This window comes from Pimephales promelas, chromosome 17, assembly GCF_988280905.1.
Source record: "Pimephales promelas chromosome 17, fPimPro1.hap1.1, whole genome shotgun sequence".
Lineage (NCBI taxonomy): Eukaryota > Metazoa > Chordata > Actinopteri > Cypriniformes > Leuciscidae > Pimephales > Pimephales promelas.
In genome coordinates this window covers 7,845,682-8,125,069 of record NC_142785.1, presented here as the reverse complement: position 1 = coordinate 8,125,069, position 279,388 = coordinate 7,845,682, and the positions used below count along the sequence as shown (strand labels likewise).

Here is a 279,388-nt window from a genome sequence, read left to right as displayed (position 1 = left end):
CCACTGCAGAGCCCGACTGAAGCGTGGCAGCCTTCCAGCAGCATGAGAAGAGTTTCACAGTAGGTAGGACAGACTAAAGTAGGACAGACATGGGGGCATGAATGCTGATTAAAGCACTGGCCTTGGTGTCAACAGGTTGATGGAGCAGCAAATTTCAATATCCACTGGATGTCTCTCCCATAAACGATCTCCCATTCTGACCGGGTTTCCTTTCTTGTGTTACAGCATGAACATGTATTTACATGATGCCGTTCTCCACAGAACATCAGTGTTGATACTTCACGGAGAGGGGCAGATGAACAAATGAAAAATTGGTCCGCATTTTTGTCCCTAAAACTGGTGGCGTTTTGTGTGTGACGTGTCTTACTTCAGCTTGGAGGAAAAAGATTTAGCAAAAAAAAAAAGGGGGGTTGGTGGGTGAAAAGAAAAAAAAAAAAAGTACTTGCTTTCAGTTCATATTCAAGTTTTCTCCTTTATACAACTCTATTACGTATGGTTTCTTTTTTTCTTCCCATAAAAATATTTCAAACTTTAGTAATCTGTTCTTCATCATACTGTTCATTTTCAGGGTCCGAGTCTGTTGTGTCCGAATACCGGTAATGGTCCGGTTCATTATCGCTAACATCTGGGGTTACAGATGTAGAAGTGCTGGCCTCCGAGTTGGATGGTTCCTCCACTGTTTTTGTGAAGTACAGCTTCACCTGATTGAAGAAAAAGAACATTTTAGCCAATTGAACATTTGACTTAAAGGATTAGTTCACTTTTGAAAAAACTTTTGCTGATAATTTACTCACCCCCGTGTCATCCAAGATGTCCATGTCTTTCTTTCCTCAGTCGAAAAGAAATTTAGGTTTTTGATGAAAACATTCCAGGATTTTTCTCCATATAATGGACTTCAATGGGAACCGGATGGTTCAAGGTCCAAAAGACAGTTAATAACAGTTTCAGATGCAGCTTCAAATGTCTTTAAACGACACCAGACGATGAATAAGGGTCTTATCATGTGAAACGATCAGTTATTTCAAAGCTTATTCCAAAAATGTAACTTTTCTAAGGACAAATGCTAGCCTTTCTCCATTCTGTGAGGCGCGTTTGCAACGTCACGTAGTACGTAATTACGTTCAAAAGGTCACGGGCGACGTAGCCAGAAGTACAGAGTCAGAGTGTTTACAAGTTGAACGCATAGGTTGAACGTGAAAACTAACTCAAACGCCGTTTACAAAAAAGGAATTAAAAGGTAAAACAACGATGTCGGACGATTTTGATTCTGTACTTCCGTCTACGTCGCCCGTGACCTTTTGAACGTAATTACATATTACGTGACGTTACAAACGCGCCTCACAATATATTACAAGGCTAGCATTTGTCCTTAGAAAAGTTACATTTTTGGAATAAGCTTTGAAATAACCGATCGTTTCGCATGATAAGACCCTTATTCATCGTCTGGTGTCGTTTAAAGACATTTGAAGCTGCATCTGAAACTGTTATTAACTGTCTTTTGGACCTTGAACCATCCGGTTCACATTGAAGTCCATTATATGGAGAAAAATCCTGGAATGTTTTCATCAAAAACCTAAATTTCTTTTCGACTGAGGAAAGAAAGACATGGACATCTTGGATGACATGGGGGTGAGTAAATTATCAGCAAAAGTTTTTTCAAAAGTGAACTAATCCTTTAACACCTGAATGAATAGCATTTGGAGTGCTAACACACCTTGAAGTTTGGAGAGAAGTATCGGTTGGCTTTATCCTTATTGGCTTTATCCAAGTCGTTCTTGGTTAAAGTCAGGATTAGATAATCCTTGTCATTCTCTCCCCGTTCTGTTGTTTGGATTCCATCCAGTTCCTTCACTAAACCTCCGTTTTCAACTTTCTCTGAGCTCTCCTCTGGTCCAGGGATGAAGAAGGTGTTCACCCAGAAGTGAAACATCTTGTCCTGTTGAGAACAAAAATAAGCAAATAAAAGCTACAACCAAGTAGTGTAATAATCTAAAGGAAAATGCAAAACATCTAATAAAATAAGTCTGCAATTACAACTCACATTACTTATTAACAAAGCATATTTAACCCCTTAACTGTCACCCCCCCTTTTTGAGAATGGGGGTTAAATGCTCTATTTACACTTAAATGGTTGTAATTTAAGAATGCCTTGGAATATATACCCAAGTTTGGTCTTGTTTTAAAGAAAACACTCAGCAGATTATTGCTGAAGTGAAAACACTTCAAAAAATGAAAGTATGAAAAAGTTATAGAAGTTTTAATTCACAGTAAATCAAATATACTGTACTATATATTTTTTATTTTATATAAAATATATATTTTACAAAATATTTTTACTCTAAAATTACTATAAAATCAAAGCCATAAATCTAACCAAGTTATGTTCCAAATTTGAAGTTGATATCACAAAAATTGAAGTTCCCATGAGATTTTGTTTAGGCGTAGTACCAAAAATAGCCACCGGGTGCCATTGAATTCCATTGAATTTAGTTGTGTACATTCTGCCTTAACAAATTAATACATTTCTGTCCAAATATCAATTTTGTCACAAAATTTGGAACCTTCAGACTCAGACCTTTCTGACAATATGTGTTTTGTCAAGATTAATAAAGGTTTTGATCATAAATTATGAAAAATAAGGATGCCCAAAAGGGGAGGAGCCTCATAAAATAAGTACCGTTTCTATGGTAACGCAACGTTCAATTATAAAATGGTTTTCACAGGATGAATTCTGAGTTTATAAGCTTTCAAATGATACCTAATTTATGATAACTACTAAAATGTGTGATATAATAAAAAAAGGCGATAAAAAATATTATTATATTTTAGAGGATAATATATACATATATATTATCATTTTTAGAGGATAATTTTATACTGTACTTTATTTTTTATTGAAAAATACTAGATTATATGTTTTATTATGAACTTTTAGCATAAAAACAGAAGTTTCAATGATTAAAAGTGGGTGCATCAACTTTTTGTGACAAAGGTCAGACCTCCTGTTATGATGCAGATTTTCTTAGGTGCACTCTTGTCATAAATTCATTAATTACTCTTCCTACATAATTTTTAACACAAAACAGGGGTCGAATATTTAATTAGAAGTCTTAGACCTTTCCAAAAATATATAATTTGTCATAATTAGATTAGGATTTTATAGAAATATAGTGAAGTAAAGTTAGGCGTCCCGGTACCGGGACGGTGACAGTTAAGGGGTTAAAAGAAATGTTGATGTTTATTATACCGAACGCCTTATAGCCCACGCTGAGCAGTTTAGAGCGGGGCGATAGGAGAGTTTGTATACAGCAACGATATAGAAAAATCAAACCATGTGGGTGAAGACTTAAAACAAAATGAAAATAACTGGCTGTAGAAGCGTTTCTCAGAGAAACGAGTATGTGAACTTTGCATATATTGAGGAAGCATGCTAACATATGGTATTTTATGCCTTAGTAGAGTGAAAAAGCTGTAGTCAATTGTATGATTTAAAACTGGACCACCAAAAAGGTAAGCATACTTTTTTTTTTTGTGAGTTTTCATTTTTCATGCCTTAAAATAGCTTGAATGTAACTACACCCTTGCTTCGTTTAGTATACGTGGATCCATGAATACGCAAATTGGTCCCCGGCTCCACTCGATCACAAAGTCTCGGAAAACCTGATCCACTTGCTCAACTTTAGTAAATGCTGCACAATGGAAAGTGGAAATACTGGTTTAATTCAGCCATATACGTTTGAACCAGAAAATGGATTCAGAAGAGGAGGAAGGGCGAATTATACAGGTTCGTCTATAACTCGATGTATCAGAATGGTAATGTGTGTTACGTATCGCTTTGTAACATAACCGTAACTGATATGTTTAGCCTTTAGATTGACTGTTATCAAACAGCTAATAATGTGTTACTAATGTTACACAAACAGTTTTCCTGTTCTCTCAGTCCAATTTTTCATATTAACAGAAAAATATATACTGGGTTAACCTGACTTCTCTGGGGACTCCCCAACTTAGTTAATGATATGCTAAAGCTGCTCATTGTTAAAGGGTTAGTTCACCCAAAAATGAAAATTCTGTCAGTATTTACTCACCCTCATGTTGTTCCAAACCTCTATGTGTTTATTTGTTCTGCTGAACACAAAGGAAGATATTTGCAATCAAACCGATCTCATTCCCCATCGACTACCATAGTATGTATTTTTTCCTACTATGGTAGTCAATGGGGAATGAGATCTGTTTGACTAAAACATTCTTCCAAATATCTTCCTTTGTGTTCAGCAGAACAAATAAACCCATAGAGGTTTGGAACAACATGAGGGTGAGTAAATACTGACAGAATTTTCATTTTTGGGTGAACTAACCCTCTAAGTGTGATTTGCATGGAATGGTTTAATTACGGATAGGTCAATATAAATCAAATGTTCAATACACCTTTAAGTATTTTTATGGTTTTACTTTAGCCCATACGGTGTTTATTTTTTTAACCTCTTATTACTGAGCTGAGTTAAATCCAGTTCTAAAAAAAGAGCTGGAATTCCAATAATGAGGAAACAGCGGATTAGTCACACGTTTAATGTTCGCAACGTCAGAATTTCTCTCAGCAACAATTTTTCCATCTCCCATTATTTGCATTAACTCTTTTTCGCACAAGTCAAAAACCATGTCCAGCGAACAGAAAAACTTTGCGATACTTTAAGTGATATAGCTATAAAAACATGGTTATGGTTAGGGGTGTGCACAAATATTCAAATATTCGATCTGTAATTATTATTCGAAAAATAAAATACTATTAGGCCCATGACACACTGGCTGCGTGCGCGTCCGTTTTTATTTCAGCTCCCATGTTAACAGATTGGAGCTGTGTGACGGCGCGGCGGCTTGAGCCACGCGGAAAACATATACATGCTAGAAATAGTACCGACGCCTATTTTTCACGCGACACACAAGCGTGTTGGAAGCGTTTTCAGGCAAAATACATACATATTAATAAATTAAAAAATTCAGATAAATATAATTGAAAAAATAAATAATGATCAATTTTCAAATATTGCACCTGTCAATACAGAACATAATATTTTTTAGTCTATTCTGCTGTCAATACTGCTGAGTGTCTTTATCAGTTGGTATATCGCATCGGTATCGGTATATTTATGCTTAACATGAAGTATCAGGCTTCCACAATACGTCCTCCCTGTACGTAAGCGACACGTCAGACATGGTGTGCAAAGACACAGAAAACACGACGCAGCCACCACGCAACAGAAACGCCATGCTCACTCAATCACTTCATCACGACTGCAGGTAAAGCGCTGCTGGACCCCGCCGCCACATGATCTGAGATAACTTATCTTATAGCTTAACGATTTTGAGACATACTTCCTTTAAGTTTATTTGATGGAGACCAGTTTAAAAACAGAACACACAAAGTGAACTTAGAACACCGTTGTCTTTGTGTCTCTGAAGCTTCTGTTAGCGCACGCCTTTTCTCACTCGAGCATAAATTGCTGGCGGCGCCCCTACATGTGGATATTATTGTTTTTCTCAATATAGATCTTATGTAGCCCCGCCCATATTCAGCGCCGCGCTCGTTGTCTTTCGATTTCCGGTCTGTATTTCCACAGCGATCTTGCATAGGTATGAATGAACTGCTCGTAAAAAATTTCCCGGTCGACATTTGTGAAGACATCTGCTTTACAATGCTTATAATAGACATTAGAATGCTCGTGATAACTTTTGTTAACTCTACAATAAGTAAATCCACTTCACCAGCTAATTACTCCGACAGCGATGCCATATAAATATACAAAGCGAACGCAAAAACGGAAGTTCAAAGACAATATTCTAAAGATGACGGCGCCCACCTTTCTCTGGTGCATAAGGTCTACAGTACAAACACGATAATCATACGCTGACTCGAGTGTGCGTGTACGTTCTGTACGATATCTGACACAATCGCTTTATTAGCCATTTTTTTCCCATTCGCGCTGCTTGAGCGTGCCTCTATTAAAGCTTGTTTTTTTTATATTTTTTGTTTACACATAGGCCTAACGTAAAAACTTTTCAACTTAAAGAAAACTTTAACATAATATGTAAGCTTGTTGTGTATATTGCCTAATTTTAAGTTTGTTCAGAAATGGTGACAAAAAGTTAAAGCTGCAGTGCGGAGCTTTTTTGTGTTAAAAATGATCCAAAATACATATGAGAAAATACATAACCAGTCAGTATTCAACGCTATCTGCTTGCCATAGCTCTATTCAAAGCGGTCAACTTGTAATGTTTTTCACTCCAGTGTAGGGGTGTAACGGTACACAAAAATCAAGGTTCGGTACGTACCTCGGTTTTAAAGGCACGGTTCGGTACGTTTTCGATACAGCAAAAAGAAAGAAATGCCAGAGAAATTTCCTATTTGTTTAAAGAAAAAATATTTTTAAATAAGTGTGAGTTTTCCTAGATCTTAAAACTTTCAGGTTTATAAATAGGGGTCATCTTTGAAGGATGAACAAATAATGTTTTGGTCATCACATTAAAAATAACTATTTGTTTATATAATATTTGAATTTTGAAGTGCTGGAAAAAGATGTGTGAAGTACTTGAAAGCATTTCACAATTCCAGCCAAACTGGTTCCAGTTAGTGTTACTATATTAAATCCATGGTGAATGTTGCTGGTCTGTGGACGAAAGTATTACTAGTTAATTCGCGGCACAATGTTTCTCCTGGTTTCCATGACAGCGCTGTTTGATCTAATAGAGATCTACGGTTAATAACGGAGAAATGTGAATGCATCTCACTAGATCTCGCAGCGATGTTATTACCTCAGTGGCGAATTCAAATGTTTTATTTACCGGATCTCTTAGCGCTGTGTAGTAACAGTGTCGCTTGGTCGAGATCGGCTCGCGCTGCACAGATGTTGCTGGTCCGAACTGATAAACGATCCATGAAGCACATAATGAGTAGTGCAGTTTCGTTTTGCTTTCATTACGTTTGCCATTTGATGTTGCGCAACGTTGGCCGCGTCAGCACGAATTTTGCCGGCAGGAAAAATGGTCCAAGCAATCGTTCGGTTTGTATGCGTACCGAACCGGAAGCCTCGAACCGAAACGGTTCAATACGAATACATGTACCGTTACACCCCTACTCCAGTGGTACTGGTGGATTTCTGCGGGAGAATCAAGCATGTCTTTGCGCCATTATGTCACATCTGTACACATAAAGAAGAGTCTCGGCTAGTCGGCTATATTGCGTGTGAGGATGCTGGAGGTGGAGATTTATAGCCTTTTTCTCACAGCACTTGATATATTTAAACTTATCAATTTGATGGCAGCTCCAGAAAGGTTTAAACGACAATCACCAGTAACAACTAGAGATTCACCCGCTGTAAAATGCAAAAGACTTTGATCAGTCTTCGGAGTGGCTACAGAAAAAAAGAGACTGCAACCGACCCATGTGAAAACAAGGATACATATCGGAAGGACATTACATGTAGTCACGCAATGCTGACGTTGTTAACATTAACAAGTTGAGAACAAAGTTTAATTTGCACGGTTTTGCGTGATAAGCGATTGCAAGTTTCAATTAGTGCGATTTACTGCAATGTCATAGACGGAACAAAAGTGGATGTTACTTGTTCAGATGACATTTTCCGGTGAAAATTATGTTAGTCATATTTCCAAAAAGAATTATCTGTGATTCTGAATCCCAGTATCCATACCGGCACGGTGACTGACAGCTGCACACTCTCCTCAATGTGTTCTAGAGCCAGACCGATATATCGGCAGGCCGATATTATCGGCCGATATTAGGCATTTTCCAAACTATCGGTATCGGCAGCTATAATGGCCGATAAATGAATATTTCAAAAATAAAATAAAAACGGACGAAACACGCTTGAACCATGTCATGAGTGTTGGAGTTGTATAGTTTGTCCACCAGAGGGCACTCTACACCGTTCCTGTTGGCAACGCTCGTTGAGTTGGGAACGATACATACATTGCTTGAATAACAATTAAAAGAACATCCCCATCAGTTCTTTTAACTCAAGCATGAAAAAAATTTGTGACTATCATGTCCACTTTAAAAAAATAAAAATAAATATATAAATAAAATATCGGCCGATATATCGGATTTTAAAACCCAAAAATATTTGTATCGTATCGGCCTTTTAAAATCCTTTATCGGTCGGGCTCCAATGTGTTCATCTGCGCTTGTGCCGAACTACAACTCACGTTAAGTTGATAATTCCGCGAATGACTGCAATTGCAGATTTCGAACAGAGATGGCAACAAATAGGGAAAAATGCGAACTGCAGCTTTAAAAAAACAAAAAAACACATTTAATAACGTCTTTTTCGTTAAACGTCGTTTAAATAAAGGAATAGTCGATTTTTATGAGCCTGAATATTCTAATGCAATATTTTTGAAAACTGCCCATCCCTAGTTATGGTTTATATCAGCTATGATCTTACTGTGATAGGATTTAGGACATGACATCCACTACTACCATAAAATTGCATCCTTTTAACTATCATTTCAATGCTACATTTACAACTAGATGCAGCAATGAAGATCTGCAAGAGCGCTTTGGGCTGTTTGGGAACTGACACGTACCTTTTTCATCATCTTGTTCTGCTTGTGGAAGAACTCCACCTTGATGTCCCCACAAACAGGCAGCGGCTGCGGAAACTCAAAGTACATGTATTTCTCCTCTCGCCTTGTGTGCACTGGGTTGGAGGTGTGGATTTTCACCTTCAGCTGGTACACCACGAACTGAGGATCTGTGAATTAAAACAATGTGTAATTGCCATTCCAGCTCTGTGTAACAAACTAAATGTGAGTTTATGCATGTTAACATGAAACAGAAGAGAAGCATAGAGGAAAACATCAGGATAGAAAGAGCAGAAAAATTGATACAGAAAAGACAAAATAACAGTGGCATGCTAAGGGCCCTATTCTGAGAACTGCTGACGCAGGACCACACTTCCCATCTGCTTTGGATGGGACATCACAAGCGACCACCCAAAAGTGGCGTTAGGGGCTTTTACTTGTACATGGCAAACACATTCTACAAAGTAACACTGGGTAGGCTAACAGAACAGAAAATGAGAAACAATTTTTTTTTAAAAGCTGACGTTACCCCAATGCCAATTGGCTTTTCTGAACCCATGTGGAATCTGCTCACTCTTGCTTTTTACAGCAGAATCCCCTTGGAGAAAAAGAAGGAGATTAAAGACTGTCCAGTGGCCTGGCCAGAGCAAGAGAGAGGGCACTATGAGGTGAAGAAACGTTTAAACGAAGCTAAAAAACACAACACACACACACACACACACACTCACGTAGAACTATAGTCTATAACAGAACTGGACTGAAATATTAATGGCCATAAAAGACTATGGAGGAAACGGTAAGTGCAACATCATTTGGGAAGCCCTTTAGCCTTGAGGTACGCTCTCTAAAAAAAATGTTAAATTCACACAAGTTCTTATAGATAGAAGAACAAAAATAAAATATAATGGATAAAGTTCAGATTTCAAACAGTAGGTTGTCTAAAGCATCATGAATGATCCACCTTGGCGCACTGTGCCTTTCTGTTTGTAGCGAGTACGGCAGGGTTGGTTAGTGTCACCAAGAATGTGTTCAGAACAGGGCCTGGAGGAGGTACAGTCATAGACAGAGACATGGATGCTGTGCTACAGCGCCACTGGACAAACTCGCACTCCAAGTAAAGAGTTGGCCCTCTGGAAGCAGAGCTGCCTGGAAAATCTTTACACATTCTTGCCACTTTTGTTTGAATATGACAGCTATGTGCCTAAAGTACATAAAATAGTCCAGGAAGTACATTAGGTCTATCTAGATAAAGGTTAAATGTCTAGGTGCATAGAAAGACAGAAGTTTGAATTTGTAGGGTAGAATTTATAGCAGTTGAAGCAAAAAAGGAAAGCCGCAAGCAGCCGTGAATGCTATTTAGTAAAGCTGCCCCTTGGCACTGTTACGATAGTGAAGTGTGTGTGTGTGTGTGTGTGTGTGTGTGTGTGTGTGTGTGTGTGTGTGTGTGTGTGAGGTTGGGGTGAGAGACTTGATCTCCATTTCCATACCCTGCGTACACCTGGTATTAATGTCTGAAATGATTCGACAAGTGGGCGGGAGTAAAATGAAGGTAAAAATGGAGGTAACTTTGCAGAAATTCATGATGTTAATATTTGTATAACTTGTATAATGTCTAATCTCCCACATTTAGCAATTGAGATGTGGCCGGTAGGGTCATTTGATATCCTAATCACATCCTAAAGGACAGTCTGACTTCCTATCACCATAACAAGAATGAAATATAGCAGCAAGCAGCAATTAAGGGCCCAAGCACAGACCAACTGCAACAATGAGCATTTAAAGACATATTGAGATGATTAGGCAAAATAGCTAAAATATCATAAATACAATCAGTAGTAACATGATTTATTGGTCTATCACTTTCAACCAACAGATGGCACTGTGACCAAATCGATGTGGCGTGGTCAGAGTGACAATGGCATGCAAAGTTTGGTGTCAATATACTAAAGCATTGCAGAGATGCCACCTTAGATATGTTTTGACATCAAGTCATCAGTTTTATGAAATGGTTTAAGAAAACGGTTGTCTATTGACAAGAAATCCATAACTTTTTGCCAGCATGGTCTGGAGATGATCTTCATTACGTTTTTAACGAAAAAAAATAAAATATTCGCAGACAGAAAGTTTGACCGACTATGACAAAATTGGTATCCATGTTTTTGGTTTTACCAAAGGAATCTAATAAGACCTGTTTCATTACAATTGGCAAAACTAATTAAAAACCAACTGTCTTGAAACTAAACTAATTGAGTATCAGGGAACAGTACCAATTGCAAACAGAGAGTTTTACAACGATACATCAACGCGTTCATAAAATAGCAAATATAGTATGCTTCACCGAACCTACAGAGAGCAGTTTTGTGATTTTTGGCCAAACCATTTAGACATTATAAGTCAAAACAATCATTTTTTTGGTAAGTTATGGTTATTTAAAAAGTACATGCACCATTAAAACACAATGATACGAGTGAGGGAGCTGCCTGTGACAAGATGGCCGCCAGGCACGGATGGCGAGCTCCATTGGCCAGCAGCGTGGACGAGACATCTAGCCTTTATTATGGATATCTATGCATTTTCTAGTACATTTATTAATAATTTGCACTTTATTTTACAATACGTGCACTAACATAAGTACTTACCAAAAAAGTACTGGGTACTATATGACAACTACGTGGGGTAACGTTAGGTTTAGGGGTAGATTCAGGGTTATTAACCAGTTAATGTAACTACTATAATAAGTACAGTATGGGGAACATGACTTAAAAGTGCTAGCTTTTTTTTCTAAATTATATATATATATATATATATATATATATATATATGAAGAGTTCAGATGCAAAAGCCTCTAAGTGCAATTTGAAATTTTGTTCTAGAATGACCATTTTTATCAAGCTTGTGTATTTAAGTTCAGTAATTTCACTTAAATGACAATTAATAGGTAATCTTCATTGCCATTTAAGTGAAATTACTGAACTTAAATATACAAGCTTGATAAAAATGATAATTTTAGAAGAAAATTTCAAATGGCACTTAGAGGCTTTTGCATCTGAACTCTCCATATATATAAAATAGTAAATTGTTGAATCTGGCTGAAATTTTGAATCTTTATTTTATATTTTGTTATCCGGTAAACCCATTTATTCACTCCCATGCCACAGATTTTTAAAATGCATGTCTCTGTATGAGGCTTTTCAGAGATGGTTCAGTTTAGCAAATAATATAAAAATTTTATGCAACTATTACGACCCAGTATTATAGTCTCTTCCATGTTTTCTGAAACAGCACAGTAAAATGTTTTAGAACACGCAAAAAAAGCAAGACTTTGGGTGTAGAAGCACTGCTTGCACCCTGCCAAACTGCCTGTGATTTCCCATGTGCATCTCATCGAAACAGACCCTGACATTTGTGACTGGCACATCCTGTGTGAAATGGCCTATAGTTAGAATCTCATATGCCAACATTGCATTTGTAATGTAAAAGCTAATGCTTCCTGGAAAACATAGGACCTCCAACTCACCTACTAAACTAAAACAAGAGTTTTAAACTTTGCAGGGTATGTGTAAATGTTGGAAAAGTCAAGACTGCTCACAAAAGACACAGGAAGTGAAAGTTAATACCAGGTGTATACAGCAATACCTCTCACCAAAGCACTTGTGATCTAATCACCCGAGACGGATGATAATACAAAATATAAACAATAGTGCCAGAAAGTTAAAGAGAAAGAGAACTTACTGCAGGTCCCTCCACTGAACATAGGCACTGTCTCAAACACCATCTTGTGAAAGAGCAAGGCCACAGGTTTGTACTCGAGCTTATTCTTCAGAAGGTAGCTATAGTAGTACACATATCGCCTCTGACTGGGTATAGTCACTCCCTGTGAAATAGAAAACCACAGCGTCAATAAAAAAACATCTCCTCTGTGGTCTGAATAACACCAGATTTGAGTTATTAAAGGCAACATGACGCATTTGAAACAATGGTTCTGAAGGGGAGTTTAAGCAATGCCACAGAATAATAATTATGGCTCCTCAAAGAGCATTTTTAATTTAAAGAACCTTTTGAGCAATGTAAAGGTTTAATGGATGTTAAAAGTTTCTTCAAGAACCTTTATTTTGTGTGATGAGTGTAGGGTGCAACATTTGGGTTCCAGGATTAATAATCCCAATCATTTTCTCCATAAGGGAACTGATTCACACAGGACTTTGTAAGACCATGGGACGTGGACCTCTATCTCTAGTGAAAATGTTTGTACATTTTAAAATTGAAAATTTAACCTAGCATACTTTTTTTAATTTAAAATTAAGCGTGCCAAACCATGTTCAGTGCGCAAATTAAGCAGTAAAAAACAACAACAACAACAAAAAACTTTAAAGTGCACTTAATCCTCTTTTAGATGTGATAGTGTCTCAGTCAACATTATTCATACTGGTGTTTTAGGAAGCCAAACAATTAGAATATATTCATAATTCTTTTATCACATTATTAACCCATTCGATAGCAACTTGTGTACATGTAAAACAAATGCACTGTAAAATGAATGCAAATGAAAGATCAATTTATTCACTTACAAGACAAACACTTGAGTTTTTATCTTGCTGGGAAACTGTAATAGAGCTTTTATTTTGGCAGAAAACTGCAATTCTTATGAAAAAAGGTTTATAAACATCTCATTACAAATCTAGTGAATTGCTGCAATAATCCATCCACAAAAATTCTAGAAATTATGCAAATGTGAAAATGCATAAATCATTCCCGTTGAGTTCCCGAATGGACGCTAAACTCACATCACATATGCAGAGCTAAAGTTTGCTGAATTTCACTATGAACCGAGGCACTGAGATGGAGAGCAAATCCCAACAGACTATCCACTAATTTAAATTCCAACCTTTTGCATTTTTGATAAGGGCACTAAGCCATATCAAGCTTAGCTTTCAATTTTTATTAATTTGACAAGATACTTTGCCAAAGCAAAAGCCCAAAACAAAAGTTAGAAATCTGTTATATTATAAGAATTTTATGAAAATCAAGTTTTTGATTGTTGTTGATGTCTATGTGGTGTTTTTTAATATGCTTCAAGTCAAACCATGTGCAAATGCATCTGTCAACATCACTGCTGAGTATTTTCTCTTAAAACTGCAGCGCATTAAAGACAGTCTCAAAAACGTGGTTTGAAACCAACACACTCATCACAAATTTGTAACCAATCCTGTGAATGTGTGGGGCGAGGCTTTTTCTAACATTACTTTTAGAAATGCTGATTTTTAAGAAGCCAGATGTCTGAGATGGCAAATGGGAACATGGCTTGCGTAATCTTATCAATAACTGGTATGCGTCAACTTTTATTTAAATTCTGAATGGATTATATATAGCCTAGTTATAAAAAGTGATTCAGTCAAGAGAAATGTTATTTTCTTTGTCTTTTGATTTACAGAGAGAAACAGGAAAATTAGGCTGATGTCACTTTAAGAGCTTATGCACAGATACAACTATTCAGTATTCACATACAAAAAAACAAAAAAAACAAAGCCCACAACCCTGCACCAAAATTTAGGCCCTGTAACACCAGCACTATTTAACCAGAACAAATTAAACGAGTGAGTGAGTGGAGGTGGCGGGTGTCGGAGAGAAGACAGAGTGAGAACGCCTAGCTCAGTGTATCGATACTGCAGAAAAGGAGTATTGGAATGGTTTCAGATATTTCAGTATCAATGCATTTTGAATGGCATATTCAAAATGCTATTTTAAGGCATGAATCATTTTTTTAAAATATGCCATTGGATTAAATGATTAAATGCAGGTGGGCTTTATAAATATTTCCAGTTCAGGACAAGCAGGACAGGTTAAAAGTATGAAGCCCGCCAGAGTCTAGGTAACAAATATGAAACACTGATAACTTTTAAAGACACACCTACTGTGAGCTACCAGGTTGTTCTTGTAGCTGATTTGGCTGTTACATGGTTTTAGAATTTTTTTAACAAAGACTTTTTAAATTGATATGAGAAAAACACTTCCAGAACAAAGGCCACTGCAAATGTTGGGGGGCACTGTTGCATTTTAGAGAAGAACACTAGGATGTAGGTAGAAGAATTTTTATCATTGGGACTTTGGACTGAAACGCATTAGGCGTTAATATTATTAATAGATCATTCTTATACAACAGCGTTGGTGTAGCTATATCAGTGCACAAAAACATTACAATTTGGTAAGACTGAACTAGGGCTGTCAAACGATTAATCGCGATTAATTGCATCCACAATAAAAGTTTGTGTTTACATAATATATGTGGGTGCATTGTATATAATTATTTTATCGATATAAATACACACACATGCTTGTATATAGATTTATATATAAAATATATTATATATAAATATAAATATTTTATATATAAATAATATTGTTTTCTTAAATATACATGCATGTGTGTGTATTTTTATATATATATATATATTTATTTATATACAAAATAATTATACACAGTGCACCCACATATATTATGTAAACACAAACTTTTATTTTGAATGCGATTAATCGCGATTAATCGTTTGACAGCCCTAGACTGAACATATTTTCTTCTCTTTCAGTAAGACTAGGGAACTGATACGTGATATGCATTCAATAATGACCTCACAGAGCTTATGGTGTTTTCATTTTAGATCATTTTAGGGATGCACCGATATGAAAATTTTGGCCGATACCGATAACCGATAATTCTTTATATTTGAAAGCCGATAACCGATATATTGGGCGTAGTGTTGTCAAAAAACTCGGTACTTCGGTACCAAGTTGGTACTAAAAAAAAAAATGTTACGGTACCAGCTTTTCTAGGTACCGAGTACCAGGTTAATCCAGTTCTGTTCTAGACGCGATGTCTGAAACGTGCACAGTTGCGGCCTCTTCATAACGCTGATATGGCTCTCTCTCTCTGAATCCACTTGTTGACACGAAAGGAGGAAAGAGCCACATATGGAAATATTTTGGATTAGGCTAATGTCACGTTGCCATAAGAGGCCGATTACATGCAAATTCGCAATTTCAAATATAGGCGCGAGGCAAGCGCGCTCCTAATAAAAACTCGTTGGCGTTGCATAGCAACGACAGACGCCGCGTGAGAGCAAGCGCTTTGGAAAGAATAAGCACGCGCAAAAATATAATTAAAAAACACGTGCGACATGTGAACGGCCTCTAAAGTGCTTTCGGGGTAGTTTTACCAGTACATGAGCACAGTAGTATCTACCCGACACCAGAGTACTATGGTATTAGTATTGTCATTTAATGTCAATGCCAGTTCTAGGCGTATTCTTGCCTTTATAACTCAGCAGGTTTAAAAAGCCTTTTTAAAATTAAATATGAATGCAGTTTTAGATTAATAAAAGGACAGTCAAGTCAAATAAAACATGTTTTATGGTAATGCTACAAAGATACCATTCATAAACATTACTTAGTTATCAACACATTGAGTGAACAATATATTTTTACAACATTAATTAATGTTTGAAAATGTTATTTATTACAAACACCTGATTGTTCATGTTTGTTCACTTAATTCATTGTGCATTAAATAAATAAGGGATTAAAACTTTACAAACAACTTTAAAAATGTGTTAGTGTATACTATTGTTTATTTTAGGTCATTTTATCTAATCTTTTTCTAAAGTGTTTATAATACAAATGTACAGTTTCCATACTTGTAACCGTGATAAACACTTAAATATATGTAAATTTAAACTAAGCTTTGGTACCGAAATTGGTACCGAGAACCGTGAATTTTAACTGGTATCGGTACCGAATACTGAAATTTTGGTACCGTGACAACACTAATTGGGCGATAAACTTAAATCCAAATTAATATCCGATTTTGAGAGCCTGATTACAAGAACAAAAGTCTCACAATTAAATCCATGTCCATGTTATAGTGTTGTATAGCCAATGACAGATTTGCGCTGCACATGTTGTACCGTACCGCATTTTCATTTTTTGAAGAGATTTCAATCATATTTCAAGAAATTCAAAACATAAACAGTGCTCAACAAGTGTCTCAGCTGAAGCTTTAATATATAGACCACATTTTGGCCGATGACATTAAAAATGAACATATATCGGCCGATACCGATATGCTGGCCGATATCTCGTGCATCCCTAATTTTAGATCATCAAAACAGGTTCTAACAGCCCTTGGACTATGACAACTGATTTTTAAAATGATAAAATATATCAAAAACATTTGACCTTGTGATTTACATTTTTATACAAAAACTGGAACGAGAACAGTTTTTTTTGGAAAAGGAAACCAAGCAAAAATGTATACGTCACCTTCTTGTCTCTGGTTCGAACTTCACCATAGAAGTCCAGAGCCTCTTGTGCTTTTTTGAATTTGCCTCGGTGTAACAAGTACGCACAAATCATGACACCCGTACGTCCCTTTCCAGCTTTGCAGTGAATGGCAGCCACATGATTGTCATTTTCACTGAGCCACTTATCCAGATCTTCACAGAAAGGCTTAATAAGCTCTAGCTGAGGAGGATTGTGGTCTTCAAATGGATACTGTGCAACTACAAGAGAGAAAAAAAAAAGAGTTAATTAAGAGACCTTCGTTATCATCACCACACACCAAAAAAAAACACATTTCAGAGCCATCTGTAAAGAGCTGATTTCTGCAATCCGAGCATCTTACCTCTGCAGTTAAATTTGGCAGTATCATAATGTCTTTCTGCACATCTAAACACCACAAAGAAAAACAGATGAGTACAAAAGTTCAATGTAACACTTTTCTACAAAGAACTCTGAATCAATGCCAAAACCAACAGAACATTCTCAACTAAATAACAAGACTATTTGCAATGACAATGTACTCTATTCACAACGATCAAATGCTTGTTTTCTTTAATCTTCAATTGAACATCAGTAAAATCCATTACATTGAAAACCAAAGTTTTTTGAAATGCACTTACAGATTATATATCTTGTAATAGTTTTTATGCTTCGAGTCCAAGAATCTGCAGAAAGAGGACAAAAACATTAAGTTTTGTTGAAGAAATGTCCCCTTCAATACCTCTAAATAATTACTCGCCTTTATCTTCCAAATCCTTTATTCTTTCAATGAATCTGATAGATTTCTATCCCTCCACCAAAACAGATGCTTCAAAAGGTTAATAAATCCAAGCTCAAACACGCTTGCGTGACATGTGAGAACCAATGAGGTTTGTGCTCCTATGTCAAGCAAGTACGATTGACAAGCTAGATTTAACATATTTGATGTACTTCATGCATGTACACTTGGTTATGTCAATAAATACATATATATACCCCCGCCGTATTTTATTCCAAATATAATCATTTTGCCCTTCTGGTACGATACTTTGATATTTCCAATCTGGCGACACTAATGACCTCCCTTCAAACACACGACAATAGCGAGCAAAGTTGTTGCAATAAACGGTACATGTTGACGGTGAGGATGCCCCTTCCTCATTCAAATCTGAGGTGTGGCAACATTTTGACTTTCCAAAGTGGTTACAGACAAAACAAAACGAGTCTCCTCCATCTGTACGTAAAATGCTATTAATAGGCCAGACCAGCAGATTTGAGCCCCCCCTCGCTGTGACGAGTGTGAGAGCCACAGAGATCACAAGGTGCATTCATGGCCAAAGATATGAGGCTGTTTTCTGTCATAGAAAATTAATTCCGGGCTCTTCTCATCTAAAGAAAGACCAGCGCGAGGATACTATGTCTTTCTCTAAATGTGTACAATTTGTTGATTATTATGGCACATTTATTTTAATGCGTTTTATTTTTACAACTCTTAGTGTAATGTGTAATGAGACAAACTATAACATCTTGCCTTTACAACAATGTAAAATCCCTGACAATGTTGTACTATTATTTCAGTAATTTCTCTGAGCAGGACGAGAGAGGAATAACAGAGCGGCCTCTCGATCAGACAGACTCGGAAGATCCCCTTGGAGGGACTTTTAAAGGATTTGTTTTAAAATTTCTATTAAGTTTTATTATTTAACATAAAATATATTTAAATGTTTACAAAAGAAATGTGCAGCATTTTGTCTAAGAAAAAAAAATTAAATTCTCATCTATAATTTAATTTTGTTAAAAGAAAATCGTGAGAAAATCGTATTGTAAAACCAGTATCTTGAATTATATCGCATTGAGAGTTGAGTGAATTGTTACATCTGTAATGTTTATCAATCATATAAAGCGACCGTGTCACTTTAAGTTTGAATTATTTGAGTTATGAATCATTTGAATTAAAGTGCTTGATTCATATGGATTTCTTTTACACCCTCTGTATGAAAATTTTTAACCCATCAAAGTTTTGGTGGAATACTTTTTAAAATGGTGGAAATCAAATCTCTAAGGTTTAATTAAAGATATCTCCATATGTTTCAAGATGAAACAGAACTCTGATGGGTTTAGAATGAAATGAGGCTGCCTTTATACACACCACAAATTGTGCCAGGCTATTTAAATACACATGATTATGAAAAAAAAAAAATCTACATTTCACCCATAAGTCTTAAGCCTAAAGTAAACTTTTTTTTTTTCTAAACTTGTGTACCTTTGTGTAAGCCTTTCAAAGTATACTCCACTGGTGTGAGTGAAAGCAGGCGGTCGATGAATGCTCTTTGTGTCTGCACTATTTTTCTCCAGAAGTTATAACTGATCAAATATCTTTGTAAGTTGGGGAAAAAATATAGGCCTACTTTTAAACTAAACTGGTAGTAGGTGGCGGCCGGCAATTGATTGTTTTAATAATGAGTCATGAAGTCATTCCTACAACCGATTCGTTCAGGAATGAGGCAGTTGTTCATGCGGTAGGACATTGAATATTTGACAATCAATTTGTTTAAAACGCTGAATAATTCACAAATGAAAACAGTGCGCTGCTGTGAGATGCACTATGATTCTGCTGAAATCTTTGTTTAGAACTATTTTCACTGCTGAAACAACAAAAACAGTCAATATTCTGTCTAAAATGTAAGTGACTTATTATTATTTATTTATTGAAGTAAATGTAAGTGACTTATTATTATTTATTTATTGAAGTGTCGAATTAAATCAGTCAGATTTTCAATCGTGATATATTCAGGAAAACAGAACCCTTGGTTGTGTGATGTTGCTTAACTCCTATCATATTAAATGTTTTACCATAGTATTTTAACAGGTTATTTGTGTCTGCTGGGCTCATTTGTTTTCGTTTCTCCTCGAGAGGCTGCGATAGCCTTAACAGCACAACCTAGTAACCGCCAGTACATTATAGCTACATTTAATAATATTATCCACTATCGATTGTCACTTACACCACGTCTAATACAATTAGAGTCAGAGACAGAGTCATTCTCACGTTTTGGTGATTCCCTAGTTCTTTTTTTTTTAGGCTACTTTCTCTTACAAAAAAAAAAAAAAAAACTCGTCTCGGACTAGCATTAATGTCGAGCCCTGAAAACCGAAGTACACTTTAGCGGCTAGCCATTAGACAAATGTCACCGAGCAACAATGGATGACTAGAATTAAATGTCTAATTGAAGTTAATTGTACGGACAAAATTATACAAAGCCATTATTTTAACCTGAAAAGACCACTTTTTTAAGGCTAATATTTACTCTCAACCGATTTACATCACAAATGCATTTATTCATAGGACTATGGATTAGCATATATGAATGACACACTGGCTAAACATAAGTTACACATTTCTTAAAACATCAATGAATGCAAACTCAAAGCAGTGCAAGAGGTTTAGGATGCATGGTGTGACAGGCCTAGTCAAACACAGCTGTAAATATCAGCTTGAGCTTCTTTTTTTTCTGCTACGACATGGGTTGTAAATGTTAAAAGTGACTCACAGATATAGAAAGGTTATACCGACTAAATCTCCAGAGACAGACAATACACAAAGTGAATACTTACCTTACGACGTCGTCAATGTTATTCCTGTATACACCCTCAAGTCTTTCAGCCGGAAAACCCATTGCTATAATATTTGGGTATATATCTGGACAGCAACGTTAGGGAAATCTAGAGAAGTCTGGGTTAGGGTTTAAAAAAAAAAAATTAAATACAATCATCTGACTAAACAAACCCATTTCTAAAGTCCACTGGAGTGGCTGCTTGTCGTACACATTTATAACAACCAGTTAAACACATTAATTGTATCCAAAACTCTGAGGCGATGTTAGCGAACAATGCAGAGCAGCAAAATGATGCCACAACGAGCAAGCAAACTAACAGAAAATCAAACCCGGGTTTCAGCTGAGAACTTCAGCATTTCCACTAATGCAGCGCTTTACTTTTTAGTTGTGCAATGAGAGCTCAGATAACAGAATTCTGGGTAATATAGAACAGATGGCTCTCGCTGTAAGAGACCAATGCATAGACCTCTAACCCAGAGGGCCACACAGGGGCACTAAATAAATCACACTGCGCCTCAGCCCAGTCTGGAATCACTTTCCGTCCTCACTTTTCCATAACGAGTGCATCACTTCTTCAGCCTGACATACACGAGCAGATCTTTATCTTTATTAATAAAGACAATCTAATAAGACCCCGATACAGCAGATTAATTACATCCCTGATGGTAGCAGAGACATTCTAATCATATCCATCAATAAGAGACTCGTACTTTTTTTTTTTTTTTTTTTTACAATTTCTCTCCAATAATAAAATTAATTGATTTCTGACAGAATGCTCTTTAAAAAAAAAAAGAAAAAAAAAAAGAAACATCTAGTCTGGAGTAGATTACGGTAAGAAACGTCTTCCTGTGTTCTCAGATGGTGTAGCATGTGGTTCTCACTCCTGATCTGGCAAACTTGACATTTCAGCAAGCAGAAAACATTTTTGGACAGATTCAAGCTCAGAGATGGTGTGATTCTTATAAGCCATAGAGGCGGTGTTTTTAAATATATATTATGTCTAAGAGATTCACATACCCATGACACAGAAAACATGCATGTTAACTTGTAAAACGTGCTATGGGTCTGCATTTTTAATGGTCGAGAAGCCAAAAGTCTTCTTTGAACCGAAGTCTGCAGAAATACACGTGTTTAGTAAACATCAGATCTTGTCAAATTTAAGCAATTGGGATATTCATCAATATCACCAACGTGTTTATCTCTAAAAAAAGCTCGTTATATACATTCTCAGACCAAAATATGCAGAAACATTCACAACAATGACGTCTACCTTACAAAGATATGTGCACTAAATTATCCAAATTCAAATCAGCGTGACCTTTTTCGGTCACAGTGTATTTGACCATATTTCTTAAGATACAGGCCATGCATAATTGTAAACCAGTTAAAAACATAATACACTGAATAAAGAATGGTCATGTATGTTAGTCACGATTGAGCCTATAGCAATATTAATGTCAAGCTATTATTTCAAATATGCAAGTAATCTTTTAGGCTATTAAATTATGATGAAAATCTATTGATAATGATTAACTGGGTAAGTTTTTGCAGTGGAGAAAATCCTGGCTGGAAAAAAAGTTATTATTTAAAAAAAAATCCTTATTTTTGAGGTCTGTGTGAGCAATCCTGAGGGCAGTGTCTCCATCCAGAGATGATTTGTGCCAATTTTAATCTAATCTAGATACATTTACATGAGTCATGGGGGAGGGGGAGTCTGGGTAATATGTTTAACGCCTTGCGATCATGCACGTTTTATTTTATCAGTGTCGTGGACTGTTGGTTTATCAGTAAGGATCAATAAATTGGGAATAAAGTCATCACATCTATTCTTTTTTAACAATTCTGTGAATGAGGCCTGCATTCCACTTCAACTGTGCGTGTATGCGTTTTAAATGCAATGAGTGCATAGCATAATGCAACATTGTGTCAAAGTGGGAGCCCAAACACCATCTGATCAGGCGAAATCAATATCCATGCAATCAATTCATTCACAGTGTACTCATGTGGTACACTAAAGCAAAGTAGCATCCTTGTTTAGTGTAAATACATAACATTACAAAATTCTTGAAACAACATGCATCAAACATGCCAGGTTGTTATAGTGCTATAAAATAATTGCACCTCTTGGATGATTTTATTCTGCCCTCCAACTGTCCTTCCAGCCCTATGTCTTAATGTTTTACACCTGCCTTTCTTGTATATAACCGGACAACAAAGAGCAGGCCAGTTAAGTGTACAGGACTATAACGGGTATCTTCAATAACACCGAATCCTGCTTAAATAAAACAAAATATCATGCTTTGCACTTGATCTTCAAGAATATAAAGCACCAAATCACAAAACCAACAATGTATCTGTACTTTAAAGTCACAAATGACATTGACATATGGCACATAACAGTGAGCAGGCATCAATGACGTTTCTAAATTAAAGCGCAACAGAGGGAGTCCTCTTTAACAGGACCGCACGAATCCCTTCCTGCGATTGCACAAAAAAAAAAAAAAAAAAAATGACATACTTCACATAAAAAAACATATCCTTTTGTTCCCAAGCGGACTCGTTTTTGCTCAATCAAAACTAACCCAAGTTGAGCGCGAGATCTATTTTCTGCGAGCAGCTGATGCAATGGCTCTTTGTGTGACACTGCTTGTGCATTTCATCTAATCCATCGCATTATATAAGCCAGCAATACCTCTATGCGACGCATCTTTTGTTTTAAACCCCCCAAACTGCAGTTTTCGTGCGAGAAGCCTTGAGTTGAAATGAACGCAGGATTAACAGAGTCGCCGTCAATCGATATATCAGATTACGTAAGAAAGGGGGCAAATGACATCTTACAACCTCGCTGGCTTTGCTTTTATTGTAGTCTACACATGCATCTTGCGGACATGCCTCGAAAAACTGTACTAATGAAATAAGTGCGCGTGCAGTCTGTTGATTTTCTGTCTGCTCGATAACTTGGTTAAATTGACAACTGACATGAATCTGAAAGGCGCTGACTTAGACTTGATCCAGTTACAAAAACCAATAGGTCTAGATCATGTCAAGCTCCAGTCGCCGACTAAGTGCCAGTACCAATAGTTTGTGCAAAGCGAGAAAAAAAAATCACTTAAAATCAATTTAATAAAAATTTCCCCTTGTACCTTCTGATGAAAAGTCAGAGATTTCTCGACTTGGAACAAGATGCAAGCCATTAACGTTACCTTCATTGCAGACACTGGGTTTCTACACAATAGACAGAACAGGGACATTTGATCGATCAAAGAGGATACATGTAAGGTCCAAGTCGAACCCATCTTCCTGGTATCTCCTTTTGTTTCGACTGACAAATTCCTTTATGATCGCAGCCATTGCTGTGAAAGGAGTCTTTAAGGTTTTTAGTGTGAGAGGGAGTATTGTTGCTTTCCGACGACACGTCGTCTTTATGATCTGCTGGTTTCGCAGTCCCCCTGCTAGCTAGTATTGAGTCTGCTGTGGCTCTCTCATCAAGGGCCTCGCTCCAAACCACCACAGGCCCGGCTTCCAAAATGCCCTCCTCGGCTCAGACGAGCCCCGGGTGAAACAATAAGCAACTTCCCACGTCTCGAACTGTAGAATTTCTAGAGCACGACAAGTCTCTGGTCGCACCGTAGCCGCCGTGATTGAGCGCAAAGGCGGAGAGAGGATCCTCTCCGGGCGCTTCACGGTTGTCAGAACCCCGCTCGCACTCCGCTCGCGCTCCGTCTAGCCGCTAGCTTCAACGGCTAGCGCACTAGCTCGTCTACACATCCTTAAAAAATAAAAGCCACCGAACATACAACAATCCACGATGCTCAGGTCCCAACACATATATGAAAGGTGACAGCCTCCACCAAGAAATTAAAAACTCGATTTTTTTTTTTAAATGTCGCGTAGGGGCGGTCTCCAGTTCGGTCCTTTTCATTCACTTCTCCCCTGTTAAACTCTCAAACTTCCATCATGGCTTCCCATTGAAAAAGATGACGTGCAGACAACATATTCATCCGCTGTGACAAATAGTTCCATTGATACAACATTTTATAATTATGTCAATGCTTTTTCTGTATTTCAGAATATAAATACACAAATTATTAGGTTAACACCAGTTATGACATTAAAAAAATAAATACGTTAACTATTTTTTATGGGTAAAGTAACAGCAAGCGGAAGAATGGAGACAGAGCACAACCGGACTACTTTTTGTTCCAGGGTCACGTGTATACAGAAATGAGGGAAGTTTCCAATATTTTGTATCGGATTTTAATTCAGTAGTGTAGTTATTACGCACCAGCATTCTTGTTTCCTTTGGAATAATTATGTATTGGTTTGGCACATCATGACTGAAAAGAACAACATGTAGCTGTATTTTAAAACACTACTTGTTACGGGGGAAATATCAGAATGCGTCTAGTTAACGTTACCCCAAACACCAATGCCTCTACTACCCTGCATAGAGAAGGCAGGAAATTACTGAAATGCTTACGCAAGCACAAAAGTAATTTACTGCATAAAGGCACAAACACACAATTTGGCAATTATAAATGAAATTATAGAAATTAATTGCGCCAACGTAAGATGCTAATTTGTTACCATGTTCTATTTTGCTCAAATGTGCATTTTGCCCCCAAGGACGGAACGGAGGTGGAAAGTTCTAGCTGCGTTTCAGATGGCAAATTGTTATTGTACAGCGCCATCTGTCAGAAAATTTTTGAATGAAGGTCCATGGAGATTACAAAGACATAGCCTATTTTGCTTTTCCAGTTCAAGTTCCAGTTCCCTTTCTAAATGGTTTCAAAAGATCCTTCTTACGGAAACGTTAAGTAGCATTACAATTTTTAAATAAAAAATACAAAGAGATCAGTTACTTTAAATAAATTACTTTATAGTTGGATGTAATGAAAACCTCCTTTTTAAAGATGTTGTGGTATATTAAAGTTTTGTCATTCTCTTCTAACAATAACAGCAGCAAAACTATCAAATGTATGCTCATATTTTGGTGCTTTATATGTATAGAAGTAGCCATATTTGCTGTTGTTTCTAATTTATTTAGGCTATGTTTAATTTGAATGTTGGATACATTCAAATAATGAATGTTGTTTATTTATTTATTTTATTCTATCTATCTATCTATCTATCTATCTATCTATCTATCTATCTATCTATCTATCTATCTATCTATCTATCTATCTATCTATCTATCTATCTATCTGTCTGTCTGTCTGTCTGTCTGTCTGTCTGTCTGTCTATCTCAAGTTAGTATAGAAAAATAAAACGTCAATACACAGCTTCAGTTGTGAGGTGGATGGATTATCTCGGCAAAGGAGAAGCCTTTTGTGTAAATAGAAAAAGTATTAGATCTTTGAGTTTAGCTCATGAAAAATGGGGGCAAAAACAAAAGTCTTGCACTTAATTTTGTTCGGTGTACTGTATATCTATTTCGGCTCTTCATAAGGTTATTTAAGGCAACAGTCAGGCAGGATATGCTAATGCTTCCAACAAATGATTTCCATTACACAAGAGTAGATGTTAAAACTTCTTGCTGATTTGCACTTGGCTTTCGTCAAGATAAGCACCAAAGACGTATAGCTTTACAAGTTGGTTTATGGGTGGTGATGGCGCAGTGGATGAGACACATGCCTTTGGTGACTTTTGTTCGAATCCACTGTGAGACTGAGACACCAATGTATCCCTGAGCATGACACTTAACCCCTAGTTGCTCCAGAGGTGTGCGACCTCTGACATATGCAGCAATTGTAAGTCGCTTTGGATAAAAGCTTCAGATAAATGTAAATGTAGCTTTACAGTAAGCTATGCGTCTCCATCCTTTTACACTTCTTCCATATGGTGATATGAATATCCTTCTGTCTGGTGAAGTATATTTCCTGGCCCGTCAGCACACACAACGACTGTGATGCTGGCTCCGGGGATCAACCACGTGTGGTCTAGCATGACAACCGTCTGGATTGAACTGATATGGTACGTCTCTGGGGTCTTCACGTCCTTCTGTCCTCAGTGTTTGGTCGACTTGCCCATGACACCTCAAGAGGGCTCGACAGTGATTCTGGCATCCCAGAGTCACCCCACTCCATCCCTCACTCAACTCTTACTTACCTGTACATCAGCCTTTCTTTCTTTATTGTGCTTGAGATCCCTCCTGCTGCTGAGGTTGCTCCTTCCTCGTAGTTCAGTGGCATAAACCCTTGATGTGACCTAACCACAATCTCCTCACCATAATCTCCTAACCACAATCTCTAACGCCACAATCTCACCGCAACCCAACCACACGGGCCAGCCCGTTTGACTAAGGCTGTAAAAGCCCCACTGTCGTTGTTAATGCAGGTTCAGTTGCAACGGTTCCATATGGCACACCTACCGCAAAACACAATATCTGTCCAACACAATTCCTCATTCACGCAAAATACAGTACACAGGATTGTAATAACTATGATAACTTAGCAAACTATACAAATAATCCAACTGACTTCAAGAATGCTTCGAAACCGTAGCGTGGCGGTCTGTACACAGCCAGCCAGAATCTTTCCGTCTCAACCACAGCCTGTTGCTGCTCGTTCTCTTACGAGAGGTTCTCTCGTATTGCGTAAGCTAGCTTACGCTACGGGAAAGATTCATCTTTGCTGAGAAGTTGAAGCCAAAAAATTATTCCATAATTTTGTAATCATTGTCAACGCAGTCTCTTCTGAGGCAGACCATGAGCGGGCTAGCTAGCGGCTCATTGGTTCGCTCAGAGAGAATGCACGAACCTATGGGAGAGCGGCGCTGAGTCCGCGGCCAATGAGCGGACGGCGCTCGCTTACTGCGTCACAGCCCGCCAAAAGGGGCGTGGCTACAGTGTATAAAGGTCGCTCTCCCAGCTCGTTCGTTGATTCTGTTCATTTCAGCGAGCTACACGCATCCGCTGTTCTGGGAAGAAGCCGCCGTCGTTGAGAAGGCACCGTCTAGCGAGCTCCGGAGTCTGAGGAAGCCGGCCGTCTGCCACCTTCAGCCGCCCAGCAAGCTAGCGCCATCCGACGCGTATCCTTTTCTTGATTATTCCTGCTAAAAGAGCACGAGCGTCTTTTTAAAGATGCCTCGTAATTCCTGCGGCTCTTGCCGCTCTCCGCTCGAGGATGGAGACCGCCACCCCATCTGCGCTCTCTGCCTCGGAGTGGAACACGCAGAACTCGCCCTCGCCAACGGAGGATGCGACCACTGCGAGGACCTGCCGCTGTCAACCCTGCGGGCTCGACTACAGGCGGTCAAAACCGCTCCAGCGCCGCCTCTAACTTCGCCGCGGAAGAAAAAACGCCGCTCCCAGAGGCCGCCGGAGCCCTCTGCGGATCCATGTGGGCCGCCGCCGCCGCCCACCGACCGCTCTCCCTCTCCGCCCCTGCCGGACTTACAGTTGCCGCCGAGTGGCCGCTCTGTCGCCTCCGAGGACACCGCGGATGAGAAGGACTCTTGTTCGCTGCACGCTTCGGACAGCGAGGATTGGTCGTCGATCGGCTCATCAACGAGAGAGTCTGCGGGGACCCGCGCCGGCATCGATGAGGAACTAACGCGCCTCCTTTCTCAGGCCGTTAGCCGCCTGGGTCTCGAGTGGTCTCCTCCCCCTGAGCAACCACCGAACCGCATGGATGGAAAGTTCCTGCACCGGCGTCCGGCCCCCGCCTGCAGCCGGGCTGCACCCTTCCTGCCGGAGCTTCACAGCGAGCTCACGAAGTCCTGGAATGCTCCTCTCTCGGCCCGTAATCGCTCTGATGTGTCCGCTTCGCTGCGCTCAGTGGACGGAGCCGCCGAGAAGGGTTATACTGCCATGCCGCCCGTCGAGGACTCGGTCGCCGCTCATCTCTGCCCGCCCTCTGCTAGATGGCGGTCTGCTCATACGCTTCCCTCTAAAGCGTGCAGAGGGACCTCTAACTTTCATGCCCGCGCCTATTCTGCCGCCGGTCAGGCCGCTTCAGCGCTGCATTCGATGTCTGTCCTCCAGGTGCTCCAGAGCGACATCTTGTGTGAAATGGCGAGCAGCGGGAGGCAACCGCCCGTCCTTTCGGATCTGAGAAGCGCTACGGATCTTTCCCTTCGCGCCACTAAAGCCGCCGCACAAGCTCTTGGGAGATGCATGGCCGCCCTCTGTGTCGCCGAGAGACACTTATGGCTCACGCTTACCGACATGGGAGAGTCAGAACGAGCCGCGTTCCTCAACGCGCCCATCTCCCCTACCGGGCTCTTCGGATCCGCCGTCACGGGCATCGTTGACCGCTTCTCCGAGGTTCAAAAAGCGACTCAGGCCATGAACTTGTTCCTGCCCCGCCGCTCGAGTTCTTCGACGGGCCGTTCTCACGAGCCGCCTGTCAGAACCACACAGCAGCGCCCGCCTCAGCAAGCTCAGCAGCCCCAGCGTAGACAGGGCGGCCGCCCTCGCTCTCGCTCAGACAGCCGCCGCAGACAGCCTCCTCCCCGGGGGCCTCGACCCAAGATCACGCTGAAGCCTGATCAACAGAAGTCTGCCTAGCACAGCTGAGAAAAAGACGGCGTTCTCCCGCTGCGGCCGGACCACCGTCAAAGCTTAGCCCTCTGTTAGTCCCCGTCTCACCGCTGACTACAGTAGTGTTTACCGCCACAAACAAGCCGGTTTCCCTGCCCGCTTGCGAGCGACTAAAAGCCGTTTTCACGGCTACCCAGAGAGTTCACAAAAAGAGCATAAAAGCCTCAAGTGTAAAAAATGTGCCCACAACCATGTGCTCACGTACACACACAAGCACTCTATGCCCAAGGTCTCTCGCAGAGCCCATTCTCACGGAGCGTGCACTTGCCGCTCCAGCAGCAGAGAACATAAGCACGCCCACGAGCCCGTGCGCGTGTCCCCCCTCTGCCCGCTCTGTCTCAAGGCCCTTAAACTCCTCTCTGAGTGTAGGTCCCGTTGCCTTCCACATTATAAGCGAGCCCACAACCTGTGTCCAGCCCGCAATGTGCAGCAATCAGGGCGAAATCGCCATTCAACCACTAGCCGTATGCTACAAAGCGTGGGAAGCCATCCCCGGCATCTCCCCGTGGGTTTTAAGCATAATAAAGAATGGTTATCGATTACAGTTTCGTCGCCGCCCGCCACGCTCGCGCGTGCGGCTCGAATCCACTGTCAGCCCGGCTGCTACGAACACGCTTCGCTTAGAAATAGCCAAGCTACTGCAGAAGGGCGCTATAGAGAGAGTCCCGCCATCTATGATCGAGTCGGGGTTTTACGGCCGTTACTTTCTGGTCCCCAAGAAAGACGGCGGCCTCAGGCCGATCTTAGATCTCAGGGCTTTGAACAAAGCGCTCATGAAGAGACCGTTCAAAATGCTCACAGTCAGGAAACTCCTCGCGCACGTCCGCCAGGGGGACTGGTTCATCTCTCTAGACCTGAAAGACGCCTATTTTCAGATCCAGATAAACCCTCATCACAGGCCATTCCTACGTTTCGCCTTCGAGGGCCAAGTTTACCAGTATGCCGTTCTCCCGTTCGGCCTATCCTTAGCACCCCGTACGTTCACGAAGTGCATGGATACAGCGCTCGCTCCCCTGCGAAGTCAGGGGCTGCGCATACTGAATTATCTGGACGACTGGCTGATTCTAGCAGATTCCCAGACGGAGCTGCTGTCGCACCGCACAGTTCTCCTCAACCATCTGGAAGCGCTGGGACTCTCTGTCAACTGGACAAAGAGCTCTCTCCAGCCCAGTCAAACTATTTCGTTCCTCGGAATAGATTTGAACTCTATCACGATGACGGCTCGCTTATCCACACAGCGCGCGCGCCGTGTTCAGCGCCTAGCCGCCTCGTTTCAGATGGGTACCCTTACATCCCTGAAATCGCTTCAGAGGATGCTGGGTCATATGGCTTCAGCCTCCGCTGTGCTACAGCTGGGTCTTCTGCACATGCGCCCCCTTCAATTCTGGTTAAAGAGCCGCGTATCCCACCGCGAGTGGACGACGGGCCGCCAGATGATCAGGATTACTCAGACTTGTATCACTGCACTGCAGCCATGGGCAGCAAGCGAGTGGTTTCAGAGGGGCGTTACCATGGGAACATTCTCTCGCCGGAAAGTCATCTCGACAGACGCATCCAACTCGGGTTGGGGAGCGGTTTGCGAGGGCTCACCGGCCGCCGGCCAGTGGTCGAGCCACGAGAGTTCCTTACACATAAACTGTCTGGAAATGATCGCGGTCGAGAACGCGCTGCTGTGCTTCCTCCCGCGCATAAACGGTCACCACGTCCTGATTCGCTCCGACAATATGGCCGTGGTATCATACATCAACCGTCAGGGCGGCGTCAGATCCAAGAATCTCTTTCATCTGACACGCCGCATCCTATTGTGGTCCCAGAGTCACCTGCTATCGCTCAGAGCGACGCACGTGCCGGGCCATCTGAACGACGGTCCAGACAGGCTGTCCAGGAACCTGGTCTCCCCCGGAGAATGGTCCCTGCACACTCAAACAGTCCAAACACTGTGGCGCCTATTCGGCAGAGCGGAGATAGATCTTTTCGCGTCAGAAGAGAACGCTCACTGCCCAATATTCTTTTCAAAGAGCGAGGACGCGCTAGCCCAGGATTGGCCCCGCCGCCCGCTCTATGCTTTTCCCCCGATTTCTCTGCTACCGCAGGTCATTCAGAGAATCAGGGACTCACGCCACTCGGTGCTCCTTATAGCCCCGCGCTGGGAGAATCAGATTTGGTTCCCGGAGCTAACGCGGCTGTCACAGACAGCCCCGTGGCCCATTCCAATCAGAGCAGATCTCCTCACGCAAGCCCGCGGCTCGATCTGGCATCCCCATCCACAGCGCTGGGCGCTTCATGCATGGGTGACCAACGACTACGAGTCGAACTGCCAGAAGGGGTTTTGAACACGATCAAACACGCCAGAGCGGATTCTACCAGAAAGCTCTATGCTGCAAAATGGTCTGTGTTCTCTAAATGGTGCACCGACAAGAATTTGGACCCACGGACGTGCGAGGTTTCGTCTTTGCTTGTGTTCCTTCAGGAGATGCTGGATAAGGGCAGGTCCCCATCCACTCTTAAGGTTTACGTGGCAGCCGTCGCGGCGTTCGCTGAACCCCGGCGCGCCCAGTCTCTGGGCAAAGACGAGCTAATCATCCGCTTCCTCAGGGGAGCCAGAAGGATGAACCCCCCTCGCCCCCCTACGGTGCCGGTCTGGGATCTTTCTATAGTTCTAGAAGCTCTGAAAGCCCCACCGTTTGAACCACTTGAGTCCGTGGAGCTAAAATACCTCTCGTTAAAAACCGTTCTTCTGACGGCTCTCGCCTCAGTAAAACGTGTGGGGGACATTCACGCGCTGTCTTCAAGCGCCGCGTGCCTAGAGTTTGGACCGAGTGACTCCATAGTCATTCTAAAGCCTAGACACGGTTATGTTCCAAAAGCGATTGGTACCCCTTTCAGGGCGCAAGTCATCTCTCTATCGGCGCTGCCTGCATCCGATAGCGAACGTGACGCTGACCGCCTCTGCCCGGTTCGGGCTATCAGAGTGTACACTACACGCGTTGCCGCGTTCAGACGCTCGGAGCAGCTGTTTGTGTCGTTCGGTGGCCGCACCAAGGGACTAGCCGCCTCGAAACAGACCCTATCCAGGTGGATAGTAGACGCGATTGCCTCTGCTTATGCCGCTAAAGACCTGCCTTGCCCTCTGGGCATCAGGGCTCATTCCACCAGAGGCATGGCCTCATCGTGGGCATGGTCCTGCGGGATTTCCATTCACGACATTTGTGTGGCTGCGGGATGGGCCTCCCCCTCCACCTTTGTCAGATTTTACAACTTGGAAGTTCCAGCCTTACAGGCTAAGATTCTGGCGGTCTAGTACTCACAGCCCTCCTATAGAAGCCGCACTATCGGGAGTTCCATCACACCGGCTCACCCCTTGTGTTCCCCTATGTGCTTATGCATTAGCCCTCACATCACGGCCCGCCTTCGCCGGCCGCCTTGGGCGTTTTTTGCACTAGATAGTAACGGCCGCTATGCTGGCCGCCGTATTATCTTCATCCACTTATAGATTCCCCCGGTGTTCCCCTGGGATGCTTAGTGGTTACTTAGCGCGCACGGCGTTGACCAGGTGTTCCCGTAGCGTAAGCTAGCTTACGCAATACGAGAGAACCTCTCGTAAGAGAACGAATCGGTTACCTAACGTAACCTCGGTTCTCTCTAGATGAGGGACGTATTGCGTTCCCGGCCGTGCTTGCGCCATTAGCGTTTCGCTTCATGCTACAGAATCAACGAACGAGCTGGGAGAGCGACCTTTATACACTGTAGCCACGCCCCTTTTGGCGGGCTGTGACGCAGTAAGCGAGCGCCGTCCGCTCATTAGCCGCGGACTCAGCGCCGCTCTCCCATAGGTTCGTGCATTCTCTCTGAGCGAACCAATGAGCCGCTAGCTAGCCCGCTCATGGTCTGCCTCAGAAGAGACTGCGTTGACAATGATTACAAAATTATGGAATAATTTTTTGGCTTCAACTTCTCAGCAAAGATGAATCTTTCCCGTAGCGTAAGCTAGCTTACGCAATACTCGTTCCCTCATCTAGAGAGAACCGAGGTTACGTTAGGTAACCGATTCGTTTCTGCTGCTTCAGATAAGTTCTTTACCGTGCCACGCAACTCTTGGCCACTGAATCCGATGTCTCTGAGGGTGTTTCCGATGTCTGAGGTTTTGAACAATATGAGGGTGAGTAAATACTGACAGAATTTTAAGAGTATTAAGAACGTATAAGAGTCTGGTAGGGGCTACATTCTTGCAAGTAAATAACACATGATTACGGACAAAATAATCGGTCAGGATAACTATCCCCTGTCCACAGGCTGATAGTCATGTTTGTTATTTATTTTTCTGGTGAAAGGGTCTTGCCTCAGGCTGTAATGCAAATCGATTTTTTAAATTTGCAGATTCATTGCAGCTTCATATTATAATATTAACGACATGGCTATTATCTACCACACAAACATTGAATTAGCATTTCCATTATGTAAAACAGTAGCCACTAGCCAATAGGCTAACATTATTATAAAGACGCTGGCTTGTAAACGTGAGCTATGCAATCTTTTGACATTTGAAAAAAATAAAGCCCATGAAACTATATTCATATGACATGCAGAAATATATGCCAATGTACCTGGGATGAAGACATTTAACACAACAACACTGGAGTCAGCCCAAGATGTGAGAACTCCTTCTGCAGAGTTCGGGGTATCGCTTGTCAACACATTTTTTTTTTATCAACGTTTTCCTCTTGTAATTGTAATATTAATTTTAAAAAATCAATTAAGAAACACAAGATTTTCTGTGTATCCTTGGTCCCTTCACAATGAGGATGCATTTTCCAGCAGGGTGCATAAAGTTGCCAAGTTTCTGACATAATTCAAGGCAGGCATGAACAAGGGGGTAATCCATCGACCGGAAGTTGAAGCCAGCCGGGTGCCGCCATCTTGTAGCAGAACTTCACTTGCGTTAGCATTTCCATTGACTCTCATTCATTTTGGCATCACTTTGACAGCAAATAACTTTACATCTGAGGCGTTTGAAGACTCCATTTGTCCATTATTTATTTTTAAAGAAACACGACAATGTATAAAATGCTCCATTTCCTTGTAGCTTATGTTATGGCCCCATAGAAGCAATTTTTTGTAAAAGTAGGCTAACGATTGCGTCATAACCAAGCGACTCTCTGTCGCACAGTGGAGAGATTACCGTATGGACAGGAGAAGAAGCTCGCGCGGAATCGGGGAAACGTGGAGGCAAAATGACAAAATAATTAATCAGAATACCTAGCAAAAGTTTCTCCTGCTCCTAGCTCATGGACAGCTCCTACTCACACTCTCCGCCTCTGCAAGTTTCAGGAGGGAATGATTTAGATTTCTCATGCCACAGCCACTAAAGACAGACGGGTTGCTCTCGTTACATCTACGTCGTCAAGCTCTGTTTGAGTCGGTTTGAGTCTGCGCGTCACGAACGGAACTCCAAAAAAATTGCTAAAAATGGGCTTCACTTGTCTCAACTGAGTTCCAATGAGATGGCTCTGTCCACTTCTTATACTGTCTAAGGGGCATGGACTGCCTGAGGTGGTGCAAACCAAAAAAAGTAAAAAAGTAAAAGATATTAGGTGTTTCTTAATGTCAAGGATACTTCCTTTGCAGGACGGGTCCTTCCAAGTCATTTCCTTCAGAGGCTAGGCAAGGGTCCTCTTTAGCGTTCGGAGAACATGTAAATGGAACAGGCTAGCAAGTGCACGTCATTGCGTCATTACATCAGTGAAAGGTCCGCTTCGGCGCTGCAAAAATCATAGTGCTGGTGTACCGCACTGTTTAAATACACTTGGCAGTCCTTATTTTGTCTTGTCAGTCCTCAAAGAAATAAATAAATAAAGGGATAATGTATAACCAGGCGGTTGTTATAGTGAATACAACCCCGCAAACTCTAAAGCAGAGGGGTCTTGATCAGCCGGTTGTATTCGCTGTAACAACCGCCTCGCTATACATTTTCCCACTTATAACATGGCTACCTACCAAATAAATCAATAATTTGACACAAAATATTGATTTAAAAAGGAGTTTATTCATTCAAAAACGATTATATTACCGGGGTTAACAGAACCTCCATAGCAACATGATCTAACGTTAGCTGTTAAAACACATGCAAAATATGTGTAAAATATAAAATATGTGTGACCAACAAAAAAGGCTATGAAGTAAAAATTAAAAAGTTAATCACCAGTAAAAGGGAACAGCTTTAAATCCCCTCAGCAAATTTGAGCCGATATGTTAAATAGTTTAACAAACATTAAATAAATGGCTAAACTGAAATTATACTTGCTTACATTTGAAAGATATTGCCGTTATCACTCAGACTCCGCTAACGGTCGACATTTTTTAGTTTTTGAACAAGATAGCAAAGCTGCGCATAGGATTGTGGGTGATTTAAGAGCGCGAAGGCTACACATATGCATCCTTTCCTGTGTATGGGATATTTTCCGAACGAAGGACTCAGTCCTTGGTTGAAATTCTGAGGATCCTCGACATTGGAACAGTACTTCGACGGACATCGATGACGTAGCATCCTCGAAATTCCGGCTTCCGAGGATCCTTCCTTGACATTGAGAAACGCCTATTGATTAAAGATTACAAGGGCACAGATAAACCATTTATAATAAACACTGCAATATTCCATTTAAAAAATAGACAAGAATGGTCCATTTGATTTCATGGTGACTTTACCAGGCAAGTGTAACGGCGTTCCAGTCTCCTATCCAGTTGATGGCGGTAATGCACCTAAGCTGGTTTGCCAAACGCCATCAAAACTTAAAAGAAGAAGAGAAAGAAGACGACGAAGAAGAAGATGGTGAATGAATAGTAGCCTAATATGCGGTAGAAAAAGAGAAGAAAAAAAGTCTGATTTCTGGAAGTAAATTAATTGTTTTATTAAAAGGAAGCTGTTTTTTTTAAACAGTATTTCCAAAACTCAATAATAAAGACGCTTCTGGTAAGTCGTGATCTTTTTGAAATGCAGGAAGGTCACAATATCCTCATTTAAGTAACATCAGCTCTTCAGTGAAAATGAAAGTAAACTGCGATGACACATCATCGGAATAATATAACAAGTGAGATTTGACAGAAATGTGCCTACTTCGCGTATAAGATGCGTCTGTACTGTGTATCTGTGTTTATTTAATACATGCTCCGGATATAACTTCGTGTCATTTCAAAACGTGCTGTTTTTTTTATCAGAGGATCGATAATTAAGCGCATTGGCGTGCCAAGGTGTGAACACTTTATTTAATATTTTGATCACGGAGATGAGATTTTTGCCTCTGCCATCACACAGGGCCTGTCCTAATATCCACACTTGCTGCCTTTGCACATGGCCTCTTGTGTACGTAAATGCAGCCCGTTCTCATCCTTTAGCGTCACATAAAACGCTCTATGACAAAACGGCGCTAAATGATGTGTTTCCTGTATTTGGCCCAAGTGTTTGAGTGGGCGTTTGGTGCATAGATGCAAGTGACGTTTTTACAGTGCTTTATTTACATATTTTGATTTTCTATACTTTGCACTTTAAAATGTCTTGTTAAAAAGTCCTTATCTAATTAAGTTATAAAAAACGTTCTGCAAAAACACTGTGCTTTACTGCCAAATTATATGTAATATCTAAGTAATTCATTTAACTTATACTTAAAAAAGTCTTGACATTTCACAATTTCAGGCCACGCGAGTTCCTAAAAGTGATGAGTGATGTCATACAGTACGTTTAGCCTTCAATACTTCTCTGCTGCAGTATTAGAGATGGTGTGTATTTGTCAAGGGCACTGAGTTTTGGCTGGTTTCAGAACTGTGGTAGTCTTATTTACTATTGTGTACATGCTCTCATGTAGCGAAGACTGCGTTTATGAGTATTAGTGGGACATGCCCATATTTTCATCTGGACAGCTTAATTTACTATCTTTTTTTTTTTTTTTTTGTAGATGAAAGTTCATACGTAAAATAAAGTTCTTTAAAACCCCCCCCTAGTTTTATTATAACACTATTTGTATGGTGTGTTTTTGCAGGTAAATGTGAGAAGATGGTATTAAAAGAGATTCCAACAGACAATATCACTCGCCCTTTGGGTCGGAATGAGGTCATAGGTTTACTCTTCCGCCTCACAATATTTGGTGCTGTCACTTATTTTACAATAAAGTGGATGGTTGATGCTATTGATCCAACAAGAAAACAGAAAGTTGAGGCACAAAAACAGGTATGCAGTTTAATTTCAGGGGAATTTACATTTTTGTGATTTCCAGACATGGAAAAGCAATGCAGTTTAACTGTTTAGATGTGGGTCTTAGTCTTTAAAGGAGTAGTTCACTTTTAAAAAAAACTTTTGCTGATAATTTACTCACCCCCATGTCATCCAAGATGTCCATGTCATTCTTTCTTCAGTCGAAAAGAAATTAAGGTTTTTGATGAAAACATTCCAGGATTTTTCTCCATATAATGCACTTGAACCAAAATGAACGAATCTTTTTCCGAGTCAATTCATTCATTTTGTTCGTTGAATGAACCAAATGACACGAAAATAGATTCGTTCATTTTGATAAATGAGTTTGAACAGGAGAGTCATGAACAGCATCACAGAACAGAGCAAGGCGACCATTTGAGCTCAAACTTTGTTTTTGTTTTTTTTGTTTGTTTTTTTCAAATAAGCGATCGTTTCGCTTGATCAGACCCTTATTCATCGTCTGGATTCGTTTAAAGCCCTCTGAACAGTTTGCACTGAAACTCTCTTTTGGACCTTGAACTGTTTGGTTCCCACTGAAGTCCATTATATAGAGAAAAATCCTGGAATGTTTTCATCAAAAACCTTAATTTCTTTTGGACTGAAGAAAGAAAGACATGGATATCTTCGATGACATTGGGGTGAGTAAATTATCAGCAAAAGTTTTTTTTTAAAGTGAACTACTTCTTTAAGTATAATTTAACTGCAGGTTTACAACTTTTGACAATCCTTAGCATCACCAAAGGCTGGAGTGTAATCATGTGAGGTTTTGTTGCCCCCTCGCAGGCAGAGAAACTCATGCGGCAGATTGGAGTGCAGAATGTGAAGCTTTCTGAATATGAGATGAGTATTGCTGCTCATCTTGTGGATCCGTTGACTATGCAGGTGAGGAATGATGTCACCATCTGACTTTATTTACCAGTAGTTATTTGTCTCTCTCTACTTTTGTTTTGTTAAGAGAATGCAAGTCATTGAAACACAAATCATTTGTGTGTCCACAGATTACATGGCATGACATTGCAGGTCTGGATGAAGTCATAACCGAACTGAAAGACACCGTTATACTTCCGATCCAGAAGAGACATCTGTTTGAAGGATCCAGACTTCTTCAACCTCCCAAAGGTAGGCACTAGGATGAAAATGTTTCTATAAAGTGTTTCAACTCCACACTTTATTCTGAGGTGGTTTGCCTGTGATCTTCTCAGGTGTGTTGCTGTATGGGCCTCCAGGCTGTGGGAAAACTCTTATAGCCAAAGCTACCGCCAAAGAGGCTGGATTCCGCTTCATCAACCTGCAGCCTTCCACCCTCACTGACAAATGGTACGGAGAGTCCCAGAAACTAGCCGCAGCCGTGTTTTCTCTGGCCATCAAGCTACAGCCCTCTATTATCTTCATCGATGAGATTGGTAAATACTTATGTTGATTTACATTTCCTTCATCCTTCCCAGTAGTTATCATTTAAGCTATGCTTTTAAAGCTTGATCTCTTTAGCTTCATGGCACATTTATGAAGTCTACTTTTGAACCTAACTTCCTGTTGCTCCTTTACAATCACATAATATGGCAATAAGTGGAAGATTCTGTATAGTTGTCTTTTTTTTAATAACTTATATTGTCTTAATGTGTTAGATTCCTTCTTGAGGAATCGCTCAAGTTCAGATCATGAGGCCACTGCCATGATGAAGGCTCAGTTCATGAGCCTATGGGATGGGCTGGAAACTGACTACAACTGCCAGGTACAAATCCGCATCTTTTGTGAGGTTTACTGGCAGTGTTGTGTGTAACGCGTTACAAAGTACAAAATTTGGTAACGAAACGTAGTTCCTTTTTCAATTCGGCGAAACGTTACTTTTCCCAGGGACAGATTTGATCAGATCAGATCTCCGTGAATGCCTACAGAGAGAAATGCACATAATGGATTACATTGTCAGAGAGTAGCCTATTCCTTTTCGTTTTGAATTGTTTCGTTTAAAGACATTTCAAGCTTTATATATATATATATATATATATATATATATAGAGAGAGAGAGAGAGAGAGCTTCTTATTTATTAAATCCAGGCAATAGGCTTTATGCCGTGCGTCACGTGACCAAACCAGACAACGGATCTCATCGCATCCGCTTGTCAGAGAAAGTGTTCAACGGCCGTAAGAACTGACTACGATATCTATGGATTTTTAAGGTAATCAGCTAACCTAACTAGTTCACTTTGTTATTGGCGTTTTATTCCATTTAAATATCTAAACATTACTGTGAAGAAGAAAAAATATAAAACGTTTAAATATCTGCACATGTGGGGGATATTGGTTATGCTAATCTTTGCTCGCTCCTTTTAAGTTATCTTGAGTAAAACCGCAAAAAATTTCATGAAGCACATACAAAAGACCTGGGGCTATAAACGTTGCGTACGCACAAAATGGGCATAGAAATATGCGTACGCATTTTTCCACTCGCACATCGGGATTTATAAAAATAAACTTGGCGTAAATAAGTGCGCACCGTAAGGATGCTCTTGACCATGCGTACGCACTCTTTTAGAAGAGTATGGGTTTTGACGACACCGAGGGTGAACTGGAGACAAATGTCTTTTTGCTCACTATTAGACAGAGAATCTAAAGAAAATTATACATCTACAGAAAGATAATACAGATATAATTTAATTCACAAACCTATCATCAAGCAAACATCCATCCCTTCTTAAATGACCGCGCCAGCACGCGCGTTGGGCCGTTTGGTGAAACTGACGCACATATAGCCTATAATCTAACGGCAGATGGAGTAAAACCGTAAATCTTCATTATGAGTCCAAATCATAAATACAGTCCATATTCACAATAACAGTTTAAATAAATAAGAGAATGATTTAAACTATGTTTTACTTCTGATATAAACATTTAGATTAAATATGCCATTCTCATTAATGGAGTTAAACTCTTAAACTACATGAAATCATTACTGAGAAGTTACAATATATATATATCAATAAATAGAAATAGACCTATTTGTTGTGGATGCATTGCTTTTGAACACTTTTCTTCTGGCATGCTGTGTTTTAATGTTTTAACTAGAGATTGTCTGAGAAAACTGTTTCGTGCAAATAATGCACAACCATGTCTATCTCTTTCCATTAAAATATAAATCAATTAAAAATACTATTTGGCCAGTGGAAAAAATTGAGAAAAACTTTCACTGAAATGTATTTAACACTATTTGATTTATTCATTCAAAAACAGGGCAAGGATAGGCTACTAAAAAAAAATGTTTGTAATAATGTGACGGCACAGCCGCATTTCATATTTTCCTAACGTCTTGTACCGTTAAACTTGGTATCACGTGGATGAATAATCATATGCAAATGATATGCAGATGAGGATATGCATATTTAAACTAGGCGTTGTAATCTCCATATATGCTTATTTCAGGGAGGAGACGCACGTGCACAGAATCTCCCGCTGACTGGGATTTATAAAGTGAATTCTGCGCAGGTTCTGGCGTACGAACGGTTTTATAAATCTGAAAACTTTTGTGCGTTCGCAAATTCTGGCTTATGTGCGTACGCACACTTTAAGGATGCAATCTACGCAAAGTTTTATACATGAGGCCCCTGGACCGGAAGCGATGCGACCTGTTTTACAGAATGCGGAAGTAAGTTGTGCATAAAGCCTATTGGTTGATAAAAAAAAAGATTAAAATTAATATACAATTTATACAAAACAAAGTGGTTCTAGCCCCTCCCTCTCGTCGCCCTTGCATATGACTATCCATTAACGGACATTTTTTCATAAATGTTCAAAATTGTGATAAATGCATTGTGCATTTATGGCATTATGCATAGTAGAACTTTATCTAGGCCTACACATTTAGGAACAGATATTGGGTTCTGCCCAAAGTCTAGCAACGTAAAAGTAACGGGTAACGTAAAAAGTTATTTTCAACTAAGTAAAGTAACTTTTTTTTTTAAGAAGTAACAAGTTACACTACTTTTTAAAAGTAACTTCCCCAACACTGTTTACTGGTTTGATCAGTGACTCAAGATCCAAGTCAGTTTCCTTTTCTATGTGATGTGTTGTGATTGTGTTTCACAAAGGTCATAATAATGGGAGCCACCAATCGGCCACAAGATCTTGATTCTGCTATACTCCGAAGGATGCCTACAAGATTTCACATCAATCAGCCGGTAAGTTCACTGATTTCAGCTCAAAATATGTTTGATGGTTGGAAAATGTTCAGTTTTACTGTTGAATCATTAAAGTCTGTAGTGATGCTTATAAATGATCATTTGTCATTTGTATGTATTTAGAATATAAAGCAGAGGAAAGACATATTGAAACTGATCCTGGAGAATGAAAATGTAAGTATTTATTAAGTGGACTGTTGTTGCTATTGAAAGTTGCAAATGCTCAAAGAATATTTTCTCATTTTCTGAAGGTGGAGTCTGCTGTGGACTTTGGTGAAATTGCCAAAAAGACTGACGGCTTCTCGGGAAGTGACCTCAGAGAGATGTGCCGAGATGCTGCTCTGCTTTGTGTGCGTGACTTTGTGCACCAAGAAAGGTAAACACTTCAAAGACCTTGTTCACATTAACACATTTTCATTTGAAAACGCATTTTTTTTCTCTCCGTTTTGGTTTTGGCCATGCCGTTTGTCAACAAAAACTAAGCTTTTCAAAATGCTCACCCATGTGGATACATGTGAAGTGAAGTGTTGTAGTGTGTGGAATGGGATAACGTTGGTAGTGAAAACAATGGCATGTGTTAACAATGGCATGGCCTATAGATATCTATGGTTTGCCTGCTATTTACTTTCATGTGTTGCTAAAGAATATAAACGTTTCTTTGTGTAATCGATATATATTATATTTCAGCTGACAAAAGTCGATGACAAAAATTGTACTCACATTTGCTGTCCTGCGGCAAAACATGAGCAATTGTGTTTTAGACCAACCATGGAATGGTGATTTTGAGTGTGACCTAGATGCATCAGTAAGTGATGATGGGATATTTTGCTAATTAAATAATCGTGCCAGAAGAGTAGCATGAGATCTTTACTATGTCTGCTCTGCATCTATCCATTATATAAGGCCTTTAACTTCAGATAAAGATAAAAAAAGAGCCTGTTGTGCAGAGATGTATGGTAACCAAGTAGAACTACTTAAGTACTGTACTTAGGTACTAAAATGCTGTATCTGTACTCTACTAGAGTATTGTTTTTTTTCTCATACTTCTACTTTTACTTCAGTAGATATTTTCGATGAATTTAATACTTTTACTTCGATATTTTTTTAATGTTCTGCTAGTTACTCGTTACAATTATAAAATTTTTACGAATCATTCGTTGCAAGTTGGCTTTCATGCTGCCTAAATCACACACCAGTTTTATAGGGTAATGGTATTGATTGACACACACATTGACAACTAATGCAGGGGTTGTCATGCAATGACATTTTTTTGGCGGCCGCCAAAGCAAATTTGTATCCCGCCAAAGCGCCTTATTTGATTGCTAGTTCAAACTTTTGACTCCTTTCTTTAATAATTGCATGTCACAATACTTGTACTTCTACTTTTAGTACTTAAGTAGTGAATTTTTAAATAAACTACTTGCTATACTTAAGTACAAAAAATGTTGAATACTTAAGTACTTCTACTTAAATGTGGTGCTTAACTTGTACTTTTACTCGAGTCCGGGTTTCTAGTACTTTATACATCTCTGCTGTTGTGTTCTGTTCTCTTTTGGAGTCTGAGGTACATTGTACACGTAGCGCCCGTCTACATTATTCTGGATATGTTTGAAAATGGTGTTTTCAATTCATAACGCTCTCTGTCGACACTAGTGTATTCCAAAAGTTGCTCATCCACACTGAAACGTCTGAAAATGAACCTTTGGTCTAATAACATTTGAGTACCTAGTCGACTGTTCTCTGAGATTTGTTTTCATGATAATCGAATGTAAAGAGTTTTGTCTCTAAAAACTGTTTAGCGTATAACAATAGTAAATGGGGGCATATAATAAGTAAAAAGAAATCGCTAATACCACTAACATGGCTCAAAATAGCCCCACACTAACACAGTAACATAATGAGAAATGCAAACCGAAGCATTGAGAACTTTTTAAGTGTACTGACCCTTTAATAATTCTCAATTACATGAGTTGTGGAAATATTTCCACAACTCATGTAATTGAGAATTATAATCATGAATGCATATGCTGGTTCTGATTAAACTTGCATTTGCGGTGCTCTCTTATTAATTATTTTTCCATTCCATGAAAGTCCGGTGGAAGACTTCATCCGCCCAATAAGGCAGGAAGACATGCAGAGGGCGATCGAGAAGATGAAGAAGTCCAAATCTGCAGGAGCGCAAGAGGCGTTTATGCACGTGCCACTGGACTGAATGTGATGCTGCTGTTTTAAAAGAAAATGAAACTAGATTTGGTCTTTTTTTCTTTTTTTGAGGCATATCATATTTTTTTGTAAAAGGGGGAACTCAGGATTTATAAATGGTGGAATGGAGGCTTTTTTTCTCTAATCATCTTTTTTTGCACTGTAATTTAGATATTCTGTTTTTGCTATTCATTCAATCAATGAGCCTTATTCACACACAAAAAGAAAACTTTTTTTTTTTTTCATTTAACACTCATTTGAGTCAATGGGATAGTTTACGAAAGACTAAACGATTTACATAAGACTCATTCTGCTTGTGTTACAAGAATGAGGTCCATTGTGTTTGTCTTTATAGGTTTGGTTTGGCTGGTGTTTTTTCTTTATGAAGATGGGCAACAGTGTAGTTACTATTTCCAGTTATGCATAAGGCACATAATTTCCCCTGCAAGAATTATTTTTTAGCTCATCTGTAAGTGTGTTTAGTAACAATTTTAACAACTCTCATCTGTTTGTTTTGCCCCAGTGATTGAATGATTTAAATTATAAATGCATTGACTTGTCGGCCTTTAACATTGAATAAAATGTTTAAGTGTTAAATTTAGCCCAGATTAGAGAGAGTGCGATGGCCTGTTGTATACATATTTATTTGTGAAACATTAAATATACTTCCACAAAAAATATTTAGGGCAAGTGACAAGCCGCTGCTGTTGTTATTTCTGGGGGTTTGAATGGGCAACGGATCATTGAATGGTGGAAAGTGGAAAGAAACCCAGTTTCTTCTGGAGAAATGTTTATGGATTGATGCACCTGTATACTGGTATTACTGTATACGGGTATTTTTAAGTTATTAGGTTTCTTAATCCAAAATAGTACATTACTCGAGCTAATTTAAATGTGTTTTGAAGTCAAAATATATTTTAAATGTTTTGTTGACAGTGTACAAGAATTGGATGAACATCCTATTCTTTTAATTATGTTTATTGGAATTACTGCCCGATGCACATTGTATCAAATTTTGTAAGAAATTACAAAGTGTAAATCTCGCAAGTCCATACATTTCCTGTAAGACAATAAATATGTTTAGGTTGGTCCAATAACAAAATGGCAAGACAATAAATATGCTCTTGTTCCTTCACACTGGATTCCTCAAGAGTTTCATGTTTTTGCATTCAGCACAAAATCTTTCACATTCATACATCACTCTTTACAGTAACTTGTTCATTTGGGAATATGACAGTAATGTCATTTTACATTAAGGCACATGGAAGTAAAAAGAGATTGAAGTGCAAGACAATACTGTGGTTATACTCTACTGCCAGTACTGAATGTTTTTAAATTCTTACAAAGAATTAAAATCGAACCTGTGTATACAATGAGAACAAGAGGTTCTCTACCGGTGGAAATACTGCCAAGACAAGCGCTTATCCGAATAAAATTCCAGTTGAGGTAGGCAAAGTATTGGTCCCATTGCTGCCAGGCATACTTTGATCAGACTATGTATAGAACACATTTTAAACAGCAGTAGCTGTGTAGTTTGATCCTTCTATGCTTTCATACTGGGTGATCTCAGGAACAAAATATACGTTATTTTAAAGAAATTTGCAGGGGATACATATAGATAGCATTTATCTAAAAATGTGGTACATTCTAAATAAAAAAAATGTAGGATTGTAGTATATAATGCACCTTTCTATAAACTTGACTGTATGTCTTGTGTTCACTGGTCCTTCTGCAGAGAACTATAGTACTCAACTAGGACTTTCCATGCTTTGGGGGCCATGAAACCATCAGGGGGGTTCTCTCCGCTGCGGGCAAGGCTCCTCATTTTGGTCCCTGAGATGAACTCAAATTCACCATGTCTGAAAAACAGAAAAGTTGCTGACTTATACACATCAGCTGTCTATAAATATCAATAGTGCAGTGATTTTAATACTTATTCTTATGAACAATAATGCACAAAGTTCAAAATGAATGAAACGTAGAGCAGTTAAGCGACATGACAGAGGAACGTTATTAGATGTCACTTTTAATAAACTATTTAAACTAAAATAAAGCTAAATGCGCCAGTCTTTATAATGGGTTTATGTGATGACCGAGTAACATTTTATATTACAGTGTATTTGCTACATGTTACAAGTACTTGCTATAATAGTATATTATGTTATACATCCAGAGTATATTATGCATAAATACAAGTTACTAATTAATTCATTGTTGTAAATGGAGTAGTTCACTTTTAAAAAAAAAAAACTTTTGCTGATAATTTACTCACCCCCATGTCATCCAAGATGTCCATGTTTTTCTTTCTTCAGTCGAAAAGAAATTAAGGTTTTTGATGAAAACACTCCAGGATTTTCTCTATATAATGGACTTTACTGGTAACCAAAAGGTTTAATTGGTCCAAAAGACAGTTTAAGTGCATGGAAAAGGGCTTTAAATGATTTCAGACGATGAATAAGGGTCTTATCAAGCAAAATGATCGCTCATTTAAAAAATAAATAACAAAGTTTAAGTTTTATAAGCTCAAATGGTCGCCTTGCTCTGTTCTGTGATGCGCGTTCGTGACTCTCCTATTCGAACTTGTTCATCAAAATGAACAATTTTTTTTCCGATTCAATTCGTTCATTTCGTTAGTTGAATCAACCAAATGACACAAAAAAAAGATTCGTTCATTTTGATGAAAGAGTTTGAACAGGAGAGTCATGAACGCGCGTCACAGACCAGAGCAAGGCGACCAATTGAGCTTATAAAACTTAAACTTTGTTATTTATTTTTAAATGAGCGATCGTTTCGCTTGATAAGACCCTTATTCATCGTCTGGAATCGTTTAAAGCCCTTTGAACAGTTTGCACTGAAACTGTCTTTTCTGTGGCTGTGAAACTGTCCATTTGGTTCCCATTGACGTGCATTATATGGAGAAAAATCCTGGAATGTTTTCATCAAAAACCTTAATTTCTTTTCGACTGAAGAAAGAATGACATGGACATCTTGGATGACATGGGAGTGAGTAAATTATCAGCAAAAGTTTTATTAAAAGTGAACTACTCCTTTAATTCATTTAACTCAGTACTTAAATATATAATTACAATGTGTAACCAAATATTATTGTAGGTTAAATTAAAGTTGTTGTAAGAATTATGGCTTTTGGCCATAATTTGGGGGTTCAATGTATAAATATATATATTATGGCAAATTTAAACTATTCACACCCATAATATATATATTATAATATAATAATATGAAAATGAAATATGTACACACCTTTCCTTGTCATAGAAGTCCATGGCCTTCTTAACTCTGTTGTATGCAGCAACTCTGAAGGGAATAATCTCAAGAGAGGTGAGGCCTGGTGCCATGGTCAGCACTTTCCCACCATGTGTGGGCTCATACAGGTCCTTCTTTGTCTCCGGGTGGGGCATACCTGCTGGGTCTCGCCCTACAATGTAAAAGTTGGCACCCGCGATCATCCTGGCCCGACAATGCCACTGTACCTATAAGAACATTTAGAATTGTTGCCCTGTTTATAATTGACTTGACTCACAAATTAAATCATTTGCTTTAAACAGCCTCTTATTTGTTTCAGTGTATCACGCTCAGGAAGTGTCTGACCTCTGTGGGCCCAGCATACATCATGGGTGAGGGGAAAATGGCCACAATTGTATTTTCTGGATCCAGGACTCCTTCCTCTAGCACAGCAGCATGCTGTCTCATGCGCCAGTCCAGCGGCACGTCGTCCTCTTTCGTCCAGCCACCCAGAGGGTGCAGAAGCAGCACGGGCTTCTTGTAGCCTCGGTCGAGCAGACGGCGCTTAGTGTCCTGCATCAGGAGCGCATGGCCATTGTGCACAGGATTACGCAGCTGGAATGCAAAAATGGCATCTGTGGGGAAAAGACACAATTGCAGAGGGTTTTGCTGCACTGGCAAATACTTATGGGAAGAAACCATGTTTCGCTTTTACCTGCTCTCATTTCTTTAAATTTCTGTCTTAGTTCCCGTGGAGTGAGACGGTACTGGTCAAGACCGTCATTCCACCTAAGTCTCTCAAACACCTCCAGGTCTCCACCAGCCAGCCAATCACCACTCTCCATTACCATCTGTGCAAAGGATAAATGTTGCCATTTGATTGGCTGACTGTACTAGGAAGTATAATATACAACTGTTTTAAAAGCAATGTCACAGAGATGTGTCCTCTCACCTTAATGTACGGATGTTGCGGACATGTTGTCCCCCACTGCCTTGCACATCTCTCTTCCTTACGATGCTCATAAAACTCAGGGTTGCGCATGATTGCCACTTTTTGACCTTTGAACTCCAGGGCAAAAGCAGTGTAACCGTCCAGCCTCTCCTTGTCCTCCTTGGATACAGGCAGCACAATGGGAACAGACAAGTTGATGATCCCACCTAAACATGAAAGATTATTAATATTACTATTTTTATAATTATTACTTAATAATGTTGGATATTATTACATTAACTAAAAATGCAAACTGAATAACTAGGTAAATGTAAATTATAAAATATTACTAATTAGATTTATATTATTATTAAATTAATATTCAATATTAAATAAACTACCGTTCAAAAGTTTGGGACCGGAAAGATTTTTTTTTTTTTTTTTTTGCAAGAAGCCTCATGGTCACTGTGAGGCTGTATTTATTTAAACAAAAATACAGTAAAAACAGTAATATTGTGAAGTATCACAGTTTTTCTGAATTGCTAACACACTAAATACCATTCTCTAAACCAAATTATCAATAGCCTTAACAAATTTGTCAATAAAAAACATTGTGCACTGTGATGCATTTATGTTTTAAAAGGCAATTACATTATATAACTATACATATATTGTATAATTATTTTGTGTCATTTATATGTATATATAATATAAATTATGTATAAACAAGTGCTGTCAAACGATTAAAATATTTAATCGCGATTAATCGCATTAATGTCATAGTTAACACGCAATTAATCACACATTTTTATCCATTCTAAATGTCTCTTGATTTCTTTTTGTCCCATTATTTCTTCTCATTTTAATGCTATTATCAACATGGAAAAGTGGATCGGCTTGCTTTGTGCAAATGTTTTTTATTGAAAACAACATTGGCATATACTGTGTTAAAATTCAAAATAAAAAATTCTCACTTGGAGCAAACAATCTCACACAATGTAACACTGTCCATCAATAAAAGGGTGAAAGAAATACTGACGAGGTCCTGATATTGACGAGGGGGTGGAGAATTTGCATCAGCTGTGTGTGTGAGTGTGTGTGCTTGGCCATCATCAAGTGGTTTTTCAGACTGGACGTGCTACGATGATGATAGCTCCGTTAATAACGACAAAACACAGATCACTTTGGTCTGAATGGAAAAGTAAACTTTCCATTCAGAATCTTATTGGCATCCATTTTGGGGTCTCGCGCTCATCATTTACTCAAAACATAACGTTAACCTACTATTTGGCCGACTCGCAAGCCCAAACGAGTGTGTGCGGCATGCTTGTTGTTTTGTTTCCGGTCTGGCTAGATCCGCTTGCGCTTTGGTCGACGAAGCCACAAAACGTCCTCGCGCGGCGCAAACCATTGAAATGAACGCGTTTCATAGCGCAGTGCCACGCATGCCGCGTCCTGTTGCAAAAGCATGTGAAAGAAAACTACAAAGTTTGCTAGGCCAAAAAGTTAATCACACGATAAAAAAAATGCGCCATTAAAATGGGTTTGCGTTAACGCTGTTAATAATGCGTTTAACTGACAGCCCTAGTATAAATATTATACTGTGTTATAAATATATATATATATATAAATTAGAGCCAGACCGATATATCGGCCGATATTAGGCATTTTCCATAATATCGGTATCGGCAGTTATAATGGCCGATAATTGAATATTTAAAAAATAAAATAAAAACGGACGAAACACACTTCAATCATCTCTCCTTGGCCTGTTATATTGAAAATGTATGTTTTACAATTTGCAGTATGATGTTATCTATTGCTAAATTATGGCTCATCATAGACTAGCTAACCACAAAGCTAGCTAATGCCACTATCATCAGTGGAAGGCCGCTAACGTTAACATTAATGAGCTTGGAAACCACAATGAACTTTTTCTGCCTAAATAAAGTAATTATTACTGTATTTATAACTAGCATGTCCCTGCATTGTAAAATGTAAGTTATACTTGCGAGGAGTGAACATTTAGACATAGAGAAAAAGTATCAAACGTATCTTGTGCAGAAAAGTTAGCTTTTCTTTTACACGTGTGTGAAATCCGACAATATTTAATAAAAAAAAATATCGGCCGATATATCGGAATATAAAATATTTTTGTATCCGTATCGGCCTTCAAAATCCTTTATCGGTCGGGCTCTAATATACAGTATATATATATATATATATATATATATATATACTGTATATATGAAGAGTTCAGATGCAAAAGCCTCTAAATGCCATTTGAAATTTTCTTCTTTAATGTTGATTTTTATCAAACTTGTATATTTAAGTTCAGTAATTTCACTTAAATAACAATTAATAGGTAATTATCATTGCCATTTAAGTGAAATTACTGAACTTAAATATACAAGTTTGATAAAAATCATCATTAAAGAAGAAAATTTCAAATGGCATTTAGAGGCTTTTGCATCTGAACTCTTCATATATATATATATATTATAAATATGCCTAGTACAGGCAAATATTTCTTAAATATAAAAATGCATATGTGTGTATTTGTATAAACAGTATAATTATACAGGGTACACACACACATCATGTAAAGACAAACTTTTATTTTGAATGCGATTAATTGCGGTCAATCGTTGCACAGCCCTAATTTATTTAAAATAGAAATATTTTGTAATTTTATAAATGTCTTAAAAGTAAGTTTATGCAAGTAAGTATGTGTGTGTTTGTGTGTATTATAATTATATACATTTACATATTCACACGCACACACACGTGTAAATATGAAGAGTTCAGATGCAAAAGCCTCTAAGTGCCATTTGGAATTTTCTTCTAGAATGATCATTTTTATCAAACGTGTATATTTAAGTTCAGTGATTTCACTTAAATGGCAATGATAATTACCTATTAATTGTTATTTAAGTGAAATTACTGAACTTAAATATACAAGTTTGATAAAAATCATCATTAAAGAAGAAAATTTCAAATGGCATTTAGAGGCTTTTGCATCTGAACTCTTCATATATAAGTTGAATTTGTTATTTAAAAACATTTCTTTGAAATACTGTATATACAATACCATCAAGTAAAGTTCCAAAGTGCAAGACTTGCAGGAATTCTCTCTCCCTCATGAATCCTCTCAGTGGAGTCGCCCACCCCTCAGCCAGAACCTGCACCCACTGCAAATCCAGCTACAAGACCAACGAGAAACACACAAACAGCACTTTCATTCCATCTCATGACAAGAACCACAGTTTGCCACAAAATAACAACTATGAATTACGGCAGTTCATTTTTTTCTACAGTAGTTACTTCAGTAGCTCTTGCAGAACGTAAATTATGCAGTAGATTTGGGTTTGGAAACACCGAGTTACAGTGAAAAGCTCTCAGTTAACTGAACTGTGAGGAAATGCCTGTGGTGTAACAAGCATGGCAGTTGATTTCCACAGCAGTAGTATGTTGCATTACCTCCGTGATGGTTACAGTGGGGAGTATATTGGCATCACTCAGCACCAGGTCCAGCTTGTTTTCAGGAACAAAGAGCTCATTCACTTCCTCTGTCACACCAGTGGGAACAATATCCTGTGAGAACAGATCATCTGGTCAGTGGCGTTTTAACGTCTCTCGAGAGAATACTGACAGTCTGTCAGCTGGCACAAAGAAAGGGACAACTGACAAAACACATTATCTGTTTAATGACCTGAAATTAAAGACTGACCCACCTGTTCCTTCAAGAGATCCACTAGCTGAAGAATGCAGTCATTGACAGTGAGCTCTCCGGTCTTCAACACCAGCTCAGGGGCTTCAGGTTTCTCATAGTCAGAGTCTATTCCTGTAAAACCTACGTGAAGCAAAATGTAGTTGAAACATTTTCTAGATACTCTCAATTTAATCACATTATTGGTAAATAGGGGTGTAACAATAATATATCCAACAATACGTATCGTGGATAGTCCCCCCAAAATAAAAATTACTGTGTGAGAAAAAAATTCAAGTTTTCAGAGTTTTAATGCAAGTACTACATTGAACTACTATCTATAATGTTGATTATAATGTATAATAATACAATGGGGGAATATTTGTGGGTCCTTATAATGCCAAATGTCTGATGTTACCAGTAGAAAAAAGTGGCCGACATTATTTTAAATATATCTAGTCAGTGAAAGCATGCTAGCATATTCATCTATAATAACTCAGTAAGCTCCAGAATCATGAAAATTGTTATTCTGGTGTCACCATTGTCCTTGGGTTACAAGCAAGTCCAAGCCTATTAATTTAAAGGAGTAGTTCACTTTAAAAAAAAACTTTAGCTGATAATTTACTCACCCCCATGGCATCCAAGATGTCCATGTCTTTCTTTCTTCAGGCAAAAATATATTAAGTTTTTTGATGAAAACATTCCAGGATTTTCTCCATATAATGCACTTCATTGGGAACCAAACGGTTCAAAGTCCAAATGAGAGTTTCATTGCAGCTTCAAAGGGCTTTAAACGACACCAGACGATGAATAAGGGTCTTATCTAGAGAAACGATCGCTCATTTCAAAAATAAATAAAAAAGTTTAAGCTTTATAAGCACAAATGCTCGCCTTGCTCTGTTCTGTGATGCACATTCGTGACTCTCCTGTTCGAACTCGTTCATCAAAATGACTCGAAAAAAGATTCGTTCATTTTGATGAGTCCGTTTATTTTTTAAATGACCGATCGTTTCGCTAGATAAGACCATTTTTCATCGTCTGGTGTCGTTTAAAGCCCTTTGAAGCAACACTGAAACTCATTTGGACCTTGAACTGTCTGGTACCCAGTGAACTCCATTATATGGAGAAAATCCTGGAATGTTTTCATCAAAAACCTTCATTTCTTTTCGACTGAAGAAAGAAAGACATGGACATCTTGGATGACATGGGGGTGAGTAAATTATCAGCAAAGGTTTTTTAAAAGTGAACTACTCCTTTAAACCCACAATGTAATATCAAATTTAACATTTTAATCAACAGTACATTTTTTGTTAACCTATTACCAGTGTTGTGCCTGAACGTGTTGTGCCATTCATATTTTGGGCAAATGTGAACTGAACGTACTGTATTACTGCCTGATGAACGCGTTCATTCTGGTGTCTGTGAACGCACGCTCAGTTTAACTTCGTACAATAGGGTGCCAGATTTCTACACAGCCTTCCAGGCGAAAACCCGGAAACAACACGAGTAAACAGGCCTTAATATGGCAACACAGGCCATATTATCTGGCAACACAAGACACCAGTGTCGCACCACGGATGCCGTCAATAAGCAGCGAGCGAGGAGGCGTCGTATGATCATTTAAACAAATTTTATGATGAGGTCTGTGAGGATGGGAAAAATATTACATTCTGTGCAAACTCGATAAAATAATTGTTGTCTATGGTTGTATATGGGCTGTGGCAACAAAAAAAAAAGCTCGCAACATAAGGGAAAAAAGAACTATGAACTGAACTGAAATGTGTGAACTGAACTTTGAACTAGTTCACGTAGAAAGTGAACTTTCCCAACACTGCCTATTACCATATGTATTGTAGGATTGCAATAACATCGCATTGTGACTTCAGTATCGTGACATGAGGGTATTGTTACACCCCTATTGGTAAATGATTGCTCCAAATTATAGTTCACCCAAAAACTAAATTCTGTCATCATATACTCACCCTCAAGTAGTTCCAAACCTGTATGAATTTCATTCTTCTGCTGAACACAAAAGTGTTCTTCTTTTAGTATATTCTTTTGTGTTCAGGAGAAAAAAGAAATTAATACAGGTTTGTAAATGATGATAGAATTTTCATTTTTGGGTGAACTATCCCTTTCAGGTAAGAAAAGGTATCCCTTTTTCAGTAAGAAAATTACTGTGAAATGATTTCAAATGTTAAAATATCTTTCTATCTGAGATAAATATGACGAGACAGCTATAACCCATGTATTTATAGTAGGGCTGTGCAAAAATTAATTACGATTAATCGCATCCAAAATAAAAGTCTGTGTTTACATAATATATTTGTGTGTGCTGTATGTAATTATTTTGTATATATAAATACCTATGCATGCATGTATATATTTAAGAATTATTTGCGCTTAAATTTTGTATATATATATATATAAATACATAATCTATATTATATAAATATAAATATTTTATATATGAATAACACATTTTCTTAAACATATACATGCATGTGTGTGTATTTATATATACAAAATTATTATATACAGCACACACAAATATATTATGTAAACACAGACTTTTATTTTGGATGCGATTAATCGCAATTAATTTTTGCACAGCCCTAATTTATAGATTTATTTTCCTGAACAAAATACCTTTAATCTCTCCAGCACGGGCCTTTTTATAAAGTCCTTTGACATCTCTGCTCTCACACACCTCCAGTGAGGCATTTATAAACACCTCAAAGAATGGCAGACCAGCAGTCTCATGAATCTTCCTGGCATCGTTTCGATCCTGTTGTGAGCACACGTAAAATCATCCTCTTAATGCATTGTGCTGCAGAAATGATTAACAAATGTCATATAATTTGGGAACCTCTGATATCACTGAATGTCACCAAACCTTTGTAAATGGAGAAATGAAACTAGTGATGCAAACCAGTCCGGCATCCGCAAACAGTTTGGCGACCTCAGCAATACGTCGAATGTTCTCTTCTCTGTCTGTGGCTGTGAAGCCCAAGTTCTTATTCAAGCCATGTCGAATGTTGTCACCATCGAGCGAGTAGCAAGGAATGCCGTGGGAAACTAGATATTCCTCCAAAGCAAATCCAATTGTAGTCTTTCCAGCACCAGACAGCCCTGTAGCAAAACAAAAATGTAGAATAGAGCTACCCTCTCCACCTTTGTATGGAAATAAAATATGCAATGTTTTATGTGAATAGTAACTGATCATTCAACCTAACATCTCTGTTCCAGAAGAAAAAGGAAGTCATACAGGTCTGAACATGAGGAGTTAATGATGAATTTTCATTTTTGAGTGAACTCTCCTTTTAATTTGATCCATCTAATTTTCTCCAGGAAGTCTCACAGGAGAAATTCCCACCTGTCAGCCAAACAGTACATCCACGAAATCCAGCTCGGGTCCCAACCACTTGGCCACGCTTGCTTCTACTCACATGGTGAGCCTGGTAAACAACATTGGTTGCCCTCTGCACGTCCTAAAGTGATATACACAATATACATGATGTGAAAAGTAAGATTGAGAACAATTTCCATCTTTACCGATAACGGCAGTGTGTTGTTATAGGGACAATGGGTCAGATTCACAAAAGTGTTTATGGGGATAGTAAACCCAAAATACAAATTCTGTCATCATTTACTCACCTTCATGCTATTACAACCCTAAAAGAAAATATTCTATATGTTTTTTTGTCCATACAATAGAAGTTAATGTTCACCAAAACTGTTTGGTTACCAATATTCTTCAAAATATTTTTTGACATACAATTAATGTTTATTTTTGAACAAGTGGTCCCTTTAATTTTAACTTCTATTATTACGTTTTAAAGGAGTAGTTCACTTTTAAAAAAAACTTTTGCTGATAATTTACTCACCCCCATGTCATCCAAGATTTCCATGTCTTTCTTTCTTCAGTCGAAAAGAAATTACGTTTTTTAATGAAAACATTCCAGGATTTTCTCAATATAATGGACTTCATTGGGAACCAAACGGTTCAAGGTCCAAATGAGAGTTTCAGTGCAGCTTCAAAGGGCTTTAAACGACACCAGACGATGAATTGTCATTGTCAATTGTCAATGAAAGTCATGACTCGAAAAAAGATTTGTTCATTTTGATTTTTAACAGGAGAGTCACAAACGCTCATCACAGAAACAGAGCAAGGCGAGCATTTGTGCTTACAAAACTTAAACTTTTTTTACTTATTTTTTAAATGATTGATCGTTTCTCTAGATAAGACCCTTATTCATCGTCTGGAGTTGTTTAAAGCCCTTTGAAGCTGCAATGAAACTCTCATTTGGACCTTGAACCGTTTGGTTCCCATTGAAGTCCATTATAAGGAGAAAATACTGGAATGTTTTCATCAAAAAACTTAATTTCTTTTCGACTGGAGAACGAAATACGTGGACATCTTGGATGACATGGCGGTGAGTAAATTATCAGCAAATAAATGTGAACTACTCCTTTAACTTCAAACTTCAGAACTGAAGAGGGAGTGGCTTCGAAAGAGAAATGAAGAAACAAAAAGGTCCATTCATGCAGGACCATGGAGAGGAGGCCAGTTGGATGAGAGCCATCTCTCTCTCACCCTCTTTCTACCCAGGCTCCTTGGATACATAGGAAATCCCAGCTTGATGCAAGTAACCCTGGGGTTTGTTAATTCCCATTGGTACACAGTGTCCCTTTGACTCACTGAGGATATGCTAAATCTGGCCAACTGTTTCAAATAACATTAATCTTAGATGTGATTTGTGTGGTTATATTGCAGAACCAGAAAACACTTCAGCCATTCAAATGAATTTAAGCAATGCCAAATCTAGACAAGTGGATAAACCTGAATCATAACATCCTGCCACATCACAAAATATTTTCAATATCCTGTCAAAAGTAAACACTCGTGTTATTTAAAGTGAAAGACAGACTGTCAATCCCAATTTATCCAAGTTCCCTAAGTTACACGGCTCGCGAGCAACTCTTTGTAGCGTAAAGCCTTTCAAAAGAAACTGTTTTAAACTGATACTGATAATACAAAAGACTTCTGGTATGTTTTTAAAGTCTGTTGAAATTTCGTTCTTCGTATCGAAGCAACTTTTTAAACTTAAGCGAGAAAGAAACAAATAGAACTTCAGCAAACGTACCGTTCTCTGTTTTTTCAACCCAGACATGATGTCACAACGCGAAAACGCTGGTCAGAGCTTTCTATAAAATGTGACCCTTTAGGGACTAACACAGAATGAAAGAAAGTGAAGTTAGTGAAAGTCAGGATAAACTGGACACGTAGCACTCAGCGTTCTTCCTGAAACCCTCCCACCGATCAGCGTGCGCTGCTCACGTCACCATCACGACTACACACAGACACACACAGACACACACACACACACACACACGCACACACACACACACACACACACACACACACACACACACACACACTGACTAGGCTACACTGATTCAACATCTCTCTCACTCACAGCACACAAGGAGTAATAGCTACAACACAGATACATGAAGGGGGAAAAAAACATTATCGAGTTATTACTGCTACTCTGATTTGGGTTTGACAACTTCCATCTCAATCTCAGCCAACCCACTTGGACCCACTAAAAACAAAAGAAAACTTTAATAATATTAGCAAACATTATTTAAAAAAAACAACAACAAAACAATGCACCACATTAACTACAGATAATGAATAATATTTTACAGGAATGTCAGAAACACTTTACAGTATGGTTTCATTAGTTATTAACTAACAATGAACAAAACATTTGTTATAGTATTTATTAATCTTTGTTAATGTAATTAATATAAATACAGCCATTCACTGTTTGTTCATGTTTGTGCATTAGGCTAACTAATGGTAACAAGCACAACTTTTGATTTTAATATTAGTAGGCAACATGTTGAAATTAACATTAATTTAGCTTAATGAATACTGTAGTCTTGTTCATTCTTAATTCATACACTAAAGTTAAGATAGCACAAGTCTATTTGATGTGATGTTTAAATCTGGAAGAGTTATATTTAAGAGTGTTTGCTCATCTGCAATACGTATAGAAGACACTTCCTGTCAGATGTCAAATATACGTTTCTTACGTATCTTGCATATTTATAATCAAATAATATATAATATCGTTTAATTATCAGCATAACAATTTGAGTGAAAAGTTGAAATATCAACATATTTTAGAAAGTGTCAGTATTTGGGTTGTCCCAAATGCGCATGGATAATCATGTTAAACCTTAATAATAAATTGATTTATATTGTGCTTTTCAATAGAATAAGCAAATACAACACAAGCAATAAAACAATTAAGAAAAAGTAGCTTTGAACAAGTGTGTCTTAATCAACCCTTTGAATTGTCCCAACGTTGGCACACTTTTAATTGTAGAAGGAAGTAGATTCCATAGCTTGGGGGAATTTGTAGGAAAAAGCTCTTTCCCCCATGGTCTACACAAGGGCTGATGTAATAAGAGGGAATTTGCAGATGGAGTAGCTATAGGGGCTAATAAGATCATGTAGGTACTCTGGAGTGATCCAAAGAGTCAACAATCAGACTAACCTGCTCAGCCTTACGAATAGCCACCACTGTACCAATCAGCATCAGCTCTGTTTTAGAGGCGTTTAGCTTCAGGAAGTTGTTCTGCATCCATGTTCTGATCTCGGCTACAGATATGCAAAGTTATTAAGCATTATACAGTAAATGCCCATGCGGCATGGATGGAGCAGCATGAATAATCATGTTAAATCTTCCTCTCTCTTTTTCAAATTCATTTTACACTACATTTTTCTGTTTAGAAAGTATATAGGATCAGGTAATCCATCTTACTTTTGTTCTGGTTTTGATTGAAAAAAGATAAAATCTACTCCAGATTACCTTTAAATTAGACTTCAATTTACTGAACTAGCGATAGAATAGCCAGTGCTTGGGTCACTGTATTTTGATTTTAAGACAGAAAACAGCATCATAAAAGAATACAAGCATCCCCGTCCATTTAAAAATTGTTTTTTAAAATCCCCAGATCCCTCATCTATCCCACAACAAATAAACAATAGAAAACAACTAACATAATTATTGACAATTAAAATTAAATATATTGCTTTTGTTTGAGGCTTGAGGATAAAATAATTAGTTTTACTTCAATGTATTGATAAGCTTTATAGCTGAAGAATCTGATGATTTATTTCAGAGCAACCATAAAAAAATGAAGATAAACAACACAGTTGTTTTGTTTCATTTCACGTTATAATTTTTTTTTGTGTGTGTGCAAATTTTAATTTATTTTGGCAGACATGGCAGATGCATAAACATGATTTTAGAGATGTCATACAGTGGTGGGAAGTTGTAAAAACACAAATTAAAGTTTTCTGCCAACAGTATACTTGTTATTCCTCAAAAAGAATGGAAAATATGATTAAAGAACTTGAAAGTGAGATTCTTGAAATTGAAAACAAAATGTTGGAAAGACATGAGAATCAATTACAAAATGTTATATGTGAAAAAAGAAATACAGTTAGAAAATGTATTACATGAAAAAGTAAAGGGAGCTTTTGTCAGAGCTCGTTTTTCTCATATTAGAGATATTGATGGACCAACAACGTTCTTTTTTAATTTAGAACGAAAAGTGTGTCAAGAGAAACAAATGCTGTGTTTGATCCATGATCCATCTGAAATGAGTACATTTGTTGTTGATTTTTATTCCAAGCTGTATGACATGGAAATGACTGATTTGGATAGTAAAACTGAACTTTTTGACTTAATCCCAAAACTTACACCAGAGCATAAGGAAGATTTGGAGTGTATTTTAAGCTTTCAAGAAGTAACCAAAGCTGTACAAGAATTATCAAGGAAAATCTCCTGGATTAGATGGTCTTCCCTCACGTTATAATTTATAATTATTAATCATTTATGTTGTTTACCATTTGATTACTTATTCAATTTTTAATTTAATAATTTATGTATTTTTAGATGATTGTGGGGTTTCATGGAATGTTTGTCTTGATGAATAAGACTAGAGGGACTCTAGTCACAATTTCAAGGTTTTATGGGATGTTGTGAAGCAGTTTGGTTGTTGTATTTTTGCTGGTCAGACAAAGTCATTGTAATGGTTAAATAAATCAAGTGCAAAAGATAAATGTTTTTTTCAAAAGTTTTATTTCTTTTGCTCCCAGTTATTCAAAAGTAATCTGATCAGATTTCGCTTATTGGATTGGAAAAAATCTTAAAAATTAGCACAAAAGAAAAGAAAAAAAGGATTCTGAAATCAAATTAGATCACAAAATCCAATCTTGTTTGGATCAAACAAGTATGTGTCGTTCAAAACCTTTTATAAGATTGGGATAACTTTGATTTTTTTTCATTTATATCTTTTATTTTACCCTTGATCCATGTAAATGTTACAGTAATGATGTAGAAGTAGACATTAGGACTTATTAAACCTGTCAGTATAGATTTGGCACCATAAAATAATCCACAAAACAGCTGTCAATAGCTGTTTTATTTTAATCACGTTATATAAAATACATTGGCACAATCATCAGAGTTGAACCAGTCAAAAGTACTGTCTATGCTTCCCTTGTTGCATGTATATTTTTTTGTTTTTGTTGCTCATAGCAAGCTTTTAAAAAACGCGACAAAAGTAAATAAATGGTATAAATGGTATAACTGGTCCCTGGAATCAGAATAATCCTGATATTACTAATACTAACACATAATGAAGGTTTGGTCCAGATCATAACCAAGACTAGATTGTGTGATGGTATCCAATTTCAGAATCCTTTTTTTAATTGGCAATCCATTTTTAAGATTTGTATAACCTGACTGCCTGAGTGACTTTTATAAAAACCTAACCGTTTAATTAAAATAAGAAAAAAAACGTACAAAATTACAAATTATTTGGCACTGCATTTCTTTAGTACTTTGGCAAATAAAACAAAAAGAAAGAACACAGAAATGTACACCCCTTGGTAATTTGGTAAGCCTGTACAATAAATAAAATAATATTTGGATTTCCAACCACAGAATCAAAAGTGAAGATACAGCCATTGCAAGTGCACAGTAATTGATCCCTGTAATCCACTATTTAATAACCTGACTCACAATTCAGTGTTCCTGAGGTTTGGTTGAGGCACATCACATTCCTTATTAAAATCACAGCCGTGAAGGAGCTTCGAGTAATGCTTTCTGACTGTTTCATACAGCGGAGCCGAATGATTCATGCCGGGAAAAGTCATGGGCTTCTCATTGAGAAACAACTGTACTCTAAGTCCATCGCTACACTCGTACAGGACAAAGACTAAGTTCGCAGCATAAGGTACAATCTGACTAGAGCGGAACATGCGATTGTGCTGCGAAGAAAAATTCTCTGCAGTTAGAGGTTTCTCATCCTTGAAAAGGGCCAACAGAGAGAGCAGAGGCAGCAGGGTCTCACCATGACCAACCTGAATGGTGGCAGTCTTTTTTACCTCTCCGAATCTGTCAGATTACAGGAGACACAAGTGAACACAAAAACATCTTTAGCATGTTTTATGGAGTATTGTAAGTGGACAAATACACCATAACTGACTGAAAACAGGTCCACATCTTAAAGGGAAATTCATTTTTGGTATGTTTTAGTTTGCGTCAAGGGCATCCAAGATGTAGGTGTCTTTGTTTCCACAGTATTTTTAATTTTGATATTTTTAGGTCAAACCGTTGTTGTCTGTCAGTCATATAATGCAGGTCTATGGTCACCACCTCAAAGAACATGCACAGAGAAGTCCAAATGAAACATGATTTAAAGACTCGTAAATGTAAGTACACATTGATGGCCTAAGACACGAAACGAGCGGTTTGTGTGAGAAAACGAACAGTATTTATATCGTTTTTACCTCTTGTAACCACAGCCACGTCCAAGTGTTCTGAGGGCTCGGGCGCTTCGGTCTGCGTTTGACGTGGTTGTGGTTACAAGAGATAAAATCATATAAATACTGTTCGTTTTCTCACACAAACCGCTCGTTTCGTGTCTTAGGCCATCAATGTGTACTTATATTTATGAGTCATTAAATCATGTTTAATTTGGACTTCTCTGTGCATGCTCTTTGAGGTGGTGACCATAGACCTGCATTATATAACTGATAGACAACGGTTTGACCTAAAAATATCAAAATTGACAATACTGCAGAAACAAAGACACCAACATCTTGGATGCCCTTAAGGTAAGCTAAAACATACCAAAAATTAATTTCAAAGTGAACTATTCCTTTAATCTCCTTACCTGTAGTCATTAGCAGCCTTATCAAGGCGGTTGAAAATATCATGAAAGAGAGGGCAGCTGGATTTACGGTTGATGTCATGTCCGTATCCCCTCTTCCAGTACTGTTTCAGGTCATTTTTATACTCCAGGACCTAACAAGAGGCCAAAAACACGTTACTGCAAAAGAGAAACATGTGTTTGGTCGCCAAGGTAAATCCAGTTGTCAACACCACAGCTGACATGGAATTACACTTTGAATTCTAATACCATTCATTATATCCACTGAAAATGAAAGTTTTCAACTTCCAACCAACATACATACTTGAGCGTCAGACTCATCCAGCAGATCGCACCATGGAGAGTTCTCTGACTTGATGGCAAACTCATAGGAGCACAAAAAGAAAGCTGCCTCCGCCATATCTTGGAAGAAAATGAATCAATATCAGGAAGGATCTATGTTATTGACTATTTTAGACTGCAGATTGACATTAATAAACTTCAGTGAACAGTAAGATGACACTGTACACTGTAATTTAAAAAGGAAAATTACCTGGGGTGATTTGATTGAATGGAATCTGAAGGCGGTTGGATATTTTCTTCCGTACTGCATCCATTTCTGCCGAATATTTAAAGCGTTCTACCTCCTTCAGAGCTGTTTTATTGTTCTCAACACCTTCAACAAATCTCTCACAATGATCAAAGAATCTCATGAGTGAATCATCCACGTAGTGTTGGTAATCCATATCTATAAAACAAGAAGTATGGTTAGTTGAATAAAAGTTGAACGATTAGGGACCACTACTTCAACAATAAAGCTTGCTGGATCATTAACCACAGCTTGTGGAAAGTTGTTTACATAGTATGCGCAGATAACAACAGACACTTTATGGCAGATGTGCTGAGGAAAGCATTCCCTTATTGTGTTTCAGTGTCTTTAAATGCCAGCTGTTTAACCTTAAGGTGCTGTGGTTGAGAATTCAGATGTTTCCAATCAAGATGGAGCTCATAGAAATCTGATCCCAATGAATAATAATAATAATAAAAAAATCTTATTTGAACCTGGAAATAAACAATGTAGGTTTTTAAAAATGTAAAACAATCAAACGCCATGTCAATTTTAAATGTCCCCAATGCAAATGTTTGTTATAATCTGAGCTTCAGCTTTGAAATAGGATATAACGCCTGTGTGGTATCATGGGGTCCTGGCAAACTTGGGATATTGGGGGTTCTGGAAACACAGTCTATAAGAGAATTTAAAAGTGGTTCTTTTGTCATCATTAACCCATCATCATGTCATTCTAAACCTGTGTGATTTTATTTTTTCTGTGGGACATAAAAGATGATATGTATGTTTTATGTCTCAGTGTTTTTTCTGTCCATACAATTGAAGTCACCAAAACGGTTTAGTTATGTTCACAGAAGAAAGAAAGGCATACAGGTTTGGAATGATACTTGGATGAACTTTTCATGAACAATGTTTAAGAAGCCAACAAAACAGCTAGTAAAGAAAGGACATTAGCCTACCCTGAACATCCCAGAGTCTGTGAAGTCCTTCTTGGAAAGCTTTAACACTATCAATACAGCGGTGCTTGGAGCTAGTGATGAACTCAATGCGGTTGGCGCGGAGGAGATCCTCAGAAATCAAGGTGGGGAATGACTGTGCCAGTCTCATAGCCAAATGCCGGTGGTCATCTCGCCCTTTCTCCACTAGTCTGCCGTCCATGTCTTCAGTGTACCACATCTTCCATGTTTTAATGTTATTAAGCCAAGACTCTGAACCCGACGCTTCAGACACGACGAGATCAAACAGTCGCGCAATCTTTTGCACATTTTTTGTGGTTGGATAGCGTGTCCCGTGACGTTTCACCGACACCATATGAATGGCACGGTAATCTGGAGAGGGGGGACCCAGTAGCGATCTGTTTACAAACAAAATGTCATCTAATAGATGTGGATTCACTTCCTCGTATCTGCCTTTTGTCCCAAAGTAATGCGCTATCGCCGGTATGGTTGGCCTGGCGAGTTTAGAGAATGACAAACCAACCATAACGCTCAAAGAAGAGATGAGAAAGTTAATGAGGAAATAAGTTATTTTCATTTCTGGATGTGTGCTACCTGTTTCACCGAAAGTACCCGTAGCCTGTTCACCTGTGCATTTCACAACGTAAAAACACAATGCGTCCTGCCGAATATGATGATGACGCGCCCGTATGTGAAGCCAGCCTCAAAAACGAGATACAAAACCTTCCGGGTCAAAACACAGCAGATTCAGGTAAATAATACACCACTGGTAGTATGAAAAAAGCATGTATTAATTGTTTAATTTCGAAATGAGTATACAATGCAACATTTGGGAACTTTGTTTTTCAAAGATTTCATTTAAAAAGAAGTGTCTTGTGCTACACTAGATGGCGGTGTTGTGCATCACTTTAATGAAGGGTAACTGATTCAACCACAAATAACTTTTTACTTAAAAATATCAAAAGACAAAGTTTTTTAGTCATTTTAAGTTTTTTACAGAGTATGGCATAGGCTATACAATTAAATCCTTGGAAATTTTCGCAGATAAAGACAACAACAAGTAAAAATGAACATACAGGGCAAACAGAAATCAGACAATTGACTAACAAAACCACATAAAAGCAGAATGCTTATGTATAAAATGTGTGCATAAGTCATACAATTAAACGTTAAAGTAAAAGTAACATAGGCTAAATGAAGGGCTTCTTGAGGTTGAACAGTATCCTACTGAAGTGCAGACTGTAAGCTGTATAGGCTAAGATAATATATGACTGGTCAAGTTTAACGAGTGTGAAAGAGTCATAGATTTAAATGTCAGAAAGAAAAGTATGACTGGGGCGTTAAGGCATTGGGTTAGAAGCCGTCTTTGAATCTTGATGTACATGTGCTGATGGACCCTTTACACTTTCCAGAATCCACTGAGGGGAGAAAAGTGATTGCGCAGGGTGACTAGAGGCCTTAGTTCTGATTTTTCCAATTTTGCTGAAACATTTTTAGAATGAATGTCCTATTATGTCCTAATATGTGTGCCTATTATCCTTTGAGCTGCTTTCACCACCACTCTGCATAGCTTTCTTGCCATGCTATGCTGAGCAGATCGCCGTAACAGGTTTTAATGTCTCCATTGAGAATGGATTCAACATCACACCTGTAGAAACTGGTCATGACTGCTGTGAAGATACAAGCTTTCTTCATTTCTTCATTCCGAGTGATATATATATATATTTACCAGAGAGCTATACATCTGTTCACTGCAGTAGAAGAAATTCCAGATGTGAACAATTAAATAGTATGTTGTCTTCAAGCTGTTTGTTTTTTGTTTTCATATGAGATGACAAAATATACATCATATATTTTGTAATATCTTAAATATCTTAAACTGTGTTCCGAAGATGAACGGAGGTCTTATGGGCTTCACATGAGGGTGACTCATTAATGACATTTTTGGGTGAACTAACCCTTTAAGTCCCAAACTTAAACTTAAAGCTACACTGTGTAACTATTTTAGTTTATTCTTAGCTAAAAACACTTAGTTCTTTCAAAAATATATGTGCTCATTAATGTATATTTACTTCGCAGTAATAAAGTATTCTCGTGAGTGTATAATATGCCATTGAAAATACATACGGGTAAGAGGTTCTAATGTCGGTCGCCATGTTGCCCCCCCATCTTGAAAGTACATTAGCCAAAGAGGGACATACCCATTAAAGGGATAGTTCACTTTGAAATTAATTTTTGATATGTTTTAGCTTACCCCAAGGGCATCCAAGATGTAGGTGTCTTTGTTTCCACAGTAGTTTCAATTTTGACATTTTTCGGTCAAACTGTTCTTGTCTGTCAGTCATATAATGTAGGTTTAGGGGGTCCACCTCAAAGAGCATGCACAGAGAAGTCCAAATTAAACATGATTTAATGACTCGTGAATGTAAGTACACACTGATGGCCTAAGACACGAAACGAGCGGTTTGTGTGAAAAAACGAACAGTATTTATATAGTTTTTACCTCTTGTTAACAGCTACGTGCACTCATCTGAATCAGACGTCCAACTGAACCGAACTGAACCTTCTCCAGACGTTACGCCGGAAGTGATCTCACGCGCGTCTACGTCACGCATTGTTTACACGGAGATTTCGGAAGTTTTACCTTTCGCTAAACATATTTAGATATACGGGAAATCAACACTATCTCACGACCAATTCGTACGAATTCGACGCATGATTAAAAAGTGGCGAATTCGTACGACCTCACTCGTACTAATTCGTACGATTTGTCTAAACCCACGTGATGGTTAGGTTTAGGGGCGGGGTAAGGGGTAGGTCATTCGTACGAATTCATACGAATTGGCCAATTCGTAAAATATGTACGATTTAGCAAAATCGTATTAATTCTCACGAGTGAGGTTGTATGAATTGTTACGAATTAGCCACTTTTTAATCATTCGTCGAATTCGTACGACTTGGTCGTGGGAACGGGCTGGGGAAATCGCAATGGAAGACGATTTCGATTAAATTAAATTAATTTAACACTCATGGACAAAGTTGGAGTGGAAGCCAAGTTAATCTTGGACCACATTCGCCACCGTAGGAGTTAAAACGAAATCGGAATTGAGAGGAACAGAAACTAATATTTATTGGATGGTCATATACCTTTTCACCGCTAGATGGGGGTAAAAATCACACAGTGTAGCTTTAAAAACCGCTAAAGGTGTCATACACTGATTCATACAGCAGTTGTCACAGACAAAATCAATTAGCGTCACCTACAGGGTGTCCGTGTTGATTAATAAGTTCTCCTGTTTGATGTCTCTATGGAGAACTCCTACAGCCGTTGTTGGCAGCCTCAACGGCATGCCGCATCACATGTGTGCGATCTCTTCAGTGAAGATGCATGTTTAACCTCTCCAAAAAGAAAAAGAAAAGAAATCTGTCTTTATGGTGTAGCTTTTTGATGTACAGAGCTCCAATAAATATATAAAAAAAGATTTACCATCAGTAGATCTTATAAAAAGGTCCAGCCCCAGCGTCCTATCGACCTTCCAACTCTGCTCCGCTATCTCACCCAACCAGCTCTTGGGCGAGAGATATTGAAGCAGACCAACCTCTTTAAAAACCTCCTTTTCTTTTTCACCCTCTTCTCCTCTCTCACATCGCCTCTACCTCTTTCATGACCAATACCAGCTCTCCTCCCATCAAGCCGATGAGTATTTGGCATGTCGACGGTGGATTGTAGTGGTGTACGTGGATGGGAATTGTACACACTTGCTAACTGCTGTTTTCTTCGCAGGAGAAACTCTTACCCATGACGATTTTTCCAAACTACTCATAAAAATAATGCAGGGCTTGTGCAGAGTGGTTAAGTCTACATCATCAAATCTAAGAAATGAAATAAGCTTTTGGATTATGAAGCTTGCCTGTATTCCTGGTAGGCATGTTGAATAGTTTAACATAGAAAATCAGAGCATCTTATTGTTGAGCCCAGTAATAGGAGGACTGAAACTAGTTTATGCAATTTTCAGTGAATATTTCTGAGGGTAGATCATTTTTGAGTTTCTGTATAGACCCATACCTTAAATTCTAAACTACAGAAAAGAAACCTTGTATTAAATATATAAAATAACTATTGTCTTGAAACCTTTTAAATAGTGAGTCCAATCAAATCCATGATCACCTCTATATTTTTGTACTCTTGAGTTTCTCCAAATAATTTCAACGCATTTTCTGTTTCAAACCGTCCTCAGAAGTACTACAGACTTTACAATAAATATATTTTCCATATTCTCATTGAAACTGCTAGTTATAGGTAATTATTTCCTTGGTTTGGTTCTCGCATTCACATGAAGGTAACAGACATCTTTTGGTATCTAAGCTACAGGAACAAAAGCAGTTACAGTTATTGTCCTGTATCTGATTCAGTCTGTAATCATTCTTCACCTACTATAATTACGTAGATGTACCATTTAAAAAAATAGTTCTGCATTATTATTTCCTACATTGTAATATTATGTTTATAGGTATACGTAAGCCACGTGTTCACACAAAACATGACAATATGAAAGCACAGCTAGAGTAAAACACAAACTGTGTGCTACACAGCAGCAAAAGACAAAACATGACATGAAAGCACAAGAAACAAGCACACAGACAAGACAAAACAGGAGTGTCAGGAGTCAGGACCAAGAAGACGAGACGGAAGTGACAGAACTCTGACAAAATCAAGCTGATAAGAAAGGGAACAAGATTCACTGATTTGTATGATGGCACGATTGTATGTGGATGTCTTTATGTAAACATTTATAAGTTATCATTTCCATTGTCTGTGCTATCAGCTCCTGCCAGCAAACGTGTGGCTCCCAGAGTTTATGCAATGATGACATCCTCTCTCTCTTAAACTGCTGGTCTTACATAAAAGTTAAAAATGAGACTATATTAGGAGGAGTAAATTAAGTATTAAACATGTTTCTTTGTTTTGTTGATAATGACAACATGGCGACTGTATTACGTCCGAATTAAATTCACATTCATACTATATAGAACGTACATTTTATCAGTCGTGAAGTAATTACTCATTCAAAATAAGTACCTACTTAAGAGAGTATGCATTTTCGGACTCATTTGTTTCTCTTTTCTTATTTGTGCATGACATCCTCATTCCCTTTCCTTGGGTTTTATCCCCACCCGCTTATGCCTGCTACAGGTGCGATATCTGCATTCATAAGATCATTAGAAATCACACTATATTGAACCAATAAACTTGGGTGCGACGTGTTTGTAGACTGTACGATGATGACACCTATTGAATCATAGGCTACAACGTAAGTTTTGTATAACGTCATTAGCATGTGCTAATGGTAAAAAATAGAGCAAGATCACACTGGCAATTGTGTGTTGTTGTTTTTTTTGTGGGGAAAAAAAGAGGACGCGAATAAGTCGAATATTGATGTTGTCATTGCTAGGGAAATTAGGCCAACTCTGCATGCCAATTTTGTAAATTGAGTTTGAGGTAAAGTTTTAGCGATTGATCAATATGCCATTTCATGTTGCATTTTTATTGGTCAGTCAGTATAGGTCGTGGCAGCACTTGACTGTGACATGTTCATGCTAAATTTCTGATACTGTCAGACACTCTTCGCAGGCTCTTTTGGTCGCAAGACCATGACAACGATCATCTTTGAACCTCTCTCACGATATAGGAGAGATGTAGGACCGCCGTTTTGGAGCCACGACCACAGAAATTGCCACAATGGGCTATATCCACGCATAAGTTCCGCATTTGACGCAAGGATGCTCGTCCATTTCCGGTTGTGAAGATTAAAGCGGAGGAAAACCGAGGAAAACGGGATTATGGCAGAGTCTTCAAAATTTACTGTCCTCCCGTCTTTGAAACGAAACGTACATACGTTTAGATGTAATTTTATAATTATGTTTATTTAATATAATTTTAGAAGCATAAACACAACGAGGGGTGTCTGTTTTATCTGTTTTTGTGACTAATGTTTCTTTAGTATAGCCATGGAGTATAAAATTCAATATAAATTCTTGGTATTGCATTGGACTCTACGATCGGCGCCTTAAACCTTCACCGGAAATACTGCCGTGCATAGAGCCCATTGGTAATCTCTTTCGTCTGGGACAGCCCAAAATCGTAAATGATGCAATTTAGCAGATGCACTTACCTTGCAGCCTATGAAAGAGTGGGCCATCTCTCAGATTTCATCAAAAATATCTGAACGAAAGTCTCACGGGGTTGGAACAACATGAGGTTGAGTAATTAATAACAGAATTTTCATTCTTGGGTGAACCCTTTAACATTTGATTTGAACATTTGATTGTCTTGATGCCTTACTTGAATGCAGTCTCAGTTTTCAGATGCAGCCCATGACTCTTTAGGAAGCTTTCTCACACCTCATTCCTCGCCTCATTGCGGTGCAATTAGAGAATTGAGATATCCTTCATGATGGCTGAGTTCAGTCTGTTTCTGGGTCATGGGCTTGAGGACATTGTTGGTCCAAATAAACTGGGTAGAAACCCATTTTTCTAGAGCAAGCATTTACAAATCCTGCATTGAACTACGAGATTTGAGAAGCAGTCGTCAGTAAAGTGACGTGTTGTGGGCTGGTCAAGTTTTTCACGGGAGGATAACATACAACATATCTCCTAGTGACGTAGAACCGTAAAGCAGTACAATTCGATACCCAAATGACTCGTAAGGCGGTTCAGATTCAGAGTCGATTCTTTCTTTTGGGAGACAATAACTTTATTTATTCAATGAAATATTCGAAAAAACATAATAGGGGCAATTTTAATATTTATAGTGGTGTTAATTAAAAATGTGCAATTACTACTGTGCTTAAATACACTACATAATGTATTGATAAGTAAACTTTCATACTTATTGTCACTCTACAGATCCAGGTCATGCTTGTCATAGGCTGCGTTCCAGTCCACTTTAATACACACACTTGCGAACTAAGCACCTAAAGCACTTGCCCTGCAGCCATTTTGAAGTGCATTCCACTTCAGCAGGAGTTTAGTCGTTTGTCATGGTTGTAAAAAACAAACAAACAATGGCTATCTGATCATCTTTGCCAAGCGCAAACCAATACAGAAGTAATCAATTATCAGGGAGGGTCATTCCTTTTTTTACAATCATTTTGGAGGGTCATAAAAGCTTGCAAAGGAGGGGTCAAAAAAAGTAACAAATCCTTCCTTCACGGGTAAATTGAACACCTTTAGGAATGAACAGAATGCGAGGAATGCTTCAGTGCACATAGAAAAACTAAAAATGCTAAAAATTCCAACTAAAAATGCTTTTTAATAATGTCTATGTGTATCTGAATGCATACTTGAGATAAATGACTTTAGGACCCAGTGGAACAGCCAATTTTTGAGATCCACGCGAAGAGTCGGATCCAGATCCAACTCCTCCCACCTTACATACCGAAACTTACCCAGCTCCACCCCTGATCCCTAAACCTACCCAACTCCACCCCTCAGATCTGGATCCGACTCCGCCCCCTGGATCTCGTGTACTGCAATGAGGTGCTACTGCAATTTTCTCCAAATCAGGCCAGAGTCATGAAATATCATGTTATATAATTTTGTCCCACAAAAGGTTGGCAAAGACACCCAGTGCTTAAAGGAACACTCCGACTTTTGGGACTTTAGCCTATTCACCTTACCCCCCAGAGTTAGATAAGTCCATACATACCTTTTTCATCTCCGTGCGTGCTATAAGTCTGTTTGACGCACCCACCGCTAGCCTAGCTTAGCACAAAGACTGGATGTGAATGGTTGCAGCTTTCATACTGATCCAAATGAGTGGCAAAATAACGCAAACGTTTTCCTATTTACATGTTGTGGTTTGTATAGTCACAGAGTGTGCAAATATCAAGGCCATATGAGACACAGACATCTTTTGACCGTATAAATACTATATTTTCTGAAGGGGAAGCACTGCTACTTGGGCAGAGATAACCATCACCTGAGACGCACCGTGACGAGGAGCAGAGAGTTCGCTTCGCTCAGCGTTGGAATAAAGAGTCAGCAATTACTAACGTTAGATAGAAAAGCATAGTTTATCACGGGTGTTTGCTTTATTGTATGAGCTGTGACAATAAACATGGGAGACCAGGTAATACAGTACCATGTTTCATTGATTTCCAACCAAAAACGCACCCAGATTTATAAATATCATGAATAAATGATTATTATTACAGGAATCAATATATTTTAAATGCAATTTATTAGCTGAACCAAATGTATTCAACAGTAGCCTATATAATATAGCCTACAGTATTGCATTACTATGGGATAGAATAAGGGGAAAGTAATAGCACAAATTGTTTTTGCACAATGAACTCACAGCCTATCGTACCCTTTTGCACGCTCAAGTTCGTTATTTCCATGGTTATTTCAAATTTAGGCTACTAGGCGCGCCGCGTGCAGGGTGCAAGTTCAACGCGCTCGTTTTTTTTCCCCAAGCGCGTCCGCACCGCATCAAGATAAAAACATATTCATACCCTAATCATATAATAGTGTCACTAACGTTACATTAGATCTGGCTAAAGGCACTGTTACAGTAAGTCATCATCTAAAAACACTTACCTCAGCCGCAGGTGATCCACTTGTCCTGTCTGTGCTTTTGATGGGATGGCCGTATCCTTCAGCACATTATGGTCCGTGTGGCAAATTCCATTTTTTCAAAATAGTCGTCCTCATTGAAATGTACCGAGCAAACATAATGTCCCTTGATAATCTTAGGTGTGTTTGGATAAATATCCAGAGTAAGTTAGCCATTTCTTCATCCAGTCAGCGTTTTTAGTTGGAATTCTGTGAAACATGGTATTACCTCCCCTGTTTACAGTCGCAGCTATTTACAATAGAGCGAAAACCCATGACTCTAAACTACGCTTTTACTATTTATAAATTGCTGACTCTATTACCCAAACACCGAGCGAACTCTCCGCTCCTCACCACGGCGTGTCTCCGGTGATGCGGTTATTACGCCGTCAAAGTAGCAGTGCTTCGCCTTCAGAGAATAGTTCCCAGGTTTTATACGGTTAAAAGATGTCTGTGTCTCATTTGACTTTGTTATTTGTACATTATGTGACTATACAAATCACAACATGTAAATAGGAAAACGTTTGCGTTATTTTGTCACTCATTTGGATTAGTATAAAAGCTGCAACCAGTCACATCCAGTCTTTGTGCTAAGCTAGGCTAGCGGTGGGTGCGTCAAACAGACTTATAGCACGCACGGAGATGAAAAAGGTATGTATGGACTTATCTAACTCTGGGGGGTAAGGTGAATAGGCTAAAGTCCCAAAAAGTCGGAGTGTTCCTTTAAATTACTAATTATAATTTATTTATCAAAAATAGTAATTTAAGGTAAATAAAATAATAGTAAAAATATATAAAAAGGTGTGTTAATTTTTTTCAAAGAATTTTGAATGAAATCTAATAAATTAAGTAAAAATTAAGTATTATTTTAGGGCTTCGGGTCATTTTGACCCGCGAGGGAAAGATGTGTTACAAAGTGAGGGAAGGTCCACACATCATTGGTCGTTTTGATCGAGATGGTTCTCACTGCGGAACATGAAATCCACGGGGAGGAGTCGGATCCAGATCCGACTCCTCCCACCTTACATACACCTAAACCTACCCAACTCCGCCCCCGGTCCCTAAACCTAACCCTAATCCTACCCATCTCCACCCCTTGGATCTTGATCTGACTCCTCCCCTTGGATCTCATGTACTGCATTGAGGTGCTACTGTTTTGATCACTACACCGCTCCTGCTTCCTTAAATAAACCATCAGTGTGATTGCATACCTGTGTGGTCTCCTTCTGTCCACTGACAATGCTATTGTAGACAGGCTATAAAGGTTCTCTACAAACATCTTGTTGTCAGCTATTTTTTGGAGATTGGCATTAATTAGTGTATTCAGCACCATAGCTCCATTATGAAACCAAATGAATGTGCATCTTCGTTTCGCAAAAGTGACCTGGGTGTTACAAGTCAAGTTCATGGGAGAGGTTTTTTTTGCCTTGGAAAAAAAGGAAGAAAATGCAAACAACATTATCTTCATGAGGTTCAGCGGATATCTGTTTCCCACACAGGATGTCATTCCCACCCTGAAGCCCCTGTTTTCCTTACACCTACTTCATAGTTGTTTCCTCACGCACAGGGCCTGGCTGTGTGCTGCAGTCACAGAACATTACGTTCAGCCCTTTAATTCTCATATCCATTACATAACATATTCAGATGTGATCATTTAAATAATTAAAAGTCAGTTTAGGAGACACGAGGACAACTGTTTTGAATTGAAGGTTTACAACAGTTCCTTGGACTTAATTATGCCAGCTGCAAAACACAAAACCTGTTTGTTAAGAATTCCAAATGGGGCATTCAAAGCATGTAAATGAAGTGATACAGTATCAGAGGTTGTCATGCTTCCAAGTGGAAATCACCTTTTTAAGCTATTTGGATGTTGCAAGATTTTTCGGAAAACACTTTGCACTTAAGATGGAAATGATAAAATGGAAGAACTGAAATTCATGACACAAAAGGTGAGAACTTGGAGAGACCATGACCTCAGCTTACCTGGTAAATTGTGTGACTAATGCTAGCTGACAAGTGGTGTCCGGAAAACAGGCAAGTTCCTGTATTCCATACAGTCAGGGGCCTGGTATTCTTCACCACTAGCTGACATCACTCTTGGATTTGATTGAAGCTCGGGATATTGCATGTTACCTCATTAGGTATTTTTCCAGGTCTCTTATATTGTTACAAGACATATTTAGTTTTTAGACCATGTGGCAAAAATATAATTAGCCTAGATATTCATAAATAAATATGTTTCATTCATTAATTCTATTATATTAATATTAGTCATATTATATAATTATGAAAAAATATTTATCATATAATTAATATAAAATAAATATAAAGCATGCCTTTCTCTCTTTCAACATCAACACATTAGAAATAGAATGTTGAATATATATATATATATTCTTTTTGATTTTCTTTATATATAAAATTTACATATCAAATATAATATTTACAAATATATATATATATACATTCTTTTGAATTTTATATATATACTGTATATATATATATATATATATATATAGTTTTTGATTTTATTTATATATACTGTATAAAATTATATATATATATATATATATATATTCTTCTTATTTAGACTAGATGTAAAAACCAGGACGCAATCACTTACCAGTCATAGTATTCATAGATTATGGTGATGGGCGGAGCCTCTATTCGTTGGCTAAATGAATCTGTTTCTTCTTCACAGTCTCTCTGTGGATGAAGGCGAATGGAAGCTGGCGTGCAGCGGGCTGCATATTAATTTGTTTCACCAGGATTTATGTCCGTCTATGCAGCAATTTATGGATTATGCGAATTAAATGTATTGCTGCCCCTCAATAGGGTTACGATGAGTGCAGTGTGTATCCTAATGTGATTTAATTTTGGCCAGTGTGGTAATATTAGGGTAGTAATCTGTTACTGCAGGACGTTTTTTAGGCTACATCAAGTATCTTCGCAGCATGAACATGGATGAAGATAACCGAGGTAAGGTTTCTGTTTCTGTTTTTTGCAAGCATAAGCAGCTGTCAGTCTCTGGTTTGTCTCAAAACCCGAGTGAGCTGCCTATCTAGACAGCATTTTTGAGCGTAAGAGGCGCGTGCTGTTGATTGGAAACGCACTTTGATGCCCGAACACTATATAGAGAACTCAAACGGTTTACTCACTGTGAAGATAACCACTATATCAGCACTAAACGGGGTGTGTAGGTGAAAAAAGTACATTTTAATATAATATTTTCTACTATACTTTTATCATCGACTGGATCATTGGTGATACTTTATTTTTACTCTAACAGTTTTTGCTTTATATAAAAGGTGTTTCATTTTTACTTGAAATTGCCAGTGTTCTTGTTTTTGTCAATAAGTTGTCACTGTGTTTGATAAGAATTCGTACATTCGTACTTGTCTTACTCCGTTCATATGGCTGTCCATATGTAGGTCGTCAGTTTGTTTGATGTGGGATTCTTTGAAGTAGCTCGCGAGATGTTTATGAGTACAGCTGTGGTGCCAAGAGGGATAATGAAGCATTTAATTAGTCAAGTGCTCGTTTTTTAATAGAGCTCTGCATAAATAACACATTTATTAATTAGAAAATGCTATTTTAAAACTGAGCAGTATCATTTGAGTGCCGTAGGCTAATATAACCAGCGGGGTTGACATTCAATACAACAACACAACTGGGAGAGTGACGTTGCTTTATACAACAGTTCAACAAACAATTACTAATTAACTTACATTTCAGACAAAAAGGGTTAGTTATCTTCTCCACCAAAGAAAATGGTTCCATAAGAAGCTACAACAACAAACATTGCTTGTCACAATGTTTTTTATTTGTATACAAATCCACTTTTTTTAAATCCATTTTTACATTTCGCAAATCAATACACTCCATTTATAAACACATTTAACATAGCCTTCTTCCGAAAGCTTAAAAATTATGCCTTCCAAGGTATGAAGGCATCATGGCTGAATATCTGAATATCAGAATCTGAATAGAATCTGAATATCAGAACCCCTCATGGACATCCCACACTCCAAGAGGGGACCCCCAACCACCACCAACGGGCGATATAAAGGGCGATTTCGGACACTGCCAAATAAACCATAGTTTTGTCTATATAGATAGCTTAAACCACTATTATTGTTAGTAATAATGTAATAACTTAGTATTGCATAATGTTAGCACAAGTTAGATGAAGAAAAATAAAAAAAATGAAATTAAATTGAAATGAAAATGTAAATGACATATTCCGAAAGCGTCTTGCACCATTTGAGATATTAATGTATTTTTTATTCTAGAATAGTTACAAATAACTATAGGAAGTATGGTATTTCTGGTGGATATGTTTTCCACGGTTACTTTTAAGGGATTGGAAGATATTGTTTATTTCTTTGGTTTCCATTGTTCTTTCCTTAGATATTATATTTGAAACTTTGACAAATTAATTTGAACTGTACTACACTGATTGTAGCCACCTGGTCCATGGGATATTTTGTGATGACCATTTTGGAAAGATTTCAGAGCTTGCCCATTTTGAATACATCTTGGACAGGCACCAGTGGGCTTTCAGATACTTCTCAAATTATTCTGCTTATAAAGTGTAGAACTAAAAGCCAGACATCTAAAGCAGCATTGAGCATGCAGCCAGTTTCATTGCTGTGCTGATTTACTGCTGTAATCACTTTATCTGACAAAGACCAATTGTAAATGTCTACAAGAACAAGAAAGCAGATAGAGGTACCATTAGCTCAGTAGGTCTTTCCAGTTCCTCTTGTATCATGATCCTGAAAAACTTCAAAGCCTTGGACTCAATGGCTAGTTTGTCTTATCTTACCGTGGGAAAAAACAAATGGAGAACCATTTTCCATCAGTTTCTGTGCGACAGATGGTTGACTGCAAAGAAAGACCATGATGTCAAGGAGAGCCCTCTTATCAGAACCACAAATTGATGTCCTTTTTACACTGAATTAATAATAAATTGTAAAAAAAAAATTTTTTCTGATTTTCTAGACTAATTTAAGTCATAAAAGTTTGACATGGTCTCTGAGCTCTCCCTTGCTCTACAGCACCACCAATTTCCAATGTGGCGAAACATGGAACTGCAGCGCTTGCTAATTGAGTAATTAGGGCAGATTTCAGATTGCCGCACTTATTTTCACATTTCCTTATGTAAACCCCGCTCCTGACCAATACGATCAATCCACTTCAGGTATGTGTATATTTAGTCTGCATCAGGTCAGTTACTAGTTGGCATGTCTGTTCTACCAATGTGGAGTAGCTTATCAAATGAATGAAAGCGTACATCCTTTAGTTTAAACTTGCATATGAATAATATGGATGCTTGTTTCCGCCACAGAATAGAACATTTTACAAATTTATTTTAGGGCTGTCAAACGATTAATCGAGATTAATCGCATCCAAAATAAAAGTTTGTGTTTACATAATATATGTGGGTGCACTGTATATAATTATTTTGTATATAAAAATACACACACATGCTTGTATATATTTAAGAAATATTTCATGTATATACTGTGTATATAGATTATAGATTTATAGACTGTGTATAGATTTATATATAATTTATATTATATAAATATAAATATTTTATATATAAATAATATTTTTTTCTTAAATATACATGCATGTGTGTGTATTTATATATATATATACACACAAAATAATTATACACAGTGAACCCACATATATTATGTAAACACAAACTTTTAGTTTGGATGCGATTAATCGCAATTAATCGTTTGACAGCCCTACTTTATTTCTCAGAATTGGGAGATATAAAGTCAGAATTGCGTGAAATACAGTCACAATTGTGTGTTTTAAAGTCAGAATTGTGAAATATAAACTCACAATTGCAAGTTATACAGTCAGAATTTCAGGATATATACTCACAATTGCAAGAATTAAGCCTTTTATCTTTTATCTGACTTTATAGCACGCAATTGCGACTTTATATGACACAATTCTGACTTATATCTCCCAATTGCATGTTATAAAGTCCGAATTGCGAGATAGAAACATGCAATTCTGAAAAAGTCCGAATTATGAGTTTATTTCCCGCAATTGTGAGTTTATATCACAATTCTGACTTTATAACACAATTGCAGCTTAATCTCACAATTCTAACTTTTTAACTGGCAATTGTGAGAAAAAAGTCAGCATTTTGAGATAAAAAGGCGCAGTTACCTTTTTTATTTATTATTTTTTATTTTGTGGTTTAAACAAGCTTTCATAGAATAGACTTTACAGGCCTAGAGTTGTGTTCTGTAGTTATGTTGAATAGACATGACTTTGTTTTCCTCGGTAAATGACATTCTATGTGTTTGTCGTGTGTACTAAAGTCTGTCAATAACCATTAGAGCGCCACCCTTAGGCTGAATAACGCAACTACATTACAAATCTGCCAAAAGTGCATGTGATGTGTTCAGCGATTAGAATATAAAGCTTACAAAATCCTAAACTACCATTAAGACCAAGAATCTGCCTACGTAAATTTACGGCTAGGAGCCGCTACTTCTAAGGACCAACAAAGGGACAGACCGTTCTCAGACTGATTAAAGGAGAGACCGTGTGGCCTGGCACTCATTAACATTGTCTGATGGCACCGGTGTCTGGTCCAGGCTCTCCTGAGGAGCCGTCTGGCACCAGGTATGACACAGGCAGTGGTCAAAACCTCATCAATGGTGTGACTGCACTAGCAGAGATCTGAAGGACTCCGTGCCTGGCAAATCTGCTTAAGGTCAAGACAATGTCAGCCATGTTATTATTATCAAAAACATTGTATTTTTTCATTTCACTGGCGTGTAATATCCATTCTGATTACTGATAGATCTGAGATGTCATGCTGCACAAGATTTGATGTTTATGTTTGCTGTCGATTGAGATTTTGATATGAGGTTTAATCTGTGAATGTGATGTTAAACATGTGGTTGCATCCGGATTATTGCCATTGGATGAAGAAGGAGAGAGAGCTTTTAGCGTTCAGTGTTTGTTGTCTTCTAAGTGCCACATATGGAATTGATTTGAAGAAAGTCTGGAGAGCCTCCCTTATATAGCACCAGTTGAACGGTGGTGAAGTGAGTGGATGGTGAATTACTGTTATCGAATGCAAATATTTTTAAGTGGAAAGTTAAAAACCTAAATAACTTTTTTGATGGGCTTGTCAAACCATTTTTTCCCAGCAGGAGATTTAAAAACAAACTGTCCGTAGTACAAAAGAGCCTTGTCCAGTTTTCCACCCACTGAGTCAGGACCGTCCCAAAGCCCCATCTCTTTCATGTCAGGAATGTTGGATTCGGCAGCCGTGCATTCTTGGGCTTTACGTCTTTATCATTTGCAGGTTTTGTTAATGCAGAAAGAGACATTGAAGGGGATGTGGGTTTTAGAGACAGATTTGGTCTATTGTATAATATTTTCTATAAAAAATGTTATACTGTTTAAAAGTTTGGGGTGGGTAAGATTTTTTTAATGTTTTGTTGAGAAATTTCTTATGAGTGCATTACCAAGGCTGCCTTTATTTGATCAAAATGACAGTAAAAACAATAATATTGTCAAATATTTATTGAATTTAAAATATATTTCAAACTAGGTACATTTAAATAGAACTTAATTGATGGCAAGTTTAAAAGAATTGCATTTACTTGAGAAATTTTTTTTTTTTTTTGTACAGAATACAAGTATTCATTTCTTTCAAAAAAGAAAATCTCACTCACCTATAACTTTTGAACAGTATTTCAAAAGGATTTTATAAAGATGTGCTATAAAACACCCATAAAACAAATGTCCAGGATTTTTTGTTTTACATTAGAAGTGTTGTCTGGCTTCATCCATCCAATGAATACAGACTTAACTAAATATAGACTTAAAACTGTGAATGTAGAAGCAGATGTTGTGGGTATCCCAAATGTTTTTTTTTTTTTTGCTAATACTGTTATTTGATAAATACACATTCGGGGGGCTCTAAGAGGATAAAGAAAAGCACACATGGTTCAGAAAGCAACTTTTTTTTCTCTTTTGAATAGAGATAAGCTCTCTGCCCATTCCATCTGTCTCACTGGTTAACAGTGATGGAAGTATCATTCCTTATATTGGAAAACAGGGTATTAAAAGTGCAATTAAAAGGTAGAAACAGTCTAACATGTCTATCAGGCTCAAAGAATCTCTGAAACTTTGTAGCTGGTTATATTACTGTAATATTTTCATGATCATTGACAGATGCGTTAACTAGCAATGAAGATAATGGACCAACATATAGCCTAAATAAGCCTTTGTGCATTTTTATCTTGTTTGGATAGGGTAGTGGATGGGACACATCTATGTGTGCCACACACTTCCTGTCCTGTGGGTCCTGGTCTGAGTGTGTGGTTAATATCAATGGGTAAGCCTGCATTTGGAGCAGCTGGCAGTCTCTATGCCGCGATTGCGAATAAGGATAAGATATAGTTAGAGGGATTGAGGCCAGTGTGTTTATTAAACGGGTGTTAGAGGCCAGGATGCAAAGCATCCTGCAAACCTTTAATACCCGCATTTACACCCAGAACGTCAACATGAATACAATTAATCTTTTCCTAAGATCGTATGCTAGCGTTCAAAAGTTTGGGGTCAATAAGATTGAACTTTTTTGTAATCAAATGTGACAATAAATACATTTCTAAAATAATAAATACGATTTCTATGAAAAATATATACTGTTCTTTTTAATTTATTCACTGAAAAATCAAGATTTTTTTAAAATCAGTTTCCATTATAAATATTAAGAAGCTCAACTGTTTTAAACATTGATATGAAATGTTTTGTGAGCTCCTAATTTGCATATTACAGTGATTCACAAAGGTTCGGATTACTCTGAAGACTGAAAATTTGCTTTGTCATAACTGAAATTAAATTGTAATATAATTTCACTGAATTACTGTCAGCGTAGGCTGCATCAGGGATGAAATAAAGAGCTGATTTAGTCCATACCAAACTTAAAAGAAACAAAATCAGGAGGAATATACAATGCCAAACACTGGAATAGGACAAACGATATAATGAATAGAACGGACAATAAACTTAAACAAAGGGTATAAATACACAGACAAAGTAATCAATGTAATGAACATCAGGTGCAAGTTGCAACACATCAAATCAATGAAAAAATATAACATAGGAAGCAGAACTAAAACACATGCTAACACACCCAAATCAAACTCAAACTCAAATTAAATTGCAGCAGTTACGAAGAGGTGGTTCAAGCAGGATCCAAATGCAGCACACTTTATTAAAGGGGGGGGGTTTACTGCTTTTTTTCTTTGCATGATTGTGTTTATGGGGTGCAATATAACATGTATTCGTGGTTTTTCTTTTTTTTTAAGTCTTTTTTTTCATAAACTTCACTTTTATTGTCAGCCGCGCTCTCCTCTGTCTCCCGAACGACCGGTCGACTTCCTGAGTCTATGAAAACACTCCCTCAGAAACAGGCAGTGGGCTCAGATTGGTTAGTTTGGGCTGGTGTGTGGTGATTGGCTAAACTGTCGCTCACGTTGTCCGGATGGTTAACGCCCATTACCTTTGCGGGCAAAACGAGTCTGCGCTCCGGTCCAGATGTAAATAAAGGTCGATACTGCAGTATCAGTTTGAGGCAGAATCAGACCGAGAAAGCGGCGATGTGGAGAGTCGAGCAGAACCTCACCACACACAGCACTTACTAAACGTTTCTGAATAATAGTTTGCTAAATTTTTTTACTTTATACACGTTTGTTTAACACAATAGCATCTGACTGGCAACAATGGCAACTGACTGGCTACTAATGTTATACTCAAACAGCGTTGGCATTAGTTTATGTTCCTGATCAAATCGAAAATAACGTCATAAAGCATAAATGAGAAATATGTTTAAAACATTAGTACTTATACAAATTCAGGTCCATAATGTTTGTACGCGTTTGTTGTAGACACAAAATAGCATAACTAGTAGCCTAGTAGCTAGAAAGCGAGCACTGGCATTTGATAAAAAAATAAAACACAAGGCTACGTCTGGAATTATACATGCAAATACATTTAAAATGATGAAGTCTTAGCCTACTTACAGGTTGTGGCCCAACAACTGCTGCCTCTGGTTTTAAAGTAGAAGTGGAACTGCTTCATGTTTTAGTAACAGTTTCTTGTTGAATCCGGTGTTGAACTCGTGGAGATTCTGGAAGCTGTCTTTCGTAAATGCGCAGCACAGAGAGCTAGATTATGTCATTTTCAGGAACATAATCAAACATAAATTTTATCCATTGTTGACGAAGTACAGCGTCCGCGGGAAGCTCGAACACAGAAGACCTGAAGAGCTGGGTGAACACAACACACTCGACGAGCCGCAGAAATATGCGCATGCCCTTTTTTTGCATTTTTCGGAGGGAGGGTTGATGTAAATGTATGGGTTAGTGACGTCTAAAACCCAGCTGTAGTCCCAATCGAGTCGTTTTTGTAGGCAATTATACTTCCTGATTTTTAAAAGATATTTCTGCTTACACTGAACTTTCAGCGCTGCAACTTTGCAGATACTGTTCATGCACCAACAGCAACATTACACACTATTTAAAATGAAAAAAGTGAATGGTTACACTATGGATTACACGCGTGCATTTGTTGACAAGCGATACCGCGAACTCTGCACCCTCAAAAGAAAGCAATGCAGTCTACAATGGATGCGGCGAGGGACGAAGCTACACAACACATTGCTAACAGTAAACTGATCGTGCACGCTCTGTTTCTGACGCACTTCACGTTTGCTAGGCGGGCGAAGATTGATGCACCGGACTGGAGTCGGGGGACTTAGTTACAATTTTGTGGAGTAGTATGACAAATTAATGCTTTTAAAATAGTGTTAGTATAAAAAAAATCACTCGTTCGCTCATTTTGACGTACCCTATGGATGAGTGGCGCCAGTGAGCTAACGCTGGACCATATTGGTACTCGTCCAGCCTTTTATTTAGCCACTCTCCCTTTTTCTCTTTCTACTGTCCTCCGACAAAACCTATGGCTTCTTGGTTTTATTTGCTGCTTCAGCCATGACAACATACAGAGGGGAAAAAAACGCTCTTTGGGGTCTCCTGTCAGAATTTGAGGAAGTGGGGGAAGTGACGTATGCCGTAAAGCAGTCGAATTTTCTAGTTCTTTTTGTGCTCGGGTTCCTACCCGCTCCCCGAAGTTACAGAGTGCCAGTAAAAGCAATACAGACCACATCAGGCTATGGCAGACCTGTCATTCAACCAATTGTAATTCGATGTACCATCTCAAGGGTTTTGGAAAAATATTATGAAGGTTGAAAAAAAGTTACATAGTGCAGCTTTAAGAACTCACAAAGACTGAAGAGACAGGGCTTACACCAAGCGGCAACCTCCCCGTCTCCCGCTTGAAGCCAACACGGAAGTGAATTAAACTGCAATTTATCGAGTGGCCGCTTGAGGCAGGCTGCAGAAGCGAGTCAAATCTGTATCTCCCCCATGTTAAAATGCCCAACTTTACAGCAGAAAAAAACATGTTTACAGCCTGGAGCAAAACGTGGCTTTGGCCTATAGAGCTCATTTTTCCCTTCATGACAACTGTGAGGGGGGTGAATTTTTTTACAACTCATCTGTTTAAATGATATTTAAGCCTTAACGTTCTGCATAATTAAGGGCGTGGCCACTTGAGTGACAGGTGGATTCTTGCGGCCGCTTTCACTGCTAGTCGTTTGTCTGCTGTCTAGCGTCACCCTCAGCTGTGTTTATGCTTTTCCGGGATTATTTCATACAATTTAATACATGTATTATACCTTCGCCCGTGCACGCCGTTGGATTCCGTCGTGTTGAGCATGGAGAGAATAACCAGCGCTGTGTTTCCAGCTGTTTCCCTCATGCACTAATGGATGTCTGATGATTTTATTGCTTTCTCTCCGTCCATGCAACAGATGCACACCCTTGAATGAGCGCGGATTTCTAGTTCATTTACTTGAAGTTCTGAGGTAATATCTTTGGTTTGACCCATCTGAGAAACTGAGAGGCGGCCAAAATCAGATTGTAAAATGGACTAAATTAAAGCTCTTTACGAACTTGACGTGAGATGCCGACTGACATGTGTGCTTGCCTTGAAGAATCACTGTCACATGCACAAGCTTAGAGCAATATTTAAGTAATTAATAGATTTGTAACTAGCAGAATAATAATGCATCACGATGCGATAGTTGACTGTATGTTGTGAGAAATGTGTGTGATCTGTGTTATGTACTTGTATACATGCCCCTTGTGAGATTAATAAAGTTGATAAAAAAGGAAAGTAAATAGTCTCACTTTTAGTTACGTCTTAACTATTATAATATTTCGAAGGGCAAAACATGAACTTTAACCATTGGCTTTACTTTTTCAATCAGCTGTCAATTCAGCGCGAGGGAGTAGAGCAGTAGCATAGCATTAGCACCTCAGCTCCACCCGCGTCCCGCCTCTTTGCCCATTTTTTACTTTATCCGGTAGTGACGAGAGGTGACGCACTGCCAAGATGGCGCCGGCCGGCCACGCCCACTTTAGGCCTCAAAAACGCTCTTCAGAAACCTATGGGTGACGTCACGGACACTACGTCCATATTTTTTTACAGTCTATGGCTTACACACATACTGGACTAACAACGAGACAAGGGACACCTGTGAACATTTAAACAATCAACCAATGACAACATGACACAACAGACAAGGGAACATGACAGACAAGAACCAGGAACAAGAAACAAAACCCAAACTGTGACAGCAGCCTTGTTAAAAGACATTTTTTTTAAAAAATCTTACTGACCCCAGACTTAGTGATTTTCAGTTGAATTTTGACTAATTTAGGCAATGCTGAATTTCAATACACTGCAGTCTTTTTCAAAAACAGCTGTAATTGTTTCCAAGCAAAGTGTCAGTCATGCTGAAGGAATGAAGATTTGAATTGACAGTTTTGCATGCCGTCGACATTCCTTTTTTCCCACAAGACAAGGTGCAGGGTGGTGATGATGTCAGCACTAGTGGCAGAAGTTTTAGCATTTTTTTTTTTTTTTTCAAAAATTCAACATACAATTTATATGAATAATATAGAAAGCAGCTTGATAATCTTTAAATAATGCCTTCCATATAATGCCGTAATGAAGACAATGTTCACCATGAGCCTCAGGCAAATGTGGCTTAATTTCATTAGAAGGGAATTTACTTCTGTTCTAGTGATTTTTGCCAACTCCACAGGCAAGTTGTAGGCACATAATGTTCATATCTCAAAGCAATATTCTATTTTTACCCCATTTCTTCCATACTAGTTACATTTGACCAAATCCAGACTGTGTTGCGTAATGAACAAATGGCTCCTCATTAAGATTTAGTATGGCTTTTATAATAAAAGAATGAAAAAAGACCATTGCACTTAATATAAGAGCTCTGATTGACTGCACTGAATCAGCCTTTAATGTTATTGTTAAGGTTGAACCTTGATTCATGCACTCATTCTCAACTTCCCCTCCATTGTCATGAGGCAGAAGCAGACAACCGCAGGAAATTCCCCCCTGCCCCTCTTATTAGCCCGTCTCTTGTCTAATCCTGCTGCGCCCGGGGTACAATTACATAATGCACTCATGGTGTCCACATTTACAAGTACTGAGCCACAAGCAAAACACTCTCCTACTTGTGAAAGTAATAGAAATAATTATAGTCAGTTCAGGAGTTAATTGTATGTTGTGACTTAAGTATCTGAAACCTCCACTGAGATATGGGACACTCTGCGGAGATGATGAGTATGTGATTACTCGGTACATTTTCTTTACTAGAACCTTCTGTGTTTCAGACAGTGGGCACTTAATGTTGTAAAGTTGGAATGGCTTATAGTCTCTTAGATGCAGGATCCCTTTTATCATGGAAGGTCAAGTTGTCTTGAACATTTGGGTCATACCATAGGTGTCCTGAAGAAGTGAAGTACTTAGGCTAGTGTTGTAGTACTCGAGGCCGGTCTCGACACCACTTTTTGATTGTCTTGGTCTCGTCTCGAACTCAAACGCTTTTGGTCTCGGTCTTGTCTCGGTCTCGGACATTGAGGACTCTTTATTTTTTTTTAAGACCAGACAAGACCATAACTGTAAAAATTAGAGCCCGACCGATAAAGGATTTTGAAGGCTGATACCGATACAAACATTTTTTGGTTTTAAAATCCGATATTCCGATATATCGGCCGATAATTTTTTTATTTATTTTTTATTTCAGAAACGCGCAACAAAACATTAACAGATTTCCCTAACATTAGTTATTTTTAGTTATTTATGAGTTTTAACTAAAATAATATGATAATGCATTTTAAAAAGAAACTTGTTTCTTTTATTGTCACAACAGAACAGACTGATGATATTGGCATTAGCTAGCTTTATGGTTAGCTAGTCTATGAGTGTTTAGCTTGCCAACAGGAACGGTGTAGAGTGCCCTCTGGTGGACAAACTATACAACTCCAACACTCATGACATGGTTCAAGCGTGTTTTGTCCGTTTTTATTTTATTTTTGAAATATTAATTTATCGGCCATTATAACTGCCGATACCGATAGTTTGGAAAATGCCTAATATCGGCCGATAATATCGGCCTACCGATATATCGGTCTGGCTCTAGTAGAAATATCACTAATTTGCCAGTATATTGACTCATTTTTTTTGTTAACATTCCTTGCTTTTATTGTATGTAAAACGTACTTATTCAAATCCAAGCAATAACGTGACTCATTGGTCATTGCTAATTATGTATTTTTGTTACCCCTGGGCCTGCTTGTCACCCATGTGTTCATGTTCATGTATTGTTAATAAAAGAAACGTGAAGACTTGTTTTACATTCTGTACTAAATGATGGAAGTCACCCAGGAGTATTGAATAAAGATGGTTTATTTCTGCTTTGAGTGTTAAATATCTCTGTTTTTATTGGAATGTGGATCTTTCAGATCAATCTGAGAAGATTTCAGATCAATCTCTTTTGATCATGTTTCACATTTTATTGTGTCAGGTAGTGTGGGGCGCTGGTCTTGGTCTTGATTTGGTCTCGCACTCCCTCGGTCTTGGTCTCGGCCCCTAAAAGTCTTTGTCCTGTCTCGGTCTCGATACACTCTGGTCTTGGTCTGGGTTTAGGTGGTCTTGACAACACTAACTTAGGCTATCTAAAACTCAAATGTAAAGCTTCCTTCTTGAGTTGATTTAACATTATTTATGAGGATAAATGTGCTCTAGATTTTTATGTCTTACACAGCACTTTGGGATTTAGGTTTAGGTCAGGGATATGGCTATACAGCTTCTTTGGATTCTTTGAATCTTTTTTATTAGATGAACCATTTTAATGTCACATTTGTCTCTCAACAGTGCCTGAAGATCTTTCACTTGAAGAGAGAGATGAACTGTCCAACATTAGACGAAGGAAAAAGGAGTTGCTAGATGACATTGAGGTATCAGCTTTAATGTAGTCATTGTCATATCTCAATGATTGACATTTATCATGTCACCCTCACCATAAGTTCCCATTAATGGAGGCTGGATGTCATTTGTGTTGTGGTGGAATGTGTTTTATATTAAGTATGAGATTATTAAGAAAGATTTTTGATTAACTTTAGAACCAGTGCTATAACTTAAGTTACGACTTTTTCTGATTCTTTCAGAGGTTAAAGTTTGAGATCTCAGAAGTCATGACAGAGATTGAGAATTTAACATGTGTCAGGGAGACGTAAGTTTCTTCTTGTTCTTACAGATTACAGAATAGTAATTGAGACGAAGACAATATTCGTTCATATTTGTTATTTTACATCACATTACAGCAAAAGCACTCAGAGGAACAAGCAGATTGCTGTTGGAAGAAAGAAATTCAATATGGATCCTAAAAAGGTATTCTGGTTGTTTTTTCTTTATTTACTTTGCCGTATAATAAAATGATGTCTTGGGTCATGTATTATTTTGAGCTTAAGCAAACATCATGAAGTGGTTAACATCTCAAACACCCTTGCAGGGAATCCAATTTCTTTTGGAGAATGATCTTCTGCAACACACACCTGGGGACATCGCTCAGTTCCTCTATAAAGGCGAAGGCTTGAACAAAACTGTCATAGGAGATTATTTAGGGGAACGGTATGTCACATTGCTCTCGCTCACATGGCAAGACCAGTCTTTGTGTAAAATATATGTGTTATGTTAGATAAGACCTTTCCTTTCTCAGTCTCAGGACATGACTTCCCCTATTTGAAACAGCTGAGAATGACCACATGTCCAAAACAATATTTAGCATATAACCCAGACTTCGTGAAGGTGCCTTATCTCACCCATACCGATATATCTCAACACGTGATTAGATATAAAACATTATTATTGCCTTGAAACTACCCAGCAGTTTGTAATCTGCCTCAAACTACCCAGTGCTACTTCTGTCAGTATCAAGTCAAATAAAGGTATGATCGTTGCCAGAAAGGTTTGCATCAACTTAGATGCTCAACGTCTTCCCTCGAGGCAGGTTTACTGAGTAAGTAGACAGAAAAGAGAGAGTAAGCTTGAACTACAGTGCAATAGTTGTTAGATATAAAAATAGCCTTGTCTACATAGGCATCCTGTCCAAGTTGATAACCGTTGTCTTAGCTATTCTCTAGCCTGAAGCTCAGCTGCAGAGTCATCCATTTCGTTTGCTACTAGAAAGTATGGTCATAAAACATAGCAATGACTGTTAATTGTATTTACGAGGGGGAGCTGGAAGCTGTAATTATTGTGTTTCTGATTAGAGGAGTTTGGGGACGTCTTAGCTTGTGTATTCAGGTGTATGCTGTGGTACGTCTCTTCATTACACTTAAAGGGATAGTTCACCCAAAAATGAAAATTCTTTCATCATTTACTCACCCTCAAGTTGTTCCAAACCTCTGTGTGTTTATTTGTTCTGCTGAACACAAAGGAAGATATTTGGAAGAATGTTTTAATCAAACAGATCTCATTCCCCATTGACTTCCATAAACATACTATGGTAGTCAATGGGGATTGAGATCTGTTTGATTAAAACATTCTTCCAAATATCTTCCTTTGTGTTCAGCAGAACAAATAAACACATAGAGGTTTGGAACAACATGAGGGTTAGTAAATGATGAAAGAATTTTCATTTTTGGGTGAACTATCCCTTTAATGTTGTTGTCACTGCTTTTACATATACAAGACCTTTACATTTTTTTAAATGATGATATGTTTTTTTATCCAAACATGGTCTTACATGATTGTTCTTGTTAATTTTGTATTTGGTGTGAAACCCGTTGTAGAAAACAGAAAAAAGGAAATGAAAATCTCTTTTGATTGACTTTAGATAAAAATAATTGATTGCGAGTATCTCTGGAGATGGAGCTTAGAGATAATGAGGAAATAACTACTGATGATTAAACACTTTTTTCTCTTTATTTTTAGAGATGACTTCAACATTAAGGTTTTGCAGGCGTTTGTGGAGCTTCATGAGTTTGCTGACCTCAACCTGGTGCAAGCATTGAGGTGAGACAGCTGTTTGCATTGCATTGTGAGCATTATCTTTTAAGATCTGCATTGTATTTAAATATCCAGAATTTAACCCTAAGTCATTTGTCATTGACACAGAGCACATTTTGTGCAAAGTCTAGAGACTTTTTTTAAGTTGAAAAAATTTTAACTTCAGCATTATGTTTTTAGAATGGCGTTTCATGCACAAAGATGCTGCATAAGATGTGAACGCAATGGTCAAGCAAAGCCACGTATCTCGTGTTTACATATTTACCTAAAGGATTATTAGGAACACATGTTCAATTTCTCATTAATGCAATTATCTAATCCACCAATCACATGGCTTCAGTGCATTTAGGGGTGTGGTCCTGGTCAAGACAATCTCCTGAACTCCAAACTGAATTTCAGAATGGGAAAGAAAGGTGATTTATGCAATTTTGAGCGTGACATGATTGTTGGTGGCAGGCGGGCCGGTCTAAGTATCTGCTCACTTACTGGGATTTTCACGCACAACCATTTGTAGAGTTTACAAAGAATGGTGTGAAAAGGGAAAAACATCCAGTATGCGGCAGTCCTGTGGGCGAAAATGCCTTGTTGATGCTAGAGGTCAGAGGAGAATGGGCCGACTAATTCAAGCTGATAGAAGAGCAACTTTGACTGAAATAACCACTCGTTAGAACCGAGGTATGCAGCAAAGCATTTGTGAAGCCACAACACGCACAACCTTGAGGCGGATGGGCTACAACAGCAGAAGACCCCACCGGGTACCACTCATCTCCACTACAAATAGGAAAAAGAGGCTACAATTTGCAAGAGCTCACCAACATTGGACAGTTGAAGACTGGAAAAATGTTGCCTGGTCTGATGAGTCTCGATTTCTGTTGAGACATTCAGATGGTAGAGTCAGAATTTGGCGTAAACAGAATGAGAACATGGATCCATCATGCCTTGTTACCACTGTGCAGGCTGGTGGTGGTGGTGTAATGGTGTGGGGGATGTTTTCTTGGGACACTTTAGGCCCTTTAGTGCCATTTGGGCATCATTTAAATGCCACGGCCTACCTGAGTATTGTTTTCGACCATATCCATCTCTTTATAGCCACCATGTACCTATCCTCTGATGGCTACTTCCAGCAGGATAATGTACCATGTCACAAAGCTCAAATCATTTCAAATTGGTTTCTTGAACATTGACAATGAGTTCACTGTACTAAAATGGCCCCCACAGTCACCAGATCTCAACCCAATAGAGCATCTTTGGGAAGTGGTGTAACGGTAGCTTTGTGCCCTGGATGTGCATCCCACAAATCTCCATCAACTGCTGCAAGATGCTATCCTATCAATATGGGCCAACATTTCTTAAGAATGTTTTCAGCACCTTGTTGAATCATTGCCATGTTAAGGCTATTCTGAATTCGAAAGGGGGTCAAAAACAGTATTAGTATGGTGTTCCTAATAATCCTTTAGGTGAGTCTAGACAAACAATGGAAAAAATGCAATGAGAATGCATTCTGTATGCACGGCTCATAAGAAGCTTGTTTGAAGTTATGAAAATTGTGTTTCTGAATGTTCAAAACATTTAGTTGTTTAAATGTTTAAAACACTTTTTTTCCCTCGATTTTATAAATGTTACAGAAAATGTTAACTGAACATTCAGTTTTATCATTTTGCAAATGCTATTAAGTGGTAAAAGATTATTAAAGACTAGAAAACTTAGAATGAGTGTTCAAATCACAAAGAAAAATGAAAAATGAGACAAAATATTCCATGATTAGAGCATAATGTGATTAGAGCCAATTATTGTCCTTGTGTTACTCAATCCAAATAAAATCACACATACTTTCATGAATTCCTTGAGAGAAAGGTCCACCAAATATTATAATTTGAAGTTTCATTTCCATCTCTCCCTGTCAGGCAGTTTTTGTGGAGTTTCAGACTTCCCGGTGAAGCACAGAAGATAGACCGAATGATGGAGGCCTTTGCTGCTCGATATTGCCAGTGTAACCCAGGTGTCTTTCAGTCCACAGGTACAGTATGACTTCTCTCAGCAGTAAGCTTGACTTCTACATGAACCCCTCATTTTGGCCCATCATTTGGCCTAAAAGCTTAGCCTTATAAAAAAGTCTCAATCCCAGACTGGCCAGGCCCAATCTCTTGAGGTACAGCTCACTCCGTACAAAATCTGCTCCATTGAGGCAGATATATCGGCAATGTTGAAACACACCGGGCTTAAACAAAGAGCAAAATGATTATTTATTGATAAAGCGAGTCTGTGAATGTCCAAAGGATTAATATCTTTCTTTCAGCGTGGAATCATGCATAAAGATGCAGAAACATTAAAAAGTGGCCTGCATGTGGCATCAAACTCTCTGCTTTCAGAATGTATCATTTAGCTGTCAACTAATAAAAAATTCAAACAAGAAAAAAAGAGGGTTGCATGCTCTTCATATATTTACATACATGCTCCATTTAATTTGCCAATCTGGACCTAGCTGACTGACTGATCTGAGTTTCTTCACTCCACAGACACTTGCTACGTTCTCTCGTTCTCCGTCATTATGCTCAACACTAGCCTCCACAACCCTAATGTCAGAGACAAGCCCACTGTGGAAAGGTTCATCCTCATGAATCGGGGCATCAACGAGGGAGGAGATCTGCCCGAGGAGCTGCTCAGAGTGAGTCTCTGCCTCATACTGTGACGGAGAGAGTTGCAAGTTGTGTAATGATAGAACATGCATTTACATTGTCTTCTTTTCCCACAGAATTTATATGAAAGCATTAAGAATGAGCCTTTCAAAATTCCAGAAGATGATGGGAATGATCTAACTCATACATTCTTTAATCCAGACAGAGAGGGATGGTTGCTAAAACTAGGTTTGTATATCTGTAAATTTGTCTGTCCGTCTTTCTGCTAAAACTACTTTCTATCTATCTATCTATCTATCTATCTATCTATCTATCTATCTATCTATCTATCTATCTATCTATCTATCTATCTATCTATCTATCTATCTATCTATCTATCTATCTATCTATCTATCTATCTATCTATCTATCTATCTATCTATCTATCTATCTATCTATCTATCTATCTATCTATCTATCTATCTATCTATCTATCTATCTATCTATCTATCTATCTATCTATCTATCTATCTATCGTCCATATTTGTCCATATTTGTCCGTTCGTCCATATTTGACTCAAGCATTTTTTAGAATGTGGATTGAATTTATTCGGGTGTTATCCAGCATCTCACTGTGTTGATCAGGATTACACAGATAATGCTGTTATTGGCAGACATTTAAAGCTTTTATAGCACTTCATTTTTAAAGTAAAGATCCCTTACGTAATATAATCAACTATTTTGGTAACAGTTAGTTGGTGTGAAACAGGGATTATACTAATTCCTTGTCATGTCATGATTTATTTACAGTGTAAAGGTTCTGCCACTATATAAGCCCTTAATTTTTTTTATTATTACAGTTTTTCTCCGTCGCTTTGGTGCATTTCTCACATCACTATTTACATTTGCCCAACAGTTAATGCAGTTCTCAAAACAATTAGTACAAACTACAAAACTTAGTTGATAACCTGCAAAAGTGTGTCACTTGCTCAAAATGGATAACTCATTCCTCAAAAGCAGGTATTCATGTCATTGAAAATGTCAGTGTCGTGAAGATGAAAAGTCTTAACACCGGTGTTTATGAACAAGATGGCTTTGTCAATGGCTTTGTCATGTTTTCATTATGACAGTTTACTCTGTAAGTGTTTGCCAATACAAAAAAAGTCAGATCTTGGTGACACTATACCTGAAAATGCTCAAGACAGTCCTATAAACTATTTGCACAGCCATTTGAAAACTACAGTAAAGTTTCACATTACTGTATTTACTGTAGTGAGGTACAGTAACTGAGTACAAGACACTGAATATGTATGTTTCACATTTTTACTGCATAGTCTTTGCAATTCTAATTTGTTCAGAGCATTGTGCAAAAGATAAAAATACACCCTTATTTACAACAAACATACTGTAAACTCCCTTTGGGTAGATCAGTGCACAACTGTAAACAATATCACAGTACATATTGAAACTGAAGATACAACATACTGTACATATGCTGCAAATCATTCATGCACATCTCTTCTCATCAGTGAAAGCTGAGGTTCACCTGCGAGAAATTGTTCAATTTAGGATAAAAAAAGGTTTTTTAAAGATTAAAAAAATTTGCTTGACGGATTTTGACAACTAGTTTAACATTTTTGTATGTGATGACTCAAGCAATGAGACGAGGACTATTAGTTTTATATGGAATGACTATTCAGCATTCACAAGTATAGTTCATTTGGACTGATATGACATAAGCAAATGATAATGTTTTAAAAAAGCAGTGAGTTGTATGAAAGCAATTGATGCATGTCCAAAAGCATTTGTAATTTGTTGGAAGGAATGAGAAACTGCTACTATGATGTGCACATGTTGTGGAGGTTGAACTAACTGTTGTGCAAATGTAAATAGTGATGTGAGAAATGCACCAAAGTGACGGAGAAAAACTGTATTTACAGTGTAAAGGTTCTGCCACTATATAAGCCCTTAATTTTTTTTATTATTATTATCTGTATTTGAACTTGCAGGGGGAAGAGTGAAGACCTGGAAGAGGAGGTGGTTCATTTTGACAGATAACTGTCTATATTACTTTGAATATACAACAGTAAGTAGAGCTTCTTGATATTTCCTGTTTGGGAAATAACTCAATTTAAAATTTATCAAGAAAATGTAACGGACAGTAAGATATGAGTGAAAATAAGGAAGGTCATATAGAAGCGGAAGTCAGAGAGTAAAAGAGTGAGTAAACACTGTGTTCAGTGTCTTCAGTGGTGCAGACACCAGCATTCTCAAAGCACAACATCAGGGATTTGACCTGAACAAACTAGTTTAAATCAAGACGCAATAAAATGACTTGACAGGCACTTTCTTCACTTAGTTACAGTTGGTATTACTGTAAAGGGTTTATTAAAAATTAGAATTATGTCATCATATCATGTGTAGTGCAGAATGAGTCATCAGTAAATAAATGCATGTTAAATGTGTACACATGCAATTTTGTCTGTTTATGAGTACACTGGCATATACATGACCTCAAAGTTAACGCTCATGGACTATAACTAGAAAAACACTCAAAGCAACAACCTCCCCGCTGTGTCATAACATCAGCAAAGTGGAAGGAAATAATGCATTCTTTCCCTTAGCTGTGTGCCAGATTTAGACCAAGAGACAGACAGTTGTTTCTTAATGTGCTCCTAGTTCCCTCACTTTTTTAATCATGCTTTTACATCTCATTTAGGGAAACATATTGCAGATTAAGTACTATGACTAATTGCTTTAAACAGTGGATTTAAGGTCGATAACTCATGTGTTCACAGGACAAAGAGCCTCGGGGGATCATTCCACTGGAGAATCTTAGTATAAGAGAGGTGGAGGAACCAAGAAAACCAGTATGTCCCTCTTCAAGCACTTGGTTAAACCATATTCTGAATCTTTAGGTAGTCTTTAAAGGGATATTTCACCCAAAAATGACAATTCTGTCATCATTTACTCACCCTCAAACTCAACCTGAAGATATTTTGAAGAATTTGGGTAACCAAAAAGCTGATGGACCCTATTGACCCTAGTGAAAACCAAAAAAAAAAAAAAAAACTATGGAAGTTAGTCAAGACATCAACTTTTGTCTTGATTCCAGACATTCTTTAAAATATCTTCTATTGTGTTCAGAAGGAGAAAGAAACTCATATAGATTTGGAACAACTTGAGGGTGAGGAATTAATAGGTCTTTTATATTTTTGGGTGAGCTATCCCTCCTACTTTTAGTCCCCTTAAGATATTCAGTAAGAAATGCTGAAGTAGAAATGACCGTTTAATGTTTTGACCTTTCAGAATTGCTTTGAGCTTTACAATTCCAGTCATAAGGGGCAAGTAATTAAGGCTTGCAAGACGGAGGCTGACGGGAAGGTGGTGGAGGGGAATCACGTTGTCTACAGAATATCAGCACCCACGCCGGAAGAGAAGGAAGAGTGGATCAAATCCATCAAGTAAGGCTTCATCGTGTCAGGCCTCATTATTCTCTTCTCAGATAACCGATGTGTGTCGGCTGTAGGTCATACACACACACACAGATTCTCAGAACGGGGCATTGACTTCTTTTATCATAGAACATCGCCATCATGCAGATAAGATGAAGCGAGTGTTTCCAGTGTTTTAGACCTTGCCTGTGCACTGCAGAAATATGTTTTTATTTGTTTTCCAGTAGAAATGCTTAAAATGTGATCAATTTAATCTCCATAGGATATTAAGACTTGCTTTCAGACAATATATTTTGAATTGATTTCTTAATTTGTGCAGAAATCTAACACATTTAGTGAGGTTCATTCCTATTATATATATATATATATATATATATATATATATTGATATATATTCATTCCTATTATATATATATAATTGATATATATTGCGATATATATTTATATATATATCTATATATATCTATATATATATATATATATATATATATATAAATATTGATATATATATATATTCATTCCTATTATATATATATATATATATATATATCAGTGTTGTAGTCGAGACCACCTCACTGGAGTCCGAGTCGAGACCGAGACCAGAGAGAGTCGAGTCCGAGACCAGAGACGGTCGAGTCCGAGTCGAGACCGAGACCAGTGAGGGTTGATTACCTAATTTACTTTTATTTACTTAGAGAAATCCTTTTTTTTTTTTACTGAATTTACTTAGAGTTTAAAAAATATGATCAGTTTAGGGCAAAAAGGCCACATAGTAGGTGGTGTTAAAAGTAATTTTATTACAATTTGTCATGCGCAGTTGCGCACTAGAAAATCACCAATCACTGGGCGTGTCAATCCATTTAAAGAAATATTTTATTAACATACATTAATAATCATGAAAAATATTTTGAATTGAACTCGAGTGGACTCGGGAATAATTCCGAGTCCTAAAAAAAAAATGTTCGAGTACGAGTCAATTCCGAGTCCAAATGGACACGAGTCCATGACAAGACCAAGACCATTAAAATATGGTCTCGAGACCGAGTCCGAGACGAGTCCGAGTCTCGAGTACTACAACACTGATATATATATATATATATAATTGATATATATTGATATATATATATATATATACAATTGATATATTGAGAAATTGATATATAATAGGAATGAATATATATATATATATATATATATGAAGAGTTCAGATGCAAAAGCCTCTAAGTGCCATTTGAAATTTTCTTCTAAAATGACCATTTTATCAAGCTCGTGTATTTAAGTTCAGTAATTTCACTTAAATGGCAATGAAGATTACCTATTAATTGTCATTTAAGTGAAATTACTGAACTTAAATACACGAGCTTGATAAAAATGATCATTTTAGAAGAAAATTTCAAATGGCATTTAGAGGCTTTTGCATCTGAACTCATCATATATATATATATATTGATTGATTGATTGATTGAATGAGTGGATATAGATAAATCAATCAATTAATTAAATGAATTCACTGAAAACACTAAAAAAATTACAATTATCTTGCTTTAAGGATGCTTTTACTGGAAAACAAGGCAAAAATGAGGGCTAAGAAAATAATTGTACGCAGTGAGGTGGACAAACATCACACTAAAGAGCTGACAAAACTAAAACGACCCACGTCCTTTCAAGGTTAAATGTTTTTTCCTGAGGATAGATCAGCATTATCACTGGAGAAAGGGAAGTCAAAGACCACTTAACCTCTTGCTGTTGGCCATGGCTCTGCTTTTGTCTTCCTGCTTGGTTTTAAAACAGACTTGTTTTACATGAAATGACGTATGCTCAGGTCTTATAGTATATAGTGACATGAAGGCCATTGTGTATGATCCGTGGCTTTATAGGCGTCTAGTTAACACATGTCCTCTGACTCAACTGGGATTGTGGAACTGTTCTGTAGTCAGTTTAGCCTTTTGTTTTACAGCAATAGCTGCCTCAGCATGTCCTGTGGGACTGCCGGGAACTCTGGGCCACCCAATTTGACTTTTTGTAATCAGGTTCACTGCTTCCAGAAACGTATCGTTTTATATGGATGTGCACTTTTATTAATAACACGATTCATTTAACTGTTGTCATCCTACAGGGCAAGCATTAGCAGGGATCCTTTCTACGACATGCTGGCTACTAGAAAACGGCGAGTGGCTGCTAAAAAGTGAGCCGCGGACCTAACGTCGTGGTTTAAATGTAAACCTTCACATGGGGTCCTGCATCCTTCAGAAGGTGACAAAAGTCAGAGGCAAGAGCTCTCTGAGGATAAAGGACAAGATTTTAAAAATGTTGGTGTCTGTAAAGGTCATGTGCTAATCTAAAGGGTATGTACTTAATGTTTATCTCCAAATGAATTGTATTGAGAGTGCAATGATGGTAATGGATGCAATTATATGCTGAATTTGTGTTTGTCAAAAAGAACTTTAAGAGACTGACTTTGCCACAATATCTGCCTAATTTTATGTGAGGGTCCAATATAGAGCGAGTAGCGCCCCCTGATGGCTACATGGGAACTTACAAATTTCCAGGTATAGTTATGTGATGTTCTCTGGCAAGTAGATGGCCAAGAAATGGATGTAATATACCAAACTACTGGTGCTGTCAATTCCAATCATGTTTTTTTTTTTTTTTTTTTTGTACTTTAGGAGGTAGTCTTTAAATATAGTAAATAGATTCATTATGACAGGGAATCATGCCAAGTATAATTTTTTAGTGCTATCATAAAATATCAAATTTCATTAAGTGTCTTCATTGTATCAGTAATTTTAAATGGTTTTATGTTTGTTTTATGTCATCAAAATCAGCAGGACTGGTTGCATGAAATGGAAGAGAAAATAATCAGTAAGCTGTTTTTTTTTTTCATATTATATTTATTATGGTTTAAGGTCCTTAATATAAAATACTGTAAAAAAAAAAAAAAAAAAAAAAAAAAAAAAAATCAGATGTTCTCTTATTATGCTAATTATTTGATGCCTTTTCCTGAATACAAATACCTGTTTGTATTTACTTTTTTTGATTTCAATTGTTGCTGATTTAAGTTAACGTTTTGTTGTATTTATGTAATATTGCCAGTTTGTTATATTAATCCATTTTTTGGTTTAGTTGTTTTACTATGTTTGTAAATAACACACACACACTAACCCACCTATCACTGAAAACATTTCCACATTTTTACATATTCAGAAAATATCACTTAATAGGACTTATAAGCTAATTTCCCACAAGGTCAGAGATTTGTGGTCTGGCCATCCTTGTGACATTTTGTCCCCCCAACAAAGGTAATACTAGCCTAGCTCCGCCCGCCTATTTTTATTTCCCTTCAGTTATGAAACACAAATGAAATGTGTAGAGACTCTGGTAGGACAAGACTAAGGGGATTCCTGAACAAACACAAACAAAACAACACCACAAAAGCCATAGTTCAACTTTTTTTGGACACTCCATGGATTTAAAACTGATGTATATGCAATTTTTGAATGCAGCTAATCAGCTGATAACTCTGTAAACCTGAAACTCATTATTACCATTACTCATCACACTGATTCTGCTGTCCACTGTTAGAACATGAATCCATATGATACACTTTGATTAAATCAACCATTTTTCTCTTTAATTTCAGCTAGTTTAAAGTGAACACCGTTGCCTGTTATCATCACTGTCCATTTCCATGAAGGGCAGTAATACTATTCATAGTGGGAAAAAAAGAGAATATTATTTATGACATAAATTCTACAAACAGTATCATTTCCTTTTCTTATTTTACCTGTTACCGATAAGCCATAATGATATGCAACCAAACCATCTGAGATTGAAGCTTAAAATCGAATATCTGTTTTATTATGTTTTTTAATAGGCATATGTAATTGTTGTATTATTACAAAAAATGTAACAAGTAAGACGTCCTCACTTATATTCTGCTTAACATTTTTATGGTAAATATGCAGCATGCTCTTAATACTGTATTTCAGAACTCTCTGTATGTGTCAGTAAATCAGAATTCAGAAATCTTAGATGGAACACACAGGTCTCAGTCCTGTCAATCAAACCACGTGACCTCAACTCATGACCTCAAGAACTGACCTAATAAAACATTTAATGTTGAGACTCAAACAAATGGTCTGCTTCCTGTATTGTGGGTCATCTTACTCAACTCAAACAGCCAGCCGTGGTGAAAAGAGGTCAAGATTTGGGCTGGTTTAGGGTCCCTGCTGACAGATACTGCAATTACACGAGTGACGGAAGGAGAAAATTTGGTGTATTGACCCATTTACATGTTGTTAATTTTGAACAAAAAAAAAAAGTTACATAGTGCACCTTTAATATTTGTACAATTAGTAAAAATGGGGGAAAAAAAACCCTTTACTGTTTATCCTGAGGCTTTTATTCTAAATTTAAATAATTGAAAATTAATCTTCTAAAATACATGTTACAAGTATTGGCAACCCCTTCCTTGAATACTTATTTCTCCATACAGAATATATCACAAAGAGGATAAACAGCCAGCTTTACTCATATTTATAAAGGACGGCGATATTAATGAAGGGTGCTGTAAAAAAAAAAGATCACATAATTAGGAAGCCATCTTGCTTTAGTTTAGTAGCAATAAGATAAACAGTTTTGCATGTTATTGCTTTGCCTTTGCAAGTACTGTGCACTCTAAATCTATTTATGATTTGTGTGGTTTTACAGTAAGTTGCTTTCAGTATGTTTTGCCCATAAGCACAACTGTATCGAGATGTAAATAAATGACCATTATAGCCTGGTTTGCTGGTGTACAGAGGGTAGATGCATATAAAATGTGAAAAAGTGTGCTATGACTGCATGCTATGTAGCTAAAACAAAGACCAGTGCGCCTTAATATCAATCGAAATGTTTCTCACACAAAACAGAAATCCCACAAGTCATTCTTTATGTGTAAAAAGGAAACCCCATCTTTTACAAAACCAAACACTTCTCATCGTCACATACATCTTCATTCACTCCAACAAAATATTGTAAACGTAGTGAGAGAAAATATTACAATTTCAGACATTAAGGCCGTTTCCTCTCACTCAACATATTGTACACTGTATACATTTACTTTGACATGCTACGGTCAAATGAAGAAGCCAAATATAACCATTGTCATGTCTTTTTCATTTTGCTGAAGGAAAGAAAAACAAAAAACACATCGTCAAACATTCAGAGAACATGGTCTACATTACGAGTGGCTTTACAGAAAGTGTCTCTATTGAACTCCTGATACAGGACCAAAAACAAACTGATAGTACAGTTCAACTTAAATTCACAGTATCATCATGACTAAAATCAAAGTGGATTCAAGAAAACGAAACAGCGAGAATTAAAAACAAAAAAAGATGCAATGAACTTGCATTCTAGATAGGTGTGATTGAGGAAGGTAATACAGTGAGAGATGCTTAAAAAAAGGAGAGGTACAAGAGACAGCAAAGCAAACATCGTATGTCCTCAAGTGTGTCCAGGTTAACTGTGATGTAAGTGCACATGTAGCAATAGCAAAGGCTGCTCCTTTGAGACAGTTCTCTCAACAGATATGTGAAAATGGTGACATCATAACTTGAAGTCAAAAGACAAGCAGTCTTTCTCCGCCGATGCAGCATGTAAATGTTCTCGTCTTTCCCAGGTTAGTATCCTTAAAGGGAGCGCTTGTCTCATCTTCACAAGTGAGAAAATCCTGAGTCTGTATGTCTGAGCAGCAATTCTGATGTTAAGCTCCAGGCTTTTTTTTTTATCTTCTTTTAAATCGCATATATTAACTTTATATATAATTTGTTTTTCACAATCAAAGTTCATTTATGTACAAGTGTACTAAAAAAAAAAAAATCAATAGCCTTAAAAATAACAACAAAAAAAGACAAAATAATGAAACTTTAAAAATCGTTTCGTGGTAAAAATACAGTATGTTCTAAATGTTAAGCACCATGTCAGGAACTTTAGCTGTAGTTTTCCTGTCTTTCACATGCTTGCATGGGTGGTTTCCAGAGTCTTAAAAAAAAAAAAGAAAAACAGAAATGGGACGAGAAAATTAGAGCTGAGCTTATTTTGCACAAAAGAAGTAAAAAAGAAAAAGAAAATATTGTATAAACAATTTCTTACCTTTAGTATGATCAAGAAATCAATTGCCCTTTAATGTGGACGTGTAACTTCCTGTGAAAAGATTTGGAAATATATACATTTGATATATAAAATAATTTTATATGTAATTAAAGGGATAGTTCTGTCTTTATTTTCGGAACACAAATTAAGATATTTTCGATTAAATCTGAGAGCCGGATCACTCCTGCATACTAGTCCATAGGTTTCTGAGGGATAGAAACTTGACCACCTCGAAAAGTTATTAAAGACATCGTTAAAATAGTCCAAGTGACTTCAGTTGGTCAACCTTTATCAAGAGACGAGAATACATTTTGTGCGCAAAAACAAACATAAAAAACGTCTTTATTTCAACTATTCATTTCCTTCTCTATGGGCCTCTAGTCGGTTAACATAGTGTGATAGCGTAGATCTACGTCACACATAGGCTCAATATTGGCCGACGCTGGTTGTGTGTGATGCGTGTGACGTACAACAGATCATACACTGTTAAACTAGAAACCTGACTCGAGGCAGAGAGAGAAGTAAATGAATAGTTGAAAGTCGTTGTTTTTGTTTGTGTATTCTGGTCGCTTGATAAACTTAGGATTGAGCCACTGTAGTCACTCTATTTTATCTATGTCTATTAAGACTATTTTATCGATGTCTTTAAAAACTTTGAGGCCGGCAAGTTTCAATCCCTCAAGAAGCCTATGGACTAGTATGGAGGAGTGATCCAGCTCTTAGATTTCATCAAAAATATCTTAATTTGTGTTCCGAAGATAACGAAGGTCTTATGGTGTTGGAACAACATGAGGGTGGGTAATTGCTGGCAGAATTTTCATTTTCGGGTGAACTATCCCTTTAATATTTAAAAGTGCATTTTACAAATACTACAATTACTTTAAGATTATTACATTTATTACAATATTATTCTTTTTTTTTTTTTTAGAAATAAGGCTACATTTGCTTCTTAAATACTTGCTATCATAAAATGTGCTCTCAGACAGTATATACTCACTTGAACATTTGAAAGGGTCCTGTGATAGACACCGTCTACATCTCCATTTCCATTTAAGAGTGTCTTTGTGCTGTTGACAGTGGTAGCATGATCAAAATGTTTGTATTTCACATCTTTTTCTGTCCCAGTAGGACAAAGATCAGGTTCACTTCCACTGTAACAGCCATTAGCTGAAACAACAACAACAACAACAACAAAAAAAACATTAGTTCATTTATTCCCCAAATTACATTTATGTGTGAATGTGTAAAGTTATGCCAAGATCAAAAGTGAACGTGTGTGACAGGATGTATGTGTGGATGGAGAGGGTTTCTGAGAAAAAAAAAGATTGTAAATTGTAGTCAATCACTAGCAAACCAATTAAAGCAAGAGATGCAGAATGCATCAGAGTGTACCGGAATATTTTAGTGAGCACAAGTCAGCTCTCTGAAAGAGAAAGCTCAATTTGGACCCAAGCAATGTCAGACGTCAAGGAGACTCTGCTCTCAAAAATTGATCTAAAAGCAAAAATGAAGCACACATGTAGCTGACACATTTGCCATTTCTGCATTTAACCAGATAAATCATATTCCTCAAAAGGCCCTGTTTGTACACAAATAATGCAAATCAAGTATTTTTATGGCAAAAAAGACAGCATTGTTTATTTGTAATATAAATATTTCAATGAAAATGAAGCACCTCACCCTCCAATTATTACTGCAAAATGTAAATGAAAATTAGTGTTAGTGGCCTAGGATTAGTGTTGTAGGCCATAAGCTTTGGAATAAGCTACCCTCTGATCTTCGTGCCACCCCTAACCTACAGACCTTCAAATCTCAACTTAAATCTCAGTAAATAACTATCTTACATTCTATTTTTACATCAAAACTTCTCATGTTAATGGTTTGTAGTTTTTTGTTGTCTCCATTGTTATAAGCAGATTGCTTGTCTCTTCTTGTCAACTGCTTGAATTATTTTATTATTTTGTGAAGCGACCTTGGGTTCTTGAAAAGCGCAATAAAAAATAAACATTATTATTATTATTATTAATTGTACTTAGCAGTTTTTATTAAAGATGAAAAAATGCATCTCTAACATTTCAAAATAATGACAACAACATTAAAGGATTAGTTCACTTTTGAAAAAAATTTTGCTGATAATTTACTCACCCCCATGTCATCCAAGATGTCCATGTCTTTCTTTCCTCAGTCGAAAAGAAATTAAGGTTTTTGATGAAAACATTCCAGGATTTTTCTTCTTATAATGGACTTCCATGGGAACCAGGTCCAACCGAGGTCCAAAAGACAGTTAATAACAGTTTCAGATGCAGCTTCAAATGTCTTTAAACGACACCAGACGATGAATAAGGGTCTTATCATGCGAAACGATCAGTTATTTCAAAGCTTATTCCAAAAATGTAACTTTTCTAAGGACAAATGCTAGCCTTTCTCCATTCTGTGAGGCGCGTTTGCAACGTCACGTAGTACGTAATTACGTTCAAAAGGTCACGGGCGACGTAGCCAGAAGTACAGAGTCAGAGTGTTTACAAGTTGAACGCATAGGTTGAACGTGAAAACTAACTCAAACGCCGTTTACAAAAAAGGAATTAAAAGGTAAAACAACGATGTCGGACGATTTTGATTCTGTACTTCCGGCTACGTCGCCCGTGACCTTTTGAACGTAATTACGTTTTTCGTGACGTTGCAAACGCGCCTCACAATATATTACAAGGCTAGCATTTGTCCTTAGAAAAGTTACATTTTTGGAATAAGTTTTGAAATAACCGATCGTTTCGCATGATAAGACCCTTATTCATCGTCTGGTGTCGTTTAAAGACATTTGAAGCTGCATCTGAAACTGTTATTAACTGTCGTTTGGACCTCGGTTGGACCTGGTTCCCATTGAAGTCCATTATAAGGAGAAAAACCTGGAATGTTTTCATCAAAAACCTTAATTTCTTTTCGACTGAAGAAAGAAAGACATGGACATCTTGGATGACATGGGGGTGAGTAAATTATCAGCAAAAGTTTTTTTTAAAAGTGAACTAATCCTTTAATAATAATAATCATTGGAAAAATGGTAATACACAAAAACACTTATATTGTGTGAAAATGTTTAGTTGCCATAAAAACATTGTCACAATGCAAATTTAATGATTCTTTAATCATTTATTTGTTCTCTTTTGATTTAGTCATTAAATGTGACCCGAATGTGTAAAGACACATATCTGATGCTCAATGGACATAAATGTTTCAGGACATAAATGTTTACAGTATTTGTTATCAATGTCAAAACCAGATGCCAAAGCTATAAACAATAGACGCTTTTCGCCAAAGGAACTTTTCTCATAGTTCCTAGAACTGCTGGTGGAAGTTCCCAGATTTTGCCGTATTCGCATCGCAGGAGCTAGTAATGATTTTAGTTCTAGGAACTCCTTTTAGAGGAACTAATATAGTTCAGAGTAGGGTCTACCAGTCACCTTAATGTACGCTGATTGTCCAAAGGTACTAGGAAACACCAGCCTCCGCCATTTTTAAAAAGGCTGTATAAACACACAAATTATAGCCTATATTTACTCCAGAAACTAACTCTATGAACATGGAAAACAGTGATAGATGGACCTCTCAAACCTTAACACTAATGGCGCTTTTCCACTGCTGGTACGGCTCAGTACGGTTCGGCGCAGCGAGGCAGGCATTTCCACTGCGTGGTACGACTCGGCTCGGTTCGGTTCGCTTTAGCTCAGTTGCTTTTCCACTGCAGTTAGTCTCGCTTTAAAGTGCGTGGGATAGTTTAAAAGCAGTCGCTACAGCGGTGGCTGTTACTGACAATTTAAATCTAGCGTGTTTGGTTTCACACGCCGCAAATACAATGACGCTGGTAGTGACGATTCTGTCTGACCAATCAGTGATCTGCAGTGTTAAATGTCACATTTTAGTACCGGTACAGTACGCTTGGAACCTCAACAGACCAAGTACCATTTAAAGCGAGCCGTACCATGCAGTGGAAATGCACCATAAGTGAGCCGAGCCGTACCGTACAATGCAGTGGAAAAGCGCCAAGAGAAACATGATTATGTATTTCTGCTCAGCTAGCAACACTGGACATTAGCCCCACAGCATACGCTAATCCCTTTTCATAAACCGTCTACTTTCTTACAACAGTTCTATCAAATAGCGTTATACAGTTCGTAAACTAATGAAGACGGAGGATGCAAGCGCTGTGTGCTCAGTCGTTCTCAGCGCGTCAAAAATGAGGTCTGCCGCGCCATCAAAATAAGTCACAACACGCGCAGCTTACGTCACTTCAGAGTTCCTAATGGCAGTGCGAATGCCCTAGGGGAACCATTAGTTCTCGTGGAACCACACTGGTGGCTAGTTCAAAGAACTACCCAGTGTGAAAGCCCCATATAATGCACCTTTTTGTCCATTGAGCTGTTGCTGGTCCTCCTTATGGTCTCGGTGGACGTTGTTGAGAGACTCAGAGCTGTGGTGCTGACTTCCTCTCTCTGCACCATTCCTAGCTCTAGTATCATGCTCTTCCCGCCTCAGAGCGTTGTCTCTCCAAGTGTGTGGCCTCTCCTCCTCCTCCTCCCTTCTCCTCTTTTTCTTTTTCTTCTTCTTCTTATGTCTCTTGGAGCTGCTATCCTCATTTCCCTCTGATGGTTCCCTCTCTGAACGCCTGTAAGCAGAAAGTCACAATGATCAACAAGCCTTTTCCCCCCAATGCTTTAAATTCTCACACAAAGCAAAATTTATATTACAAATAAGTACATTTTTAATTCTTTTAGTATTATGAATAAGCAGCGAAGCAGTTGTTTAAATATTTTATAAGAAATAATATAAGATACTTAAGACATTTTTCCAAGAATTAGCTTTTTAAAATTTATTTCTATATTATTTTCCTTATTATTATATGAAAAAAATAAGAATGTACATTTTCAAAACATTGACTACATCAACAGATCGGAAATCAACAGAAAGGCGTAGCAAAGTATCACTCGCCTGTGTTTGTCTTTGCTTCTCTTTTTCTTCTTAGATTTCTTCGCTCTGCATTCATCAGAACTTTCTCTTGCATCAGACGACGGACTCCGTTTCCGCTTGTTGTGTCCGGACATTGGGCTGAGAGAGCGGGATGATGAGCGTCTGCTTTTTGAACTGCTCACTGTATGGGCGGTTCTTCCATGGGCACCCTCCACCCCACGATTGCTGTGACTGGAATATATATCCCTGTTATGGTGTCCAGAAGGACGATAAGTCTCACTCACAAACCTCCTATCTCTACTCCAGTTGCGTTCCTCTCTGGGTCTTCTTTGGGAGTGGTGGTGTTCTCGACGATGGTGTGAGAATCTGTCCCAGTGTCTCTCTACCTCACGATCTCTGTGATGCCGGTCTCTACTGGAGGAGCGCTCTCTGAAAGGACGGCTATCTCGATGGCTGTACCCATAGCGGCTCCGGCTTCTTTCGCTGTATTCCCTGTGGTACCTGTACCGGTCCCTGTCCCTGTCCTGGTCCCTGTCCTTCGGAGGTGAAGAAAAATGTGGCCGCTGTGAAATTTTATTCCCGTCCTCACCCACCCTCTGTCCAACTCCAGAGCCAAACTTGTCTAAGTGTGATGGTTTTGACTCTTTGCTTTCGCCTTCACTGCACCTGAACACCTCCTTTAACCTGTGTGGACTTGTGTGACCATCACCGATATGGAGGTTGAGACTGTTGTTGACCTGACGGTCCGACGTGCCAGCCGCTGTATGGGCGGCACGGCTCGGAATCGACTCAACTTTTGAAGTTGTCTGGCAATGAAGGTCAGTGTCTACAGTCTTTGAGACCAATGAGGCATTAGATGAAGGTGCAGACTCTACATGTACTTCAGACTGAGATAAAGCGTCGGAAGGAGGGTTCATCCTTTTGTTTGAAGGTGAGGAGCATGGGGCATCAGTACTCAGTGGCTTGGAACTGTTGTATGAATAAAGAAAACCCAAAGAAAGTTTATTCCATCAGAAATGTAATAATATTAAAAACAAATAGTCAGTGATTTAGCAATATTACCATTTCATATTCAACAGATCATTTATGTTGTGGCTGATAACTTATAAATGGCCGATATTAAAATTTCATTATTAAATTAATATAAAATCATAGGCAGTATTATTGTTAATTCAAATTAAAAGTTAAAAATAATATTCTTCAATGTAACAAATGCAGATTATTATTAGATGAAAAACTTGTAAAGTTGAAGTTAGATAATAAGTAAAACTGAAATAAAAAGGAAGAAGTAAAGCTAACTAGAAAGAAGGGAATAAAATAAAAGGAATAAATAAAGCTAACTTTGAAAAAGGAAGGAAAAAAAACTAAATGACAAAAGCCCTAATTAATAAAACAAACTAAAATTAAATATAACACTACTAAAATAACCATGGCTACAAGTAAATTTATGCATCTCACCTTGATTCACCGTTTTCACATTTTAAGCTGAATTGCATTCCTGAACTATCAGACGTATTAGAAATCTGAGATGAAGGATGTGAAGTGCCCATAACCTAAAATAATAATAAATAGAAATACGTCAATAGAGAAATATCCAGATTAAATTATGAAGCCTGTAAAAATAATATACTGTAACATGCCACGAAATAAATGTTGAAATTCTGTACCTTATCAGTATGATTAAAACCATTGGCTTTGGAAAGGCCATTCTGGGATTTATGAGCCGATTCTGATCCACTTTCACACACATGAAAGCCATTAGATCCGTTTGTCTTTGACGTAAACTGAGGCAGTGAACTGGAATTGTGGGATTGGGCATCCCCCTTTACCCCATTCCCATTGTTAATCTCGGGAGCAAGATGAGGCTTAGCTAATCCATTCTCCAATGCTCCACTCTCTTGGTCGGATTCTTCAGATGATTCCTGACCATAAGGAACCAAGAAAGAAGCTCCAGAGTGAGTTCCATTGACCTGCTTGACCTGTGGGAAGCCTGAGGTAGACATTGAGGTGCTAGAGGATGTGGGCTGAGGTTGAGAGGCTGACGACAAAGAGCAATTAGGGCTTGACTGAGTCTGAGCAGGCCTCACAGGCTTGCCCTGACCAATGAGAAACGTCAACTTTGGCCTCTTGGATGAGTCGGGAATGCCTGTGGGCCGAACAAGCGAAGAAGAAGAGGAAGCGGATGCAGAAGAGGATGTATTAGATAGTCCAGATCCTATTTTGGTCACACCACAGAAACTTCTGTTGGGTTTGGAGCCACCATGGTAATCTTTTGAAGAACCATTCCCATTAACGCATGACGAGTTCTGCAAAGTACACACACAAAAAAAGTTACCAGGTGAAGAGAAGAACCTAGCTGATCAGTTCAGGGCTGATTTGTAGTTTGTCTGAATTTGTTACTGTCCTGCAGTACCTTGAGCATATGAGGTGGCAGCTGAGGACCAATGAAGGATGTGGAGGTGTACTGAGGCCCATTCATCTTGATTGGAATGGATGGTCGTGGAGATGACTGGCCTGGAGTATGGTTCATCTGGCTAAAGTCGCTTCCATTTTTCACATCAGGTGACCTGAATTAAAATAGGCATTTTTTCAGAAAAGACTTCTCAGAAACACCCTTCAGTCCCAAAAAAATACAAATGATCCATATGAATCATGAGAAGTGAATTAAACCTTTACCTAATGTAGAACAGCAAGTATGCTTGCTGATTAAGCACTGTTCTAATATCGCTGAGAGATACAGATGAGTCGTTCATTTGATACCACTGACCGTTGCTAGCCTAGAACAGAGGATCATATTATTTAATACATAAATAAGAACACAATTAAAGAGGATGCAGGTCTGTACATGACAACTAACCTTAATGTAGCAGTAGTAGTGTCCAGCGTGGCAACTGAAACCAGAATGAACCAGCACAGCATATAGAGCGTAGATTTGTGGCTCCCCATGAGACTGAGACATGAATGGCCGCAAATCTAGATACTCTGTGTATCTTACATCCTGTGAAGGAGGCATGAGAATGATCCCAATTATGACTGCCAAAGTCAATGCATTAACTGATGGCAATTTAATGCTGTTAAATTGTCAATTTAAACACATTGACCTAGTCCTATTAAAGATCCTGAATCAAGGTGGCATCTCAAAAATATGGATGATTGTAATGCTGTCACGATTCCTGGAATAAATTCAAGTACTCAATTTAAAAAATCGAGTCGAGTAACCAGCAAAACACCAGAAGCGGAGCATTCCAAAGACAAGTATCCGTGAAACACATTATTAGACTGTTTTCATAGGCTGCACGATGTACTAAACCATTTAAAAACCATACTATAGTGCTACTTTAAATTTACAAAGGCTGCAGTTCAGTTAAATAAATGTATGCGCTGCAGGATTAATATTTTTATATGTGCTTTATTTACATGCATGTAGGTTATGTGCATCTCAGAGCGGCTCCCTTCACAATAAATGCTCCTTCACATGAACTGTTATCATTATCATGGGAAAACAATGAGCGCCATTTCGTCAGATAAGGTAAATCATTTATAAACCTGCAAACTGTTCATCCCTATTTCATAATAAAAGTTTAAACCTTCGTTTGCATGTTTTGATGTCCACATGTTCTTGTTCAAGAAATAACAGTGACTGTAGCATTTCTATCATAAAGAAGTGAACAAATATGTAAGATTAAATGAACATTTTAAATGTTGTTTGATCAAGATTAAACAAGGTTTAGATCTGCTGAAAAATGCAACACCAGGCTATTGGCACCCTCTGCATATATTTGTTATAACACATAATGTGCATAAGATGATTGTTTATATTATTATGTGTATAATGCATTTTAACAGTGTTGTTCTATAAAACCATAATGATTATTTGCCTTTGATACTTTATTTGAACCAAATATAATATTATTGCCTCGTTGTTGTTTTATGTCTTTTAAATTTTTATTTTTAAAGGCTTATGTCTTTGGATAGTTCTATTTTTACTACCACAAAAAAAAAAAATCGGATTACTCGATTAATCGGCAAAAATAATCGACTGATAACCAAAATAATCATTAGTGACAGCCCTGGATCTAGTCATACCAATTTGTCCAGGATCTTATGCATTTTCAGAATTATCTGCTAAACTTTTGTGTTATGACCTTTATAAAGTGTACCTTTGTAATTTTTCCTCCATTGAAGTTGGTAAACCGCTTCAGTGAGACAGTGAGAACATTAGAACTGCGATGAATGGTGAATCTCTTTGATGCAGTAACCATTTTCTTACATCTACCAAGACAAAAGAGTAAACATGAGTGAAAGTGTATAAACACAATACTATTCCACACTGACAAATTCCATAAAGGAAAAACAAAAAATTGTCAAAAGAGGTTATGCATTTGCTAAATTGAAAAACTGAATTTTGGCCAATATAATGATATAGTATAAATATGCACATTAAATTCAATAAAAACTTACTTGGAGCATTTATAAGCATTGTCCCCATCAAGCTGCTCAGGCTTGACAAATTGCTCAAATGCCTTCGTGAGTGTCTGAGCCGTCTGAAAATAAACATACAAATTATCTCTTATAATCACTCTAAATTTGACTTTCTTCAAGAAAATTAATGACGAAAATATTTCAGTCACCTTTATCTCCAGTGATATATCCAGGAAAGGGTCAAACGTATCCGAAACTGCCTTGCAATTCAAACATTTGACTGTAAAAAAAGAAATGTGCATTAACAACTGTAGCAACAGATTGAGAAAGCTGGAACATATTTAATACATCATCCATCCACAAATTCTATCTAAATTACAAGATGCCAAGTGTAATTCAGAAAGGATCGAATTAAACTAACAAAACCAACTCACAACTCTCACGAGAATATGATGACATACCTCTGGATCTCAGATAACCCCCAAATATCTGATGTACAAAAGTGGTTGCCTGAGTTTGCCTGTCCAGCCTGACAAAAGGAAAATAATGCAGTATTGAACTGGATAAAGTTATGCAGTCATTACAGTTAATGAACAGATGGATGAGGAATGTTTGTTTCATGCGTTATAAAACTGGCCAACAAAACTGCATTTTGGGAACTCACTTGTTTCCAGGGAGGCAAGACTTTTGCATAGCATCCACTGTGTACCTCAAGAACTCATGGGCATCTTCTTGGCTCCCAAATCTGAAATGCTTTCCTATCCCTGAGGATAAGACCAAAAGGTCAGTGGACAAAGCTATAAATACTTTAGCATTTAGAATGGTAAGACCATTCCTTAGAACTTAACTCCAAAAAAAACCAAACTTTTATTAAATGTATTTTTAAGGAATAAATAGTAATCTTGTCACATGATTTCAAAGAAGATGTTAATCTTAGCACTCACGTTTCAATTCATTAAGAACACTAATGGGCTTTATGACATTTCCAGAGTTGGCGAACACTTGGATGACGTGATTCTGCATGGTACACATCATGCAAAACCCAGGCTCATGACCTGCGTGGAAAGGGAAAGCATGTACATCATCAGAACAAACTTACAACAAGTATTACATGCAATCTTGAAAAATCTTGCACACTTACATGTTTTGGAATGCTCTCTGGTCAGCATGTAGTTGGCAAGGGGAGCCGTGTAAGTCAGACACTGCAGGGTAGAGTTCAGGAAACATGTGTTGCCCAGGTTATGGAGACCTGCTCCAATGCGGTGGCCCTGGTTCCATTTCAAGCAGAGCCGCTCTGGGGAAAACAAGACCTTTTGAGGAAGAGCAATGCCATCCCCGCTGTTCATCACCACTGCATGACGCAAAAGAAGAAAAACAGACATACGTTACACATCAAGAACACAACATAGCCCATTGTTGTATTTTAAAAGTGGTGCTACGGGAAGCATTTTAACATCAACAGCAAAGACAAGCACTTGCCTTGCTCTCTGGGCCTTTCGACTTGGAGTGCTGTGTTATTACTACCATTCACAGTCGCTCCAATGGTCGGGGCCATACAGGCAGACTTGGCTCTTGAATGCTCAGTGGCAGAAGACCCAACACTCCAGCTCGAACTACTGCTCTCCATGTCTCTGGAGGAGAAAGATGTCAGGGAGCTGGAGTGCTTGCACCGGACTGACTCCAGGTCAGATTTCTCTGGAGGTTTGTCAACTATGGTCATAATTCATTTTCTGTGGGAAAAAAAAAACATTTGCATGTCTACTCAATCATATTTTTTTTTTTTATAAGAAAGGAATTCGAATTTGTGTCTTTAAAACCACTTAACATGCAAAGAAAGCTAGTCTTGTGTCAAACGCAACAGGTAGTCTACCTGAAGCAAATCACTCACTATCAAAAGGTTGCTTTGTTGCTGATATGTGAATATCTCTAAAGTCTTAACTGCTTCTGACTTTTAACATATATAGTTTTAAACAAACAGATATATTCATCAAACGAATGTCACACATTTTAAACAGGTTAGAACAATAAAATATCAACTGGCCAAGTATACATCAATTGATAATGATACAGTACAATTAGTAAATGAGTGTTACTATGTGTTATATCATTACTTTTAATCTTTTGGCTCAGTTTAAGTTTTATTTATTTTTTTATTAAATATTGCTTTTGAGGACTGTGACTACATAGCTTTTTTGCCAGCGTTTAATGGTCTATCTATAGTTAAGTCTATATTATTTAAATCAATAACAACATAAAAACTACAACACTTTATGAAAAACAGACTCAAACGGATACCTTCGAAATAAGTTATTTCCAAAAACACCAAAAGTCACTTGGAAAGGGTAAAAGACCAGTTAAATGTCAGTGAAACATCGCGCCAAAGTGAAAGTAACGTTACCACAAACATTAGTGAACGCTGAATTTCAAACACACAAATCGGCCCTTGTACTCAAAGAACTGTCTATATGTATTTTCTTATGGACAGCCAATCAAGCATTAATCGAATAAGCTTAATATATATTGGTGTAGTAGCCGGTGTGTGTCGATCTATTGAGCTGAGCGTCAGAATGGGCCCGTGGCCTTGGCTAGTTCATGATAGCTAATTTACAATAAACTCTCGTATCAATGCATTCTCAGCAAATGTGTGTACCTTGAATTAAGACGTCAGACTCTGCGACACTCGAAACACAGTTTAACAACTAACAGTGGCGGTTCCGTGAGTGATTTTTGTATGAGGAAATGATCCTGTAGTACACTCTCTCTCCGCACGTCCACCAACTGTTATCTAGCGTGCTCGGCTAAAGGCTTCGAACGGGAGTTAGGCCTCTGCTGCACGTTATTTAAACACTAAATACAAACAATAAATTTATTTGTTGTATTATTTAAAACATTTAAAATGCCTGAGAGAAAAAAAAATTGACTTTCTAGCCGCCTTTTTGGTTGGCGCGAGAAATTCGGACGATTTAAAGACCGCTGTGTTGTAGCTACAAACGCCATGGTAACGGCTAAACGTAACAATACCGATGGAAGGCGGCACGAACATGGTCACGCACTTCCAGAAGGCTGTCTGTGAATAAAGATCATATTGAAATATGTGCTGTTTCCCTTCACAAACACCAACAACACAAAATCACTCATTTTAATTAGCTAAAATTAGACTTTAATCGGAAACGGGTAGAAAGGAGGGGCACGGTATTTAAAATTCACCGGTGCCGTGGCCGAGAAGGCAACGCCGCCGTAAGACTCATTGCGAAACCGGTGTTTTCAATTTCATGCCACGCAATAAACGCAACCATACAGCGCACGCTCTCCAAAAATAACCTGCAGCATTCACATACCATATCCAATTCAAATAATGTACGTACCTGTACATTTATGATTAATTTAAATGAGTTCATCCATTCTAAAATCCAAAGAGCGTCCGGCGGTGAACAATGACGTAGTTTCCCCACGGGTCCATCCGGGTACTTTCGTAATGTCAGCCAACCCAGTGTTGTGTGGATGTGGCCTTACTGAAGATCCGTCAAAGCAGTTAAATATCTTTGTTGCTGTCTACTCGTCGACAAGCAAAGCAATGCCATATTACAACATCGGTGTAAGCAGTTCCCGTGGATAAATGCTGAGAAGTAGTGTTTTGTACACATTTATATTATTGTAGGAGCAGATTTTAATGTGTAATTGTGAGTAATGGGTGTTGGTGGCACAAGAACAGATCGTACGGTAGGCTATGGCATCTCAATTTCTATCTACCATGAAAATGACCCCCCCATTGTATGTTAGTTAAAGTTAACAGTTTGGAAACATTACTATTTTTAATGTTTGTGAAAGAAGTCTCTTATGCCCATAAAGCCTGCATTTATTTGATCAAAATTACAGAAAAAAAAATGTTGTATTGTAAAACATTATTACAATATAAAATAATGGTTTTCCATTTGAATATACTTTAAAATTTAATTTATGTCTGTGATGCAAAGCTTAAAGGGACGTTTCACTTCAAAATGAAAATTCGGTCATCATATACTCACCCTCAAGTTGTTTCAAACCTGTATGAATTTCTTTCTTCTGCTGAAGATTTGTTAAGATATTTTTTAAAAAATGTGACTAATCAAACAGTTAACTGGACCCATTGACTTCCATAGTATTTCCCCCCCCCCCCCCCCCCTACAGTTAACTGTTTGATTTCTGACATTCTTCAAAATATCTTCCTGTGTTTAGCAGAAGAAAGAAATTCATACAGGTTTGAAACAACTTGAGGGTGAGTATATAATGACAGAATTATAATTTTCAAGTGAACTATCGCTTTAATTTTCATCAGTCATTACTCCAAACGCCAGTGTCACATAATCCTTCATAAAACTGATTAAGTATGTGATTTATTTATTATCAATGTTGTGCTGCTTAATATTTTGTTATAATCGTGATACTTTTTTCAAGATTCTTTGATGAATAAAAAGTTTAAAAGAAAAGCATTTATTTACAATAGAATTTTTTGTGCACTAGCATTCAAAATTTGGGGGTCATACATTATTTTTCTTAAATAAAAACACACTTTTTTAGGATTCATTAATGAGTTAAAAGTTAAAAAGAATCACAGGTTCCAAAAAAATAGCAAGCAGCAACTCCAACATTGATAACAAATCGGCAAAGTAGAATGATTTCTGAAGTAGGGTTGCCAATTTAAGAAAAGAAAAATGTGGGACAATTGTGGTTCTTTACAGGAAAATAAGGGACACTTAAAATATTCATAGGCTACTTTAGCCTATCACACAGTATATGTCATTTCAGGTTTGTATGTGTTAGGTTAAAGTTTGTTATTATTCGTATGATCTGATGCGCCTGAGTGTGGACTGTGATTGGATGATGACCGGAGTCATAATCATTCTCAAACGTCGTGTTGCTGCCAGATCAGCGTAGTAGTCTATTTAATCGGGACAAGCGAGGTCCCGTACGGGACAAATAAATTAGGCCCAAAATACGAGACAGTTGGCAAGTGCAACCCTATTCTGAAGGATCATGTGACACTAAAGACTAGATTCATGGCTGATGAAAATTCAGTTACAATTTTAAAGTATATTAAAATATAAAACCATTATTTTAAATTGTAATAATATTTTTTTATCAAATAAATGCAGGCTTGAGCATAAGAGATTTCTTTCAAAAAGATTAAAAATAAATGTTTCCAAACTTTTGACTGGTACTGTATCTATATGCATATATATATATATATATATATATATATATATATATATATATATATAGTTGCAACAAAAAACATTTTAAACAAATTTTTTACACTTTCAGTCCTATCATTTGCCTTTATCCATGACCTTCTTATTATTAATATTCATAATTATTAAAACTTGCGCTCATTGTAATATAAATAATACAGCTAATAGCTATTTTGAGGAACTATTTACTCAGCTTTCAAGAGTCAGATAAATGGAGACTAATGCACTGGCTATTGGCATGGGACTTTACTTTACAGATCTTTTATAACATTAAATATGGCACTCATTTATATACACAGCTGCACTCACACATACCATAGAGCCATTTCCAAACAACAATTTACATAATTTACAAGTAATGTGGATTTATAGCAGTAGGAGAGCTGCTATTATTATGTCTTTTCTGGACTGTGTATTGCATTTTGAGAGATCTGTAGCTCACTGATCTGTCTCCTGAGCTGAACAATTTCTTCTTCTTGCTCATCAATCTTGCGCTTTAAACTGTGGATAACCTACAATAAAGAATAAAAACACAAGATTTCTTTTGTTTTACAGAGTTACAAGTTCCAAAGTTTCTTTAAAATATGAGGATAACTAAAATGAGGCTATATGTAGATCACATTTGTTTTGTTCAACATTAAAACCCCACATACCATGTCACTGGTGCTGAAGAGGTCACTCTGAAGTAACTGAGATGCACTTGGTCGCATTGAGGGATCAGAGCTGGTCAGCAGACTGATATACTTGGCCAAAAGTGGCCAGTTGTTAGACAGTGTGTTAGGGATCTTGCTCTGACGTAGTTCTCCAAGTGTGTGTGCACGCTCCATCTCAGTCCCAAATGGCTGGAATAACTCAAATGCAATCACTCCTATACTGTACATATCTGACTGTATAAATGAAACAAAAACTGAGCATCAAGTTCTACTACCACATTTTTACGATGTGCCTAAACAGTCAAACATTGAAGTACAGCACATAAAACAACAGAAATGACTTCAGTTTCAGTTCACAGTGCCCTACCTTTGAATCATAGTGAGAACCCTCAAGTTGTTCTGGGGCAGCGTAAACAAAAGTTCCTACTCCACTAGTGTGAGCTGAGTCTGAAAAGTGTGATAAGAAATTCAGAGCTGCATTTAATGTAACCTGCTATTAAATCAGCAGTAGTTTTGCAACAAACAGAAAAATATGAATATTAAAAATAATTTTCAAAAAGTATGTTTGAGTTCAGAATTTGGAATAACTAAAATAATGGTCATTTGCTCTTGTGAATAGTTCTATCACCTATGTTTACACCTGCTTGAGAGCTGGAGGGCAGCTGCTCGTGCTCGTCAGTTATAATGTTTTGGCAAGCCAAGCCAAAGTCCCCAATCTTAACATGGTACTCCGGTCCATGTAGGAAAATGTTTCTAGGCTGTAAATAAACAACCATACATTTTAATTGGCAACAAACAAAAACTATAAAACACAGTGAATTTGAGCAATCTAATAGAGTAGTTTAAACCGAGATACTAGCACCAACTTTTTAATTAAAGGGATTGTTCACTTGGAAATTCATTTTGATATATTTTAGCTTACCTCAAGGGGATCCAAGATGTGGGTGTCTTTGTTTCCACAGTAGTTTCAATTTTGACATTTTTCAGTCAAACCGTTGTTGTCTGTCAGTCATATAATGCAGGTATGGGGGTCCCGTCAAAGAGCATGCACAGAGAAGTCCAAATGAAACATGATTTAATGACTCGTAATTGCAAGTACACATTGATGGCCTAAGACACAAAACGAGCGGTTTGTGTGAGAAAACGAACAGTATTTATATCGTTTTTACTTCTTGTAACCACAACCACGTCCAAGTGATTTGAGAGTGCGGTCACTTTGTGGCTATGGTAACAATGTCACAGTACCAAAATTCCAGTAGTCGGTGCCGATACCATTAAAATGTTACGGTTCTCGGTACCAATTTCGGTACCACAGTAAAATCAGTTAACTATTTTTCCAATTTATTTAATTATTTGATATATTTTTTTTTAAATAGTAAAAAAAAAAATCAAATTCAATTCAATGACTTTATTATTTATGATGGTAAATTTATGAAAGCATTGAAGTCTATATGCTGTTTAAATGAAAATTTTGATGATATTTAGAAATATTGCTAATAAAAAAATCAAAAGAAAAAGCAACCTTATGCACACATCATTATTATCAGTAGTAGTATTTTTAATTAATGGAGACGTAGTTAAATCTATTTGTACAGTAGCCTAATTTAATTATTTCTGCCAATTTCTTTAAGTTAAACCAAACTTTTACTTAGACGGGTTGCGCTGCCGGTCGCCATGTCTCAGCGCTTTCATGAAGATGACACAAATTCAAGCTCTTCGTGCATGCATGCGCATCCAGATCCGGGTTTGATCGGGTATTCGGTACCACCGGGACTTGGTACCGTGACGTTTACATTTTTTTAGTACCGACTTGGTACCAAAGTACCGAATATTTTGACAACACTAGTAACAAGAGGTAAAAACGATATAAATACTTTTCGTTTTCACACACAAACCACTCGTTTCGTGTTTTAGGCCATCAATGTGTACTTACATTTTCAAGTCATTAAAGGGTTAGTTCCCCCAAAAATGAAAATTAAGTAATTAATTACTCACCCCCATGCTGTTCCAACCCCCTAAGACCTTCGTTCATCTTCGGAACACAAATAAAGATATTTTTGATTGAATCTGAGAGCTGTATCACTCTTCCATTGGCTTCCTAAGGGACTGGCTCTTGACGTCCCATAAAGTCATTAAAGAAAATGTTTAAATGTTCCATGTGCCTACAGCGGCTCAATTATAAGGTTATCAAGCGACGAGAATACTTTTTGTGCGAAAAAAACATAAATAACGGCTTTATTTGACTATTCCATTACTTCCTTATTGGCTGCTCACCGCTTAGGAGTTTTACCGCCCCCCTACCGTATAAGATAATAATAAGGCACACTGTCGTTTTTTGAGAAGATTAAAGGCTTTTAAGTGCACCTTGTAGTGCGGAAAATACGCTAATTGAAAAGCGTATGTACAGCGCGCATCTTCCTCTGCTTGTAAACAGAAAGTTTTGCACTTTCAGCTATATCAGCACATCATCTTATACGATAGGGGGCGGTAAAACTCCTAAGCGGTGAGCAGCCGGTAACAAGTCGAAGGAGAACGTCCTCGTCTCAGTTCTCGCGCATGCGCCAATAAGGAAGTAATGGAATAGTCAAATAAAGCCGTTATTTATGTTTTTTTTCGCACAAAAAGTAGTCTCGTCGCTTGATAAACTTATAATTGAGCCGCTGTAGGCACATGGAACATTTAAACATTTTTTTTAATGACTTTATGGGCCGTCAAGAGCCAGTCCCTTAGGAAGCCTATGGAAGAGTGATACAGCTCTCAGATTAAATCAAAAATATCTTTATTTGTGTTCCGAAGATGAACGAAGGTCTTACGGGGTTGGAACAGCATGGGGGTGAGTAATTAATGACTTAATTTTCATTTTTGGGTGAACTAACCCTTTAAATCATGTTTAATTTGGACTTCTCTGAAGCTCTTTGAGGTGGTGACCATAGACCTGCATTATATGACTGACAGACAAGAACGGTTTGACCTAAAAATATCAAAATTGAAACTACTGCGGAAACAAAGACACCTACATCTTGGATGCTCTTGAGGTAAACTAAAACATACAAAACAGTAATTTCAAAGTGAGCTACCCCTTTAAATTAAATAATGTGGAGTGGTCCCATAATGTGCAGTACAAGTACAGATTTTACATTATAAATTATTTTATGTCTTTAATTTATCAGTTTTTTTTGTTACATAGATAGAATACCCAAAGTAATAAATATCCAAAATTAACAGTTTTAACATATTAGCCTAATTGCTGATGAAAATTAGATTTGTTTAGGAAATCCATAGGTAACTGTGTACTCTAGCCTTTTGTTAAGTAAAATCTGTTTGAAGATCCAAAGGGGATTGAGGGGTATTAGAACTATCAAACCTTCCTGTGACAAACGGATAAAGAGGTTGTTTGTAAGGGATAAGGAAAGTGTTGGTCAAATTGACTGCAACTTCTTTTCTTGAGCCCGATGGTCATTTATCTTTTCAATTCTGTTTGGCTATAAACTGTTTTGAGGCCACTGGATGCATCAGTAAAATTAATTAAGTAATTATTCAGTGCGATTTATGATTAAGTTTAACCTCAAAAGCACAAGTTTGCACATTGTTGTGCCACACTTGCCCAATATCTGTTATCAAGACTCTAGGCCTCCTACCATTTTAAGCAAATGCTACAGTTTTTATGCCAACAAGCCATACATGAACTAGAAAAATATATGGTGCACAATACCAAGTTATGTAAACCAACAGAATAAATACACATACCTTTAAGTCTCTGTGCATAATACCACGGGAATGAATGTACTCCACTCCTTCAAGTATTTTCTTTAAAATCTTCAATGCGTGTTCACAGTCTAATGACTCACAAGGATCTGTGGAATGAATGTATTAGTTAAAAATTGCTCCAAATTATTCAACAATATAATTAAGAGCTGTGATTGTGTGTTCAAAACATCTAGCTCTGCAAATCAGCTTTTCTTGTCTTTCCGGTTTAGGAAGGGTGTGTTTAAGTGTATGATACATACTACCAATTAAATGACTTCTAAAGAAGGAAGTATAAATGTTTAAATACTGTAAAATATAGCGACTCTTATGAATAAAGTGATCTCACCTACTGACATCAAGAGTCCCGTCGTGGTTCTTGAGTTTCTTTCTTGTATCCAGTCTTTCAGAGATCGCTCACAAAGCTGCATTTGTATATAAAGCATTAAGTGGAACTGAACCTATAGGCAGGAACAAGCATAAACATAATATAAACGATTACACAATAATTATTTCTCATTTCAATTAAATTAATGGTTAACATTCAGTGGACCGTATACCTCTTGCGCCTGCTTTTCGGACCATTCAGTAGTATCCATATCAATGTAAGAGTTATTGTTATTGTTCAATTCCAGTCTGTTTTGACTGAGGTCGTCCTCTGAGAGTGTTGAGCTGTCCCTTTTAGCTGCAGGGCATTTGCTCACCATAGAGCGAGGCTTTCCCAGAAACACACATGGAACAAAGTTCTGTGGGTTGCGGACATTTTTGGGGCAAAAAGCATGTCCCATCTCATCTTTTGACGTTGAGGGTTTCACTGACATGCTTTCTGTTGTAGCCTGGTTTTCTTTGGCTTCTGCTTGTTCAGAATGTTCAAAAACAATGGACGATCCATTGCTGCTGTTAGTGTTTTCCTGTGTGCACCTGAAGCAAGATGCATTTTCAAATATACTATTGTAAACGTGTTACAATAAGTTTTTTGTGTTGGATAAAGTGTTTCAAACCTTCTTACCCATCTTTCTGCGACGGTTTCTCTAATGCTGGAAACGTTTGTGAAACAAGGGATTTGGGATCTAGTGAGATGAACAGAAAATTTTACAAGTTTGTACCATTTTTGTATGATTCCAGAAATACTGAATACAACCTAGTGCTGGGCGGTTTAACCAAAAATTGATATCACGCTTTTTTTTTTTTTTTTTAGAATTAAGCCGGTTTCCGGTTTGACCTTTTTTTTTTTTAATGCATAATCAGGTGTTCAAAGCATTTTCTACTGGTTGAGAGAGGAATTACTGCAATAAATTGATTAAGGATGGTCTACTTTAATGTCATTAGTGAACATTGTAGAATAGAATAGCGCCCAGTATAACCTTAAATTGTTATTTCTTAACATTCTAATAACATTCTTATAACCAAGCAAGAACGTTAATAAAACGTCTAAAAAAACCTGAAACGAGACTTCAATACGATTTCCACGACGCATGTGCGAGAATTGCGATCTCCTTTAACTACTTCAGTTCAGTTCCTGCGCATGCGTCGTGGAAATCGTATGGAAGTCTCGTTTCAGGCCAACAAGGAAGAAAAGGAATAGTCGAATAAAGTCGTTATTTTTGTTTGTTTTTTTGCGCACAAAAAGTATTCTCGTCGCTTGATAAACTTATAGTTGAGCCACTGTAGTCACATGGAATATTTAAACATTTTCTTCATTGACTTTCTGGGCCGTCAAGAGCCATTCCCTTAGGAGCCTATGTGGTAGTTATACAGCTCTCAAATTTAATCAAAAATATCTTCATTTGTGTTCCGAAGGTCTTACGGGGTTGGTACAGCATGGGGGTGAGTAATTAATGACTTAATTTTCATTTTTGGGTGAACTAACCCTTTAAAATGCATTATCATATTATTTTAGTTAAAACTCATAAATAATTACAAATAACTAATGTTAGGGAAATCTGTTAATGTTTTGTTGCGCGTTTCTGAAATAATACAAAAAATATATCGGCCGATATATCGACATATCGGATTTTAAAACCAAAAAATATTTGTATCGGTATCGGCCTTCAAAATTCTTTATCGGTCGGGCTCTAAGTTCTTATAACCTAAAATTGTTAGCTGGGGAAGAGGAGAGATTCGCGATTGCACTGAACACGTTTTCAGAGCACAATTCTCTGAGCGAGCCCAGAGAAAATAGACCTATTCTTACAAGAGCAGCGTGTATCTGAGAGCGCATGCGCGAGCAGAGATTCACGCTCACACATAATATTTATTTCCCTTGCGCTCTCGACATTTGACAGGAAAATAACGCTCTGTAACGTAACACCAGAGCTCTGCTGTTTGATTTACCCTCACCTCACCGTCGCTGCTTTGAAATGCAATTGTAAAGGGTCCGTCTGAAACAGTGTCGGCGGTGCAGCATAATTAAATCGTAATTAAAAAGCGTGAAAAAAAAAACGTAATTAAAAGCGTAATTAAATATATCGGTATGGTGGTATATTAAAAATGAACATCGTAACCAAAATATTCACCGGTTTTCAGTATGAACCGGTATATCGCCCAGCACTAATACAACATAAATTAGGTAGAATATAGGTATATCTTCTAATGAAACCAATGTTACTGAGAACATATTATAAAAATGTACTTTTCACGGCAGGCTGAACGTGCTCCATCCATGCAGTGTGATAGCCAACGATATTGGAATGCTGAAGGCTGGAGAGCACTTTAACCTCTCGAAGAACCTGCGAGGACATAAAAAAGACATGTTATGGCATATAATATCTAAATCATACAGATATGGGGGTATATTAGAATTAAAATAACTGAATCTGTGACAATATTTACCTTCATACAGTCGTCTCTTGTTACTTTCTTGATTAGAATTTTTTTCACAGCATATTCCTGACCATCAAGCTTGTTTGTGACCTAAAATATTATGAGTGTTTTTAGTGCTCACCTTTCAACAATATGTGGTTTCCATCTTTGGAGCATAATATGATTAAAATTTTTTCTTACTTTAAACACTTTGCCATAGGATCCTTTACCAAGTGTTTCGATTTCTTCAAATTCACTAAGGTAACGAGATGTCTGGGCTTGGAAAAGACCATCTTTGGTTCTAGGATAGAAAAGCACATCTCAATTGTTTAAAATGTTATAATACTATGAATTGACGTTTAAAACTTTGGGGTCATTACGATTTTTAAAAAGGAAGGATGCATTAAATTGACCAAAAGTAAAAGCACTTATGTTACAAATGTGTTATTACAAATTATTATTGTATTACAAACATGTTATTTTGTTTTCAAATAAATGCTGTTCTTTTGAACATTCTATATTTATCAAAAAATCCTCTAAAATATCATGATTTCCACAAAATAAAAAGCAAACCACTTTTCAACATTGAGCATTCTCATGATAATAACAAGTAACAGAATACCCCGTTGAAGACTGGGGTAATGATGCTGAAAATTCAGCTTTGACCTTCACAAGAATAAATAAGATTTTAAAATATTAAATAGAAAAGTTAATTTAAATTGTAATAATAGTTATAATAGTTTTTTTAATGTGTTTTTGATCCAAAAAATGCAACCATGGTGAGCATATAATATACTTTCAAAAAATCTGACCCCATCCGACAAACCCTGAACTTTTGAACAGTATTACCAAGCAATGTAAGTGGAGGTGCTACAAGTGTAAATGTTTTCACCTTAGACTCTGGCCTTCTGTACTCAAATATCTATGTTCCTGCAAAATCCAAAAGATGAACAGGTAGGGCAAAATAAGAATTTGTTGATGAAAGCAACAGCTGGACAGAAATCACACACAAAAAAAGACATTGATGATGAATTAAGCTGTATTACCTGTGGGAAAAGCGATGAGCTGGTCGCATGCAGGAGCTCTGTGAACGCCCGGTTATGCTGTAGTCGGACTGTGCTGAACTCATCACTGATAGCCAGCGGCGAGAGGAGGTTCATAGCTGCTAAATGCTGGCCCATCACTGAAACAACAGGCATTTGAGAACATACAGTACACTTTAAGACAAATTATAGTAAATTAACAAATGTTGCCTTTTATAAGCTAATATAATGATGCTTATAACATCAATGACGCTTACTTTTAAACAGCATGCGCGAGCGTGTGGGGTCAGTCTCGTAAACAAAGCACAAGTGTTCCAGTAGAGATCCCAGCAGCAGTTGGTTGGGAATGGCAGAGGCAAATTCCTGGATCGATGGATACTGTTTCCCCGCCAGTAACACCTCACAGTTATTGTCTGAGTCTGAGGCTGCATATGGAAAATACAAAGGGGCGTAGAATTTAGTAGGGACACTAGGGACGAGTCCCTACCGATATCCAGTGACCCTGATATATCCCCAGCAATAATTTTGGTCAAAACTTAAAATATTGATATATTGATGTGTCCTTCCCCACCAATTTCAAAATCAAACCTACGCCATTATGTTTGACTATGTTTGAATATATATATATATATATATACACACACACACACACACATATATGAAGAGTTCAGATGCAAAAGCCTCTAAATGCCATTTGAAATTTTCTTCTTTAATGATGATTTTTATCAAACTTGTATATTTAAGTTCAGTAATTTCACTTAAATAACAATTAATAGGCAATTGTCATTGCCATTTAAGTGAAATTACTGAATTTAAATATACAAGCTTGATAAAAATGATCATTCTAGAAGAAAATTTCAAATGGCACTTAGAGGCTTTTACATCTGAACTCTTCATATATATATATATATACCAAATTATATATATATATACCAAATTGACCAAATGAGTCTAAAACAACTTGGATTGGAGGTGTCTTACCTTCAGCAATAACTTTGGCAATTAAGGCTATAATGTTATTTCCCTCTGAATCCATTTAGACACCAAACATTTACAGTACTCTCTTCACAGCTGAGCAAATATAAATATACCAATGCTGCATCTTGTGTGTACATCAGGGGTGGGTAAGGTCTAAGTCACTTATCAGCTTGAAACAGTTTCAAGTTACCCCCCACACCCCTAAGACCGTCCCACAGATGAAATATTAAGTATAATTTTAATTATATTTTAAACTGCATTATTACATTTTAGTCATTTGGACATACTACTTTAACTGACTAACTGTCAGTATCTAACATCCAAAAAGAGTAAATATTAATCATAGAATTAACACCAATTTACAGACGCCCTGTTTTGTTTTAGGAGCCCCAGACTCTGAAAACAGTGCAATGTCATGAAAAGGGGCTGTACAATATTGCCGATGGAGTGCACTCACTGTCAAATTGGACGTCATCCTCCGTATCTGTCAGGCTGAACATTACTCCTTTAGGTCCTCTGTCTTGAGTGAAAAGGCCCCGTCGGATATGAAGGTTATGGCTTTTCAGATTGGAAACTACACCGCTACTCGAACTTTCTTCTGCCGTTAGATTCTCAGTTTTGTGAAACATGACGTTTTCCTGTAAGACACTTCAGTATATCACATTCGTTAGATCTATCCCGAAAGGGTCAACTTTCGAAAACCCAACCTTTTTAATTGGGCAAACCCCACTCACAAGTTTTAAAACTGGCCGAATAAAAATATCGTAAACTGAGAGTGGTCTGCCATGTTTGAAGCAGGTTTGAAGGGACCGGAGTAAGGAAGTATCTCAAAATTACCTTCATATATGATGAACAAAGAAAAACATAATGCATCAAACTGTTAATACGATATACGTATCGTTTATGGATTGTAGATTTACCATACTTGGATCTCTATAGACATTAACAATTTTGTTGTGTCAGTGTCAGTTTCGGCAATTATAAGATTTGAACTTTGCACACAGTCCCTACCCAGACAACCACGTGCAGGATGATGAAATGTTTCAAAATAAAACGTTAAAATTGGTACTTTGCTTTTGTTACAATTTACAAAGCATCGCAATGACACATCAATAAAATTAACTGATTATTACGAGAAATTGAGAATATCAGTCAGTCAGCTGTTTTGTAAGTTGGTTTCCACAGGAAAATGCATTAGGTTAACGATTAACTTGGGATAACAAAGTAATAAAAAAGAAAGATGGTCATATACGGTACAAATTTGTACAGTAGCATTGACAGTAGGAAACACCTGATCACGTCACGGACGCAAAACGTGGTAAACTGATGTTTTGCGTCACGACGCAGGCGGGAACGTAACGTACGTATTCAGACTGCAGCGTAGAGCGACGCAGTAATGCGCGCGTGCGTTTATTTGTATATTAGATAGTTTGCAGTTTATCATAGCTTTTTTTTCTTGACGAATGATTGGTTTTTCACACTGAGCAATGAAAACACATTCAATTCCTGCTTCTTGTTTTTTCTGCATACCGCAGGGAGCAAAAGCTATCAAAATAGCCACAATGCAAAGTTAAGTGTCTGACCATACTGTTAGCACGACAGAAAGGATGACAGATTCGTGGTAAGTTTTTAAAGCTTTGCATATCGCGTTTCCAATAGATTTCTACACTATAACAACGAGAAATAACATTAGACTAGACAAGTGTGATTATCTGCTATCAGGGTTGGGCAAAGATGCATCAAAATATATTTTACAATAAAATACCAAATACCTTAATTTTAAGTGCACAAAATACAGCAGTCACATGTATCAAAATAACTACTGTATTTGTGTATTTTAAAAATACTAAAAAGTAATTGGAGCATGAAATTTCAATTTCTAAACCTACCATCAGTTGGCCAATGGATATATCCCTTCACCATTACACTGACTTAGTTGATCAAACAATGTTTGACACCAACAGCTTTAATCTGACATATGCAACCAGTTAACAGATAAAAATGTACAAATCGGTGATCTCCTAGAAGATTAGTTTTTAAAATAACCAACAGTTTGCCAATGACATAACTGTATCTTTATTTAGTTTGGTAACGAAGGGCCTATTTTGCATCAGCAATGACAACTATAGCACCTGTATTTATAGCAATTTTTTACAACTTAACATAGGGTGAAAGTAGCAAGCTATCATCTGTGGGGCTGCTGCTTGGTATAGGCCTACTCGTTTTCAAGAACATTATGTAAATTGGTAAACTATTTATAGAACACTACTACTAAAACGAACAGCAAAACTTAACATGAACTGTTAAAAAGTATTGCAATTTATGCAAAAAAAATAAAAATGGAAAACTGGCAGCCTGCACGTTTCTTACCTTAACCACCATCTTCCATATGGATCAATTTTCTGTTCTGATCTCAACATGTCTGGGCGAACTATTGATTAGCCACCAATCAGAGGCCGCGTTTTTATGATGTCATCATGTAGACTTCCAAAATATTTTAAAACTACAAAAATACAGAACATTGAATAAAAAAAAAATTATTAAAAAAAATATTCCATTTTCATCAACCCTGTCAAATACAAATGACAAAATCTTATTTTATATTTGAAATACATGTATCATAAATACTTCCCATTCTCTGTTTGCTATACTGGAAACACTTTATTACTACATTATTGTACAGTACTGTACTAGTGTTTCATGCTGTTTGCTCTCATAGTCTGTATTTTAAAATCCTAGCATGGATTCTGCTGGAGCCATAAAGGCAATAGACAAACAGTCTGTGCATCAGATCTGCTCTGGACAGGTGGTGCTGAGTCTGGCCACAGCTGTGAAGGAGCTGGTGGAGAACAGCATTGATGCTGGTGCCACTAATGTTGGTGAGCTCAAGGGATGACAGCACAAGGAAACGTTGCGCTTGAGATAATGCTACATTTGGTCAATTGTTTTGTTTTCATGCAGATGTCAAGCTAAAAGACAGTGGAATAGAGTTGGTGGAAGTGTCAGACAATGGAAAGGGTGTAGAGGAGCACAACTTTGAGGGACTAAGTAAGTTCCCTTTTTCTGAACATTGGACATAACAGAGTCTGGCATGCATACACTACCGGTCAAAAGTTTATATAAATTAAGATGTTTCCTTTTTTATAGCTGTATAATACAATTATATATATACTAAATGTGACCGTAAAGACATTTCTAGTGTTAGATATTAATATTTTTTAGGGCTGTTAAACGATTAATCGCATCCAAAATAAAAGTTTGTGTTTACATAATATATGTGGGTGCACTGTGTATAATTATTTTATTTATATATATATATATATATATATATATATATTAGGGCTGTGCAAAAATTAATTGCGATTAATCGCATCCAAAATAAAAGTCTATGTTTACATAATATATTTGTGTGTGCTGTATATAATTATTTTGTATATATAAATACACACACACATGCATGTATATATTTAAGAAAATGTGTTATTCATATATGAAATATTTATATTTATATAATATAGATTTTATATATATATATATATATATATATATATATATATATACAGAATATAAGCGCAAATAATTCTTTAATATATACAAAATAATTATATACAGCACACACAAATATATTATGTAAACACAGACTTTTATTTTGGATGCAATTAATCGCAATTAATTTTTCCCCAGCCCTAATATATATATATATAAATACACACACATGCTTCTATATATTTAAGAAATATTTTCATGTATATACTGTGTAGATTTATATATAATTTATATTATATATATAAATATTTTATATATAAATAATATTTTTTCTTAAATATACATGCATGTGTGTGTATTTTTTTGTATGTATGTGTGTATATATATATATATATATATATATATATATATATATATATACAAAATAATTATACACAGTGCACCCACATATACAGTATTATGTAAACACAAACTTTTATTTTAGATGCGATTAATCGTTTGACAGCCCTAATATTTTGAAATAAATGCTATGCTAAAAGTAAAAATATTGAAGCAGCACAACGGTTTCGAACATTGATAATAAGAAATGTTTCTTGAGCACAAAATCAGCATATTAGAAGGATTTCTGAACAATCATGTGACACCGAAGACTGGAGTAATGATGCGGAAAGCTTTCCATCACAGGAATACATTACATTTTAAAATGTATTACATTTTTAATAGTAATAATATTTAACTTCTTTTAAAAACATTTTTAAGTCTTAATGATTATTACAGAAGTACCTATCTGTGTCTTCTCCCCATCTGCAGCTTTAAAGCATCATACCTCTAAATTAAGAGATTTTTCCGACCTGATACACGTGGAGACGTTTGGGTTCCGCGGTGAAGCTCTCAGCTCACTTTGTGCTCTTAGGTAACACTTTACTTTGTACGTGTCTTCTTAATTCCTACAGTATAAGCATTACATAATGCCTGATGATAGCGCAATGATGATCTCACAATACTGATATGTGTTATTAAACTCTCGAGTGCTTCCTTAATATATGCTGTTCAATATCCACAGTGATCTTAGTGTCGTGACCTGTCATGAGAGCGCTCAGATCGGAGCTCGGCTGGTGTATGACCACAATGGGCGTCTCACCGAGCGCGTGCCGCATCCCCGTCAGCACGGCACTACCGTCACTCTTCAGAAGCTCTTCTCCACATTACCTGTTCGACACAAGGAGTTCCAGCGCAACATCAAAAAGGTCTGCTGGGATATATATGGGTACATGGGTTTGTAATTGTATCCGTGTTTGGGAAGGAATTAAATAGTTTCTTCACAGGATTATTCCAAGATGATTTTCGTCTTGCAATCCTACTGCATCATCTCCACTGGTGTGCGTATTACATGCACTAACCAGATGGGACAAGGCAAGCGCACCACAGTACTGTGCACCAGTGGCAGTAACAGCATGAGAGACAACATTGGAGCTGTGTTTGGACCTAAACAGGTGAGAATAACCTATTTTCTAGTGTATATTTTAAACCAAAATTGACCAACATAACTCACAATCATATTATTCCAACATAGTACCTGCATTACTGTGTGTCCCTGTTGTTCGAGTGTAACATACTATGTCACATTTTTATTTGTCCTCAGCTACAAAGTTTGATTCCCTTTCAACAAATATCTCCCAATGAATCAATTAAGGAAGACTATGGTCTCTGCGGGGTAGATGTTCCAAAAGACCTTTTCATGTAAGTTATTCTGTGTAAACATATTCATTTGTGAGTCTATCTACAGTTCGATGCAAATCGGGTAATGAAAACCATATTATAACTTGGATATTCCTGTGTATTAAGTAATGTTTAATGTTTATTGTTGCATTTTAGCATCGAAGGGTTTGTGTCACGAGGGGATCATGGTGTTGGTCGAAGTGCTACTGACAGACAGTTCTTCTTTATCAATAAAAGGCCCTGTGATCCAGTAAAGGTGTGGTCATTTTATATAAGTATTATTGTGTTTATAATGTAATTAAATTATATGGAATAAGTATGATTTGTTCATATTTTTTATTTTTTTTTTTATATTTGCAGGTCTCCAAGCTTGTGAATGAGGTTTATCACATGTACAATCGGCATCAATACCCATTTGTCGCTCTGAACATCACTGTCGCGTCAGGTAAGGCTTAAATTAAGAAATTAAATTAGTGTACTGTATATATACTGTATATGAGTGTATACTCTACTGTTCAAACGTTTGGGGTATCAGGTATCAAAGGTATTAGCTATTTAAAGAAATGAATATTTTATTCAGCAAGAGGAATTACTTTTTAAATGTCTTTACTGTCACTTTTGACAGGTCTTGCAAAAAATTCAGTTTTAAATAAAAATTGTTTGCTGTAGAAAAATTGTTGTTCTACACTTTCTCTTCATCAAAGAATCACATTAATACTAAAAAGAAATGTTTCTCGAGCACCAAATCAGCATATAAGAATGATTTCTGGATTGTGTGACACTGAAGACTGGGGCTATTCAGCTATTATGAAAATTCAGCCATGCGATCATGGAAATAATGACATTTTATTAATATAGAATATATAATATATATATATATATATATATAAACAATTTACTGTATTTATGTACTTTTGAAAATATTTAAATAGTCATTTAGAAACCTTTAAACGGTAGTTTATATAATACAAAGTATGTAGAATATAAATGCTTAAAGTAGTAGTTCACTTTTAAAAAAACTTTTGCTGATAATTTACTCACCCCCATGCCATCCAAGATGTCCATGTCATTCTTTCTTCAGTCGAAAAGAAATTAAGGTTTTTGATGAAAACATTCCAGGATTTTTCTCCATATAATGCACTTTACTGGGAACCAAACGGTTCAAGGTCCAAAAGATAGTTTCAGTGCAAACTGCAAACTGTTCAAAGGGCTTTAAACAATTCCAGGCGATGAATAAGGGTCTTATCAAGCGAAAGGATCGCTTATATAAAAAAAGTTTACGTTTTATAAGCTCAAATGGTTGCTTTGCTCTGTTCTGTGATGTGCGTTGTTGACTCTCCTGTTTGAACTCGTTCATCCAAATGAACAAATCTTTTTTTTAATGAACGAAGTGAACGAATTGACTCCAAAAAAGATTCGTTCGTTTTGATGAACGAGTTCGAACAGGAGAGTCAAGAACGCGCATCACAGAACAGAGCAGGGCAACCATTTGAGCTTATAAAACTTAAAGGGCACCTATTATGCCCCTTTCTACAAGATGTAATATTTGTCTCGGGTGTCCCCAGAATGTATTTGTGAAGTTTCAGCTCAAAATATACCCCATAGTTATTTTATTATAACCATTTGAAAATTTAATTTTGGGGCCGGCTTAAAAATGAGCTGTTTCGGGGACTATACCACCTTAAGTGCAAATTAGCTGCATATCCCCGCCCTGCCTTTGAATGAGGGCGTCACTTGATACCTATGGCAGTCGGTCTAAGCAGAAGGGGAGAGTGAGACGCGCTGTTTTGAATGTCAGCGTACGTTTGAATCGGAATATATAAATAGTACGAAGAGACTCCGGCAGAATAAACATAAATGAGAATGGACCAGTACGTCTCGTTATGGTTATTTGATACATTTATGTACTTTAGAGTTGTAATCGCGTCCGGATGTGCAACACTCAGACACACACAAACATTGCTGGTGCAATATTTTTAAACTACATACACATTCTGTGATAAAGTTTGCTTACGTACAAGCGAAATTACATTTATGCGAGGGACTTGTTGCGTCATGTTTACTTGTCATACAGGTGCTTCTGTGGCAAATGTGAGAAGATGGCTAACTTACAGAACAACAACATATATGCAGTTTTTAATACAATATCTTTAAAAAAATATATATTTATAAATGTGTGGTTACACACTATACAAACAAGGTTTAAATTATATAGCCTACACAGACATCCTACGACGACAACAACTTTAGACGCATTTGTTGTTGAATTGGCTGACATTGACTGAAAAGACTATTTGCTTAAAAATCATAAAATACACTTACTGTTACTGGATGTGACGGTGGATTGCAAACAGTAGACGACGATCCACAGTTAAGGATTAACTTTTAAGCCACAACAACAGGATCAACCCACGACAGAACATTTATGTTTCCAAGAGACATTACCGGCTGTCGTTGAAACAATGGAGGATGTGTGTACAGATCACCGAGGGCGGGGTCTATGCCACAACCACACTGTCAATCAAACCCCTTTCTCACTTTCTACGTCACAAAGAGCTGGATCTCAGAACAGCTCGTTCTGAGACAGTGCATATGATTTATTGAGATTGTAAAAAAACCACTGGGTGGATTTTTATCATTCTAGGGTGGTTTTGCTCACACACTGCCAACACACATTTATGTTCAAACACCATGTAAAAGTGAATTTTCCATAATAGGTGCCCTTTAAACTTTGTTTTTTGTTTTTTAAATATGCGATCGTTTTGCTAGATAAGACCCTTATTCATCGTCTGAAATAGTTTAAAGCCCTTTGAACAGTTTGCACTGAAACTGTCTTTTGGACCTTGAACCATTTGGTTACCAATAAAGTGCATTATATGGAGAAAAATCCTGGAATGTTTTCATCAAAAACCTTAATTTCTTTTCGACTGAAGAAAGAAAGTGATGGACATCTTGGATGACATGGGGGTGAGTAAATTATCAGCAAAAGTTTTTTTTTTTTTTTTTTTAAAAAGTGAACTACTCCTTTAATGAAGTATTTTTAAACTTCTCATTCAATCCTATGTTTTGATTCTTGTTTTTTACTTTAGACTGTGTCGACGTGAATGTCACTCCAGACAAACGTCAAATCCTTCTACAAGAGGAAAAACTCTTGCTGGCCATTTTAAAAAGCTCACTCATTGCTATGTTTGAGATTGGTGTCAATAAAATAAGTCTCAATCACATCTCTCCAGCAATTACAGGTAAGTACTTAAGAACTTTTAGGACAGCTCATGTGTTGTCTTGAAGTGTCATCATTATATATGTTGATGTTGCTCTTGAAGGCCTAGGAAGACCAACTAAGACCAGCACTGGTACAGAAGATTGTGAAACAGTTTCAGCCTCTGAAGCTCTTCCAGATGAAGGGCCAACAAAGACTTCCATCAATCTAGCAGGACTTAAACAAGCATTTTCAAACCATCAGGTTCCAGGAATTGGGTCAAAGCAGTCTAGTCATAAAGCTGTTTGTGCTGATCCTTCTCAAAAGAAGATGTTTTCCTTTGTGAGCTGCTCTAAAAAAGTTACCGACACAAGGCCACCTTTAAAATCCTCTCCAAGTTTTGCGGCTGTTACTTCCATTAAATCGACTGTTTCTTTAGCTAAATATAAAAACACCTTTGATAGTGATGCTGATGATTCTGTGGCTGCAAACCAAAGTTCTGCAAAAGATGATGCAGAGATTCTACATGAAAACAAGTCAGTTTTACACCCCATTATAAATGAAACGGATGTTAAAGCTGAGGCCATTGATGAACCTGTAAATGAGAAGTCCTGGAGTCATGAACCTTTGGTGCCAGAGACAAAGTCAGAACAACACCAGGAAAGAATCTCCAGTCCTGAAGCTAAAAGAGCTAGATGGGAAGATGAACCTCCACCATGTTTGGTGGACTCCAAAATCAAGAATTCCTCCCAGCAATTAGATTCACGTGTCAGCATACAGAAGAAAACTGTGCTTTTGCAGTTTTCTCTACAGGAACTTTCTAAAAGGATACAGAGAATGCAGGCTAAGAAGACAGAGAACAATGATCAAGAGCCAAAATATAGACGGTTCAGGGCGAAGATTAACCCTGGAGAAAACCATAGTGCTGAGGACGAGCTCAAGAAAGAAATAAGGTTAGACCGATCTTTTTAGTTTGAGCTCTTAAAGAGATAGTCCTTCTATCATCATTTTCTTTCCCTCATGTTGTTCCAAACATGTATGACTCACTTTCATCTGTTGAACATGAATTTATTTATTTTTAAGGAATGTTACTCTCCCCATCCACCCCCCCCCCCACCCCGCCACAATGGAAGTCAACTGGAACCAAAAAAATTTTTCAAAATATGTTCTGCAGAAGAAAGAAATACATACTGTTGTTTGTAACAACCTGAGGATGAGTAAATTATGAAAGAATTTTTATTTTTGGGTTGACTATCCCTTTGAAGTACTGCAAATGAGTTTATATTCCATTTACAAGGTTTCGACATTTCTTTACAGCAAAGATTCGTTCAAGGAAATGGAAATCATTGGTCAGTTCAACCTGGGTTTTATAATCACCAAGCTGAAATCTGACCTTTTCATAATCGACCAGCATGCCACAGATGAAAAGTACAATTTTGAGATGCTCCAACAGAATACGGTCTTAAAGGGACAGAGGCTCATAGTGTAAGTCACAATCCGCACAGAGAAGTGGAACTGGTATGGATGGTATTTATTTTAAAGCTAACTTTTATTTTCTTTCTCCATATGCAGTCCACAAAATCTCCACCTCCCAGCAATCAGTGAAACGGTGCTCATGGAAAACCTTGAAATCTTTAGAAAGAATGGATTTGACTTCCTCATTGATGAGGATGGTGGGTTATCTATTGTAATAGATTTCAGGATTGTATCTGGTACATATTCCTTCAAATTGATGTGGGGTGTTGTTTATCAGCTCAGGTTATGGAGAGGGTGAAGCTGGTGTCTCTACCTACAAGTAAGAATTGGACTTTTGGCCCAAGTGACATTGAAGAACTCATCTTCATGCTTAGCGATAGTCCAGGAATCATGTGTCGACCTTCTCGAGTTAGGCAAATGTTTGCATCCAGGGCTTGTCGCAAATCGGTGAGGGCAGCTAACCTTTCTTCCTGTCAGAAATATTTTCCATATAATCCACCTGTATGAACCCAAATAAAAACCTGTAAAGGAAGATCATAGTCTGTGATTGAGCCATTGCATATTTGTGTTCTTTTTGGTAAGTTTTTATATGAATAGTGTGTTCTGTTTTCCTGTTTACACAGGTGATGGTTGGCACTGCCCTCAACATCAGTGAAATGAAGAAACTTGTGCTTCACATGGGTGAAATTGAACAGCCCTGGAATTGTCCACACGGTAGACCCACCATGAGACACCTTGCTAATCTGGATATGGTTTCTCCCGACTGAAACACGTTTATTTTTGCTGAGTTTTCATGTGAATTTTCTTTTGACTGTCAAACATTGTTTTAATTAAGGATTTTATTTTATTATTTGTATTTTTTATAATAAAGTATCGTTCTCATGTTTTTAAATGTGTTTGAGCTCCTAATTCTTTATCTAACTGTAATGTGAAACATAAGGTATTTTGAGAAATATATTATTGATTTGTTTATCCGTATGCTGGAAGTCAGTGGCCTCCAAAAATATTTGGTTAACAGTTTTTTTTATTTTTTTTATTTAAGTTATTTTGTAATACTTATAAGGTCTCATTTGTTAACATTGGTTAATGCATTAACTAACATAAACTGACAATGAGCAATACATTTAGCTGTGTCTGAAACCGCTCACTCGTTCACTCATTCACTAATCCCTATATAGTGTATGGCATTTGAGTGCACTATATCTGCAAGGAGTGAACGAGATGAAGTGAGTGAATTCGGACGCTGACGTTTACACTGTGCGTCGGAGAGTTGGAGCTGTCGCAGAAAAGGCTTCGTCACGCGTACTGATAAAACTCCTTTTAACTTACATTACCTACTTTATAAAATAATATTAAAAACAATGACAATCATAATGACTTTATTTTGTAATTATACCTCTGTGCCAGCTTTGTAGTTTCATCGACTGAAATTGTACATTAACTCTCACGTTCACAGATGACGTGTCGTCGAGCGCCCTCCGGCGACCGTTATTGTGTTTAAAACGACGATTAACGGATATTTTTCAAATCCTCCACTGGATGTAATGTAATCTCTGGTTTAAACTTGCTCGCGCCGAACTTTCATGCGCGCTCAGTTCTCTCCGCATTGGATTGTGGGAAATAGGGCTTCAGCGAGTGTACATCGAATGTACACTCGAATTCAGAGAGGATTGTGGGTAAAAGTAGTGAATAAATGTAGGGAATGATGTCGTTCACTCAGAATTCCAGTGATGGCCGACACCCGATATAGTGCACTATATAGTGGATAGGGAGCGATTTCAGACACAGCTTTTGTTACAGTATTTATTAATGTTAGTTTAAAATATACAGTACATTGTTCATGTCAGTTCAGTTAACTAATGTTAATTTAATAATATATTAGTAAATGTTGAAATTAAAATTAATACATGCTGTAGAAGTATTGTTCATTCTTGTAAAGTGTTACTGTAATTTTTTGCTGAGCTTGGACAGATGACTTTCAAAAATTAACTACTGTGAGAAATATTATTTGGAGTCTTAAAAAATGTGATTATTAGGTCCCTAGACCCTCTAATATTTTGTTTGACCCTTCTAACTTGCCGTATTGTAACATTGCTAAGCAACATAAACCGTGTTTCTATGTACACTGCAAAGGGGTGTTTGCTAGTTGGTGAACAAGCGAATAATTCCGACTCTCTACCGGCGATGGCTAAAGAACAAAAGATAAGTTCTAACAGATCTACGCCAGAACCAACGTTAAGTAAAGTGTTAGGACAGTCCTCCGCGTCCAGTTTAGTTTCGGAGTCCGTCACAGAGCCTGACGAGGGACAAGACTCCTCGAGCTCTGCTGTGTGTTCCTCCTCTGCAGTGTATCGACACACGAACGAGCATCGACCAAATAATGAACATGATCAGTGCCGTAAAGTTCCCATTCTTCACCATATAATCGTGGAAAGGTTAGAAATTTTTACGAAATGATAAAACTCAGCTTGGGTGACAAAAAAAGACAAATATCTGTTTTTCCCCTTAGATATGAGGGTGATAAGTGTGGAGAAATGTTTCATGGAGAAGGTGTCGCATATTTTCAAGGTGGCCACGTTTACAAGGTGAGTTTTGAACGAAAATTTATGGGTTTTCTTTTCAACCTTAATTTAGATGTAAATCTAATTGAAATGTACTAAAATTGTAGCTATTAAGGACATTGCTAACATTACTACTGTACATTATTTCTTACCTTGTTATATTTTAAAAAGAAAAATATGAATGTTGGAGGAAAGAAAAATAAATTCAATATTTTTGATCACAAAACTGATGCCCTGCCCTGAAATAACTTCGGAGTAGACCACAGATTCTGCTTGAAAAAACCTTTAAGGGATAGTTCACTTTGAAATTAATTTTTGATATGTTTTATCATATGATATGTTTATATGTTTATATCTTACCTCAAGGTGCATCCAAGATGTAGGTGTGTTTGTTTCAGCAGTATTTTCAATTTTAATATTCTTAGGTCAAACCGTTCATGTCTATCAGTCATATAATGGAGGTCTATGGGGTCCACTTCAAAGAGCATGCACAGAGAAGTCCAAATTAAACATGATTCAATGACTCGTAAATGTAAGCACACATTGATGGCCTAAGACACGAAACGAGTGGTTTGTGTGAGAAAACGAACAGTATATCGTTTTTACCTCTTGTAGCCACAGCCACGAAGCGCCCGCGCCCTCAGATTAATGTGGTTACAAGACGTAAAAATCTATATAAAACTGTTCGTTTTCTCACACAAACCGGTCATTTCGTGTCTTAGGCCATCAATGTGTATTTACATTGATGACTCGAGTCATTGAATCATGTTTAATTTGGACTTCTCTATTCATGCTCTTTAAGGTGGACCCCATAGACCTCCATTATATGACTGATAGACACCAACGGTTTGACCTAAAAATATCAAAATTGAAACTACAGTGGACGCAAAGACACCTACATCTTGGATGCCCTTGGTAAGCTAAAACATATCAAAAATTAATTTCAAAGTGAACAATCCCTTTAAATTACCAATCATTATTTTTACCATTTTGCATTCATTAGGGTAGTTTTTCACATGGGTTGATGCATGGTTCTGGTGAATATATCTGGTCAGACGGTTTAAAGTATCAGGTATGTAAAGAGTTCATGGAAGTAAATAATTTACATGAAGATTTAGATTAGCTAGGATTAGATAAATCACATAATACTTTTGATTGGAGCCATTAATTATTCATAGCGAAATGAACTATTGCATTTGGCAGGGTAATTTCAAATTAAATGTTCCCATGGGACATGGGACTTACACCTGGCTAGATGGCAGCACTTATGAGGGGGAGTTACACCAAGGTGTCCGTCATGGTGTCGGAGTGTTCAAATGTTTCAAAACCTCTACTGTGTACAGAGGTCAGTGGCATCTGGGCAAAAGACAAGGGCAGGTATGTGCATACACACATCTGTTGTCTCAACTTTCCTTACGAGCATTTAATAATATATATCTTGACTGGTGTCCTGTGATGGTGACAGGGGGTAATGTATTATAACCAAGCATCCACATCATGGTACAAAGGAGAATGGGTGAACAACTGCAGGGAGGGCTGGGGGAAGCGGTGGTGTGTGATAGTAATAATTTCTTTATAAATATTTATTTATTTTCTTTCTAAATTTATATTTGGAAAAAAATATATCAAATCGATTTGTTTCCCATTAAGTTACCCATCTGGCAATGTGTATGAAGGACAATGGAGGAACAATGTCCGACATGGAGAAGGAACAATGAGATGGGTTCAGTTGGATCAGCAATACAGTGGACAGTGGTTAAATGGCATCCAGGTCTGTCATTTACTAACTTTGCCCTTATTTTTAGCGTCATTCCCTACATTATGATTTTCTATTAATTTTGTACTGAAAATCTTAGTAGAAGTTTCTTTCTTAATGTAGGATGGAAAAGGAACGCACACATGGTTCTGTAAAAGAGTCCCATTCTCTCAGTACCCTCGAATGAACGAGTACACGGGTGAATTCGTTCAAGGGATGCGTCATGGTCAAGGGCAGTTCTTATATGCCAGTGGGGCTGTGTATAGTGGAGAGTGGAAACATGACAAAAAACATGGACAGGTAAACCACCTTTCAAACTATGGAGATGTGAGATGGTTGTGTGATTCCAACACTGCAGATGGTCTTTTGCAGGGGAAATACACTTTTGAAAATGGACGGGTATATGAAGGGGAGTTCAATAACGACTGCATTACTGAATTTCCTGCCTTCACTCCTGGCCTGAGTGGGATTACGACTCCTTTTCCAGACGAGAGTAAAGTATATTCATGACCAGAATTAAATCTCTCTGGAATACTTGATTCTGATGATTCAATTTAATATTAGTTAATGTAGTTAAACTATATAAATGTAGTTTACAACATAAATGTGTTTATATATACAGTATATACCATTTTTAGTTACTCTTGCCTTTTTATCAGCTCAAACCAGTCTGGCTATTCTCCTCCGACCTCTGACACCACACCGACAAGGCTTTTTCGCCTACAGAACTGCCACTCACCTGATATTTTATCTTTTTTTTCTGAGATTGAGTTTTTGCCATGTGATTGGCTGATAAGATATTTGCGTTAACGAGCAGTTGAACAGGTGTACCTAATAAAGTAGCCGGTGAGTGATTCAATGCAATGATTCAATCCCCATTACAAATCGAGTTTATTGGCTAAATGTACACTTTCAGCTGTTTGCAATGAACAAATCAAACAAAAGTAACCTAAATAGCTCAACACAACAAGTGTTTCAACCCCCGGAATAGAATCCCTCACAAAATCTGCAAAACAGTTGTTTTCTCAAGCACACCTGATGCAACTAATCAAGGGCTTTATAGGTGCACCAGGTGTGCTTGAGCTAGAACACATGAAATATCTGAACTGGCTAAAGGCGGGCCTACACTGTGTGATGTCTATGCGATTTCAGCAAGGTACCTACCAAGCGTGCCGCACAAGCCCTCAAAAGTGAAGCCAAAACGTCTCAATCGCCGCCCTGTGACCGGTCCTAGTATAGCTCATAACCCCCGCCTACCCATGTTATTCAATGGGACGCGAGAACAACTAAACAATGAAATTACACTTCACATATCCTTTTTCCAAAGATAGTTTCTGTCATTTACTGCAGTTTCTATCACGTTGATGTAATTTCAAGTGTTCGTTTTTAAAATAAGTTTGTTTTTAGTTAGTTATGTGATGATAAAAACGGTGCTCTGACATCATGATTGACAGCTGTGATTGACAGGTTCTCTGTGCGAGGTAGTCACTGAAGCACCAGCGGACTTTTTTTTAATAATGTTGATTATGTGGTTAGTAGTTGTATTTACCTTATTTTATCGAGGTTCTGCAATCAGCAGACATCATTGGAGAAGAACGAAGCAGGCAGAGGACACTTAATGAAAGTGCGGGGCGTGTCGCGTGTGCTTGCGTTTGATTCAGCGAGAATGAGGGCGCGGCCTTGATTTCGTGGCTTTACTTCCTGCTCACGACTGCGCATGACTGGTCCCAAAACACGCAAGTGCGCAGACTCAAGTTCCAAGATGTCAGCGTCATATCGAGACACTGGCGGCTTCAGTTCTCTCTGATGGAAAAGAGCGAAGGGGCGTCGCCCATCTTTTTTTACAGTCTATGGAACCTACTCACACTCAATGAGTAAATCGCATGGGATGCAAAGCCAAAGTTCAGGATTTATGTGCTCACACTATATACGGTCCGATCGTCGAGCTGTTACTTCACTGCTCACACTATATGTGTGAAATATCTGCGATAACCCCCTGGATTGCGCCTATACACGATATATATCCAGAGATATTGTCAAAACAAGCATCTGCTATCAATATCAAGATGATTTAAATTATTATTAGTATTATTCTATGATCATTATTAGGAGATGCCTATAGGCTAATTTTATTATTAAATTGATCCGCTATTATAATTAATTTGCCACACGATATTTTCACAGCACATAACCAACGTGCTGTGAGGATAATAAAATATTACATAATCTTACTCCTCATTAAAAATTGTCGATTTTTAATGAATTATTCGTCGATTACAATGAATTATAGGCATATTAAATAACTATTAACAGTCTATAATGTCCGAACATTGCAATAATTAATCATCAATGAAAAACAGGTTTATTTCAAAAACATTGTTTAACAAATTAATAAAAGAGGCTTTACATCGCAGGTGGCTTGGAATACGTGGGTAATATCCATTTTCTAGCTAGTTTGAACTACAGAACTTAATTATCTCCCTCTTTTCATTTATATTATGATTTTATGATTTTTCACGCAGGTGCAGTACGGAAAAAACACTGCGTTTAGGGCAATCGGTTTGTAGCTTTGCTTCAACTTTGCGATATAGACCATTTTGCAAGATGTAAACAACACTGGTCCAGAAGCACTTCCTGTTTCAGTTTGTAACTGTTTTCTTTATTTCACATGTAAAGAAAAAATCTTAAAGATGTTTGTTTAACTTTTTGATTCAGTTTTATATGTTCTGTTGGTTGTATTTTATCCCAGCTTTTATGTAGTGTTAAAAGGTTAGTTCACCCAAAAATGAAAATTCTGTCAGTATTTACTCACCTTCAGCGAGGCAAAATAAGGGACACCCATACACGAGATAAATAAATAATTAAATAAAAAAAAATTAAAAATGTGTCAAGTGTAAACCACGAGAACCACGAGAAAACATGAGATCAAGTATGTGAGCTTGCAACAGAAAACATTTTATATTATTATTTTACATTTTATCATTTTACCCTTATTTACTTATATAAACTCTTCTGTATCTGTTAGGGATTACAGAACCATTAATCATGTTTTTGACAATTCTGCATGGATTGTTTTTATTTACTAAAATTGATTTTGAAATTGTTGTGTAATTGTTTGTCTATTTTTTATTTAAATAATGTAGCACTTTTAAAACTTTCTTTTAATTGCCATAAAGTGTATATAACAGATAGGATCACAATTTAGTATGCATATATGATTAATATTTAATAATACAAATTATAATGTATTTATTAATCTGTTTAATAACATTAACAAATAGGTTACCTGTCTACCAAGCTCTGTATATTAATATTATATATTTATTTTCCAAAGAAAAAAACAAGAACAACAAAAAACAAAACAAAAAAAACATAGGCCTATACCTTTAAAAGCAAGGATTTGTCTGTCACGGTCATAGGTCACGGCATGCTGCTTTGAGTCGCATGTACTCATCATGGAAACAAAGACACTAAAATGCAACCACGGGCAAATTAATTACTCTACTTCTTGTGAAATTGATTTCATTATAATTAGGCTATTAGTATTATCCATAGCCTACTGTAAAATCCTTATTTGTTTATGTGTGGGTCTATGTAAAATTATGTCTGTTGATATGACTATTTGTATTATTGGTAAGAAAATCTATTTATTATTTATGTATTCAGACATAGGCTATTGTTAATTCTATAGTATAGCCTAAGGATGGAATTCTCTGGGTTTGTTAAGCAAGTTATTTTTCTCCACAACATTCAGATTTTTATTATTAAATATGTATTTAATATCACTCTCTTATTTCTTATTATAACTTGTTTAGGCTACTTATTGCCACTGACACTTTCCAGCGAAGTATTTGTTTCCTCACACTCTCGTCGTTACTTTTTCATACACTTTCGTTTCAGAGGTGGACGCAACTCTCTGCCAAAAGACCCGCCCTCTTCTGACTCTGATTGGCCCTGAACCTGATGGTGTTAAACAAACCAATCAAACCAACAATGGCAGCGCGTATTACCCAATCAAGGGTAGAATAGGACGCGTCTTCACAGAATGCGGGTGGCATGATTTGCATGGGATCATGCGTTCGGAAATACGGGACAAATCGCGTCCCGTATTGATTCAAAACGGGACGCGCTTTTTATTTCACAAATACGGGACGAATCCGTATTTTAAGGGACGGGTGGCAACCCTAACTCACCCTCATGTTGTTCCAAACCTCTATGTGTTTATTTGTGCTGCTGAACACAAAGGAAGATATTTGAAAGAATGTTTTAATCAAACCGATCTCATTCCCCATTGACTACCATAGTATGTATTTTTTCCTACTGTAGTCAATGGGGAATGAGATCTGTTTGATTAAAACATTCTTCCAAATATCTTCCTTTGTGTTAAGCAGAACAAATAAACACATAGAGGTTTGGACCAACATGAGGTTGAGTAAATACTGGCAGAATTTTCATTTTTGGGTGAACTAACCCTTTAAAAAACTGAAACAGGAAGTGGACCAGCTTTGGACCAGCTTTGTTTACATCTTGCAAAATGGTCTATAGTCATGAGGAGCGACCAAAATTTCTGACATGGCAGACATTTATCCGATTGTCGATCGTTAGAGGTTAATTACCTCTCGTTTCTCCCTGTACACTGCACGACAAACGACGCACGGCAAAGCTGAAAATCGGTCCGACGCAAAAAAGAGTCGCACGAATCAGAATTCGGGTCAAAATCGGACGAAAATCGCACAGTGTATGCCCGATATCAAGATATCACCACCCTTCACAAACAAGGAACATATAAAAAGAGAGTAAAGGAACTAAATGTTCCTAATGGAAGCATAGTTTGCAAGTTCAAAATGAAAGTAACAGTGGTTACACTTTCTGGATGGAGCAGAAAAAGCAACTATCAACAGCTGCAACCAGATTTATGAGTTCAGAAAAACCCTTTGACTGCAAAAGACCTGCAGCAAGACTTGATGGCAACAGACACTGAGGTTTCAGCTTGCACAGATAGGCGCGTACTACATGCCAGGCTAATGCCAGAACTCCAAGACATACACCACTTCTGACCCAAAAGCACAAGAAAAGTTGGTTCCAATTTGCTTAAATTGTTTTTTTTGTTTTTTTTTGCCCTATGGATCAGCGGTATGTCTGGAGAAAGAAGATGCATATGCTGAAAAGAACTGTCTATTGAGCATGGTGGGGCTCGGTGATGCTCTGCAGCTACTTTGCATCCTCTGGCACTGGTAAACTGTAGTGTGTGGAAGGCTAGATGGATTCATTGAAGTATGAGGAAATCCTAGGAGAAAACGTCATGCCGTCAGTGAAGAAGCTAAACCTTGGGCATCAGTGGACCTTCCACTAGGACAATGATCCCAAGCATACCTCAACTTCCACCAAGGCTTGGTTGCAGAAGAAGTCCTGGAAGATTCTACAGTGACCATCATCACAGTCACCTGACTTTAAGCCATAGAAAATCTCTGGTGGGATTTGAAGGCAGTTGCAGCACACAAACCCAAGAATATTACTGAACTGGAGGCCATTTCTCCAAAAGAGTCTCCAAAACAGCAAAGGGGTGTTCAACTGAATACTTAAGATGCTTACCAAAAAGGGGTTGAATTTGAGACTACATAAGTAATTAAAAGTTGCATTTTCAGTTGAATTTGTGAAAACCACTTGAAACTTTTGTTGTGTTGAGCTATTTCAATTACTTTTGTTTGATTTGTTCATTGCAAACAGCTGACAGGTGATTGGCATCACATTTTGCCAATACACACGATTTGCAAACGGTGTTGAATAACTTTGATTACAACTGTAAATTATATTATAATTATACAAGAAACTCCAAGATAGCTTACATTAAAAAATTAAATCATTCAATTCTTAAAATTCTTAAGTCATTCAATCAATTACAATAAAATCTAATCTATTAGCCAGTTGTATAATTTGACCTACTAACAAGATTAAATGAAGGTATGAAACAGAAAACCATGTTTATGTAAGCAAAGCATAAAAGTGTATCTAATCACACAAGCTATAGTGCTGGTTAATATCTAATTTGACATTTCCATCAAATGACCTGAAACACTCTCACATTGGCCATCCTCAGTGTTGATCCCTGAATAAAAAAAGGTTAACGGGTTACTTCACCCAAAAATGAAAATTCTGTCAGTATTTACTCACCCTCATGTTGTTCCAACCCCGTAAGACCTTCGTTCCTCTTCGGAACACAAATTAAGATATTTAAGATATTAAGATCACTCCTGCATACAGTCCATAGGCTTCTTGAGGGAATGACTTGCTGGCCTCGAAAAGTCATTAAAGGACATCGTTAAAATAGTCCAAGTGACTACAGGGGCTCAATCTTAAGTTTATCAAACGACGAGAACACTTTTTGTGCGCAAAAACAACAAAAATAACGACTTTATTTCAACTATTCGTTTATTTCTCCCTCTGCCTCGAGTCAGGTTACTAGTTTAATAGCGTAAGCTTCATTTATTGTACGTCACACGCATCACACACATGACCAGCGTCGGCCAATAGTGAGCCTACGTGTGACGTAGCTCTACGCAATCACACTATGTTAACTGACTACAGGCCCATAGAGAAGGAAGTGAATAGTTGAAATAAAAGTCGTTATTTTTGTTTGTTTTTGCGCACAAAAAGTGTTCTCGTCGCTTGATAAAGTTAAAATTGAGCCACTGTAGTCACTTGGACTATTTTAACGATGTCTTTGATGACTTTTCGATGCCAGCAAGTGTCATTCCCTCAAGAAGCCTATGTACTAGTATGCAGGAGCGAGCTTAATATCTTAAATATCTTAATTTGTGTTCCGAAGATGAACGAATGAACTCTAATGAACAATGAATGTCTATTTATGCATTTATGTGGCAGTAGCATGACAATGTACCTTAAACACTCGTTCTTAAAAAAGAATAAAAGAAAAAAGTTAACTTATTTGACCGTGTACTACTTTAAACACAGTTTACTTCATTTCATGTCCCTTACAGTATGTCAAGAGGTTTAAATTTGTTTTTGTGTTTTACTTATAGTGTTTCTAATAGTTTATCTCTGCTCATTAGATGATTCATCCAAAAGATCTTCACAGTCAAGCACAAACTCACCACTCGGATCTGACATGGTTTTGAACATCCATACTCTGTTAGACAGAGTCCCTGAGGACCACAGAGATCAAGAACTCAAACAGGTTTTTGGCCTTATATGAGATGAATCCAAAGGTAAATCCAGAGCCAAATTTGTGTAAGAATTATTTTATTTACATCTGTGCAGGTGGAGTTTGCAGTGCTGAGACACATTGGTTTGTTAAGGGAGATATATAGCTTCTACAGCAGCCTTGGACATGAGAAATCTCCAGACAAAATATTCCCCCTGACCTACCTGCAGTTCTCTCGATTTCTCATGGACTGTAAAGTTCACCAGCATGGACTCACACAAGCGCAAATAGATCATCTCTTCACTGGTAATGTCTTTAAAGGGATAGTTCACTTTGAAATTAATTTGTGATATGTTTTAGCTTACCTCAAGGGCATCCAAGATGTAGGTGTTTTTGTTTCCACAGTATTTTCAATTTTGATATTTTTAGGTCAAACCGTTCTTGTCTGTCAATCATATAATGGAGGTACATGGGGTCCACGTCAAAGAGTACTTGGACGTGACTGTGATTACAAGAGGTAAAAACTAAATAAAAAAGTTTGTTTTCTCACACAAACCGCTTGTTTCGTGTCTAAGGCCATCAATGTGTACTTACATTTACAAGCCATTAAACCATGTTTAATCTGGACTGTGCATGCTCTTTGAGGTGGACCCCAATGGTTTGACCTAAAAATATCAAAATTGAAAATACTGTGGAAACAAAGACACCTACATCTTGGATGCCCTTGAGGTAAGCTAAAACATATCAAGAAATAAGTTCAAAGTCAACTATTCCTCTAAGCATCATAATGGTTTGTGATGTTTTCTCTTTATATCAAATAAACTAATTTATTGCTTGTTGTCACTGTCTGAATCCAGATCTTTTTCATTCTCCTTTCACTGCCATTCTACCGAGAGAGTGCATCAGCTATATTATCATTGTTGCATATCATATTTGCCACGACGATATTGAGTGAGTGTTTCCCTACAATAATTGGATTTTTTATGTTCTTGAAAGTTTCCATCTAATCACAGATCACTTGTTACAGGTCCTCTAATAACATACTCGCGGCATGTTTTTCAAAGCTCATGAGGCAGAACATCATTCCCAATGCAAAGAATGTGAAAGGTAGAGAGATGCACATTACACCATGATTGTATTATTAAAAAAATATATTGAATGTCCCCCCGATGTGTTTTTTTAATTAAAAAAATTATTTTATTAAAAATGTATTTCTTTATTTTAGGCTCTCTGTTCTGCCACCCTGTCCATGCTTCAGTTGCATGTCACTACTCAGACAGATGCTGGGAAATTTACCAGGCCCTGTGTAAAGCAAATTCTGTCCAGCCTGCCCAAAGCTTGACTGCAAGGCAATTTGTCTGGTTGCTTAAGGTACCGAGCCTCTTACTTTCATCTAGTCTGAACTTACTAAGAATTATTCATATATAATTCTTATGTGTAGTCCTGTTCACAGGACCTCTGTCTATATGACAGCGAGCTAACCGTGTCCAAAGTGTTAGAGATCCTCTCTGTGGACAGTCCTGCAATTCATAATGGAATCTACAGCAACCTGGACCTGGAGGTCAGGAGCTGAACTGAGATGAGCTGGGTTTTTTATTTATTTATTTGGTTGATATTACTTTGATTTGATATGACAAATTAAATTGGTTGTAGATGAGTTTTCTAGAGTTCTTTGAGGCATTGTTGCGCTGTGCTGAGGTGAAAGGCCAGAGAATCCAAACTGATGTGGAGAGTCAGACTGACACAAGTCTTTGGGAAGACACCACGCAGAATATTACAGAGCCGAGTTCACTTCAGGTCTGTGCTGCCTCTCCTACTGTTTCAGATCAATGATTTATAGTTACATATTTTGAATTGGGTTGCTTTTTCCATTTTTCAACCCTCTGATGGTCTTCGTTTAGGAATCACATCCTGAGCCTTGCCGGTCAGAAGTGACCGGACACCTAAAAATGAAACTTCATCCCAGTAAAAACCAATGCAATTTATTTTTGTTCTATAATATTTATTCTTTTTAATTTAGTATTTTGAGACAATTTGATTGAGTTTATTAATATTTATGCAATATTTATGGTCTATTTTTGCCATGGAAAAAAATACATATTTTTTCTATATATATATTTTTTTCTTCTTCTAATCATTAATGCAGTATTTTAGTTTAATATAGAGTCTAGGCCTTCAGAAAAAAAAAAATGAAGAAAATTTGCACCATCTGGACCATGGTGTAACCACTAGATGGCATGTACAGCTCTCCATGGAGAGGCATGTGAATTCCCCAGCTGTTTATGAATACATTTACTTTTTTTTTTGGAAGATATATTTGAAACAATCTCAAAAACGATTTATTATTAAGTTTTAGATTTTTTTTTTTAGAAATAGTGATAAAAAAGTGTTAGTTTTTGCATTATAATTACAGCCAAACATTGGATTAGAAAGAGAAGCTTGTGTTGCCATAAGCAAATTTTATACCCATTTTTTTTTCTTTCAGAATTTGTATTAAAAATGCAATTCATTCAATTATAACACTTAATGTTGAATAATATATATTTTTAAATTGTGAAAAAAAAAAAAAAAAATTGATGAATTTTTTTGTTTTTGTCAATTTCCCATTCATTTCCTATGGGGGTCATTTTTGACCGAAGACCAAAATTGTGACTTAGCATACTCAAATCATGAACTCAATTTTTTTGTGCGTTCACATCCCTAATGCCAGAAATGTCACCAAGTATCATAACCTTCCGATGAAGCTGTGATTTTTAAATATTCTAAAGAGATTTTTTTGATAGAGGACCATCTGAGGGTTAAGAATGAAATTTCTGCCATTTTCTCTCATGTTGGCAGTGCAAAGTCTCTAGTATTACATTCCAGTGGATATTATCTGAAAGCTAACCAGACTGTCTCTATTAAGATGCTCTTATATTTTGAAATGTTTCAGTCATCCCTATCTGACGAGATGGAGCAAAGACAAAGTCCCGTGCTTGATTTCAAAGGTTTGACTTCACAAACGCAATTCAAAATGGAAAATGTGGTCAGTCCTTGTTACTATAACTGTGGTTCTCAACTAGGAGGCCTCAGCAAACTTCCAAAGTGGCTTTAAGGTGACTTAAAATAAGACAAAATAAAGATTAGGTTGTACTATTCTGGAGGATGTTTGAAACGCTGTATTGCTAGCACTTACATCATTGCCTTCTCTTGTATTCCTAATTTGAAAGTAAAAGCATATGCTACATGAATAAATGTAAATGTGCTTCCCACAGTCTTGGAAAACCATAAGAGGTAGCCTGATTTAAAAGTGTCACCTGGAAAATTCATGTAAATTAATAAAATCTTAGTTATGCCTCGGATTTATCCCTAATAATAGGCTAATTTCATATCCTCAGAAAAGGACTGGATGCAGAAAACACAGCAGTTTTTCACTCAGACCTTCTTCCCTGCATATGAGCACAGCGTGAAGCTGAAGGAGGAGAGACTCGAGCTGAGAGAAAAGAACAGAAATGCTCTTGCAGATGCTGACAAAGCAAGGTATTAAAAAAAAAATTCCCTAGATTCAAAGAAATGGTTTTTGAAGCCCATATTTTTATACTTTACAATTATTTTCAGACATACAGAACACCTGGAGGCTGAGGAGAGACAAGACGAAGATAAACACAGAGGTTCCAAACATTGATGTTTCCAAAAACATCCAGAACATTCTCCCATGACTCTGTGACCTCTATATCATCTGGCATTTCAAAACAGTCAGTCACCAGCGGGAATAAGAAGAAAAAGTACATTATTTTTTCCCCTTATGATTTTATTAAGGTAGGTTTAAAACAATTGTGACATTTGAAAGCCTTAATATTTTCTGAGAAACTGCATAGAAATATCTAAATACGCTCTTTTTAAAGTACAAAAAGTAAGCATCAAATAAATGTACATGTGGCAAAGGCATCTAATTTAATAAAGGAAAAATGAAAACCATCCACATTCAAAGAGTGGATGTGCTTTTATTTGTTGGTGGGAGGTGTGAACATCATCAGGTCAAGTTCACACATTGATGGTCTCACTCTCTCCTTCTGCTCTGGGGTGAACAGCAACAGATTGTCTGACATCTGAAACACAATAAGGTTATGGACAAATTAAAAATTAAAATGCTGACAACTCTCAGACGGTGTCAGAGACTAGTGGTTCCCACAGTCATGGAAAACCTGGAAACATAAAATTGTGGTTTCCAGGCATGAAAAACTAATCATTTATATATAAAAATCTTTAGGATTAAAGATTTTATCAATAAAAATTAAATCATGAATATTTCTGTAGTAATTATTTTACTAGTTTACTAGATCAAAATTGCTGAATCGGATCCAAATTCTGAGTGGATATCCAAGACTGAAAAGCTGTGGGAACCCTATTAAAAGAGAAGAAATGATAGTAAATAAAGGAAAGATGTAAATTCACCTGACTGGTCCCGGGTGTGAACACCATTCTTGGAAGAGCTGAGACAGGAGTACAAGAGAGAGAAGTGAGTGCCCACATGCCCCCCAACAAACCATATGTGAGCATTAGGAAAAAAAATGATGATGTGATATGAGGGACATAAACTACAGGGATGCAAACACATGTATGGTCAAAAAAGAGAGAGGTAATCGCAGCCCTCGCCCCACGGAAAATATCCAGACACTTACATCGCCACCAACCCCTGCCATCCCCGGCCCACCACTAATGTGTTTCAGCCTTTAAATAATTTTTTACAAAAAAAAAGTGTTATAAAAAGATAAACCTCCCATATTTCCGCCTTTAAATAATTTCGATAAAAAGAATAGTCAAAAAAAATTACTTGACATTTACATTAATGCACATTAGCTAATCTTTTATTATTAATAGTAAAATTCGGTCCGATTTTCCCGTGGCGTCTGTCATTGCTATGCAACCATGTTCTCCACAACGACAAAGAAGTTTTAGTAGCTAATAGATTTCCACCACCGAAAAACACTTTCTGTAGCTCTGCTACAAGATTTATTTAGGGAGAAGAGAAAAACACCGGTAGTGTGTGGGCGCACCCCCATCCTTCATGTTTACTGAGCTCTCAATGGTGGTTGGTTAGTTCGTCACATGAAATGCAGTGCTCTTGCGGCACTCTGAAAAGTTGAAGAGGTTTCATCTCGCTGCGCCTGGAAAAAAATTGCTTCAATTATGAGCATGCTTACTGCGCGCCTAAATTTGAAATAGAGAACTTGAGAGAGCAAAAGACACAATATGTGAACGGTTCTACGGCGTTTATTTAGTCTCAAAACTCGCGCACAGGATACGAGGGTAAAAAACTGTATACACGCACAGAATGCCATCCACATGTGGGCGCGTTTCTGCACAGTGAGCGCGCACGATTCCATCCTTGCACGACCCCTTGACGAGCTACCTCCAATCAGGCCGCGAGCAAGTGGAAGAAACACTAGTGGTTCATGCTTGCGCGCATACAGCTGTTTTGGCACACAGTGTTCTGATTTGCTTATTTCCTATTTATTTGTTTGGTGGAGGCAATCCAGAATTACTGTTGGTGAAATTATAATCAGACCCCCCACCCCTAAAAAAAACCCCTGTGAACCTTAAAGTCACCCAAACTGACGTGAAAAAAGTGGGAGGCGCCGTAAAGCGCGCTGATGGCTTCCCTGAAACTACCTGAAGGTGTTGCCAAGACATCAAGAGGACGCTCCTCTGCCAGAGTCACAGGACTCTCCATCTCAGCATCCTCCAGCCCAAGGGAAAACCTCTCTTCTGCAAGACCCGGAGACATGCTGTCTCTCACTGTTGGCTGCAGGTAACGCTCAAAGTCCAAACTAGTAGAATCCTGGGAAAAATACATCAGAACATGACCCATAAACTCTAAAAGTAAAAGCACTGCTGACTAATAATAGGATTTAGAGATGCAGAATGAAGGTTAGCTACACTGCAACTTTTTGACCCATGTTAAACCGCATGGGTCTTGTGGAAGAACGTTATTTTGGTTGTCCTTCAGCTCTGCTCAGATTAATGTAGTTCAAGGCACTGTACACATGCATACAGGATCTCTTAACCACGAATGACTATATATATATTTTTTTTTTTTCAGAAACGCGCAACAAAACATTAACAGATTTCCCTAACATAGTTACGTATATGTAGTTATTTATGAGTTAACTAAATTAATATGATAAAGCATTTTAAAAAGAAACTTGTTTCTTTTATTGTCACAACAGAAAAGAGGAACATCAAAATATATTAAAGTTCTGATAAATAAAATAATAATTAGTCCCTACTCCCTACATTGCCTTATAAGCTACCTTATAATGTCAGCTTGCTTATCCCTTTACCTGCACTTTTTAAATTCTTTCCATCAAGCTACATTAAACCATTTTCAATCATCAGTTGCTGCCTGCCTTCTAAAACCTACTATTTAGCGATTCTAAATCCATTACAGAATGACAGTCTGCAACACACACTTGGCGTCGTTTCACACACGTGTAAAAGAAAAGCTAACTTTTATGCACAAGATACGTTTGATACTTTTTCTCCATGTCTAAATGTTCACTCCTCGCAAGTCTAACTTACATTTTGCAAATGAAGGGACTGTAACTAGAGATATGCTAGTTATAAATATAGTAATCATTACTTTATTTAGGCAGAAAAGGTTCATTGTGGTTTCCAAGCTCATTAATTAACGTTAGCAGCCTTCCACTGATGATAGTGGTATTAGCTAGCTTTGCGGTTAGCTAGTCTATGATGATCCATAATAAATAACGTCATACTGCAAATTGTAAAACATACATTTTCAAAATAACAGGCCAAGGAGAGATGATTGAAAAGTGTTATCCGTTTTTATTTTTTTTTTTAAATATTAATTTATCGGCCATTATAACTGCCGATACCGATATTTTGGAAAATGCCTAATATCGGCCGATAATATCGGTCTGGCTCTAGTATATATAATGTATCATAGGTTTATCAACATGTTTAGGGTAAAGTCATGGTTTGGAGGATGGATATTTTTTGCGCTCGGTCAAGTTACATAAACAGTTATATAGTACATCTTTAAAACGTTAGCTGATAGTGATAAGCGGATAAAATTATGTTACAGCCAAAGCTAATAATCAATATTAAAATTCTACACTATTTTGTCTAAATACATTTTAATCATTGTAATGTTGTGATGCCTACATTTATTTGTAGCATAAAAATTATTAATATTCTATTTATTCTAATAATTTCACCCTCAAGCACCATCATCATGATATCGCGAGACAGCTTTTCACTCAATGAGAAAGGAGTCATCATATTTAAATCTCACACACCCCTAGTATATACACAAACCAATATTGTCCATTTTTAGTTGGATTTGGTAGATAATCACCTCAACATCATGAATTCCGGTCATTTCAACATCAGTGTGAAGCTCTCTGGTTGGGGAGCTGTATGAACAAAGGAAAGATTATGAATTATGGCCTGTTTAATGGGGCTCATTACAAATTAGACAGCCTAATAAAACAAAACAAAGCATACCTAACACAGGCCGAAATGACCTCATTACTGAGAGCTGCAGAAGTGCTGAGATCTTTGGTTGGTGTGGAGGGCATCAGGACAGGGGAAACAGGTGCTTCTGCTTCTAAGGAAGAGGTGTAAGATGAGGACTGGGCACGATTATCTAGACTGGCATCTACTCCGGTTGGGGCAGGCAAACTCTCTTCAGAGACCATGTCCTCTTGTGGTTCCTCTTGGGAAGAAGGACTGAGCATAAACTCTGGAATGCATTCCTCAAGCTGAGCTTCTAAAGAATCCGGTGCTCGGAGGTGCTCGGACTGGATGGGAAAGTCACGTGATTGGTCTACTGGACTGTTTTCTGCTGCATTACTGATCTCTGGTTGGGTGTGTGAGGTACAGGTGGAGCTTAAATCATGAGGTTGGCTGTTGGAGCAGGGCTCTGTGTCTGGCGAAACAGGTGTGGTTTGGTTGTGGTCAGGGCTGATCTGAGGAGCTCTGGGAGACTGTGACAGGAGCTCAGCAGAACGTAGAGGCGTGGAAACATCGGGGTGATGGTTTCGAGGAGGAGTGGCAAGCACGCAGGGTTGAGGGGAGGCGTGAGAGACTGCATTAGATCTGCGCTGCCTGCCTGGAGTGCTGAACTTAGAAGCACAGGGGGAAGAAACTGTACTGATTCGACATGATCGTCTGACAGCACCTGAAAAAAAAGAAAATTATACAGATTAATACTAATAGATTTCGTATTTTCAGTGATCAAATTAATTTACATTGTGACTGTGCATCATATGTAATCCACTCTGTCTGTGTCTGCAAAGGTGTGTGCCAAATGGCCCATTCAGATGTATGGCCCATAGAAACAGATTGGTGTGAATGAATAAAAAGAATCAGCGTTGCTCAGAGTGGATTAGCAAGTTAGATCGATTTCCTGTGGGTGGTCCTAACAGCTTTCTATTATCTGTAGCCGATTGGCTATGTCTTCATGTATAAAGTTCTGTCTCACATACAAAACTTTGAGCTAAGATTGTTAAAGGCAACATGCTAACGTCGCTGCTGAAGGACTGCTACACTACAAACCTTTAATAAATTATTCTCTCCACAAGAACTGGTCAAGCTTACTTATTTTATGTATTGGAGAAATCTAATATATTGGCGAGCCACCCAAACCACTGCTCGGCCAAATACACCAAAATCGAACAATACACAAGGACAACATACTAAAAAGAATAGTGTAGTTTAAAAACAACAACAACAACAAAAAAAAAAAAAAAAGAACAATTTCTACACTAAGGACATTTTTTAGCATAACTTTAGCATAGCATAACTATAAAAATGACTGAATTATGACTTTGCTAATCCTGGACACCAGTTTTATCCATGAGTTTTATGGCTAGAGGCAGTATCAAGTGGAACAGATACTTCCACTGGGTGGAACGGTACATGTATTCGTATTGAACCGAAATGGTACGGGCGTCACGGTTCGGTGCACGAATTTAAACGGAGAATACACGGTATAAAAATAAATAAAACTCGCGTGCATATTAATTATTGTAATGCAGAACTACTGTTAGATACACGGGTTCTTTAGGGACACATAATCTGGTTAGCTCTGAACACGTGTTCACTTCAGACGTTGGCTTTATACGTGCATCCTCGCTTTGGACTAGCGTCGAACTAGATGCGATAGACACGAATGTGTCGCTCTATTCACGTTTGGTGTGACCGCATAATGAACAGGCTGCGATGTCAAGATTGCAATGGAGTGTGTGTGTGTGTGTGAGAGAGAGAGGCGATAGAACAGTGGAAACATGAAAACTGTTCTTATATTTGTCCACATTCGCAATAAAACACAACATTGTGCTTTTGTCAAACTGTAAACTCTTGACAAACTGTAACCTACAACTGTCACCCAACCAAAAATCACTCACACACACACACAGTTTTAAAAGCAAAACATATTTATCCAACTCCATTTCAAAACAGTCTGTGGGGCCCATCTTTTGGACATTCGTCATTTTGCATTGGTTTTAATTTCTTGTCCTCGGAGCACTAATCTTACACATTCTGCATTGATTAAAAAAAAAAGAAAATCGAATGCGTTTTTAATGGTAGTATTTTATACAGAAATCAATTATTTATAATTCAGATGAGAATAATGTTACATTGTTAACTACTAATGTTAATTAAAATTAAGGGAAACAAATATATTGATCTGAAATATAGCAAAATAATTTTAAATTAATTCAGGAACAATTACCAAACATATCGCAAGGTCTTTTTCTTTTTATTCATTTAATTAATAAACTAATTATATAAAACTATTGTCAGTACACTACAAATTAACTGGTTCTATGCCTTTATTAATAAAACAATGCCTGTATTTTTGTTTTGCTTTTCCCTCCATTGTACCGAAATCGTACCGAACCGTGACTTCTGTGTACCGTTCCACCCCTAGTATATCCAGGCATGTGTTCCTTTGAATATTACTATATAACAAGTATTGTTTTATTACTTAAATTATAAAATGAAATAAAGAAATAGTATTGAATTATAAAACAAGTATTATTGTTATTTCTATTAAAAAATAAAGCACGTTATCTTCCAGTTTAGTTCAGTTATCATTCAATAGTTTCAGATTTAGGGGTGGGCCGATATGACCAATCTTATAATCATGATAGGAGTAATTTTATTTCACTATAATGATATTTATAACACGGCTCTGTAGAATACTTGATTCTGATTTCTAAATCGCACCATTCAGCGGTATGTTATTCCAAGATAATCATCCGGGTTACTGAAGTCAACAGCACTAAATGCTTGCCAGGAAAGTTTTTTCTTCGTGGAAGTTTTGCGTTTGGTGAGCTAATAAACTATTAAAACGTACAGTACAGTTTTGTGTACAGTTATTTAATTATGACATCCAGTATCGTGGACTCGCTCTCTCGTTTCATACAAACGCAGCTTCTGCCATTTTGTGACTATTGTTTTTCACAACGTTGGATTATAAAGATAGAAACAGGTACGATTTTAAAACAGTTTAATCTGAAATCAATATATATTATCTCCATAACTATTTATGTGGCAAAATGCTGTGTAATAAGTCATATGACCGTATACCGTATCTCTTAAATGTCCGTCTGGTTTGAACATGCCACGCAGCAACTGCTCTCTCCGCAGAAGCTTTGCATTTAAAAAACCTAATAAAATATTTCAACTCAGACCAATATTTTGTGTTCTAATTATTTACTTATGTGGCAAGTAGCCGTGTAATAATAATAATATTAAATATATTTAATATTATGTACATATATAATGCTTTACAGCTGATTGGATAATGGACATCCAGCTGGTTGTTCTTCAAGAATAACCACTGACAGGGTGATGAGGACCCCAACGCGAAAACCCTCATGCTTACTAAAGACAAGTAAAGTTCAGTCTTACCTAATGGTTTCACTGGGCTTTCCACCTGGAAGAAGCCTCCATGGAACACCACAGTCTGTACAGGCAGAGTGGCGGCAGCAGGAACAGAATCTGCATTGTCCTGGATGTTGTCTGACGTCTCAGAAGCTTTCTGTTCAGCCTGCTTGGCTCTCATGGCGGCCTTCACAGCAGCCAGTCGACTCTTCACTGCAGCGCTGACAGCTCCACCTGCTTCGGCCTTCCCTCCTACGACAGGAGGCTTCTGTAGCAGAAAATGACAGGATATGAGAATTACACTCTTCACATTTGTAATGCAAGATTATTAAAAGACGGTGCTGATAATGTGGTTTACTTTGGCCACTCTCTTTCTGGTGACAGGCCTGACTTCCTCTTTCCAATCCCTTGCTTCTGCCTCTTTCAAAGCATTAAACTTCTTGTTAACATCTTCCACCTATTTCCAAAAATATAATAAAACAACATTAAACAAGGGTTGGACATGATTTGAGCATTTTGAAAAAGGGAACACCAACCCACCTGAAAGTACACCATATCCCAGAAGCCCTGCAAGTCAGTGCAGGTTGTTATTTTCTCTCCACGTCCCAATTCGCAGTCATCCACAAGCCCGCTGAACTGGTCGAAGCGCTCTTTCATCAACAGTCTGGCCTGGCCCACAGCCGTGCGCATCCGGTCTCGCACTACACCGACGGGCGGAAATATAGTTGCTTAATATAACTGTATAGTTGTCTGGAGGTTACCTCGCATCTCTAGATTTAATTTTTCTTTTTTTATAAATCATTACTATTGGTCACCCTTTACATAGTCTGTGGGTTTTGCAAATATCGAATCAATGAAAAATATTAAAAAGAGCTTGTGACTAAACCTTGTAATCTCCATTGGATCCTCAAACTGTCAGTAAAACCTCATTACTCCACCTCTAAAGTGAATGAAGTGAAGTACACATATTGACGGTCTGATCGTTTGCAATGCAAGGGTAAGTAAAGAACTGGTTAAATAAATACAGCATTATCTTTGCTCAGAAATAACTGGGTATTGAGACAAATTTCACAATTCGATTCGATTTCGATTCACAAGCTTGCAATTCGATTCGATTTCGATTCGATTTGATTCAATATCGATTATTTTGGATATCAATTACAATAAATGGCAATTTTTCTCAAGGGAATCAAATCTCTTAAATGCTGTAAACTATGGTCTATATATAGTCTAGTTGTAGGCTTCATTAGCCTAATATGAAGGTAATAATTAACTGTTTTGTAGCTATACAAACACTTAAATTACTTTTTTATTTATTTTTTGTAATAAGAAGATTATATGAAATATAAACATTTAAATGGTGGCTGTCATAAAAACTTGCCAGATTTATTCAAATATGCATTAAATATTGAAGAATACTAACGAGTGTGGACTAACGAGTTTATGTGGGTTTTCTGAGGTAAATGTGACGATACATGACATTGATTACAAGCTGTTTAATTGACGTCTTTCCACGGTTGAAACGCTGATTGAGCGAATCAATGTGACATGATAGGGATTTCGATAAGTTGTACTCTATCTTTTAACACACTTTCAGATGCTCATTCATGTTTATTTCGCGCTGTAAGTGGTATTATTAACCCGGAAGAGAGATCAGCGCTGCTGCTTCTCTAGAGCTGCGCCAGAGCGATCTCACGCCACAAAACGCTATTTATACGGAAGCCCTGAACCGCAACCTAAAAAAAAAAAAAAAAAGTCAGTAAAAAAAAAAAAATCTTAAAAAAAAAATAAAAAATCTGTAAAAAAAAAAAAAAATCTGTAAAAAAAAAAAAAAAAAATCTAGCATTTCGAGATTAAAGTCGAAATGTTTCGAGATTAAAGTCGAAATGTTTCGAGATTAAAGTCGGAATGTTTCGAGATTAAAGTCGGAATGTTTCGAGATTAAAGTCGGAATGTTTCGAGATTAAAGTCGAAATGTTTCGAGATTAAAGTCGAAATGTTTCGAGATTAAAGTCGAAATGTTTCGAGATTAAAGTCGAAACATTGTGCAGTGCGCGTCCACTGGCTCAGAGCGCGCGCGCGTGTGTGAAGTCGAACTGCCATGGATAAACACAAAATAGTAGCTTTTTACTTTTATCTGGGCTTTCAACAAAATTCTACACACGTCACACGTGCTACTGAGGTGTTTTCGTGCTCGTCTAGTCAACACTATCTGGGTCGAGAACAGAACAGTAACTGTTCGGTCTCCTCTTCCCCGTAAATACGCTCTGGATACATTTTAAGTGCATCATTCTGTATCCAATCATTTGGCCGGATCCTGTGATTTCCTAAGATTTAATAACCACTTATGGTTGAGGAGAGATTCTGTGATATGATTGTAAAGCACTTTGAGTGTAGGCATATATGAAAGCGCTATAAATGCCCTATTCATTCATTCATTCATTCATTCATAAAGCTGGATTTCTCCATCCAGTCTGAAAAGTGTTTTCCGTGTTGGTTTTCCTATAGGCTAAAGTCTATTCCGGCGCAGTATATTTTATAACGTCCTATAATGGTAGCCTAATGCTGGTAGATTGGCACCTGTTGAATTTCCTTTGATGAAACAAAACACACACACACACACACACACATACACAGTGTGAAACTCGCTATCGCGTAGAAGCTGCGCGTGTGTGCTTTCCATTGTCTCACATTGCCGCACACACAGGCATTCATAATGGCCAATAGCGAGTTTCACACACTGTGTGTGTGTGTCTGTGTGTTTTGTTTCATCAAAGGAGACCGAAAAGCTATGAGGTGCCCCTAGGGACATTATTCAGAAATGCCATGCATATACATGTACTTTTCCTCTATATGCATGGCATATACTATTTTGGGTTTATCCATGGCAGTTCAACTTCACACACACACACGCGCGCGCGCTCTGAGCCAGTGGACGCGCACTGTTATGAATGCACAATGTTTCGACTTTAATCTCGAAACATTCCGACTTTAATCTCGAAACATTCCGACTTTAATCTCGAAACATTCCGACTTTAATCTCGAAACATTTCGACTTTAATCTCGAAACATTTCGACTTTAATCTCGAAACATTTCGACTTTAATCTCGAAACATTTCGACTTTAATCTCGAAACATTTCGACTTTAATCTCGAAACATTTCGACTTTAATCTCGAAATGCTAGATTTTTATTTTTTTTTTTACAGATTTTTTTTTTTTACAGATTTTTTTTTGTTTTTTTACTGACTTTTTTTTTTTTTAGGTTGCGGTTCAGGGCTTCCGTACTATTTATGTTTTTGAGTTTCTAAAGAAAATGGACGTAATTTGAAAATTGAGACTTTGTTTCATATTAATAGTAACAAAGGACAAAGATTATTGCGATTTGTGGGATGCGCGCAGCCGCGATACAATGTCTCATTCATAAAATGAAACAGGATGACTAATCGATTCTTGAGATTTAAGAATCGATATCGGTTTGTAAAAATGAGAATCGATTAATATCGAGAAATCGATATTTATTACCCAGCCCTAATAACTACATTTATAAAGGCTAATATTTTGTGTATTCGAGGAGCAGAGAAGAGGGTCTCAGTCAAGCATTTGTTGTCGAGTCATAGCCAATACTGTCTTAAATGGCCTCTGCATAGAAAACTTCATCTTTAACATGGGATTTTGGTCAAATAACAAAAAACTGAATGCCCACATAGCCACGGTAGAGTTGATGAAAACTTAATATGATACACTTACTGCCTCAGAAGCGGCCATTCTAATAACTGACAAAACAGGTGCTGGTCAAAAACATTTTAAGCTTGATTCAGCTTGATTTTGGTCAAATGTTAATAATATGAAGAGTTCAGATGCAAAAGCCTCTAAGTGCCATTTGAAATTTTCTTCTAAAAGGATCATTTTTATCAAGCTTGTATATTTAAGCTCAGTAATTTCACTTAAATGACAATGAAGATTACCTATTAATTTCCATTTAAGAGAAATTACTGAACTTAAATATACAAGCTTGATAAAAATTACCATTCTAGAAGAAAATTTCAAATGGCACTTAGAGGCTTTTGCATCTGAACTCTTCATATAATGGTATATGCAGGTGTCTGAACACAAAAAAGCCACATCAGCTTTGACAACACAGCGTTAAATTATTTTATAGTGTTTATTCCCCCTGAAAAGCAGTATTTTTGGAGATAAGGGTTTCAACCCAAAAGAGACGATAATAAACATCAAATATGTGATTGTGTCATTTTAACTTTAAGTGTGGATAGAAAAAATAATCCTTGCATCAAACCTAGTTAGGATACTGTGTCAACCTTTGGTATTTTAATTAAAAGTCGTCTTACTTTCCTCCGGGATAGAGGCATCATCAAATCGTGACTCCCACAGCTTAGAAAATCCAGTCAAACGCTCGGTCTCACTGGCCATCACTGACCTATTGAAACAGTGAAACAACATTCACTAAATATTTAGCATTAAATATTTTTCATATTCCGATCTCAATCTGAGTTCTGACCCGTACTGCATCCTGAATCAATCATACACAGTTCATTCATTAGCTACAGGAGAACTCGTGCACCAATACGCATTCAAAACACAATAACACGTAATAAGCATGTGCATGCCGTCACCATTTTCAGAGATACAAGTTTTTGAAGTCAGGAGATGATAGCAGTATCATTTTCAAAAACTTGCACTTGAAACCTATTTTAATGTTTGCGTTCTCAGGTGACCAAAATGCCGTTGTCATGTAAATGTACAGCCAGAACGCAAAACTAGTTGAAATCTAGTTTTTCAGTTGAAAACAGTGTTGTGTTGTGCAATGCTTCCATGGTTGCAGAAAGCAGTGTATAAATGGAGACTAATGCATTATTAAAACACTAACGAGTCAGGTCTGTTAACGATAGAGATCTGCCTCACCTGAAATAGGCAACATCATGAGGCTCCAAGGGGTCCAAAGGAGCTGCAGAGGTGGACGGCAGAGGGGAGGATGGGACAGGAGGGGGACAGGACACTGAGGGAGGGGTGGTGAGACGATCTGGTGAAAGGGTTGAAAGTGGCGGGGGTGAGCATGAAGGGAAAAGGTGAACAGGTTTTGGGGGAGAGGGGAAGGTGGGCTCCACGCTGGCTTCAGAAAGTAAGCTATGAAAGAGAAATGTGATTTCAGACCAGCTTATATGATAAAGCTTAGAGGCATCACACATTCAGTTTATTAGAATCAAATTCAAAAGGTACCTCGGGGAGAGGAAGGCACTTGCTGAATGTGGAGAGAGGGGCGCAGGCTTAAAGGAACCCAGTCCAACAGGAGGCTGGAACACGAATCCATGAGGAGCGAATGAGGGGGGAGCAGCTTTGGGTTCCTCTTCCTCAGGAACCGCAGTGTCCTTTTTCTCAGCAGGCTAAAAATGTCCAAGCATGAAATAGGATTCCCAATTTTCGGAAAATTTCAAAACCAAAAAGATAGATATGAAAGATCAACTCACCTTATTATCAATGTTTGTCTTTGGGTTGCCTGTGTAAGATTATGAGATCTAATGATTAATGACACGTATACAGATATATTGTAGGTCTGGACTGATTACTTCCATCCAAGCAACAATGTGGCAATATAAATCAATACACAATATTGTAGAAAATAACTCATTACCCTGTATCGCGTTCACTCTGCCAGTAGGGGGCGCTGCAGGACATTTAACAGTTGATCTCGTTTTCATTGCCCTTGAATCTAAATCACACAGACAAAGTTGGTGAAGTTACACACATGTAACACACACAACTACAGCCTAATAAAGGTCACAGAGACAAAGCTTTCAGAATGGCCCAAGATTCAAAATGTTAAAATAAAACTGACCAACAGCAACTGGTTTAACCACAGCTGCCGGTGTTGTTTTAGCAGCTGATCGTGTGGTTGGAGCTCTCACAGATGGTTCAACTGTAAAAGAAATGATAATGATAATGCTTCTTTATTTGACAGAATTTACTTTTATTCAGCAATGACACATCTAATTGATAAAAACTGACATTAAAGACTGTAATGTGACAATACAACTAAAATTTCTGCTCTTATTTTGAACTTTTTTAATAAAAAAAATTCTACCAAAAAATATATTTTTTTAGAACATTTTTAAATATTAAAAATAGAAAGTTATTTTTAATTGTAATAAAATTTCAAAATATAACCATTTTATTGTATTTGTGTATAAACAGCCTAGGTGAGCATTAGACTTTTTGACCCCAAAAAGCCCATTCTTTTTATCTATTTGACCCAAATTTTTGAGCAGTAGTGTACATATGAAAATGTTAACATTCGCAACTATATACTCCACTTGCGTCTTTTGCACTTTCCTAAATTAAAGTGTGGTTTTACCTGCAGCTGCTCTGGTTTTTGTGGAAGTAAGAGCTTTGCTGTTGTTCTTGGTTGGAGCTCTGGTGGACGATACGGTCGCAACTGTACAAACACAGATTCTTTAATAAAAGCATGAAGGCATCACAATTCACTTCAAGACAAACATAAGTGTGAAACCAGCTCAGATTGATCAAATAGAATTAGCATTTGGTAATATGGCAACCAGAGAAGTTAAACAAGCAGGACAAACCTTTCTTTGGAACAGCATGTCTTTCAACTGCAGGCTGTAATACAGTAACAACAACAGAAGTACATAATAGAAAACAAAAATGACGTGATTTCAAACTGTGACTACAGAAATCCAAAAGGTAAAATGTACTGTACTTAAAGCAATTACAGATTTATCAAGAGAAGATAAGTACTGTTCAAAAATGTGAGGTCGGTATGTTTTTGAAAGAAGTCTTACCATTTATTTACTCAAAAATACAGTAAAAACAGTAATGTTGTGAAATAGGGTATTTTAATAAAATTTTAAATAGAATTTATTCCTGTCATTTTAAGCATATTTTTCAGCAACCATTACTCCAGTCTTCGGTTAGCAGCAAGACTATGTGTTTGTTGACCAATGGCGGACGAGGGAATGTTGGGGGTAATTTGTTTAAAATCTCACATTATTTTTGTAATTTAATTTTGTGATTACACGCTTACATACCTTTTGACTCTGCATCATGGAGCGGGTTACTCGTATGGACTGGTTAGTCTCTGCGATCTGTCATGAATCATGATGAGAAATTAATGGTGCGTTCTGGGAAGTTTGTATATGAGTTGAGAATTCATGTTTATGGCGTCATGTTTGTTCAAATCACTTTCGTCGGAGCAAGATTGTGGTGTGCCTTCTCTTAATTAACACAAAAATACAACAACGCTTTAAAACTTTACTTCAAGAAAGTGAAGACCAAAGAATACATCAGGTGCGTAACTTCAATGTTATTTATTATTTTTCTTACAATGTTATTTTTTTATGAAGCCACTCTAAACTTTATCAGTAGTACATATCATATTGTTATATTAATAAGATATTATATTGTGTACAGTCAATTAGCTTATTTTGCTGTAAATAAAAAAGCTTGACATGGGCTTTAAGAAAATCCAGAGCTTCATATTTACGACTTTATGGTGGCGTTCACTTCATGTGCAATCAACTCGTAAGTACGATCTTTTTGGCGTAACGTGATAGTTCTCTTCATTATAGTCTGACACTGACTTTTCAACCTGATATTCCCATCACTCACCTTGCCTCTGCCTGGTGCAGCAATGTTGGAAGGCAGATACCCGAGCGGCTGAGGCTTATAAAGGCCGACCTTAAACACGCCTTTCTTTTCTTTCTCCCGCTTTTCCTTCTCTTTCTGCAACATCTTGTTTTCTTTATAGCGAGCGAGCATCTTCTTTCTCTCCTCAGCAGCAGCATTTGCATCTGTTAAGAACAATTGTGACTACTTCAAAACAAGGCCATGCCAACACAAAATCAAACAACAAAACGACGATATTAACCATTAGCTGTTTTTGTTTTGGCTGCTTGGTCTTGGGTGGCCATGATGCTGGATGCATCCATTGAGAGCTCGATCTCTGGAAGCTGGTCGAGGTTCCTGCGCAGATTTTGGATCTTCTCTCTGTTTTCTTTCTGAGATTGAGACCGACGTCTGGACATCTTAAGCCGGATCATAGACACACTACTGTCCCGCTTGTACAGGTGAGCGAAGCGGGAGTCCATCCTACAAGAGTTTTCACAACAAGAACAGTCAAAAAGCAGTGGTTCTCTATTGGTGGGTCGTGACCCAAAACTTGTTTGCAAGTTAGACCAGTCTTACAAGTCTACTTTTTTCCTTTAAAACTGGCTAAAACTTTAAGCAAGTTACTTAAACAGGCATATTGTCTAATTTGACAAACTACAAGTAACAGTTAGCTAGTTGGTTAGACTTAACATAACATACTAGGTTTATAATCTTCTAAACTGGTCTCAGGTCTATTTTTAGAGCAAATGCAGAAAAGTAAATAATACTGTATAACCTTTCATAACCATAACAATTTTTGCTTAATAGTTAGGACAGTTTAAGAATAAAATACGTTAGCTGCTAGACTTATCACATTTTACAAGTGAGATTAAACGCTTTCACGTGTTGTTGACGTCAAAGGAACTCTTTAATACCTTATTTTTTGCTGACCTGGTATCAAAAACATGGATGAGGTCAATGTATCATTTAAATTAATGTTTTTTATATTCTTCATTTATTTGATTCTGACTTCATGACATTTTCATTCCTCAGAGCATCCTGTCACAATGCTAAAAACTTCCGGTAAAAACAAAACAAATACACCCAAATATATGTTCATTTCTTAGTTATAGGCAAGACGTCATTTGTAAAAAGTAAATTCCGAAACAAATCTTTATATTTACATTTAAAATAAAAACATTATCTTTCCTGACGCAACGCAGCAGCAACAACACATGATCAGTTTTAAATTACTCACTATAACGTTACAAACCTCACATGTTTGGAAGTCGTACGCAATGACAAACTAAGTTTAATTGTAAACCCTCTGACAGAAACAAAAGGAGCTATTTCTTACCTTTATTTTAAAGTGGGTTTACGAGAGTCAAGAACGTAGAATCCGGAGACTAAATAATTCGCAATTATCTATTCAGTAAACAAACGTTTAACTGTCCTAGGCGGATTTGCAAGATGGCGGGGATTCCAAGTTTTGAAACTGAAATACAGCTTTTCTGATTGGCTGCTCCCCAACACAGAAACCTCCGTTGATTGGTCAAATTTAGATGACGAGTTATGCACCTCCCATTCACAAATCATGCAAACTGACTGCATACACGCAGAATCTGAAAAATGTACAAAATAACAAAGAAAAAACAAAACAAAATAAAAGCGTAATATACAAAATGCATGCTATTTTTTATTTAGTATTTTATTTAGTCCTAAATAAGATTTTAACATGTTTTTAAAACATGATTTTAAAATGTTTAAAAATAGTCCACAAGACAAAAAAAAAAAAACTGTTTTTTTATATATTTTTACATACCCTTGATTCTTATTATTGTGTGTGGTAACCTGGATGATCAGAACTGTTTTTTGTTGCTGTTGTTGTTCTGATGGTTGTTCTTGAGTCCTTTGTTTGTCCTGGCTTTTAATGCATCTTTCCTTCTGGAGCATCAGTGCATGTTTTCACCTTTTGTCCTCAGTGTGAAAAGATGGATCTCAAATTCTTACATACGCCGCTGGAAAGGGCTCAAATATGTAAAATATGCTGGAAAACTAAAGTTTGCAGCACCTGAAGGATTTTTCTGGAGAATGTTGGACAATTTAACTGTTCAGGGTCAAATGAGCGACTCAAGAACAGCTGTCACAAAAAAAAATACAAAAAAATAAAATCGTGGACCATCTAAGAAGCAATGACTCATATTTACTGTCTATGATATTAATAAGAATCAAGGGTATATAAGAAATGCATTTATAAATCCAGCTGTTTTTTTTTTTCTTGTGGACTGCAAACATCTAAAATATATTATTCAGGACAGTACTAAATAAAAAGTAACGTGCATTTTGTATGACCCCTCTTATTTTGTCAAAATAATATATATATATATATATATATATTTGTAGTATATCTACTACAGAGAGTGTAGAAGAGTCACTCTGTGCATAATGTTTTTACTTTAATTCATCCACTGTCTAGGACATTTCAAAGGTGATTTTCTTTTGGCACTACTACAGACGATTAATCCATTACATTCCAAAAATAAATAAATAACTCACACGTTACATGTAGATCTGTCCGTTATTATTTAGATTGATTGTATTCAGAAGGGTAAGCCTCTGCTGAGGATAAAAGTCAAGGTGGCCTGACCATCTGTCGAGATATAATCATACATTCTGGTGGTTTGTATCATGCAATTATCTCATAATTCTTCCCAAGCCATACGGTTAATCATTTTTTTTTATCATATAACATTCCCTTTGCACGCTAACAACTTCTAAATCATAAAACTACTGGTTGTGAGACTAAATTATAAGTATGCAAATCATTATAAACCAAGATCAAGTACTTCTACCGCTTTAAAGGCTGAAATAATAATTAAATATAGAGAAAATCTGGACCAGATATGTTTCATGCAACCCATGTCTTAATCAGTATGAGGCAGTCAAGAGGCTTGGAATCTGTGAAGTATATTTGACCAAGAGAAGCAACCTACATTTAATGAAATTGTAAATTTATTTTTAAGTAATAGGTGTTAAACCATGGTGCTGATGACATTAAAAACAAGAGAAAAAACAAATCTCGACAGATTCATATTCTGAATTTCATCAGTGCGTATTTCACCCTCTAATTGTATCTGTAAGTGATAAAACAAATCTGAACAATGGGAATGAAACAAAAGAAAGGATAGCTGATGGATCCTTAAACATGACAATATGTACATACAAAACAAACAAATGAAAAGGAGGTAATTACAGTAAAATTCAGATTTTATAATTAATTACAAGCAACCACATTTCTGTATAGATTAAATAAAAATCTAAAAAATTGCATGATGTGAAAAATCTTTTTCTTTTTTTTACAATGCAATTATTGCATTACACTGATGCTGTCAGTAAAACCTGAACTGTTGACAGTTTTAGTGTAGTGAAGTAGTCCATGCCCATCATATCTCTTCAGTCCAAGAAAAAAATATTATTGAATTGTGTTGCACACAGCCTTTTCACTTCCTCTGTAACACAAATAGAAGCTTGGTAAGAGTTAAGCTCAAAAGAAAAGTTTTCATACCCACTTAACTTTTTAATAAACTATGATTAAATGTGAACTAGCAGATTTTAAACAATCTCACACCATTATATCACTTTATTGTTTGGTGAATAAACGTATCATACCATTCACTTCAATGAGGTTGGCATTCTTCTGGTTCAAAATGACATACAACTCTCTCTGATCAGACTTCTTTCCAACAACCCAGTAATCAGTCATCGCTTTAACAATGATTTCCTCGTCCTCATCCACCCTACAAAACAAGCACAAACACTGGGTTACATTCACTAACCGTACATACCACGATATCACAAATGTGTGGATAGAGTTATGAACATTTTCAAAAAAACAAATTGATAAATACTTTTGTACTAAATTCGTACTGAAACCACACACATGCAAAAATCAAATACTTTTGGTGTCCTTATAAATGTGTTAAAATACAAAAATCTTGAAAATAACTGAAAAAAGGCCAACGTTTTTTTTTTTTAAATTCTGTCATCATTTACTCAGCCACGTCAGTCCAAACTCAAAAAAGACTTTCGTTAATCTTAAAAATATATATTTTATTGAATCCCCACTGAAGATCAGAAAATCTTCGTAAACATTTGTATATTTAATGCAAATTAGCACCCTCAGGCACACTTGCACATTTAGATACTCCAAATTCATTAACATTACAACTGGGGAGCATGGCAAGTCTACTGTCCACATCATGTATGCGTTGAATCCACATGTAACAGTTGTGGGCCTGATCTGGGTCGACACTATGTTGCTTTCTGTGATAGTGAACAGTCAGCAGATTGTGTTATGTAAAATAAACCTCTTCGGGGTGATACAAGACCCCACTGCATAATTATCCCACTACTTGCCACACTACTACATAATTGAACATAAAATATTATGTCATTTTATTACCACAAGATGACTTGAGCAGTGTGTATATAGGTTGTAGTTGTGTGATAACAGACCACTAGATGGCGCGATCAAATAATCAGGGAGATGTGTATATAAAAGAAGAATGATGCACGGATGGTTATGCACCAAGCAAAGGACTGCTAGTGCCAGGTAAATGTTAAGCAGGTAATAAATCTACTTCATATATACACAAATATCAAAACGTGTCTAGTAGTACAACCAATCCATTATAATCAGTGATGCTTTCTGCTGGATGAAGCACGACACTACAAAGCCTGGACAGTAAACTGACGCCGTTCTTTTTCTGACATGCCCATCGCTCTGACACGAAGGACAAACTGATTTGCGACGTTTCGCTTTGTCACTTCCAGTAGACAGCCTTAAACTGTTGGCAGTCGCGCCCAGTGCAGTGAAGAGACAAGAAAATATGACAAGGCTTATCTCGTCTTCAGATTCACCAGAACAATGGGGTAATGAAGAGAAACCAGAGTGTGTTGCATGCCTCAAAATTTTAACTTCTGACAATATGAAATCAAAAAAGTTAAGATGCCATTTAAAGACTTAACATCACAAACACAAGCCTGTTGATGTTGACAAGTTGTAGTACTGTATCAATTACAATATTTTAAAGGGATACTCCACATTTTTTGGGAAATAGGCTCATTTTACCACTCCCCCAGAGTTAAACAGTTGGGTTTTAACGTTTTCTAATGTATTCAGACAATTTTCTGATATTTAAAAGAATATTAGTAACCAGACAGTTTCTGGTCTCATTGACTTCCATAGTATATTTTTTCCTACTATAGAAGTCAATGAGACCAGCAACTGTCTGGTTACTGATATTCTTCTACATATCAGAAAATCATCTGAATGGATTTGAAAATGGTAAAACTCAACTGTTTAAACGTACAGTATGCGATTTTTTGGCCACCAGGGGTCACACGTTTAAAATAATAACAAAAGACGTACTTTGATGACGTCGGGAAAGAGCGTGGGCTCACGGGAGTTGTTGTCGCTGTCAATGACAACCAGCTCAGCTCATGACATGACATCATCGTTTCACAAAATATACGGATATACGGCATCTCTCTGTAGATTTAGCTTGTCAAGAAGCTTTAAATGCAACGCCAATGTTTACCTGTGTTATGCTTCTTCTGTCCCAAACCCTTCTCGGGTCATATTTTTTGGGTACGTTTGAGCTTTAGCTAATGAGCTAGCAGCAGAACGTGCAGCCAAAGCGTAATCGTGGTCCATAACTATATTACAGACGAATATAAATATTACGCTCCTTCAATGAATGACCTATTTTAGAGCATTTTTCATATAGGGCACACCGGATTATAAAGCACATAAGATACTGCAGTCAAACGTTTGACTGGGTTTGCGTTATGCATCCACTATGTGCTAAAGGCTAAAGGGAATGTAGTGAGTGCGCGGCGCCGGAGGTGAGGCGTTTATTTAGTAAGCATGAGCGCGCTGATCCGGGCACGTACATTCGCATCCTGACTCATAATGAGTATTAATGTGCGGCAGCTCGCTAACAGCAACAGCTGGCTGATTTGAATGAGACGACACGGTTACTGTGAACGGGGAGCGCTTTATGCGCGAGCAGCACCGGGGACAGTGTGTCTGTTAAGAGTGAGCGCTCGTGAGCGGGCACGTGATTTACACACATAAAAATACGTACTACTTTTTTTTCTTCGTCATTTTCTTTGCTTTATTGGCGGTAATCCAGTGTTCCCCTTTGTGTTTGGCGGTTCCGCAAGGAAGTTAGAGAAAATAGAGGAGTCAAAGGTTATATGACGCCATAGACGGGCGACGAAGCGGAAATAAAGAAACGTCCCGTGTCTTCGAATTAAACTATAAATTTCTCCGTATTTGAAAGTTGGTGGAAACCGTCGGGATAACGTAAGTACACATCTAATAGAAATATATAACATAGATACAGTTATTTTTGCTATTTTTAAAGCAGAAAAATTACATATTGTGGCTTTAACTCTGGGGGAGAGGTAAAATGAGCCTATTTCCAAAAAAAGTGGAGTATCCCTTTAAATAAATCCTTCAGAATTTTGCAATCAAGGATGGTCATGTCAGAGTGTGTTTATGTGGGTGTATCTATATATCCAAGAATCCTAAAAAAAAGAAGTTTCCTGATAATAATCAAAAATGTTCCTTGAGCAGGCTGCAGCAAATCAGCGTATTAGAATGATTTCTGAAGGATCATGTGACGCTAAAGACTGGAGTAATGGTTATTTTCTGGTGAAACATTATTTTCATCAGTGTTCATTTTAGCCCCAATTTTAATTCACCTTCACTTGTGTGGAAATCGCAAAAAAATGCCCAAAATCAGAGGCAAAACAGTGTTCAATCACATGAGTGCCAATCCCATAGTGTGTGTATTATCAAATCTCAGAGAAAAGCTGATGCATTGCAGATGCCCGTGAGAGATTTAGTCCTGCAGTGTGAAATGTGTTTTGATCAGAGATGACATTGGCGATGACCTAATGCCAATGAAAGAACAAGACACAGGGTGAGGGAAAGTTCAGGAGGAGTCATAGATCTGCAACAGAACATCAGCAAGCATGGCTTCTGAAAGCAACCATGATCTCCTTCATATTCTTCTTTTTGTTCATTGCATATCAGTGCATAGACAACTTGATCGTAAGCTTTTTGCAGGCTATCATTTTAACAGGAAGAAATCCAGTCTCACGCAAGAACTCCAGTCGCACGCGTAGTGATCAAGTTATTTCCTATAACACTTCTCACATGTTAGGTTGTGAAACATAGACCAGACTGAGTAGTCACGATTTTTCCTATTGAAATGTTGTGAAAAGTGCAGATTGCCAATCCGTCGTGTAATGTACAACAGCACCTAAATGGTACCCCAGACAGTCGTGTAGTGTGAAGAACAGTGATCCCATAAAATGCAGTGTGTACCCAACATTATTCAAACATAAAATGACCTTAAAAGGTTAATTATTAAGTCATTAATTACTCACCACCATGCTGTACCAACCCCGTAAGACCTTTGTTCGTCTTAACACAAATTAAGATATTTTTGATTAAATTTGAGAGGTGGATCGAAACTTGATGGCCCAGAAAGTCATTGAAGAAAATGTTCAAATATTCCATGTGACGAGAATACTTTTTGTGCGAAAAAAACAAGCAAAAATATTCAAAAACAAACAAAAATAATCAAAAAATATCTTCATTTGTGTTCCGAAGATAAGCAAAGGTCTTACGGGGTTGGTACAGCATGGGGGTGAGTAATTAATGACTTAATTTTCATTTTTGGGTGAACTAACCCTTTAATACATACCTTTTAAATAAATCAATAGCACTGCTTACCGTGCAAAATCGCAGTTGATGTCTCCAAGGATTTTCATGAGGTCCGGATGGACAGAGGTGAGGGACACAGTGGCCGTCTTGCGCATGTGGATGGTGCTTTTCTCAGCCAAGTTCATGTGGTTGAAGTAGATGAATTTAAACTGAGGTTCCTTCTCTGGCCTGCAACAACAATTTTGAGAGAATTATTGTAGCTGAGCTACCGTGTTCCCTTCTAGTGCAAGAAAAAAAAGCAGTTGTGTGTCCTTAAAGTGTGATAAGTGGCATGTAAGTTGATATGAGGGATTGTACCACACAAAACAATACTCCGTGCCACGCAGGCCTCAGGTAAGATAAGGACACACTGTTCAGATATGATTAATGGATAAGCTCCGGTAACTGCTACTGGAAGAGAGATGATACAGTGGAATGCATGCGAGTGAAAGGTCCGTCTATATTTCTGAATGGTTACCCAGTCGTTTAAGATTGATGCATGTGCGAGCAGTGAAGCAGGACTCATTTGCAGAGACAGATCATAATACATATCAATAGTTTAAAAGAGCTGCAAGCAGTGGCGGTTCTACTCTGAATTACACCCAGGGCGAGACCCCCTTCGAGCGCCCCCCCACAAAAAACAAACAAAACAACAACAACCCAACAATAAAATCACATACCGTTCATTTGAAAAACACAGTTAATAGAATCCAGTTATTTTGCTAGTTTAATCTAACTTTAAAGAGAGGAAGTAACCATTAGCGCATTGGTTATTGCCTTAAATTATATGCATGGCACACTTTTAGTTATGGCTTGTTAAACAATATTTGTCACGAAATGGAGTTTTTAAAAGTAAAAGGGTCTGAGAGATACTTATTTAGTAACACAATTTATCTCTTAAATAATTTTGAACAGCTCTCATATTAAACACTATCCAAACTGTTATAGACCTAAAATAGCTTTTGTAGCCCTATGTCACTCTTAAAATGTTAGAATGTTAGAAAATAGAAAATTGTACTTTGCATATAGGCTACTGTAAAAAGACAAAGTTGATCATTATGTAAATTATTTTCATTTTTATGAATATAGTGACCAACATGATCACACACAAAAAGCCTAATACACAATCAATTCACCAAGTTAATAACATTAAAGATTTGTTTTAAAGGAGTGTCTTTTATCTTACCTAAACTTAAAAAAAGGTTAACACAAAAAGAGATTTTATAAAAATATATAGGCCTACCTCATATTTCAGCATTCAATCATCTCTATAAAAAGAATGAGTCAATAAAGATACATTCCTGACATTTATAATGCACAGAAGCTTATCTTTTATTATTAATAGTAAAATTCGGACCGATTTGCCCATGGCTGTCGTTGCTATACAACCATGCACTGGGCTCTCCACAATGAAAAACAAGTTTTAGTCGCTAATGTATTTCCACCACAGAAAAACGCTTGCTGAAGCTCTGCTAAAAGATTTTTTTATGGAGAAGAGAAAAAACACCCAAGTGTTTGGGTGCACGAGCACTCCCATACTGAAAAGTTTATGAGCGCGCCTCCCGCGAGCGCATAATGAGCGCGCTTCCCGTGCGCCTAATCGCCTATTTGAAATAACGACCTCGAGCGCGCAAAAGACGCGATACGTGAACTAATCAAGAAGAGACCCCTTGACATCGCTTCTGTGCACGGCACCTTCTCAGCAATTAGGGGCGCCATTGCCAATAATTGAATCGAAATGGTAAAAAAATAGAAAACCTTCGAGGCACAGAGGATTTTTTAACTGCTCGTGCCGCCCCCCATGTGACATGAAGAAATGCCGCCCCGGGCGACTGCCCGGTTCGCCCGTGCCTAGAACCGCTACTGGCTGCAAGCCATATTTTAAAACCACAAAGTGGAGATGAAATGTCTCCACTACCTGACAGATGTCACTGAAAAAGGTGAGTGTGTGTGGAGCTCTGGACTTGTACTGACCCTGATATCCTCCGGTTGACATTGTACTGCTCACATATGTCAGATGCCAGTAGGGTGAGATGGGGACCAACCAGGCTGTCTAGTTGCTCACAAAACTCACGACTCAAATCCACCGACGCTGTGGGCGCAGAGGAAAACAGAAAACAGTTAACATTTGCCTGATTTCCTAATAATATGAATTAACAAACAAGCACAAAAATGAGGTGAAATAGCTTAAAAAGACACTTACAATTTACCATGAAGCATACAGCTGCACTCATTGCCTAGATAAGAAATGACATTTATGTAAAATGTCAACTTGCTTTTTATTAATTCAGTGTTTGTGTCTGTTTGCCCAGGTGTTATAAATTAATATTAAAAATAATAATAGATTAATATGCATAAAGAATAACTGAGTTAAGTTTGACTTGAGCGTTTCTCTCACCTTGTAGACAATCAAATGTAGCTCCTCGTAACTGTCCTCTGTGTTCACAAATATCCTAGGAAATCGGAATTTTGCATCTGGATCTTTAAGATTTGCTGGTCCAGTTAAAAATCTGTTGTCATAACATAACATGTCAGTACAGTTTTGAACTTTTCACTTGTCATACAAATATTCACATGATCTCTTAAAGGAGTAGTTCACTTAAAAAAAAAAAAAACGTTAGCTGATCATTTACTCACCCCCATGTCACGGTCATCCAAGATATCCATGTCATTCTTTCTTCAGCCAAAAGGTTTTGATGAAAACAATCCAGGATTTTTCTCCATATAATGGACTTCAATGGGAACCAAACGGTTCAAGGTCCAAAAGACAGTTTCAGTGCAAACTGTTCAAAGGGCTTTAAACGTTTCCAGACGATGAATAAGGGTCTTATCAAGCGAAAAAATTGCTCATTTAAAAAAAAAAAACAAAGTTTAAGTTTTATAAGCTCAAATGGTCACCTTGCTCTGTTCTGTGATGCACGTTCGTGACTCTCCTGTTCGAACTCGTTGAACGAATTGACTCGGGAAAAGATTTGTTCATTTTGATGAACAGAACAGAGCAAGGTGACCATTTGAGCTTATAAAACTTAAACTTTGTTTTTTTTTTTTTAATGAGCAATTGTTTTGCTTGATAAGAAAATCCTGGAATGTTTTCATCAAAAACCTTAATTTCTTTTCAACTGAAGAAAGAAAGACATGAACATCTTGGATGACATGGTGGCGAGTAAATTATCAGTAAAAGTTTTTTTTAAAAGTGAACTACTCCTTTAAGAAGTCCACAATCCACAAATATCTCTTTCAAATGATGGATAATCTGCGATTGTCTCCAAGGCCTCTGAATACGAGCCAAGTTACACCTCTCAGTCCCTATACAGTTTTCTACCAGCAACACTGTCCTGCTAACTTCCAGGGGGTGGGACTGTTACTCATGACCCTCTAAAGAGTGCGTTCTCATTACCCACATTACACACTATACACACAACAACAATGAAACTCCGAAAATTATTCATCAGTCACTCCTTGACCGATCTCAGGAGAATAATCTATAAATCTTTTTGGTATCAGTCAAACACGACCTCATTGTTCAATCATCCACTTGTAGAACAATCAGATGGGCTTTTGTAAAGTCTGTTGGGCTCATTGTTCTCTCTTTGCTACCAAAGCAATTAAATTACCCTTTTGCAATCTGATATATGGCAGTGTTGGTTGATCTGTGTTGTCTTAGCGCTGCGCTTGGCTGCTTGTGTCCCCAAAGCATGGAGCCTAAGGACAGGCAGAAGGCCAAGAGCCTGCTGCTCCAGCCCTGAACTCAGGAGGAAATATTTGGATACTTGCCTCCCATAGTGCAACAGATTCCCAGCCACCTCTGGCCTGAGTGGAGAGTCTCTTCCTGCAAGCTGGCGAATGTTTACAAACACACACACACACACACACACACACACACACACACACACACACACGGATCATTCATTAACTTCTATAGATGGGCACGTGACTTTGGAGCACATTCCAAATATCATACATGGAATGATTACCACATGACTTGTATAACACTATATATATATATATATATATATATATATATATAACTTAGCTATTTTAGCATGGCAAAATAATTTCATACATAATGTTAGAAGCTTTACAACACTGTATACATACAGTGTAAAGACACAAAAGGTTATAATAATAGCCCAGAGACCAGAAACATCACAAGCTGAACTTGCTGTAATAAATGTTCAATTTAAATCTAAAATTAATTTTACAAATTCACAACTGTTCAAAAGTTTGAGGAAAGATTAAAAAAAGGTAACACTTCACTTGAAGGGGTGTGCATTAGATTGACATGACACATTCATAACCATGACATGACATGACTTGAATATGAAGTAGGGTTTATGTATGTTTGTGACAACTGTCATTAAGTGTCTTTCGCTCAGTTATGACATTTTGAATGCAAATATGACATTGTTTAAGATTTCTTTGTTATGACATCTTGACATAAGCTATAGCATCTACATAAACTCTTGACATAAACATGTAACATCATAACCTGTCAGTGTCTTTGTCATGACACCTTGACATAAAATTAAGTGAAACTGTCATGTTTGGCTTTGACATTGGCTGTCATGAGGCATTATAACTGTGTCATGAATATTTTTCGTGACCAACTACAGTGGTACTAATTGAATTTGTCATTAAAATGTTATAATGGCTTCATGACATGCAATGTCAAAACCAACCACCTGACAGTTTAATGTAATGTTAACCAATAAAGCGAGGTGCTTTCTTAAGTTTGATAATTAATCTGCTATGTCATGTTTATGACAGGTTGTGTTGTCTTAGTAATGTCAAGTTGTCATGACAAAGACACTGACAGGTTATGGTGTATTGGATTATGTGAAACGATGTCATATTAACATATTAAACACATATGTTGTCATAAACATGCATATAACTTCCTTCATATTCATAACATTTGTCATGTCATGATTATGAAGTTGTCATGTCAGACTTACCAAAAAAATAATAAATAATTATACAGCAGGGACATATTAAATTGAACAAAAGTTACAATAAAGACATTTAAATTGTTCCAAAAGATTTCAATTTTGAAATTTAGAATTTTTTTTAAATTTGAATTTTTTCTTTTCATCAAGAATCCTGTTTCTTGAGCACCATATCAGCAAATAAACAGTGACTTCCGAAGGATCACGCGATAACAGGAATAAATTACATTTTTAAAAATATTTAAATATAAAATTATAATAATATAAAATTAATTAATATAATATTTCACAGCATTACAGTTTTAAATAAATGAAGGCTTGGTGAGCAGGCTTGTGCAAAATTCAGAATTTCAGGATTGGCCTCCATTCAATTCATGAATTGGAATTTGAATTGAATTAATTCAATTCAAATTCTAGAATTGAATTGGAATTTAGTAGTCATTCTCAATTCAATTCTGAATTGTGCACAAGCCTGTTGGTGAGCATAACAGACTTCAAGCATAAAAGAAGTTGAGCCTAAACTTTTGAACAGTAGTGTACCACAATTAACACATGATATTCGCAAATAAAATTACTTGATAAAAAGACAGAAAATGGATTAAAATTCTTTAAAAAGTTATTATATAATCAATGTAATGGGGTCGATTTAGTTTTAACACACTGAAAAGGGCCCTTAGCGTCTACTGTACAAACAGTTTTAGACTTGTAGTGTAAAAAGGGAAAATGATTATGACCTTTCTATCAGAGCTTATTTTTCTAGGGCTCACAAATGTTTGATGTACTGATGCTCAATCTGTCTCACCTCAGGTTCAGTATGCCGCGGGAACAGTGAGGTCGTCAGGTATTTATAAAGAATCCTCATGTCATCCTGCTCTAGACCACTCCTACAAAATACAGCACAGCTAAAACTCAGACAAACATGCTCATTCAAACTAAAGAAATAATGTTAATTCTGTTTAACTGACTTGTCATGCGTCTTACAAGACTTCGTAGCCAGTAATAATGTTATCAATGAGATGCTTTCATTTAAACGGACAACCAACAAACATAATGAGACAAAACAACATTTAACAGGCATAAAGACAGGCGCTTCTGCGAAAGCAGATTTTGAAAAAAAGATATGAAAGTCATGATGTGAATTTAACAAAGAGGATTAAAAGTCATATTTTAAGTCTATCTGGGTCCCTGTGCCAGACAGTTTGTGATTAAGAAGATTTGGCTGTCCCTGCCAGACTTCATGTCCTCTATGGCACTCAGTTATTTAAGCTAAACCCTCTTTCGTGTCACGCATTTGCAGTAGGAGTGATGTTTAGAAAGGTTTCAGGGAAAATTCTTTAGAAATATTAATTCAACACATCAGTTTTTCATTTCAACCAACCTGTAATTAAATGATAATTATTTTTTAAATGTAAAGGAATAGTCCACCTAAATGTTAAAAATGTGTGATTTGAAAATACATAGACATATTCAAACATGGCTCTTTTTGTCATTTTTAGAGTTTGACAGCCCTTTATCATGATTCACATTCAATTTATGGAAAAGAGCTGCGAAAAAACATTTCCTCTTTTGTATTCCACAGAAGCAATAAAGTCATACAGGTTTGGAACGACATAAGAGTGGTTAAAAGTAGTGCTGTCAAACAATTAAAATATTTAATCGCGATTAATCGCATTAATGTCATAGTTAACTCGCGATTAATCGCACATTTTTATCTATTCTAAATGTATTTTGATTTCTTTTTGTTACATTATTTTTTTCTCATTTTAATGCTCTTATCAACATGGGAAAGTGGATTGGCTTGTTTAGTGCAAATGTTTTTATTATTATTGAAAATAACATTGGAATAGTGTTCAATTTCATACTAACATATACAAATAATCTCTCACACAATGTAACACTGTCTATCAATAAAAGAGTGAAAGAAATACTGACGAGGTCCTGGTATTGGCGAGGGGGTGGAGAATTCGAATCATCTGTGTGTGTGTGTGTGTGTGTGTGTTTGCTTGTCCATCATCAAGTGGTGTTTCGGACATGCTGCGATGATGATAGCTCAGTTCACAACGACAAAACACACAGATCACTTGGTCTTGTTAATGGGACAATGTGTCAACATTTCAGTGGCTTGCGCTGCGCGAGGACGTTTTGTTGCTTCTTCGACCAAAGCACAAGCGGATCTAGCTAGACCGTAAACAAAACAACAGGCACGCCGCAAACACACGTTTCGGCTTGCGAGCCGGCTTTGAGTGGAGTGTGAGACGCCGAAATGGATCAGGACGCATGCCGTCCTGTTGCAAAAGCATGTGAAAAAAACTACAAAATTTGCTAAGACAGAAAGACCGTTAATCGCGCGATAAAAAAATGCTGTTAAAATGGGTTTGAGTTAACGCCGTTAATAACGCGTTAAACTGACAGCCCTAATTAAAAGATTTCAGAAGTTTCATTTTTTTGTGAAATATCCCTTTAAAATGCCCCTATTATGCTATTTTAAAGGTCTCCAATAACATATTTCCATCAAATCTTTAATTTTTTATCATATACATAAGAGCATCACTGAATTTCTCAAAGAAATTAAATGGTTAATTCGAAGATTCTGTCTCTCTAAACCTCACCTTTCCGAGAGCCCACTATACTCTGGTTGGTCAATCTGTTGTGATTGGTTTACTGCTTAAAAACATTTTAAGCCCGGAGCACACCAAGCCGACGGTCGGCCATCGGGCAGTTTTTGCGCGTCGGCCTACTAAGATTCCTCGGTGTGTTCCGCACGGTTCCGTGACGTCGGCTGAAATGAGTCCTCGTCGGCTTTGTTTTGCCCGATTCGACATTTTGAATCGGCGCCGGGCCGTCGGGGAAAGAGAGAACTCTGATTGGCTGTTCAGCTTAGTGAAAGAGTCAGTGCACAAGAATAAAAGCAAAACAGCAAGCAAATAAGTCAAAATGGTAAAGTTAGAAGGCTGTTCTCATGTTACGTCATGTTACTTGGGAGTGTTCCTTGGCGAATATTTCAATATTAAAGGGATACTCCACCGGGTTTTCATATTAAACTATGTTATTCCCTTAATTAAGACGAGCTGATGCATACCTCTCTCGTCTCAGTGCGTGCACTCTGTCGCTCTGTATTGCCGCAAAACTATGTTAGCACTTAGCTTAGCCCAGTGCATTAAATATGGGCCAAAAAGAGAAGCGACCAAACACTTCCTCGTTTTCCCTATTTAAACACAGTTACTCGATTAGTGTAACTCGACCTAGGCTGGTGACACAAAATAAAACGTTGTGTTTTTCTAAGCGTTTAAAATTGATGACTATATTGTATGGCGGAATACCATAAAAAGTGCTTTAGAGCGCTTCAACTTGGCGCAATAATACCTTCACTCGTGAAAAGTCCTCTTACCGGCTCCCGCTTCCTCGCTCTCCCACTCCCTCTCATTTCCGTCAATGCGGCCAACGTGACATGCGACAAACCGGGAGATGGTAAGAGGACTTTTCACGAGTGAAGGTATTATTGCGCCAAGTTGAAGTGCTCTAAAGCACTTTTTATGGTATTCCGCCATACAATATAGTCATCAATTTTAAACGCTTAGAAAAACACAACGTTTTATTTTGTGTCACCAGCCTAGGTCGAGTTACACTAATCGAGTAACTGTGTTTAAATAGGGAAAACGAGGAAGTGTTTGGTCGCTTCTCTTTTTGGCCCATATTTAATGCACTGGGCTAAGCTAAGTGCTAACATAGTTTTGCGGCAATACAGAGCGATATAGTGCACGCAATGAGACGAGAGAGGTATGCATCAGCTCGTCTTAGTTAAGGGGATAACATGGTTTAATATGAAAACCCGGTGGAGTATCCCTTTAACATGAGCGGAGTGGAATAAAGAAAGCGTTTTGCAGGATTGATATTCAAAACGGTAAGCACACGCTGCTTTGTTTACGGTATGTGTATCTGCAACCGGCAGTGTCGGTTTTCCTTTTTGAATGACGAATATAGACTAATATATCTGCAGAAATAGATAGTTGGCTCATTACACACAGGCGCAGAACGCACATTCTAGCTGACAGTTGCCTGTAGTTCTCTCAGTGTGTTCAAGTGCAGCTTTTTACCCCGACAACACAGTCGGCTTTCATCAGCGCTAGTTCGTCGGCGTCGGCTTGGTGTGTTCCGGGCTTACTATTCACAAACCATGAAAGGTAATATTTGAAAAAGCACTTAAAAACAACTGTGAGAAGTGTATAGATTGACATTCACCAGATCAGCTGATCGTTGTAGAGGAAGGCCGTGTATTTGACCAGACTCAGGCTCTCTTCTACTCTATTGACAAAAGATTGGATCTTCAGGTAGGTCATCTTGTCCAGAGGGAAAAAGCTGATTCCCCCAAACACATCCAGCAAGTCACATGACTGGAGATGAAGCGTCTGCAGGTACTAAGAAAGAGAAGACAACCACAACTTAATTACTTTGTAACATACAAGTACAGAATCACCAGATAAAAGAAAAAAAAAGGAATACAGTGTAGATAAGTACAGAACAGTATCGGGTCTGAATTTCTGCTTCTCAAGAAATCCCAGAAGATACTGTACAACAACACTATGACCGCAAACATGGATGAAATTACCAAAGCGTCCCTGATAAGGCTGAGGTAATGTAATTTGACAACATGACGTGCTGAGATGCAGCCCCGGTGTGACTTTGCACAGCAGTCAGTGACATTTAACCTAAGGCACAAATTGCACTTTCACTGAGAGCTTCAGGGCACTGGGAGGGGTGACGCGGAGGGTTTCCCTTGACCGAAGCTGAATTATTTAGACAGGTGAGTAAGCATGATGCCCTCAGCAAGGAAATCTGAACCGAAGAACCAATAAGACAAACATGGACAAATGAGATCATTGGGCCTCCTGTTCATATATATTATATGCCTCACATCGTCTATGCAAATACATGCTGAATTTGACACCAGAAATCTTTACTTATCTGCAGGAATAAAAGTGAAAATTTTCAAAAGTCAAATGATCAGTGATGTCCTTGAGAAGTCTGACAAACAAGCTCACATGGCAGGACAGCAGTATGACTATAACTTGAATATTTAAAACTTAAAATTGATGGTTGTCCCTTTTAAAACACATGCATGCACAACACACACAAAATGTATACACTGTCTAACCTTTATCTGATTGAAGGATTGATTTCTCTTAATTGATACTTTATTTACCCTGTAAAAGAACTTTTCAAGCTTTTGGGTCAGCAGTTCCACTCCACCAGCCTCAAACGCCCTGCTGAATGTGCCATTGAAGAGCTAAAGATCAACAATAAAATAGCTGTTAGAAACATCAGCTGTTTCCTTTAAAGAGAAAGCAATATAAATAATAATAGATTAAACAGAGTTTACCTTATACATGCTGTAGCACTGTTGTAATACAGACCCATAAACTGAATCCTAGAAAACAAAGAGGGGAAAAACTCAGTCTACACTACAACAAAGTCTATAATGACAACCAAAAGTTTAGTTATTAACATTAGGGCTGTCAAACGATTAATCGTGATTAATCACAGCCAAAATTATATAATTTTGGCTGTGATTAATCACGATTAATCGTTTGACAGCCCTAATGTTAATAACTAAACTTTTGGTTGTCATTATAGACTTTGTTTTATATATAAATTATATATAAATAAATACACACACATGCATGTGTTTTTAAGAAAAAAATATTTTTATATATAAAATATTTATATATAATATAAATTATATATAAATCTATATACAGTAAATACATGAAATTTTTTCTTAAATATACTGTATACAAGCATGCAAGTGTATTTATATATATAAAATAATTATACACGGTGCACCCATACATTGTGTAAACACAAACTTTTATTTTGAATGCGATTAATCGCGATTAATCATTTGACAGCCCTAATTAACATATACTAAAATAATTTACTATAGATATTAAGATTAAAAGAAACCTCTTATACTCACCAATGCTTCATTTATTTGATTAATAATACAGTAAACGTTTAGAGGGTATGCGCGTGACGCCACCGTCGGCCGGAGTGCCTGCAGTTACTCACAGTGAGTGGCAAAAAGACTGAGCGGCTGTATTTGTTTTCAGCGTGAATGCCGCGAAAAACAAACACAACACATATGAAGTGGGAAAGAGCTTTACGTTTGACTGTACAACTAGATTTGACAAAAAAAATCAGAGACTGCTGTAGAAAGAGGAGCAAATGGATCACTGCAATTCACAGAAACAACTGGACTCCAGTCAGCAAAAGGATTTGCTGTTATCATTTTGTGTCAATATGCTGAATTCAGTTGTAAAACCATGCCCATATATTTTGTATTGTTATATATATTAACAACTCATCAATTAAATATTTATTATTGCATACATTCTGCATTATTGGATGTTTTTTCAATAAACACTGACCAAAAAAAAAACTATAAAGTTTTAGGGCTGGATGATATGATGATAAATAGGCTATATATAACACTAATGACCGGATTTAGACCTACCTATATTGTATTTATATAAAGCGTTAACAGGCAAATTTGCATTATGTTAAGGTCTATATTGCTCTTATTTCCCCGGTGTCGAAATCAGGCAAACATAAATGTCAGGCAACACGATTCCTGTCTGCATGTCAATTTCCATGGATCCCTGGATCTTTAGTAAGTTGTAAGGAACACTATATTGAGTCCAACATTTAGTTTAAATTGATAAAATTGTTCATTTTAGTCGCATTTTCGCAAATTCCCCTATTAAATCCAGTCACGCAGCAGATCTTTTGCCACTCAGTCAGGCTGAGGGGTGTTGTTCCGGCGAGAAAGTGACGTCAATGCATTCCCTCTATATAATACTTTGACAGTAATTTATGTGATTACTAAGCTGAATTTTCAACAGCTATTCTTTCTAATATGCTTATTTGATACTCAAGTGACTTATCGGATTGTGCTGATTAAAATATTTGTGGAATTTTTTTTTTTTTTATTAATAGAAAAATCAAACAGCATTTGCAATAGAATTTTTCAGCATTTGCAATAGATCTTTAGAATGTAAAGTTCTTTATTGTCACTTTTGATCAGCTTTAACCTTGCTGAATATTAATTGTATTGACCGCAACCTGAACATTAATCTTTTTCTGAATCAAGGGTGTAAAAAAATGAGACAGACAGACAGACGGATAGATGGATAGATATAGACAGATAGATATCTATGGGTGGGTGGGTGGATGGATGGATGGATGGATGGATGGATAGAAAGAATGTCATTGCACTGTAAAACAAAATTTACTTTTGGTATTAAAAGTAACCTAACCTAAGATGGATAGATAGATACAACTAACATTCCACATATTACTTACAATAATCTCTTCCTCTTGGTATTCAACAGTGGGTGGTTTACCATCTTTGTTCGGTTTTTCAACCATTGGATTCCGTACAACCTTGAAAGAGGAAATCAAAAAGTCCTTAATACACACTTCAGCTCCACTGTGTTAGGCAAGTTTGATTTCATTCCCAGTCTTATTTTTTTGGCCTTTAAATAGAAACTAAATCTCTAAAAAACATCACTGATTGATGTACCATGACCATCCAGTAATTTTCCTCCGGCTCATGGAAAAACTGTCTGTTCTTCTGAGTGTGGAGGGATTTGGCTGGTTTGGTTGGACAGAAGGTTCTGTGAATAACAAAATCTCTGTCATTCACATTTGATAAAAGTTGTTCAGCACTCTTCATGCCATCATTAATAAAGCGCTAACCTTGTGAACTGAACGATGGCCTCACAGAGTCCAACATTGCGAATCTTTTCGTTTTTCTCTATTTCAATGGGGTGGTAAAACAAGATTTTCTTTTCCTCCTACAAAGCACAATAACATATCTATAAACATATGATTAACACGTAATAACCAAAACATGAATTCAACCTGCATTTGTTTACTTTTCAGATTACTACCAAGCCCAAATACATTTCGGAAATATTTCACACATTTGCTGTGGTCAATTTTAATGATCTGGTTTGGTGTGTGTAATTGATTTAAACATTTAAAAGGATTTAAATTGTTACACTGAACTGAGAACATTTCTATGGCTTAACACTATGCAAAACAGTTATGCAAAAACAATATTGTTTAGACTAGTTACCTCCCCCTCACGTGGTCCAAACTTAGGGTTATAGATGAAAAAACTGAGCAAAGATGGTGTGTACTGTTTCTCTTGCATTCCAGATGCCATTCTTGGGCTTATGAGATTATGATGTAAGGCAGGAATAGAAAGCAGATAATTAACACACAATGTAACACAACATTTAAACAATTCATATTTAAAATCTAATGATAGCATAATTAATGAAAATACCTGATCATCAGCATTAGTGTGGTCTGAGTCTACGGTTCCCTCTTTTTTCAATGACTTTGGAGTGCATGCCTTTGACCTGTAAACAAAATAAAACGGTCATCCACGTTTTTAAAGGAGCATATAATATATATGGACAATGTGTGTTCATGGCAGTACTTTATGTAATATTTACATGTACCTTAGAGCTTTTGGACCAGAGTTCAGATTTTAATTTAATTGTTTAAACTATGTAGTTTAATTATATAGTTTAAGATTATTTTGAAAAGCTAATAAACTGTACTGCCTTTTTTTTTCTTTACTAGCTACTTATAAAATAAACTGCTGCTGACAAGAAAGTTAGTTGCTTCTTAGACTAGTGAACAAGAGAACCAGACAATTACATATATGAACAATACTGTTAGAAACATGGCAATAGATAAATAAATAAACATAAACAGAAACCAAAAGCGTCGCACTTTCCATGGAGAGAGTGACGAAGATAAGACAAATTAATCTATTACTTACATAATATTTGTAGACCACGTTACTCTTTACATGTACCTCGGACCAAAGTTAATTTAATTTACTTGTATTTAATTATGTAATTCACTTAGTTTAAAATTGTTTGTAAAGCGAATAAACTGCCTTTTGCTTCTACTTTTCAAATAAACTGCTGCTGACAAGGAAGTTAGTTGCTAGCAACACGAATTCCATAACGGGGACAAACAAACAAAAAATAAACCAAAAATAATCTAATTTGCTTTTTCTTCATCATCTATTTTCCTTGAAGAGAGTGACGGTGGTCAGACAAATTAGCCCATTATTTACAAGCTAGCTTCGTCATTTAAAATCCGACTGTTTCAAAAACGACAACGATCTCAAATGGTGTTCAGTCAATTAATGCTTACCTTTTACAGCATGACAATTGAAACAAAGTGATTCATTTGCTATCTCATTGGGGAAAACAGAGCAGAGATCAATGCAAAAGATGTACTTCCTGCTCTTGACAGTCGCATGTGTGTTACAGTTGGATCCGCTCGAGTAGATTTCATCCGCTCTACAAACATAGTTCCGCCTAACTATTAGTCCTGTCCTGTAACTCGGTAGGCTATACACACCATTACGTTTTGAATATTATACATACCTACTTATGAAAAGTATTATAAAATCATTCAGACTCTATTAATGCCATTGTCCTGTCATAGGCATGTTCCTATTTTGAGTTTCTTTAGCCTGTTAACAGTATGACACAATAAAATTAAGGAAAGCATTATATTACAGTCTCAGACAAATATTTTGTGCGCCTGTTAACAGTATGACACAATAAAATTAAGGAAAGCATTATATTACAGTCTCAGACAAATATTTTGTGCGCCATATGTTTCAGTTTGCTTGAAAGTGCCTTGATGTCACTTCCAGTTTTTTTTTTAGTTTTTTTTTATGATTGCTTAAAGCCACACTGTGGAACTCTTCAACCTTTACAGTATATTACCAAAACCAATTGAGATGGTACTTTGACTTACAGTAGGTTGAATGACATGTCTACCGTAGCCTGAAGTAGTCTGTATTGCTTTTACTAGCACTTTGTAACTTCGGGTTTCGGGTAGTACTAGCACTTTGTAACTTCGGGTTTCGGGTAAGAACCCAAGCACAAAAAGAACTATGAAATTCGACTGCTTTACGGCATACGGCACTTCCCCTACCACCCACAACTTCCTCAGATTCTGACGTTAGTGCTCAACTCGCATTTGATTGCCGTCTGTATGTTTTCGTCATGGCCGAACAACAGCTACAAGGAAGAAGGCAACGGTTTTATCAGAGGAAACCAAACAAAGTAAAAGCCAGGACGAGGATTAACATTGGTCCAGCTTTCACTTCGCTTGCTGGCGTGAGCTTACGGAGGAGGAAGAGTGCTCGACCGATGCATGCGGACGCTTGCCTGCACACAAATGTCGTTTCCAAGGTAACCCAGATAAATTCATATAAGCAGTGTAGTATTTTCTGGTATTCCGGCCACAGCCGATGGTGTTATGAGTGTAATAAAATGCCCACAGCCCAGTGTTCATTTCTACACATAAACACAGCCCGCCTCAGTACAGGACTCGCACAAATAAAATTGATTAATGTCAAATGTAACGTTACATTAAATGTAGTGAACGTGCCCATAGTAGCACCCACAAACACTAACGTTACACACTACATGTCTAACGGTTTCTGTAAAAATAAAATAAACCAACACCCATATACTGTACACTCAGCTCAGGCCTACTGTGTTTTCATTGCAGTGAATGTGCCCACTGTCCCGCGCCCACATTCACTCACAGACATGATAAGCCCCACGAGGGGCGCGGCAAGTCCTCAAACACTGCAAGCACACACAATCTAAAGACACGGGAGGCTGACCGGTTGGCTGTTTGTTGACTATTTATTTTGCGAGAGTGCTACGGAGCTTGTGGCCTCTAGAGACGCTAGACGTGAAAGTTACAGGTCAAGCGCCCCTAGTGGCCAAAAGTTCCACAGTGTGGCTTTAAGCAGAATTTTATAAACAAGGGTCATTTGGTCAAACCTTTAGGCCACACAATTCAAACATTCATAAACACAAGGAGCTGGCCAAACACCTCAGATCTTTTGAAAAACTTAACACTCCATTTAAACCTTTGCAGTAATTTAACAAAACTCAATTTTGACACCGTATGGCACACACTTGGTTTATACAATCAGAAACCACTACACTGTTATTTTGAACCAATAATTGTAACAAAAAGCAGTTGAAGGATGACATGAATAATTAAGTTATTTATCTGACTCCATTAAAGTTTTTGTTATTCTTTAACCTCTTATTCTTTAAAGGTAAACGTCTTTCTTAGAACTGATGGAAAACGTAGGATTTAACCTAAATGCTTAGACAACAAAAGTTACAAACACTTTAGCTTTCAACATCAGTGAAAAATGAAAGATTCCCAAGCCTTTAAAACAGGCAACGTTGTTAATTATACGTAATTAATTATGGATGGTGATCGTGGGAGAAGAACATTAACATTTTCCTCAATGCATGTTTAAGCAATAGTACCTATAGGATAATTACATGTTAGAAACACACTAGTTGATAAATAGTGTGTAGCCTTGTGGAAAGCACATGTGTCCAAGCAAATGGCACAGATGTATGATTGAGGAGTAAATGACTCCCTGTGCCTGCAGTGTCCCAACTGTCCTCAATCAACATATTGATGCATCCCTTGCACTATTAGCATACTGTGATGGTTAAATCAGTCAATCCATCCATGCATTACCAAAGGTTGCATTTTACAAACCAGCCCAGCCCTGCAGCAATTAGGTCCCAGACCTTCATGGCTTAAGTGAAAGATATCCTGACATAGGGCTGGAGATCGCAAACCTTCCACCGCCATGCCAAAAAAACTCCTCAATGGGGTTAAGGAAGAGAGAGTGTGGCGGGAGGTATTGGAGTGAAAATTGTGGATGATCATGAAAGTGTTTTGGACCAGAGCAGATCGGCGGAAAGATACATTGTCCCAGATGACAATGTATCTCATCTGCTCTGCATCCATTAGGTGTTCTGCTGTGATGATGTTGTATAGTCTCTCTCAAAATGTGAGTATGTGTGCTGTATTGTGAGAGTTGAGAGCAATGAGTTGCGCTCCGGCCACAGATTTGTCTCTCAAGGAGAGGGCCACAGCCATCAGTCATTCTATGGCAGCCCTGGGGTTATGCAGAGGCATCTCTGGCTCAATTTATCTGAGTTGAAAAAGAGAAAGATAAATCTTTTTTTGTTAGATGCTCCGCTATACTCTTTCTTCTGGCCTCTTCGGCAACTCCATAAAAAGGTTTCAGGAGGCTAAAAAGCAAGCCGCAGCATTTCAGCACTACTTCCTTGCCAAGCCAAGCTCATAACTCGGGGTTGCTGGACAGGAGCATCAGCCAGCTCCTCGTATAGAGCACAAAAAAAAGACAGTGTTGCATGGTGCTTTAGGGCGCAGTGGTTCCAGCGAGTATTGGTCCGCCTGGGTTGAACTCACTTGAGCTGAATAATGACACTATTGGCTTGTTGCTGCTTTTCAGGATAATTTGAATTTGTTACTGTGGCAGGGAACAGTGAGAACAAAGCGTGGCCAGTGGCATGGGTGCTAAAGTCTTCAGTCTCACAGAGGAGCTCCGGAAGGATAAAAGGAGGAGTGATGACAGTGCAAGACAAGAGAGGATCAGGCCTGGACTATTTATGCTGTGTTTTATTATGTTTGTATGCGGCAGTCCTCCGTTAAGGGCTGTATTTTACTGTATTGTTATGAATATAAGACATTGTTTTTTTCTTGGAAACATCTGAAAAAAGGGGTCTCCGCATCTACACAATAACTTGTCAATAATACACCCGCAAAAATGGTGAGTGCCAAATTTGGGTAAAACTAGTTTTTCCCGGCAGGACTGATAAATGCAGTGGAGTCATCAAACAACACTCATCAAGCAGCCAAGAAATACAGTGTGTCGAATGTAATTTTAGAAACACAAAATCTTAAAAATGCTAACATTAAAAAAAAAGCATACCACGGTAATAAAAGCAGCCGCTTCGAAAGAAACTGACAGGCAAGTGTGCCAGTATGTAGCCGAAGAAAGAAGCGAGGTGCTGCCCATAACTAGAGCCGCTATCCAGCTGAAGCCACTGGAAATTAGAGATGGTCCTCACTGCAGAACACTAAATCCACCCTACATATACCTAAACCTACCCATCTCCACCCCCTGATCCCTAACCCCACCCCTAGTCTTACCCATCTCCACCCCGATCCCTAACCCCACCCCTAATCCTACCCATCTCCACCCCTTGATTTCTACCCCCACCCCTAATCTAACCCATCTCCACCCCCTGATCCCTAACCCCACCCCTAGTCTTACCCATCTCCACCCCGATCCCTAACCCCACCCCTAATCCTATCTCTACCCCCTGATTTCTAACCCCACTCCTAATCTAACCCATCTCCACCCCGATCCCTAACCCCACCCCTAATCCTACCCATCTCCACCCCCTGATTTCTAACCCCACCCCTAATCTTACACATTTCCACCCCCTGATCCCTAACCCCACCTCTAAACCTACATATCTCAACCCCCTGATCCCTAACCCCACCCCTAATCTTACCCATCTCCACCCCCTGATCCCTCACCCCACCCCTAATCTTACCCATCTCCACCCCCTGATTTCTAACCCCACCCCTAATCCTAACCATCTCCACCCCCTGATCCCCAACCCCACCCCTAATCAGTTTCATTGTCCAACCCCTGTATAAACACTACAGATTATGTGACACTACATAAAAATGGAGAACACAGCATCCAGAGCATGTAGTTACAGACAATAATTACTATATCCCTCTTCACTGAAACTTACACCTGCTCTCAATTTCTGTAGCTTTTGTGCATGTACTTACTCTGTTTTACATTTGAACTCCCTTGTTTTAAGGCTTTGGTTACATCTAGGATTTACATTTATTACATTTTTATCCAAAGCGAGTTACAATTGCTATATATGTCAGAGGTTGCGCCGCATGCTTCTGGAGCAACTAGGGGCAACTACTGTAAGTGTCTTGCTCAGGGACACATTGGTGTCTCACAGTGGATTCGAACCCACGTCTCTCACACCAAAGGCATGTGTCTTATCCACTGCGCCATCACCACCCCCAGACAAGAATGTATACTTAGTTAAAAAAAACTTAGTAAAGTTAGTATATTGTATATGTACTGCAAGTATAGTATTTTATGAATATTGTATCGTAGGTCTGGTAGTCCAATTGCAAAAGGCCATACACCTTTGCTGGGTTAAAAATTACTGGAATAAAACAACCCAATTTATTTTGGCAACCCAATGCTGGGTCAAATATGAACTAACCCAGCGGTGAGTTATTTTAATCCAGTTGGTTAGGTTAAATCTTTGACCCAACATGCTGGGTTGTGCAATTGAACTCAACTATTGATTAAAAATTACTACATTGCTAGTTAAAAACAACAAATCAAAATGCCCGCAAAGATAGAGTTATTTGTCTGAAGCAAGGGGGTAATCCATCGACCGGAAGTTGAAGCCGGCCTGGTGCCGCCATCTTGTAGCAGAACTTCACTTGATTTAGCATTTCCATTGACTCCCATTCATTTTAGCGTCACTTTGACAGCGAATAACTTTACGTTTCAACTTTAAGAGGCGTTTGAAGACTCTTTGTCCATAATTTATTTATGAAGAAACACAACAATGTAAAAAATGCTCCATTACCTCGTTGACAAAATAATTAATCAGAATACAAAATATGACAAAATATGACAAAATGACAAAATAATTAATCAGAATACCTAGCAAAAGTTTCTCCTGCTCCTAGCTTATGGACAGCTCCTATGCACACTTGGCAATTTCAGAGAGTTTATTCACCCATATCTATACACATAAAACATGATATCAGTTTTAAAATCAAACGTTTTAAAAGAGAACAATTCAATTCACGGTTGTTTAAACCAATGAGCATTAAGCTGAGTCGTCAGTAAGTCGTTTCCCATCGTCCTTTTGATCAGCGCAGTCGGTGGAGAGCAACTTTCCGCCGACTGCGGTAGAAATTTTTTATTTTTTTATTTTTCTGGAATCAGTGCTAAATACATGTCTGACCGTTGGAATGAACCAAAAAACGAGAAATTACATTCATGATGTTTTATGGTGAATTTATTTCTGTTAGACCTTTGTCTACATTGACGCTGATGCTCCCCTGTTTCAAGATGGGAGCTCTATTGACGCATTCGTTCTAATGAACTGCCATAGCCAGGTGACAGTGTATTTATATGCCGGATCCTGCCTTGACAATACTTCACACCTTGCTCCTTCTTGTCCTCATCCTTACACTCTTCATTGTCTCCCTCTCAAATTGTTCATCAATTGTTGGCATATGCCAACAATTGATGAACAATTTCTAATTAGAAATTGAAGCTAACAAAGTTAGGTTCTGAGAACGTTTTTCTAACGTTCCATTTTGGTTGTGGGAACGTTAATTTAAAATGTTCTAAAAACGTGGAAATGTCCAGTTTGCTTAACGTTGCTGGAACGGTGTCTTAATGTTTGCAGAACGTTGCTGGAACGTTAGCATAATGTTGTTAGAACGTTATCCTAAGGTTAGCATAATTTTGCTGGAACGTTATGAGAACGTTTATCAAACACAAATAACCTGATAAAGACGTTCCGATAACGTTGTTCTAAGAACGTTTTTTATCAACGTAATGAGAACGTTCATCAAATACAAATAACGTGATAAAGACGTTTCAAGAACGTTGTTCTAAGAATGTTTTCTCTCAACGTTACAAGAACGTTAATAATGTTATATGAACGTTCCGAAAACATTATTTTAATAACGTTTTGTCCTAACATTTACACAACTTTTAAAGAACGTTAGTGAATGTTCTGGGAACGTTCCCTGTTAGCTCAGTGCACCTGTGCCAACATGTGAGCACCTGTCTGAACTGACTTATCTTTTACACACTGTATGACTGATTAGACAAAATAACTATTAAATACATATACTTGAAGTGTAGCAATGAGTAATCAGAGAGTTATACAGTTTGGTATGTCTCCTTTACTATCCTTTCCATTGTGACATCAAAATTGTGTTTGCCAATTAAGAACTAAGATATGTTACACACTACATGCTATACATTGAATATATAACCTGAAACCAATAGTCATACTTTTTACAGTGAAAGGATATTGTTTTCTTTATCAAATGTAACCCCAATTACATGAGCCCACAGTACCTCAGCAAAAGCTCTGCATGTTGGTTCAGTAAGTAACACACACATCTGTTACAGACATTGCCTTTTAAATGTTTCAAACATGTGACCTCTTGATGAATAATATGGATATGCTTTGTATTATAATTGCTGCATAAGCTCTCCCATTAGTTGTTTGTTAAATCTTACATGTTGGGCTAAACACACTGGGATTATTTCAATGGAGCCGATGCTATTAAGGCACATGTTTGCCTGGTTTCATTTTGGTCTCTGGCTTCAGTGGAGAAAGGGGATAATCAGAAGCCTGGATTGATGCGCCATTTTCAATTCCATTGTTCTAATGGGCTAAGCGGTAACCTGAGCGGGATATCCTTGTCATTCAGTATTGAGAGGCTCTCTTCACTGAAACTTACACCTGCTCTCAGCGTCTGTACCTTTTGTGCCTACTTAGTCTGCTTTTTACATTCAAACTCCCTTGTTTTAAGGCTATCTTTCGGAGTGAACTATATTGTATTGTATGCATATCTTGTATTGGACCAAATGATAAAACTATGCTATGCCATCTCCATCCACACTGCTAGTAGAACCAGATTGTGAAACATTGCGAGTTCTTTTCACAAATGATTTGTTTTTATTTTATTACAAGTCAATTTCCTGAGAACACCATAACAGCGTAACAATCTGAAGTAAGTGAAGACGCTTTTTTTGGATTTTACCTACCGAGGACATTAAAACATTGTTAGTACTATAACAACAATCATTCATTGTTAAAAAAAAATAAAATAAAAAATCTTTCACAGCCTTTTACAATCTCTATACACCACTGCAGGCATATAATTGTCATATAATTGCAAAATAGTAATGCTGAAATGTGTAAGCTTAAACTTGCTTTCTGAAATGATCTGACTCAAGGAGACTATCAAGAATGATTTTACTTGGTTGTTTGAACCAATTATTTAAGGTTAGGTCTATTTAATGTAGCTCACTTTTTTCAGATACTCTATTACAAAAGTAAAAGTTAATTTTCTTTGTTTTATGCTCATGATTGGTGCCAACACAGATGACTAAACTGTAGGTCAAAGCTTAACCTTCAAATGGTCTTTGTTTCCTGTTTACACTTCTGGGCTTCGGCCTTCGGGGTCTATACGACCCCAACAATTGATTGAATAATTGTACAAAAAAATATACATTTTTAATCATACAAATAGTATATCATTTTTTTTTTGTTTACTTCTCATCTATTCATTAATGCTGTGTTTTTGGAGATATAAAGTACTTTTCTATCCACATACCACACAACTGAATACAAAATTAGTTGACTGTGTCAACTAAACCATTAGCTTGCATATGAAATATTATTTTGTATGATACATTGCATTAATGCTCTAGTACTAGGCCTTAATTTCTGTGTAAAAAAATTCAGAATTATGCCGATTTTTTTTTTTTTTTTGGACACATGAAGAAAATAGTTTTAGTTTTTTTTTTTCACATTTCCCATTCATTTCAATGTGGGGTCATATTGACCCAGAAGACCAAGTGTAAAAAATGTTATACCTTCAGAACAACCGAATCAATCCCAGTTTTTTTGTGTGTGTATAGATAGATAATGTATGAAAAGCCAAAAATCTTATTCCACTGAGATGAAGGGAACTTTTTTTTATTAAGTAAAAGTCGATTGGGGTCGTAGACCCCATGACCCGATTGAGGGCTACTATGATAAAAGTCTCAAGTTCATGCAAAGTCACATTATCACATGTATCACAGAATCCACAACATATATCTTAAATAAGCAGATTTAAAACACAGAAAACAAGATGCATTGGTTTAGTGACTTTATTTTCCCTGAACAGTTTTGTCATTGGTCATTGGTGATTTTTATTTTTGAAAAGAAATCAAGTGTAAAAAGTCAAATGAAAGATGAGGCTGTTTATAACTGAGGGCTCCAGTCATCTTTCAGGATAACACCATAGTCTGGAACTCTGTAGAGGAGGAGGAACATCAGGATTTAGATTTAGACAATTACTTTAGTTTAATTAGACAATGATATTATGATAGACTGATTTACTGTAACAGGGAACTTCCAAACTAAACTTTTTCTGTGTCCCTAGTTTCAGCATGACCTAAAGAGGTGATATGAACACTCACTGTAAAAAATAATCCTGTAAAAAAAATGGTAAACTACTGGGCGCTGTGGTTGTCAGCATTAAAATGTAAAAATACGGTGTGTTACTGTTTTTGAAATTAACAGCCAAATACTGTATTGTCAGCTACAGTATAAAACTTTAATTTAACAGCTATATGCTCTAACAAAAAAACAGTAACACACCCTATAGTAACGGTATGATGCTGGCAACCGCAGCTGCCAGAAGTTTACCGTTTTTTTACAGGATTATTTTTTACAGTAAAGCTAAAACAAGAATAATATTTTACTCTGAACTCTCTTTCTCAGTCATTTGCAATGCAAATAAATAATTTGCAATGCCACTTTCAGACTTTGTATTGTCTCAGACCGTGCATGACCGCTACTCAGGCTTGAAATAATAACTGGAGGTGACCCTGATCTTTGATCCTCTTATGCAATGCAGTGCTAGATTGTTTTTCACTAAAGTTTCCATGATCTAAAACAGTTATTCAATCTTAGGACTCTTAGTAATGATCTGAGAAATGACATAATAGACATCAAGCAAAGGATACAATGGAACAGAAACAGATGCAATGTAAAATACTTAGTTTTTCTTTTTGCCATCATTTATGTACATGCATAAAACAAATTCAATCAAAGAAACAATCTTATGAGAAAACATTACCGTCTACTCCAATCCGGCCGTCGCTATCATCATCTGCAGCTGTAAGGAGGCTCTTGATCTCCTTTTCTGTCAGGGTTCGTGCACCCGGGAAAAATCGTTGGAGAAAGAACCTGATGCACACAAATCCATTTAAGTGATACAGTCTCACTGCAGCTCTGCGTTTTAGCATATATGCAGTCACATATAACTTAACTCATCAATTAAATGATCAAATATGATCTTTTTTACCTTTTGGCTAAAATGTGAGCTAAAAATGAAAGCCTCAAAGGACTGTTGTGAATGTCATCCCTCTAGCCTCGAGTTAGTTCTGCGTATCATTACATAATGCAGATAAATCACATAAAGCAGGGACAGAAAAAAACATAATGACAGCATTTCCATGGATTACATTAAAAGAACTTAGTTTAAATGGAACTGTGGTTTTAGCCTTTAAGACATGGACTTTTAATGTAAAGCTTAAACGAAAGTAATTCTCTTTATGCACCGGATTTCATGCGTGAGCACGGTATTTTTTAGCATTAATAGTGCTTTCTCTGGTCACACTGAACAACATATTGCAGCAATAAAACTGTGTTTCGAGTAATATGAAATAACAACAACATCTATGTCTTTGCATAGCTTTACACCACAAGAATTCAGTACCAGCCAAAATGACATACTTGAGCTCAGCCTCCTCAATAAATCCACTGTTATCCTCATCTATGATGCCGAAGACATCCTTCACCTCTTGGGGAGTCTTCTGGCTCAGGCCACAAAGTTGGAAGAACTTTTTATAACAAAAGGAGTCTGGAGCTGTTGGCGAAGGGCATTTATGATCATCTCAACAGTTTCTTTTGTTATTGTTCTTATTATAATGATTTTTTCATTACTCAGAGCATTTGGTTCATCTTTGTCATACCTTGGCAGTCTTTGACAGCATTTTCAATGGCTTCAGCCGAGAGGATGGAAGTAAGTGACATATTCAAACTGTTGGAGAGAAAGAGATAAAGAAAGTTTGCCTATATTGTAGCCTACTCTTTATGAATGTATTACTAATTTATTTATATTTATGTAATTGTACACACACATATATAGGCTATACATAGAATTTAAAGAACTCACTTAATCAAAATAAGAGCCTAAGAAACATAAAGGGCACATTTTATAACATTTTAAAATCAAATATTTTGTCAATTACTCGACAATACCCTATTTATTCTACTTTCTGTCACTCTCATCTATTTGCTGAAATAGATCACTTTAAACTTGAAATTAGTAAAAAAAAAAAAAATAAACATAAACATATGGTCAGATTCTATATGTGCTATGTGATGGTAAGTGGAAAGCAGCATCTGACCTGTGAAGATTTCTCCTCGCGCTGATCCAGAGGTAAGGCTGTGCGTGGTAGCGTCTCTCATCCACTGACAACTTATATATATATGTTTATGCTAATGGGACGGACAATGAGAGATGCTTGGGTTACCTGTCCGTGTATCAAATTCGTGTTGCACTGGTCGACTTGAATTTCTTGCCTAACTAATTATCCTTTACTATTTAAATGAGCCTCAGACCGAATGCACACTTGCACTTCGCCCTAGTGCATCCTTGGAACGCTCCCGTCCCGTGTGTATGCGCGCGCGCGTGTCTCTCTCTCTGTGTGTGTGTGTGTGTCTGTTACTCTGATCACAGCCGTGCCTGTTGTTTTTTTAATGAAAATATCTGTAAACAATTACTTAAAAATTGAAGTGTTTTTTTCCCCCCACTTTTGCTGTGAATTTTTTGCAAACATATTACGTGTCATTCTCATTGGACATTATAAATAAAAATTTAATATGGCCTATATATATATATATATATGTATATATATAAAATTCTGACGTTATGTGTATATATATATTAATATTTACTTTTGCTTAATATATTCATATTTATTATATGTTATAATAATATTTATACTGGACCTACATCTTTTGCTCCGCGTTAGACATTTTTTTTTTTGGTATACACATTTACATTCATATAAGCTAAATAAAATGTATATTACTTTGCTTATGATAGGCTATATGTATAATGACATCTGTCACCCTGGTTATCATGATATTAACGATAACCTCATTAAAATGATATACAGTTACATTAATGATAAAGTAAAAACTCTCATAATGACATCCTCATTCTTTCTCAATTAAGTGTCTTTTATCATTTTGTCATTTTTAAACGTTATAGTGACATTTGGATTTGTAGCACTGTTGAGCTACTGGAACACCTTATAGTAATAGGATTTTCATTAATAGATGACTTCATTGTCAACCCTGTTATCTTTTGTTTTTTGAAATAAAAGTATTGAACACTGGATTTTTGTATAAATGAATCAGCTTTACACTGCTAATCTGTTAAATCACACCAACATATTTTACATTTTTTACATTAAGCCTGATATGGTAATTGTGATTTTTTTCACTTAAATACTTTTTTTTTTTGTCTGACAGAATGTTAATTTTATTTACTTGAAAAATGAAAAAGGTCTGTTAGAAATGACCCATATGCACAGGCATTTCTTATGAACTGTTTGACCTCTGTTGTGTGAATCACCTTTGTACAGTTTCACAAGATTAAGTTAACATAATCCCATTTTTGCTACCAGTTAATTAATAACAATACAAGATACAGTATTTGATGCTGATGTTTAATTGCTGTCTCACAGTTATCACTCAGATTCTTACTCTTGATTTATTGCCCAGTTTGTTTGGCAACTTAGCTTTACATTTAATGAGATTAATTTTGTCTAAGCTTTAAATGAGTAGTCACGAGTCCAATCCACTTAGGTAGACAGTGAGACTAATCATCAACTCGTGCAACTTGACACTTTTCTTTTACTTTCTCACTAATCTGACTGACATTCGCTAGAGTAATGATTGATCTTACAGAAGTTGATGAGTCGTTTGCTGTTCAGGAAAATCAGTTAGAATTCAAATTAAAAAGCACATGTTCAGCAAAGATAGACTATTTGACAACTTACTGAATCTTAATATGTGAGAAATAATATTAGTGTCCTCCTAAAAAATCTGTTTCAAAATCACCACACTATATACATATTTTAATGTAATGCATCTGTTATAAAAAGGTTCTTGCTTTTATAGATTAAATATGTTTTATTATAATTGGGCAGATATGTATGATCTACTGGAAAGTGAGGGAAAAATGCCATTACAAAGTGACTATGGCCTGACATGGAAATGGGAAGGAAGAAAAGACATTGGAGCCACCGAGCCAACAAACCAATATACTCTAATGCACTGAACTGACTGGTAGAGTTACGGTATAGATCTATCCATTTACATTCTCTAATTTGTTGGTACAGTACAGCCAACATTCCTTCTGCTGAGTCTTGTTGAGTCTGCAGTTGATGACATTAATGAAATATTACAAATAAATCAAATTGCAAATGTTAAAAAACAAATCTTAAATAAACTGCACACTTTTGCCTTAGAAACCTTTGGTGTTAAAATAAGTAAAGTAAAAAAAAAGTTTATGCAGTAGTTAGGCTCTGATGTGTGTAAGGCATATAAAATGTGGCACCAGACACCACCTAAAGGCGGCCACATTGTACTACTATACCTCAGTTAGGTTCACACAGAACACTTTTGAAAATCATCAAATCAATAGACAATTCTTATTTTTTAATGGAAAATCGCAGGATTTATTATAAATGATTTATCTGTGCACAATTTTTTTTAAATTCATGTGCCTTCATAATCTATAATCAAATTCTATTCAATTATCTGCTCACATGAGATCACAACAATAGCAATGATCTAATAATTCATGATGGAAAAATCAAATCCCGCCTAACATTTCTTTGTTTGTTTGCGAAGCTGTTTTATTTCTCATCACTATGGGTAAGAAAAGCAACAGTAACTTCTGTACCCTTATGTAGTCACTACGAGTTACGTTGTGACGACGAAATGGGGTTTCGCTTAGAAAGCCTATTAACTTCCAGTATTACAAAACAAGCCAATGGCAAAAAAAAAAATGCCATGGGTCTGTAGATTTTGCATAACGTAACCCAGCCCCACCTCGTAGGTATAGAAGTACGCTGGCAGTTATGTTTTTGCTTTGGAGCCATGTTTTTAACTTCTGCAGCCTATTCTATGACTATCTTCGAGAGTCTGCTGAACTGTGGAGTGATCTGCAACACCGTGTGTGTTTCTTCCTGGATGGTTCAGCACTGCTGCTCGTGTATTTCTGAGAGCGTGTATTTCTGATCACGCTCAGACAGTGTTCATGGATGCGTCTCACTGTGGAAACATGACCATCGCAATGTTATGGTCGAAACTCAATGAGCTCAATAGAGCGAGAGTCTTTTTCTTCTTCTTCTTCCGCTCATCCGGGGCCGGGTCACGGGGGCAGCAGTCTAAGCAGAGATGCCCAGACTTCCCTCTCCCTAGACACTTCCTCCAGCTCTTCTGGGGGGATACCGAGGCGTTCCCAGGCCAGCCGGGAGACATAGTCTCTCCAGCGTGTCCTAGGTCTTCCCCGGGGCCTCCGCCCAGTGGGACGTGCCCGGAACACCTCCCCAGGAAGGCGTCCAGGAGGCATCCGGAACAGATGCCCGAGCCACCTCAGCTGACCCCTCTCGATGTGGAGGAGCAGCGGCTCTACTCTGAGCTCCTCCCGAGTGACCGAGCTTCTCACCCTATCTCTAAGGGATCGCCCAGCCACCCTGCGGAGAAAGCTCATTTCAGCCGCCTGTATCCGGGATCTTGTCCTTTCGGTCATGACCCAAAGCTCATGACCATAGGTGAGAGTAGGAACGTAGATTGACTGGTAAATCGAGAGCTTTGCCTTACGGCTCAGCTCCTTCTTCACCACAACAGACCGGTACATCGACCGCATTACTGCTGAAGCTGCACCGATCCGTCTGTCAATCTCCCGTTCCATCCTTCCCTCACTCGTGAACAAAACCCCAAGATACTTAAACTCCTCCACTTGAGGAAGGATCTCTCCACCAACCTGAAGTGGGCAAGCCACCCTTTTCCGGCTGAGGACCATGGCCTCGGATTTGGAGGTGCTTATTATCATGCCAGCCGCTTCACACTCGGCAGCAAACCGTCCCAGCGCATGCTGAAGGTCCTGGTATAAAGGGGCCAACACGACAACATCATCCGCGAAGAGCAGAGACGAAATCGTGTGGTCCCCAAACCTGACACCCTCCGGCCCCTGGCTGCGCCTATAAATTCTGTCCATAAAAATTATGAACAGAACCGGCGACAAAGGGCAGCCCTGCCGGAGTCCAACATGCACCGGGAAGAAGTCTGACTTACTACCGGCAATGCGAACCAAGCTCCTGCTTCGGTCATACAGGGACCGGACAGCCCTTAGCAAAGGACCCCGGACCCCATATTCCCGGAGCACCCTCCACAGGCCGCCTCGGGGGACACAGTCGAATGCCTTTTCCAAATCCACAAAACACATGTGGACTGGTTGGGCAAACTCCCATGAACCCTCCAGCACCCTGTAGAGAGTATAGAGCTGGTCCAGTGTTCCACGGCCACGGCCATTTTTCTCCTCTCCAGTACCCTGGCATAGACTTTCCCAGGGAGGCTGAGAAGTGTGATCCCCCTATAGTTGGAACACACCCTCCGGTCCCCCTTCTTAAAAAGAGGAACCACCACCCCGGTCTGCCATCCCAGAGGCACTGTCCCCGACCGCCACGCGATGCTGCAGAGGTGTGTCAACCAAGACAGCCCCACAGCATCCAGAGACTTGAGGTATTCGGGGCGGATCTCATCCACCCCCGGTGCCTTGCCACAGAGGAGTTTCTTGACTACCTCGGTGACCTCAGCTAGGGTGATGTACGAGTCCACCCCTGAGCCCTCAGCCTCTGCTTCCTCAATGGAAGACGTGACGGCGGGATTGAGGAGGTCCTCGAAGTATTCCTTCCACCGTCCGACGACATACCCAGTCGAGGTCAACAGCCGCCCACCCCTACTGTAAACAGCATTGGTAGGGGACTGTTTCCCCCTCCTGAGGCGCCGGACAGTTTGCCAGAATCTCTTCGAGGCCAGCCGATAGTCCTTCTCCATGGCCTCACCGAACTCCACGACCTTTTTGCCTCCACGACCACCCGGGCCGCAGTCCGCTTGGCCTGCCGGTACCTGTCAGCTGCCTCCGGAGTCCCACGAGCCAACCAGGCCCGATAGGACTCCTTCTTCAGCTTGACGGCATTCTTTACTTCCGGTGTCCACCACCGGGTTCGAGGATTGCCGCCTCGACAGGCACCGGAGACCTTACGGCCACAGCTCCGAGTAGCCGCTTCGAGCGAGAGTCTCCTCACCCATACCTTGATCTATTCTCTCAATGCGAGAGAATACTTTGGCTGGTGGCCAGGGTGACCTGAGGCAGCTGGTGTCGAACAAAACCTACGAAATATCCTTGGTCCACACACCCATCTTTCACCCTGTGTGGTTCTGGTTGATTTTAATGACCAAACCAGAGCCAGAATCTCATTCGGTTCCCCTACTGATGAAATCATGTCTATCGCCGTATCACAAGGTGAGCTGGAGTCCTCTGGAGATGATGGTTCATCTGTGTTGCCACCTTTGGGTGTGCTAGCAGAATGAGTCTGATCCAGAGTTGACAGCTATGCTTTTTGTGTGGAACCTTCCACCATGTTCCGAGCACACAATGTTGATGATTGTTTTTTGGGGAAGGCGAACCCAATACCTTTCTACACAGACGTGTATAAAGTTGTCATGAGATCGTGGGAGTCTCCTTTGACTTTTGACTCAGCGACCTCTTCAGCCTTCTCTGCCCTCGCAGAGGCCGAGGCCAAAGGTACACTGGGGTTCCCCCCCCCGTGGAGTGTTATATGACAACACATCTGTGTCCCCACAGTGCCTCCACCCTGAAAGTGTATGTTGCCGCCATCGCCGCACATCACAATGCAGTCGAGGGTAAGTCCGCATAAGAGCCTCTGACCAGCTCTTTGTCTGTTATGGTGGGAAGGTGAAGGGAAAGAATCTCTCCAAGCAGAGGTTGTCTCACTGGTTAGTGGACACCATTGCTTCGCATACCAGCAGCAAGGTCGACCGTGCCCCCTTTGTGTGAAGAACAACTCCTCTCGGAGAGTGGCTTTCTCTTGGGCTTCTTATGGCGTCTCGCTAATGCCTGGCTCACACTACAGGAGTTTTAGGCCGATTTATGCCCGATTTTCCCCTCACGAGAATCTGAGAAAAAATCTTGTTGATTACCTCGATCGGTTCCGATGTTCGGCACAGATTATCTGGTAATGTGAGGCGTTCACAGATCGAATATTGCACCTCCCGATCTGCTCTCACACAAATCGGGCTCGCTCCGATCATATCAAACATGTTTGATATTAATCGGGATGAGCAAGATTGTGATTAACGTCAGTAGGCTACTGTCTAGCCAATATAAACAAGGCTGTCGTGGTGAAAGAATTTCCATTGTTGTAATTTTGAGTGACTTCAACAGCGCAATATGCAGTATTATCTTCATTTATTTATTTGTGGCTAAATAAAATAAGTATTGTGCTGTGGTCAGCAGGCACGAAGACAAGTATATATTCAGTAATAAAAACTGATACTAAATAGCGCATTAAAACGAAGTGGAGTAAACAGAAGATACGATGTCAAAATAAGGGTTTACATAATATAATAACTGAACATAAACCTGACAATATGCTTTTAATGCCATTGCAAAATGACAGTTAGTTTCGATCCTCGAATCTCACTTTACTAAAGGCTTTCTGCTGATATTTTACCATTTGGCATTGCTCGTCTCTGCGTGTTATAGACCTTATTCAGAGCAGCGGCATGACAGGTATGAAAGTGAGGCTGTGAGGGATAGACTTACCGTGTTTCCAATGGCATCCGCTGTAAAAAGCTGAATAAAGCGGCTAGATTACTTACAATTTTCCACAGCTTACATTGTCGGGAGTTTTTTGTCAACTGATCTTTCTTAGAAAGATATTTTTCCAGTGTTTCATGAGCAGAACAATCGGCGAAAACACATTAAATAACAGTACAGCCTATTGAAGAGATGCATGACTATCCCTTACAGCCTCCCTTTCGTTCTCATTAAAAATCAAAGATGGCGCTGCCGTGAAGGCGTATAGACAGGCTGTCGCTCAGTCCAGTTACATTTTTACGCCACTAGGTGGCTACAAGGGACTGTCTTTGAATGAGTCATTAAACTGTTCATTCAACAGAAATGTAAAAAATGCGGATTCATTCAAATATAGATGTAATGAAACAAGCTGTTATTTATTTTAAACTATTTTTAACTTTGAGCTCCACTTTACAAGGCTCAGCGGCATTGCGGCGCATGGGCAACGCGAAACTGATGCTTCACTTCATTGAGATCAATAGCATTTTTTCATTGTACTGAATGAGCTAACGCCATTCATTAGAAATAGCCTAGCCTTAAATATTAAAAGGATGATTAAAACTCTTTCTTTGGTCACGGCAACCTTTTCACGAATATGACTTGATATGAGGGAGAGCTATTTTGTTTACATCCGCTTTTCTGCTTCCGATCTGCTGCGTGAGATCACGTGAGCCGCTTCCACTGGCAAAATAATCCTAATAACATTGTGTAGTGTGTGATGCAGCGCGATTTTCAAATCGTGTAGTGTGAGCATGCTTAAGATTTGAGGGAAGAAAATCTGCAAAGATTCTCTTTAAGTGTGAGCTGCAACCAGATTTCAAAATCGGTTAGGATTTTAAAACTCCTGTAGTGTGAGCCAGGCTTAACAGACATCTGCAGAGCTGCAGGCTGGGCGACACCCAACACATTCGCTAGATTCTGCTATCTCTGAGTGGAGCCAGTGTCCTCTCATAGGTGTCTCTTAGGTGTCTTCGCTTGCTCGCCATTCCACTCCACGGACTGGATACGTGCAATATTTTCCTCAAGTGAGCTTTACCTACAAGCCCCGAGTTCCTCCAGCACTGTTGACGTCAAACGCCAGAGTTATACCACCGCGAGCTTTCGCGTTGGCCAGGTGCTGCCATATGCATGGTTCCCCCCCTGGGCGACCACCACATGTGTATTTCCACTGTAAGCCTCCCTGAGCATGTGTCTTTCCCTTGGCATGCCACCTTGCCACCCTTGGGGTTGAAACATTCTATCCTGTGGGGTGGACACCCGTGTTTTCCATGTTCAGCCCCCTCCCAGGTCATAAGTGTATTCTCTAATTAACCCCCCTTCGGGCAGGCACTAATTGCATATTTCCACTGAGATATGCTTCCCAGTGTACCTTGGTCTTCTTGTGTTAAGTATGAGTCCTTTGTCCTTGTTGTCTCACGACAGGGAGCTCAGACTTACGCAGGGAACTGGAAGACAACCGAGTGGTGTGAGTAGACTGGGAACCCCATTTCGTCATCATGACGTAACTCATAGTGACTATGAAAGGAAACGTTTCCGTTACGGATGTAACCCTCGTTCCCTGAATAGGGAACAGAGACGTTACGTCTCCCTGCTACTTTCGCTGTACCAGTTCAGTCTCGGCTTGTCAGCAAATAACATAACTGGATGTTGCCAGCGTACTTCCTTACATAGTTACGTTATGCAAAATCCGCAGACCCATGGCATTTCATTGTCAATAATTCGTTTTGTAATACTTACAGTTGATAGGCTTTCTAAGCGAAAATCAAACCATTGCGTCATCACAACGTAAAGTCTCCATTCCCTACTCAGGGATCGAGGGTTACATCCAGAACCGAGACTTTTCATGCCATCTTTAAAATATGCTACACATTATTAATTCTTTATGTTCAATTGTTTTTACAAATTCATCCTTTTGTCTGTGATCCCCACAAAGCCATTGCAGATGTGCACTTCTTGTAATAGCTAAGCTAAGCTAAGCTACAATGGCCGTGAATAGAGCACTGCAATGATAACCCAGAAGACCAATTCGCCACAGGTTCCCTCAAGATTTTCCTGTTTTTTTATAATAGTGTTTTTCAATTTATGAGTGAAATAAACATAACTGTGCAGAACACAACTTGACGATACTTGAACGTTTTGCTCTACAATATAAATTACACACCCATATCAAAATGTGTGTTATGTTTATTTATTAATTTTTCAATGAATGTTTTTAAAAAGTAGATAAGAACGTTTGGAGTGCGAGTGTGTATAGTTCACGTTGTAGAGAAAAATGTTCAAATGTCCTCAAGTTATGGGTTGTGTAAACACATAGGAAGATCTTGAGGGAACTAGTGGAAAATTAGTCTTTTTATGTCATTGTTACTGCATTCTGTTATAATATATTCACACAATAAAAAGACAAAACTCAAAATTGAAAAATAGTATTTATTTTCTCATTGTCCTTTCCCAATTTGAACCTTTTTCCCAAAAGATTTTACAGGAACCAACAGGAACAACATATCTATCATGCGAAAGACCTTGTGGCGTTGACAGCCAGTTGACAGAGTGCAGCATGGTAGTGGACAGACAGAATTGTGTATAAAAATCAGCCACCAAGATAAAAAAAAGTGGCGATCTCAGGCAATCTCTGGTTGTCAGCAAGATGTTCGTCAGGTGCCATTTATGCTTTGACCAAGGCGGCAAACTCTGCAAAATTAAGCAGAAACAATTAATCAGAAGACAATGTTGAGGGGCTGGTATTATATTTTAGCAATTATGTTTTTATATATTCAACAAGGAGTAAATTCCTCACCATCAACTCCAATCATGCCATCACCATCAGCGTCTCCAGCTTTCAAGAAGGCCTTTGTCTCTGCATCAGTGAGCGCCCTGGCGCCAGCAGAGAAGTTCTGCAGGAACAGTCTGAAGAGCACAAACAAACAATCAACCTCAAGTTTGTTCCAGGGTTTGAGCCAGTAGACACCAGGTCAGTTTATTATGAAAACGTGATTTAAGACTGGACTTACTTAAGCTCCTCCTCCTCAATGAAGCCGCTCTTGTCCTGGTCAATGATGAAGAAGGCCTTCTTGATGTCCTCAGGTGTCTTTGCGGCCAGGCCGACCTTGGCGAAGAAGGTCTTGTAGTTGAAGGAGTCAGCAGCTGGAAGGCAATTTAATCAGGTTTCTTAGCATGATGGTGGAGAAAAATGGCCTACATGTAGGACTTAGAATAACATTTGATTTATGGGGCTTAAAAAACATGGCAAGCTCCAACAAATGATATCTACAACTTTAAATGAAAATTCTGTCATCATTTACACACCCTCTCATGTTGTTTCAAATCCACACGACTTTTTTCCGTGGAGCACAGAAAGAGATGTTGGGTAGAATGACAGTCTCAATTTTTGTCCATTCATGAAAATGAACAGTGACTGAGACTTTCAGTCCCTAACATTCTACCATTTGTTCCACGCAAAAAAGAAAGTCAAGTGGGTTTGGGATGACATGAAATTGATTTTCTTGGTTTAGGTTGTGGGTCAATAGGACAAAACATGCAGGTTACCTTGACAGGCCTGCAGGGCTGCAGCGACGTCAGCATCAGACAGAATACCAGCGAATGCCATGATTAGCCTAAAAAAATGGCAGAGGGTTTAATTTTACTTTGATATATTGATTAGAATTTGTATACGTATAATTTTAGCCTTGTAATAAGCCTATTCCAGACACCCAGGTCATCAGAAACTATTTGCTTCCATATAGGGATGCACCGATATGAAAATTTTGACCGATAATTCTTTACTTTTGAAAGCTAATAACCGGTACATTGGCTAATAAATCTAAATTCAATTTTTGTATAAACTCTGAGAGCCTGATTACAAAAACAAAAAGCTTAGCATTAAAAGCCATGTCCCAAAAACTTCAACATAAATCATACATATTCAGTTTGAAATTGTGTAAAATTCCTTAAATTTTAAAATTAATTTTACAATCGTATGGCCAACTTTCTCTAAAATGGTAACACTTTATAATAAGGTTTCATAGTGTGAACAAAAAATGAATAATCAATACTTCTACAGCATTTATTAATCTTAGTAATGTAAGACATTTTCAAGATCCATAGTTGTATACATTAGTTAATGCACTGTGAACTAAAATGAACACCAATATTTTATTAACTAACATTAACAATGGTTATTGCTCTCTGTTAATTCATGTTAGTTAATGCATTAACAAATGAGACCCTATTGTAAAGTGTTACCAAAAAAATTATTTCCTAACAAAAAAGTAAAATGAAAATAAAATAATTTACTTCAATAATGCAAAGAAGTCATTGGATAACATTGGGCTGCAATGCATTTGAAAAACAAAATGCATGTGCCATTGATAAATTAATTAAAATAGCCTTGGAATGATGATTAACTATAAATCTCACCCATCAACCCGATTAATAAAGAGAAATAGCCTAAACAAGTCCAAACTCCAAGACACAAATTATTCCCACTCCAGGTGTCCAAGTCAAACCATCCTCTCCGGATCAGCCCAAAGTCGTTATTGCTCTTCGCATGTGTTCAGTTGAGAAGGCGCCACTCACTCACCTCAGTTGTCTTTAGGGTCTGGATTCACAATGAAACTGGGTCCTGCAGTGAGCACCAACTCAATGGCTTCCACCTTATATACTACTACTCAACCGAAATAGGAGAAAAGGCGTAATGGATACCGCATGGGAGGCAGTTGGTTGAAAAAATGTGTCCAGTAGTCAGGGTGTTCTATTTATATACTCTTAAATGAAGATGCTTGAAATGTAGGCTACGTAGGCTATAAGTCCTTAATGTCGCGGCGGCTAAATACGATGCCAACATTTAACATACAAGGACGAAAGCCCTCTGTAGTAGTCTAGAGCCTCTGTTGTAGGTGAGAGTTAAAGTCATTTTGCCTGAGAGAAACCAAGTTCGCTGTAGGCTACACTACAGTCGTGTAACTAACTGTTAAGTAATTCTCACAACTTTGGAGTCAAGAGGAAGCGCATGAATCACAAATGCACCATAGTACTGGCGGATGAGGCGGCCATCATAGTATTTTCAGTAGATACTATGTGCTTTGGAAGTGTAAGGTAAATGCAATCTCACAGATCATCGTTAAGCTTGTAACGTACAGGGTAGCCAGTGATTTCAGCATTCGGTTCTTTCTTTTGCATCTAACCATGATTGTATAGTTATAAAATAGACAGCTATTGACTGAATCAGGCCTATGATAAAAATGTAACTAGAAATTGCACGTTGTTTAGAGAGAGAATGGTAATTGATGTTTAGGCTGGCTATTTAATTTTATTTAGACATTATTAGTTTACTGAAAATTAAAGTTATTTGCAAAAACATTTGATTGACAATAAAGATGATTATGTCATTTTTTGCTGTTGTGTGTGCTAATTACATGTTTCAGTTTTTGTTGAAAACGTCCATAAGCCACATGCCAAGCTGGATCCTAAATCCTAAAATCAATCAGCTATAGGTTCAATTTCACTTGATTTTATTTATTTCTAATGAAATAGCCACAAGTGCAGAACCACTACTCATACAAAACACTTTATTTGACATTAAAATTTTTCAAAACAATCCTGCTAAAATAAATTGAGTGTGTTAATTAAAATGTATTTTACGTTGTGCCTGCTGTATGTTGCAGCAAGCTAGATTGACATTAGTATATCATATAAATAAATGCTGGATGAGTTGCTAAATGGCATGGAATTCATTTTAAAATATAGGCTTATTGCATGGAAGAGCAAATTCTGTATTGCTTTTGCTACAAATACATCTCTTTGTGATTAGCCACTTAAATTGCTGATTACTCTGAACTTAAAGTTTGTTTGAAACATGTGGGATAAGTCAAAAATATATATCATTGTTCTAGTGTATTTTAATCCAAAAATCTTACATGTTGTGCCATTAAAAGAGTTATTAAAGTGCTGTAACTTATGTATTAAAGCACAAAAAAATCATAAAATGTTTGTATATTTAGGAAACATTCTTCACATACTTGTTTCTCTGAAAAACACTTCTAAAGTTATTCTACTTTGAAATATGACCCTGGACCACTAAACAAGTCATAAGTTTTTTTTTTTTTTTTTAAATTGAGATGTATACATAATCTGAAAGCTGAATAAATAACCCTTCCATTAATGTATGGTTTGTTAGGACCATATTTGGCTGAGGTATGGGTACCTTGTGGCCATTTAAAAATCTGGAATCTGAGGGTGCAAAAAAAATCGAAACATCGGGAAAATGGCATTAAAGTTGTCCATTTATGTGCGCGATTTTGCTGCATTCACTCACAAAAATAATTGTTTTATATAATTATGGTTGGAAATGCACAAAATATCTTCACGTAACATGATTTTTTAATTAATTTCCTAATCATTTTTGGCATAAAAGAAAAATCAATCATTTTGAGTCATACAATGGTGTTGTATTGCCACAAATCAAAACCCTTACGACTTATGACTGGTTTTGTGGTCCATGGTCACATTCCGTGTCGGAATGTCCGTTTTTGCTTCGGTCTGTGTGATCCCGCCCGCTTCCAATTTACCCAACAGTGTTTCACCTCCCTGGGTTGACAGCTGCCGGAAAACACAGCTTATTGCTGTTTTCTCAAACTGGCAACTTGTCTGTCGAGTCTGATGAGCAGGGTGTGGGAGAAACAACCCTCTCCATTATTTAGAATTTGGACTGCAATAGGCCATTTCAATAGGCAATTTCAACAGCTAGCTGTCAATATTAGCCTACATAGGTACTGTAAAGACTAAAAAGGTTTTTTCTGATTCAGAAAAGAAGTGTGCATATAATGTAGGTTGGATTAGAGGTGGGGTGGTGATGGCGCAGTGGACAAGACACATGCCTTTGGTGTGAGAGACCCGGGGTCCAAACAACTGCGAGACACCAATGTGTCCCTGAGCAAGACACTTAACCCCTAGTCGCTCCAGAGGCGTGCGACCTCTGACATATATAGCAATTGTAAGCCGCTTTGGATAAAAGCGTCAGCTAAATGAATAAATGTAAAAGTAAATATAGAGGATAAACTGTAACTTTCTTTTTTTCTTTGGCAAAGAAATTATTATAATTAGTATAGTATAACAATTATACGGAACTGTGGTGTTAAAAGTACACTCAAAAAGAGAAAGTGAGATTCTCATTTGCTTCAGTCATGTTGTGTCGTGTGTGATTTGCCTTTGGGATCTGAGTATAAGGTGACACTCTCACTCAGTGGCTGAGAGCTGTAAGTGATGCCTGTGCAAGGCTCATTAGCTCACTTCCTGAATGTGTTAGACAGGGGTCACTCTAAGCCATTCCCTGTTCACATTCAAAAGCTGCTTATTCCTCTGTCATTTCAACTAATTGCCTTTACAAATTCACACTGCTTTCTAAAATGCTAATGCCTGTGCTTCGAAGCTCTTCTACATGTGAAGACTTCAGATGCAAATGTGCCATCTGAAGTTTTCTTCTTGAATGATCATTTTTATGAAGCTTTTATGTTTATGTTCAGTTATTTCAATTGAATGGCAATGAAAATTAGTCCTTAAAGTGAAATTACTTAACTTAAATATGATAAAAATGCTCATTTTAGATGAAAAATTTTAGGTGGCAGTTAGGGTTAGCATCTGAAGTCTTCAATCGGTCATGCTAATGCATCACTGTCCATAGACACTCTTATGTTTTAGAAAAAGTTTTAGGATTTATTCCCACCTGTGAAATGCAGAGTAAGATATTGAGCCAAGAATGTTGTTTTAAATCAAATGTATTTTTATTTCCTTAAAGTGCAAAAGAGGTTGTAAGTTTGCACACAGTAGTTTTTTACAGAACAATACAATGCAATGAAACAACATTAATAATAAATAGCTTTTCAAGACATTGAGCGTGCGTTCTTTGCAAGGAGTTTGCAGGGCGTTCATAAATAAATATAAAAAAGATGATAGATAAACAGAGCTCTGGTTCCAAAGATGGGTCAATGAATGCTTAGGCCTTTACAAGCAAAGCAAACTCTGTGGAAAGAAAATGATAAAAAAAAAAAAGCAGTTACAGTCTGAAACTGATCATTTTAACATCTCAGTCATATCAGCTAAAAGTTTTGAGGTACAATCTTCTAACTTGACCAATATCATCTAAAATGTATATGTGATTATTACTGTCTACTATTGGTTTATCTAGTTGGTTAGCCACATGTACTGTAGCAGGCTTGCTTTAAATATAAAACTAGCAACAAAGAGCTAAAAATGTATGTTGGAAAAAGCTTTTTTTAAGCTTGATTGGATCACCAGAATTCATAGGTTTAATCATCTATTGTCGTATAATGCTTTGACACCTCAGTACTGTAAAACTTTAAGTAACCTAGGCTTACCATCAACTCCAATCATGCCATCACCATCAGCATCTCCAGCTTTCAGGAAGGCCTTTGTCTCTGCATCACTGAGCGCCCTGGCGCCAGCAGAGAAGTTCTGCAGGAACAGTCTGAAGAGCACAAACAAACAATCAACCTCAAGCTTGTTCCAGGGTTTGGCCCAGAAGAAACCAGGTCAGTTCATTATGAAAACATGATTTAAGACTGGAATTACTTAAGCTCATCCTCCTCAATGAAGCCACTCTTGTCCTGGTCAATGATGAAGAATGCCTTCTTGATGTCCTCAGGAGTCTTTGCGGTCAGGCCGACCTTGGCGAAGAAGCTCTTGTAGTTGAAGGAGTCAGCAGCTTGGATTACATATAAAAATACATTAAAAATGACCTAACTTATCAACAGTCTATTGTACTTCTGTGGAGAGTTGTGTCTTACCAGCGCACTCCTTAAGGGCTGCAGCCACATCATCGTCCTTGAGAATACCAGCAAATGCCATTTTGATTTTTCTGGAAATGAGACCCACATAAGATGATGATTCATTAAAATGCAAGGTTTTACAATGAAGTGCAACATTTAGCCCCTTTATTCCTAAAAACAACAACAACCACAAAGCCACCAAAACAAATGAACCTTCAATTCTGCCTTTACAGTTAAACTTCTTCCTACAGTCAAAATACGATCTCTGTTAGATCATGCGAGAATGCCAGCCTAAGAAAAAAATCCAAAATCTCAGAAAGTATAGCAGGTCCTTGGTTTGGTTAAGTGAAGAGATTGGTGTATTATCAAGTTTTCAGTCCTGCTGCAAGTCCGTTTACATCCTCATCTTTGTTCCTCCATTTTTCGTTAGTCATATTCCATGGTGATTAGAGCAATTCAATGAGCCCTGGTGTATGGTCCTCATGGCCTATCATCCGGTAAACTCACCTTAGCGCTGAGCTGACAACTGTTCCAAAGATGTTCGACGACTGCCCAAAGCACCCATGGGGCTGGCTTTTATATGTTTGTATCTAGGTTGCAACAGACACCAATTGCTTCTGTTGGGTAAAGTTGCGAAAAAATGTGTCCACTAGCCATTATAGCTCTATTTTTATCCTTTCAAAGAGCAATGGTCTGATTCCTTATGAGAGGCATAGAAGGAACATCCACACATCAGTGTTTGCTTGAACCTTTGTGCAATGCCATTTAGTGCAGTAATTGTCATATTTAAAAAAAAAAAGGAAAGAGTCACATACGTTAATGCTGGATAAAATGAAATTATTTTCAGTACAGCTCAGTACAGAATTCTCTATTATTTATTATTTAAGTGTTTTTCTCATTTGGTACATTTTGTTACATTTATCACTTTGCAGGGAAATGTGTAAGGGTTGTGAACTTGTGACCCATTTCTCTCTTTATATTTATATTCTACATGCAAGATGATGCTTTACAGTTTCTGGGACGGCTGGGGGCTTGAACAGGAGCAAACGTTTCAGAGTGTCCGATTACCTGAAAGTATGATATGGCACAGATTACCTTAAGGAATATGAGTATTCAACACTGATAACCATGCACAAAAAAATGATGCAAAACAAAACAAACTTGCTACTCGAGTGATCACAAATATTGTACTTTACATGTCATTGTGATTTTTTATCTTGTTCACTCTAGCTGCAATACTATTTCAGTTTTCATGATAAAAACATATTCTGATTGAAGAAGAAGTTACTAAATGTTTGTCACCAGCTTGCAAAATCACTTTGGATTAATTCTCTTTAGGCTATACATATAATCAAGATAACTTATTTACAACATATACACAATAAAAATGCAAGAGATTAGTTAAACATGTTTATTTTGTATTACATTTTCTTTTAGAAATTCCAAGCTAATAACATTACAGTAAAGCATACAAGACAAAGCGCAATCCTGCACAATTCAATTTGAAAACTGCTATACTGACAAGATCCCACTAGAAAAACACGTTTGTCATCACATGTCTCAGGCCACGTTTACACAAAGCCGGGTATTTAGCTAAACGAATATTTCCCCCCTCTCCGTTTTCAAAAATAACATAGTTTACACACCCGCATAAATACGCTGTCGAGCGCCATCATAACCATGTCAAACCTATTGGCGGCAGTGTAGGGGTTTCTCCCAGTTCACACGACAACACATAACCAGCGTTTTCAGAAATCTCCACTTTGGCCGGAGTTTTTAGAAATAATCGTTTTCAGTGATAAAAACTGAGTTTTCGTGTAAATGAGAGGGCAAAACGCAGAGAAATATCAGCGTTTTCCCATCGTGTAAACGGGGCCTCAGAAAGCATTAACCAGGGTTGAAAATTCTACAGGACATGAGATGCAGATTAATCACTCACATTTAGCCTACACATTACACGTCATTAATGTAACTGAGGATATCCCAATCTTCCCAGATAATCTTCCCATCCCCATTCATGTCTCCAAGCTTGAGGAAGGCCTTGGTTTCAGTTCTTGCAAGTGCAGAAGCACCTTTTGAGAAGTTAGAAACAAACTGGAAAATGAGTCACAGGCAGGATGGTAAATTTTGTACGTTTTATTGTGCAGATGGATCGCAGTGGGAGATAACAGGTGAGGAACAAATGTCTTAGAAACTTGAGGCTTGTCTCCTTGGGGTGTTGGTGATGGCACAGACTGAACACCCGTGGACAAATCTGGAGACATCTCTGGCGATGGATGGCCACCAGTACCGTTGACTGAGGAGCAAAAGGGTACGCTTGCTATGCTTGCTTGCGGAGCGGGTTGGAGTGTAAGTTCCTGGGTGATCTGTTGGTCTATCTCCCAGACGATGGGACTGAGGATCACGGCTGGAGGGAGGATTGGCTCAGAACGGACATCTTCAATGGAAGGATGATGGAGTCGTGACAATGCATCAGCCTTGCAATTCTTGCTTCCGAGAAGATATGTTACCACAAAGTTGAAGCTTGTGAAAAACAGAGCCCAGTGGGCTTGTCTGGGGTTCAATCTTTTTGCCTCCCTTAGGTATACCAAGTTTCGATGATCAGTTATCACAGAGAATTGATGGTTAGCTCCCTCCAGCAAATGCCTCCACTCTTCGAGGGCCAGTTTAATGGCCAACAGTTCCCAGTTACAGATGTCTTAATTCCGCACCGCCCGGGACAGAGAAGAAGGCACATGGATGGAGTTTAGGTGGCTCACCCTGCCGCTGAGACAATACTGCTCCTTCTCCAGTGGAAGAGGCATCCACTTCAATGACAAACGGAAGGTCCGTGTTGGGATGGAATGATGGAATGATGGAGAATGGGAGCAGTGGTGAAGGTCTCTTTCAAACGCCGGACAGTGTCGGAGGACAAGGACAGAGACTAGGGCAGCCCTTGAGAGTCTCGATAGAAGTTTGCGAAACCAAGAAAGTGTTGAAGTTCCTTTACTGAGTTGGGTTGTGGCCAGTTCCGGATGGTCTCCACCTTCCTCTGGTCCATTTGAACATCACGTTGATTGATCACATACCCCAGGAAGTGAACGGTAGAGGTATGGAACTTGCATTTCTCCAATTTCAGATATAGCTTGTGCTCCCTCAGTTTTTCGAGAACCTGAATGACGTGCTGATGATGTTCAGATATGGACGATGAATAAATGAGTATATCTTCTATGTAAACTATCACAAAACGATTGAGGAATTCTCAGAGGACTTTGTTCATATATCCCTGAAAGACAGCAGCAGCGTTGGACAATCCGAAAGGCATAACCTGATACTCATAGTGGCCTGTAGGGGTCACGAAGGCAGTCTTCCACGCCGGATTTGGATCAGGTTAAAGGCACTTCTCAGATCCAGTTCAGAGAATATGCGTGGCCACAAAAAGAGACTCGAAGCGGCAAGGGGAGGTAGATGATCTGATGAATTGCTGGTTTAAAGCTTCTTCCACATACTCCTCCATGGGCTTCTGTTCGGGGATGGACAGAGGGTAGATATGACCTTTGCGAAGGGCCGGTGTGGTAGTAACTTGAGTGCCAGTTGCTTGCTGAAAACATCCTGGGACGCCCGGTACTCCACTGGGACCTGGACCTCAGGGCTTTCCACCGAAGTAGAGCAAACTGGGAGAGGATACTTCAAGTAGAGCAAACTTCACCAGTTCCCCTGTGGAGTACTGGCTGATGTTGAATTAACCACGGGCGTCCCAGGATGATATCCGCGGTCGACTCCTCCAGTACCATAAGGGAGATCTCCTCTGAGAGTAAACACCCAATTCGAAGAAGGAGAGTGGGTGTGTAGTGGCGAATACAACCTCTTCCCAGTGGTTTGCCTTAAATGGTGTGAACAGGTAGATCTTGGTACAATCGCCGTTGCCAGATATTCAGCTTTTGAAGGAGTTGACTGGATATGAAGTTCCCCGCAGAACCAGAGTCGACGAGGACTTGTGCTGGGAGACAAACACAGGAGGTTATAATATGCACACTGGTTTGTGTTAACTGCTCAACCCTCAGAGTGAGCTGAATGGCACTTATCGCTTGCCACGGTGGACGAACAGGGCAGGAACTGAGGAGGTGTTTGTCAGATGCACAGTCAAGACAGAGGAAATGTTGACGATTAATTTCCTTGACGAAGATTGAATAGCTGGTCGTGAATGGACAGCTCGGACACTGCTTGCTCAAATACTTCTCTTAAGTGCTATTTAAAGGCAGCGAAGGACTTTTTCATGGGTGAATTGGAATCCCACAATGACCGAGCCCATCATAGCGCTGGACCGGACAACAATGAAACCAAGAAGGCCACATGGGCTTCGTCAGTGCGAAATTGATGCTCATTCATGGTGATGTATAATGATACTTGCAACAGAAACCCACTGCAGTCCTCCGCCTCACCAGAAAATGTTGCTGGCCGGGCCATGGGACTCGCAGAGGCAGTGAACGAAGCAGTGGGTGTTAGCGGAAGTGGAAGTGGTGGTGAGAGGATCGCTACATCGTCCGGTGGATTGTTTGGTAAGAGATCCTCTTCAGGCTCCGGCTGGTTCTGCATCTTTGTTCTGGTCTTCTGTCAGAGTTCACAGAGGAAACAGATGGGATAGTAAGTTTTTTAAGTTTTATTGTGCAGATGGATCGCAGTTGGAGATAACAGGTGAGGAACAAACATAAACAACAAATGTAGAAACATAGCTGGTGATTAATGTCCTTTTCTCTGTTGTAGGTGAGTTGGCGGTGGTTCGGGGAAGATGGCTCGGTCTTTGAAAAAGGGAAGCAGGTAAGTAGCAGGTAGGTAGTCACTGCAGTGAGAGTGAGTGCTTTATGTGGGTGATGGGACACAGGTGATGGTGATTAGTACTCAGGGGACTGTAAAACGCACATCAACCGATCACTTTTTTAGCGTTCGTGTAAACACTACATTCAAATTCACCAATCAGAATGAATTCAGTTAGATTGAAACAAAAGCTGTACATGTAAATGGCGACTGCAGAAAGCAAAAGCTGAATCCAGGACATCGACGGCCGGACATGTCCGGAAAAAAGAGGACGGTAACCCCTAAAGTTACTACTTGGCTTTCTCCACAGATTAAGAGCCTGCTAGCTTAGCTTCCAAAAAAAGATGGCTGACATTATGTGTAATCCCAATCCTCCATAATGCATCCATCTGTGTTTTCAGTACCTTCGTCCATATTTTCAAAAAGTTTCTGCCGGTGAAATCAAACGCACTGGCAGTGATCTGTGATAGGTCTGTTAGCGCATTAGGTCCAACCCCCTATGGGCGGGTTTTAAAGGGTGGTTACTAGTGCTTGTAGTCTTTACAGAAATCCCCAATCTTACACTTCCTCCTACACTGACATAAAAAATGACGATTTTTGCATCATTGTAGGAGGAAGTGAAAAAGGTAAATAACAGATTTCTCTCATCTCAGGGGAGAATAAGAGAGTGTTACACGACCATTCAATAGTATAATTGGCTTTCTAACAATGGAAAGCTGGTAATGCAAATGTGTGGAGTGTCCCTTTAAATCAATATTTAATGACCATGTAATACTTCTAATAAGCTGAACAACTAATTATTTTACTTAACATATCACAGGATTGTACACTAATATCATCTAAAATTGATGAGATTTACAGTCAGTCTAGCTGCATAAACATATATAAAAAAGTTAAGTACTCAATAGCTCATCCTGTTCACTCTTGTAGTCCAACATTTTAAAGACCTTCTCGATCTCACGTGGAGACTTCTTTGACAAACCCACTGTTGCAAAAAAAATGTCTTTGGGCTGAAAGAATCCTTTGCTGGAGTCAAAAAGCCTGAATATCAGTGCAACATTTTTTTTTTACAGCAATGTTAAATTCAAACAAATTCACAAAGGTGAAAGTATTGAGTATTTCACCTCATTGTTCACTAGAGCATCATCCATACTACCTTTACATACATTGATGGCAGTTGAAATATCAGAGGAAGCCGAGACATCTGGGATAACCATTTCCCGACAGTTCTGAGGCCTGTATTTGTGTCAGGGATCAGGCTCTATCACCACTCAATCACAAAGATCGCTGTAGTCTGAATGTCACAATGTCAAAAACCACCAGTGTTTACAATTGCATGTCATCTGCAGCTGTGTCCTTGACTACTTTACACAACCTGACCAGTCCAGGACACAGAAGGACAAGCCATTGTAATAGTGACTCGAGTAAAGCACCTCACAATCTACTGAATTAAACAAACACACCAAAAAACTCTTGATTTCATGATTCATTGGTTTGTTTACTTGAAGTGAATATCTCAGTAAACATCCTGTTATTGCTTCACTGTCATTTTTGAACGTGTGCCTGCACAATATGATTTAACGGCGGCGGGAGTATGGAGAATTTCGCACAGAGAAATGCGTTTCATTTCCACACAGATCAAAGGTCTAAGGCTCGATCCCAGCGCTAAAACACAATCAGATGAAGTCCAGCTGTTTTGGTGTGTTTACGCGACTCTACAGTTAGCTTTGTCTTTGGGCACGTGCTGATCTACAGTGCGCTGATGTGACGTCAGCTTCACTTCCTCTGCAGGCTCTTTTCCTGAGGATGGACGTCTGTCTGCTTGTGTGTGTTGCCAACCAGGGGCCAAAGCAATGACAAAAACATCCTTCCAGCCCACTACCTACCGTTGAGGCCTTGTCCCGTTCCATACTACCTCTTGTTTGCAGGAAGGCCATGTTTCCTGAATGACAGGGATTTGAGGGGGATCGGGGCTGGACTTTTCATTTTCTCAATAACACCTTTTTTCTTTGTCCTTGCTTATACATTACATGCAGGTGCATCAAGTGCGTTCGGAGCCGTATCACATGAAATGCTTTTTAAAGGGACAGAGAAAAGATTTGACCTGGTGAGTGAAGGTGATAACATTATTCAAATCTGTATTTAACAAAACAAAGAAATATCAATTTGTTTTGCTTCTCTTTGAGTCTTTATTGTTTTAAGAACAGTGTTAATAACTATGTAAAATCTATAGGCCTATTTTATGACAAGTAAAAATTGTATAGTGTGAATGGTTTGCTAGTGTGAGTGGACAAACTTAATGGTGGTTGTTCTTTGTTGATGAGTTTTGTTTGTGTCTTTCCATGACTGATTGTAGCTAATGTATGAGCTCAGAAAAAATGTGTCTTGGGGTACAGCACCTTACCCAAAAAGGAACGACTTTTTACCTTATCTACCCCTAATGTGCATATTATACCCTTAGTAGTAATATGCATTCTTTAAGTACTACAATGAAACTTTTTGGGAAAAATAAGGTATCACAATTTCAGCTTGATGTTATTGCCCGAGTGCAAGCTGTTGTAATTTTTTAGCATACTACTGTACTACACCAAATTAAATTAATTATTTTTAATTGAATTAATTTAAAAATTAAAAAGCACATACTGCATTAGATTAAACTGGGAAGGGTCATAGCACTTTAACTGCTTCTATTGTTTGTAAGTCGCTTTAGATTAAAATCGCCTGCTAAATGAATAAATGTAAATGTAAGTCACACAGGATGGATTATTTAAAAAAGTAAAATAACATTGATAGATACACGCATACAAATTTTGTCATCATGTACTCAAAATAAGAACAATAAAGAAGAAATAAGGTCATACAGGTTTGGAAAGACATGTGGGTGAGTAAATGAAGCAGTTTTTTTTTTTGTGTGTGTGTGAAATAACTGTTTACAATTTTCCCATTTGTTCAGTTCACACAACCTAACAATGAGCAATACTTCTACAGCATTTATTAATATTTAATCTTAATCTCAACATTTACTCATGTGTTTTTTTAATATAGTAATATATATTTACATTAGTTAATGTACTGTGAACTAACATAAACATTTTAATAACAAAGATTAAATGCTGTAAGAATATATTGCACATTGTTAGTTCATGTTTACAAATGTTACCAATATCCCCTTTAAATCTTGATGTTGAAATATGCACTTTTTATTCATCAATTGCCCACGTATTCATTCCTGTGGTTATTATTTTCGTAAATACTTGTTAGGGGGTAGTTAAAAGAAATGATTAATAAGTTGATAAGTGAGCAATGTTTTGCAATTACTGTATTTAAATCATTACATGTCTGGAACACGCCCTAGCTGTTTTATTTTGAGAAGCTTTTTTTCCAAGCCAAGGTTCTCAGTAACAGACTGAGATTTCTCTCTAAGCCTCTCTTGATAGATTTACAACTTGTTTGGTGTATCATCAATTGTTCTCGATCTGCTAACAGCGTTGTCATCGTGAACATTAAACAGTTACAATGAGGGATTCTCATGATGGGAATACCTTTGAAAAGCTGCCCCTAATTAAAGCTGATCATGTCTTTCATAAACTAGGGCAGAGATTGTGCTGTTCTCGGTCTCTTGGGTTTAGTTGCATCTATATCTATTTCCAGCTGACCAGCTGTGATGGAAGCATGCCGATGGGACTCTCAGATTTAGCCAAGATGGCCGCCTCAGTTTCAGTTTCCGCCTCTCCTCTTCCCTGACATCAATCACTCAACACCAAGTGTGTGTAGTTGGAATGTTTGTGAGTGCATGTACGGACACCCTGAAGTGACCTCAGCCCAGATCACATCATTAGCCGTAAATCTGAAGGCATACACAAAACAAACATGTTTAGAGCACATTTGGGCATTCTTCCTCACAGCCTGATTTACACGCTGTTGAAATCAGGCCTTACGCAACACCTGTCCCACGATTCCCCCTGCACGTGAGAGAGAGAGAGTTGTAGCCATAGACCACTCCACTTCCATGTCAATGAAATGCATGAAGGTGCTAATTGAGCAGCCTATCTTGCCAGGCTGCGAATTCCCCTTGTGCTGATCGTTGATATGCCCCTTGGGGACCTGTAAAAAGTGGCAAGAGGCCAGATAGAGTCCTGGACTTCTACAATGAGATCACCAATGGTTGGATCAGTTGAGTAATGCCACTCATGTGCCATACCACAGAGCTGGACTCTTGGATCTCGTGTCATCTCCAACAAAGCCTGCGAGGTTGATTTCGTGGCACTGAAAATTAGAAAAGACTCCCCCAGGAGCTCCAGGTCTTTCCCAATGCCATGCTGACATTCAAAAAAAGGCCTTTCTATCTGTTTTTTTGTGGGCTGTGACTTACTTAAAGGTATAGTTCACTCAAAAATGAGAATTCTGTTATCATTTACTCACGCTCATGTCAGTACAAACCTGTACGACTTTCCATTATTAATGGATTTACTTAAGCTAGAATATGACGCTTTGTTCTAGACACAAACTTTGTTGCATTATTTTCCTGTTATCCAAACAGCAAAGCTGCTTTTGAAACAATCTGTATTGTAAAAAGTTGACTTTTTCTTATGACTTTTAAATTTGTCCATACAATTAAAGCCAATAGTGTCCGGAACAAGTCTGGTCTCCATTAACTTTTATTGTATGGACAAAAACAATTCTTCAAAATATTCCATGATATTCCATAAAGTTTAATGGTACACTCTAAAAAAATGCTGGGTTGTTTTAACCCAAATTTGGGTCAAATATGGAAAAACCCTGACATTTTTAACCCAACATTTGGGTTTGTCCATATTTGACCCAAATTTGGGTTGAAACAACCCAGCATTGTTTAGAGTGTATGGATTAGCATTCAGACTGATAATGTGCTATATGAGTAATATTTTAGGGTGCCCTTAAACGTCGGTTACATGACGGTTAAAACTGACAGTTTACCTTTAACGTCGGTTAGGTGACGGGGTAGGTTTAGGTCTGGGGTAGGGTTAGGATTCGATAACGTCATCTAACCGACGTTTAAGGGTACCCTAAAAAGGCGGACGTCCCAAGACGTCAGTTATACGACGTCTTGGGATGGGACTGCGCTGAATTAGCCAACTAACTGTCAACCTAACAACATAAATATCAACAAAGTTTGTCTCGTGGCATCATGGGAATAAATGTTTGTGTGCAAAAATCACACCAGCCTTTCTTGAATGCTCTCCATTGACAGTTTTGTTTTTTGATCATTTCAAAGAATGCTAACTGTGAAGTGCACTAAAGCTCGATATGCATGCGCATAGCCAGACATTTGATCATTTGTGCGGTCAGTCTGTCCCAAGTAGTAGGCCTGTCTTTCATTCAATGCGTTTTGGACCGAAATGCAGTCAGCCGTGCAACAGGAGCAGGGAATGCCAGTTGCACAACGACTCGGTAACTGTCCCTCCGCTTACAGTACCTTCGGGGTTTCCCTAAGCCGCCACAGGCCTGGCTCTTGTTTTTATGAGTATGACAGTATCTCTTGGATGGACTTCATACTTAGCAGAATCACAGTACACAGCAGTGACACTGGATACAAACCTGGCATCTCATTTTTATAGCATTTTATTTAGTAACTGTTTTTTCCTTTCTCTATTTTGAGATCACGTACATGTTCTCAGCCTGGTACAGATCTCATGTGGCAGTTTCGGTGTTCCAGTAAGTGAGACGTCTGCCAGACTCAAAACAGGTGGCTTTTTACTTAACATCAACTCTATCTTGTAAACAGAGAGAAGAGGGGCAAATACAAGGCAAGGGGTCCCAGTAAGTAAAACATGCTAGGGTTACAGTTTATAGTGCAAAGGTTGCAGATGTGTGATTCAACACTTTAGACCCACTATCAGACTTGCCAATGAAGTTAGCCAAATAAAATGGATTATTATGTAGGATTCATTTTTGATCTTTAATTCAAATCATATGTTTTTAAAAGACAGAATTACATGAAAATTATTATGGACTTTTAATTTTACTTTAGAAGCTTAGAAAATAATTTTTATTGCCTTTAATCTCATTTCAGTTCATATATGAAACTAATGATCTGATCAGCATACAGTAATGAAACTTACAAGAAGATAACGTTGGATCCAGATTATTTTAAGAATTTCTGGATGCCTTCCAAAATAACTCATTTCTTTAGCAGATGGTTCTCTGTATTTACTCTTCTCTTATCTAATTTATTGTGCATAAAAGAGGCTCAACATATGCGCATCTTGAATAAGTCGTAAGAAAATTAGAAAAAAAAAATCATTTTCTCTCACTGTAAAAAATAATTCTGCATTTTAGTTATTTCAATGTAATTTTGTAAGTTGATACAACTTGTGGTTTCTAAATTTGTTAATTCAACTTACCATGTTAAGTTTTCACTATCTCAACTAGTATATAAGTTGACTTAACAGGAGTATGTGTCGCCTCAACTAAAAACATATGCTGAACCAGTAACGTTAGTCTCATTATTTATCGCGAGATTATATCACGTGAGAGAAAATACCAAATTAAGTTTAATAAACAGATAACTTGAAAATGTACGTTATCGTCTTTCGACTAAACTTTTCAAGTCTATGTGTTACTTGAAATAAGTTGTTGGGTCAACTATTTTAACTATGTCAACTTAACTTTTTGAATTGAAAATACTTATACGATTGAGTAAATTAAACTTAACTAAGTCAAAGCAAAAAGATAACTAAAAAATATAAGTTGAGTGAACACATTTTTTTTTTTACAGTGTATAGAGTATAGGCCTATGTCCTCTCCCTCGCAGCAGCCTATCCTAAACCTGATCCATGGGAGCAGAGCAAAGGAAGGCAGGCTGCCGAGACTGACAGAGCTTTTTTTATTTTTAATTTATAGTGACACAGCATACAGCAAAATCTACTGAACATCCCTGGCCTTATATAGCATCCGTACAGGATTAGATTAAGGATGTAAAGCCGACAACTGATACAGAGTGCTACACTTTGATATATTCCTTGTAAAAACTAATATGGTTCTTGATCTGATTCTAATCTAACTCTAATAAAATAGAATCATCTAGTTGATGCTCACTTCAAATGAGGAAATTTATAGCTAAATAATAATCTGAAATAATCTAATCTCTCCACCTACAGCTGGTGTGTGGTGAGCGGATGCTGCACACTGGTGGTTGAAGAGATATTCCCTGATATGATTCTAAAGCCCTTTGGGTGTAAAGCACTATATAAAAATGCCTCAATCAGCCTGTATTATTGATCCACTGTCGATGTGACAGAAAAAACGGAGGTTTAATGGAAACCTTTAAAGAGGTCATCGGATGTCCATTGTCCGTTTATGTGTAAATTGTTGTATTTACTGTCATTGTGAAGCTTCCTTGAGCTTGGGAAAGGCGCTATATAAATTAAACTTATTATTATTATTATTATTATTGTCGGATTCCCATTTTCCACAAATTGGTACACTCTAAACAATGCTGGGTTGTTTTAACCCAAATTTGGGTCAAATATGGACAAACCCAAATGTTGGGTTAAAAATGTCATTTAAAAACTTCAACTTTCACTTTCATATGTACATTTTTTAATTACATTTTTTTACATTTTTTACATTAAAAAAAAAAAAAACAGCTCTGTTCACAGCGACCCGTTTGGGTGCATGTCTTTTTAAATGATAATGAGCAACTGCTCAACTCACCCTTGTCTTCCATGGGGGTGTTGACACTTTACTGTACTGTACTGCAACTGTACTTTACTGTACTGCAAATCTTAGGTTCCAAGCAACAAGCCTTAAAAAAAAAACAGTTATCTCTGCGCAAACTTCAAAAATGCAAACCAAGAACACTTATGGTGTGCACATGCGTATATAATATATATATACACATATAATAATACGTGTTCAGTCTAGGTATGCGTGTTTGAATATGTGCACAGGTGTGTTGTCCTTTACAAACCAACCCTCAACAAACTGCTTGTCTGGCCTTAAAAATATGTAATACAGAATTTTTTATCGCTTTGTATCGCTGGAATTAGGCTATCCCGACAACATTTTATCTGTAGGCCTACAGAGGTAAAGGAAAGGAAAAGCCTTCACGGGGGGAGAGACTGTCGTTCAGACTGTAGTTCAGTAGTTCACACATAAGCCAAATCAGTCTCAGCCCAGCCTCAGATCAGGGATATCATTGGTATGGTAACTAAAACCATAAACCATAAAAAAAAAAATAAATAAATAAACCTTAACATATTTATTTCAATAGTTGCCAAGGGCAATATTTCTAATTGTAGTTTAGTTTATGTAAAAGTTCTAAAATAACTTAAACTAAATAAACCTTATAAACATTATATATATATATATATATATATATATATATATATATATATATATATATATATGATTAAAAAACAATAATAATAAAAATGACAAAAAAACAACAAATTACCACAAATGTAATTTAAAAAAAAAATGAAAATGTGTGTGTAAATATATATATATATATATATATATATATATATTAATTTAATTTATTTTCTTTATTTGATCAGGAAAAATTCACACAAAAAACCATTAGTCTAAAGAAGAAGAGATGTCATGTGCCAGGTTCCACCTGCTGTCCCTGGACAGGTTGATGTTATACTTACCAAAATTCATAAAATATAAACAGAATGACAATATCAATCTGTCGCAGGTTAAACAGCCTTTGTGGTCAATATCTTTGCAGATGTCCAGATTCTTTCCATACACTTTATTTTGTTTGTATTATTTACTTTAAAAAGGGTTACACTTTATTGTATGGTGCCTGTTACATGTATACTATAGTAATAAATTATGCGTAATTACACACAAATAACCGTATTCCTAACCCTACGTACATTTAGTTAATTAATATTACTGAGTTCAATGAATAATTACATTGTAAAGAGTAAAGACACCTAAAACTAATGTATAACCAAAAATTGTATATTATAGCATATCATATCAAATATTGATACAATTAAAATAGTTTTATTTAAAAAAAAATTATATTCGATCATTTTAACATTAATTATAAAATAATAGGGGGGTTCAAAGTTTACATAGCTGAAACTGAGAAATGAAAATAAATAATAAATAATGATTTAGAAACACATAAATCAATGAAGCAATGTTAGGCAGTGTTTTAATTTAAGCAGAAGGTGGTAATATGTTTGTGTTTACAAATCCATCTTGAATTACTCACACTATTCAGACCGTCTGTACACCAGAGCTGCTGTACGAGACACTTCCCAACTTTTCCAAAAAAGGTTACGACAGCCAAGGCTGACATTTCATTTTTGTCCCAACCCAGAATGCAATGGGGCACCAGACGAATGGAGTTGATGTTGTAGTGGTGCATGTAACACGCAGCGCCACTGGCTCTGATTTGCATGCTCAGAATAAGCCCAAAGGTATCCAATTACACAGCTCTCATGGATTGTTCGGTGTCACTTATCATCTGTTTGAGGGATATGATGATTCTGCTCTCCGCGTGTAAAAGGATAGCGTGAGGTTCTGGGCCCCTTTATTTGTGAAGTGTTACCACTCAATTGGTGGGAAGATCAGCACAAACTCACTTAAAATAGTGAACCTCCTCCCTGTTTGGTAGCATGCTATAGGCTTCAGGACCCTACAAGGTGCGTTGCCATAGTGCAACTTCTTTCGGGATGAGCGCATTCCCCTCGGTGATTTATAAGCCTGAGACACGGAAGCAGTCTTTTTCTGAGTGAAACATGATCCCGAGGGATTTATCTGAGAACTTTAAGTCTCAGAACTGTACTGGATGCATGATACTTTATATTTTATATAAAATGTTTAGCAAATATGCCACTAATCTGCTCTGATAGTTGCCCTCTCTCTGCCTCAGCGCTTTCAGCGGCTCGTTTTAATGGAGCTGACGGGTCTTCTTCAGTTTCAGAAGCTTGGAGCAAAACTATGACAAGTACGAAACTACCGGTGAAGAAACCTGAGGCTCCCTTTACCTTCTTGTCACGCATCTGATTGAACTACCAGCTGCATGTTTGCTCCTCACCACGCTCGGGCCTGATGGAAGTGTGTGCATGCGTATATCTGTTGCCAGCTGGGAACAATATCCTGATGCTGAATGAGTGAGTTGAGTAATACTCCAGCATCAGTGATTTTGTTGCCAGAGGAGCACCTTGGGCATCCTGTGCATGTGTCCTCAGGGACTGAGCTTCCCTCATCCTTATCTGCAGTGCAAATATGCCTTGGAATTTGTGGTATTTGGCTAAATTCATGTCTTGTATCTGCATAATCGAAATATCTTATTAGTATACACCCAGACAGCAACATAGTGTAGGCCCAGATTCGGGCCACATCTGGTACATGTGGATTTAACGCGTGCCAGATGTAGGCCGGATCTATGTTGGTGTCTGGGCAATAATAAATGGGTGACACATGGCAATTATGTTCTGTTCTGCAAGACCCATAATAAAGCCTTACAGCATTACTGACTCTGAAATATATTATTTATATAAATAAAGACTTTTAGTTCTTATATATTTAAATATGGCCACTGGGTGTACAGTTCAAATTGAGGTTGTGTTTTCTCTAATGTCCAGCAGAGGTCGCCACGCCCAATTCCAGGACCTGATCTGTATTTGTTACGTCCATGAAAAAGAGCAAAAAGTCATGAGGTGAATCTGGAGTCTTTGTGGAATTTCGTTTGAGCAAATGCTGTTATTTTGTTTAGCCACTGATTGCTGTTTAGTGTTATACCTATGGAAGCTTGTTTCCGCCACTGAATAAAAAAATAAAGTTAGCCTAATAGTTGCGACTTTTTATCTCACAATTCTGACTTTTTTTCCTCACAATTGCGAGATAAAAAGTCCGAATTGCGTGATATAAAATCGCACTGAGTTATAAAGTCAGAATTGCGTGATATCAAGTCAGAATTGCGAGATATAAAGTCAGAATTGCGTGATATAAAGTCAGAATTGCGAGATATGAAGTCAGAATTGAGTTATAAAGTCAGAATTGCAAGATATAAAGTCAAAATTGCAAGTTATAAAGTCAGAATTGCGAGATATAAAGTCGCAATTGCGTGTTATAAAGTCAGAAATGCATGATATGAATTGTGAGATTTAAACTATTCTGAGGGGGAAAAAAATTTAGTCTTTTTTCCCCTTAGAATTGGCCTAATAAGTCGCAATTGCGAGTTTATATCTCACAATTCTGAGAAAAGATGTCAGAATTTCGACATATAAACTCGCAATTATGTGTTATAAAGTCAGAATTGCGAGATGTAAACTCGCAATTGTGAAAAAAAAGTCACACTTCTGTCTTTTTTTTCTCAGAATTGCGACTTTATATCACGCAATTCTGACTTTATAACTCGCAATTCTGACTTTATAACACACAATTCTGACTTTACAACTCGCAATTGCGACTTTATATCACGCAATTCTGAGAAATAAAGTCAGAATTGTGAGATATAAACTCGCAATTGTGAGAAAAAAAGTCAGAATTGTGAGATAAAAAGTCACAATTATTTATTATATTTTTTTATTCAGTGGTGGAAACAAGCTTAAACTATTTAGATTGGTTAAGTCATCTGCTACAGCAAGAAAATGATTCATCAAAACTCAAAGGGTAAATAATATGCTGTATATTTTCTAGATCATGAATAGTACATATATTTTACCATTCACAACTCTCACGTTGCTGTCCGCCATTTTGAAAGGGTCAAAGGTTATCTCATCTCGGCAACTCATGCATCAAAATATTCTACAAGCTGCCCAGTGGAAAATACCACATGAGGGGGCCCAGATAGCAAACTGACATTGAATCAACGTGGAAATATGACATCGAAACAACGTTGATCTGACATTGTTTTGCTCATCGAATTAACGTTGAACCAACGTCAGATGCGTCATTCTTTCAAAACTAACGGAAAATCAACTTGAAATCAACGCGTTGTTTCAACGTTATGAAAGCAAACCAATTTTCGATTTCATTTAGCTTTGAAGAATGCCGCGTCTGACGTTGGTTCAACGTTAATTCGATGAGCAAATCAACGTTGTTTCAATGTCATGAGAGACGTCGTTTCCACGTTGATTCAATGTCAGTTTGCTGTCTGGGGGTGGTCATGTGCATTTTTCTTTTGGTATTTACCATAACCATAGCACGTGAACGCACCATTACTCACCCTCATGTTGTTCCAACCATAGATATCTATAAAGGCTAGCTGTCTCACGGCGGAGAATTTATCATCATCACTGGCGGCCATCTTGTCACAGACAGGATGTAAGAAATAGCCTACTCTTATCTCGTTGAAATCTTGACGGATTTACAAATGGTTTGGTTTCTTACAAACGTTATTAACGTGGCTATAATTCTGGATGATTATTTATTTATACACTTATTCTCTGCATAACTACATCTCTGCCGTTTATAACAAACCAGACCGTTTGAAAATCGGTAGAAAGTTGAGCAAGTTACGGTGATTTAAAAAGTACATGCACCATTAAAACAATGTTACCAGTGAGCGAGCTGCCTGTGACAAGATGGCCGCCAGGTGCTGACGTCGACCTCCATTGGCCAGCAGCGCGGCCGAGATATCCAGCCTTTATATAGATATCTATCGTTCCAACCCCTAAGACTTTTGTTCATCTTCGGAACACAAATTGAAATATTTTTAATTAAATCTGAGAGATGGCTCACTCATTCATCGGCTGCAAGCCAAGGTAATTGCATCTGCTGTTAAAATAGTCCAAGTTACTGTACAGTGCCTCAACCTTAAGTTTATCAAGCAACTATAATACCTTTTGTGCACAAAAAATAAAATATAATAACAAATTTGTTCAACTATTCATTTTCTTGGGCTTCTGACATGAGTTCACAAGACTGCCACGACGAATGCGTGAGAACTGAGAGGATGTTCTGACATCTTTAAAATCTGACACTGACACTTTAATGTTTCAAAAAGTTCATCAAGAGATTGTAAAACAAATCCATATAAGCAGTTTAGTCAAAATTTTCTGAAGAGACTTAATCGCTTATATGATCAACAGAATGAATTTAGGGTTTTATTAAAAAAATAAACATTCATTTGCAAACAAACAGAAGCTCAACCCAGAGCCATTGACACTCGTGAACAAACCTCATTGGTTCTTGTGGAAGCTCAAACTGCACACTGCAGAATGAATCTCATTGGTTCTCGCACATCAAACAAACGTGATTGAGCTTCCGTTTACCACAACTGACGTGTGAGTTGATGAATGTTTATATGTGAATAAAAGCCTAAATTCAATCTTGTCATCATATAAAGTGTCTCTTCAGAAACTAAACTGGACTAAACTGCTCAGTTAATATGGATTAGTTTTACAATCTTTTTATGAACTTTTTGAAGCGTCAAAGTGTCAGTTGTGTTGCTGTCCATTGAGGACAGAAATCATACTCGGTTACCTAATGTAACCTCGGTTCTCTCTAGAAGAGGGAACGAGTATTGTGCAAGTTGCTTACGTTACGGGTAAAGTCATGAAGTCTGAAGTCATGAAGCCAAAAAGATCCTTAATTTTGTATTTATTGTCAATGCAGTGCGGCGGACAGCAGACCATAGCAGACTGGGTAAGTGTGCTCATTGGCTGTCCTGCAGCAGGCTATCAGTGAGCCCAGCGTGACGTCATGCCCAGTGAGGGTGCTTCACAGCCGCCAAAGTGGGCGTGGCCAATGTATATAAAAGAGGGGCTCAACAGGCTGAACTCTGGTTTTAATTGACTGAAGTGAATAAGCCCACGGTGCAAGCACCGCAGGTTACGCAATACTCGTTCCCTCTTCTAGAGAGAACTGAGGTTACATCAGGTCTTATTGCGTTAGTTGCTTACGCAATGGGAACCCATTGTCAACGTTGTGCGCGCCAAGCATCCACTACATGAGATTAGTAAGAACAAACATGCAGAACAACGGCGGCCAGGCTTACATACGACGAGGCTCGCTTCGCTGAAATGAGAGTGGCCTGCACATGACAACTGGGCAGAACATACACATCCCCTTTAAACTGACAAAAGTCTTGCCTGCAAGGCGGGAACTTCCAGGTTATAGAACCTTACGAATGTAGAGGGGGAGGCCCAGCCTGCCGCCATACAGATATCGTGAATAGAAATCCCGCTGGATCCTGCCCATGACGAGTCCACACCTCTAGCGGCAGCCTCACCACCTCTGGGAACCAGGTCTGGTTATTCCATTGTGGGGCTATGAGAAGGACTGAGTGGCCCATTTCCCTGATCCTCTTGATTATCTGTGGTAACAGCAAGATCGGGGGGAAAGCATACAGTGGGCAGCTGGGCCAGGTTTGAGCCTGCAAAAATGAGGCCGACAAGGGCTGAAGTGGTCCTGCAGGCCTTAGAGGGGCAGCTTTTGAATACCATCCAGAGGGCAAGCAAAGGTGCGCTGCCACTGCTTCTTCCACCAGAGGAATAGAGATTTACCCCTTCCTGAGAGACCTGAGAGACCGTCGAGGTGGCATGCGAGCGGACTTTCGCGGAAAAAGGGGCGCTCCATGACTTAGAGAGTTTGGCGTGGAGCTCCGGAAGAAAGGGCACAGTCCTGGAAGTGGGCTCTTGACGGCGGCGATGGAGGAAGTATCCGTAGAGCCTGTTTGCCACGGGCTCCTCAGACGCCGACTTCTCGAGGCAGAGTTGTTTGACCGCCTTGGTGAGGAGGCGCAGAAGCTCCAAGTCAACGTCAGCCCAAGTATGGACTGGCCTGGACTGCTGAGTGTGAACAGGACCACCCCTCGCTATCGGATGCCAAGAGAGAGCAGCTGTCAAAGTCGGTGTCCATGTTCAGATCATCCACCTCATCCTCTGAAGCGGCGCGGGCGGGAATCAGCAGCTGCACGTCAGAGAGGAGGGGCGGGGAAGGTGAGAGAGAAGCTTGAGGGATGGGTTCCAGTGGGCTTCTGGGCACCAAGTCGGTCTCCAGTGGTCTCTGGGAGGGACGCTTCTTTTTGCGCAGCCCAGCAGAGACAGGAGGAGCGGCATTGTTGAAGAGCTCAAGTCGAGCCCGCAGGGAGAGGGCGCAGACAAGATGGTGGTCTCCAGTGATGAGCAGGGCCCGGCACAAGCCGCAGGTGGAGCGAAGCATTATTATAAAAACATCTCGCGCTCTTTTAGATATAAGAGTGTGTGTGTCGCGGGGGCGACACACAGAGAGAAGGCTTTAAAAGTATACTGTCGCCGCATAGCATAGCAGACAGGGATTGCTGAAGGTGGCGAAGACAGCCAGCTTCTTCCGAGCTTGCTGGTCGCTTGTTTCGATGGTGGCGGCTTGAAGATGATTAGCAAATTACTAAATTACCAGCAGGGAAGTTAGTACCACCCATCCAGCAAGGTTTTTCCTAAAGCTTTTCTGTTATTGCAGAAAATAAGCTCTTGATTGAAAGTTTATGTATCATTTCGGTAATCTTAATCATGATAATCTTCACAAAGAAATATAACATGAATTTTGAAGTCTAAATACATTCGCCATACAAGTGAAAAAACAAAACAAAAAAAAAACATAAGCTGTGATTACATGACTTCAAATGACACACAACATCACCAGGCTTCCAACAACAACATTTTATTAAAAACAAAAATTATTTTGCCTGAAAAACAAGTTAGAGTTAATACTGTAAGAACGCTGTTATAAACACAATGAGGCTGGCTGTAAAAACAGACATGTGAGTAGTTTACCTGTTCAGAGATGACATTTGTCCCCTTCAACCTCTGTAGTCCTACAGTTTATAGCCACTTACCTTACCTATATAGCCACTCAGTTTATAGCCACATTTTCAAGACAAAATAAAAGCTTGCCTCGTTGACATGAAACAGAAGTTGCAATAGCCTAGACTTTTCTTCCTTATTGTGTTTGCATGTCCAAATGGCTTCTCAAAAAAAAAAAAATATATATATATATATATATAATGAGACTTGTTTTTGTCCATCATGAATTGTTTGGATAGTGGTTTGCTATAGTGAGTGCAGTAGTCGGGTTCTGGAAGTAAAAACGTTTTCCACAGGGAAATTGATTTTCAACGATAACTTATAAACATTTAAAAACATCCTTACTGTGAGCTATGAGGTTGTTGAAGCCTTTAGCCTTTATTATTTCAACTTTGTTGTAGTGTTAACTTAATAATAGTGTTTAACAGTGGAAATCGTGGTGAAAAACAACATTATCTGTATTGAAAATTCTACCAATCAGAGAGTCGAAACAAGCAAAATGCGGTAAAATAACTCTTTAGCTCCGCCCACTCCCATGAAGCACCGTAAATTACGCAATGAAGTTGGTTGCCCTACACTCTCAAAATACTTACTTAAACATTTGAATATGGATTTATTGCAATAACCCTGAAACATATTGTTATGTAGCCTAGTCTACATATAGGCTAATCAACATTTTTAAATGAGTAGTTTTATATTTCTCCATCATTTTTCATTTGATTATGTTGTTCACAATGCGGTTTCCATCACACAGTCTTGTACCCTTTGTATTTTTGTCAGATGTTTTTTTAAATAACGTTTTTAATGATTCACCTCATGGCTGATTGGTTTGGTTCATGGATTATTACACTTTAACGAAGACTTTTTTGAAATCCCTATGCTAGATATTAAAGGAAAACATACTCCCGGAACCAATGGCGCTGAAAAAGTGGGCACTGTTGCACTCTATTGATGTGACATCTGCTGCGTCCCAATTCGCATACTATCCGTCCTAAATAGTATTCGAAAATAGAATTAGTACGCCCCAAATCGTAGTTGAAATTAGTGTTTCAAAGAGACCCGGATGGTCTACTTTTTCCGGTCAGAATCCGAAGTGTAGATCGATGCACACTGTAATGCCTGATATTGCCCACAAACCATTGCGTGTTGCGAGGATTCGGTTAGAACTACAAACACGAGTAAAAAAGTGTTAAAAAACTACAGACACGTAGTCGATACGGAGGACGCGCGAGTCGTGTAGAGAGGTTTAGATAAAGAGCTTTGAGTGATTAATTATCAGTATCTACTGACGAAAATGAATTTATTCAATGTGACAGAGCTGTCGGTTAAAGATGACGTGATAGTATGTCCCAAAGCTTGCCTACTATTTTGCTACACACTCAAAAGTATGTACTTTTTCCTCACAAAAAGATTACATACTTTTAGGGCGTAGTATAAGTAAGCGAATTGGGACGCAGCAATCATGTGAGTGACAGATTGATTGTCAGATTGTCCCGATGCGTCATCAAAGAGGAAAAAAAAAGCTTAGTTAATTAATGTATTTGCAAGGTAATTGTTTCAACAAAGTGTTGGAGTAAGTGTATGCTTGTATTTATTTACAGGGTGTGGAGAAGACTGGGTGGAGGCTGTCAGAAGATATCGACACAGAGGTGTTTAGCCAGTAGGTAAAGAAGCAGGGATTAGTTCTCTACCTCAACTGAGAGATTTCCTCTATGCATACAGATGGCGAGTGTATGAGTGTGTGTGTTTCTTGATTGACTTCGTCACAGTACCTATTGAGTCAGCTCTCTGAGTCATCCGTTTCAAGGTTGCTTAGTGACAGCGGCAGGAAAATGTTTCCTAGTGCGCATTCGCTGATGCATGACTTCGATATTTATTCAAGCACTGCAGTAAGAAGGCAAGAGAAAATAATTGATGCATTTCACATGATTGCATGGATGTTCAGTCATCCGTAAAAAATGTTTACCTGAGGATTCTGATCTTCCCTTGTTTTTTGTGCTATACCGAATCAACTTCCTAATAAAACTGATGTATGGTGGGACTCAGTAGGCCTAACTCTTTATCAATGTTTCCAATGCTTTCTTGTAGGCCTACCACAACAGCCCAGTTCATGGACACCAAACCATAAATGTACTACTTTTGATGCATATTAAACTAGATATCAATCAGCATATTTTATTAATATTATTAAAATGGCTTTTTTTTTTAGATTATATTTTTTTCACGTTTAAGCTAAAACGATTTTTAGGGATGCACTGATATGAAACTTTGGCCGATAATTCTTTATATTCAAAAGTCGATAACCGATATATTGGCCGACAAATGGCGAACTGAAGTGCCTCAGCTGAAAGGAATAATAAATAATAAATCAGGCCAATAAAGGGTGAACGTGATTTCACCAAGTACCACATGTTCCAGGATCAGCATCTTTGTTCAACCAATCAGATATCCAACCAATCAGATTTGAGGGACAAGTTTACAGTTTATGTCAAGTTTAGGCGTAGAACCAGGGTGAAGTACTTAAAAATCAGTGTTATTCACCTATCATTACCCTATGATTTTAGGGAAAAGTTATGGGTAGGGTTACAGTAGGTTTAAGGGGTAGGGATTGGGTAAGGACTACATTTTGGGACAGGAATGTTGATCCAGGATCAACAAAATATGTTGTCTTACTTGGCAAAATAAAAAAAAGTTGTTTTGGTTGAACAAACAAATCCTAAAATCTAAAGTCTCTGAAACCGGAGTCTGCTTAACAGGTTGAGAATGACTGCTCTAATTGAAAACATTGTTCCTTCTCAGTAATTCAACTTAAGAAGAAATCCAGTTTGAAAGTTGTTTTACCCTCTGAGGCATCATTTAGTAGCATCCCAGCTAAAACATTAGCCATTTTCATTTTCCCTCTCCACCTGGAGGACAGTACAGCTTGATGCTCCTCCTACAGACCAACATCTCCTCTCACCTCAAAGAAGCGAGTTACCCCTCAGATATATTTAAATTCAGACGTTGATGTCAAAGACGAAGCGGAAACCAACACACATTAATATTATTTTCCACTGAGCATCTCTTACAACTGAACTTCTTACAACTGGAACCGTGTGTTTAATGATAGATCGAGAAGGGGTTTTACAGGTTTCCTGTGAAAATAAGCGTTGTAACAGAAGATCTTGTGTTGCTATACAAATATTTACCGCAACCAAGTAATGCACAGAGGCTGGCGTGTGTACAGCTCAAGACAATATTTCCTGTTTTGACACCATCCGCGTTAACAAAAAAACAACCAACTCTTCAAAGCAGGTGGAGACACCTACTGCACAAATTCATGCCTTCTGAAGCTGCGAGGCATCCCCTTACAGCTGCAGGATTAGTCAGTGTTTACCAGATTTTCTCTCAAAAGCATGCTTTATTATGATTCATTATTAGTGGTTATTAGTGGTTTGCATCTGCAAAATGTCACGAGCTAAATGGTTCATTTTACAGCATTCACTTTTTTTTGGAATAGATGGATAGATAGATAGATAGATAGATAGATAGATAGATAGATAGATAGATAGATAGATAGATAGATAGATAGATAGATAGATAGATAGATAGATAGATAGATAGATAGATAGATAGATAGATAGATAGATATAAAGAAGTGGACTGATGGAGCATTTCCGTAGCATCTGCTCAAGCCAAAAACAGACATAACAGGCTGTACTTTTCCCCCTCTCTTGTCTGGCCTGCTCTTGGGTCATGGAAAAACGTACTTGTCCCCCAATACCCTTTTATGACGCTGCGTGAGTCAGGCTTTAATGTGTTGGTTCCTGGCTGTTATTCTGACCAGTCAGATCATTTGTGATGACATAAGTGGCAGTATGACATCAATGGGAGATAAAAAAAAAAAAAAACGTATCTATTTGCTTATATTTCAGGGGAGATTAGGATATCAAAAATGTGTTCAAGCACTGAAACTGGTCTGTTTTTTTAATAGTTATGGAATTGTGAGTAAGTAAAACAAAGACCATTAGCACAATGTAATTAGATGAAGCACGCCAGATCATTTTTGGAACAGTTCACACCAAATATTTAAACTCTGTCATTAGACAGTATAGACCATTTCACAAGATGTAAACAACACTGGTCCAGAAACACTTCCTGTTTCAGTTTGTAACTGTTTTCTTTATTTCACATGTAAAGAAAACCTTAAAGATGTTTGTTTAACTTTTTGATTCAGTTTTAAATGTTCTGTTGGTTGTATTTTATCCCAGCTTTTTTGTAGTGTTAAAAAACTGAAACAGGAAGTGCTTCTGGACCAGTGTTGTTTACATCTTGTGAAATGGTCTACACAGAATGGGATGAATGTTCACGATGCTCTTTTCAATACAATGAATGAATGTGAATGGTGACCAAGTCTTTTGGTTTTTTTTCCTCACAGATATCATATGTAATATAATATAATATTATATCTCCTATCTCCTATTATATCTCTTCTAAATATCTCCTTTTGTGATGTATGAGTAGAAAAAAAAACCATCATACTGGACACAACATGAGGGTGAGTAAATGACAGGACTTTCATTTTGAAGAATGGTCCAATTAAAGGAGTAGTTCACTTTTCAAAAAACTTTTGCTGATAATTTACTCACCCCCATGTCATTCAAGATGTCCATGTCTTTCTTTCTTCAGTCGAAAAGAAATTAAGGTTTTTGATAAAAACATTCCAGGATTTTTCTCCATATAATGGAATTCAGTGGGAACCAAACGGTTCAAGGTCCTAAAGACACTTTCAGTACAAACTGCAAACTGTTCAAAGGGCTTTAAACGATTCCAGACGATGAATAAGGGTCTTATCAAGCTAAACGAACGCTCATTGAATAAATAAATAACAAAGTTTAAGTTTTATTTGCGATGCACGTTCGTCAAACTGCAACTGGTTCATCAAAATGAACAAATCTTTTTCCGAGTCAATTCGTTCGTTTCGTTTGTTGAATGAACCAAATGACTCAGAAAAAGATTTGTTCATTTTGATGAACGAGTTCGAACAGGAGAGTCACAAACGTGCATCACAGAACAGAGCAAGGCAACCATTTGAGCTTATAAAACTTAAACTTTGTTATTTATTTATTAAACGAGTGATCGTTTCGCTTGATTAGACCCTTATTCATCGCCTGGAATTGTTTAAAGCCCTTTGAACAGTTTGCAATGAAACTGTCTTTTGGACCTTGAACCGATTGGTTACCAGTAAAGTGCATTATATGGAGAAAAATGCTGGAATGTTTTCATCAAAAACCTTAATTTCTTTTCGACTGAAGAAAGAAAGACATGGACATCTTGGATGACATGGGGGTGAGTAAATTATCAGCAAAAGTTTTTTTCAAAAGTGAACTACTCCTTTAATGAATCAGTAGTTTTCATATCTAACATCATTCTAACCCTTCAAATCAGCATACATTCAGTGGAAATTTTTTAACTTTGCCTTCTTTTTAAAAACACTGTTCTGTGTGAAGAAACATCAGGTGTGCAGAGCAGCAAAGAAAACCTCCATGTTTAAACAGCTATTTTTACATTTAGCCTTGAAGTCAGCCAGCTGTAAGCTTTGGGCCTTAGTTGAGCAATTCAACTTTTGTTTAATACTCAGAATAATTTGTATACATGGTAATCACCTCAAGTTCCTTATCACCTTAAGCATCAAACACCCCATTAGGTTTTTAGCAATGTTTTCATTTGTCGTTTACATCTTAAAAGCTCCCCTGACTGGAATTTAGCGCTTAGCATGTGGTTGCTAATGAGTGACTTATTTACTCAAGGGAAATGTGAGCAGGACTTTAAAGTTACCTCCGTGTGGAGTATGCAAATCATAGAGTTATCTTGAAATATAACACAAAGGTGTAGGCCTCAGTTGTGAACTATAAGTTGCGGTTTATATATCAGTACTACCAAGTGCTGATAAACTAACCTACTACTAAAGTGAATACCTGGGTTGGATTTGCATGAATGAATGTTCAGGTGTTCTTAGTTGTGTTTATATAGCCTAGTTTTTATGCCTTTTTGTGAGCATGGTTTTGTATGAGGCTGTCTCCTAAGCTCTTTGCTTACAGGCAGATTGTTATCAATGTAAGTGGTGTATACCGGAGGTTCCACACTAAATAAACTGAGGGTTGGGATAGAAACTGTTTCCATAGCCTCGGCATTGAGCCCTTAGACCGAAGCAGTGAGTCAGTCTTGCCCAGCCTGTGTCCAAACGCTGCTTGACCAAGGCCATCAGGGATGTGGGGGAGGGAGAATTTGAGCTGATAGCTGCTGTGAGTTAAACAGGTGTCAAATGTACTTGTTCCCAGAAATTGTGAGAATGTCCTGTTTGCTTTACACCACATGTAATATGTTTAGTGTCTGTCTTTAAAATGTGTGACAAGATCAACAGTCCATATCCTACATTTAAAATGGTGACTGGTTTCTATTTGTGGTTTATGCAACACACAATTCAAAACACAATCGATTATTTTAATAAGAGCAAAATGGACTGATCTGATCTTAATGCTGGTGCACGTAGGACAGGTTCGCTGTAGCCTACTCAGGTACAAAATAAACAAGTCTGTGTTTGATCTGTCTGATGCCACAGTTTATGAAAAGGGTGGTTCTCTGCACACACTTGTACAAATAAAGGTTCCAAGTAGAAGAGTTTTTAAGTTTCACAAAGGATTTTTTATTTTCTAACATTTTTTTCTTTAAACAACCATGGTTCTGGCGCTTTAAACCAATGTATTTTTTATTCTTTTATCCTCAAATAATAGGATCAAGTAACATTTTAGCATTTGACACACAAGTCATTCCATATATATATATATATATATATATATATGAAGAGTTCAGATGCAAAAGCCTCTAAATGCCATTTGAAATTTTCTTCTTTAATGATGATTTTTATCAAACTTGTATATTTAAGTTCAGTAATTTCACTTAAATAACAATTAATAGGTAATTATCATTGCAATTTAAGTGAAATCACTGAACTTAAATATACAAGCTTGATAAAAATGATCATTCTAGAAGAAAATTTCAAATGGCACTTAGAGGCTTTTGCATCTGAACTCTTCATATATATATATATATATATATATATATATATATAGAGAGAGAGAGAGAGAGAGAGAGAGATAAGATTATTAAAATAAATGTATTTTTCTATAATTTTTTTGCCAATTTAAAAAAAAAAGAAAAGTAGTAATTTATGTTCTCTTGGTTTAGTATAATTGCTTTAATAAACAATGCATAAACCCACACTGGATGTGAAGATCCTGATGTCAAAAAGGGAAATATACAAGAAAAGCACAATGATATAATAATATTATTAGTCTCCAAAGAATATAGCACAAGAAGACATCACATTAAAGTAAAGCTTTTAAAGAAATAAGTATGCAAGGCCCATTTCACATGCAAAGGTCTAGGCAAATATTACTCTTGATAAAGTGCCATGGAAATAGTAATCCCTATCAATTTAATCATGTAAAGGAAACACACCAATGCAATGTCTGCATATTTCTTTCTTGCAAAAATAATATAATGATATAAGCTAAATAAACGTATTCATAAATAGAAAGTCTCCTAATGTAACGCACCAGAGTATGTGCATTTGCATTGGCTTTAAAAGTGCTAAAGCACCTGCTGCAGCATCACAGACCGCTATTATCATCATCCGAAAGCGTGAACACAGTTTCAGATCGCTACTTCCGATGCTTGTGCCAGCTCATGGGTGACTCGAGAAGAAACAGATCCCTCCTTTGATTGGCCACAAAAGCGCTACGTGGACATCGAGCAGCAACAGGTAGAGCGCGTGACCGTTATCATGTCATTCTGACTGCGGCTGCCAGGACGACAACAGCGCTTCACGTCAACGAATTATCGGCTCTTATCGCGCAAACATCATCTCGAGTTTGGTGGAAATTTATTTTGAGGTAAGCAAAACTTTGTTTTTCTCCACCCGAAAGCAGAGATGATTGATTGACAGCTTATGAGACAGCAGCGACAACGTGTAGTGACGATGATGTTGCTCACTTCATGAGTCTAGTTTACCCGCATGGCTTAATATGAAACATTTCATTTTCAGTTTATATTTTTTAAATATTGAACAGAGCAGGTATAAATGATATGCTACCAACAGGGCTAAATATTACACATTATCCAAAAGTTTGTCTTCAAATCATATGCTAAAACAATTTTAAGCTTATACATGAGATATAGAGAGCACTTGATTATTAAAGCCATTTATTCTGTTATATGAAGTTATGATGTTAATTTCCTCAAATCAAATGTGAATTATAATATTCTAGGGCCTACACCAGGGTGTGGGGGAGTCAAGCATGAAGTCCAAAGGAAAGGGGTCAAAGCGCTGCAGACAGTCTTGGGCAGAACAGGATGACCCAGACTTTACGCTGGAAACAGAGCCAGGTTCCAGCGAGCAGGAGGGTTCAGAGGCGTCCGTGAGGCTGGGTGGGACGTGGAGAACACTGAGGGGCGAGGGGCACGGTCGTACCCGCCGCAGGCGGCAGCACGCCAACGCTAAGGAACGCAACGTCCGCAGACTGGAGAGTAACGAGAGAGAGAGGCAGAGGATGCACAAACTCAACAACGCCTTTCAGGCCCTACGGGAGACCATTCCTCATGTCAAAACTGACAAGAAACTTTCCAAGATCGAGACTCTCACGCTGGCCAAGAATTACATCAAGGCCTTAACCACCATAATCTTGGGCATGTCGAATGCCTGCCTGCCTCACGCCGAGAGTCACATGGAGGCTAACGCCTCCCGGATCCTCCAGTGCTATCAGCAGCATCTACAAGAGGAGGGAGAGGAAGACCTGTCCAAATATCTGAGCCAAATTCACAGCTTCAGTCAGGGCAGCTAACACACTCTGTCCCAGAACAGACTCAGTGAGCGATACATGCACGCTACATGGATGATGATGATGAATACCAGCTCTTTAGACTCACGAAAAGGTCCATTCGAGTTTACAAGCTAAAGCTGGTCCATAAATAGGCTCATTTATGTATACAGTATGCACAGGTTATAACAACATGTTGCCCACAAACAATGTGGATGTTATTTGTCATCATCTATCTTAATTGTTAGCTAGTGACCCTTTGGATTTGTTCACCCGAAATGACACAAAAGATGCCCATTGAAATTGAATGGGGTCCAAAACAAGACAGGACCTCCTGATTTTCATTGCATGGATAAATATCTTCTTTTGTGTTCTGCAACAAACAGCTTTGACATAGATGACAGAATTTTCATTTTTGGGTGAACTCTATCCTTTTAGCAGGGTAAGCTTTTCATAGAAAAAAAATGCAAAGCTGTGGAACAGATTTCATATTTATTGAGAGGACACGAACCATGCACATATGACATTGAGAGGACTCCACTGTCCTTACCCCGTCTACATTTAATCATTTAAAACTATATTATCATTTTCAGCTTTTTCCAGTAGTTTCTCTCATGTCTGCATACAATTTCTTTATATGTACAGAAGCAACCTATTGACGCAGTTTCACATTATTACTCATAAATAATCCAAATTTATACATCCACATATACATAAATTAAAACCAACTCTTCATCCTGATAAAAACCATTTGGAAAGATTTAGTATAAATACTGTTACTTTCGGAAATTTGTGCTGCCTTTAAACAGAATTATACTACATACACGTCTATGAGTGAAATATGCAGACATCCTGAGAAATAAATGTTTCACAATATTGACTTCACATTGCCAAGCCAAAACTTAATACAGCAAAAGTGTCCAAACTTGCACTACCGTTCAAAACTTTGGGGTCTGTAGAATTTGTTTTCTATTTTAATATATTTTAAAATGTAATTTATTCCTGTGAAGGTGAAGCGGCCATTACTCCAGTCTCGCAAGATCTTTCAGAAATTATTCTAATATGCTGATTTGGTGCTCAAGTGACATTGTTTCATATTATCAATGTTGTGCTGCTTAATATTTTGTAGAAACCCTGAAACAAATTTCTTTCAAGATTCTTCGATGAATAGAAATTATTTGAAATAGAAAAGTCTTTACTCTCTATTTTGGCCAATTTAATGCATCCTTGCTCGCTTAATAAAAGCATATATCTATATTAAAAAAAAAAAATCTTACTGACCCCGAACTTTGGAAATGTGGTGTATTTGTACAGTATCACTGTGCCATCTCACCATAAATAACCAATAACCGGATACAAGCAGATGAAAGTATTACAGAATATTTTATGACACTGGAGCCGTGCTGTAAAATCCCAGACGCAGATGTTTGTTTAAAACTGTTTTGTGTGTGATGTTTAATATAAAATGCTTGTAGATTACCTTCAGTAGCTTACACTGTGACATTTTTTTTTGTATTTAATGCCCCTGATTTCAAATAAAGAATTAAAAAAAATAAAAGCTAATGGGCAATTGTGATGTGCCCACAGACGAACATTAAATTGAGATCATCTTTAAAAAGGAGAGGGCATTACTGGAAGTGGCCTCATTATTCAAGAGAGCCCGCAAAACAAGAAAAAAAATGTGAATTCAAAATACACAGTCATCTACATTTTCGGGAACATGAGACGGATTTTTTTTTTTTTTTTGATTGGAAATGATTAACTGTTGCTCTATACAACAGAAGTACTACAGCAAGGATACAATTATGGCTACAGTTAGAGATGGTTAGCATGAAGAGCTCAGCTGTTTGACTAACAGCCCACTGGATTTCCGTTCATCTCTGGGTGGTCACCGGTTTGCAGTGGACTGCGTGTTGCCGTTCGGTTGCTTCCATTGTCAGTCAGGGACGACATCAGGATACGAGGTGCCTCTATTGCATTTCCTCTAACTGTTATGTGATCCCATCCACCCTGATAGAAGCAGATCATTTCTTATTTTCTATCTGTTCTGTACTACTAGTGAACATAAAGATGACATCAGCGGTGCTCACCCCAATGCCATAGTCCCACGAATGTCCTTTTGGTTCCGTCGGCAGCACCCCCAGCCGGCGACACACAGTGCCACAGCTCAAACTGTGACTGCCCTGCACCTTATCTGCAATGATCCACACCTTGGGAAAGACACATATCTGGCATTTAGCAGAGAAGAAAACCTAGAATAGTTAAGCTGCAACAAGTAGTTACACGGAAATGGTCTAGACCTGGTCCAGAGGTCCAACGGACACTTTGCGCACGTTATTGGAGATGTGCTCCCATGATGAGCCCTGAGGGTAACTGGGGGTCACACCATGTCTGTACCACAGGTTACCTGCTCATACAAAACCACACATATAATAACTAATATGGCAGTTATTGCCATTTTTATTTGACAGTTTTAAAGAAAGATCATGTGTAGCACTGCCAATTGCTTTAGACTGATATTTAAGATATTTCTTATATATCAGTCTATTTTATCATATGATATATTATATATCATATAATATAATACTGACATAGATAACATGACATAGATAACATAGATAATCATCATTGCCAAAAATAAGTGCAGTGCAGTCTAAGGCAATTGGCAAATATATATATATATATATATATATATATATATAATAACTATATGCATCTGGGGTCAGTAAGTTTTAAAAGAAAAGTATGGAGAAAAAAAAAGTTCACCAAGGCTACATTCATTTTGCTTAAAAAAATAAATACAGTAAAAACAGTAATAATGTGAAATATTACTTATAATTTAAAGAAGTCAATTCTATATTAATATATATTTTAAATATGTAATTTATTCCTCTAACGGCAAAGATTTTTTTTACATAAAAACCATGATACAATTCTTTCAAGATTATTTGATGAATAGAACATTTAAATGAACAGCATTTATTTGAAATAGAAATCTTGAAATAGAAATCCCTGACTCCTTGCTGAATAAAAGTTAAAACTTTTTTTTATTATTTTACTGATCCCCCAACTCTTGTGTGTGTGTGTGTGTGTGTGTGTGAATATATATATATATATATATATATATATATATATATATACACACCAATGCTGCAATTATTTGATAAAAAATACAAAAAAACAGTAATATTGTGAAATATTACAATTTAAAACAGCGGTTTTCTATGTGAATATATAGTGAAGTGTAATTTATTCCTGTGATCAAAGCTGAATTTACAGCATGATCCTACAGAAATTAATATAATATGATGCTCAAGAAACATTTATGATTATTGTGCATGTTGAAAACAGTTTTTTTACATTTTTCTTTAATGAATAGAAAGTTCAAAAGAACAGAATTGATCTGAAATGGAAAGCTTTTGTAACATTAATCACTACCATTCAAAGGTTTGGGGTCAGTAAGAAATTAGAAAATACTTTTATTCATCAAGGATGAGTTAAATTGATCAAAAGTTACAGTAAAGACATTTATAATGTTAGAAGAGATTATATTTTAAATAAATGCTGTTCTTTTGAACTTTCTATTCATTATAGAATTTTGGGGGGGAAAAATGGTACATAACTATTTTCAACATTGAAGATAATAATTTATGTTTTTTGAGCATAAAATCAGCATATTAGAATGATTTCTGAAGGATCATGTGACACTGAAAACTGATGTGTAATCAGCAACAGTAATGATGTTGAAAATTCAGCTTTCAAATTACATTTTAAAATATATTAAAATAGAAAAAAGTCATTTTAAATTGTCATAATATTTCACAATATTACTGTTTGTCATTTTTGTTTTTCATCAAATAAAGCAGCCTTGGTGAGCAGAAGAGACTTCATTTAAAAACATACAAAATCTTACTGATCTAAAACTTTTGACCGGTAGTGTATATATATATATATATATATATATATTTAAAAAACATCCGAATTGATTGCTTGTGTTTTAATGCATTATATTGTCTAAAGGTGTAACAATGAATAGATAAGTATTAAAAGCCTGGCTTCACAGACGGGACTTAGATTAAGCCAGGATTTGGCCTTAGTTTATCCAGGACATTTAAGTTGCTTTGTATAAACGTGCCTTAGAAAACAACAGTACTGGTGTGCATCTTGACGTCAGTGCAAGTAGCGTTCTGTTAAAACAGCTCAAACATGCAATTTAGTCTGGGACTAGGCTTGAGCCTTCCGTGTGAAACCAGGGGATAATGTTTTATATCTGTGGTTAAAATTACTCATAGACCATACAATGCATTATAAGGTGCATTAAAAGGCATAATTAATGCATTAAAAATACTTTTATGATAAAGTGTTACCAATATATTCCAGTCGCCACTATAGTATGAACACCTTTTTATCAGTATGATGTGCATGGGTGTACCATTTTCATCCACTGTGTATACAGACGTCCTGCCCACTGACACCTGTTTAAGCTTCTGTCCGGTTGGAGAGGGGATGTGGTACCAGCAATCTCCTGCAAACAGATCAAACCTTTCTAATGCTGCTGCAGAAATACCACAGGCAATGCTGTCAAATCAGCATGACAGGAATGACTTGCACTAAAATGTAACATGAGAGAAGTGTATATTGCTTTATATTCATGGGTTTGTGATACAGTAGGTTATTCCCTCACCTGCCAGGTTCTCAGCGGACACAGAGCCCCTATAGAACGCAGAGCCATCCTTAGCGATGGCCCAAACCTGGTGAACGCCACCTATGGAAATCGACTTGAAAGGCTGGTCAGTTCCCACATGCAACCATGAGGACCCCTGCGAGCAAGCCACATCATCAGTCATGATTGCACCATTCTAGGAAATCTCTCATAGTGATAATGCTAAATAAGTTTGTACAGTATTTGTACATCAATTGCATGGAAATGAAAAATCAGGAACTTGGCTCTTACCCCAGGTGTCAGTGAGGTGACACCCAAGCGGCACAAGACGTCTCCTTTGTTGCTGATGGCCCATAATGGCACCTGTTCCACTGTGCTCTTTGGCCCACAAGGCAAGATTGTTATGTCACTCAACGCTATAGGCGGGACTTCCTGCCAGGGGCCGGTTGTTGTGAGTTTACACTTTCTAAGGTGAAAGAAGAACGGATGAGATTTGGCGATGGGAATCGAGTTTAATCAAAACAAAAATTGTCGCTTTACGATTACAAAAAAACTTTCTTTTAGTAATTTTAAGGAAGTGCACCAACCCGGAATAAATGAACTAAACAGAAATACTAAAACAATGTTATTTTTTGTTACATTTTTAAACGTTTTTATTGTCTTTTTCTACCATTTATTACTAAAAATAACGTAAACTCGAGCTTTAAAGCAATACTGTGCAGACACCAATATATATCAGAGTTCATACACTCACCTAAAAGATTATTAGGAACACCATACTAATACTGTTTGACCCAATTTCGCCTTCAGAACTGCCTTAATTCTACGTGGCATTGATTCAACAAGGTGCTGAAAGCATTCTTTAGAAATGTTCATATGGATAGGATAGCATCTTGCTGTTGATGGAGATTTTGTGGGATGCGCATCTAGCTCCTGTTCCACCACATCCAAAAGATGCTCTACTGGGTTGAGATCTGGTGACTGCGGTGGCCATTTTAGTACAGTGAACTCATTGTCATGTTCAAGAAACCAATTTGAAATGATTTGAGCTTTGTGACATGGTGCATTAACCAGCTGGATGTAGCCATCATTGGATGGGTGCATGGTGGCCATAAAGAGATGGACATGGTCAGAAACAATGCTCAGGTAGGCCGTGGCATTTAAGCGATGCCCAATTGGCACTAAAGGGCCTAAAGTGTGCCAAGAAAACATCCCCCACAACATTACACCACCAGCACCAGCCTGCACAGTGGTAACAATGCATGATGGATCCATGTTCTCATTCTGTTTACGCCAAATTCTGACTCTACCATCTGAATGTCTCAACAGAAATCGAGACTCATCAGACCAGGCAACATTTTTCCAGTCTTCAACTGTCCAATGTTGGTGAGCTCTTGCAAATTATAGCCTCTTTTTCCTATTTGTAGTGGAGATGAGTGGTACCCGGTGGGGTCTTCTGCTGTTGTAGCCCATCCGCCTCAAGGTTGTGCGTGTTGTGGCTTCACAAATGCTTTGCTGCATACCTCGGTTGTAACGAGTGGTTATTTCAGTCAAAGTTGCTCTTCTATCAGTTTGAGTCAGTCGGCCCATTCTCCTCTGACCTCTAGCATCTACAAGGCATTTTCGCCCACAGGACTGCCGCATACTGGATGTTTTCCCTTTTCACACCATTCTTTGTAAACCCTAGAAATGGTTGTCACAGTAACTGGGCAGATTGTGAAATTCTCAGATCGGCCCATCTGGCACCAACAACCACGCCACGCTCAAAATTGCCTAAATCCCCTTTCTTTCCCATTCTGACATTCAGTTTGAAGTTCAGGAGATTGTCTTGACCAACATTTAACATTTATTCATTTAGCTGACGCTTTTATCCAAAACGACTTACAATTGCTATATATGTCAGAGGTCGCAGGCCTCTGGAGCAACTAGGGGTTAAGTGTCTTGCTCAGGGACACATTGGTGTCTCACAGTGGATTCGAAACCAGGTCTCTCACACCAAAGGCATGTGTCTTATCTACTGTGCCATCACCACCAGGACCACACCCCTAAATGCATTGAAGCAAGCAACTGCCATGTGATTGGTTGATTAGATAATTGTATTAATGAGAAATTGAACAGGTGTTCCTAATAATCCTTTAGGTGAGTGTATTTTTTGCCATTGATTAGTAGCTTCCCCACTTTTGAAAATCTTTTGAAAAGTCACCACCTTTTTATCAGTGTGATGTGTACTGTAAAGCCATTCATCCACTGTGTATAAAGACAAAATAATCAAATTTAACAGTTTCTTTTTTACGCCATATTATATTAACATTATATTAATATAATACCCCATATTATATTAACATTTTTACTAAAAAAAATAACTAAATGAATTCTTCCAAATTTTAGTACGCTGGTACTGCACAGGCAAAACGTAGATGTTCAAAAACCCTTAACCAGTCCCTCCAGAAAAACGTGATTATGCGATCGCTGAATTCAATGCAAAATCAGCCAAAGTCCGCATATTTATGCGGGGGCCGCATTTTTTCAAATACGCCGCACTTTCGCCGCATAAATTGCCGATTTCCGTGCAAAATATGCGGGGTTTGCATAATTTCATAATCCTCGCATTTTCGTTGCAAAAAAAGTCACATGTATCTTAGCAGAAAGTTGAAAAATGTTGCGTTTGCTTCACACAAGAGCAGCCATTTCCCCCTGTTTCCATGGGAACGTTATGAAGTGACGCAATTACGCGACGACAGACAGACTCACGGAGGCGATTGACATCTCACAAATCTAACTCGTATAACTGTCTGTCACACGTTCTACCGTCACATCGTTACTTAATAAACATCATAAGATAAAAGAAGTATTATCAATCAGAAATTACCCGCACACATGGGGTGTTCGAGGCGCACATATAACACTGCAGAGAGTTCAACAGGGAGCGTGCAGCTCTTAAAGGGGCCACACCTTATTTACACTCGTTACAGTCTGAAATAAAACAAGATGAGAAATTAGATATTCCCAGCACTTTCTATGATGTAGTATGCTTGCTTATCAAAGGAAGTAATAAGAAATGACTCTTACATTAGCCTAGTGAGAACAGGATGTTGGGGGAATCACTTTTTTTCTCTTTTTCATCAAACCGCAATTTTTGCAAATTCCTGCAATTTCATCGCATAAAATTGCATAAATTTACGGTATGATGCTGGCAAACACAGCTGCCAGTAGTTTACCGCGTAATCAATCAATTTTTGCCCGCAACAATCACAAAAAAACTCCGCGTTTTTCTGGAAGGACTGAATACTATTATGGTAAATGTTATATATAAATCGCACATTTTTTCACAAATGTTTGGAAATTACCACCACAAAATCAGTCATTTTGATCGCAAAAATCACAAAAAAAAAATCGTGAAATCCTGGAGGGACTGCTTAACAGAATCAAATGTCATAAAAATCCTTCACTTACAGTACTTACTCACCCAAGTCAATAACAAAAGTTGCACAACTAACAAAGAAACTATGCAAGACATTTAAATCGATACATAAAAAAATAAATAGATAAAAGTCCCAACACTAAGGACAAAAGAGACCATGATAAACAGACCTGGAGAGAGCTGACTATGAAATCAAAATTGACAAATCTTGTTTTTTTTTTTTTTTAAATATTGTAATATTTATTAGAAATTATTTATCCATGCACATAATAATTGTTTTTTAATTCATGCGCTCACGTATACTTCAGTCAAAATAACTTCCCTTCCTTCCTATGATCACATCTCTTCTCATCTCTGATGATGCGTTCATTGGCATGAGGGCGGGACAACCTGTCACTCACATGATGTCACAGCATAGCAAATCACAAAGTTCCACCCTACATTTTTTCTTGTTCGTGAAGCCATTTCACTCGGATATACAGCACATCACAGTATGGAAGAAAAGACTACCGCAACTTCTATTTTATGTCGACTTTAAACATTTACTTAAACAGCGCTACATACCTTGCCCAACGCCTGCGGCGAACAAAGTCCTTCAGTGTTTTATTTCCGTGGTACGACCTAGATTAAAACATCGAATGTTACATTCACACACAAAAAAAAGGAGTTAGGTCACTCTCACACGTGGTAATACGAAACCTGCTACGTTTACATGCCCAGGTAATAAAAGAGACAAGCAATTTTTACGGCCAACATAACTTACGCAGGAAAGTCAGCTGCATACTGCCAGCCCTCTCTGTCTGTCCCTCCTGCCACAGCAAAGTCAACAGTCCAGTCTGACACCTGCAAAGTATCAACACAAACAAACATTTGCTGCTATAAAGCAACCAGACAACATTCCTTGTCAACTTATTTATGTATTGGGAGAAAATGGATATCGGCACAAACCCAAGTCCAGTGGGGGGAGGGTGGTTTGGTGTTGCTTTTAGTGCACTCCTTCAGACCGGAGGCATCGCTCCACATGTAACGGTCAGTAGGGAGACCCCTGGAGGAGAAACAGTGAGGCACAGCAGTGAGCGTAGTGAACACTTCTGAATTATAAACATCATGCTCTGGTCTATATTAACCTGTTAGTGTAACCAGAGACAGGATTCCAGCGCTGGTTCTCATAGATGTAAACACTCTTCAGATCAGTCTGTGTGTAGATGTTATCTGTGCTGCTTGTCAAACCTGTATGTGTGAGATAAACATGTTATATAACTAAAATACATGAAAAACGATTGGTTTAGAAAGAGAGGGGATGCATTTACCCTGAAAGAAGCCTCCTCCATAGCCTCCTGTGTGGACCCAGGCGGTGTGGTCATAGCCGATCCCCCACACCACACCAAGACTGTTGGACTCAATAACACGCAAATGCCCTCCGACTTGACGCCAGAACCTGTCCATGATGATATCGATTTTGATTTCATTTTTTTCTGAGAGCAGTCATTTTTGGCTATTCATGAATTCATTGCTATATGGCAACAGCGAGACAATGCACAAACGTAACAGGTTGATGAATTTACACTATTGTTCAAAAGTTTGGGGTTAGTAAAATTTTTTAAAAGCATTTAATACTTTTATTCGGTAAGGATGTATTAAATTAATCAAAAGTGACAGACTTTTACATTAGATCATTTACATAAATGCTGGTCTTTTAAACTGTTTTAAAAAGTTAACTGTTTTTAACTTTGATAATGATAAGAAGCGTTTCATGAGCACCAAATAGGCAAATTGATTTCTGAAGGATCATGTGACACTAAAGACTGGAGTAATGATACTGAAAATTCAGCTTTGCCATCACAGGAATAAATTACATGTTGTACATGCAAAAAAAAATGCATAACTGGTGAGCATAAGAGACTTAAAAACATTTAGAAAATCTCACCGATCCCAAACTTTTGAATAGTAGTGTATGATTAATTCTCTTCTGACATCTTCAAAATATGTTTCATCTATGTTAAACCAGTAGCAAATGGTTTTTTGGCTTTTGTCAGACTCTAAGTGTATTTTGGTATAAGGTAATGATTTGGATTTCTGATGTTGTATGATGTTAATGAACTATAATTATTTTTTTTTAGCTTGGTGTGCTGTAATAACAGCAGTATAAGTGACAATTTGCTTAAGAAAATGTGCATTAGAGATTCGCTTGATTTTAACACTTCTTAGATAGATAAATAGGTAGCCCTCAAATCGTATTCACTTTATAGCCCTTAAAATCCTGTAATTGGCTTTATGCACAGCTGCACTACTTCCTGAACTTCAGGCAGCTCCTTGTTTCCTGTCTGCCATTATTGGGCAAACTTGATTAATTCAGGTGTGTCTGATTATTGTTGCCGTCACTAGTGAGGTCAGGCACACCTGAATTAATCAGTTTGTCCTATTGTAACAAACTGATCGTTGTACAGCCAAGTTACAAATTAAATAAGAACGTCTATTCTAATTTCCTTTTCCTTTTTAAGATGGTTGAAAACAGAGTTCATGGAACATACTGCAAGTTCAAAATCTCCTTCCGTGTATTTCACACAAAACATACACACAAACAATAATACACCACAACAATATAAAGCCCGTTGTATGAGAGTAAGTGTGTGTGCAAGTCCAAAGGCAATGTCTATAGTCCCGCGTGTGTGTGTGTGTGAGTGTGTGTTAAGATCAGCCTCACCAGAAGGAATGTCAACACCGTGAGCGTGATCAAAAGCGGGGATGACAGGCTTAAGTCCTCGAAAAGTAATCCTGGCAACGAGCCAATAGAAGTTCTCCACTGAGGAACGGCGAGTCGGCGCTTCTAAGACCATCGAACCCGGAAACATCCACATAAACACCGGCCGGTTTTGTGAATGAGAAGACGCTTCTCTTGAACCTTAGTTTTCCGGTTCCTTTTATGGCAAACTAAAAGTCTTTTCCTGTTTACCTGTGACCAACGCCCACGTGACAAACGTCATCACATGTTCAAGCGCGCACAGAACTTGGGATGCAAATACAGTACAATAGCAAGGCATTCAGAGTAAAGAGTAAAGTAGAAAAAGTTAGGAAATTCCCGTGACTAAACATTAAATAATAGTCACTAACCATATCTAAACTTTCCTCCTATGTGGTCACGCTACATAGATCCCCCCTCCCAGCCTTCGGCATAGGTGGAGATTGTCCGTACCAGCGCTTTAGATTAACCACATTTATAACATCTGTTTTAAGTGGACTGCCCCAACTCACTGTGTAATTTATTGGCCCCATCCTTTTTAAAATCTCAGCTGGACCCTCCCACTTGGGCGCTAGCTTGGCAGCGAATTTAGTGGCGGCAAACGAGAGAGGGTGAGTCCTAATCCAGACTAGATCTCCCGGCTTGAATTGCGCATCCTTCCGTCGGGCATTATAATATCTAGCTTGTCTGGTTTGTTGTACCCCAACTCGGAGTTTAACCTCCTCTGCCATCTTGTTTTGACGTTCGACTAGAGTATAGGAAACTTGGTCAGGCGTAGGGGGTCTAAGGATCAACCTCTCCAGAGGTCCATTAAGCTGACGACCCAACATTAACTCCGCCGGAGCTCTACCTGTGGTCTCTTGGTGAGCTGTATTGATGGCGAACCTTAGCTCCGGTAACCACTGATCCCACGTCTGATGATATTGTCCTACATAGGACGCAATCATGGTCTTTACTGTCCTGTTGACTCTTTCAGTCAGGTTAGTTTGCGGATGATAGCTGGTAGTGAGTTTCTGGATGCTTCCCCAAGACCGACATAGTTCCGCTAGCACCTTGGATGTAAATTGTGCTCCTCGGTCTGACACCAGGTATTTAGGCACCCCCCATCGGGTAAATATTTCTTCTCTGAGTATTTTAACTACTTTCAGCGTCTTGCTATCTCGCAGGGGGAACAACTCCACCCACTTTGTGAAATAGTCAACAATCACTAGAAGGTATGCGTTTCGTTTCTTACTCAGAGGAAATGGACCCATGAAATCCATCCCCAAAGTGTGTCCTGGTTCATTAACCTGGGTATGCTGTAGGAAGCCACTTGGTCTTGTATTTTCATGTTTATATTTTTGACATATTTCACATCCTTTGACATACTGCCAAACATCCTTACGGACCGACGACCACCACGCTACTTCTAATAGTCGCAGCAAGGTTTTTAGTCGGCCTAGATGTCCTCCCAGCGGGTTATCATGGAAGTAATGTAAGAAACCTGGTATCAGCTCCTGCGGCACAACCAACTGGAACCGCTCTCCATCATTCTTGATTGGGATGCGCCGATATACCACCCCCTGGTGTTCTACGAAGGTAATCCTTTGATCTTGCCTCTTACTATTCTGGGGATTCCCCAGCAGGAGAGCAATATTACTGTCTCGGCTTTGGGCCTGCGAGATTTCTCCTAGAGTGTGAGGTATGTCGGATACATATCTGGGAGGGGTTATAGTCATACAGTGTGCACTGTCTCTTTCCAACGGCCCATAAGCTCGAGACAAGGCATCTGGTCCCAAATTAAGACATCCTTTCCGATGATGCACTTGGAATGTAAATTGCTGCAATCTCAGAGTCCATCGAGTTAACCGGGAAGATGTCTTTGGACAATTAAAGGCCCACGTTAAAGCAGCATGATCACTGTAAATGTCAAATGGCCTTCCTTCCAGGTAATGTCTCCATTTTTCCACTGCCCAGACCACCGCTAGACACTCTTTTTCCGAGGTAGAATAGTTTACCTCAGGTCCTCTCAAGGTTCTTGAGGCATAGGCTATTACTCTCTCCCCTTCAGAGGTAAGCTGGGAGAGAATAGCTCCTAGGCCCACATCGCTGGCGTCCGTGTGAACCTGGAATGGTAGATTGAGGTCCGGCTGCATTAGGACAGGTGGGTCTTGCAATTTCCGTTTGATAGTCTGCAGACTGGTTTGGCATTCTGGAGTCCAGTCCCATTTTACTCCTTTCTTCTTTAGATGGTTCAGGGGCGCAGTGATGTCAGCGAAGTGTGGAATGAATTTGTGATACCATCCAGCTAATCCCAAGAAGCGTTGGAGGGCTTTAAGATCTTTGGGCGTGGGATAATCTGACACCGCCTGGGTCTTTTCAGGATCCACTTCCACCCCTTTCTCCGACACGATGTGTCCCAGGAATTTTAACTGTCGTTTAAAGAAGTGGCACTTCTTCATGTTGAGAGTAAGTGAAGCCTGATGAAGTTTGTGTAGAATGGCATTCAGATGTTGTACATGCTCTTTTATGGTCCGGGAATATATTATAATGTCATCAATATATACAAAGCAAAACTGCCCTCTCAATTCTCCTAAGACTTTTTCCATCAGCCTCTGGAAAGTGGCTGCAGCATTTCTGAGTCCATAAGGCATAGAACGGAATTGAAACAGCCCCTGGGTGGTGATAAAGGCTGTTTTATTCTTACTTTCCTCCTCCATTTCCACTTGCCAGTATCCTGATCGCAAATCCAATGTTGTGAACCATGAGGCGCCTTCCATGGATTCGAGGATGTCATGAATGAGAGGCATCGGATATGCGTCAGGTATGGTCTTACTATTCAACTTCCTATAGTCGATGCAGAACCTGTAGGACCCATCCGGTTTAGGGACCAGGACTACGGGGGACGACCATGGGGAGCAGGAGGGCTCGATAATGTGGTCTCTTAGCATCAGACTGACTTGCTCATCAATTATTTTTTTTTTTAAAGGCGACACTCTGTATGCCCGAGATCTAACAGGCAGCTCATCACATAGTATGATCTTGTGTTGTTCTACCGATGTTTTACCGAGCAGCTGGGAAGTGGTGTGAGGCCAGGTCTCAATCAGCTTCAGTAACTCTTCCTGATTGTCGGAGTCCCATTTGGGAGTAACTTCCACATCAGGCAAAGCGAGAGAGAGATGTCCTGTAGAAGGCAAGGCATAGTAAAGACTCACGGTCGCAGAAGTGGGTTTTCTCTCTCCTACTGGTATCGTAACACCTCCAGGATTTATGGTAGTCGTTATAAAAGAATGATACATATACCCCTTGCCCACTTTCAGACCATATCTCCCTTGGCCTACATCCACTACAGCTTCAGTGACTCTGAGGAAATCCAAGCCTGCTATCAGGGGAAATGCCAAATGAGCATCCTTCATGATATATGTATCCACCCCACATACTTTCTCATGCCAATTGTAACAGATGGTTTTCTTATTGAATGCTTGATGTATCTTCCCGTCTGCCATAATGAACTGCTGAAGAGGTACCAGAGGGTTAGCACTTGGTTCACCCCCTAACTGTTTCCACAGACTTTCTTGCATTAGGGTGTAAGTGCTCCCAGTATCTAGTACAGCCTTCACCTCTTTCCCTTTTATTGTTACCGGGACTACTAACAGGGAACTTATAGGGTGTGGTTGCGCAATGGATAATCCTGCTAGACTTTTAGAGTTATTCCGTTCACTTGGTCTTTTATTGGCCTTTTCCTTCCCATTCTGACAATCCACCTTCTGCCAGTAATCCTTAACTCCCATGCAGTCTTTTTCCACCATTGAACCCACTTTTACCAGTTGTTCCACTGTTTTCACCGTTCCCCTCAAACAGCCTGCCACCCTGGGATTCGTGTTGTTAAGGATGCGGCTCACCATCTCTTCTTCAGCCATATCAGGTTTCCACTTAAGACAGAGGGCTCTGTAATCATAAGCGAAATCTCTTAGGCGTTGACGCGGCAGCTGCACCAGAGACCGCAGCTTATCCTCCACCTCAGCGAGGTAATCATCTGGAAGAAACGCATCCATAAATGCCTCTTTGAACGATTGCCAATCAGTCACCTTGTTCCTCTCAGCCTTCCACCAACTCAGGGCAGGTCCTTTAAGAACCGTGCTCAGGGTGCCGACCAGCTCCACACTTGGAAGGGGTCTGATGTTGAGATAGTTCTCACACTGTTCAATAAAGTTGAGCACGTCCGAAGTCTCAGAAGACTCTCCAAACGTCGGAAACTCCAACCGAATTGGGGGCCGGCCGCTGAAAGATGAGACACTGGGCACCACTGGAGGGGTAGGCACATTAGATACAGGATTATTTACAGAGGTTACATCATAAGTAGCATTGCCTGTCTGGGCAGTGGGAAAGTTAACACTAGATGTAAACGTGGTCTTTCTATAATCATGAATCGAAGATATGGGAGTAGTTGGTGAATAGGGCTGTAATCTAGACAGATAAGAAGGTGTACTGGAAATTCGCAGCTTTTTCAATTGATTCTCCCATTTTGCATCTCTTCTGAGAAAACAATCAAACACCGCTCTCTCCAACTTTTCCTGTGATTTGCGGAAAAATTCTTCCAAATCTGCCAAGCCAGCGTCCACTGCCTCACGAAAACTAGTTTCTCTATTAATCGAACTGTCCACTGCCTGCTTACAATCATTTTCATTTGTTTGTACTCTAGCACTAAGAGCCAATAAATCCACTTTAAGTTTATCAACTTCAGTTTGCATTGTTTGTAACACATTCACATTCAATACACTGCTTTCCTCATCATCATCATCATCGTCATCAGATTTTTCCTCATCATCAGAAATATACAATGAGCTAAGCATAGATGTTATTTCACCGGTAGGATTACGTCTAGTTACAAACGGACCAGCAGTGAAATCTGCAGCTGATGTTACACCCAAACTCATTCTTGAGTCTGAAGCACCAGCATCAGAGTTATTGGTATTTACAACTTGTATATTTTCATTAGCATTTCCATTCGGAGATTTCATTCCATCATTTACATTTATCTCTTCATCCATAACCAGGAACAACAAAGAAACAATTTCACAAAAAAAAACAGAACGTCCCCGTACGGGCCACCACTATGTAACAAACTGATCGTTGTACAGCCAAGTTACAAATTAAATAAGAACGTCTATTCTAATTTCCTTTTCCTTTTTAAGATGGTTGAAAACAGAGTTCATGGAACATACTGCAAGTTCAAAATCTCCTTCCGTGTATTTCACACAAAACATACACACAAACAATAATACACCACAACAATATAAAGCCCGTTGTATGAGAGTAAGTGTGTGTGCAAGTCCAAAGGCAATGTCTATAGTCCCGCGTGTGTGTGTGTGTGAGTGTGTGTTAAGATCAGCCTCACCAGAAGGAATGTCAACACCGTGAGCGTGATCAAAAGCGGGGATGACAGGCTTAAGTCCTCGAAAAGTAATCCTGGCAACGAGCCAATAGAAGTTCTCCACTGAGGAACGGCGAGTCGGCGCTTCTAAGACCATCGAACCCGGAAACATCCACATAAACACCGGCCGGTTTTGTGAATGAGAAGACGCTTCTCTTGAACCTTAGTTTTCCGGTTCCTTTTATGGCAAACTAAAAGTCTTTTCCTGTTTACCTGTGACCAACGCCCACGTGACAAACGTCATCACATGTTCAAGCGCGCACAGAACTTGGGATGCAAATACAGTACAATAGCAAGGCATTCAGAGTAAAGAGTAAAGTAGAAAAAGTTAGGAAATTCCCGTGACTAAACATTAAATAATAGTCACTAACCATATCTAAACTTTCCTCCTATGTGGTCACGCTACACTATAATGGAAGACAGGAAACAAGGAGCTGGCTGAAGTTCAGGAAGTAGTGCAGCTGTGCATAAAGCCAATTATGACTCAGGTGTGATCCTAATTTTTATTTATCACAAATGTTATATCACTGTCTTCGATAAAGTTTTGTCTATCCATTTATGGTGTTTTTTTTTATTTTAGGGGTATTTTTGAATTTATTTACTTCAAAAAGTACCATATTTTCTATGTAAATTATGCTTATTTTGAGGTTTTATTTTTATAACTACATTAAAATATAATTCCAATAAGTTCTTAGAGCTAAAACCTAAAGATGAAGTGACTTTGCTGTCACCTGGTGTCTTATTTTAGAATGCTCTAAATTACAGGTTTTCCCATTCATTTCTACGGGTGCCCATTTTTGACCCAAATACAAGATTAAGGAGTTTTTTTCACCCACTTAACATTGTAGAATTGAGTCAAAAAATTGTGTGTGTTCAGGAGGCAAACATTTATCCAGAATACTATGGAAGCTTGTTTCCGCCACTGAATGAAAAATATAAAAGGTAATTGCGACTTTTTATCTCACAATTCGGACTTTTTTTCTCACAATTGTGATTTTAGTTCTCGCAATTCTGACATTATTTCTCAGAATTGCGAGATGGAAAGTCAGAATTGTGAGATATAAAGTCAGAATTGCGTGATATAAAGTCAGAATTGCGAGATATAAAGTCGCAAGTGCGAGATATAAAGTCAGAATTGCGTGATATAAAGTCAGAATTGCGAGATATAAAGTCAGAATTGCGTGATATAAAGTCAGAATTGCGTGATATAAAGTCAGAATTGCGAGATGTGAAGTCAGAATTGCGAGTTATAAAGTCAGAATTGCAAGATATAAAGTCAAAATTGCTAGATATAAAGTCGCAATTGCGTGTTATAAAGTCAGAAATGCATGATATAAAGTCAGAATTCTGAGATTTAAACTATTCTGAGGGGGAAAAAATTATGTCTTTTTTTCCCCTTAGAATTGGCCTAATAAGTCGCAATTGCGAGTTTATATCACATAATTCTGAGAAAAGATGTCAGAATTTCGACATATAAACTCGCAATTATGTGTTATAAAGTCACAATTGCCAGATGTAAACTCGCAATTGTGAGAAAAAAAGTCACACTTCTGTCTTTTTTTCTCAGAATTGCGACTTTATATCACACAATTCTGACTTTATATCTCGCAATTCTGACTTTATATCTCGCAATTCTGACTTTATAACACACAATTCTGACTTTATAACTCGCAATTGCGACTTTATATCACGCAATTCTGAGAAATAAAGTCAGAATTGTGAGATATAAACTCGCAATTGTGAGAAAAAAAAGTCAGAATTGTGAGAAAAAAAGTCAGAATTGTGAGATAAAAAGTCACAATTATTTATTATATTTTTTTATTCAGTGGCGGAAACAAGCTTCCATAGAATACAGTTTTAGGGTTAAAAGAAAACAAAATCGATTCTGGCAATGGAACATTTGAAGACTTTAAAAATTAAGTTAAAAGCTATTATAATCCTTAAAAGTAGGAAGTGTGTATATATACTTCTTCACATAAAATCAATCAATCAGTCATCTGATTCTTACATCTGATCACATGGTGTAGGGTAGGGAGATGCCTCAAGGTCTTTTGTTGGTTCGCTCACAAAGATGTCACCTTTACAGGTGACTGACCAGATGGCTTGTTTGGATGGAGGGCCCTGAACGCTTCTAGAGTCACAGCAGGACACACTGAGCAGAGCCAGCTGATGGGATGAACAAACTGTCAGTCAAACTGCAAGGAAATCACAATTAGATTTTTCCAATGATTCATGCTCTCTCCTCACCCAGTCATACATCTCCAGCTCTGTGGCAGCAGCCAGGCGGATGGGCCATCTCTGTTTGGTTCGCTCTGCTGTATAGATAGCAAATGTGTGTTTGGAGTCATTCAATACTGGCACCAGGATTGTCACTTCGTTTATGAACACGTGGAGATACTGGACAAAGAATCAAAGCGAAATAGAGGTTAAATTGATCAAATGTGTCAATCTATACTACATGAAATGACTTAACAAGCACAGCTTTGTGTCCTGTGTAGATGCACCACTGTTGAAAAGTTTGAGGTTGGTAAGATTCTTTAATGTTTTTGAAGGAGATCAGCAGAATAAATAAATAAACAGAAAATAGCGCGTGAATACGAACGCCAATTCCACTGAATTGCTCTTCTTCAGACCGTAGAAATGTCACCATCTGAACAAGCTCGACATAGAAGTTTCTCGCCGTAGAAAAGCAACTCTTCAGCGCATGGAAGACGTATAAGTGCAGTCATATTTTGTTCATCTAAAGCATCACTGAAGTAATGATTTGTTATTTCAATTATTCTTTATTACTGTTATTTTTTAACGATTCAACAACATTACAAAGTAAACTATTGTAAGCTTTTTTTAACAATAAAAAAAGTCTCTCCGGTATATTATATGATTCTTTTGTGAAATTAAATGTCATTTTTAAAAAGTTTATATGGGGTGGGACCAAAAAACTTGCATTCTTAATGAATAAGATTTTAATGTCTTTTAATTTTTTTTTTTTTTATAAATTATAAAACTAAAACCCCAATTTTTTTAACAGTGGTGTATTTCCCATTGAAACATGAAGATGGGTGGGACATATCAAAGGCTTGTACCTTTGTGGCATTAATATTTATTGTCCGTTTTTCCCAGAAGAGAAAAAGCTGTACATTTTAAATAACCATGTTCTAAAATAGATCTTTTAGCAGTACACTGATCACAATAAATGGCATCAAAATGAATAAACATGGATTTTTATTCCATAAGGGCCTTCTCCTGTATGTAAGATTACCTTCTTCTCATCATTAAAGGTGTAGTAGATAAACAGAATTCCATCCTTGTTGCCCTCTGCTCCTGAGAACTGTTCCAATGCAAACTGAACATCCACCCATTTATGAGGCTTCCAGTCTCGCCACCACTGCATGGTGCCTTTCTTCACCCACACAGACTAGAAAGGACAGGAATCAGGGTGAATTATCAAATGATTCTGATTTTCTTGGGGGAACTATATTCAGTTCTACCTAGCTGAGGGCCACTGTGCCACTAACTGATTGCTTTAACACTTTATAATAACTACACGCTAATAATCATTAGTTAAGCATGAGTAAACAGTTAATTCATCATTCATAAAGCATTAACATACATACAGTATAATAAGCAATTTACAAATACATCTATAAACGCTTTCTTCTCGATTTAAAAGCATTCCTATAATTCGTTTAATAATTGTTTTTTCATCCTTTATTAATGATCAATTTATCATTTCTAAATGAATTGCATTTTTCCTAAAGCAGTTATTTAAGAGTTGTCAGTGGTTCATAAGATTACTTAGAATGTTTAAGTAAATGATTAATAAACTATTTAAATGTACATTCATACATCTTATCATTCAGACATTGTTAACATGCTTTATTAACATGTATTTATGCTGTAATTCAGGGTTAATTCACGTAGTTATAAAGCATTTAGTAGTGGTCAGTAGGGTTGGGTATCGTTTGAATTTGAACGATTCTGATTCCGATTCCTTGTTTCGATTCCGGTTCCTAAAGATTCTCGATTCCGATTCTTTTAAGAGGCAGGGTCAAAAAAGTTTAGCTAACCTTGCTAACCAACGGTCTTTCTGAAGGAAATAATACTCCTTCTGTAAAAATACTCCTTTTGTCACAAATTTTGCATTTTGCCGAGATTTCGTTATTTTTAGAAAAGTGAAGCCACACTTTGGACCGCCGACGTAAGGTACTCATGTTCGACTCGTGTGGTTATGCCAACACTTCCGGTAGACGTTTCTTCGTTAGTGTTGTTCAGCGGTTTCTTTTTCCGCTCGGCGGACTGTGAATATCGAAACTAGGAATCGAAATTTTAACTTTTGAACGATTCCGGGAAAAACTAAAAGTTAGTAGCCTACCGGTTCCAATCGATACTCGATTCGCGATACGCAACCCTAGTGGTCAGTTAACTATGTTTGTGAGCTCGTCTAAAATGAGGACTATTCATGCCTTTTAAAACATTTATAAAGGAGATATAAAGGCTGTTAAATATTTCTATGTTCTGTATCACTGTGTTGTGTTAGTTACATTTTACTGTTTAGAAGATTTATGCACATTTAAATCTCCTTTATAAATGCTTTACAAAGCATGAATAGTCCTCACTTTAGATGAGCTCACAAAATAGTAAACTGTCCACTATTAAATGCTTTATAACTACATTTACTTACACTTTCTAAGTGATCTTATGAATGACTGACAACTCTTCATTCACAGCTATACTTCATTTAGAAATTATTCATTGATCATTAACAAAGTATGAAAATACATTGAATTAATGACTTACTGTTTAACTGTTTACTCATGCTTAACAAATAATTAATAGCGTGCAGTTATTAAAAAGTGTTACCAACTATTTTTACTATTCCGACTAACTCTCGGAGCACTAGTATGGACACTTACTGTTGCTATATCAATGATGGTCTAGATATAATAAAAAAATAAATAAAAAAACATGACAAAACTGGTTAGTATTGATGCAAAGATCAGATGAGGTGAACCGTTTGGTGTTTGAGCACTACCTGTTCAATGGCCTGCTCATAATGCATGAAATTCTCCATTTCTCTCTTGGAGCGCTCGCTGAGCTGCTCGAATATCTGTTTACGCCATGCTGCAGTTTGAGCAGGTGTGATGGAGAGAGACATGGCCTGCATGGAGGAGTTCAGGGCTGAGGAGACAATTTGACACGGTCAGGGACAAAGTGAATCATTCAATTCCATTACGCAGATTATATTATACACAAATGACCCAGCTGACCTGTGGATGTAGATGAGTGGAACCAGTTGAGCTGTGAGTGACAGTCGACCAAACATCCCCCGCCACTGACCCAAGCCCATTTTGGATGCTCATCTGGCCCATAAGGCTCCTCTAGGGCCAAGTTATAGGTTGCTACAGAGGACAAGCTGCAGGTTTCAGCTGCGTCTACTCCTCCAGGTCCGGGCGAGAGGTGCGTCTGGGCTTCCTCCAGGTCCACATTGCTCCATTGAGGGTTCAGCCCACCTGATTGGCTAGGAGACAGAACCTGGGCTGGGGATGCCCTGTCCTCTACCTCTTTTTCTGGCTGATCCTCCTCAGGAATAGATGGGCCAGCTGGGGGGACGTCACGACGACTGATCTGGCCTTCGCGATCAGACACAAGTTCAGAGATGAAGCTGTCACTGGTCACTTTGGGGATGCGTGGTTTAGGGCTGTCTCCCATTTCAAGAGATGGGTCAACTCCACCCACAGCTTTTTCAGTCTCAGGGTCCGCATCACTCAACACTGATGCCTGGGACTCCAAACGCACCTCGCCACCAAAGAAACAACCAGCGCTGCGAGGTGTAGTGACAGAGTGTTAACATGTACAGTATCATAAGTTTGGAATCACTGAGACACGTTTATATAATTGATACTTCTGTATCATTTGATTGATCAAAAATAGTCAAAAGCATTCAAATGATTATACATTTTAACCTGTGATGTCAAAGCCATTTTTAATATCCATCAATCCAATTTATTAAGAGAACATCTAATGAAATGATCTAATCCTTCTTAATAAATAAATAAACCTTTTTAGCAGGGTTCCCACACCTTGGTTAACTTCAAATTCAAGGACTTTCCAGGTCCAATACCCTCAAATTCAAGGACTTAATGTGGAAACACATTTCAAGTGAGAGCAAGGTTACATCGTGTTACTTGTTGTAGGATATATTGTTAGTTTTGCGTAAGTGAACATCATGGCGATGTACAACACAAAGTACCTCACGCTGGAAACAATTAACGTAAAGCATAGATGCGCGTAACTAACGTAAATCAAGCAAGCTAGTATGGATAGGCTACAAAGTGTTGGCTAAATAACATATTAGCGGAGCAGAGGGCATTATATGGAATTTTTTCCAGAACAAATTTCTTGCACAAAATAAATACAAGCACTTTCAAGGACCTGTATCTTTGTATGTTTATTTTCAAAAACTTTTCAGGGGCTTGAAGAAAAATTCAGACTTTCAAGGATTTCAAGGACCCGTGGGAACCCTGTAGCCCCTCTAATAAGAACTCAATGGAAAAACTGTCATTATAACACTTTTATATACCTATCATTTAATGAAAAAAAAAATAAATAAATACAGTGATGTGAATAAGTTTGGACACCCATGCTAAAGTTGCCTAAAAAGAGGAATAAAAAAATCATCTTTTGGATATTGATCTTAATACCTTAATTAGAAAAATGAGGAAAACTCCAACCTTTAAGGACACAAATTTTCTTTGTGAATGAATAATGTATCGTAAATAAATAAATGTTTTTCCTTAAAATACAGGGTGCATAAGTCAGGACACCCCTATGTTAAATTCCCATAGAGTCAGGCAGATTTTTATTTTTAAAAGCCAGTTATTTCATGGATCCAGGATAATATGCATCCTGATAAAGTTCCCTTGGCCTTTGGAATTAAAATATCCCCACATCATCACACACCTTCCACCACATCTAGAGTTTTACTTCAGTTAGCCTAATAGCTGGTTTGATTTGCATTGAAAGATGATCTTATGGAAAGTACCCCATGCCAATCTCTAGGTGTGGGGGAAGGTGTGTGATGATGTGGGTCTATTTTACTTCCAAAGGCCAAGGGAACTTTATCAGGATGCATATTATCCTGGATCCATGAAATAACTGGCTTTTAAAAATAAAAATCTGCCTGACTCTATGGGAATTTAACATAGGGGTGCCCAGACTTATGCACCCTGTATTTAAGGAAAAACATTTATTTATTTATGATACATTATTCATTCACAAAGAAAATGTGTGTCCTTAAAGGTTGGAGTTTTCCTCATTTTTCTAATTAAGGCATTAAGATCAATATCCAAATGATGATTTTTTATTCCTCTTTTTAGGCAACTTTAGCAGGGGTGTCCAAACTTATTCACATCACTGTATTATTTTCTATTTAAAAAAAAGAATACCTGACTAATGAAAAAATCTAAATATTATTTTTGTCACATATGACAATACATTGCTATTTAAAAAAAGAATACATAACATTTAGTGAAAATTTCAGTCACATATTGTATGACAATGCATACTTAATAAATGATCTTTTTCCATTTCCTTTAGGTGGTAAAAGACCAAAAAGAAACATCTTTCTCAAGAAATTAATCAGTTTATTGTTATTTTAAGTGTGCAGTACTGATTTAAATAAAGAAAGCAAACTCTAGTCCTCTTTGAATGATTTACACCACCTGGTGGTGACTTTTTTAAATGCAACACATGTTGCACATTATATACGTATATCTATTCTACACAGGCTAAAGACTGAAGCTAACTAACCTCTGAAGGCTACTAGCACTGGCGCTTGAATGGGAACGGTCACTATCTCTGGGTACAGACACAAGCTTCCAGGCCTTCCCGCTCAGCTCGCTGGCAGTCACACCCTGACGGAAATACACCGCCCGGTCTTCAAAACCAATGCCCCACACCTGAACACAGAGTCACATCGGCCTTCAGAGATCTGTGTAATAACTGCTGAAATGGGTTCAGCACTTATAATTCTCACTAGAAACACATACTCCAATGAATACATGAATATAGCAGAATATCTGTTATTTTAACAGACCAATATTTGCATATTTGTGAGTGATATGTTTCCATTTTCATATAACGTTTTCATTTAATCAATACATTGATCCATATGAAAGTTTTCATGGCTAAGATTTTTATGCTTAATTGGGTTCATGAGATCTTCTTGGTCTTTGTACAAGGCAAATTACAAAAATACATTATATATATATATATATATATATATATTAGGGCTGTGCAAAAATTAATTGCGATTAATCGCATCCAAAATAAAAGTCTGTGTTTACATAATATATTTGTGTGTGCTGTATATAATTATTTTGTATATATAAATACCTATGCATGCATGTATATATTTAAGAATTATTTGCGCTTAAATTCTGTATATATATATATATATATATATATATATATATATACATAATCTATATTATATAAATATAAATATTTTATAAATGAATAACACATTTTCTTAAATATATACATGCATGTGTGTGTATTTATATATACAAAATAATTATATACAGCACACACAAATATATTATGTAAACACAGACTTTTATTTTGGATGCGATTAATTGCAATTAATTTTTGCACAGCCCTAATATATATATATATATATATATATATATATATATATATATATATAGCTGACAACGGGCAATGTGCATTTAAAGTGGATAAAAGAACTACCTCAAAATCGTTTGAATACGCCACATTTACTGCAGCGGCTTGTGCCACTTTGATTATAAACTACCACAGACACATCCATGACTTCGTGTCATAGGATGTTATATAGGTCACTTTAAAATGAGTGTGAAGTTATCTTTGCAGCTCAAAATTTTGTAAGTTCATTCGTATTTATCTCTTTATTTTATCTTTAAGTTTTTAAAAAATATTTTTATTAACCTTATAATTAAACTAGGATCTGTTTCTATCCATTTTAATGACAAAAATAAAGGCATATAACCAGTTTATTTGTAGTGCGCTGACAACATAGTTTTATATAATTATTTATTTTATTTATTTATTTATTTGTTTATTTCGAGCAATATGTAGTTGCACATGACAAGGCAATACGAAGCATTTTGGTTAGTCTGTACAAGCCTTTAAATTCATCATATTTACATCAACTTTAACAAACATCATATTTACATCAACTTTAACAATTAGTTAAATAATAGGGTTAATAAAAAAATAATGACCGATGATTCCAATGTGTGTGCAAAGTTTCAAGAGTAGAGCATGTTGACAGCCCCATAAGTACCCGAAATTTGGAAAATATTTTTTTACCTTAGGAAAACAATTAGGCCCTAATAAAAAAAATCCATGTCATGACTCATGACCCCTTTAAGGGTGAACCACCCATATGCTTATTCAATGGAAAAAGTACATTAGAGTCATGAATTAATAAGGTAAACCATAGACAGAACATTACTAATCTCTGACCTGGTCATTGAGGCCCACGTTGATCATGACCATCTCTCCAACCATACCTATCCAACCAGAGCCACAAGGATTATGGGAATTCACACCCCGTCTAAACCAGACCTATTAGAAATAAGAAGATGAGGAGAAAAAAGCTAAGTAACAACAAAACAAAGAAAAAAGTCCAAAACAGTTCAAAATTTGGGGTTGGTAATTGTTTTTTTAAATGTTTTTGAAAGAAGACTCTTATTGATCAAAAAAATGCAGCAAAAAGAATTACTATAGTGAAATATTATTAGAACAGTTTCTATTTTTATATACATTTAAAAATTAATTTATTCCTGTGATGGCAAAGCTAATTTTTAATAATAAACTATTTGCAGTCTTCAGTGTCACATGATCCATCAGAAAAATCATGAGAAATATTATCAATGCTGAAATATACATTTTTATTTCAGGATTCTTTGGTGAATAAAAAAAAAAAAATGAAAAGAACAGCATTTATTTGACCTAGAAATCTTTCGTAACATTTCGTATAAATGTATTTACTGTCACTCTAGATATTTAATCTTTATATCAAATCTAATCTAATATGTAAGATTTTGCTAAATTTCTAGAATGGATAACACAATATGAATGAATAATACACTTTTTTATAATGAAAAGAAATGCTCAAAGCTGAAAAACAAACTGTTACTAATGGTCCCAGATTTTGGTCCCAACTCTATGTGCAAGTGTAACTATATAAAATAGGACTTACTTTATGATCTTTAGTGACAGCCCACACTACATTCACACCTACAGCTACGTGTACGGCTCCAGCTTCAGGGCTTGGCGACTCCACTGTGACCCATGATGACCCTTTGATTACAATATTATTAAATATAGACAAGGGATAGAAATACTTTATCTACTCAAAAACATTTATTAAGGTTACAAATAGTAACTTGGCAAAAGTGAATATACTGCACCACAGCACTCACCATTGAGACAATCTCTGCCGATGCCCTCTCTGACCATCAGATTACCCTCCCACAGGACAGCCCACACCAGGTCACCCGGCCCACAGCTGATCTGCACCACCTCCCCTGGAACGGGCACCTCCTCCCAAAAGGAGCCCTCGGGATTATGGTGGTTGATGTCACACCGGAACCACACCTGCTCAAATGTACAAACAAAACTTTTTGTGGATAAATGGACGTGATTCAACTTTTTGTAGGTGTTCCAAGAACCAATAATGCATGCTGTACCCTCTGTACAGAATTGTAAAATGAATACATTTCAGGCGCACAGGGTGTTGTTGGACATGGTACAATATGTAAGCTTGGAATGAACTGAGTTCTGACCTTTCCCTGCAGAGAGACCGCCCACAGAGACAAACACCCTCTGGGCTCCTCGGTGATCTCCCAACCACCACAACTGATGTCATTAAACGGGTCAGGGAGAGACTCTGTCTGCTCCCCTGAAGGGATCTGCTCTCACATATAAAATTCACAGACACATAGAGACAAGTTTGTAATCAACGTTTAAAGACAGCCAATGAAGATAAGATATAATATATAATTGCTCCCAAAACCTTTGTACTGGTACACACCATGACCCATGTTTCCTGTGCCTTGTACCTTCTGTATCGTAACCATCTGCGGCGACGCACGCAAGAGTTCCACTTTTTGTCTTTTGTATAAGCGGCTGGAAAATCAATGGCATATGTCCATCCCTGAAAACACACAGAAGATCAGTTATGGCTTAAAGTAATTTAGAGCTCTATTTTAGGCTTAAAGGGTCTTTCAGACTGCCAGTTTAGTTCGACACACAGTGAAAGCTGTCATGCACATCGCCGTACCGAACATGAGACTACCTGAAATTGTTCAGAAAGTAAAACAGCATGTTTATTTAGACAATTTTAATACATTAATATATATATATATATATATATATATATATATATATATATATGTACTGTATATATTATATAAATTTGAGTGTGTGTATACATTTATACATACAGTATATATATATATATATATATATATATACACACATATATCTATATTCATATAAATATAACTATATATATATATATATATATATATATGAAGAGTTCAGATGCAAAAGCCTCTAAATGCCATTTGAAATTTTCTTCTTTAATGATGATTTTTATCAAACTTGTATATTTAAGTTCAGTAATTTCACTTTAATAACAATTAATTGGTAATTATCATTGCCATTTAAGTGAAATTACTGAACTTACATATACAAGCTTGATAAAAATCATCATTAAAGAAGAAAATTTCAAATGGCATTTAGAGGCTTTTGCATCTGAACTCTTCATATATATATAACTATATATACATATATATATATATATACAAACACATAATGTAAACAAAAACCTTTATGTAAGATATCGCTTTGACAGCAATAATTAATTTACAATTCCACCTTAAACTGTCAGAGAGAGAGATATATCAACCCATATATTGTCTATCAAATCATGTCTAAAGCATCAAAAAAGAAGAAAGAAGAAAACAAAGGAAAGGTAAAAGGACGGGGGGGGGGGGGTAGCAATGGGATAAGGAAGGAGAGGGAAAGGAAGAAAAAGTAAAAATAAAACGAAGATGAAAAAGAAAGTGAGGGGGAAAAAAGGAGGAAAAGAAAGAACTGACTGACTACCCTAAAACACTCCAAACTGACATAATTTTGGTCATTAGTTTTGTTTGTCTGTATGTGTGATTTGTATACTCTTTGTAAGAATACCATACTTCCGTCAAATTTAAATTTGCTCTGCAAGTTAGTCTGGCAAAGAGCTCATGGGGTGTCATATCATGGCGTTCGCTTGAGATAGCGGGTCTCTCTTGAGGGGAATTTCCCACTGGGAGGCCACCAAAATTTCCCTCATGTCCGTGAACCAGGGCTGGTTCAGCCAGTTCAGGGCTACGAGGATCACAGATGTCTTCTCCTCCTCTGTGTGTTCTCGAATCAATCCCAAATCATTTGAGCCGAGCCAGGGTGAAGCCTCCACTCTCCTTGAGGAATCCCATTCCTCGATAGCATATCCTCCCTGTGGTTCAAGACACGGGGAATATGCGCTGCTCTTATAGAGAGAAAATGCCCGTCTGCCCACAGCAGGAGACTCGCCGCCTGCTCGAAAATGGCTCTGGCGTGCACGCCTCCTTGGTGATTTATGTACGAGACTACAGACGTGTTGTCGGTTCGAATCAGTACATGCTACTGCTCCAAACGAGACTGAAAAGCTTCGAGGGCTAGTGACACCACCTCCAACTCCAGGCAGTTCATTTGCCACTTCCTCTGCAGCTCAGCCCAGAGACTCGAGTCCGTAATGCCCATGCATACCGCTCCCCAGCCTGAGGTTGATGCATCCGTCAAGATCGCCGTGTGTCGCGTCACGATACACATAGACACTCCTGAGCTGAATAACTCCGGGTTTTTCGACGGTACCAGAGTGCAGGCACAACTGTAAGTAACCGTGATGCGCCAGAAGACCATGCCCTTGGAGGTACTCGAGTTTTCAGCCAGAACTGTGGCGGTCGCATATGCAGCAGACCCAGATGACACACTGATGAAGCTGCTGGCATCAGTCCCAGAAGCCTCTGAAACTCCTTCAGTGACACAGACCTGCCTGGTTTGAAACGGCGTAGAGATGATGATATTGTCTCTATACATTCTATATGAGAGATGGGCTCGCGTCATCATAGAGTTCAAACATACACCCAGAAATGTTGCAGTCTGACTCAGAACGAACACACTTTTCTGTTTGTTTACGCGCAGTCCCAATGAATCCAGGTGGCGAAGCAGTGCTTCCACATGACCGATTAGCACATCTCTCGAGTGGGCTAGAATCAGCCAGTCGTCCAGATAGTTGAGGATGCGCATTCTACTCGATCTGAGGGCAGAAAGCACCACGTCTATACACTTCGAAAAGGTGCGGGGGGCCAGATCCAACTCGAATGGGAGTAGTGATGTATTGTGGTGCGTCACTATCTGGATATGAAAGTATGCGTCCTTTCAATCCACCAATCCCCGGGACGAACTTGTGCCAGGATCTGCTTCAGCGTTGTCATTCTGAACGCGCTTGTGAAGCGCTCAGTTGATGGGTCTCAGGTCCAAAATTGGACGGGGGGACCACTTCTATCGCCCCTTTCTCGAGCAAACTGCAAACTTCCTGTCTCAGAACGGGGGCGTTTTGGGGCAAAGATAATGACCGATTGACAGGGTGGTCTGCATCTGACCACGCACCCTATGCCAAGCACCCATGGTGAAATCCCCGGAATAGTTTCCTATGCGCCCAGAAAGTGACAGAAGCCGCTTTCCGACCGGAGGGACTTTTGCAGTTCCTAGAACCTAACGTTCCTATAACCCTTTTTTCTCGTGATCCGACCGGACTAAATTGGGGATTTTTTAGTTCCTCAGACCGTAGTTCCTATAACTCTTTCAGTACCTAGTCTAGAGCGAGGACTTTTTTAGTTCCCTTTCCCTAGGTCTACGTTGATTGGTTCAACTTATAAGTCATGCCCACTGTCAACACGGAACTTGTAGCGTGCTGTCTGCCATACGCTGTGTGTTTTTGCAAAACATTACAACGAGGATTAAGACAAACATAACCCATTCAACCAGCTAATTGCTAACGCTAGCTAAACTTACTCGTCGTTTTGTTTGCCTCCTGCACTCTGCTCTTTTATCTTCTTCCATCATAATACTTAATATCATATTACGCTGGAGCCTTCGTCTTCTGTGTTTCTCTGTACAGAACTCAAGCATAATCTTTAAACGCCGCCGTTCGTTCTCCGTTATTAGCCTCCTCCATGCTGGTTTGTTGTTGTTGTATGTGGCCGCGCTACGTCTAGTGATGACGCTATAAAGACCGTCGCCATGCTTGTGTTACCCCTCCTACCATTTCCTATATCCACTTGGCCAGTGCGAACGCAAGCAGCAAAACCGAGTTTGGGGGAGAGTAGTTCTTAGAACTGTTTAGAAGTGGACAGTTCCTATAACTAAGTTCCTGTAACTACTTGGTCGGAAAGCGGCTTTAGTGGGCGCGCTAATTCTGCGTTCATCGTTACTAATGCCGAGGTGCTTAAACTGGAGCCCCACCCCTGCATGGCTGATAGCTTCGACGGGAGCACCAGCTGGTGCACGTTAGTGGTGCTTTGGAAGCTAATACTGCTGGAGATGATTCGGGTGAGGTCTGTGCCCCTTTACCGATCAGAGCATGTGCTGACACGGAGTAAAGCCTTGTTTATACTCAACGCGTCTGCACAAGCGCGAAGGTGCGTGCGGCAAAAATGACTCGTTCGGTGTGCAAGTCCCCATTTCGCTTGACTGTGTGTGCACGGCTTTTTTTGTTTCAATGCTGCATCCGAGGATGAATGACTTCAAGCCGAATCTGCCCGAGCATGTGTGTCTCACCGCACCGGCACCCAGTTTGCGAATTGCAAAATTGCAACGTTTTTTTTGTTAAGGTTTTGTTACTGTGTGATTTATTTAATGGAAAGCACATTCACTTCTAGCTGTCTTGCTGTTAATTTTAAATAAACGTATAGCAAGTAGCTAATCAGTGTCTGCTCGCTTATTTTAAACTAAGTTGTTCTATAACAGATGAACATCGCTCTGCATACGTCATCATCTTCATCGCTCTGATTGGTTGTAAGTCTATCCAATTGCGCCCAGAGGCATTTTTGAGCTACAGTACGTCTGTTGGTGACACCCCATGGGAAATAATTTGTCTATGAAGCTTTGGCAGACCATAACTCAGTTACAACTGAGAATGGTCTGGTTTTAACCAGGCTAAGAATACCACATTTGTAATTAAAACATGTGGTAAATCTTCATAAAGTAAATTAAATCCACAAGGGGGTGACAAGTTTTGTCACTTTTCTGAACACTATAGCACTGAAGTAATAATAATAACAATTAAAAAAATTTATATTTTGACCCCAAAACCCTCTTAAAGGCATCAATACTGACCCCTTTTTCAGTGGTCTCTCCTCCAAAGTTTTCATCCACGTACCAGTCCGCCTCCCACTCCCAGTTGTCAGAGGGTAGCTGAAATTCACCCAGAGGCTGGTGCTTCAGCCCTGTGACATCACTCCACTGCCAGCGGTCACTGGGCAACAGCCGGTCCGAGAAGCCATCCACAGGGTTCCACCTCTGAGAAGGAACAGGAAACACAGTGAGTCTTATTCACTTTCAGGTGCTGTAGAGTCAATGACAAAATAAAAAGTGTTTACAATAAAGTCTATTATAAAACACATGTGCAAAGTTCAAATAATTAACTCTTCGTATTCATGTTGGTTTTGAGAAACATTTTTAAATGTAATGTGGCATAAAAGTAAAATAAAAAGTAATAACATTTTCATATACCTTGAATAAATGTGAGTGAACAAATCGTAAAATTTAATATATATTTTCAACCTCTACTTTTTTCAGTAAGGACACTGGTCAAAAAGTGACAGTAAAAACATTTGAAATGTAACAAAAGATTTCTACTTCAAATAAATGCTTTTCTTTTGAACTTTCTAGTCATCAAAGAATTTCGACAAAATTATTAGGCAGCACAACTGTTTTCAATGTTTCTTGAAAAATCCAAATCAGAATGATTAAAGTAATTCCTAAGGAATCCTGTGACACTGAAAACTGGAGTAACGGCTGCTGAAAATACAACTTCGAACATTTTAAAATACATTAAAAAGTAAACTGTTATTTTAAATTGTAATATTATTTCACAAATGTCAAATATCAAATAATTGCAGTCTTCAGGAGCATAAGACACTTCTTTCAAAAAACATTTTTAAAACTCTTACTGACCCCAAACTTTTGAATGATAGTACACGTGTGTATATACACACACACATACATATATTGACCTACATGTCAGTCTGTATATAGCTATTGAGCACACCTGGTTTTCATACGTCTCCTCTTGGTAGCGGATGGGCACATCACTGGCATGGACATTCAGGTAGATGTTGTGGTCACATGCGATGCTCCAGCAGCACTGCTGCACAGCTGTGATGCGCTTGAACTCCAAGTGGGCATCGCGGCAATATTCCCACTGCTGTCCAGCGGTGGAAAGGCAGTAAACCCTCCCGTACACATCAACAGCCCACAGGAAGGAGCTCGGCATGATGCACCCTGCTGCAACAGACAAGAGAAAGAGATCTGCAGATAAACAAACACATCAGCATCAGTTTGTGGCTTCAAAAAGTGTTTAGAATCAAGGGCTCTGAGTTAATTACTCTCAAATTGAAATGAATTTCCTCCCCGCTCTTTCCTCTGCTATGAAAGCAGATCTGCAGTCAGCTGATTCTCATTACTGATCTGCAAGCTGCCACAACACTGAAGGAGACCTGTTAAACACTGTTATTTTGTTGCCTCCTAAGCTAAAATGAAGGTCCCAGAAATACACAATAAACTCCATAAAGGTCCAATTAAACCACAGACCAATCTTACAAAACAATGCGGTGATATCATGTTATAGTATTATATTGTAATACCATGGAACTGAATGATTGCCATATCCAATTACTATACATTAATTTGCAGATCCTATGGTAAAAATTGAATTAAGATGGTACTACGTAAAAAAAATGGTAAAACCATTTATTTTAGTACTTTATTTATTAGTTTAGTTCAATATATTAAAAAGCATTACTGAAGCAAATTATCGAATGAGGAAAAATAACAATTCCTGTTGTTGAGCGCTTGTTTGTTGATGCATGTAACGTTAACATAATGCCGGTTACTAGCATTGCTAGCTAGCAATGACAGCATATAAGAGATAAATATAGAATAACGTTACTTCACAACAACATATTATATGGGGGAAAACAAGAATACAACTAGGATACAGTCAGAGAAACATACTGAAATGAATGACTGCACCTGCCTGTCTTCCGCAGTGACAGGTTTATGTACATTAGAACAGGGATGAACATATCCTAATAGTTTTGCATTCACATCGTGGGTGACAGTATCAGCTGCTGTCCAGCATATTGTTACATACCTTATCTGTGTCAGGGTGTAAGCACTGTGCTTATGTTTTCATTTTGAGACCATTCAGCTTTGCGAAATCGTTTCGTGATTTGCCCATGGATTTGCCCGATGTGTACACTCAGAGATCCCAAACAGGAAGTGGTAAGAATTGTGTTGTGTTGCACTGCCTTATTGACCCGGCAGGGGATGCCATTAACAAAGATGATGGGATGTACGGTTAAGGTTGGTTCCCTTAAAGCGTGTAGTACTCCACCTCACATTGTTTTACTTTCCCACCCAATAACCCTCTAAATGTACACGTACTTAGAAGATAGTCCCTGTCACAACAGAATGTTGCGGGGCAACAAAAGTAACTATCTGTTGGTGCACGCAGTGATAAGCTATAAGGCCTTATCATACATATAGTCAGATTTTAACTCTAGGATATATAGAGAGAGATGTGTGTGTGTTTGTGTGTGTGTACAGGTGAAGGTATGATTAACAGAAACATCCAACTCAAAAGTAACTGTAGCCTACTTTTTTTAGTGTTTAGTCTCAGCCTTGACAGGCTAGGCAACTTAATGCTATTTCATACATATGGCAATTCAAAGTGCTTGACATAGAGAGGAAATAATCACAAAATAAAAGCAAGGAAAATTAGGTTATTCAAAAGCTTTACATAGAGGGAATTACAATAATCACACTGTAGCAATTCATAATTGACAATAATTCGTTATTGTTTTGACATGACTGCTGAAATTAAGGTCTGACTCCAGAATCACAACGAGATTCCTGTCTTGATTTTTAGTTGTTAGACCCCTAGCGCCAAGGTATGCGTTCACCTTGAGAACATTATCTTTGTTTCCAAACGCAATGACTTCAGTTTTGTCTTTGTTTAACTGAAGAAGGTTTTAACACATTCAACTGTTTACTTCATCAATGCATTGGCACAGGGAGTCAATGGGGCTGTAGTCCTGTGGTCATTCATACTGTCCAGATGTGTGTGTGCCACACACTGCAGAAAGATGATGGAGGGACAAGTAGATATTGTCGTTTAGCACTCTTGAACCAAGTTTGTTTAGGTGATGTCCATCCTGTTGAAACAGTTGTCTCTAACTCCAGAAAAGATTGAAGTTGTCAATGAAGTTCACCCCTTTTACGTTGCAGTTTTCTTTGCAGCCATAAGCCCAAGCAACCGTGAAAACCTGTTTGTTCCTCTTGCTGGTGTGGTCCAATGATGAATGTCTGAACTTTCAGTTTTTTTAAGTGTTTCAAAAAGTTCATTGAAATCCTTCTTAAGGAGTTCTGACTGATCTGTATGAAAATCATTCTTCCCCACACGAATGATAAGTGAATTTGCAGTCTTATGTTTCATCAGAATGTTCTGAAGTTCCCTGTTTACATCGGAAGTTGTTGCTTGTGGAAGTCACCCACTATCAGAGTCCTGTGCTCGGCTGCGTTCTGAGCTGAGTGCCGCTGTTTGCTCGACCTTGAGCGCCAGTTAGCATCAGTGTTAGCTACTGGCTGATTCGACTACAGCACTGAAATTTAATAACTGTTCTGCCATGTGATATGGCCACCTTATCCTTGCAGGTGTATGCCCCAGTCCTCAGAAAACCTTCCCCCCTCTCCCGTTGTCATCGGCCCTAAAACCAGTTCTCTTCAAAGGCCATTATCATCTCGGCTCCCCTGAGCAATCTCACCAAGAGACATTAGTTTTAATGTAGATAAGATGGAACAAAGACTCCAGGTCATCTTAGATTGGTCACGTCATCAAATAGGTGTGAAGTGAACTGATAGGACCCTTAAAAGTTTTTGATTACGTCAGAACTTTGCTCAACATCTTTGAGACACCATCATCCGTCTTCCGGCAATTTCATCTTCAAGTTAACTTCTTTGGATTTTACGCGGACCACCCCAAAAACCCAAACGAACACTTCAGCGCACTCCTGGAAAAATCATCAAGAATCTCCTGCATCTGGACTTGTTGAGCAAACAAAAACCAATGCAAGAATCTTTTTAAGGTGACCCCGATCCTCTGATGTTTCTCGTAGGTTGTGGTTAACTTGTTCTAATCTCGCCATTCTCTTTTCTTCTCTCACTCTCTTCACTTTATTGATTCTGTATACAATCTTTGCTTAGTTTAGTTGTGTGTGTAGCCTACTGTCCATCCATCCAACCATCCATCCATCCATCCATCCATCCATCCGTCCATCCATCCGTCCATCCATCCATCCATCTTCCGCTTATCCGGGGCCGGGTCGCAGGGGGCAGCAGTCTAAGCAGAGGTGCCCAGACTTTCCTCTCCCTAGACACTTCCTCCAGCTCTTCCGGGGGGACACTGAGGCATTCCCAGGCCAGCCGGGAGACATAGTCTCTCCAGCGTGTCCTAGGTCTTCCCCGGGGTTTCCTCCCAGTGGGATGTCCCTGGTACACCTCCCCGGAAAGGTGTCCAGGAGGCATCCGGTACAGATGCCCAAACCACCTCAGCGGACCCCTCTCGATGTGGAGGAGCAGCGGCTTACTCTGAGCTCCTCCCTAGTCACCGAGCTTCTCACCCTATCTCTAAGGGATCACCCAGCCACCCTGCGGAGAAAGCTCATTTCGGCCACCTGTATCCGGGATCTTGTC

At 37.9% G+C, this 279,388-nt stretch overlaps 16 protein-coding genes across 30 annotated transcripts; 5 read left to right on the top strand and 11 right to left on the bottom strand.

Moving 5' to 3' along the window:
* Positions 1-385: 385 nt before the first annotated feature.
* On the bottom strand, positions 386-24,485 carry ptenb (phosphatase and tensin homolog B). Of its 2 annotated transcripts, XM_039688034.2 has the most exons (10): positions 23,798-24,485; positions 20,524-20,608; positions 17,550-17,594; positions 17,273-17,316; positions 16,912-17,150; positions 12,331-12,472; positions 9,128-9,196; positions 8,602-8,768; positions 1,715-1,936; positions 386-701 (listed from the first exon to the last, which is right to left on the bottom strand). In XM_039688034.2, exons 1-10 carry the CDS (start codon positions 23,874-23,876, stop codon positions 525-527), a joined length of 1,269 nt encoding a protein of 422 aa, XP_039543968.1. In that variant the 5' UTR covers positions 23,877-24,485; the 3' UTR covers positions 386-524. The 2 variants fall into 2 exon arrangements, with proteins under 2 accessions (XP_039543968.1, XP_039543969.1); XM_039688035.2 differs by lacking the exon at positions 9,128-9,196.
* An 11,381-nt stretch (positions 24,486-35,866) lies between these two features.
* Positions 35,867-44,380, top strand: atad1b (ATPase family AAA domain containing 1b). 2 transcript variants are annotated; one of them, XM_039688043.2, is made up of 10 exons: positions 35,867-36,034; positions 37,098-37,285; positions 38,093-38,191; positions 38,308-38,428; positions 38,512-38,712; positions 38,935-39,041; positions 41,392-41,481; positions 41,605-41,655; positions 41,733-41,857; positions 43,573-44,380. In XM_039688043.2, exons 2-10 carry the CDS (start codon positions 37,112-37,114, stop codon positions 43,691-43,693), a joined length of 1,089 nt encoding a protein of 362 aa, XP_039543977.1. In that variant the 5' UTR covers positions 35,867-36,034; positions 37,098-37,111; the 3' UTR covers positions 43,694-44,380. The 2 variants fall into 2 exon arrangements, with proteins under 2 accessions (XP_039543977.1, XP_088977988.1); XM_089121862.1 differs by having other exon boundaries at positions 35,874-35,893.
* A 265-nt stretch (positions 44,381-44,645) lies between these two features.
* papss2b (3'-phosphoadenosine 5'-phosphosulfate synthase 2b) lies at positions 44,646-56,881 on the bottom strand. Its single transcript, XM_039688041.2, has 12 exons — positions 56,714-56,881; positions 54,943-55,057; positions 54,463-54,698; positions 54,216-54,354; positions 51,592-51,710; positions 51,338-51,451; positions 50,949-51,060; positions 47,879-48,084; positions 47,642-47,777; positions 47,293-47,561; positions 46,945-47,174; positions 44,646-45,542 (listed from the first exon to the last, which is right to left on the bottom strand). The coding sequence occupies exons 1-12, from the start codon at positions 56,738-56,740 to the stop codon at positions 45,401-45,403; spliced, it is 1,845 nt and encodes a 614-aa protein (XP_039543975.1). The 5' UTR covers positions 56,741-56,881; the 3' UTR covers positions 44,646-45,400.
* A 3,529-nt stretch (positions 56,882-60,410) lies between these two features.
* minpp1b (multiple inositol-polyphosphate phosphatase 1b) lies at positions 60,411-64,044 on the bottom strand. Its single transcript, XM_039688327.2, has 5 exons — positions 63,336-64,044; positions 62,362-62,556; positions 62,134-62,231; positions 61,833-61,963; positions 60,411-61,051 (listed from the first exon to the last, which is right to left on the bottom strand). The coding sequence occupies exons 1-5, from the start codon at positions 63,907-63,909 to the stop codon at positions 60,673-60,675; spliced, it is 1,377 nt and encodes a 458-aa protein (XP_039544261.2). The 5' UTR covers positions 63,910-64,044; the 3' UTR covers positions 60,411-60,672.
* Positions 64,045-74,639: 10,595 nt separating this feature from the next.
* On the top strand, positions 74,640-97,989 carry cyth3a (cytohesin 3a). 2 transcript variants are annotated; one of them, XM_039688012.2, is made up of 13 exons: positions 74,640-74,930; positions 87,315-87,397; positions 87,608-87,672; positions 87,764-87,830; positions 87,952-88,070; positions 89,376-89,456; positions 91,355-91,467; positions 91,967-92,115; positions 92,203-92,314; positions 94,075-94,151; positions 94,864-94,935; positions 95,375-95,529; positions 97,637-97,989. In XM_039688012.2, the coding sequence occupies exons 1-13, from the start codon at positions 74,906-74,908 to the stop codon at positions 97,707-97,709; spliced, it is 1,191 nt and encodes a 396-aa protein (XP_039543946.1). In that variant the 5' UTR covers positions 74,640-74,905; the 3' UTR covers positions 97,710-97,989. The 2 variants fall into 2 exon arrangements, with proteins under 2 accessions (XP_039543946.1, XP_088977987.1); XM_089121861.1 differs by lacking the exon at positions 74,640-74,930 and adding an exon at positions 83,366-83,471.
* A 2,444-nt stretch (positions 97,990-100,433) lies between these two features.
* On the bottom strand, positions 100,434-114,799 carry usp42 (ubiquitin specific peptidase 42). 3 transcript variants are annotated; one of them, XM_039688010.2, is made up of 19 exons: positions 114,402-114,799; positions 112,516-112,766; positions 112,178-112,387; positions 111,981-112,091; positions 111,701-111,800; positions 111,498-111,565; positions 111,246-111,316; positions 111,076-111,158; positions 110,775-110,886; positions 109,472-109,612; positions 109,291-109,391; positions 109,028-109,181; positions 108,282-108,920; positions 108,073-108,167; positions 106,636-107,583; positions 106,050-106,312; positions 102,653-102,822; positions 101,656-101,706; positions 100,434-101,544 (listed from the first exon to the last, which is right to left on the bottom strand). In XM_039688010.2, the coding sequence occupies exons 2-18, from the start codon at positions 112,754-112,756 to the stop codon at positions 101,686-101,688; spliced, it is 3,528 nt and encodes a 1,175-aa protein (XP_039543944.2). In that variant the 5' UTR covers positions 112,757-112,766; positions 114,402-114,799; the 3' UTR covers positions 100,434-101,544; positions 101,656-101,685. The 3 variants fall into 3 exon arrangements, with proteins under 3 accessions (XP_039543944.2, XP_039543945.2, XP_088977986.1); XM_039688011.2 differs by lacking the exon at positions 114,402-114,799 and adding an exon at positions 113,687-114,261; XM_089121860.1 differs by lacking the exon at positions 114,402-114,799 and adding an exon at positions 113,332-113,645.
* A 1,696-nt stretch (positions 114,800-116,495) lies between these two features.
* On the bottom strand, positions 116,496-126,386 carry eif2ak1 (eukaryotic translation initiation factor 2 alpha kinase 1). Of its 3 annotated transcripts, none has more exons than XM_039688116.2 (15): positions 125,942-126,386; positions 124,764-124,931; positions 124,510-124,646; positions 124,356-124,393; positions 123,665-123,764; positions 123,494-123,574; positions 123,294-123,390; positions 121,671-121,731; positions 121,222-121,582; positions 121,011-121,122; positions 120,665-120,771; positions 117,558-117,675; positions 117,285-117,364; positions 116,918-117,151; positions 116,496-116,776 (listed from the first exon to the last, which is right to left on the bottom strand). In XM_039688116.2, exons 1-15 carry the CDS (start codon positions 126,111-126,113, stop codon positions 116,657-116,659), a joined length of 1,986 nt encoding a protein of 661 aa, XP_039544050.2. In that variant the 5' UTR covers positions 126,114-126,386; the 3' UTR covers positions 116,496-116,656. The 3 variants fall into 3 exon arrangements, with proteins under 3 accessions (XP_039544050.2, XP_039544049.2, XP_039544051.2); XM_039688115.2 differs by having other exon boundaries at positions 117,546-117,675; positions 125,942-126,384; XM_039688117.2 differs by lacking the exon at positions 125,942-126,386 and adding an exon at positions 125,488-125,871 and having other exon boundaries at positions 117,546-117,675.
* Positions 126,387-126,826: 440 nt separating this feature from the next.
* Positions 126,827-136,256, top strand: pms2 (PMS1 homolog 2, mismatch repair system component). Of its 2 annotated transcripts, none has more exons than XM_039688114.2 (15): positions 126,827-127,105; positions 128,224-128,363; positions 128,446-128,532; positions 129,781-129,883; positions 130,034-130,217; positions 130,296-130,463; positions 130,613-130,710; positions 130,846-130,945; positions 131,050-131,134; positions 133,779-133,931; positions 134,013-134,841; positions 135,206-135,373; positions 135,461-135,561; positions 135,642-135,811; positions 135,988-136,256. In XM_039688114.2, exons 1-15 carry the CDS (start codon positions 127,092-127,094, stop codon positions 136,129-136,131), a joined length of 2,544 nt encoding a protein of 847 aa, XP_039544048.2. In that variant the 5' UTR covers positions 126,827-127,091; the 3' UTR covers positions 136,132-136,256. The 2 variants fall into 2 exon arrangements, with proteins under 2 accessions (XP_039544048.2, XP_088977985.1); XM_089121859.1 differs by having other exon boundaries at positions 128,204-128,363.
* Positions 136,257-137,448: 1,192 nt separating this feature from the next.
* On the top strand, positions 137,449-150,659 carry rsph10b (radial spoke head 10 homolog B). Of its 4 annotated transcripts, none has more exons than XM_089121856.1 (18): positions 137,449-137,799; positions 137,874-137,949; positions 138,929-138,997; positions 139,129-139,302; positions 139,391-139,476; positions 139,576-139,696; positions 139,805-139,981; positions 140,054-140,174; positions 146,752-146,876; positions 146,960-147,149; positions 147,701-147,794; positions 147,871-147,950; positions 148,069-148,214; positions 148,285-148,404; positions 148,497-148,640; positions 149,776-149,830; positions 150,221-150,362; positions 150,441-150,659. In XM_089121856.1, the coding sequence occupies exons 1-18, from the start codon at positions 137,483-137,485 to the stop codon at positions 150,505-150,507; spliced, it is 2,304 nt and encodes a 767-aa protein (XP_088977982.1). In that variant the 5' UTR covers positions 137,449-137,482; the 3' UTR covers positions 150,508-150,659. The 4 variants fall into 4 exon arrangements, with proteins under 4 accessions (XP_088977982.1, XP_039544160.2, XP_088977984.1 ...); XM_039688226.2 differs by having other exon boundaries at positions 137,450-137,799; positions 148,297-148,404; XM_089121858.1 differs by lacking the exons at positions 138,929-138,997; positions 139,129-139,302; positions 139,391-139,476 and having other exon boundaries at positions 137,708-137,799.
* Positions 150,660-150,732: 73 nt separating this feature from the next.
* Positions 150,733-166,864, bottom strand: dlgap5 (DLG associated protein 5). Of its 2 annotated transcripts, XM_039688225.2 has the most exons (20): positions 166,718-166,864; positions 165,641-165,861; positions 165,382-165,563; positions 164,802-164,858; positions 164,340-164,373; positions 164,111-164,191; positions 163,595-163,675; positions 163,391-163,468; positions 163,227-163,255; positions 162,979-163,142; positions 162,664-162,885; positions 162,090-162,178; positions 158,283-158,443; positions 158,101-158,199; positions 157,770-158,010; positions 154,353-155,028; positions 154,204-154,261; positions 152,496-152,664; positions 151,278-151,315; positions 150,733-150,931 (listed from the first exon to the last, which is right to left on the bottom strand). In XM_039688225.2, exons 2-20 carry the CDS (start codon positions 165,858-165,860, stop codon positions 150,827-150,829), a joined length of 2,784 nt encoding a protein of 927 aa, XP_039544159.2. In that variant the 5' UTR covers position 165,861; positions 166,718-166,864; the 3' UTR covers positions 150,733-150,826. The 2 variants fall into 2 exon arrangements, with proteins under 2 accessions (XP_039544159.2, XP_088977981.1); XM_089121855.1 differs by lacking the exon at positions 151,278-151,315.
* Positions 166,865-168,350: 1,486 nt separating this feature from the next.
* On the bottom strand, positions 168,351-187,462 carry ccz1 (CCZ1 vacuolar protein trafficking and biogenesis associated). Its single transcript, XM_039688301.2, has 17 exons — positions 187,324-187,462; positions 186,437-186,512; positions 186,224-186,320; positions 185,842-185,939; positions 185,666-185,759; positions 185,446-185,526; positions 183,464-183,511; positions 183,287-183,370; positions 182,326-182,501; positions 178,889-178,970; positions 176,915-176,976; positions 175,539-175,650; positions 175,344-175,377; positions 175,115-175,232; positions 173,171-173,329; positions 169,030-169,157; positions 168,351-168,869 (listed from the first exon to the last, which is right to left on the bottom strand). The coding sequence occupies exons 2-17, from the start codon at positions 186,448-186,450 to the stop codon at positions 168,814-168,816; spliced, it is 1,443 nt and encodes a 480-aa protein (XP_039544235.2). The 5' UTR covers positions 186,451-186,512; positions 187,324-187,462; the 3' UTR covers positions 168,351-168,813.
* Positions 187,463-195,995: 8,533 nt separating this feature from the next.
* pvalb9 (parvalbumin 9) lies at positions 195,996-198,576 on the bottom strand. Its single transcript, XM_039687927.2, has 5 exons — positions 198,320-198,576; positions 197,882-197,949; positions 197,643-197,775; positions 196,984-197,093; positions 195,996-196,155 (listed from the first exon to the last, which is right to left on the bottom strand). Exons 2-5 carry the CDS (start codon positions 197,940-197,942, stop codon positions 196,130-196,132), a joined length of 330 nt encoding a protein of 109 aa, XP_039543861.1. The 5' UTR covers positions 197,943-197,949; positions 198,320-198,576; the 3' UTR covers positions 195,996-196,129.
* Positions 198,577-207,280: 8,704 nt separating this feature from the next.
* LOC120490577 (parvalbumin beta 3) lies at positions 207,281-209,518 on the bottom strand. The gene is made up of 5 exons (XM_039687877.2): positions 209,450-209,518; positions 208,417-208,484; positions 207,882-208,014; positions 207,668-207,777; positions 207,281-207,561 (listed from the first exon to the last, which is right to left on the bottom strand). Exons 2-5 carry the CDS (start codon positions 208,475-208,477, stop codon positions 207,536-207,538), a joined length of 330 nt encoding a protein of 109 aa, XP_039543811.1. The 5' UTR covers positions 208,478-208,484; positions 209,450-209,518; the 3' UTR covers positions 207,281-207,535.
* Positions 209,519-212,626: 3,108 nt separating this feature from the next.
* Positions 212,627-214,197, bottom strand: LOC120490614 (parvalbumin-2). Its single transcript, XM_039687920.2, has 5 exons — positions 214,161-214,197; positions 213,672-213,742; positions 213,457-213,589; positions 213,243-213,352; positions 212,627-212,886 (listed from the first exon to the last, which is right to left on the bottom strand). The coding sequence occupies exons 2-5, from the start codon at positions 213,730-213,732 to the stop codon at positions 212,861-212,863; spliced, it is 330 nt and encodes a 109-aa protein (XP_039543854.1). The 5' UTR covers positions 213,733-213,742; positions 214,161-214,197; the 3' UTR covers positions 212,627-212,860.
* Positions 214,198-241,551: 27,354 nt separating this feature from the next.
* bhlha15 (basic helix-loop-helix family, member a15) lies at positions 241,552-243,745 on the top strand. Its single transcript, XM_039688113.2, has 2 exons — positions 241,552-242,118; positions 242,494-243,745. The coding sequence occupies exon 2, from the start codon at positions 242,524-242,526 to the stop codon at positions 243,064-243,066; it is 543 nt and encodes a 180-aa protein (XP_039544047.2). The 5' UTR covers positions 241,552-242,118; positions 242,494-242,523; the 3' UTR covers positions 243,067-243,745.
* Positions 243,518-277,088, bottom strand: tecpr1a (tectonin beta-propeller repeat containing 1a). Of its 3 annotated transcripts, none has more exons than XM_039688110.2 (25): positions 276,789-277,088; positions 275,685-275,920; positions 274,751-274,933; positions 270,360-270,482; positions 270,112-270,237; positions 269,749-269,923; positions 269,526-269,626; positions 268,787-268,888; positions 267,089-267,237; positions 264,547-265,100; positions 264,312-264,457; positions 262,539-262,694; positions 261,527-261,676; positions 261,288-261,445; positions 252,437-252,564; positions 252,254-252,356; positions 252,075-252,171; positions 251,890-251,969; positions 251,691-251,747; positions 247,997-248,171; positions 247,727-247,862; positions 247,475-247,567; positions 245,343-245,449; positions 245,133-245,252; positions 243,518-245,052 (listed from the first exon to the last, which is right to left on the bottom strand). In XM_039688110.2, the coding sequence occupies exons 2-25, from the start codon at positions 275,907-275,909 to the stop codon at positions 244,894-244,896; spliced, it is 3,603 nt and encodes a 1,200-aa protein (XP_039544044.2). In that variant the 5' UTR covers positions 275,910-275,920; positions 276,789-277,088; the 3' UTR covers positions 243,518-244,893. The 3 variants fall into 3 exon arrangements, with proteins under 3 accessions (XP_039544044.2, XP_039544045.2, XP_088977980.1); XM_039688111.2 differs by having other exon boundaries at positions 275,685-275,944; positions 276,789-276,925; XM_089121854.1 differs by having other exon boundaries at positions 275,685-275,917; positions 276,789-276,925.
* Between the last annotated feature and the right edge of the window lie 2,300 nt (positions 277,089-279,388).

Excerpts from the sequence above, each read along its gene's own strand:
- bhlha15 (XM_039688113.2), top strand. The coding sequence starts at position 242,524 with ATGAAGTCCAAAGGAAAGGGGTCAAAGCGCTGCAGACAGTCTTGGGCA.
- rsph10b (XM_089121856.1), top strand. The coding sequence starts at position 137,483 with ATGTACACTGCAAAGGGGTGTTTGCTAGTTGGTGAACAAGCGAATAAT. Across the intron at positions 138,998-139,128 it reads CAGACGGTTTAAAGTATCAG|GGTAATTTCAAATTAAATGT; the intron begins GTATGTAAAGAG and ends TGCATTTGGCAG. Across the intron at positions 146,877-146,959 it reads GAGATCAAGAACTCAAACAG|GTGGAGTTTGCAGTGCTGAG; the intron begins GTTTTTGGCCTT and ends ACATCTGTGCAG.
- pvalb9 (XM_039687927.2), bottom strand. The coding sequence starts at position 197,942 with ATGTCACTTACTTCCATCCTCTCGGCTGAAGCCATTGAAAATGCTGTC. Across the intron at positions 197,776-197,881 it reads TGCTGTCAAAGACTGCCAAG|CTCCAGACTCCTTTTGTTAT; the intron begins GTATGACAAAGA and ends CTTCGCCAACAG. Across the intron at positions 196,156-196,983 it reads CGGCCGGATTGGAGTAGACG|AGTTCCAGACTATGGTGTTA; the intron begins GTAATGTTTTCT and ends CCTCCTCTACAG.
- dlgap5 (XM_039688225.2), bottom strand. The coding sequence starts at position 165,860 with ATGGACTCCCGCTTCGCTCACCTGTACAAGCGGGACAGTAGTGTGTCT. Across the intron at positions 164,192-164,339 it reads ACATGCTGTTCCAAAGAAAG|TTGCGACCGTATCGTCCACC; the intron begins GTTTGTCCTGCT and ends GTGTTTGTACAG. Across the intron at positions 158,011-158,100 it reads CCAGAAAGAGAGTGGCCAAA|AAGCCTCCTGTCGTAGGAGG; the intron begins GTAAACCACATT and ends TTTCTGCTACAG.
- cyth3a (XM_089121861.1), top strand. The coding sequence starts at position 83,435 with ATGTTAAAATGCCCAACTTTACAGCAGAAAAAAACAT. Across the intron at positions 91,468-91,966 it reads AGGTGTCTTTCAGTCCACAG|ACACTTGCTACGTTCTCTCG; the intron begins GTACAGTATGAC and ends TTCACTCCACAG. Across the intron at positions 92,116-92,202 it reads TGCCCGAGGAGCTGCTCAGA|AATTTATATGAAAGCATTAA; the intron begins GTGAGTCTCTGC and ends CTTTTCCCACAG.
- ccz1 (XM_039688301.2), bottom strand. Across the intron at positions 185,940-186,223 it reads TTGGACCACGTGAGGGGGAG|GAGGAAAAGAAAATCTTGTT; the intron begins GTAACTAGTCTA and ends TGTGCTTTGTAG. Across the intron at positions 175,378-175,538 it reads TACATTTGATTGTCTACAAG|GCAATGAGTGCAGCTGTATG; the intron begins GTGAGAGAAACG and ends TTTCTTATCTAG.
- atad1b (XM_039688043.2), top strand. The coding sequence starts at position 37,112 with ATGGTATTAAAAGAGATTCCAACAGACAATATCACTCGCCCTTTGGGT. Across the intron at positions 38,713-38,934 it reads TATCTTCATCGATGAGATTG|ATTCCTTCTTGAGGAATCGC; the intron begins GTAAATACTTAT and ends TTAATGTGTTAG. Across the intron at positions 41,656-41,732 it reads TGATCCTGGAGAATGAAAAT|GTGGAGTCTGCTGTGGACTT; the intron begins GTAAGTATTTAT and ends CATTTTCTGAAG.
- LOC120490614 (XM_039687920.2), bottom strand. The coding sequence starts at position 213,732 with ATGGCATTTGCTGGTATTCTCAAGGACGATGATGTGGCTGCAGCCCTT. Across the intron at positions 213,353-213,456 it reads ATTGAGGAGGATGAGCTTAA|ACTGTTCCTGCAGAACTTCT; the intron begins GTAATTCCAGTC and ends TGTGCTCTTCAG. Across the intron at positions 212,887-213,242 it reads TGGCATGATTGGAGTTGATG|AGTTTGCTTTGCTTGTAAAG; the intron begins GTAAGCCTAGGT and ends TTCTTTCCACAG.
- LOC120490577 (XM_039687877.2), bottom strand. The coding sequence starts at position 208,477 with ATGGCATTCGCTGGTATTCTGTCTGATGCTGACGTCGCTGCAGCCCTG. Across the intron at positions 208,015-208,416 it reads AGCCCTGCAGGCCTGTCAAG|CTGCTGACTCCTTCAACTAC; the intron begins GTAACCTGCATG and ends ATTGCCTTCCAG. Across the intron at positions 207,778-207,881 it reads ATTGAGGAGGAGGAGCTTAA|ACTGTTCCTGCAGAACTTCT; the intron begins GTAAGTCCAGTC and ends TGTGCTCTTCAG.
- usp42 (XM_039688010.2), bottom strand. The coding sequence starts at position 112,756 with ATGACCATAGTTGACAAACCTCCAGAGAAATCTGACCTGGAGTCAGTC. Across the intron at positions 111,801-111,980 it reads TGTTCTTAATGAATTGAAAC|GGATAGGAAAGCATTTCAGA; the intron begins GTGAGTGCTAAG and ends TCTTATCCTCAG. Across the intron at positions 107,584-108,072 it reads TGTGAAAACGGTGAATCAAG|TTCCAAGCCACTGAGTACTG; the intron begins GTGAGATGCATA and ends TTCATACAACAG.
- tecpr1a (XM_039688110.2), bottom strand. The coding sequence starts at position 275,909 with ATGCCGAGCTCCTTCCTGTGGGCTGTTGATGTGTACGGGAGGGTTTAC. Across the intron at positions 274,934-275,684 it reads AGGAGACGTATGAAAACCAG|AGGTGGAACCCTGTGGATGG; the intron begins GTGTGCTCAATA and ends GTTCCTTCTCAG. Across the intron at positions 252,565-261,287 it reads CCTACACCATGTGATCAGAT|GTTCTGGCGTCAAGTCGGAG; the intron begins GTAAGAATCAGA and ends CATCATGGACAG.
- pms2 (XM_039688114.2), top strand. Across the intron at positions 128,364-128,445 it reads TGCTGGTGCCACTAATGTTG|ATGTCAAGCTAAAAGACAGT; the intron begins GTGAGCTCAAGG and ends GTTTTCATGCAG. Across the intron at positions 128,533-129,780 it reads GCACAACTTTGAGGGACTAA|CTTTAAAGCATCATACCTCT; the intron begins GTAAGTTCCCTT and ends CCCCATCTGCAG.
- minpp1b (XM_039688327.2), bottom strand. The coding sequence starts at position 63,909 with ATGAAAATAACTTATTTCCTCATTAACTTTCTCATCTCTTCTTTGAGC. Across the intron at positions 62,557-63,335 it reads CAGACTCTGGGATGTTCAGG|ATATGGATTACCAACACTAC; the intron begins GTAGGCTAATGT and ends CTTGTTTTATAG. Across the intron at positions 62,232-62,361 it reads ATTCAATCAAATCACCCCAG|ATATGGCGGAGGCAGCTTTC; the intron begins GTAATTTTCCTT and ends TTTTCTTCCAAG.
- ptenb (XM_039688034.2), bottom strand. The coding sequence starts at position 23,876 with ATGGCTGCGATCATAAAGGAATTTGTCAGTCGAAACAAAAGGAGATAC. Across the intron at positions 17,595-20,523 it reads AACATTGACGACGTCGTAAG|ATTCTTGGACTCGAAGCATA; the intron begins GTAAGTATTCAC and ends CTCTTTCTGCAG. Across the intron at positions 1,937-8,601 it reads AGAACAAGATGATGAAAAAG|GACAAGATGTTTCACTTCTG; the intron begins GTACGTGTCAGT and ends TGTTCTCAACAG.
- eif2ak1 (XM_039688115.2), bottom strand. The coding sequence starts at position 126,113 with ATGTTTCACAAAACTGAGAATCTAACGGCAGAAGAAAGTTCGAGTAGC. Across the intron at positions 124,647-124,763 it reads CTCGCGCATGCTGTTTAAAA|TGATGGGCCAGCATTTAGCA; the intron begins GTAAGCGTCATT and ends CTGTTGTTTCAG. Across the intron at positions 123,391-123,493 it reads CAAGAGACGACTGTATGAAG|GTTCTTCGAGAGGTTAAAGT; the intron begins GTAAATATTGTC and ends ATGTCCTCGCAG.
- papss2b (XM_039688041.2), bottom strand. The coding sequence starts at position 56,740 with ATGTCTGGGTTGAAAAAACAGAGAACG. Across the intron at positions 51,711-54,215 it reads CCGTGCTGGAGAGATTAAAG|GTTTTACAGGAATAGACTCT; the intron begins GTATTTTGTTCA and ends TGCTTCACGTAG. Across the intron at positions 48,085-50,948 it reads CTTTGGAACTTTACTTGATG|GTGGGATCATCAACTTGTCT; the intron begins GTATTGTATATA and ends TTTCATGTTTAG.